At 49.4% G+C, this 256,415-nt stretch overlaps 1 protein-coding gene and 1 pseudogene across 19 annotated transcripts; both read left to right on the top strand.

The window, feature by feature from the left end:
• Nucleotides 1–47,428: 47,428 nt before the first annotated feature.
• LOC121161895 (focal adhesion kinase 1-like) lies at nt 47,429–253,890 on the top strand. 19 transcript variants are annotated; one of them, XM_040988546.1, is made up of 29 exons: nt 47,429–47,562; nt 75,017–75,107; nt 121,834–122,060; nt 133,337–133,503; nt 146,321–146,408; nt 152,001–152,080; nt 152,287–152,349; nt 166,422–166,476; nt 177,897–178,037; nt 178,499–178,576; nt 180,380–180,487; nt 182,452–182,569; nt 185,136–185,166; nt 188,012–188,064; nt 194,403–194,486; nt 195,448–195,465; nt 199,093–199,149; nt 200,533–200,553; nt 201,618–201,715; nt 206,170–206,254; nt 208,737–208,837; nt 209,862–209,977; nt 210,736–210,836; nt 214,693–214,782; nt 218,334–218,538; nt 235,089–235,200; nt 247,967–248,053; nt 251,384–251,521; nt 253,455–253,886. In XM_040988546.1, exons 3-29 carry the CDS (start codon nt 121,866–121,868, stop codon nt 253,719–253,721), a joined length of 2,757 nt encoding a protein of 918 aa, XP_040844480.1. In that variant the 5' UTR covers nt 47,429–47,562; nt 75,017–75,107; nt 121,834–121,865; the 3' UTR covers nt 253,722–253,886. The 19 variants fall into 19 exon arrangements, with proteins under 19 accessions (XP_040844480.1, XP_040844485.1, XP_040844486.1 ...); XM_040988560.1 differs by lacking the exons at nt 47,429–47,562; nt 75,017–75,107 and adding an exon at nt 104,836–104,851 and having other exon boundaries at nt 253,455–253,888; XM_040988563.1 differs by lacking the exons at nt 47,429–47,562; nt 75,017–75,107; nt 194,403–194,486 and adding an exon at nt 104,836–104,851 and having other exon boundaries at nt 253,455–253,887.
• On the top strand, nt 142,914–143,147 carry LOC121161909 (annotated as a pseudogene).
• Nucleotides 253,891–256,415: the final 2,525 nt, after the last annotated feature.

Below are 256,415 nucleotides of genomic sequence, written 5' to 3'. Positions count from 1 at the left end.
GCCCACAGACTGGGCCAGGAGCCCATCTGTCCTGATCTGCTCCCCACGGCACGGGGGCAGGGTCTGTCTTCTGACCCTTGAAGCCCAGATTGAGGGGGGAGGGGCGGGGTGGGCCCGTTTTCCCTCCAAGTTCAAAGCCAGCCTGATCCCAAGGGACGGAGCAGGCGCCTGCTTCAACTCCTCAGCTGTCTGGCCCACACCTCCTCCAGTGGGTCCGTCTGCCAGGGGAGGGGATCCGGGAGACCCGGGTCAGCCCTGCTGCTCTGCACACCCCGGCCCACTGGGACTTCCTGCCAATCACCTGGACCCCTTCCAGGAGCCACACCCTCCCGGCCTTCCTGAAGCCTCTGGAAAGGAAGCCACCTCCCTCGTGGGAACCCCTCCCTGCTGCTGCTGGAGAACCTGCAGGGGACGTTGCCTCAATCAGCCAAGCTGCCCCTCTCCCCATCCGGACCTTGAGCCTGGCCCTACCTCCCCGGGGGCTGCATGCCCTGTGGGCACCCCCACGCCACCCCAGCTGGACAGGGGCCCAGTAAGCAATGCTGACTCCTGAATGCACTGCCCTTCCAGCCCCCTACCCAGTCCCCAGACCAGCGCCGTCCACACCTCCACACTCTCACAGGAAGCTCCCCCTCTTCTGCCAGCCCTGGCTTGTCCTACCCCAGCACAAGAATAGCACTGGTCTTGCTCAGAAAGGAGAAAGGTGAGGTCAGGGCCAGACCAGCCTCCCGCAGGGGCATCCCCCATCCCCAGGGGATACACACACACCGGGCGCACCCCTGTCCCCCAAGCCTGCCGCACTGAGCTGTGCCACCAGACACCTACCTGCCTGGTCCACCGGCCCACACCTGTTACTGCTCACACTGGCTGCCCTTCCCCCACCGTGGGCCAGCTCTCTGGGGGAGGCAAAAGGCAGCTAACAAGAGAAGGAGGAGATGCCTGGGAAATGGGGTGGAGAGTGAGCAGAGAGACCAGCAGAGCCTGGGGAGATGCAGGCACGTGCTGGGGCTGGGTACACATGCTGACTCTAGGGCACAGAAAGGAGCAATGGGGTCCCAGTGGCTGGGGCTACAACAGGGGCACCGTGGCATGGGGAGGGTCCAGGTGAGGGGCCCCGCCCAGTTACAGGGTGCGGTTGTGGAGGGGTGAGGTAGAGGCAGCCCTGGCCCCAGCATGACTGACACTCAGCAGGGGGTCACATGCTGCCCCCGGGCAGGCAGGGGTCTCTCCTTCCTCCCCCACCCCATCTTCACCTTGCCAGGCACGGCTAGACACGCAGGATGCATGTCTATGCCTGCCCCACTGCAAGGGCCCTGGCCTTAATGCAGGACGCATGTCTATGCTTGCCCCACTGCAAGGGCCCTGGCCTTAATGCAGGACGCATGTCTATGCCTGCCCCACTGCAAGGGCCCTGGCCTTAATGCAGGACGCATGTCTATGCCTGCCCCACTGCAAGGGCCCTGGCCTTAATGCAGGACGCATGTCTATGCCTGCCCCACTGCAAGGGCCCTGGCCTTAATGCAGCCGCACGCCTCCCCTTGGGAAACCGGCGCTCCTTACTGGTCTCCTGGTGAGTGCGGGGCCCAACTGCGGCTCTGTGGCTCTCCCAGGCCAGCAGGAAGCGGGTGGGCAGTGAGTGGCACACCCCAACACCGTGCCCATTTGGAATGCCAGCTTCTGACACGTGTGGCCCAGATCCTACTTCTCTTGGTTCCATGCCAGAGAGCTTAGCTGCGCTCCCAGACCCACGCGAGTGGAGCAGGGGGCAGGGGCAGGGCCAGGCCCTGGGTACTGCCCCCAACCACACCCTTACCCAGGCGGCGGGGGCACCCACTGAGAGTGAAGCCCCTCTTAGAGAAGCCCCACCTTGACGGGTACAGACACCCGCTGGGGTACCACCCCGGCCCTGCAGCCAGGGCTTGGCAGTCACTAAGGGGCTTTCTTATGATCATCCTGTAAGGGGATGTAAATGAAGTGCCAGCTCAATCTGCAATTCTTCCCTTCCTGTGAAGTCTGTCTTTAGCCTGAACTTCGTTTATGTAAATCAGCTTTCCCAGAATAGACCCTGTGTCTCTCTAGCATCCCCGGAGGCTCCCCAGGCAGCCGCCCGCCCGAGCCCAGGCCAGGGCTTGGTCCTCCCGCCCGCCCGTGCACCTGTCCTTCCTGCAGCCCCTCCAAGCTGCACTGCGGGCGGTGCTGGCGCCTGGGGTGCCTGGGGGCGGGCAGCCAGAGGACGTGGATGCCCTCAGGCAGCCGGCTCTGAAGGCCACTGCGGGCTCTCTGGCCTCAACCTTTCTTTCCTCCCGCCAAGGGAGCCCCAGGTAGAAACCAGCAAGAACTAGCAGACGGCCTTGGGGGTCCATTTCCATCAGTCAATCACAGCTTTTTGTCCAACCATAGTTCTAGTCCCTTGCCTATTCTTCACTCAGAAAGACACTGTTTTGTTATTTAAGTCTTCATTTCAGAAGACTCTCATGTCCCCTAAAATTTCAGTTATGGGGTCAGTGTTGTGGCACAGTGAGCTAAGCCACTGCCTGTGTCACCAACATCTGATATTAGAGTACGGGCTGCATCCTGGCCGCTTCATTCTGAGCCAGCTGCCCGCTAACGCTCTGGGGAAGGTGGCCGAGCTCTGATCTCCCTGCCCTCCACGGGGGAGACCTGAGCGGAGTTAATGGCTGCAGACATGCTCAGCTCTGGTAGCCATCTGGGGAGTGAGCCAGACCAGCAGACAGTCGGAGTCTCTCTTACCTGTTTGCTCTCTCTCCCTCTGTAATAAATAATACAGATTTTATATTTATTTGGTAAATAAGTAATTTTAAACAAAACGTCGGCATTGCAGTATCTATTCTGTAATGCTCACTCAGTACATAAGAATAGTCATTCTTGGATTGGTTAGAAACAAAACAGCCACAGAAAGACAGAAGACGCTTCACAGCTCAACTCCCCCCACCCTCCAGTTCCCTGGCCCTGCAGACAAGCCAGGCCCCTGAGCAGGCTTGATGCCCTCCCGGAGCTGACAGGGCCCTGCACACCCCAGCTTGTGCCAGGCCGGAAGTGTCAGATGGCCCCTAACTCCAAGCCGCAGCCCTGGGCCTTGCCCCCATAAACTCTGCTCCCTAACCTGGGAACAAGGAGCTGGGGCATGGGCTTGACCTGGGGCACGAAGGGGAGGGTTTCATTGGCTGCCCCAGCAAACAGGTGCAGAGCTGGATGTGGCCCCCCCGGAAGGAGGCTCGAGGCCCTGCCAAGGGGAGGGAGACCCTGGAAGTGTCCTGTGACTGAGGCCAGGCATCTACCTGCCCCGGACTGGCACGGTAAGTCAGTACCCCTCCCCCAGCAGAAGGCAAGGCTCTGGGGGTTCAGCCACAGGCCCAACGGGGGAGCATAACCCACTGCACACTCTCTGCACCCCAAGATCCAGGGCCTGGGAGGCCCCCCAGCCAGGGCATGTGTGACGGCTGAGACAGCAGAGTGGGCGAGGCAGAAATGAATGAAGCAGCAAAGGAATGAAGGGGTGAAGGAAGGAAAGGGTCACGGCCCTTCTCTCAGGCCGTGCTTTGCCCAAGACGGGCAGAGCTGCCTCCCACACAAGGATTCCTGCAACTTGGCCCTGGCCACCCCTCACCCCGAGGCTGCAGGATTCAGCACTGCCCTGCCCGCACCCCCGCCCGCTCAGAGCACAGCCACAGGGGTTGCAAGTTGGAGAACAGGGGCGGGGCAGAGGGACCTCCAAAACTCCCCCAGCCCCATGGGTTTCCCCGTTTGCCTGACCTGCCACACCGACAGCCAGTGCAGGCTGCAGGGGCTCTGGCCTCCTGGGCACCCAGGCTGCTTGCAAATGCTGAGGAGTCACTGCGTGGCCCAGCCTACCTGCTCCCGGTGGGCACACCCGGAACTGACGGGCACTCAAGCACCTGAACCTGGGCCTTAGATGCAGCATCGTCCAAAGTGGCCAGACAGGCCACAAACGGACGACGCCAAGCGAGAGCCACCTACTCCCCGAGAATCAGACGTGATGACTGGAGCCCGTCATTTTGCACCTGCAGACGGTACACGTGTCCGAACAAAAAGAAGGTGCCTGGTCTCTGTGGACCGTGGAGCCGGCTCCCCACCATCTCTGGGCTGTGTGATTCCAGCAGCCAAGCCATTAAGGCAGAATCACAAAAGGCAGAAAGCACCTGTGTTCTCCAGTTGCACCTTGCTGAGCCCCTGCGACGGGAGGCTTTCTGCCAATCACTGCTGCGAAGGATGACTTCTTGACTTCACAGCGGTGGCAGTAAGGCACAGCACCCCAGCATGCTGAGCTTGCGCTGGACCCTGGCACTCAGCTCTTCAAACCCTGCCAGTCTCCAACACTGAGTGCTGCACACTGGCTTGCTTGCAGAGCCCGCAAACCATCCACATCAGAGCACTGGATCCTGTCCCCACTGCCCTAGTTCCTCTCCAGCTTCCTACTGTGGCACCTGAGAGCAGGGACGATGGTCCCAGTGTGCCAGCCCCTGACGCACCTTCTCGGGAGTCCGATCTGTAATGAAGCAGGGAACTCCCCCCAGGCCTTCACGACCCCTACATGTAAGCCTGGTGCTTGGCCCCAGGTCCCTGCCGACAAATACACAGGAGACCAGAGGTCAGGAGAGGCCACTGCCCCACCCTGTGGGACTTCCCTGGATTACAGGGTCACTGACCACCCACCACCCTGCTCTGGCCACAGCTCAGGCCCAGCGTGTCCAGGCGGGCAACGCCGCGAGACACACAGAGAACGACCATGTCAAGACAAGCTCGCAAGGACAACCAGAGGGCCAGCTGTCCCCCGAGCCAGGGCCTGTGAGATGGCAGCAAGAACAGCAGCCCAGGAGCCCATGGTGTGGTCAGTCCTGGCTGTTCCACTTCCCATGTAGCTCCCTGCTGATGCACCTGCAGAGGCAGTGGAGGACGCCCGTGTTTGACCTCTGCCACCTCCTGGAGACTCATGGAGTCCCCTGCTCCTGGCTTCAGTCAGCACTCCCCAAGTGGGGACTCGCTCTCTCTCCTTTCCCCTCTCTCTTTCAAATGAAAAAAGCAATAGCTTGGGCCCGGCGTGGTGGCGCAAGTGGTTAAGTCCTCGCCTTGCACGCCCGGGATCCCATATGGGCGCCGGTTCTAATCCCGGCAGCCCCTCTTCCCTTCCAGCTCCCTGCCTGTGGCCCGGGAAAGCAGTCGAGGACGGCCCAAGGCTTTGGGACCCTGCACCCGCGTGGGGAGACCCGGAAGAGGCTCCTGGCTTCGGATCGGCATAGTATCGGCCCTTTGCGCTCACTTGGGGAGTGAATCATCGGACGGAAGATCTTCCTCTCTGTCTCTCCTCTCTGTATATCCGCCTTTCCAATAAAAAATAATAAAAATAAATCTTTAAAAAATAAGTAACTCTTTTAAAAAAAAAAAAAAAAGCAATAGCTCATTGGTACAGAGCCGAGGGCCACTCGGCATGCTGTTTCAGAACAAGTCATGGCATCATGACATTGTCACAGCACCCAGGACACTCGGCAGGCAGGGGCACCAAGGCTCGGGAGGGTGGGGAGGCTGCCCAGCGTCACAGCGCTAGCACGAGGCCCTGACAGGCCCTGGTGCGGAAGCCTGAACCCAGAATCTGTGGGATAAATGCATGAGCACAGAAGCCAGGGGCAGCGGTGAGAAACGTGTGTGTGCGCAGGAGCCCACGCCTGTGTCTGTGTGCGCACGAGTGTGTACCGGGGCACGCGGGGATGCACGTGGACCCACGTGTCTGCCTGCGCTCATCTGTGTCTGTATGCCCACGTTGTGTGTGCGAGCCTGTAGCCAGACCTGGCTCAGATGTGGAAGCGCCCGCATGGCCAACACTGAGCCTGGGGTGTCCATGTGCCAGAGGCAGAAGCCATCACCCTCAGCCCCTCGGCGGCCCCACGTGGGCTCCATGACTGCCCGCTCCTGGTCTGCTCAGGTGGAAGGGCTGTGAGCCAGTCCCTGGCAGCGAGGAAGCTGCCATGGACACCCACTCGTGGAGTTCCTGCTGCGTGCCAGGCATGCACTCACTTGGCCCTGCCAGTGGCGCAGGGTGGGCAGGAGTGGCTGGCGAGTGCCCCTGCCTCCCCATGTGTGTGTCCTGGGTAGCACAGGACGCCTCATGCCTCTGGCTTCTCTGACGCCTTTCTTGTAATCAGTGCAGGCACCTGACATGAGAACCAACACACAGTCATTTCAAAACCCCGTCGCCAGCCAGCTGGTGCAGCCACAAGGCCAGCAGGGACTTTTGGCCAAGGCAGTCCCGTGACCCCCACATGGTCACAGAGACCAGTGCAATGGCTACACAGTGGACACGGGCCCGAGAAACCAGGCAGCTGGGGCAGGGCTGTGCTCGCTGCATCTCATCACCCCCAGCTCAGTGCAGCCTTGGGGACACAGGAAGGGAGGTGGCCAGCGCCGGCCCTGAACACGGGAAGGGGCTGTGAGAACAAGCTGCCTCTGGCCCAAGCCGGTGGAGGTTTCTGCTTCGATCATCCTGCTCTGTGGCTCATGGGGTCAACCAACACCTGCTGGTGCTGGCTGGCTGCCTGGGTTATCCCTCTCCAGTTAATAGCAAAAGGGAAAATGGGGGCCCAGTACAGTACCCTAAAGTCCTCTCCTTGAACACACCAAGATCCCATATGGTCACCAGTTCTAATCCCAGCGGCCCCACTTTCCATCCAGCTCCCTGCCCGTGGCCTAGGAAAGCAGTCGAGGACGGCCCAAGGCCTTGGGACCCTGCATCCATATGGGAGACCTGGAGGAAGTTCCTGGCTCCTGGCTTCAGATCGGCATAGCACCAGCTGTTGGGAATGAATCATCGGATGAAAGATCTTCTTCTCTGTCTCTCCTCCTCTTTTATATCTGACTTTCCAATAAAAATAAATAAGTCTTTTAAAAAAAAGATTAAAAATAAGGCAGGTCAGGCCCTTGGGAAGCAGGGCTGGCTGCATTTAACTCCCAGGCGTTGGCGGGTTGGCCTAGCGTTTATGTCTGATAAATGTCCCGTCAGGTTCCGCCTCCCACTCCTGCCCCAGCTTCCTGATAGTGCCCACCCAGGGGTCAGTGATGGTGTGTGGGCTCCTACCAGCCCCGTGGGAGTCCCGGCTCCTGGCTGCGGCCCTACTCAGCTCAGGCCTGTGAGGGCATTTGGGAAGTGCCCAGCGCATGACAGCTCTTCTAGGCCACTCTCTGCCTCTCAAAAAAAAAAAAAAAGGAAAACAAAAAGCATTTTAGAGACATTATTATTATAATGCTGCTATAACAGCCTCATGTTCAAGTCCCCCACGTCTAAACAGAGGCCAAGCTTCCCATACGGTCACCCCAGTGCCTGGCTCCCAATCGACTTCATGAAACATTGGTTGAAAAGATGGATAGATGATGGATGGATGAACAGACAGGTAAACATACAAATGCGTGAACAAATGATGGGTGATGGATAGATGGGTGGAGGGTGCCACGTGAGTGCCTGTCACCTGCTTAGAGCTGGTCACCAGTGACGGAGTGGACAGGGCAGGGGTCATCGTCGGTGCAGTGTCTCACTGCTTCCCCGAACAGGAGGCGGCGCCTTCCCGTGCTCACCCACTGCATGCCTGCACCGCCTGGTCCACACGTCCACAGTGCCCACATTTACACCCTGTACCCCCTTCCCGTGCTCACCCACTGCATGCCTGCACCGCCTGGTCCACACGTCCACAGTGCCCACGTTTATGCCCTGCACCCCCTTCCCGTGCTCACCCACTGCATGCCTGCACCGCCTGGTCCACACGTCCACAGTGCCCACATTTACACCCTGTACCCCCTTCCCGTGCTCACACCCACTGCATGCCTGCACCGCCTGGTCCACACGTCCACAGTGCCCACATTTATGCCCTGCACCCCCTTCCCGTGCTCACCCACCGCATGTCTGCACCCACCAGGTCCACGTGTCCACAGTGCCCACATTTACACTCTGTACCCCCTTCCCGTGCTCACCCACTGCATGCTGCTGCAGCCCAGCCAGTGCGTCCCACCGTGTCCCATGCGAGTGGCCACACGTCCACAGTCAGTTATGCCCTGCACCCCCTTCCCATGCTCACACCCACCACATGTCTGCACCCACCAGGTCCACGTGTCCACAGTGCCCACATTTACACTCTGTATCCCACCCCCGTCTTGTGCTCACACCCACCACACATCTGCACCCACCAGGTCCATGTGTCCATGTCACCCACGTTTACATCCTGAGGTCACATGTCACCCCCTCAGGCCTGTCAGTGGGATCTGCTCGGTGACACGCAGCGTGTGCAGTGAGTCCCCCGGCCACGCTCGTGGACCCTGCGTCTGGCTCGTGGTCTGCTGCGCCCATTACAAAACCTCAACCTTGCATCCTCCCCTCGAGCTCTGCGGGTGAAGTCCATCTCCAGGCAACTTCTGCCATGGCCAAGCCTCGGAAACCCTGCTGCCTGTGAGGCTGGCACGCGCACAGGATTCCCATGGGAGTGAGTGGACCAAAAACGACATCACCCTAAGCCACGGGCTCAGCCAGGCACAGCTTCTTCACAGTCCTGGCAAGATGGAAACACATTTGCACAGCGAAATTGTACATGCAAAACAGAATGTGACTGCTGGCACTGTGGGGTCACAGGTAAAGTCGCCCCATGAGACACCAACATCCCGTATGGTTTCATGTCTCAGCTGCTCCACTTCCTATGCAGCTCCCTGCTTGTGAACTAGGAGGGCAGCAGAGAAGTCTCAACTTCTTGGGCCCCTATATCTGCATGGGAGACCAGGAAGAAGCTACTGGCTTCTGGCTCCTGGCTTTGGATCAGTTCAGCTCCGGACTATTGCAGCCATTTGAAAGTGGCCCAGTGAATGGAAGACCTCTCTCTCTTTCAAATAATTCTCAACTTCATTCGAGCCAAGACGCAACAAGAGGGAGAGAGAGGTGGGACAGGAGGCACGGCAGGGAGGGTGGCGGGGGGTGGGGTGGCCAGGGCCCTGGTTTCCCACTTACTGACCTCTGCCGCCTGACCCTTGGGTGCGCTCGCCCGTTCACGCCGTGGTCCTGGGGCCGCCCACCTTCCACGCGCTGGACCAGACCCTGCAGGTGGGGGTGGCAGCTCAGGGCGGGCGGAGGTCACGACCAGACCAGTTGTGGGGATGCTGCGAGAAGGAGGGATCTGCGCTGCGTGGCCACGGGAGCGTGCGCCCATGGCCTCATCCTCCCCATGGTGCCAGCACGCTGCCTGGAGCCCGCCCCGTGGCTCTGCAGCACGGTCCCAAGGGGGCGGGCAGCCCAGCAAGAGCGTCCCAATCCTGACTCCAGCTTTGTGCTGGCCAGGACAGACAGGTGATGACTGAGAGCCTGAGCCCCCGCCACAGCCGCAGGGGACCTGGGCTGCTGGCTTCCTACAGATGAGCTGGTCCCCTCTCCACAGCTGTGGGGTTCGACGGTCTGAGCTGCCCAAGGCCTCTCTATCTGGGCTGTGGATGGCACATCACTGCTGTGTCTTCCCGTGGAGGAAGAGCAGGAGGGAGAGTGAGAGACGGTTGGAGCAGAGACACGAGAATGGCAGCTGGCGTCTCCCCGCCCCCCACGTGAGGACTGCAGCCCTGTGGGTAAGGTCCCCGTCTACACCCTCTTTAGCCCCAGATGCAGTTCGCAGCACTGGCCTGGGTCCTTGCCATGAATCTGGGGGCCATGAGTGTGTCCACGGGCTGCTGGGAGTGTGGGGCTGTCATGCCTTGGGGAACAGTGGGACAGGTGATCCCCACGACCCAAGCCTATGCAGAGCGGCGTCACACAGATTGCTGGGGTGGCAGCATCCCCTGCCACGTAGGCACGTGGCAACCTGAGCCAGCCGTGGGAGGAGAGGTGAGTGTGGGTGAGAGGAGGCACCAATGGTACAGCTTGCCCACCTCCCGCAGCACCCAACACCTGGCTTAGCCACAGTTTGCACAACCAGGATTTTTCTAGGGGCCACAGGAGCAAGGGGAGGACAGGGGGAGGGTGGACAGGGGGTCACATCGTGTTGAGAGCGCTCAAGTGGAAGTTCGTCCTGACTGCGAACCCCATTTGGTCAAAGTTGTTCCCCCGGCAAGACACAGATGCCATGGCATCACGTGTCAAGTCTCCCCCGGCAGGGTCCTCACCCCATGGGGATACTGCTGCCAGTCCCCACTACTCCATTCCAATCCAGCTTCCTGTCAATGTGCCTGGGAAAGCAGCAGAGGATGACCCACGAGCTGGGGCGGCTGCACCCACGGGGCACACCCTACAATGACAGGAGCCACCAGCAGGGGGAGCAGCACCACCATCTCTGGAGCGAGACCAGAACAGGACCAGGTGGTGTTTGATGCTGGGGCGGGCAAGCTTTGCACCCCTGTGAGTCAGGAAGAGAAGCAAAGCAGAGTGATGGTTAGGAACCTGTCCACAGCCCACAGCTCACAGGAGGCATCCCTGGGACTTACACCCTCACCTGTGAGCACAGGCTGTGCACATGGCAGGTGCTGCCCCCTTTCCTGGCCCCAGGTCAGGACCTGTAGGCTGCGGGTGGGGGAAGCTGGCAGCTTGGGCAAAGACTCCTGGAAGAGCTGCCCGGGGGAGGGGGCAGGGGCCAAGTCCTGACAGGTGCCGGGGTGTGGACGCCATAGAGGGGTACTGTCTGGTCACCGAGGTTTGGGGGATTGGCGGGAGGCAGGAAGACTCCTGCAGCCTGCTGGGAACAGTTTCTCTGGGACGGCCAGCAACAGAAAATTGCAAAGGGCGGTTTGTCAAAAGATCCAAGGGCGGCTGCAGGGGCGGGGTAGCCTCTGGGAGGAAGGAATCCCACGGTACCTCCTGACCTGTGGATCCAGGACCTGTATCCGCCTGGTGGACAGCTGGCCTCAGAGCTCAGCCTGCAGCTGTGAGGGGTATATGTGTGACGGCGCAGCTCCAGAGCCTTCTGGAACCTTCCAAACTCCCAGGGAGGCCTTCTGTAGTCCAGCGGCACAGTGGGACCTTGGCCCAGCCTCCTCCGCTGCCCACCAGCCGTGCTCCAAGGGCACTCTGCCCCAACATGACCAGCCTTCGAGTATCTGCTCATGCTGCAGGTCTATCCTTCCCAGCATCTCCCTTCCCACGAGGCAGATACTCCCCGGGGCCTGTGGCCACACAGCGTAGTGGGAGGAGTTCCTGGTGGCCAGGGCCCTGTGGTGACAAGGAGGCAGGCACAGGAGGGGGCCCAGCCTGCGGGCTGTCCCCTTGCAGTCACAAGCTCTTTTGCTCATGGTGGCTGCCCTTAACTGTGAACTCCCTTAGGGTGTGGCAACCCACCTATTGGAGTCGCAGTGTGCATCCCTGACCCCCAAGTTGGGCTCCTTCCCATCGCCACCCTGGTGACCACGGCAGCTTGGAATCGGCTTCTAGGGATTGAAGGCCGGCCCACCTGGCACCTGTGCCCACTTTCCCGAGTGGCTTGAGCGCCCTGGGGTTGCAGGTGAGTGGTGTTCACAGGACGGGGCTTAAAGGGGGGGAGGGGCCAACCTTCAGCAGGGTCATCCAGGCTGAATTTTGGGTAGGGGCCTCTAGGGGGCCCCAGCCGCCAGTCCAGTCAAGATTAAGGGGACACACACACCCACACACACCCCTGCCAGGGAAGGCAGGCGGGCAGGCAGGAAGGCAGCGCACAAAGGGTACATAATGGGGCTTTGTAATTGGAGCCATGAACAGATGGCAGAGAACCCTCACCAGCCTTGCTGGGGTCACAGGCCAGAGGGACAGGACAAACTGTGGACACCCAGATGTCCAGGAAGGCCAACTCTGGTCCCTGTGGGATAGGGACCTTCAGCCCGCTGTCGGTCATGCTCTGCGGGGGCCAGGCAGATGCGGTGGAGCGAGTCCTCCCCAGTCCAATGCCAGTGGTGTTGTTGGAGCTGCCTTTGGCGACTGCCCTGCGCCCAGCGGTCCAGGGCATGGGGGGAGGGAGGACCCACTCCCAGCAGCACTGCTGTCACCATCCACACAGCACACCTGTGCACCTGCGCCCTCTACGCTGCGCTCACCCTGGCTGCTCTGCTCCTGGCCCAGCGACCACCAGGTGCCTCCTCCAGGCAGCCAGAGGCACCCCCAGCAGAGAGCACCTGCCCAAAGGTGACTTCCCAGACTACAAACTCGTGAGAACTTAGTTTCTCTTGTTTCAAAGTGCCCTGCCTGTGGGGCTTGGTGCTGGCACGGTGCCAGGAGAGAACAGGGCCTCCGCAATGGGCACGCATCCAGCTGTGACTGGGGCACCCAAGGCTACATCATGGCCTGCCTACCTCCCACACTCTCAGCCAGCGCTGCACACGGGCCAGCACCTGACCTGTGAGCAGGAGCACGTGGCCCTGGACTGGCTTGGGCCGAGGAAGCACTCACCCTGAGAAGCCCTGGGGACCCCAGCGCCTTTCCTGCCTTGGGGCGGGGGAAGTCCTTGCTGAAGGGTGGACAGCAGGCCCTTCAGGCCAGCCCCAGGAGTCCCAGCCACAGGGGACCGTGCAGGAGAGGACCCTTCCCCTGCAGGACTGGGGACCAGACAGGCTGCAGCCCAGCCTGAGGGAGCTAGAATTTTCTGAATCCTGGCAAAGCACTGTCATTGTTCTGAGGGGCGCAGACACTGATTCATTCTCCACAGTTGGAGGCGAGAAAAGGCCCTCCCTTAGGGGTCTGTGGGGGAAGTTCAGGGTCATCCGTGGGGACTCCTGCCTCCCCCCCAGCGACCCCCTCATGCCTCACCTGTGACTCCTCTCCCCAGAGTCCCCCAGCAGTACCCATGCAGGCACCTGTGCACTGCCAGGGGTCAGCCACGACCTGCCACTGCTACCAGCAAGGCACCTGAGATCAACACGGGGTGGGGGGCAGGGAGGCTCCAAAGCTTCGCTGTGCGCTCCCATGGACCACCCCGTCCCTGCCCTCGAAAGCTCCAGGACTGGGCCCTGCTCCCACCCCGCCCTGTCCCGTTCGCACCACACCTCCCACGCGCTCCCACATACCCAAGCCAGCCTTTGGGACCAGCTGGGACTGGACCTGCTAGGGAAACAGTGACAGGTTGAGATTCCATCAGCCTCTCCTTTCCCTGCCCCCACTGGTCATCTGCCACCTGCTCCCCCACCTCATCCTGGGTCACACTCCTCTGCATGGCCCAGATGGGGCACGTGCTCAGCCAACATAATCCATCCAATTCCTCTACCGCAGAGCCTCTAATGGCTCATGTGTCCACCTGTGCATTCGCCACCCATCTGCCCACCCGCTCGCCCGCCCAGCCCCCATCAGCTCACGTCTCCATCCCCACCACCTGCCTATCAACCTCCATCTTTCCTTCACTGGACACCCTGGTGATCTGTGTGTCCAGCCAGCTCCGGGGAACGCCAGGGGACATGCAGACGAGCCGGAAAAGAGAGACCTCAGCGGCCCAGATAAGCAGAAAGATGTGCTAGCTGAGAAGAGGCAGCCACGTGGCTGTGCTGGCAGCACCAGGGGAGGGCACGCCTGGACTCCAGCTAGCACGAGGCGGCCACTTCTCCGACGGTGGGGGAGGGGAGCGGGGTGTCACTGAAAATCACAGGTGTGACTGTGCTGGGACTAGCAGGTGCGCTGTGTGACTTTTTGAGAAAGATCTTCCATCCACTGCTTCACTCCCCAAATGGCATGCAGCTTCCAAGGTTAGACCAGGCAGAAGGGAGCAGCCAGGAACTCCATCCTGGGTAACTTGAACTATGCTGTGTTGTTTCCCAGGATGTAACAGGAAGTTGAGTTGGAATATGGGATACAGTCAGCCTCCGTATCAGTGCCATCCATCCATCCATCCATCCATCCATCCATCCATCCATCCTTCCAACCGCTCTCCCATCCATCCATCCACCCGCCCTCCCATCCATCCTTCCACCCGCTCTCCCATCCATCCATCCACTCCTCACTTAGGTGCCCATCCTTCCACCCTCCCTCCCATCCATCCATTCACTCATCCTGGTGGATGTCCACCAGGACACTTAGGAAGCAGGTGAACGTAACATGTGACCGGAAGCAATGCAATGTGGGAGGCCGTGGACCTGGTAGTGGAGGCCAGGTGGGCATCCCGCAGGTCACTGCGAATGTGCCCTCGGAAGGCAAGTCTCACCTTGGGCTGCTTCTGGCCTGAGAATACACGCTGCCCAACTCTACTTCTTGCCCTGTCACGTGGTTCTCCTGCGCCCATCAGACGCTGGACCCACAGGACACCCCTCCTGGACTGTGAGCTTATGAATTCCTGAGCTGGACTCAACCTCTTGCCTTCGCTAAACACTTCTCCCAGCTGTCTGCGAGTGACAAACATCTGGGTACCTGCAGGCCACCTCACCCCTGGAGCAGGTCAAAGGAAGACAGCAAGGGCCCAGGACAGCAGCCATGTGGCTGGGGCCAGAGCCAAGGAGCAAGTCCAGATTTTCCAACTCCAAGACGCCACCTGCTGGCGAGTGTGGGGAGTGTACAGTCTGCCCATGCCAGCTTAGGGCTTGTGCTCCGCAAAGCCCCCTTGCAGGTTCTCCTGCCCACTTTTGGGCCCAGTGGCCTGAGTGACCTCTGAACTGGAGGGTACAGAAGCCTTCCAGGGTGCTGGCCTGCAGGCTGGGAGTGGGGGTCCCTAGGCCTGTGCCCAAGGCTCCCCAACTGGTGTTCCTGCCCTTGTGGAGGTACCCAGCTAGGGACACATAAGGTGCTGACTCCGGGTGTGGGGCATCCCACTGCTGGTGGTCAGGCCCCTGCAACAGCTGTTGGCCTTTCCTCCCACTGAGGCTGGGAGCCTTGGGCCCCGAGCCCTGGCTGGGCTGCCAGACTGTTCCAGGCAAGGCTGGGGTCTCGGGCAGTCACAGGAACCTGCCAAGCCTCAGGGTCCTTCACAGTCTTCCTGCCGAATCAGACAGCCTTGGGCACAGGGCTGGGCACGGAGCAGAAGCAGGGCACAGCTCATGCCCTCCCGCAGTCCATCTTGGCCTGAGCACAGAGAACCTTCTGCGCATGCAGTTCCACGCCAGCTCACCGGGGACTTGCCCTCCCCGCAGGCTCACATCTGCCACCCATTAGGAAGCGAGGTAATTGGGCTGTGATTCCAGACGGGTCACTTGACTTCTTAATTAGCTGACGGTGCCAGGCAGGAACCCCACGGCCCAGCAGGCCCAGCGTGGGACAAAGGGCTAACCCTGAGCTTTTCAAACACTGCCCACCCCTTCCTCAGCTGCTGAGCCCTGGCCGCCCAGCGTGTGTTGGTGACCTTTGAGCTGCTGTTGCCTGCTGCTACCCGGAGTCTGCCTGCACAGGAGGCTGGGTCAAGCCCAGGAACCAGGGCCAGGGCAGGAACTCAGGTACCTGACAGGGCCCTGAGGGGTCTCAGGCACCTGGCGGGCCCCCTGAGGGGTCTCAGGCACCTGGCGGGCCCCCTGAGGGGTCTAGTCAAGGCTAAATGTCCACTGCCTACACTGACATTGTCACTCCACTTCTCTCGAGATTTGCAACTCTCCTTGTATAAGAAACAGGGACAACCGAGCTACTCTGGGTGAAGTTTAGAGTTGCAGGGGCTGGGGAAGCCTCCTGGGCCCCGGTTGTCCTGTAGCTTGGGGTCCTGGAGAAGAGTGGTTGGGTGGTCCTGGCTGTGGGCGCAGGGCAGCCAGTAGGAGGGAGCCCCAGAGCCAGCTTCTCCTACCAGCTACTGCTGACCCACAGCGCGGGTGGCTCCTGCGGCTTGACGGACAAAGTGGACGCCGTTAGCTTTCACAGCAGGACATCAAGCACGTGCTAGCCTCATCAGAATGCTTATGGAAAAATTCTGTCTCCCAGAGAAGGAATATTTGTATGGATTCATACTTTTATTAGTTTCATTTCCTTTTCCTTATCTTAAATACAACTAAAATTAAATAAAAAACAAACTCCAGGGTGGGCATTGTGGCTCAGTGCGGTAAACCACAGCCTGCCATGCCTGCTTTCCACATGGCCATCTGTCCCAGTTCTGGCTGCTCCACTTTGGGTCCAGCTTCCTGCTTAGGACCTGGGAGAGCACAGAGCACGGCCCTGTGAGGGAGACCAGAGGAAGCTCCTGGCTCCTGGTTTCAGCCTGGCCCAGCCCTGGCCATTTCAACAATTCAGAGTGTGAACCAGCGGATGGAAGATCTGTGTGTGTGTGTGTGTGTGTGTGTGTGTGTGTGTGTGTGTGTGTGTAACTTTGGCTTTCAATATATATGAATCTTTTTAAAAATTTGTGGTTTCTTAGAATCACAAATTCTGATTCTTTTTCTTCCGAAGACTGGAAGAAAAGACATTTAGTTTGTTGACCAGAATTAATTCTGGATGCAGTAGTGGGACCACAAATGATCACTGTTTCTTAATATTTTTTATTGTTATGCAATTTTAACATTTTTGGGAACAAAAGCAAATTGTTTATTTAAGTAAATAAATAAAACCTGGAACTTGTGAGACCAAAACAGCTGTTGGAAGAGCTGGATAGACAAGCAAATGGAGTCGGCAATTGTCATATGCTGCCACTAGGTGGCAGCAGGTGCAGCAGCCCTCTGGGAGGTGCATGGATGACAAATTTTGTTGTTTTTTTTTTAAGATTTTCTTTATTTTTATTGCAAAGTCAGTTAAACAGAGAAGAGGAGAGACAGAGAAGATCTTCCATCTGTGGGTTCACTCCCCAAATGGCTATAATAGCTGGAGCTGAGCCAATCCAAACCCAAGAGCAGGAGCTTCTTCCGGGTCTCCCACACGGGTGCAGGGTCCCAAGGCTTTGGGCTGTCCTCGACTGCTTTCCCAGGCCACAGGCAGGGAGCTGGATGGGAAGCAGGGCCACCGGGACCAAAGCCACTGCCCATATGGGATCTTGGTGCATTTAAGGCCAGGACTTTAGCCATTAGGCTACCATGCCGGGCCCGATTTTTGTTATTTTTGCTGGAAGTTGGAAACATTACAACATACCATAGGCCTCCTCAAATAAATGTTCCATCTAGTTTCATGGTAGCCGTGCAAATTCTGCCCTGACTGCGCCTGAGGCACAATGGCCCTTGCTAAGCTGACACGGCTTTGCCCACTGTCCTGACCCAGGTGGCTTCCACCGCCCATCCCCTGGTACTCTTCCCCCCACCAAGCAGGGTTGTTGTGAGAGTCAAGGCAAGGGTGAGGGCTGCCTGCCCTCCCTCCTCTCATGTTCCCACCCTGCATTTTTCCCATCTTGTCAGGCTCTCCTCTGAACGGGCCACCAGGTCCCCGCCTGGCACCCAACTGGCACCCTCTCGACTTCCACCCCCTGCCTCCCTGAGAGAGCCTGGCCCAGCTGATGAATCCTGCAGTGAAGAGAGTCGGCCCCAGACCTGGCATGGTAGACTTGTGGTTAAAGTCCTCGCCTTGAACGTGCCAGGATCCCATATGGGCACTGGTTCTAATCCCAGCAATCCTGCTTCCCATCCAACTCCCTGCCTGTGGCCTGGAAAAGGAGTCGAGGACGGCCCAAAGCCTTGGATCCCTGTACTTGCATGGGAGACCCAGAAAAGGCTCCTGGCTCCTGGCTTTAGATCAGATCAGCTCCAGTCATTGCAGCCACATGGGGAATGGTCAACGGGTGGAAAATCTTCCTCCCTGTCTCTCCTCTTCTCTGTATATCTGACTTCCATAAAAATAAAATAAATCTTAAAAAAAAAAAAAGAGGGCCGAGGTGGCCCTGGCTGGGTCTTCATGGTGACATTCTGTGGGGTCCCAGCAGTGGGCTCCTCTGCCTCACTCAGCCCCCATGTCATAGGATTCAGACACAGCAGTCCTACCCGGGGGTTTGACCCCTGTACTGGGCAGGAAGGGAGGACAGCGCACAAAAGACCTGCCAGGCAGCATGCTGCCATGGGCAACCAGCTCAGCTACAGACTGGGTCCAGTCGGCCCAAGGCAGCCTCCGACAAGGTGGGAGGAAGGCAGTTTATCCATCTGGTCCCTCTCTCCTCCATGGCCCAGCCAGCACCAGGCCGGGGCCAGCACAGCGAGCGCCAGAGCAAGTGGGTAGTGCCCTCTGGCACCACAGCTCCTGTCAGGGCTGTAGGGGTTCTTGTGGGACATAGGGTGCAGGCACTGCAGCTGGACAGGTGGGCAGCGTGACCTCAGAGGCTGCGTGCAGGTAGCAGCGGTCAGCCTCCTTAGGGTCGGGTGGGGGCAGCTGGGGGCAAGGCAGCCAGCCTGGGAGGATGCCAGGGAGCTGGGAGGAGCCAGCCAGAGAGCATGAGGAAAAGGGGGTGTGGTGACTGCCAGCTCTCCTGGCAAGGAGACCGGGCCCCGCTGAGCGGAGGTCCTGTGTGGAGTGAGCAGACGTGTGCAGGGAGCGTCCTACTTAGGAAGGGGTTCAGCTCAAGGAACAAAACAGCCACACTGGTATGGACAAGTGCAGTCAGGTGTGCCCACTTTGCAGGGCCCCAGGGCAAGACACAATCTCAACAGCTCAACAATGTGGGGCCGCCTCCCAGCCTCGGGCCAAGAGCACTGAGCATCCGGCCCAGGTAAAGCTGCCGGGTGGTTAAGCTGCCCAGCAGTGAAGTTACAGTTTCAAGGTTCAATACCTGCCGTGGCTCCCAACTCAATTTCCTGCCGACACACACCTTGGGAAGGCAGCACTGATGCTCCAGTTGTTGAATCTTTGCCAGTGTCCAGCTCCGGATTGCAGTCTGGCCCAGCCTTGCGTGTTGCCAGCATTTGGGGAACAAGCCAGCAGAGAAGGACCCTGTGTGTGTGTTAGGTTTTAAACGCGGTTAAGTTCTTAAAGTTCTTCCGGGCAGCTAATTAAGGCCCTCTCGTGCCTCAAGCAAACACCAGGCGCGCTGAGGCGCTTTAGGAGGCTTTTATTCCAACAGGGTAGGAGCGGAAGGGGTGGTTGGAGAGCAGAGGAAGAAGAGGAGATACAGGTGGAGGCTCATTTATACAACTCAGCTGAGCCTGCAAGGGGTGGGGGCGTGGGGAGTTAAGAGGGGCTGCGGGCGGCCCCGAGGGACTGGTGACTGAGCCTGTCACAGGGGTCACCTGAGCGTGATTGGTAAGTGGGCAGGGATTGATGAAGACGCCATGAGAGATTTGCAGGTGGGGTTCTCAGGTGAGACACCGGGCGGTTACATTTCATTGGTGGATAAACTGGAACCTGTGAATTGCCCAAACAGTGGGAGCAGGAAGCAAGAAGCGGCACAGGGTCCAAGATGGGTTGTTAGGGCCAAGAGCCTGAACAGATACTCTCCACAGGGATATACGTGGGCCCTGCCTGTCAGAGCAGCCACCTGGTGTCCATAGGGATGGCCACCATCAGAAGGGAAAATCATGAGTGATGGGGGGAAGTCGAGACCGACGTGGTGGCTCAACAGGCTGATCCTCCACCCTCAAGCGCAGTATCCCATATGGATGCAGGTTCCTGAACCAGCTGCTCCATTTCCCCTCCAGTTCCCTGTTTAAAGGCCTGGGAAAGCAGCAGAGGACGGCCCAAAGCCTCGGGTCCCTGCACTGGTGCAGGAGACCTGGAAGAAGCTCCTGGCTCCTAGCTTAGGATCAGCTCAGTCCTGGCCATTACAGTCATTTGGGGAGTGGACCAGCAGATGGAAAAATATTTCCCTCTGTTTCTCCTTCTTCCTGTAAATCTGTCTTTCAAATAAAAATAAACAAATCTTAAAAAGAAATAGATGTGTAATGGCGGCAGTGAAAACCAGAAAGGCACCGTCTCAGCACCCCACACAGTGAGCACGTGACCAGCCATCTCACCTCTTGGTTTAGGCTCCAAAGGATGATGGGGAAGGGGGTGGGCAGGCAGTGTCGGCACCCCTCGCAGGGCAAGAACCATGCCATGGTGCCCTGCTAACCAGCTGTGGCTTCCCAGGGCTCTCGCAGCACGGGGAGGCCAGGTCCCGGATGGAGGGGCAGCTGGCAGGCCCAGGAGCCAGGCCCCCTGCCAAGAAGGAAGCGCCAAACAATAGTCCCCAAGAGGCCGGTCCCTCTCACAGCTGAGGACAAAGGCAGTTTCCTCAGTAGGAAATGATGGCAGAGGGAGGGCTTCCGGTGGGAAGGGCTGGGGGAGGGGGAGCTCTGGGCATGAAGTGTGAGGGGCCCAATCCCCAGGCCAGCTCGGACTTATGTGTTCCGCAGAGGTCAGTGAGTCTTTGTGCCTGGAAATCAGCAGGCAGGAGTCGGTCATGAAAAGGGCATTTGGATCCCAGCTGCCCCCTGTGGGGCTGTGCAACCCGGTCTCCCCCAGAAGGAGGAGGCATGAAGTAGCGCTTTCTGCTTGTAGGCCTGGACACACAGGTCTGTCCACGGTCTGTGGTGCCCTGCTGGGAAAACAAGTGGTAGCAGCCAGGATCATCAGGCCGGTCCCCTGGCCCCATTTCTCCCAGTCCTGGGCTCTGCACTGCTGCGTGGCTGGAGGGGGCAACCTAAGGCTGCGATCGGCCTGACTCGGGGGCAGGTGGGCTCTTGCACCCAACCCTGAACTGAGCAGCCCAAGGGCTGCTGGAGGACTGGGCCATCAGCAGAGAGCCAGGTGGACCCCTAGGGGCTCCTCTCTGCTTCCAAGGAAGCCTGAGGAGAGGCCAGAGGCTCCCTGAGACCAAAAAAGGAACTAGGGCTTGGGGCTGGCATCGCCACCTGTGTCACAGGTCCTGACTGCTCCACTTTCCATCCAGCTCCATGCTAATGAGCCTTGGAAAGCAGTGGAAGATGGCCCAAGTGCTGGGGTCCCTGAACTCCCATTGGAGACCAAAAAGAAGCCCCTGGCTCCTGGCTTTGGCTTGGCTCAGTCCTAACCATTGTAGCCATCTGGGGAGTGAACCAGCAGATGGAAGAGCTCTCCCTGTAACTCTGCCTTTCAAATAGATAAACATATCTTTAAAAATTAAAGAAACAGGGGATTAATATTGTGGGTAGCAGGTAAAGCCGCCCTTTGTACCCATCTGCTCCACCTCCACCCCAGATCCCTGCTAACGGCCTGGGAAAGCAGCAGAGGGTGGCTCCAGAGTCTGGGCCCTGTCATCTGTTAGAACCTGCTGGGCCACTGAGGGTTGATAAAACCTGTCAGGTCACAGTGACCCCCTCACTCGACCCCTGGTCAGTTGACAGTGGTTGCAGGTAGATTATGCAAAGCCTGGTGAGATGTTTCTGGGCCAGGAAAGGCTCTAAGACAGTGCACTGCCCACCACCCCCACGGCCTTTCTGCACAGGCCCCACCCACTTGGCGGGGCCCAGCTGGCGCTCTGCAGCTCCTCCAACAAACCCAAAGGGAGTCTGGCTTCAAAGCAGCCCTCTGTGCTGCAGGCTCAGTCCAGCTCCTCACCGCCCCAGCCTGTTCCCCAAAGCAAAAGCTACTCCACTGTAGCTGCCTCCGTAAAGCCACCACCACCCGCATGGAGCCCGTAAGATGCTGCGGGCTCCTGACTGACAGATGCACTCACTCCTGCTCGCTCTTTCCGTCTTCCTGTAATTTTGAATTTCAAAGTAAATAATTTTTAAAAAGGAGGAGTACATGTGGTGGAGATCTGGGGAGGCAAGGCTGGTGGGGACAGGGAGTCCCCAATATGGTGAACCCGGCTGAGGGAGAGCTAGCAGGTGTGTGTAGGAATTTCTTACAAAGTCCCTCCCCTCCCATGGGAGGACGGGTTGAGAGGTGTCAGACCAGAGAGGGAGGGGCCTCAGTGATGGGCAAGTGCCAGGCCAAGGAGGGAGGGGCCTCGGTGATGGGCAGGTGCCAGGCCAAGGAGGGTGGGGCCTCAGTGATGGGCAGGTGCCAGGCCAGAGAGGGAGGGGCCTCGGTGATGGGCAGGTGCCAGTCAGGGGCTGCAGTGTAAACTAACCATAAGGGGTGCTGAGAGACCCAAAGTCCACCTCCACACAGGGTCATCAGAGTCATTGAGTGTGAAGGTGGCCTCCTGGCTGTGATCAAGGCTCAGGAGAGGGAGTCCTCCTACCTCTGGCACCTGCCCATCACCATCTGTCCTCGCTGCCCAGGACAGAAAAGCTGGGGATTCAAAAGGCAGCCAGTAGGAGGGGTTGGAAGGGGAGCAGGTAACAGAGCCACTGCCCAGCTACCATGGACAGTAGCTGAGCCAAGAACACCTGGTCCTGCTGTCCATCCCAGGCAGGCAGCCACTGGTGCCCCATCTCCCCAGAGCAACCCAGCAGCCTTCCTCTCGGGCAAGGGCAGGGGTGGGGCAGGTCTTTGTTAACCTGAATTACATTGCACCAAGAGACAGAAGCAAGTCCTCACCCCTGTGACTGATTCAAGATTAGCAAAATTATCTTTGTCCAAGGGGCTGGGAATGGCAGCATCAAGGAGTCAGGGTAAGATGCTAAATGCGATGGCAGGTGTCTCAGTCGGAAGCCAGAAAGAGGCAGGGAGTGCCACAGGAGGCCCTGGACGGCAGGACCAGTCAGAGCTGTACAAGGGGGAGGGTCCTTCCCTTGAGCTTCCTGCTCTCAGGCTGCAGCCCACCCACCTCAACCCCCGTCCGCCACACATGAGCAGCTTTTGTCGAAGCTGCCCAGTTGGTCTCAGCTGGGTCAGGCGGGTCACCATGGCCCACTCCAGGGTCACCAGCTGGTGAGCAAGTGGCAAAAACAGGGTTCTCAGCTGCCCATGCCCCTCCTCCCCTGCTCTGGCTGCGTCTGGGGGAATCACAGAGCTTAGAGGGCTTAGTCAGGGCTGGGTCAGCAGGAGGGGCTGGTGCACCTGCAGCTAGCCACAGTGTTGCCAAGTTCAGGCTTTGCTGCCAGGGAGTAGGCGGGCCTGCGACTCAGCTGTGGAGACCTCAAGGGGAAGCAATCTGGGCGAGAGTACAGCGTGCGGTTAGCGGTTAGGCCAGGGGGAAGTGGGGTGAGCAGGGCCACTGTGCCCCTGTGACCCTGGTGTGCCTGACTTCCTGAGCTCGCTGCCGTTCACAGGAGCACATTCACTGGGAAGCAAACAGGGAAGCAGCACCTCCCACCCTCAACTAGCACAGACCCCCTAGAGTCCTGCACCTGTTCTCGCACCGGAGCCTCTGCTCCTGCAGACCTGGGCCCGCTTACTTTACACCAGGGCCACGGGGACATGTTGCATTAGCTATCAGGTGATGACCCAGCTGTCGCTTCTTCCTGCAGTCCTCCATGTATCCAGCCAATTTCTGCATCCTGAGAAGCTCCCTGCTCCCGGATCCGTGTGCTCATAGGCCAAGAAGCAGGTAAAGTGGCACCGACCATGGGGAGGGCGTGGTTGACTCTTCCCAGAAGTCCTCACCTCTCTGCCAAGGAGATAACCTGGCATCTGGGCTCCCAGCCTGTGTGCGAGTCCTCGTGGGACAGCATTAGGACAGTGTGGGCAGGGACCAGCAGGTGTGGGCCAGCGCAGGGCAGCAGCAGGTGTGGGTCCCGGGGGCAGGGGGCTACTGGAACCCAGAGCAAGTGAGCTATGCCAGAGTTGGAGAGGGGTGGGACGGGCATCAGAGCATCACAGACTTGCGCATGCTCAGGCCTATCTCTGTCCTGTGGGCATGTGTGTGCCCACCAGCTGTCCCCTGTGCTGCCTCTGTACCCCTAAACACACACGAGGCTGTCCCTTCTGCTGCCTCACACTCCACCATCCTGCGTCACATCACCGGCCATATCCCACAAAATGCACTTTAGTCTTCATCCCAGCCTTGTCTAATGGAGTCTTAGTCCCTACCGCCTACCCTTTGGGATAGTCCCTCCCACCAACCTGCCCCACCTCATCCTGGACCTCATTTCACTTCCCCTCCTCCCTCAAGGCAGCAGGTGGAAGAGAGCTGCCGGGCAGCTGGTCTACCTCTGGCCTGGCTGTCTCTAGCTTGGTCAATATACCAAATGAGCCTTGCATTCTTGGCTTTAGGACCCTACCTCCTTGTAGGGATGCTGGCCAGCTGCTCCATCCACCTTTGGTACCCAGAGGTGGTCCCCCAGGCCCCGACCACCTTCTGGCTCGACAGCCTTTGCCAAGGTCCTGGCCAGCATCCAGGTACGGTGAGATGGTCCAGATGGGGTCTTCAGATGTTCCTTCTGCCAATGTTCCCTCAACCACGGTGCACATGAGGCCACTCCTTGCCTCACTTCAGCAGCTGCTGGTAGACCCAGACTTAGAGAGAAAGGAAGAGTCTTGGAGCTGGTCCTGCATCCGTTAGGCTCAGGACTCCAGGAAAGCCATCTGGGAAATGGCAGGTGGAGACAGGGAGCCGATGACACAGCACAGGCTGCAAAGTGCAGCTGCCTCTTACACCGACTCACGCTGCACACATGGGCTCCAATTCTTCACGGTGCCCTGCTAGGCTGGCCTTCGTCCCCCACCACCACTGGGCTCTGTGCACACCGGGTCCCCATAGAGGAGCACCTGCTGTGAAATATTGCTGTGGGTAGGGATGTTTGTGAACTGGGGTACTCTCAGGCTTGGTGAAGGTCATGGGCAACTCTAGCTTCAGTTTTCTTTACTTCCTTCAGCCACACAGCCTTGGGCACTTCACAGCACTCGGCACTTCTCTCTTTGTAAATGCTTTGTTTTTATTTCCTCATTTGGAAGGCAGAGTGGGAGAGAATCTTCTTCCTGCTGGGGCACTGCCCAAATGGCAGCAATAGCCAAGGCTTAACCAGACTCAAACCAAAAGAAAGAAACTGGGGCTGCCTTGCAGTAACAGCCTTCCCAGGTCCTTTAGCAGAGAGCTGGGTGAGACGTGGAAGAGCCAGGACTAGGACCAGCAGTGCTGGCCTGGGTGTGTGAGCACCACAAGTGGCAGCTGAGGCCCCTGGGCCCTGGTGCCCAATCCTCAGTGTGTTGTCTCGTGAAATATGGGGTGTAGGGGGGGTCACTGCGGGGCAGCTTCACGAATTGCAAGGCAGGTGAAAGGCTTCGTTGAGCACAGCTGGCCACGGACATTCTGCAGCAAAGCTGCAGTGGGCAGGGCCAAGCTTCTATGCAAGTACAAGTCCTGAAGGGTTAAATTGATGGAGGCCTCTGCTGAAAGCACAGAGGGAGACTGGCTAGCTGAGCCAGCTTGGGAAGAGGAGCGGGCTGGGCCTTGGAGCTGGATTTTCCCCTGGGGAATGAGCTCTGTCCCCCTGGACTAAAGCTTGCTCCAGGGCGAGCCCCTTGTGCCTCCTGCCTAATACGACACTCCTCCTCCATCACCAGGGATGCACTGTTCAAAAGGATTTCGAGGCACCTGCTGCTCCTCCTCACACCTCTGCTGCGCACCAAAGCCCAAGACGACATTTGCAGAGTTTGGCTTCCCAGATGGTCGCTCTCCGGGCTTGGCGAGCTACTGTCTGGCTCCCCTCACTGGCGTCATGGAACTGCCGTTGCCATGGCATCTGTGCGTGTGTGAGTGTGTGTGTTGGAGGCTTCTGGAACACTCCTCCAGCTCCTGGGAAGGAGGTGGGAAGGCGGCATGGGGAACAGCACCGAGGCAGAGGGGTGTGGGAGGCCACTGTCTGGGCTCAGGCACCGCATGTCAGTGGGGGCTCCTGATGTGTAATGACTCGGGGCTGGTGTGTCTGCCCTCCTGCCTGAGGAACTGGCCCCAGCCCCAGCGCGCTGGTACCCGAATAAAACCTCATGCTTTTGCATCAAGCCTCGACTTCGCTGATCATTGGGGAGACTCACTTTCTCGAGAGTAAGGCTGTCCTCACTTCGGAGTGCCTTACACTCCGGGAGGAGCAAGGCCTGATCCCCCCGGGGTGCACTGGCTTCCAGGGGGCCTCGGCAGCCAGGCTGGGGCGGGAGAAGCCTTTGATCCGACCTCCTGCTGCCTCTGTCCCCTGTACTCCTAAACACATACCGGAACTCTGCTTCCCGCCTTCTCACACCCGACACCAGCCTGGCAGACCTTCCTTCCCTCCCATGCAGCGAGCTCCACTACCCCAGGACCCCGCACAAGGCTGCTGTCTTGGGTCTCCGTGGGGGAGGGAAGCCCTCCTTGTCACTCAGCTCTGGGGCCCTGGGTTGCCTTCTTCGCATATTGGCCGCACAGTGCAAGCTGTCTTCGTCACACTCCATTCCCATAGTGCTGTGCGCTGCTCCAGCCTGGCTCCAATGAGGTCTGCTTGTTTGGCCAACTCCCAACTCAGCTGATTCTGTAGATTCTGTAGATTCTGAAGGAATGAGTGCATGAGTAGACGGGCAGCATTAAACTCAGGTTCTTGCTTTCTTAAACCCTTAAGCCTTTAACCCTATGGCACAACTGAGGCAGAAAGGCCTGGAGCAGGGTAAGGCTCACCCAGTCCCTGCAGGATGGGTGGGCAATGCCTTGGACGTCCCCTGCCATGCCCCTTTTTCCCGAGGAGACTTCATGCTGAGGGGTGAGCACTTTGGTGCTCAGTGGTCGTAATTCTTGGGCCAGGTCAGTTCTAAGGCTTCTAGAATTCTGGCCTTGTTCTTGACAGCTGACCCCTGATCATAATCAGCTCTGTCCAGCAGCCCTGGGACCTGCCAGGGCTCAGACGGCAGCCAGGCTCTGTTCCAGGACAAGCAGGACACCCCACGTGCACAAGTCCAAACCTGTGGGGAGCTTGGGGATGCTGTACTGGGGGCAGGGATCCAGGAAGGGAGGAAAGTGACAGGGGACACCACTTACCTGCTCAGAAGCAGGGTGGGGTTCCAAGCAGAGAGCCAGGGGCATTGAAAACACAAAGCTGTGCTGGGGCAGGCAGGGAGGGGCTCCTGGTCGCACCCCAGGGCAGGTGGGGGGAGGGAAGACTACACCACAAGAGATTCTGAGGCTGCAGGGAGCCAGGGGCTGTGGGTGACGGTGCATCTGCACTGGGTGCGGGAACGGGTAAGAAACAACCTCTGGTGCCCACAGGAACGCCTGCTTCTCCCGTGCCCCTGCTCCTCCACCTGCTGGACTCATTTCTTGACCTGCATTGCTCAGTCCTTGCAGCAGTTCCAAGGCCAAAATTGCCAGCAATCTGTCAAGATCCGAACTCCAGCTTGATCCGGAATCCACATCCATGCCACCCTCACCCCACCCCAGTGTGCTGACAGTCTCTGACTCGGGACTTGTCGATTTCAGAGTGGTACGAAAGTGACCGTATCCAGAGGAAACTGTACTTCCGCTTCCTTGTTTCGCTCCTCCCTGTGTGGCCATATCCGTGCTGGTGGAGGCAGGCAGCTGGCATCGCCCCCAGACGACCCCACCCCTATAAGGGTGAACAGGTGATCCTCTGCAGTGTGCTGTGTTGCTAAGCGACGATGCTCCTCTTCCACCCATCAGGAGTATAGGATGTGTTTCCGTTTTCCAATGGCTGAATAGGGAGGTGGACTTCTCCCAGAATGCAGGGATAGAGAAGGCATGGTCCTGGCTTTGGAAGCATCTCAGAACCTGCGCTGATGGTAAGACACGTCCCAGGAAACACAGAGACCACCTGAGAACGCAGGGAGTGGACAGTGGCCAACCCAGCCTGCACCTCCGGCTCCCCAGGTGCAGGGCGGGGGAGGCAGCTGGAACCCCTGCAGCAGCGTGTGAGTTACCCTCAGTCAGTCTCCAGATCCTTGGCGCTTGGCCCCCAGGTAAGTCTGCACCTTGTCCGATGCTGACACACTTGGAAGGTCCCCTTGGCTTCACAATCTGGCTTCTCCATTCCAGGAACTGCAGCCCCAGACAGCAAAGCTCCACCCCGTGGCTCCTAGGTATGCAGCTCCAGGACCATGGCCTGCAACATGAGGAGTCGGGCAGAACGTGGGAGCACGCAGGAAGACAAGCAGGGCTTCAGGGCTGCAAGCAGCCATGTGGACACCATAGAAGCCAGCCACACACCCTGGGCTGCTGGGGACATGTCAGCTGAAGGGGACCCTCTGAGGAGGAGCAGAAGTTTCCTGCCTGCCACCTCCATGCCTCCCAAGAGAGTTCCAGGAGGCACCTGCTTTCCCAGTCTCCTTTGCAGCTCTGGCATGGTTCATGTGGCCCGGCCCCAGTCAATAATACATGAGCAGAAGGCCGCAGGGGCTTCTGGGAAGTTTTCAGCCTGATCAGGAATACCCTCTGGAGTCCTCCAGATTGGGAATGACACACTGGCTTAAAATATTGGCACAAAGTGGGGTTGGCATTGAGACAGCATGTTGAGCTATTGCCTATAATGCCTGCATCTCAAAGGGACACTGGTTTTAATCCAGCTCTCTGCAAAGTGCCCAGGAGAGCAGGAGAGAATGGTCCAAGTGCTGGGTCCCTGCACCTGTCAGAGACCAGAAGAAGCTCCTGGCTCCTGGCTTTGGCCCACCTCAGCCCCAGCCACTGCATCCATTTTGGAGTAAATCAGTGGATGGAAGAGCTCTCTGTCTTTCCTTTTCTCTCTGTAATTCTGCCTTTCAAATAAATAAATAATGAATAATCTTAAAAAGCAAAAAGTTGACATGTGAGATTAACATTATCACACAGCAAGTTAAGCTCTCACCTGTGTTGTCAGCATCCTATGTGGTGCTCCACTTCTGATCCTGGGAAAGCAGTGCAGGATGGCCCGTGTGCTTGGGTCCCTGCCGTTCACATGGCTCCCAGCTTTCACCTGGCCCAGTCTTGGTCTTTGTGGCCATGTGGGAAGTGAATCAAGTGGCCACAACAGCTGAGACTGGGTCAGTCCAAAGCTGGAAAACAAGTGCAAAGGCCCAAGCACACGGGCCATTCTCTGCTGCATTCCAGCCTATTAGCAAGTAGCTGGATGGGAAGTGGAGCAGCCAGGACTTGAGCCAGCACTCATGTGGGATGCCAGCACCATAGGCATGCTTGCTATGCCATGGTGCTGCTATGCCATGGTGCTGGCTGGCTGCCCACTCTGCATTTTTAAACATTTACAATAGAGATTCAGTACTTTGGGGAGCCATAACTGTGTCCAATACTGTTGTTTGACCTGGACACACCTGGCAATTCTGCCATTGTAATGACTGAATGGCACACATGGCCTCTTCATTTCATTTTATTATATTAAAGATTTATTTGTTTGGGGGCTGACGTGAAGGCTCAGTTGGCTAATTTTACTTTAAGTGTCAGTGTCATATATGGGCACCAGCTGGTGTCCCGGATGCTCCACTTCCCATCCAGCTCCTTGCCTGTGGCTGGATGACTCAAAACCTTGGGACCCTGCAGTCCCCATGGGAGAGCTGGAGGAAGCTCCTGGCTCTGGCTTCGGATCAGCTTAGCACTGGCCATGGTGGCATTTGAGGAGTGAATCAACAAATGAAATATCTTTCTCTCTGTCTCTCTACAAGTCTGCTTGTAGATGCAGATTATTTAAAAAAAAAAAAAAGGATTCATTATTTTGCTTGAAAGTCAGAATTGCAGAGATAGAGAGAAGGAAAGACAGAGAGATCTTCATCCACTGGCTCATTCACCAGATGGTTGCAACAGCCAGAGCTGGGTCAATCTGAAGTTGAGAGGCAGGAGCTTCTTCTGGGTCTCCCACATGGGTGTGAATGTCTAAGTTTGCTAAGGCCTACTAAGATTGGCCACAGCCTCACGAGATGATGCAGTGTTGGGGGAATGCCATTGAGTCTGTCGCTGACCGAATGTCCCGGTGAGCATGTGCCTGCACCAGCAGCAGTTTCTGCTAGAGGCCATACTTGTGCTACGGCCTCTTCTCAAGGCCCTGAGGCAGCACGCCTGCAGCTGCAAGGAGCAGAAAGCCCAGCCCCGTGCCTCAGGCTCCAGGAAATCACTTCCTCGTCTAACACAGGCCTCTTTCTCTGCCATCTGTGGTGTCTCAAACTGATGGCCTGGAGGTCGCAAGGTGCCAACTCCACCTCCAAGGCCAGGCCTCCCTTAGCAACAGGGCCAACGTCCACAGCCATGAGGGGCAGCAAAGCTCTTTGGCTGCTTTCTCACACCAGCAGCAGGGAGCTGGATCAGAGGTGGAGCCGCCAGGACTTGGGAAGCCCCCCCACATGGGATGCCGGCATTGTAGGCGGTGGCTTAAGTTACTACACGACCACGCTGGACCTGAAGCTTGACTCTTCCTGGGTATGTGAACGTCCTGTGTGAAATGAGGATGCATGAATAATGAAAAGGAGCAGAGAGGATCTTGGGCCAGAAGAGAGCAGCTGTAGCCAAGCATCTCCTTGCAAGAGTGGAGCTCTGGGGCCCAGCGTGTTGGCCTAGTGGCTAAAGTCCTCACCTTGCATGTGCCAGGATCCCATATGAGCACCAGTTCTAATCCAGCAGCCCCGCTTCCCATCCAGCTCCCTGCTTGTGGCCTGGGAAAGCAGTCAAGGACGGCCCAAAGCTTGGGACCCTGCACCCGCGTGGGAGACCCAGGAGAGGCTCTGGGCTCCTAGCTTCAGATTGACTCAGCTCCAGCTGTTGCGGCTGCTTGGAGAGTGAATTATCAGACAGAAGAGCTTTCTGTCTCTTCTCTATATATCTGACTTTACAATGAAATTAAATAAATCTAGAAAAAAAAAAGGTAAAAGAGTAGAGTCCGATGCAGCCGCTTGCTGAGAGCCGGCAGAGCGGCAGAGGGGCTGGAACGACTCGGAGCTGTGCTCTGCGCTGCAGCTTTGGTTTGGATAACACACACACACACACACACACACACACACACGACACCAATCACCGACGACAGCCGGCCGCGCCGAGGGAGACGCGCGGCGCTGGTGAAGCTCTGACTCACCCAGTCCCGGAGCGCCATCGGGGCGGGAGCGCTCAGGCTGCATCCATGGTGATTCCAAGCCATTTAAGTCCTTTTCCTGTGCTTGTCACATACCAGAAAGGTGACACAGAGTTCAAAGCCTGCCTCCCCCTCACTCACTGCCTGCAGGCTTGGTAGCTGCTGCATGGCACACACCTCATCTCTGTCCCCCTCAGCGTTTCACCTGCTGATGAGGCTGAAAAGGCCGTCGGGTCAGAGAGGGGCTTCCTGGAAGGCTGGGGGAGAGGATGGACAGTGTGGGTGCGGAGGAGGCAGCTCACCCGTGTCAGAGCCGGTCACTGGGGAGAGTATGACTTCTGCCCAGGGCAGAGGTGGTGCTGGCCATCCAGAGAGGGAATCAGAAGCTCCGTGGGGTCGGTGCTCGCAGGGCTGCCTGGGAGGGCTCGCTAAGCCCACCCAACCTTTATCCGGGGAAGCTGGCTCAGTGGGGGTGGGGAGCAGGAAGCAGGGGTGCTGGCAGCGGGCAGCTGGAGGGAAGCTGGTCGGAGGGGAAGGAGCAAGGTGAGCGTGCTGTCTTCCCCAGGTTTCCTGGCCAGGGCCAAGCCAGAAGAGTCAGCACAGAGAGCACAGGACACAGGGTGCCGCCTTGCCCCATGGGCAGCGGGCCTGGGTCCAGCCTGGGCTCCTGGGGATTCTGGCTGCCTGGGAGCTGGGCCTCACTCACCATCGTGCTTCCGGTCCCTCCTGCTTCTCCCACTGCTCTAACTCCTGTCAGCTGTAGCTCCCTCGCAGTGCCCCACTGCTGGCCTTAGCTCTCTCCATGTCTGAGTTCCCGAGACAGACTAGGCAGCTAACCCAATGGGTTTGGACCATTTTCTCTGGTGTGGCCCAGGGGCTGGGCTGCCCAGCTGTAGGGGCCTGGTGAGGTCAGGGCCATCAACAGGTTTCTGCAGCAGTGACCACGCTGCAGCTGACATGTAGGTGCCTCGCGCACCCCTGCTACCCGCAAGGCACCCAGGTTAACTCCTTGGCAGGCCTCAATGCCCCACTTGTGTGCTGCCCACCACCTGCTGGGCTCTCACTGCTATTCTCAGCTCAGATGCGGCCCCAAGGTGCCAAAGCTTGCTGTCTCTCAGGGTCTCTTAGCGGGAAGTGCGAGTCAGGAGCCCAGGCAGGCATCGAACTCGGGCACTCCAGGTGCGATACAGATGTCCTTGCTGGCATCTTAACTGTTGGCCAGACGTCTCCCCTATACTTAATTTAAAATATATATATATATTTTTATTGGAAAGTTAGATATACAAAGAGGAAGAGAGACAGAGAGGAAGACCTTCTGTCTGTTGATTTATTCCCCAAATGGCCATAATTGTCAGAGCTGTACTGATCCAAAGCCAGGAGGCTGGAGCCTGTTCTTAGTCTCCCATGCAGGGTCCCAAAGCTTTGGGCCATCCTTGACTGCTTTCTCAGACCACAAGCAGGGAGGTGAATGAAAAGTGGGGCCACTGGGGTTAGAACTGGCACCCATATGGGATCCTGACAGGTGCAAGGCAAGGACTTTAGCTGCTAGGCTACCATGCTGGGCCCTTAATTTTGTTTTTAAAGACTTCTGCATTTATTTATTTGTTTAAATTTGTGAAGCAGCATAAAGAGAGATTTTATACACTGGTTAACTCCCCAATACCACCACCACAAGGGCTAGGACAGCTGAAATAAGGAGTCTGGAACCCCAACATCCTGGTCTCTCACCCAGTTCTAGAGGCTCAAGCGCCTGGCCCACCATCTGCTTCCTTCCCAAGGGCATTGGCCGGAAGCTGGTGGAGGCAGAGTACCAGGACTGGAGTGTCACAAGCAAGGGCTTAACCTGCCACATGCCCACCCCAGACTTACTTTTTAAGTCCTGTGTTCCACTTTCCGATGTACTCGCGTACATTGTGAGGACATGCTAGCAAACCACCTGGATACGGCTCACTTCTAGCTGCCTGCCGGCTGAGTGCCACACCCCTCTGCACACCAGGGCCTGGTGCCTGCACGTGGAGGCTGCATGGCCTCCGTGCCACACTGTCGCCCTTACAGAAGGCCAGGGACTCCAGGAGAGCTGTCCCTTTTCTTGGCAATGACCCAGCTTAGGGTTTGGGGCTGTGACTCAGTCACAGGTGGTGAGCTCCATAATCCATGGTGAGAATAGGGGTGCTCCTGGAAGCCCACAGATGCAACCTCAGCACTGGGCCGAGACCCTGTAGGGTCCTGAAGGGAGAAACGGAGGTGATGAGGGGGCTCGTGGGGCTCCATTGTCCCAGCAGGCTTCATGGACAAGACACAGGTTCAGACTTCATTTGTGAAGCATTTGGACATTGGGAATGTTGAGCACAGGGTGTTCTGGGATGGTCCTGGCCACGTACCCCGGAAACCCACCCTGCTGTGGCTACCAGGCACCCACTTCCTACAGCCCTGGCCGTGCCCATCCAGCACTGTAGCAGCGGGGGCCAGGGCCTGGCCATTCTCCAGAAGGTTCCTCCAAGCAGCCTCACTTGAAGCCAAATTAGCCCGTGGAAAACACTGTCAAGCCCTGAGTCCTTCTCTGAGTCTTCCTCTCCCTGTGCAGGTCTGAGGGGACCCCACACAGGAAGGCGTGGTGTGCAGCCGCGTTTCTACCACCCCAGCCCCTGCCACATTCTTGCAGGCCCCTTAGACTCAGCTGGAGACACTGGGACTTCAAGTTCAAGGTTGCAGAGCTAGAAAGCAGCCGAGCAGGTGCTCCCTGGACCTGTGTTTCCGTGGGTCCCCTCCCTGTCTCTGCCTTTGCCCACCAGCTAACTGCTGCTTCTGCTTGCTGCGTGCCCCTGTCCCAGTGTCAATGGTTCAAGAGAGAAGCCGCTGGGAGTGGCCCTGTCTCCCTGCGCGTTCGGCGCCTCAGCACAGCAAGGCCCTGGTCCCAGGCTGAGGAGCCACTGGCCTGCCCTGGGTTGGTTGGCAGCTATATATTTTCTTCTTCTTCTTCTTTTGGTGCATTTATTCAATTTGCTTGCAGTGGCTCGTGAATTTTGACATCCGGAAGCAATTTCTTCCTCCGGGCATGCAGATAGCAACGGAGCTGCCCACACTCACCCCCACGCAGGCCCTGCTTGTGGTCTCCTGGGTCCACACTGAAGGGACGGGTGCATGGACCGGGAGCTCTGGGAAGCCCCGCCTCCTTATCTGTTTCCTTCCAGCCACTGCCTTAAAATAGGAACCCGGGACCCCTATGCGCGGAGGAGTGGGGACATACTCCCAAGTGCGTTTTGTTGCCAAGTGCATCAGCACAGGCTGCAGACACTGCACCTGCGGGAGAGTAGGCACTCAGGTGCCAGGTCCCAGAGCTCAAACCCTGGCTTTGCCACTTGTTGGCAGTGAGCCCTTGTTCTGGGCCTCAATGGCCTCACCTGTAAGATGGGGCTGACAGCTTTAACTCCACCATAGGATATCATGAGGTTTCAATGGGGTCAGACTGGCGAAGCACTTAGAAGAGGGCCCAGTCAACACGCTTGACTTCTAGGAGAGCTGAATGGGATATGGGACAGACTGGATCAGTCTGCCGCGCATACAGGCAAGCACAGGAACCAGGGCTGGGGCGGGCCTCGTAGGGGTCTTGGGGGGTCGTTCTGATGAGGCTGCAGCTCCTGCTGGTGTGTATGAGGGCCAAGTGTGTGGTGGGCAGGATTGGGCTGGGCTGCAGCATCCATTGGTTTATGTAAGAGATGGGGCTGCAGACAGAACTGAGCCAGTGTGTGTGTGTGGGCTGACGTGGATGATCAAAAGTGCCAGAACCCATACTGACAGACACACACAAGAGTCAGGTCTGGGATCACCTCAGATGCGGTGTCTTTGAAGGTTCCCCCACTGGACCTCTGGACACAGAACTCCAGCCATGGGGAGGGTCGCAGGTTCTTTGGTCTGACTGTGCGCATGTGTCAGAACTGAGTCTTGGGCCTGGTGCAATAGCATAGTGGATAAAGTCCTCGCCTTGAACACGCCAAGATCCCATATGGGTGCCTGTTCTAATCCTGCCAGTCCCGCTTCCCATCCAGCTCCCTGCCTGTGGCCTGGGAAAGCAGTTGAGGACGGCCCAAAGCCTTGGGACCATGTGCCTGTACGGGAGACCTGGAAGAAGTTCCTGGTTCCTGGCTTCAGATCGGCGTATCACTGGCCATTACGGTCACTTGGGGAGTAAATCATCGGACGGAAGCTCTTCCTCTGTTCCTTCTCCTCTCTGTATAGCTTTCCAATAAAAACAAATAAATCTTAAAAAAGAAAAAAAAAAAAAAGAACTGGGCCTCCTCAGTGGCTTAGATGGAGCAGTGGACAGCCTGCCCAGATGTACATGGAGGCATGGCAGCCCATTGGGGCCTGCAGAGGACATTGGCACCACAGCAAAGGATGGAGGGCAGAACAAATTGGGCAGTTACTCCATCTCACAAGCATTTGCTGCATCAAACTCACCTCTCCCTCCCGACAGGCCAGAACAGAATGAGTGGGTTAGGACTCTGACTCTCGGCTCTAGTATTGGTGAGGCTGGGTTTGCAACAGGTCACATTTGGTCACTGTCACATTTCCCGATGAACGTTAAGCTGGGCCCTGCCCCAGGGCCAGTCCCGTGAGCTCCCTATGTGTCTCGGTCCCCACCAAGGTCAGTGACCAGAGGCCAGGGTGGGTCAGGAGCGAGGGGGAGGGGGACCCAAGGGTGCTCAGCACTGATGCTCAGTCCTGCTGCTTCCCATCCGATTCCAGGGCACCCCAAGCTCGTCCTTCAGGCCTGCGGTCAGGAGGGACGCAGAGGGGGAACTCCCACCCACCAGGGACCCCTAGTCACAGTCCCCCTCACCATCCTAGGGACTCAGGGAAGTCAGGCGAGTGGTCCAGGATGAGAAGCTGCAGAGCGGAGAGGCCAGCCAGCCCTCGTCCTTCCGCCACCACCCTAGTCCAGCTCCACCGTGGTCAGCTGCTGGCCGGCCAGGCACAGCAGGCTCGGGGTACGGATCCATGGGGTGACACCGCATGGGCTTTATCAAAGGTGGTGGGGAGACCAGAGGTCTGTGCTCTAGGGTGTGGCTGGGGGGGCAGCAAGACACCGAGCGGAAGACCACTGCTGTGGTACCAGAAGAGGGGAGGCAGGGTTGGTGTAGATAAGTAAGAAGGTGAAGGATAAGAGAGGAGGCGACAGACCGGCTCGGGCTATGCCTTCCTTACGCCCAGTAAGCACCTGCAGTGCCCACTGTGGGCTGCAGCCCAGGCATCCTCTCACCACTCCCCCAGGCAGCCAGCACTGCCTCTGTCCTCCTGTGGCACCAGGCCCAGCACTGTGCACTTAGCAGGTGCCCAGTGAGGACCGGTAGCATGGCACCCCGACTGGCAGGAGGAGGCAGCTGCATCCAGTGGGTGTCCTAGCTCTGCAGGTCCTTGGTGGGTCCTAGAGGCAATGGGGGAGGTGGCCTCCATAGCTGTCCATGCTTTCGGCTCCTCACCCTCCAAGGCGAGCACCTGTGTTGACTCGGACACAAATCCTTAATCCAGCATATCTGTGAAACAAAAGGGAACAGGGCTGACATGTCCCGCCTGGATCTTTCATCCCACATTCTCCTTGGAAGCAAACTGTGGGTCAGCCCCTCGCACGGCAGCGCATGGATCCCGAGCATCAAGTCTGGGCTGTCACACAACATCTTGTGCCTGTGCTCGTCCCACTCAGCACCCTGCCTGCTGGCTGCCCTTGTGCAGGGTGCATGAAGCCCCAGCTGGTCTGTGATGCCCCAGTGTCACCTGCTGGAATGCTTTAAAACAGGTGAACCTACTGGCCTTGCAATGTGTGTGTGTGTGGGGGGGAGATAGAGATGAGAGAGAGAGAGCGCGTGCGCGAGGCTTTGTCCCCACTCCCCCAGAGCCACCTGTGGGGACCATGAGCACCTGCCACAGATGCAATGTCACTCCTCTGTGACTTCAGGGTCACAGGCCAGGAAAGCCAAGTGGGAGAAGGACGGGGAGGTGCTGCAGTGGAAGAGGGGCTTGTGGCCCTGGAGTCCTGTCCTCGCCCCAGGCAGAGAACCTGCCTCAGCTTCTGCTGCTGGGCTCAGCCCGGCCCCTCCCAGGGCTTTTTCCTGTCCCGGAGGCCTGGGTGGCGTCTCCGCCCTGCTGAGTCACCTGGGTTTTTTCCAGGTGGAACTGGCAATTACTAACCACAGCAAGCCATGGACTCCTTAGCTCTTGGCAGAGGCAATTCTGGGAGGCAATTTAGAAATCTAAACATCTGTCCTATGAGCCCATTTCTAGAAGGTTCTGGAGGTCCCAGGCCTTCTGTGGCAGGTGCTGGACGAATCAGCTCCCGATGTGAGAATAATGGCCCCTAGAACATGTGCCCTTCTGCTTTGGGCTGCCAGGAGTGCCAGGAAGTGGCAGGAAGTGGCAGGAAGCTCTACCCTGTCCTGCGTGCAGGTGTCTGTTTCTCGCATCCTTGTGAGGCCCCCCACTGTGAAACAGGACACTCAGTCGGAGCTAGCCCAGTCTCTGTTTCTCATCCCCAGGAGTTTTTGGTAAGGCACTGTGGCTGCACAGGTTGAGCTGCTGCCTGTGATGCTGGCATCCCATACAGGTGCTGTTTCCAGACTTCTAATCCAGCTCTGCTAATGTACCTGGGAAAGCAGTGGAGAACGGTCCCAATGCTTGGGTCCCTGCACCCACACGGGAGGACCACAAGCGGCTTCTGGTGCTCCCAGAAGCCGCTTGTGGTCCCTGGCGTCGGCTTGTCGCAGCCCTGGCTGTTCCAGCCATTTGGAGAATGAACCAGAGGGTAGATTTCACTCTCTCCCTCTGTGACTCTCCCTTTCAAATAAACAAATAAACACTTCTTTGAAAAAATAAAAAAGAAAATGACGAAATGACCAATTTCTCTGACTCTGGGTTGGTCACTGTAATGTGTAGCATTAAAAACCCCAGAGTTCTAGGGTCAAAGGTGAGCCTGGGGGGGGGGGGTCAAAGGTGAGCCTGGGGGGGGGACATGAGGAGCCAGGAAACATCTCACAGTGGTCAACAAGCAGGCCCTGGGTCAAGCACGAATGCAGCTCCATTTCAGCTGGGTTCTGCCCAGACCCCCGTGTCCCCCATAAGCCTGTGTGAGAATTTCTCACACCATGCACCCTCACACAGTTTGCCCACGTGCCAATCTGGTTTTCAGCGGCGTGGGGGCAAGGCACATCATGCAAGTAGGGACGCCCTGCCTGCGGCAGCGAGCAGGCAGAGGGCAAAGTGCATAGGGCAAGCTGGGAGCACAGAGGACAGGGTCGACCCCAGACGGGGGACCTGAGCTGTGGGCTTCCTAGAGGACGTGACATTGGAACTGAGCTGGAAAGGAGGGATGCACAGGTGTAATGGGGCATAGCCACTGACGGCTCGCACCTGCTTGTCAGGTTAATTGACAGCAGACAGGGCACGGGAACGGAGTTTCTGCACCCTGCCCTTCCTACCTCCTCTCGTACCATTCGTGCCATTCGAGTTAACTGAAGGTGCGAAAAGTGCACCTGGCCCCTCCTGCCTTCCACACCATTCAGAGCAACTGAGAGCGCGGAGGGAGATTCCGAAGGCTCCAGGTACCTGCCCCTCCTGCCTCCTACTGTGCTAGATCAGGGTAACTACAGGAAAACTTAGGGCTCTGCTAACTCCCTTCCTGTCTAAAACTTTGTACTGCGTGACTCTCAATCTGATTGGAGGATGAGAGTCTAACAACCCCTGACTTTGCTGCTCAGCACAGTGGCTCCTGGAGCGTAGCGGGAGCTGCTGTGACCAAGCTCAGAAAATAAGGACTCCTCCTGGCATCCTATACTTGGGCGCAGTGTGATCTGCCTCACACTGCACAACGCAGGACCTGGCCATGCCGAGGGACGGGCCAGGATCCGCTTCTTGAGGGATAACCTGAGTGGGACAAGAAGCTCCAGGTAGCAGGTGCTGCAGTGCTTACGGGCCAGGGTGGGGAGACAGGTGCCAGGCAAGTGAGCCAACCGAGAGAACCCGGGGACAGGACAGAGTGACCCAAGTGAAGGATAGTTCCTACTTGTTCCAGGCCTGGCTGCGCATGGGGTGGCGGAGAGGGCCCTGGATGCAGCACAAGGCGAGCTGCAGTCTCGGCGGAGCTCTGCACAGAGCTCCTGCACCCACACACCCTCGGTGCTAATGTGCTGAACACCATCGATGAGTCACTCGCCTGCCTCCTCTTCAGCTGACCACATCGCCCTTCCACAGTGCTGCCCAGGATGCTGTGGGGGTGGCAAGATTCAGTCTGCAGTGTGGGGGTGTGTGGGAAGGGCGGTTCTCTGTCACTTACTCCTGCCCTGAGCCTGGCTGCAGAAGTGGGAGCCGCTTGTGGGTGTCACACGCATTAGTCATCTGCGGAAGGCTGCAATCCACTGCTCATCCCAGCTGGAGAACTTGAAAAAGAACGGGCTGCAGCACCGAAAATGGACAAGCTGACAGTGTGTCACTTGTCAGTGTTGCCGGCTTCCGGGTTGTTCAGGGTCAGAAAGACACGTCAGGCGAGAGATGCCAGGGCCGGGAGCAGAAGGTATGACCTCTCTGGGCCTCCATGTTCTCATCTGGGAAATGGCACGACAGTAACATCTCAACTGAAAGTGGTGATGACAGGCTGTGAACCCACAAGCGTTGGCTCTCTGATGTGGAATGTGGGCATCTTAAGTGGAGTCTTAACTGCTGTGTCAAGTACCAGTCCCTTTCGTTTGTCTGTTATCATTTGAAAGGCAGAGGGAGAGACAGGCAAGCCAACAGAGAGAGAAAGAGAGGGCAAGAAGGAGAGAGAATCTTCTTTCATTCACTCCCCGAATACCCACCACAGTTGCAGCTAGGCCAGGCCACAGGTAAGAGCGGAACTTCATTTGGGCTTCCAGGTGGCAAGCTGGAACCTGCTGCCCCCAGAGAGTGCACTGGTGGAGAGCTGGCCGGGACACACAGGACAGACCTGATCCTGAGAACTCCGGGTTGGGAGGTAGGCAGCCCGGCAGGAGCTTACCCTGCCACAACACCCAACACGGAAGTTTGTTTTCTGTGGCTGCCGCAATGCAACCTCTTTGCCACAAGACAAGATTGCCTGTGCCACAGAAACCAAACTGGGCTCCGTCCACCCTCTGCCCCAGGCAGCAAGTCTAGTCATGTGACCTAAACTGGCCAGTTGGATGCTCCTTTCTGGGAGTTTCCATCTGGAGCAGTGGTGGGTACATAAGATGGGAACCATCTGTCCTGCCCAGCCCCCAGTAGGTGCCTGGTCCTGCTCAGGGCCCATACTGCCTCTCCAGCTGCCCTTCAACTCACAGAGCCTTTCCAGCACCTTCCAGCAGATGCTCCTGGGTACCTCCTCAACTTCCTGCCCCACCCTGCCCCCGGGGTTTCCAGGAGAGTGGAGTGTGGATGTGATGGCTACACCTGTAGCAGCCACCCCAGACCGTGAGATGATCTTGAGACTGGAAGCCATCTATGTTGGAGGGGCTGGAGGCTCCAGCGAATTTATGGAGTCTCCCAGTTGTGTTGCCTATTGCAGTGGGAGCTGTTTGTTCATCACAGCCCACACTGATCCTATGAAACACCTCCTGGGACCATTCCAGACCTTGGGCCGCCAGCTCTGGTGTCTGTGCTGAGCAGCTGTCTCCACCTCTCTCCCTACAAGGCCTACAGTCAGACCTGCACGTCCCTGCCCAGGAAATGCAGTCGAGCCCGTGTTGCTGTCCTGGGGAGGGAGTTGGGGGGACACATGTCCTCTTGCATGTGTGTGTCCCCATCCGGGCTGCATCCTCTCCTGACGGTGATTGGTTTGGATGCTGCAGGACACTGGCTCTGAGGCAGTGCAGCTGGGATGGCTCTGTCGTAACGACCCATGTGTGCACCTGCAGCCCTGCAGGCAGTGAGCAAGCTGGTGATTCCCACGCTGCGTGTGCATGCTAGGTGCCCGGAGCCCGTGGTTCAGATGGCAAAGCACACAATATAGACACAGGGCAGGTGTGTCAAGCTTTATAAGCCACTCCATCAATTTCTACCCACAGGCCTGTTGCCAGCCTGTCTCTTCTGAGGCATGAGGACAGAGCCGTGCCTCACCTGGGTTAATCTCCCTGCCACGAGGTCGTGCTGCTACAAGTGCGTATCTGGCTCATGTCCTATTCTGCACAACGGACAGCAGGCTCAAAGGTGTGTGGCCAACCACACTGTCTCTGAATGCAACCACATACGGTAACACTGGGTTACCATCCAAGACAAAACCCAGACAGCGTCATGCACGCACTGGTGGAAGTGACTGGATAAATGAACACGTGGAGAGGAAGAGACAATGTGCTTTGCAGAAGAACCCCAAGAAGTTATGCAATGTCTGAAGCAGGAGAGCCAGCTCCACACGCTGCAGTGTGACCCTTCAGGGTATCTCCTCCCAAAGGGTACAGCACTTCACAGCCTGAAACCTCACACACACCCCACCCTGGCTGCGTGTCAAGGTCAGCAGCAGGAGTCCCAAGTCCCGGAGCTGACACCATGGCACTGCAGGGCACTCTCCCTCCTCTAGCACCAGCATCCCATATGGGCGCTAGTGGAAAGCCATGGAGGATGGCCCATGTGCTTCGGTCCCTGCACACCTGAGGGAGACCCAGAGGAAGCTCCTGGCCTTGGATGGGCTCTGCTCTGGCCATTGCAGCCATTTGGGGAGTGAATCAGTAGAGGGAAGATCTCTGTCCCTCCTTCTGTAACCCTGCCTTTGAAATAAAGAAGTGAATACATCTTCTAAAAAAAAAGTTACAAGTCCTGCTGATCTCAAGGGCCCTGCTATGGCCAGCTATGGTTTCTTCCTGTCAGGGACCTGCAGATCCTGTCATTGTAGGAAAAAGACACCTGATTCAGTCAGGAGTCATCCTACATCCTACATCTAATCAGTACTCCTCATTCTGACATAGGGGCTGGTATTGTAGAGTGGTGAGCTAAGCCACTGCCGTGATGCCAGCATCCTATATGGGCACTGGTTCCTGTCCTGGCTGGACAGGAACTTCTGGTCAAGCTCCCTGCTAACGAGTCTGAGCAAAGCAGCAAAAGATGCCTCAAGTGTTTGAGCTCCTGCCACCCATGTGGGAGACCCAGAAGAAAGCTTACTTCTGGGTTCACGCTGACCAGCCCTGGATCTTCTGGCCATTTGGAGAGTGACCCAGCAGGCCGAAGATCCCTCTCCCGCAGGAACTCTCAATTGTAAAACACACAAACAAGACAAAACAAAAATAAACAAAACCACAAAACCTACCAAATCTACCATACAGTTCAGGAAGGATTTGGGAAATGGTCAAAAAGAACAATTAAATGCCAGATGGGGTCCTGCGACAGGGCAAGGGGCGTCAGGGAAAGTGAAGGCAGAGTGAGGAAGGTACGGCCTTTAGATAAGGAGTATTCACTAAACACATCATCCCAAAATAAGACTTAGGAACAGGGGCCTGTGGGCTGAACTTTGTAGAAGAGTTTCCCATGGTGCACTGTGTGCATGTTTTGGGGGATGGAACTTTGTATGAGAGTAGGGAGTGGGCATCCCAAGGAGTCTAACCCTAACCCTCATTTGGGGGACTGGTAGGGTACCCCAGAGGTGTTAGTGCCCGTAATACCTAGTGGGCTGGGCTGGGGAGACATGAGGGCCAGAGGGGCCAGGGATGCCCCTGTGTCAGCAAGGATGCTGCCTCACTAGAGTCACATGGTTCCCAGATCCCCACTGGGAGATGGTGGTCTCTGCTGTGAATCTTTCTAGCCTTGAAGGGACTAACAGCTCTTTGCAGTCTTAAAATACATGTGAGGGCCAGCATCCCATGGCCACCTTGCAAGCCCCCAGCAGCAGATGCACCTAGTACCCAGCTCCTGGCTCTGACTTTCTGTCCAGCTTCCCCAGTGGAGATGCAGGTGGCCTGCACCCTAGAGACAGTGGCTTCCATGCCTGCTCCTATTCCCTGGTCTCCACACACCACTTCCTGGCTGTTAGCCAGCCCCATCCTGGGAGGCGGGGACTTCTCCACGGCATTGGTGCAGCTGCTTCAACAATGCACAGGAAGCTCTTTGTGATGGCTTCCCATGTACGGCCAATACTGGGCCCATCTGGCGCAGCGGGAAGGGGAGACAGAGTGGTGCTGTCGGGGGCCAAGGAGGGTACTTGCAGCCTTGCATGCCTGCCAGGCCCTCTGACTCACCGCTGTTTGTTTGTTTTTATTGGAAAGTCAGATTTACAGAGAGAAGGAGGGACAGGGAGAGAGATCGTCCATCTGCTGGTTCACTCTCCAAGGGGCCACAATGGACTGAGCCAAGCTGATCCGAAGCCAGGAGCCAGGAACCTCTTCTGGGTCTCCCACACCAGTGCAGGGTCACAAGGTTTCGGGCCATCCTCAACTGCTTTCCCAGGCCACAAGCAGAGAGCTGGATGAGAAACAGAGCAGCTGGGACGTGAATCGGTGCCCACATGAGATGCTAGTGTGTACAAGGTAAGAATTTAGTCACTAGGCTACCACTTGGGGCTCTCACTGCTGCTTTTATATTGCAACTGCAATTTTCACTTCCATAAAACCAGGTGATGGTACTAGCTGCTCCATAGCTGGGCTGGTACAAGACAGTGCATGCAGGGCCAGCCTTCCCTCACACTAAGCCCCCCTCACCAGCCATCAGACTGATAATTAGCGTTGATAATTGATCATTAGCATTGCAGCTAGTCTAGCTGGCAACACTTGCATGCCATCACTCAGCTGTGTGCAGGATGGGCCTCTACACCCATGTGGGAGACCCCGAGGAGGCTCCTGGTTTCTGCCTGGCCCAGCTCTGGTCGTTGTAACCATCTGTGGAGTGAATCAGAGCATGGAGGAGCTGTGCCTCTCTCTCCCCACCCCTCCCTGTCAAAATCAATCAATCAATCTTTTAATAAAAAGAAAGGAAGTTCTTGACCTAATAAAGATAGGTGGGGAATGAACCAGCAGAGGGAAAATCCCTGTCTCTACCTGGATGTCTGTAACTCTTCCAGACATTCTAGAAGCTTAAAACCAGAGGTCTTTTATCTGTTAACAATCCCATGGCGTACAATTCATGCCGGGTCAGTTCTTATTCCTCTGACCAGCTCTTCCACTGGTCTCTCCAGGTCTCACATGGCCACCACTGGGTGAATGCTTGGCTGGACTCGGCCTCCCCACCAGGCTCTCCAGGCACTGAGTCCTGACAGCCGAGCCCCCACCCAGTGTCCTGCTGCAGACACTCATGCCGTCAGGCACTGGATTTCCTTCTCCAGGGGCAGACAGGTGGCCCAGCAGTGGAGTCACTGTGAAATGCTGGCGTGCCTCATGGGAGCACCTAGTTCTAGGCTCTGGCACGTTCGGTGGGGCCTTGTGGAAGACTTGGATGGGATTCTAAGTTCCTAGCTTTGGCTTCACCCAGCCCTGGCTACTGTGAGCGGCTGGAGGAGTGACTTCATGAGCAAAAGGTCTCTGGCTCTCTGCATTTCAAGGAAAAATAAAGAACACGTTCAAAGGAATTTAAGGAGGGGTGGGCATTATGTAGAGTTGCTAAGTCGTCATTTGGGACCCAGATCTGGCATGGGAGTGCCTAGGACCGACCTCACTTGTTTCTGATGCAGCTTCCTGCTAATGGCACACATGACCCAGTTACTTTCGCCCCTGCCACCTGTTTCGGAGACCTAGCTAGCATTCCTGGTTTCTGGGTTTGGTCCGGCTCAGCTCTAGCGACTGTGAGCATTTGGGGAGTGAATCAGTGGATGGAAGATTTCTATCTCTCCTGTTCCTCAGCCTTTCAAATAAATAGAACTTTTAAAACTCCTTATGAAAATTTCCTTAACTTGGTTTTATTCAAGTTGACTTACTGAGGGAGTGGTCAGCTGGCCCAATGCAGAAGCATGAGTCCTCTATGCACCATACCCCTCCCCCCAGCCTTGGTGTGTTGTCTTGCTTAAAAGAGAAGTCTAACAATCTTTCTTTTTTGTCTTTTTTAAAAGATTTATTTATTTTTATTGGAAAGTTAAATATACAGAGAGGAGAGACAGATAGAAAGATCTCCCATCCAACGATTAATTCTCCAAGTGGCTGCAACAGCCAGAGCTGAGCTGATCCAAAGCCAGAAGCCAGGAGCTTCTTCTGGGTCTCCTATGTGGGTGCAGGGTCCCAACGCTTTGGGCCATCCCTGACTGCTTTCCCAGACCATAAGCAGGGAGCTGGATAGGAAGTGGAGGAGTATCTGGGCCATGAACCTGCGCCCTTATGGAATCCTGGCACATGCAAGGTGAGGATTTTAGTCACTAGGCTTACCGCACTGGGCCCAACCTGACTTTCTTGAGCCTATCCAATATCATCGACGTGCCCAAAGAACATGGTATTGTTTGCCAAAGGACCTTGAGTGTTGTGGATGGGCAAGGGACCGGCAAATGAGCTGGAGCTCCGCCAGCTCCAGCCTCAGTCTTGGGAGCATCACCCTCAACTCCCAGGGGAGCCAGGATTTCACCATGGCTGTCTGGTCCCTGCTTGGTGTCCTGTAATGGACGGCTGCTGTCCTCCACTGTAGTCCTAATGTGCTTGCTGTGTGTCATGTAGGGGGACGAAGGACTAACACCAAGCCACTCTGGGGGATGTTCCAGATCACACTCTAGGGGTCAAAGCAAGGTGGAAGCTCCGCCCAGATTCAAGCTGTAAATCCTTAGATTCTGCCTCTTGTGGAGAGAGATTCCAACATCTCATCTTGGACCTGGTGCAGCTTCCTCTTTCCACTGTTTGCAAAATTCACACTGTTCCAGTCATCCACTAATGAGAGGTAACCTCAAGACCTCTTACCTGGGAATCCCACTCCCCAGTCGCTTGCCGCCCCTCCCCCTAATCCCCACCCACCTACCTGTGGCTCAGATAATCTCAGTGACCAGTCCCTTGGGGCCCACCCACAGCCCCTCCTCCCGCTCCCACGCCTGACACCTTCCAGGCCCACCTGGTTGTACAAATGAGCTTGCGTGAGTGCCCTCCTCTCCCCTTCTCCCTTCCCTTTTACCTGGCTCTCCCCTTCCTCCTCCATCTTGCCCCTTCCCCTGCCCTGGCAGCCCCCCACCCTGCCACCATGGCAGGAGACATTTCCCTTCTAGTTTTCTGCCCCTCTATAGCTTCCCCTTTCCTACCCTGCTGGAATAATAGACGTCCTCACACCTCATCCCGTCTGGTGTTTCGGCTCGTGGTAAACTAATCGTGCAGAGGCTTCGGCTGCGGAAATCAGCTGTGCGCCAGAACTTAAGTGCACTGTAAAACCTAACAGGTGGGGTAGCAGAAAATCCCAAAATTGGTGGGCATTTTTAGTGTACCACACTAAGAGCAGCCTCTGACCCCAGAGATAAGCCTCAGCGTAATCCCTCTTGTCCCTTCACTCCCCCTCCATCTCCCATTGTCTTCTACACTTGTGATAGTAACCCCAGAGCTTCATTCACTCACTCAACAAATATTTATTATGTGCCAGCCCCACCAGCAATCAACACAAAGCCGCTGCTCCAATGAGGCTAATATTCTAGCGGAGGGAGTGGAGGGGCAGGAAAAACAAGGACCCGGTGTTGGGAGCAACAATGGCAGCTTTGGGGCAGAGTGCAGGACAGGGAGGTGGGGACGTGTGTGGGCAAGGATGGCAGGGCACCGCGCGGTTTCTATTCTGCACAGAGGGTGAGAGCTGTGTGGGGAGAGGGCTGTGCCAAGGAGGAAGCAAGCACCTGGAGACGACTCGGTACCATTTAGAATGCAAAAGGCAAACAGGAGACAAAAGGCACCCAGCGGCTCCAAGTCGAGCACCATTTTGTTCAAGCCCAATTTAAAAAAAAAACAAACCCTACCTAAACTCTTGCAATGGAACAGCACGGCTCTGCCAGTCTGATTGTCAAGGCAGAGTCACTCGCCTCGGAGCCGCAGGTGCGCCCTTCTGGAGCGCCCTGAGCGCCGGCCCTGCTGCCTGGCTTGCGGCGAAGATCAAAACGACACCAGAAAAATGAAAGTCGCTTTGCTTCTGCTATCATTTCCGACCGCAAGGTTGCCTCGCTGGAGTGATCTTTTTTTTTTTTTTTCAAAGGACGTAAATCACTTATCACTTCCTGCTCCAAAGGCCTCCCTCCGGGCTGCCTCAGGGATGAACCCCGGGCCCCTCCCCAGCGCCAGGCTCCAGCCCCGACAGCGCACAGCTCTCCGCGGTGCAGCCGTGAGCCGTCAGACCCCCTCCTCTCGGAAGCCCGGGGCCTGGCTTGGCACGGCCCGGCACCAGCTGGGACGCCATTACAAGACTGAGTCTCCTCCTTCGCAAGCCGGGCCCGAGACCACCGCCCAGGGTCTGTGCGCAGGCTGCGCAGGGCGTAGGGTGGGTGCCGACCGCGGGCGGCCAGGGGGCGAGGCCCTCCGGAGGGGGCAGCGAAGGCCTCGGGGAGGGCTCCCCTCCGAGGCGTCCCACCCAGCAGCCCACGCTGCTGCCCCGGGAGGCAGGCCTCGGGGTGTCCCAGGGCACCCCCGCCGACGACCCCGGCACCCCCACGCCAGGGCTTCCCCGGGCCGGCGGCCACGCCCGCGCGCAGCCCGCGGCCATCCCGAAAAGCCGGGTCCTGAACCGGCCCGGGGAGCGGCGCCCGGCGCGCACCCAGCGGGCATGCGCAGACCGCAACGCGCAGGCTCGGGCCTCGGCGGAGGCGGAAGCTCGGCTCCGGGACGCGGCCGGGCGCGCGCCTCCGCCGGCGCCGCGCACGCGCACGGGGGCCGCGCCGCCTCAGCTCTGCCCCGAGGGCGCGCGCCCGCCGCCTCACGCCGCCTCACGCCGCCGCCGGGCCGGGACCGCTGTGCGCCCGCGGCGCGAGGCGTGGGAGGGAACGCGGCCCTCGGCGCCGGCGCCGCCCCGGCGTCTGTCTCCGTCGCACGGCGCCGAGCCGCGGCCTGAGTGAGTGTGGGGCGCCGGCCGGTCGCGGGCAGGCCCGTGGCCCCGAGGACCGAGGGCGGCGCGGGGCCGGGCCGACCGATCCGACAGGGGCCGGCTCCTCCCGGGTCCGCGGGCCGCGGCGCTGCTGGGCGGCCGGGGAGGCTGGCGGCGGGGGCGTGAGGAGGCCGGGGACGCCTGAGGGGGCCGGGAGGCTCGTGGGCTGCGGGGGAGGCCGGGGGCCTGGGGCGCAGGCGGACGGGCGCCCCCGCCGAGCCGACCGAACGCCTGAAAAACAAAAGGGGCCGGGAGGAGGAGGAGGACGAGGACCGGGCGGGGTGGGGGACCGCGGGACGCGCGGGGCGGACTCCTCCGGGGCGCGGCCCGCGGGCGGCCGGCGTGGGCTCCGAGGGACCTGCGCCCCGAACCCCGAAGCCTCCCGGAGGGTCCAGCTCGTCTCCGCCCCGCAGCCCCCCGGGAGTCGCGTGCTGGGGCTCCCTCGGGGTTCCCTTTGTGGCTTGGTGTCTTTGCTCGCGGGATGTCGGGATGCCCTTCTTTTTGCTCGGAGCCCTGGCCACAGTGTCTCATTCTTGCTCCCTGAGCCTGCAGCTGGGTTTTTGGGCGCAGAGATCTCGGATAATAGTAATATTGTGGTGATGACGGGAACGGGTGCGACTCCACGGAAGGCGGGTCAGACTCGAGTTTGAGACTTGATTTCGCACTGGGATTTTTGCTTCGAAAGTAAACATCTTCACAGCTGGGGAAAATAGGCCCTTAGTATTTGAAAGCAGAGCCTCCACCCTTAGTATTTTCGTTGTAAGACCGGTCATGAAAACAGTGTCCTGGCAGGACAGTTGAGCCTTGTCCCAGCTGGGAAACCTCTGCTAAGTGTGGATGAAGTAATTCAACCCAACTTCCGTCTCTGGAGGCACAGCCGTGTTCTGATCCAGTTGTGCTGTTAATTTGAAACCCCCCGTGATATTTGAACAGGGAACTTTGTTAAGGACGTGTACATTTCCGAATCCTTACCCGTGTCGTTGGTTTCTGTCGAGGCTGGCTTTGCGTGGGCAAGACGGGCTCAACTTGCCGTGCATCTTTGGAGCTTTTCCGAAGGCTGCGGGCGCCCGGGAGCAGCGCCACGCTCTCCTGCTTCGCCTTCAGCTCGCTGCAGGCCGGCCTGCGGGGGAGCGCACACGGGGTCCCCTGCCCCACACAGGGTCCCCTGCCGGGCGGCACGCAGCCTCTGGGCTTCAGTGGCCATCCTTCAGTAAGAAGCAAGAAGCCGTGGGATTCAGAACTTAGTTCTTACAAAGTTGGGTGAAGTTAGGGAACGCGTGTCCGTGTGTCCAAGAAGGCGGAAGGGGAGCTGCGAGGGCCGGCGGCCAGTGTGTGTCCCCCGAGCTGTGTGCCCGGCCTGCGGACCCTGTGCTGGCCCGGAGGTGAGGGGCTGCAGAAGGAAGCCAGTGCACGCTCTCCGGGGCGCCCTCAGAAGGAGGGACTTCCTGCTCTACCCCTACAACGTGGGGCGACGTGATTTGGAAAGCTGCTGTCCCTTTTGGGTGTGTGTTTGAGTTAGACTCTGAAGATTTTAGGGACACATTTTCGTGTCACCCCCAACCCCGCACCCCTGTATCTTACGATAATTAAATGAGAAGACAGTTAAAATTGTCATTAAAGATGGGGTTGAAAGTGTTAATACAATATGTAAAATATTTTGAAATCAAATGTTTCCTGTTTAGTTTTTACTCCTGTCAGTTCTCATTTTGAATTAAGGTGACATTAAAAGTTTGCCTGTTTTAATATTTGTGACTGAATTTTTTTGCCAGTAATCAGATAAGTGGTTCATTTTGCCCTAAAGCTCTAGTCTATCAGAACACATTTTCATTACTGTTTTTTTCCTGCCAAGATTCCTTAAACAATTAGCAGTAGATTGCTGTGGGAAGCTAAGAATTTGTTCTGAGGCCTGTATGAATGATTGAAGAGGAGAACTTTTGGAATTTGGACAAAGTGAGGAGGTAGCATGGTTGTCGTCCAGGAGGTGCCTGCCTGCGGGACTCCGGGCTCCTGCCCTGGGAGGAGCGGGCGTGGGGTGGCCCTGACCCCCCAGCCGCCTGAGAAGGCAGCTTTGGATCTCTGTTTGTAAATTGTGTGCAGAAGTGCCAGCATTTTGGCAGAAGTTCATCTCATTTCATGACTCTGAAAAGATAGCCTAGTGCAAGAGAAATGAATTTCATATTTGGCAGTTCCTGATATTAATTTCTAGGAATTATGCAAAAATCAATCAGAACTGTTTCTGGTTATAAAGCAACAGGGATTTTTTTTTTCTTGCGATTGCTCTTAGTCGTAGCCTGATTTCCTAAACAAGGAAAACATAGTTGGTAGGGGTGGGTGCTTGCAGTGCCAGGATCCCGCATGGGTGCTGCCTTGTGTCCCAGCTGCTTTGCTGCAGTCCCAGCTCCCTGCTTGTGGCCTCGGAAAGCAGCACAGGTGGCTGATGTCGTTGGGACCCTGCACCCGCATGGGAGACCCACAAGGAGCTCCTGGCTCCTAGCTTCGAATCACCTTGGCTCCGGCCGTTGCGAGCTTTTAGGGAGTGCACCAGCAGATGGAAGAGCTGCTTCTATCCCTCTATCCTTCTGTTTGTAAATCTGCCTTTTCAATAAAAAGCAGTCTTCAAAAAGAACTGTTTTGTTAGCAGAAGTAGATGCTTTTGTCCGAATAGCGCTGTTCCCTTGTTGCAACAGGGAACCTGAGAGAACATGCCACCAGTGGCGTCACAGAGTCACCCGTGTTCAGGAGCCGAGGGGGAAGAAGGTAACATTGGGCCAGCATCTGGGGGAGTCCCTGTAGTTGTTGGGGTGTTCCTGCTACTGCCTTGTGCGAGTGAGCCAGAGAGGCCTGTGTTGCTGCGTGTCATCGCTTGCTCTGGGCTTTGTCTTCTTCGGTCCATCTGAGTTGGGGCTGTATTTACAATTTATATTTTTAAAGATTTATTTATTTTTATTGGAAAGAAAGATTTACAGAAAGGAGAAGAGGAGACAGATCTTCCATCACTGGTTCACTCCCCACGTGGCTGTAACAGCTGGAGCTGACCCTGTCACGCTGTCCTAAGCCAGGAGCTTCTCCGGGTCTCCCCTGCAGGGTCCCAAGGCCCTGGGTGTCCTGACTGGGTTCCCAGGCCACAGGCAGGGAGCTGGGAACACGGGCGGGGACATGGGTCCTGGCGCTTGGGGGGAGATGACTAGTCGGTTAGGGCATCCTAATGTTACAGAAGGCCGGATCACTCGTGTCTTCAGCCAGGCCTTGCCCTGTGCAGTGGGTGGCCCTAGTGGCTGTGCAGCTTGTGATGCTCCTTGTTGGGATCCTGGGTACTCTACTTCTGATCCAGTGTCTTGCTCATGCCCCTTGGGGGACCTGGGTGGAGTTCAGGCTCCTGGCTTAGGCCTGACTCTTAGAGGCATTTGGAGAGCAAACCGGAGGACAGAAGAACAGTGTGTCTGCCTCTGCCTTTCAAGTGGATGAAAATAAGGAATTAACAGTGAAAGTTTAACCCAGTCTTCTGAAGTAGAAGAGTATGCCTAAATTACCATGTCTGGAACAAGTCAGTAATTATGTTTTCTCCTTGAATCTCTCTCTGTCAGAACATGAAGTTCTCATCTGGCCCAGGTATAGCATATAGGCCAGCGGTTTCTCGAATGCATCAGAATTGTTTGTTTTTAATCATTTCAGATTTTGGTAGAATTATTGGATGCTTGCGGTAGTGGTTGATGCTTATTTGCCAAAGGCTGCGCCTCAGTGCCCTCTAGGTGTGCTGGCTTGCTGTGGCTGCTGTGGGAGCCAGGCTGTGGGAAGCAAGGAGAGAAGCCGAAGCAGGAGCCCTTTGTGGGACTGCTGCTCTGTGTGCACTTCTGCCAGTTGAGGTTTTCCCTCCTGCTTTTTAGGGACACACTTTGCTTCATTATTAGGGTGTGGTGCATCTACACAGGGCTCAGAAAGCCCGGGGGAGTCTTGTTCGTCAGCTGTCTGCTCTCCTTCCTTGTGCTTTGACTCCCGGCTTGGCATGCAGGTGGGTACTCGGGCATCAGAGGTTTGTCTTGGCTGAGCTCATGAGGGAACTTCATGTTTGTGCAGTAGGTGTTCGTGTTTGTGTGTCTTGTGAGAAAGCACCACGAAGGCAGACAGGTCTTTCCTTCCTTTTTCTTTTTCTTAGTTACAGGGAGAGAGGGGTCACCGAGGGAACTTCTGCCCGCTGTTGGTTCACCCCCGAGGGGCTGCAGCGCTCAGGGCTGGGGCAGGCTGAAATGAGTCTGGAACCCCAACAAGCTGGTCTCTCACATGGGTTAAAGGGGCTCAAGTGGATGGCCGGGACTTGAACCGGCACCCATGTGGGTTGCCTGTGCATGCAAGGTGAGGATTTAGCTACTGAGCCATTATGCTGGCCCAGTTGTTGGATGATTGTTAATTTCAGTGGCCAACTGCTGCTGTTTTGTTTGCCTTGGTAAAGAACTTCACTTAAAATCAGGCAGGACTTGATACTAGGGAGGAATTTGGATTACTTGTGTTTTCACTTTTGTCTGCCTTTTAAAAAAACTAATACCCTCAGAGGAGCCATGAAATATATTGCTCTCTCCTTTTACAATTTTATAACGTTCTTTTTCTGTAGAAATGAACTAGGACTCATCTTAAGTTCTGAAGACACAGAACTGTTCAAGGTGACAAAGTGAATGACCCAGAGAGTACTTTGCGAGGGCTTGACGCTAAACCCTTGCAGCATGTTCAGGGGTAGCGTCTCCTCGCACTACGTGTCAGCTGCACCTTGGCCGGTCACACCTGACCTTGTTCAGAGGCTTTTGCTGCTGTGTGGCTGACCGGAGACAACTTTGGAAGGATCAGGTGAGATCGCACAGCCTGGGAAGGAAGTCGGCCTCCAGGGAGGCTCCCTGAGCGGGCAGCGAGGTCTCTTCAGTGGTGACAGTGCTGGGGGACTCTCAGTCCGCAGGCCATTAAGCCCCAGGGGTTTTTTAGTGGTTGTTAAAAGGAGTGGCAGGACCACTGCTGCAGCTTGAACTTGGTAGAAGTGCCAGGGCTGCTGCCCCATCTGTGGCCTGAGCCCAGCAGGCTCTTGAACTTGCTGTCTGGGTGCTGTATGCCTGTCCGGGTTTGGAACCTGTGCCGTAGAGTGTTTTAAAATGAAGCAGTGGTGCTCTGACAGTGCGCCTGTTTCTGCTCACCACCGAGACCGGCCTTCGCTGTCGGGGTTCCGAATCTTGGAAGATGCGCCTACTTAATATGTGGGGGTTTTGACTACTTCATGCAGGGTAGTCAGGTTATTGTGACTTTTTTTAAATTAAATCTTGCTTTGGAATCTAAAAGAACAATTCTACATTAAAATAGCAGCTTGTATGGCTTCTAGACTTGTAATTTTTGGCAAATAGCAGGAGCGTGTGTACATTTTAGTGCTTAAGGCATAGGTTAAGTTCCCTGCTGGTTTTGTTTGGTACTGAAAAATTGGCTAGCAGGTACTGGAGTCAGAGTAATTGCCAAGTTGTAGGGTGACTAATAAAGCAGTGTTATGTGAATTGATTTTGTGCCTAGTAATGAATTCATTTTAAAATTTAATACATTTTCTTTGATCTTTTGTGTTGTTTCTTCCCCTAAGAAAAGGCTAAATGAAAGTATGAAAGTTAAAGAATCTACAAAGATGAAATCAGTGATAAGCCTAAAATGTTGTATATATGTGTGTATATATATGTATTTAAGACTTATTTTATAAATTAGAAAGGCACAGTTAAGAGAGAGCATGAGTGAGTGCTTGTCCGTCTCCTGGTTCACTCCCCAGATGATTGCAAGGCCATTGCTGGAGCAGATCACAGCCAGACGCAAGGAATTTCTTGGTCTTCCACATGGGTGCAGGGCCCGAGGACTAGGCTGTCATCTTCCACATGGGTGCAGGGCCCCAGGACTGGGCTGTCACCTTCCACATGGGTGCAGGGCCCAGAACTGGGCTGTCGCCTTCCACATGGGTGCAGGGCCCCGAGGACTGGGCCATCTTCTGTTGCTTCCTGGTTAGGAGCTGGGTCAGGTGGAGCAGCCAGGGCTGCAGCTCACTCTTCCGTAGAGCTTCCCCCCTGTGTTACATCTTGTGCAGGTTTAGGTCCTGTGCAGTGACAAATAGAACATGGCCAGGGTAGATAACTGCGTGCGACTTGGCTTCCTCAGAGGACTTGCTCCATGGGCAGTGAGGGACTGCCGTCAGGAATGAGGACTACACCCTTGTCGGGGGTCTTGGGAGTTGTCGGTGTGTTTGTTGGTTCGAGAATGTTCAGGTAGATGGATGAGAGGCTTGTGGAAGGTTTCAAGGTCAGGGTCTGTGGGGAGTTGCAGAGCCTGATGCCAGTGAAGGTGGGCTCTGCTTGTGGGAGGGCTCTTTAGGGCTGTGGACATTGTCACAGTGGTGGAGAAGGGTGGTACAGAGCACGTCCACGCCCTCACCTCCGCCAGACTTGTAGCCAGCTGTGCCGCTCCCTGGCAGCAAAAACAACATGAGCTGCAGCAGTTGCTTTCTCTGGAGTTCAAGGTGTAGTTCAGTCAGTCATACGTTAAGTGTGCTTGTAAGAGTGCCTGGCCTTGGGGCTGGCACAGTGGGTAGAGTTAGCACCTGCGGTGCCCCATCCATATGGGTTTGGTTTGTGTCTTGGTGACTCTACTTCCCGGTCCTGCTTCCTGCTAAGGATCTGGGAAAAGCGGTGGAAGGTTGTCCGAGTGTTTGGGCCCTTGCCACTCGTGGGAGTCCTGGATGAAGCTTGTGGCTTCTGCGTGGCCCAGCACTGCCCATTGCAGCTACTAGGGAGCGAGCCAGCAGATGGAGAGCGCTCTGTCTCTCCCTCCTTCTCCGTAATTCAGACTTTAAAAAAAAAATAAATGAATCTTTACCTCCGGATTGTTTATGGATGATTTGCTGCCCTGGGCCTGAGGAATAGCTGCCTTGCCTTTCTTTTTCCTGGTTGCTTCTACAACACAGCGCTCTCGCCACCTGTGACCTCTGCGGGTAACTGTCGGTATCCTGCGGCTCAGCAGCCTTCCCTGGATTTTGATGGAGTTGGTTCTTCATGCACGTTCACTCGCCGCTTGGATTTGCTCTTTTGCTCATGTTTTACTTGATTTGCAGTTCCTTCATGTATTTAGAATTACAGTAGTTTTGTTATATATTTTGCCACTGTTACTCTAGTATGCAATTTGATTTCACTTTTTAAAAGTAAGCATTGAGAAGGTTAATATAGCTTAATTTATCAATCCTTTAAAGTATTTTAAAAAATATTTTTGTTGGAAAGTCAGATTTACAGAGAGGAGAGACAGATGTTCCATGTGCTGGTTGACTCCTCAAGTGGCCCACAACTGGAGCTGAGCTGATCTGAAGCCAGGAGCCAGGAACCTCCTCCAGGTCCCTCATGTGGGTGCAGGTCCCAAGACTTTGGGCTGTTCTTGACTGCTTTCCCAGGTCACCAGCAGGGAGCTGGGTGGGAAGTGGAGCTGCCATTCTGGTGCCATTCAGGGCGAGGACTTTTAGGCTTCAAGGTTTTTAAAAAAAGTTATTTGAAAGAATTACAAAGGTAGAGGGAGAGACAGGGATGTTTTCATCTGCTGGTTCTCTCCCTGAGGCTGCAACAACTGGTGTAAGGCCAGGCTGAAGCCAGGGACCCTGAGTTCCATCTGCTACCCCTCCTCCCCTTCTGCCCATGGAAGGGGGGTTCAAGCACTTCCTCTGCTTTCCCAGAGATAGTGGCAGGGACCTGGATTGGAAGTGGAGCAGCTGGGACTTGAACTTGTATAGAGTACTGAGATTGCAGGTGACAGCTTAACTAGTTGTGCCACAACACTTGTCCCTATAGTTAATGCTTTTTCTTGTTTTTCCTTACCTAGGCCATTAGCTAACTCCTGTTCTTAAAGATTTATTCATTTCAGGTTTGGTGGGTGACTCAGTGGCTAAATCTTCCCTTTAGCAGTGTGAGGATCTTCTGTGGGTGCTGGTTCATGTCCCGGCTGCTCCTTTTGCTGTCTAGTTCCCTGCTTGCAGTCTGGAACAGCAGAGCAGGATGGCTCAAAGCCTTGGGACCCTGCACCAGTGTGGGAGACCTGGAAGTAGCTCTTGGCTCCTGGCTTTAGATAAGTTCAGTTTTGGCTGTTGTGGACACTTGGGGAGTGAGCTAACAGGCAGATCTCTCCTTCTCTCTGTAAATTTTTTTTAAAGATTTATTTTTATTATTTTTTTATTGGAAAGGAGGATATACAGAGAGGAGAGACAGAGAGGAAGATCTTCCGTCCGATGATTCACTCCCCAAGTGAGCGCAATGGCCGATGCTATGCCGATCTGAAGCCAGGAGCCTCTTCCGGGTCTCCCACGCGGGTGCACGTTCCCAAAGCTTTGGGCCGTCCTCAACTGCTTTCCCGGGCCACAGGCAGGAAGCTGGAAGGGAAGCAGGGCTGCTGGGATAGAACTGGCACCCATATGGGATCCCGGTGCGTGCAAGGTGAGGACCTTAACCACTTGTGCCACCACGCCGGGCCCTCTCTGTAAATTTGATCTGCCTTTCCAATAAAAATAAAGAAGATTTATTCTATTTGAAAGGAAGGTTTTATAGAGAGAGAAGGAAAGGGACAGGTCTTGCCTTTGCTTGTTCACTCCCTTGTTCGCTCCTCAAATGGTCGTAGTGACCAGGGCTGAACTGGTCTAAAGCTGAGAGCCAGGAACTTCTTCCAGGCACCCATATGGGTTCAGGTGTTTTAGCTTTATTGTGTGTGTGACCTGTGTCCCAAATCAGTGGTCCTGCCTCACTCTTGCGTCCCTTAGGCAGCCATATTGCTATGCAAAATTGCTGGAGAGCTATGCCCTGGTTTAAAAGAATTATTTTAAAGATTTACTTATTTGAAAGGTTTAGAGAGAGAAGGAGACATAGAGAAGGAGAGATCTTGCAATCTATGGCCCACTCCCCAAATGGCTGTGACAGCTGGAGCTGACCCTGTCTGAAGCCAGCAGCCAGGAACTTCTTCCGGGTCTTCTGCATTGGTATAGGATCCCAAGGCTTTGGGCGATCCTCGACTGCTTTCTCAGTCCATAATCGGGGAGCTGGATGGAAAGTGGAGTAGCTGGGGTATGAGCCAGCATCCATATGGGATCCCAGTGGATGCATTTTGAGGATTTAGCACCACTAGGCTATCATGCTGGGTCCCAGAATTTCGTTTCTACAACTAAGATTTGACTTTTGCTATTAAACTAGGTGGCCAAACCAGTTTCAGACAAATGTCTTGAGGGAAGCATTTACAAGTGAGACTGTTCCCTGTGCTCACTCTGGTTACTGGGTCATCAAGGGATGTGTTGGGACCCCTCTCTTTAGGCCTCACAGAGCACCAGGCGTAGAGGTGTTAGGAGCAGAGGGCATGCCTCAAGAAGTTGGTTAGCTCCCTTGGCATATTTGAAGGAAGCTGGAGATGTTGAATATGCCTGTTGTCTCATTTCACTCTGCGAGGAAGAGTTCAAGCCTGTCAGTAAGTTGGGCTGTGGTGTAGGCTCTGTATGAGATGGGAGGTGGAGGGCCCAGTGTGGTAGCCTGCTGCCTGAAGTCCTTGCCTTGGATGCACTGGGATCCCATTTGGACACCAGTTTGTGTTCTGGATGCTCCACTTTCCTTCCAGCTCCCTGATTGTGGCCTGAGAAGGTGGCTGGGGATGGCCCAAAGCCTTGGGATAATGAACTCACATGGGAAACCTGGAAAAGACTCCAGACTCCTGGCTTTGGATTGACTCACTTCTGGCCATTGTGGCCACTTGGAGAGTGAACTAGCAGATAAAAGATTTTTCTCTGCATCTCCTTCTCTGTGTAAATCTGACTTTCTAATAAAATATATAATTAAGTATTTAAGAAAAAAAGAAAAATGGGTAGTGGAGATGAGCGAGTGGGTCTGAGGATGGGTGTAGGGGAAAAACCCTGGCCGCTCTTACTGTCTGCCTGGCATATCGCGGTGGCACTGGTCTGCCACCACAGCAAGCAGAGGGGTGTAGATTAGTTTAGCTAGTGAGCCTTGTGTTTGAAACAGACTGGATCAGTGCTCTCAGGCTGGATACACTGTGTCCCAGTGTTGTCCTGGGGCCTCTAGGGAATCACCTGAGGCTGGCCATCTGAGGCTCCAGTTCGGTCTGGGGAGAGCTCAGCCTCTGTTGTCTAGCAAGTTTCCAGATGTCACTGTCCCCTAAACAGGAAGTAGAGCATCTGCTCATGTGAACCAATGTGTTATAGGTAATGGAGAATGAAGTAGGGGGACCCCACTTTGGATAAGAGCAAGACTGCTTTCTGAAATAGGGATTTAAAATGAAATGTGACTTGGTCTGAGAGTTGAGTGACCTTAAGTGAAGTACACAGGTAAGGGCGTGGCTGCTGGGAACAGGATGGCTTGGTAAGCTGTGTCCAATAGAGTAGGTTCCTAAAGGCTGAGCGGGTTGAGTGATTCATGGTTCATGGTTGAACCTAGGTGATGTTGAGTGCCTCTCATTGGCTACTTTCTGAAGGGTAACAATCGTAGAAAGAAAGTTTTTTCATTCAGTGTGTCAGTTTCTAGTATTCAGCCCTTCCTGAATCTTTGCTCTCCCTGTGAGTGAGGTGGGAGGCTCAAGTAAGGACTGCTGGCTGGTGTTGGTTTCCCACGCTGACAGAGACGGATGGTAGAGGTGCTTGCTGTGGTGCTGAGACTAATGGACCTGCCTGCTCATGTGGGAGCAGGACCCTCCTACCCACTCAGGGACAAGCTCACTGCTTGCACTTTTTTTTTTTTTAAGGATTTATTTATTTTTACTAGAAAGGTAGACTTACATAGAGGAGAAACAGAAAGACCTTCTATCCACCGGTTCACTCCATGGCTGCAATGACTGCAGCTGAGCTGATTCTAAGCCAGAGCCAGGAGCTTGTGCCACGTTTTCCACACAGGTGCAGAGCCCCAAGAACTTGGACCCTGCTTTCCCAGGCTGCAAGCAGGGAGCTGGGTGGGAAGCAGAGCAGCTGGGACACAAATGGGACACAAACCAGTGTGCATATGGGATCTCGTCATTTGCAGTGGGAGGATGAGCCAGTTGAGTTGTTGCCCTCGGCCCACTGCTCAACACTTTGTTTTTTAGATGTTAAATTACAGTATGTTCCTGTTGAGGGCTGAGCAAACAAGAGCTTCTAGATTCTTTCAGGACCAAGAGGATTGTGTTGGCTTTCCTGCTTTCACTTGTGGAATCCTGCAGGACCTGCTGAGAGCAAACCCTCAGGCCCCAGTGCTCAGCTCTACTGCCCCCAAGGGCCCAGGTGTGTTCCAGATCACTGCCTTGTCCTGCCCGGGTGGTCCCACCCTGCCCCAGTCTCCCCGCCAGGGACTGCACTTCCTTAGCCTTCCCACGGACAGCATTGCTGCAGAGCCCCCAGTTCCTTGTCCCTCAGGCTTCTTTCACCATCTGAAAAGGTTTGCAGTTTACTTATTTCTTAGTCTCTTACTTGGCTCTGCTTTAGAGTCGGTGAGGAAGAAATGTCTAGTTCATTGCTGTGTTCTAGTGTTTAAAACAGTGGGATGAATGTAGTATTTAGATTTTTTTTTTAAAGATTTATTTTTATTGTTTTTTTTTTTTTATTGGAAAGGCGGATATACAGAGAGGAGAGACAGAGAGGAAGATCTTCCGTCCGATGATTCACTCCCCAAGTGAGCGCAACCGCCGATACTATGCCGATCTGAAGCCAGGAGCCTCTTCCGGGTCTCCCATGCGGGTGCAGGGTCCCAAAGCGGGTGCAGGGTCCCAAAGCTTTGGGCCGTCCTCAACTGCTTTCCCGGGCCACAGGCAGGGAGCTGGAAGGGAAGCGGGGCTGCCGGGATTAGAACTGGCGCCCATATGGGATCCCGGTGCGTGCAAGGCGAGGACCTTAACCACTTGCACCACTGCGCCGGGCCCGGTATTTAGATTTTTTAAAAAATTTTATTTTACCTGTAAGTCACAGTTACAGAAAGAGAGAGAGACAGAGACAGGGAGAGAGATCTTCCATCTACTTGATCACTCCGTGTGGTCACAACAGCTAGAGCTGGTGTAGTTGAGCGCCTGACGCTTTTGTCTAGTCTCTTACACAGGTGCAGGGGTCTAAGGCTTTGAGTCATCCTCTGCTTTCTCAGGCTAAAAGAAGGTATCTGGGTTGAAAGTGGAGCAGCTTGACCACAGCAAAAGCAAATAATAATAATATTAATAATAATAAAGAGAAAGAAAAGAAATAATAATAAAAAAAGAAAGTGGAGCAGCTGGGACTTGAACAAGCACCCATATGGGATATCAGTGGTGCAGGCGGAGGATTGGCTAGCGAGGCCACTGTGTTGGCTGTTTCTCATTTCTGTTCTTAGTTTGTTTGCTTTGAATTCTGCACTGGGGAATCACACTGTGTGTCTGCTTGATGGCTTGCCTCCCTCTGCACACCCACCTGTGGGGCTGTGTGTTGTCAGTGTCCGCTTCCCTGGGGGTCATCCAGCCTGCAGCTGGCAGCCTTGGCTCTCATGAGTCTTGCTGCTGCCGCCCAGTGTGGAGCCCCTGGCCTGGACCTGGGTCTGGGCTGCAGAACCAGCAGTCTGACTGTTGGGTTGTGGGCCTCCAGAGTGCTGGCCCACTCACTGGCCCTGGGAGGGCACACAGCGATTCTTGGTTGCCACATGCTGGCCAGCAGTTTATTTTTGTCAGTTTAATCATTCTGTTGGATGTGTCATAAACGTTATTGTGGCTTTAATTACTTACTTATTGGCTGTTTTTGTTTTGTCTTCTATGAAAGATCTGTGAATTCTTTGGGAATACTGCTCTGTCACTTCTCAGCCTTTTGCCAAGATCAAGTGTAATTTAAGTTGTTCTGTTTGGATTACAATCCTTTATCATTGTGTGTGTGCTTTTAAAGACTTATTTTTATTGCAAAAGCATATTTTTTGAGAGGAGGAGAGACAGAGAGGAAGATTTTCTGTCTGATGCTTCACTCCCCAAGTGAGCGCAACGGCCCGTGCTGTGCTGATCTGAAACCAGGAGCCAGGAGCTCCTTTGGGTCTCCCATGCGGGTGCAGGGTCCCAAGGTTTTGAGCCATCATCGACTGCTTTCCCTGCTTTCCCAAGACATGAGCAGGGAGCTGGATGGGAAGTGGGGCTGCCAGAATTAGAACCGGCGCCCATATGGGATCCTGGCGTTCAAGGTGAGGACTTTAGCCATTAGTTCACTGCGTCAGGCCCTATCATTGTGTGTTATAGATATTTTCCAGGTTATGGTTTATCTTTCACCTTATGGTATCTTGGAATTAAAGTTCTTAACCTTAATATCTTTGGCTTTTTCATTCCTCTTGGGTAATTATTTTGTTTCATTTAATGGTAAGTTTTGATGTAAAATGTCTTTGTTATTTAGTTCTTAAAGCATTTTTTTTACTACTCAATATGTCCAATATTTAGGCACATCTTCAAATTTCCATATTCCTTTGCTGATTCATGGTTTATTTTAACATGTTGATAAATTCCAAACAACAGAATTTTTTCCACTGTGTTGAGACCCAATTGGATTACATTTATGTATACATACACATTAGAAAATGTATTATGTATGGACACAGTTCTTTGGAATCAATCTTCTTTTTTTGAGAGATTTATTTCTTCTTTAAACGTGTATTTTATTTGTTTGAAAGGCAGAGTTAGAGAGGGAGAAGCAGCTCTCCCGCCTGCTGATTCACTCCCCAGATGGCTGCAGTGGCTGTGCTGGGCATGTTCTAAGCTGGAGTCAGGAGATTGTTCCAGGACTGCACGTGGGCTGAGGACCCCAAGCACTTGGTCATCCTTTGCTGCTTTCTCAGGCACATTAGCAAGGGGTGGAATTGGAGTGAAACAGCTGGGACTCCAGTTAGTGCCCACATGGGGAGCAGCACTGCTGGAGGCAGCTTTGCCAGCAGCGCAGGGCTGGGAGACATCTTTGTTGCCGCCAGCCCCCCGTGAGGGAGGGGTGGAGAGGGCCGCCCCTGCTGGTTAACTCTCCAGATGGCCACAGCAGCCATGGCGGTCAGTGTTATCTTACACTAACCCGAGCTGTAGTTTCAACTGCCTGAGATCTAGGTTCTAACTCAGCACATTTTAATGTGGTTTTAGGCTTAGTAAAAGCACCAAATGCAAAAATTGTTACATTTCTTTTTACCTCTGGAAACATGCTAGTTGCTGGCTGCAGTCCAGGTATTAATGTACATTAGCACCTTTGGGCTGTGGTGCCACACTGAGACATACCAGCAAGGGACTGCTTCAAGTGCCAGCTTGTTTTAGCTAGGTTTGCATAGAGGGCTTCATGCTGTGACTGCAGCTGCCTGCCTTCTGCTGACGTTTGTTAGCTAAGCTGTCTTAACACTATTGGAGTTAGATGAGGGTCAGATGCTGTTTTATGTGCCCTGCCCTGTAGAGTCTTGGTCATTGGTAATTGGAGGTGTTTAGGTACTTGTTGGGAGACAGATCTGTCTCAGAAAAGTCACTTGATTTCTGGCAAATTATTTAATCTTTGTGCTATTCAGTGCCCTTTTTATAAGATGGCAGTATTTATGGTCTTAACCATTTTGATTGTGTGTGTTACATAAAAACGTCTACAAATATTGGGTGCTACCATTAGGGTCTTAGCTCGCTTAGGGTCTTAGTAGTGTTTTACTTCCGATGTCCCCAGCCTTTCCATTTCCATTTTTCAGCAGTTCTTGAGCTGGTATCTTCAGTTCATTCATTTGTTTAGCATCGTGCAGTATTGAGCCCCAGGGTAAAAGACAGCAGGGAGTGAGTGTGTGTGTGAGAGCCCATGGGCAGTGGCTGAGTCAGGGCAGAGAGCTCTGAGACCCACTGTCCACGGGTGCTCGAGTCAGGACAGGTTCCTCTGAGACCCACTGTCCAGGGGCGCTCGAGTCAGGGCAGGGAGCTCTGAGACCAACTGTCCACGGGTGCTCGAGACAGGGCAGGGAGCTCTGAGACCCACTGTCCACGGGCGCTCGAGTCAGGGCAGGGAGCTCTGAGACCCACTGTCCACGGGTGCTCGAGACAGGGCAGGGAGCTCTGAGACCCACTGTCCACGGGTGCTCGAGTTAGGGCAGGTTCCTCTGAGACCCACTGTCCACGGGTGCTCGAGTCAGGGCAGGGAGCTCTGAGACCAACTGTCCACGGGTGCTCTCCACAGGTGCTCTAGCTTGGAAGTGCCACACCTTTGTGTTGAGGGACAGGCAGTAAATGCTTCAGTTTTGGGGTGGGGTCAGATAACCATACTATGTGTTTCTGGGGTTCCCCCCCCCTCAAAATACCCCTTAAAATGTGAAAGCCATTGTCAGACCAGGAACCATACAAGAACTGGGTGCAGGCCAGATCTGATGGCCTTTTTGCCAAGGTTCCTGCAGTGGAACTTGGGGAGCAGGAAGGGCGTGGCACTCCTGAGCAAGGGCAGGCGAGGTGTGAAGCCCAGGAAGGAAGGCAGTTCAGTGGGTAAAGGGGTGGCTTGCCTGCCGGCCTTCAGCTGGGGAGCAGCCGCTGTGTTCCCTCACTTAGGTGGTCAGGTTGTCCAGATGAGAGAGGAGGGCCTTGAGGGCATGGCTGAGAAGTGGAGAGCCAGGGGCTGATGGGCAGCTCCTTTCTTCTTTGGCCATGTCACTGGCGCGGCGTGGCAGGGAGCTCCAGGTTTCTTCCGGTAACTGCCTTGGGAAACTCCTTTTGCTCAAGTTTTGCTCCCCACCCCCCGTGCCAGGATATAGTAATAATCAGACAGTGGCTTTGAGGGGTGGACATGAAACCCTGAAGTTGTAAACAGATTGTTTATGATTGTGTTTTTTTCCTTGGGGATTGTAAAGCTGTTGTCAGATTTTAAAAGGGCGGCTGACCAAAAGGAGGAACCACTGTATCTGGTGACCTGTAGAGGTGGTGGTGGTCTGGAAAAGCTGGACTTGGCTTGGCTTTAAATGTGGCACATCCCCAATGCCAGGCAGAGGCAGACAGGTGACTGTCCTACATGCAGATGTATTGGTAGCAGGTAAGACTCACTGCCCCCCCCCCCCTTCCCGCTTCACCCTTTCCCCTAAAATATAAAACAGGACATGTTCTTACAGTAGAAAGCCCGCCAGGTGTTGAGAGCTCTGAGATGGCGTGGAGTCCTTTCAGCATGCAGTTGAATATTAGGCAAAGCTAGTGGATATATGCATGTCTTAATACTCACATGAGAGGTGGTGTCACTTTCAGTCAGTGTAACAACAACGCTTAATCTCTGGTGTCAGTGACTCTGCCTGCAGTCCTCCAGGGGACTGTGCTTCATCCCCAGGGCGACAGACAGCTGGCTCAGGCAGACGAACCTGCCTGCCTTCCTCCCTCCCTCTTTTTCCTTCCTTTCTTGTGAAAGATTTATTTATCTGGAAGTCATCCCCTGCCCCATCCTCCAGCCCACGGTCTGAAGCTGCAGTAGCCAGGAGTGGGCCAGGCCTGAGCCACGAGCGTCGTCTGGGTCTCCCATGTGGAAGGCCAAGTGCCTAGGCTATCCGTGGCTGCTTTTCCCATGCCATCAGCAGGGAGCTGGATCAGAAGTGGAGTATCTGGGAGATGAAACGGTGCCCGTGTGGGAAGGTGTTACTGCAGTCAGCAGCTTTACTTGCTGCACCAGAGCAGGGAGGGTCTAAGGATTGAAGAGGTCACCTCTCGGAAGGTGGCAGTTAATGCTGTACTGCGTGAGCTCTAGGAAGGTCAGTGATCACCCCGGCATTATTGGCAAGTTCAAGAACTTATTTTTTGGGGTAGAAGATACATTACAACTCCTTGCAGTATCATTTACCATAAAACTGAAGCAATTAACATGTCTGCACAGGTGAAGATGTTTCCTGGAGTGTGTCATATTTGACACCTGTCCTGTCTGACATTTCTATTTAGTGATTTGAATAAAGAGCAGAAATCAAGGTGGGAGATGGCTCATTTTTAGAATTAGATTTTTAAAATATTTTGGCAGGTTGTAATGAAGTGCTAAATCAATAAGCTGAAATTTATTAGGAATAAATGTAAATTGGTGTATTTAGTTAAAAAGAAAAGCAACTAAGGAATTGGGCAAAATGCCGACCCTTGGATTTCTTTTTTGAGAGAGGGATGAATAGCATTTTCCTTAGGTGGAATCCAAGGACCATGTTTCTATGAAAAAATTGAACTGGAGTGGCCGATGGTGTTGTGAGCCACCTGTGAGGATGGCGTCCCTGAGTGCTGTCTGAGTCTTGGGTGCTCTGCCTCCAGACCAGCTCCCCCCAGTGTGCCTGGGCGCCTGCCGCCTGCGTGGGGAGCTGGTGAATTCCAGCTTCCAGTTAGCTCAGCTCTTGCTGCTGCAGCCGTTGCAGAAGTGAACCAGTGGATGCGAGATGTTCTCCCTCTGTGTTAACTCAGCCTTTCAAATAAATAAATACATCTATTTTTTTTGAGTTAGAAATGTTCATCTGTCAAAGCTAATCTTTTAAAAATATTTATTAGTTATTTTCTATGATCGAGCAGGTCCCCGAAACCACTGAGGGGATGAGGTGACTGGTCTGCAGCCGGTCGAGCATGTCTGTTTATTGTAACACCAGCGCGAGCTTCCATAGACTAAGGAGGGGAAGGCAGGAGGGCATTTCCCGACAGTTCTCCCACCCGACAGTGACCCTGAAATTGACTCGGAGGCATGTCTGTCTCTCTGGACCCTTCAGTCACAGGTCACTACCACACTTAGGCTGGAAGGTATGCCTCAGGTCACGGGCAGGTAGGCCACGAGTGGTATTTGATTTTTCAGAGTTGCTTATCAAGGCTTGTCCAAGGACAGAGAAGAGAGACTGCCGTCAGCCCACCTCCCTCGCCTGCGCAGGCACTGGTTAGGTCGGGTTGAAGGCTCGCTTAGCCGAGACTGCTGTCAGGCTTCCGCCGGGGCCGCGGTGCCGTGTGCCCGTTATCTGCACAGGCAAGCAGACCCAGATCCAGGGTCCTCTCGCACAGGGCAGTGTGGCAGGCCTAGTGATGGCTGCCTCCCTCCCACTCCCCGCTTCTCTCCCGCTTGTCACCTCCTGCTGCTTCCCCCACATTATTACAGTAGTAAAGTCCTTTAGCAACAGTTACACGTTTAACCTCTGGCTATTTAAAATGTGTCATAGCATTGTAGGTATAGGCAAAGGTAGAAAGTCTGGTATCATATTGTCGAGGTGTGTTAGTCACTTCTGGGAGTCCTTTCAGACGCACCGCAGTGTAACTGGTGTGCTCGTCTCCATTATACAGTTTATGAGAATAATGTAATCTGTCTTTGAAAATATCTTTATTGATAAATATTACCAAATACTGATAAAGGTTCAGGACTGAATTAGTGTTTCTGGAACTTCTTTGAAAATGTCCTTAGCTGTAGTTCTTTTTTTTTTTTAAAGATTTATTTTATTTTTTATTGGAAAGGCGGATATACAGAGAGGAGAGACAGAGAGGAAGATCTTCCGTCCAATGATTCACTCCCCAAGTGAGTGCAACGGCTGCAAACCATTGAAAATCATTTAATGTCCTCAAACTCTTTGTGCAACTCTTATTGCAAAGTGAATTGTCTTAAACAAATTTCATTCTTGAGGGTTTTTTTTTTTTTTTTTTGGCTTCTGCAGTCAAACATGGTTTAATAAAGTCATCGTTGTCCATATAAAAGGAGGGCACCTGAGGGTTTTGAATGAAGCAATGATGACCTCTGCTTCCGAGTTGACTCAAGTCTGTGTTGGAATAGGTGCAGGAGTAAGCCCCAGGGCAGATCAAAGACCTGTGGGTGATTGAGTGAGTGGATGTGGTGGTGGTGGCGTGGGGCAGCGTGGGGCAGCGTGGGCAGCATGGGCAGCGTGGGGTTGTGGACATGGAGCACAGTGGGCAGTGTCTGCACACTTGGAGGGAGGAGCCTGCATTTTGCTGACAGGATTGAATGGGGATTGTGGTAGGAAGAGTTGAGGAAGACATCTGCTGTTTTTGGCTGGAGTGAGTGTGGGGAGTGAGTGACCTGTCGCAGAAGCCCTGGAGGGTGACATCAGGGTTTGAGTTTTTTCAAAAAGATTATTTCTTCTTTGAAAGGCAGAATTGCAGTAAAGGAGGGATTAAGGTAAAGAAAGTCTTTGATCTATCATTTCACTCCCAGGACGGCCAGGGCTGTGCCTGCTGGAGCCAGGAACCTGGAGCCCGCAGCTCCACCTGGCTCTTCTGCGTGGGTGAAGGGGCCCCAGGGCCTGAGCCGTCCTCTGCTGCTGCCCCGGGCCCACCGTCAGGGAGCTAGGTGGGAAGCTGAGGAACTGGGGACTGGGGCTCTTATGGGATACTGGCTTGGCAGCCCAGCCTGCTGCACAGCTCCAGCTCTGGAACTTGAGCTTTGAGATGTCTCTTGGAGATTTTATTCATTTACTTTTGGTAATGTTTTCCCTCTTTAATGGGTCTAGAAACTGGCTGTAACATAGAGTGTATTCTCCCTTTTAGATGCCAGTTGCAAGTGTCACAGGCAATGAGACTTGTGCTTCTGCTCCAATGGCTGTGAATTAGAGCCGCCATTCCCCTCCTGAAGGTTTGATTAACATACTTGAATCCAAAAAGCTTAGGGTTACACAAATATTTATTGGTTTGCTATAAAGGACATTTAAAAAGATAGAGGTGGAGAGACACACAGCCTGGGAAAAGTGGGAGAAAGGGCCCAGATCTCACCTCCTCTCTCCTCACCGGTGGCACCCTTGGCACCCTCACAGGTGACACCCTCAGCACCCTCACCAGGAAGGCTGTCTGGATCCTCTCCAGTTGGCACCCTTGGCACCCTCTCCCGGGAGGCACCCTCAGCACCCTCACAGGTGACACCCTCAGCCCCTCACCGGTGGCACCCTTGACATCCTGAGCGGGAGGCCGTCTGGATCCTCTCAGAACTGTCTTCTGGGGCTTTCAGTGGAGTCCTCGTAGATGGTTACTGGGGAACTGAGCGAGAAAGCCAGCAAAGGTTTTGCAGCTCTTTGGCTTTCTCTGCTCTGGGCACGGGGCAGATGCCTCCTTAAATAGAGGTGCTGAGATGTGCGAAGTGGGGCAGAGGAAGCGGGGCCAGTGTAGAGCCCTTATTACCTGCGCTAGGGAAGATCAGTTCTTGTTCCTGCAGAATGAGCTATGAACTAAGGACCACGTGCAAAGTCTGAGAATTATGTATCCTGTCATTGTATGACCCCAGACACTTTGAATTTTGAGTTTGACTCCTTCAGTCCAGCTGGAAGGGCTGAGAGATTGAAAGTCAGGGTCGCAGCTATTTACAGCCGCTGCGTCTCAGGGCTGCTCTGGACGGGCGGAGGTCTCAGCTGTGCCAGTCCCCGCTGCTGTGCTTCGGGTCCCTGCTCTTGCTCCCAGACCCTGGTGCGGATTCCAGCGGAAGCTGCTCTAGGTCTGGTCTAGGTCTAGTTGTTTTTCTCCTTTCACCTCCAGAGAACAGGGTTCTTTTCCATCTCACCAGACTTGAACGAGCGCCTCCCATTAGTTACCAGCCTGGGTTGTAGCTGGAAGGGGCTTCTGGGAAGCGTAGTCGTGACTTCTCTCACTCACAGGACACTACATTGTTGGCTGTGATCCTGAGCTGACAACAGCCGGTCACCTGGACTTACAGATTGGAATTTGGGAGGAGAGTCCTGGCCAGAGGCTGTACTTGACGTGAGGTCGCTTGGGACGTAAACGTAGGTGATAGAGAACTAGAAAGCTGTGGGGACTCTGGGACTGACAGATCTGAGAGAAGGAGCTAATAGTGAGGGAAGAAGGAAAACAGAAGATTCCTGGAAGCAGAGAGGCCGGCGGTGAGCACCATCAGCTCTGTCACTGTGGCCGACAGGTCAGCTAGCTGAGTGGTAACCTTGCCGTGTATCAGTGTGGAAATCACAGGTCACCTGAGAGAACTGAGGATGGACGGGATGCAGCCAAAGCTAGTGGCTTTAAGAGATAAAGGGAAGGGGGCCAGTGTGTGGCAGAGTGGGTAAAGCCACTGCCTGCAATACTGGCATCCTCTACCAGCTGCTGTACTTCCATTCCAGCTCCCTGCTAATGGCCTGGTGAAGGCAGCAGGTGATGGTCCAAGTCCTGGGCCCCAGCAGGCGCTGGCTTCATGTGCTATAGCATAACCCTTCCTCCCCCACACCACAAGCAAAAAAGGTTTTTTTTTTTTCTTTATTCTTCTTTAAGATTTATTTTACAGGGGTGATGTGTTGTCTCAGCTGGCTAATTTTCTACCTCCAAATGCAGTATCCTTTGTTGGCACTAGTTCATGTCCTGATTGCTCCACTTCCCATTCAGCTCTCTGCTTGTGGCCTGGGAAAGCAGAGGAGGATGGCCCAGGTACTTGGGACCCTGTACCCATGTGGGAGACCTGGAAGAAGCTCCTGGCTCCTGGTTTCAGATAAGCTCAGCTCCACAGGTCTGACTAATGTGGCATTCGGGGAGTGAACCAGCAAATGGAAGCTCTTTCTCTCTGTCTGTCATAGATCTGCCTTTCCAAAAGAGAGAGAGAGAGAGAGAGAAGCCTTCCACTGGTTCACTCCCCCGGTGGCCCTGGTGGCTCCAGTGGGCTGGTCTGGGCCCAGCTGAAGCCAGGAGCAGGGGGCTTCATCTCAGCTTTCCAGGAGGTGCAGGGGCCCAGGCACTTGGACCACCTTCCGCTGCTGTCCCAGGTGTGTTAGCAGAGCTGAATTAGAAGTGGAGCAGCCAGGACTTGGACCAGCACCCATACTGGAGACAGGTGCTGCAGGCAGCGGCCTAACCCCAGACCCCAAACCCCCAGAAATGTCAAAGGCGATAGTATGCGCCTGTACCTGAGTACACGCCACCTCGTGAGGGCCTGGTTGGCATAAGCTAGCGTTTGTGCCGGCTCGGCGATGGCTTGCCTTGGTTTTCTTTGCAGTGGATTGACAGTTCCATCCTTCCTCATGCTTCCCTGCATGGCTTGGAGACTCTGGATCTTGTTTAAGTCTGATGAATTCATGTGTTTAAATTCTAGCTTTCTTCTCCAGTCCACACTGTTTGCTTTTCAAGAAATAGATTCTGTGGTTGTTCTCTCCAGAATGTCTAGTTGCTTTCAGCGGGAGAGATGGGGTGGAATGTCTTCCTTCTTACCTAGAGTTGGAGCAGATTGCAGTGGGGCTGTGATAACCAAATGACTTTTTTTTTTTTTTTTGGTAAAAACTAATTTGTTTTCATTTTATTTGAAAGGTTAGAGAGATAGATAAGATTTTCCATCTGCTGGCTCACCCTCCAAATGGCTGCAACGGCTAGAACTGAGCTGATCTCAAGCCAGAGGCCAGGAGTCAGGAGCTTTTTCCAGGTCTTCCATGTGGGTGCAGGGTCTCAAGGCTTTGAGCTATTCTCCTCTGCTTTCCCGGGTCACAGCGGGGAGATGGCCGGGAAGTGGAGCAGCCAGGACACGAACCAACATCCACGTGAGATGCTGGTTCCTGAAGGTGGAGGGTTAGCCAGTTGAGCCATTGTGCCAGTTTGAAGCCTTTTGCACCATTGCATTTTGTGAGGATACTACTTGTGCCATGAAGAAGCAGGCTTTGAATTGTGTTTGAACTTCAGATCTGAGCCTTACTGCCTCTGGTATTATTCAAAATTCTCAGCTTCTCTGAATCTGTTCTTTCAAATCATCTATTAACTAGAGGTTGTAGTGACTTTAATAAATATGATAGAAAATACAATTCTTAGCGCATGGCTTTTCATAGAAATAAAAACTTATTTTGGGCCTGATGCGATAGCCTAGTGGCTAAATCTTTGTTTTGCATCTGTCAGGATCCCGTATGGGAGCCAGTTTGTGTTCTGGTTGCTCTACTTCCCAACCGGCTCTTTGTCTATGGCCTGGGGAAACAGTCGAGGATGGCCCAATGCCTTGGCACCCTGTACCCATGTGGGAGACCAGGAGGAGGAGGCTCCTGGCTCCTGGCTCCTGGCTTCAGATTATCTCAGCTCTGGTGGCTGCAGTCATTTGAGGAGTGAACCAGCAGACGGAAGGTGTTTCTCCGTCTCTTCTTCACTTTGTAAATCTGACTTTCCAGTAAAAATAAATTTTAAAAAAACAACTTATTTTTAGGGCCTTCTGTCTCACGTTCAGCAGATAAAGTTCCTGACGGTGTAGTAATTTTCTGCTTTAGGGATTTAAAGACATTTGTGTCATCTTCTGCTTTAACTTGGTCTAAGAACTGTAGAGCAGTTTATATTTGCCAGTTGCTTGGTGAACGTGATCAGCATTTTATTGTTACGGCTAATACTGACTTGGAAATTCAGTAAGCTCCCAGTATCTTTTCCCGTCATGTAGTCACTTAGTTGCTTAGAACCAACTCGGTGGCACACCTGAGCTTCGCAAAGCTTGTCCACCTTGGAGCAGTCCCACCGTGGAGCAGTACCGCAGTCTAGTATTAGGGTCCTAGTGAACTTGTCTGATTGTAGCCAGGGGGTGGAGGGAGGAAGGGAGGGAGAGAGAATGAATGAATGAATGAATGAGTATCTCTTTTATCTGGTGCTACATCACTGCCCAAGTGGCTGTGATAGTCATGGCTGAGTTAGCCTGAGGCCAGGAGCCAGTACCTTGAACTAGAGCTCCTTTGTGGGTGACGGGGGCCCAACCACTTGGGGCATGTTCTGCTGTTTCCCCCACCACTAGGAGGGAGGTGAATTACAAGTGGGGCAGCTAGGACATGAACCGGTGCTCGTTTGGGATGTTGGGGTCACAGGTATTGGCTTTACCTGGCCTGCCCCACCAGTCAGCCTGGAATTTGTCAGTTTGTCATACTGTTACAAGCCTGTGTACCTCGATTTTTATTCCAGGTTCTTGTCCCCAGAGTGGAGGTGTCATTATGACAGGACAGGAGTTATTGGGGAAAGAACGTACCTGATGGCCGTGTGGCCTGTGTGCTGAGCTGCAGGAGTACTATCGGGTGTACAGCTGTGAACCGAAACCAGATGTGAGCAGCAGCTGACTCGCCCTGTTTGCTCCTTGATGTACCAGGAGAAGACAGTCTCTTCTGGGAGGTTTCCAGAAACTCTGTTTTTAGGCTCATGTTCCTAACAGGAAGGCAGAAAGGTGAACAAGGTAGTGGGAACAGCAGGTGTTTCCAAAGCAACCAGCTGGAGCTTTCTTGACTTTCATTTTTGTTTTATGTAACAGTACTGAAACTATTTACCTGGAGTGTAGGTCATGCAGCTGCAGAGCTGGAAGAGGCAGTTGCTGTCTCCATACTCACGAGAGAAAATTGAGCTCTACTCCACGAGGTGTGTCGAACAGGCTTCCATGTGGGATGTTGCCGCCACAGGTGGAGGCTTACTGTGCTATGCCACAGCGCTGGCCTTTTGAACTGGGTTTGGAGGGTTGGTGAAGAGTTGGGAATGAATGAGCTGGGTAGGCTAGAGGAAGGACTAGTGTAAGAAGCTGGATTCAGAAATGGGAAGTGGGGTAGTTGAGTATGGGGAGCGAGGAGACTAGGGCGTGGGTAAGTGTCTCTGCTTGGTTTTGTTCATGCTTGGTCTCCGTCTTTGTCTCCTCTCCTTTGAGTGGGAGGACGGCTGTGAGGAACAGTTGGGTAGGTAAGAGCTTGCCACGGGGGCTTTGGTGCGCCACGTGGTGAGCGTCCACGGAGCGAAGGACACTGTTGAACTGTTGTGCTAGGCAGAGATCTCTAGCGGCCTGGCGGCGTGGTCTGCTGGAGACTTCGCTGTTGCTGTATCCCTGAAAGCTCACTGTACTGGTGAGAAAATTGAACTGAAGGGGGCACTGCAGTAATGACTAGTTAGAAGCTTATTGCAACAATGTAATGTGAACTTGGAGAGCAAGGGGTGAGTTCCAGGATCACCAGAGGTTTTGGGTCTGGGAGGAAAGTGAGGCGGAAGAGCCGAGGGTAAAAGAGCTGAGCTGGGTGGCTGGTGTGGCGAGGGGCGCTGTGCAGGCCGGATCTGCCTGAAGTATTTTACCTGCGCTCTTCACTGTCTGCGACTCTGGGAAGTTAGAGAACCCGAGGTAACAAGAAGAATTCTTTGGCAGATTCTTTTTTACTAAGTTTACTATTTCAGGTAGGAGAGGAGACGACAATCTTCCTCCCTTCTCTCCTACTCTCTGTATATCTGTCTTTCCAATAAAAATAAGTAACTAAGAAAATTAGTGCTTCTAAGTGGACAGTACACACTATCTCCCCAGTGTAATACATACTTACTCATTTACATGAAAATCAGAGCTAGAGGGGAGAAGTAGGTGTTCATGTGCTGGCTCGCTTCCCCGATGGCCACGGTGGCTGCGATGGGCCAGCAGAGCCAGGAGCTTGTTTTGGCTCTCCCACATGAGTGGCATGTGGCTTTCCCAGGCCGTGAACCGGCAGCTGAATTGGTTGGAGCAATGGGGACGTGCACTGGTGCCCACGATGCCACAGTGCCGTCCCCTGGTGTGTGTGTGTAGACCTCTTAGTTATTGCTTGATGGAGTCATCCGTTCAGGTTGTCCACATCTTTACCCATCCGATTGCTCTGTTTCTCTTGCCTTTCCCTGCCTGCAGTCACTTTCTTTTGCCTGAGAATACTTTTTACTAATTCTTTTTTTTTTAAACATTTAGTTTTTTTTTTTAAAGATTTTATTTTTATTGGAAAGGTGGATACACAGAGAGGAGAGCCAGAGAGGAAGATCTTCTGACCGGTGATTCACTCTCCAAGTGAGCGCAACGGCGATGCTATGCTGATCCGAAGCCAGGAGCTCTTCTGGGTCTCCCACGCAGGTGCAGGGTCCCAAAGCCTTGGGCCGTCCTCGACTGCTTTCCCAGGCCACAGGCAGGGAGCTGGAAGGGAAACAGGGCTGCCGGGATTAGAACCGGCGCACATATGGGATCCCGGGCGTGCAAGGTGAGGACCTTAACCACTTGAGCCACCGCGCCGGGCCCTAAACATTTGTTTTTATTTTTGGAAAGGCAGATATACAGAAAGGAAGAGAGACAGGAAAATCTTCCATTTGCTGGTCTACTCCCCAAGCGAGCACAACGGCCAGTGCTGCGCCGATCCGAAGCCAGGAGCCAGGAACTTCTTCCGGGTCTCCCACATGGGTGCAGGGTATCAAGGCTCTGGCCTGTCATTGACTGCTTTCCCAGACCACAGGCAGGGAGCTGGATGGGAAGTGGGGCTGCCGGGATTAGAACTGGTGCCCATATGGGATCCTGGCACTTGCAAGGCAAGGACTTTAGCCACTAGGCCATTCTTGTCTGTTTCCTCTAGCTTCCTCCCTCTCCCCTCCATCTATGGACCTTTTCTCACAGACCTGATATTTTGTTGTAATGGATCAAAAAATTCTTTGGAAGCCTTAAGTATATGAATGTGGCTTTGTGAGTCTCAGGCTTGCAGGGGAGATATTCTGGGTAGGCCATTTGTTGGGGAATCCCAGTGTTGGCTTCTGGAATATTCTAATGATCTCTGTCCTGCAGGGTGGCCCTGACTGCCCCAGGAGGGTGGCGAGCTCAGCATGCGTTCCGTGACCGTCCAGCCCTGTTGAGTACTGTCAGGGTTGAAGGCGTGGGGATGAGGCTCTTGTTGGAGTGTGTGCAGATGGCACGCAGCCCTTCTCTTGTTCTTGCCCCCAGGTCTGCCTGCTGTCCTGAGCTGTCTGACCCTGCGCTGGGACTGGGTTCTCAGTGCGGTTGCCTGCTGACTTCGTTCAGCTCTGGCTTGGACTGCTTAGTCACTCCCTGCTTCCAGTCTGCCATTGTTTCTACTTCCTCCAAGGTTTTTTCTTTTCCGTTTTTCCTGTTTGCTTTGGGTTCTGTCTTCCTTGGTAGCTTTACTAACAGCTGAAGGTTCTTTTCCTGCTGTAAGTTCCCTTGTTGGGTTTCACATTTTAAAAAGTTTTTATTTTCATTTGTTTTAATGCCTCTTCAGTATAACTTTAGTGAGAGGAAGTGGAATAGATGTGTATACTGAACTTACTACTGAACTCTGTGCCAGCTTAGTTTATCTTGTTGGCATTGGGCAGTTGTCAGTTCTGTGATTTGTGCTGACTTCAATCAGACCCATGCCGTGCCCAGGGTGGACACTTAGCCCCAGCTCCTGGTTTGGTTGCCACTGCAGCCTCTGGGGAGCAGCGATGATACCTCGAGTTGGAAACATGGGGGAAACATGTGTGAGTCCAGCTCAGCTCTGACCACTGTGGATTGGGGATGGTGGGAAATCTCTCTCTGTCTCTTCAAAAACAAGTGTGTGTGTGTGTGTGTGTGGGGGGGGGTGCGGTGTGTCTTAAAGAGGCCGAGACACAGATATGTGTGCGTGAGTATGGACTTGAGGCAGCCTTGGTGCCTTCCTTTGTCTGAGCTCTAGTGCAGTGTGTGCGGGCTATGGAGAAGTCAAGATGAAGGTGATTGAGCTTTGAAAAAGGTTAAGGAGGCTCTGTGTATAATCGGGTCTTTTGAAATTTTTTTTAGGTTCTCTGTGTTATGGAAAGAAGAAAGAGAAACTAGGAGTATTTTTAAAAAATCGTTGATTCCTCCTTAAGTTATTGTGGTCTTCTGAACTGTGAGTATAATTCTCCTGCTACATTTGTGTCTTGACTTTCTATTTTATCTGCTTTGTGTTTCACTTATTAGAGTGTGATTAGAGTAGAAATGGAAGGTAATTGGTTTTACAGAATAGGTGAAGCAAGAAAGTTGTTTAATGCTACTGTGTCTAGCTGCTTCATAAACGTACTGCTCTCTGTGATAAGCAAGAAGTATATGTTATTGGTTAATCGTAGTTACAATTACAGATTAGATTCTCATTTTTCCCATTTCTTGTGGTATAAGCTGAAATCCAGACCAAGGTTAGACCGAGGTTAGACAGAATGCAGAGCTGGGCTCACAGTGGCTCTGGCTTCTGAGTTTTGTGTTTCTGCTACCTTGTTCTTGTCTCTGGGTTCAGCGTTGATGTGGCTGCATACAGCAGTCCACGTAGCTGCATACAGATCCACGTGGGGTGCTCTCCAGGATTGCCAGTGGGTCCCCCAGTCACTGACAATCCTGAAACGCATATGTATGTTGTGTTGTTCGCTTACACACCAAACATACATAAAATGTAATTTTTAATTTGAACATAATTACTTAATGTAGATCTTAGCAACCTCGGTAGATGATTTTTATTCTTTATTAAGTGAAGAACTTCCTTTTTTGTTTTATTTATTTTTATTGGAAAATCAGATATACAGAGAGGAGGAGAGACAGAGAAGGATCTGTTGATTCACTCCCCAATCAGCCACAATGGCCGGAGCTGAGCTGATCTGAAGTCAGGAGCCAGTAGCTTCTTCTGGGTCTCCTGTAGGACATTCAGGATCTTTGCTATTGTGGGAGACAAAGCCAGTTACTTTAATAACAATTTCCTAGTGCCTTCTCTCCGACTTGTTTTTCTGTGGAGTCAGTCAAACGTCCTAAAGAGTCAGCATACGATTCTCCAGCTCCTTGGATGATTTTTGTATAACTGCCTGCAAATTCAGACCCAGTGTCAGCGTTCTCCCAGGCCCACAGCGCTGCGTCTTGTATGTGGGTGGAGCGCAGCTTGAGTAGCTGTATCTGCTGCTCTGTAGTAACCCACTGTCCATCTCCGACTAACATATCATAAGTCAGTTGCCCCCCTCCAGGGAGTTGCCGACCTGATGCTCCTAACGATCGCAATTTTTCCTTAGCCATATCGCTCCTCCACATTTTCCACTGTAAATATTGAGAAGGAGAAAGCCCTGTTTTTGCTACTACTTCCACATCATAAAGAATCCAGTTTGCTCCCTGGCTCCAGCCATTTAAATATTCCCTCATATGTGAAGAAGTAGGTCCGTAAGACACACAAGCCTTTTAAAAAGCTGTGATGGCATTAACATTTAGGCTTTCATAGGTAGGTTGTGTTAGATTCGCCACTCGCCAAATGTTAAATTTGTCACTGGCCAAAATGTTAGATTTGCCAACCACCAGGGAAAGAATAACTCAGCCAAATCTATGAAAAGAATTTAGATGGCCTTTGTTTCAGGGAACCGCAGTCACCGACTTCCCTTCCCCGCGCAGCAGAAACACCAGAAGTGAAGGAGTGGGCTGCAGAGGAAGAAGAGCCAGAAGAGACGGGAAGGGGTCCTTTTAAACTCTCCTTGACACGGAAGCTGAGACGGGGTCACCTCGGCCCTTATGGGGGGGGATATGGGTCTGTGCCCCTCATTGGTGCAGTGGTTGGTCTCACAGCCTGAGGGCCCACCAGAGTTCTACCACCTGTTCCTGGTCTGGTGGGAGGCAAACTCCACGCTTCTCTGGTTACCATGGTAGCCATCAGGTTGATTATTTTCTTGACTAAGTATAATTGGAAAAAGCAGTCGAAATTCATGAGGTCTCCAGGGATTATCAGACATTTGGAAAAGTCTTTGATCAGATTTACGAGTGAGACGGCGTGGGCTGATGTTTAACTGTTCTTTTATCCCATCCTCATTTGCCTCACTAGAAGATTTAGAGAATTCATGAGATTTTACTGTTTTAACATGGCAGGCTTTAGTTTCTTTTCTAATTACATTGCAATAGCATCTCTCATTACGAGAATCTCTCCTGAGTTTTCTTTTTCTAATTTCTACATCTGTAGTTTAAGGCCTTTCTCTTTTAGCCGCATTACAGCGGTGTCTCCTCGTGGGAGGGTCTCACACGTCCTCTTTCATCTTCATCTGTAGTATGAGCCATTTCTTCCCTGGCCACATTGTGGTGGCACCTTCCCTTAGGGAACTCTCACCAGCTCCTCTCTGCCATCCTCCTCCTCTGTACTATGAGGCATTGCTTTTTTAGCCGTATTACAGCGGCCTTTCCTGTTAGGTGGGCCTAGTAAGGGCTCTATTTCTCTTTCTTCCTTGTCTGTAATATGAAACATTTATTTTTTAGCTACATTTTGGGAGTGTCTGCTCTTAGAGGAGTTTCTTGCAAATTCCCCTTCTAAAATTATGACAACAGCTTTAATTAAAGCCCATGTAATCTAAAAACTAACATGAATATCTTCTATCCTTCTGACCTTTTCACCATTTTTCTGAGTAAAATTCTCAAATTCCGTTTCTAGTGTCCCTTCACCTGGAGACCAAGGATTATATTCACAAATAAGCTCTAAATAAGAACACAGTTGCTGCCTAGTTACCTTTGCCTCACTTTTCACTGAAAATTTCTGCGTAAGAGAGATGAAAGGCTGTGCTCTGCACTGGTTCTGGCCCATTTTCCCACTCACCCCTTTCTGTGGGGTCTCCGCAGCACACATAACAAGTCGCTGTCCAGGCGCCACTTGTCACTGTCCAGCAGCGATGGACTCGGTGCATGGAGACAATCATAACATGCTTGGGCTACTGACTGATGGTCAATAGCCAAAGTTTATTAACAGCACCAGACTTTTAAAGGAAGGTTGTCACATAGGCCTCCAGGGAGGAGGGGCTTGAGCCATTTATGGCTCATCAGCAAAGTACAGTTCCCCAAAACACAGCTAGTTCCTCCAGCAGGTTTAGAGAAAACCTGTGAACAGGATGTAGCCTGCTCATTCATCTCCTTATCAGTTGCTCCTGGCTCCTTCAGGGGAGATTCACCTGGCTATGTCTCCCACAGCAGCAAGGATTCTGAATGTCCTGCAGTCTCCCACAATGGGTGCAGGGTCCCAAGGCTTTGGGCTGTCCTTGACTGCTTTCCCAGGCCACAAGCAGGGAGCTGAATGGGGAGCTGGGCCACTGGAACTAGAACCAGCGCCCACATGGGATCACGGTGTGTTCAAGGCGAGGACTTTAGCCACTGGCCTACCACACAGGGCCCAGAGCTTCCTTTTTAAGATTATTAATTTCTTGTTTTTGAGAAAGAGAGAGGAAGAGTTCTTTCATTCTCTGATTGTCTCTCCAGGTGGTGCAATGGCCAGTGATTATCCAGGTTGAAGCCTCGAGCTTCATCTGGGTCTGCCACGTGGATGACAGGGGTGGAGTGGGGCTGCAACACTTGGGCTATTCTCTGCTGCTTTCCCAGGCCATTAGCAGACAGCTGGATCAGAAATGGAGTTGCTGAGTGCTGACGTAGCAGGTAGCAATATTATACTGTGGTGTGATGCTCCCCTGGAGCTGGTGAGCATTCGTTACACTAGTTACACGTATGCTAAGTCCTCAGAATTGCTGCTGACTTCCAGCTATGCAATCTGACCTGGTTACTGTGGTAGGAGTGCCGGCCGTGGGTTGTCGCTGCATTTCCATGTGAGGGTCAGGCCACTCACTCTGTTCTGCTTACATGCTCCCATCTGCCTGTGGTTTTAGATATTAGGGCGTGGACATTATGTCATGCCCTTTGCATGTTCTACCAAGGCCTAGATACCTCACTTGTGTTTTTCCGTCCTTCTGCTCGTGGGAGGCAAGGGGAGAGGGCCTGCTCTGTCCCGCGTGTGTCCTGTGTGACTGTGTTCCGCTTGTGAGAGGAACCAAGTCCTGCCAGTGGGACTGTCTCCTCCTACCCTCTTTAGTATTGCAGTTTTCTTTTTTATAGCTTGTTTCTGTGTTTTTGAGGGCAACATTTTTGTTATTTATGTCTCTGCTTAGCCTACAGTTTTCACTAAATGCTGATTAAGGTCCATTTGTTTATTTTTACAGAGTGCTTGATGGGTGTGGGAGACACACACACACAGACACAGATAACTTCTATATGCTGGCTCAGGCCCCAGGTGGCTGTGTCTGCTAGGCCTGGCCAGGCTGACGCTAGGAGTCGTAGCTCCACATGGGTGTCTCATGTAGATGGCAGGGCCCGGGCAGTTGGGCCATCTTCTGCTCCCTGCCTGGATGGATTGGCAGTGGAGCAGCCGGCGCTCAAACAGTGCTCATATGGGATACTGGTTTTGTAGGCAGTGGCTTAACTTGCTGTTTCCTGTGAGGTATGTTTACTGCTTATCACAGAGAAGCAGGACAAAATTTACTCATCCCAATTTGGCTTTTGCTTCAGTAAAATATAAGTCCAGGAAAATAACCTCATAACCAGTGTTCCTGCCAAATTCTGAAAAGACGGTCAACCCCTCTACGAGTGCATCTCATGTCCCGTGCAGTGAGGCTGGTGCTGCTGCGCTGGGGCCTGACTTGCACTGCACAGCTGTTGGAGGCCATGTGTCCGGTACAGCTGTTAGGCTGACTCAGCTCAGCCGGGTTTGATCCTTGCTCCTTGCTTTGTTTCTGGTCGTGTGGGAGGCAGACATTTGTGATGCAGGTGTTTTAGAACTACCCCCTTCTCCAAGTGCGAAGAAAAATGTGGGAGGAATTGAGTTGTTGGAATATATATGGAGATCATTTTGAGCCAGTGGATTGTGGGAAGGTGGTGGTGACAGGAAAGATGCACTGAGACTCTGCACACCACTTTTTTTTTTTTTTTAAGATTAATTTATTTGAAATAGAGTATGAGCGTGCAAGAGCAACAGAGCATGCACTATCTTTAATCCACTGGTTCACTCGCCAGATGGCCACAATGGACAGAGTGGAGTGTGTGGCTTGGAGCTTCTCCTGGTCTCCCACATGGATGCAGAGGCAAAGCCCTTGGCTACCCTTCACTGCTTTTCCAGGTCATTAGCAGGGAGCTGGATCAATCAAAAGTGGAGCAACGGGACATGAACCTGCACCCATAAGGGCTGCTGGCACTGCAGGTGGAGGATTAGTGTGCTGTACCCACTGCTTTGACCCCTTTATGCCGCCATGCTGACCCCAAAGGCATCTTTTTCTTAGCACCGGGCACAGTAACACAGTTGAGGTGAATATACTTAAAAATACAAAAGCTGCTTACATGTCTAGAATGCTGGGCACCATATTACACGCTGGACTTCCCCTTTTGAACAAGATGGATATGTTCTTGTTCTCTCAAGATTTGTTTTCTTTTAGGAGGGTGCAGCTAGCTTGGTGTCTGTGTATTTTCAGGGTAGAACTGCTAGGATTTGCTGACACCTTGGATCAGGGGCAAGAAGAGTTAAGTTCACTAGAAAGTCTTTGATCTGGGCAGTAGAGAGCTGTGGGAAGAGATGGTGTTGTGCTGGATTTTTAGAACCCCAGAAAATTATCAAGTCTGAAGTCGGTGCTAAGGCGTAAAGGTGGTTTATTTAGGTTAGCCTAGGTCTCCCAGCCACTGGGCTGGAGGGGAGGGTCTGCTGCAGCTGAGGCTGCTGCAGGATCAGCAGGGCAGAAAAAGAGCGAGAGAGTCCCCAGGTTGGACAGCACAGGATTCTTATACATTTCAGGCTATTAATTATACAATCATGATTTAGCAGGTTTATATATATTGGTGGGTTTGAAGCAAGCAACTTTCAAAAAGTACAAATTGATGTGCTATGGGGTGTTGAGTCTTATCAAACACCAGGTACTTCCTTCCTGAGGAGTGGTCTGCCTGCGTGACCTGCCAGGTGTCCTGCCGGGTGACGCGGAGACTGTCAGGCCTGGGGTTCACACAGCGCCCAGCCAAGCCATTAAGGCAAAATCACAAACGCAGAAAACACCTATGTTCTTTAGTGGCGTCAAGGACTACAGGCATTTCAAAGTCTCCTAGCAGCCGAGAGTACGACTTTGGAATAAAGCACCAAGCTGCAGGTGGATGGCAAGGGAACGCTGGGCACTGAGCGTTCCGTGAAAGGACAGGTCTGGGGTCATGGCCGTTCCCCTGCTGCATTGGGCGCTGGGCAGGTGGGAGGACGCCAGAAGTGATAGCTCCTTGCACAGATGGGAGGAGGCTTCCAGGAGGATCAGCGCCATCAGTGCAACTGACAGGTCAGGGTGGGCTTTCCAGCTTGAGGGGCATTTTGGTAGTGCTTAGGAGAGGGAAAAGCTGACTGAGCTCTCGTTTAACATCGGCGTAGTCCACTTCCTGGGAGGTAGCGAGACAGTACCGACCTGGAGTTTGCATTTTAATCAGCATCATCAGACCTGCCGCTACACGGGATCCAGGCTGTGCAGCCCAGTCAGGTGTGGAAGGCGGATTGTGTTGCCATTTTTCAATTGAGAACACTTAGATTCCAAAGGTAAATTAGAATTTTCCAGGATCAGTAGAGCTGTACTTGAAGCCAGTTCGTTTCTTTTGGCTATGTTCCCTTCTTCCTCCAGGCATGTGGATGTACTTGGAACACAAGCTCCTGCCCTTCTTTTCATTGCCCAAGATAATTCATCAGTAGAAAAATGATAATGTAATTCAGAGTTCTGGAGGGAAGGCCTGGCATGAGGCTCAGCAGATAAATCCTTGCCTTTCAAGCACAGGGATCCCATATGGGCGCCAGTGCATGTCCCAGGTGCTCCACTTCCTACCCAGCTCCCTGCTTGTGACCTGGGAAGGCAGTCTAGGACGGCCCATAGGCTTGGGACCCTGCACCTGCACCTGCGTGAGACATGGAGGAGGATCCTGGCTTCTGGCTTGGGATCGGCACAGCTCCTTTCCTCTGCTTGGGCAGCTCCGCTGGGCTGTGGAATTGGATGCAGTTGAGGGGTCCTGTTGGTTGAGGAAAATATATTTGGAAGTTATGAGAAAGGGAGATGATTTTGTTGTAGGGTTTTTGACCCCGAATACGGCAGCAACCTCAATTCTTGTCTTGCAGGAAAGAAGAATTTTCGTGCAGACACCGATTAGTTTTAAAGCAAGATTTATTAGAAAAGTTGAGGAGACTCCCTTCCTAGTGACAGGAGGGGGCTCTGAGATAGAAAAGACCCTTACCCCTGCCATAGTGGCAGGAGGAAAAGAGAAGAAGACCCATATTAATGACAGGGAAAGCATCTTTTAAAGGTGCTGCTCCAAGATGTTTCTTGGGACAAAAGGCCAGAAAGGTGTCACTGGCCAACTTTCCTTGGTCCCTTTTTAATGATGAAGAGGCCAGTCTGAGCCCTCCCCCTTGGCAGTGGACCGAATCTGGCAGATGCTTCAGGTGGGGAATTGATATGTTAATGTCGCCCTTGTCCCTTGGGGAAACGTGTTCCTGATACGTTAAAATATGCACTTGTCTCGGGGGAGACTGCTCTGGTGAATCCAGGACATGGTGGGGAAAATACCCCTTTATATTTGAGAAAAAATGGTGACTTGGGGACCTAGAATGCCCTAACTGCCTTCTACCCAGTCTAACTCCTCACATAGTTTCAAAGAGAGGCTTACTCGGGTGAGTAGGGACATCCTGTGAAAACAGCAGGAAACAGCAAGGAGGGAGATGTTCCTTTTTGTTAGCTTAAGCACCTGTGTTGTGACATCTTGCAAGATTTGCATGCTATCCTACTTATAGACTCTGTGGAAACTGCAGCATTCAGAACAGTAAACACTGATGAGAAGCTTTTTTTTGTTTTTAAAAGTTTATTTTTATTGCAAAGGCAGACTTACAGAGCAAAACAGGCAGAAGGATCTCCCACTGCTGTTTCACTCTCCAAGTGGCCGCAATGACCAGAGCTGATCTGAAGTGAAGCCAGGAGCTTTCTGTGGGTCTCCCGCATGGGTGCAAGGTGCCAAGGACTTGGGTCATCCTCCGCTGCTTTCCCAGGCCACAAGCAGAGGGATGGGGAGGAAGCAGAGCAGCTGGGATATGCACTGGTGCCCATGTTGGATGCCAGTGCTTGCAGGTGGAGTATTAGCCTGTTAGCCTCCGCGTTGGCCCCTTAATGTCCTCCTGTTTGAAGATAGGATATTTCAGGAATACTGCATCTCAGTGTTCATTTTATGTACTGATTCGTGGATAAATATTACAGACGTGTCACACACAATGCAACAAGAGTGCTATGGCATCACACTGGTTTTCAGGCCAGAACAAGATGAATGACAGCAGGAGAGTTAAGAAACTGCTTAGCTCAGCTGGGGAGAGGACAGGCACGGTGTGGGAGGCCGTGCCCGTGTGAGCGGGCACTGATCTGTCCCTGTGGTGTCCCTGTCAGCAGTGGCAGACAGGCAGGCCGTACGGTCGTGGATGGTGGCAGTCAGATCTTTGCATGGCCTCTGTGCTTGCAGACGGAGGCCTGTCGCTTGCTTGCAGGTGTCCCTGCTCCTCAGACTGTGCCAGTCCCCAAGGAAGACTGCCTCTGTCTGGTCTGACTTGCCTTGTCAACATACCTGTCGTTTGAGTGCCATCACTGTAGGGGTTGGAGTCTGAGTTAATTCTTTATAACGGCTCAGTAATGCAGTAATTATTCCCATTTTAGAGATGAAAAATTGGGCTAGAGGAATTAAGAAACGTGTCCAAGGTTCTATCAGGCAGTATCAAATCCTGTCTTTGTGCTTAGCACACGTGGAGGTGATAGCCAGGAGAAGAGCGCCACCTACTGAGCCGCTGCCTTTCCTGCACCCTTCCGTTTTAAATGTTAGTCATGTTGAAGTGTGTTAATATTCTGTCATTTGCATTCCTGACTCATACTGAGAGAACTTTCAGAAACAGGACATTTGGTTTCTTGTCCCTAGAAGTAGGCAGGTAACATTTTCCTGAGATTCTTGCATACAAAGTAAGCAGAAGGAGGAATGAGTCTGTTTTCTTTCTACCTCGTTTCGTAAATCATACTTTTATTTATTTTTTTTTCTAAAGTGCTGAGACTTTACATAATACACAAGATTTTCATTAAATTGACTTTCAAGTTATCTGTGTTAAAAATGACTGATGTCAAAGCCTGTGCTGTGTCATAGTGAGTAACGCTGCTGCCTGCAGTGCCAGCATCCCTGGGGGCACTGGTCTGAGTCCTGCCTACCCCATTTCCAATCCAGCTCCCTGCTTGAAGCACTTGGGAAAGCAGTGGAGGAAGCGGGGGGCCCAGAAGGTTTGGCCTCTTTCTGTGTGAGACACCTGGAAGCAGCTCCTGGCGCCAGCCTGACCTCACCCCAGCGACTGTGAGCAACAGATGGAAGACTTCTCTTCTTTGTCGCCTACTTCCAAATAAACAAAATAAAAGTAAAAACATAAAAGATCTCAACAAGAATTTTAGTTTGAAAATGGCTAACGGATTTGAGCGTTTTCCCTATGGATGATAATCATCATACCGACAGAAGCTCGGTCAGCTTCAGCAGCTGTTAGGGAATGCCAGTTCGAATCCCAGTGAGATGCCACGGCAACGGTTAGCACGGCCAGCATTAAAGCCGAAGAGCAGGTGACAGTGCCAGGCGACAGGGAGGTGGGACAGCCAGAGTTGGCATGCAGTGCTGGGAGCCACTTGGCTGTTTAGACTGGAACGTGCATTTACTGTGCAGCCCTCAGTTCTCCTGGGTGTTTCCTAGCAGTGAGCATCAGGTGCACAGCAGTGGCCCTGCACGGATGTGGACAGCAGCTCTGTTCCTAACCGTGGGAAACAGCTCAGGTGCCTTCAACTGGTAAATGGCCGGAACAGGTTCTGGTATCTGATCCTCTGGGAGCCTGTGCAGCACTAAGGCAGAGTTCGCCATCGACAAGGACAGCCGTGTCAGTGAATCTGCCAAGTGAAAACACAGAACTCTGTGGAATTAGGACTCTGTTTCCGCACCTTTTGGGAGAGGCAAAGCTGAATGTGCAAGAAGAGTCAGATCAGCAGCCACCTGATGCTAAGTTGAGCAGTGAGAACTTACGGTCCACAAGGGCTGTGGGAATAGTGGAGGGCACACACCTGAGTGTTCACACTTACTGAACTGATGTTTTTACTTGATGTAGGCACTTTATACAAGGTTTGTGGAAAATAGATATTATGAAAATTTATGCATGGATTTCAAATTTTTTCACGATAAAATAAACTTACTTTTTAATTCCATTTATCCATGACAGTTTGGAAGCATCTGTAGATGTGAAATCACAAAGAAGCAAACTAGAAAGAAAAGCAGGAGGGACACTGGCTGGTCCAGGTGCGTGTGCTGGAGTCGGAGTACCTGGGATTGATTGCACGTGTGCCCGGTGGAGTCGACGTTTTCTTCCTAGTTACACTGGAGTAAATTTTTTGGGTTAGGTAACTTGGAGGTTTATGTGAAACTTCAGCTTAGACGCTGCTTCTGGAAGCAGTCTTAATTGGTTTATGTAATCTGATTTTAAGAGATTTAATATTTTATAATGTGTTTGCATATTACGATCTGCACGGAGAAAATTGTAGAGGTTAGATTATTTCAGGGTTCTTTGGTGTGCAGGCCGTTGTAATTCTGGAGAAAAGGTTTTACTAATATAGTAAGAAATAGGTTCTTTGTAATATTGATGTGACAAAAATTTTTTTAGATTTATTTATTTATTTATTTATATTGCAAAGTCAGATATACAGAGAGGAGGAGAGACAGGAAGATCTTCCATCCAGTGATTCACTCCCCAAGTGGCCGCAATAGTTGGAGCTGAGCCGATTTGAAGCTAGGAGCCAGGAGCTTCTTCCAGGTCTCCCAAAGCTTTGGGCCGTCCTCCACTGCTTTCCCAGGCCAAAAGCAGGGAGCTGGATGGGAAGCAGGGCTGACGGGACTAGAACTGGCGCCCATATGGGATTCCAGGGCGTGCAAGGGGAGTGATAGCCACTATGCTATCACATCAGGCCCTGATGTGGCAGATTTAATTATGCTGTTTTCAACCCTGTCTTTAGTTATTTTGCGTAATTGTGGGTCACAATTACATGTTAACTGCTAAGGTAACATAAGGAATGTACACAGTAAATAGCAGAAGGCATGGCCATTGCCTGGGGCACTGGGATCCTGTATCGAAGTGTTGGCACTGAAGCCCACCTGCCACTGCTTCTGATCCAGTTTCCTGCTAATACACACCCTCAGAGAGCACCTGTGGCTTAAGTCCTTGGGTCCCTGCCGCCACTTGGGAAATTGAGTTGAGTTCCACTTCCCGTGTGTAGCCTCTTCCAGCCTTGGCTGTTGAAGGTCTTAGCAAGTGAAGCAGTGGGGGAAAGGCTTGTCATCTCTGATTCACAAAGCAAAGACCAAAAAATAAAAAACTTGACATCAGCTTAGTTGCTGTTGTAAGTGAAGTGTTTTGCATGTCTGTGAGTTGCTTGTTTCTTGTGTTGCCTCTTGGTGTCCTAAGCAGCAGCTTCTTAGCATGTCTCCTCCCGTTCGCCTTTTGCTGTCAGGCCGCAGCAGTAGGCAGTGAGAATCAAACACAGGAGGTTGTGTCTCTGCTGGTTTCATCTCGAAGTCAGTTCTCTGACTGTAGACAGTGGGAAGGCTGCTGCCTGAAGGGGTGAGCTGTCCCTCGGATGTGCTCATTTCGTCATCAGTGATGCAGTGAGGTGCATCATGGGCGTTCCCGGCTAGTTTCTGTTCTTCAGGCCTGCCAGGCGTCTGCAGCTGCTCACTGCGGCCTGGGGACCTGCGCATGCTGCTCCACAGCTGATGTTTCTGCTGCCTCCTTGACGACGGTGGAGCGGACGAAGCAGAGGGATGACCGTCTTTGCTTTACTTGCATTTTCTTCTGAAAACCTCTTCCTTGATTTCATCTCGGTTTGAAGGCTTAGAGTGGCCTGCCTATCTCTTGTGGTTGATGACATGTCCCTGTGCTGTCACCCAGGTGGCACTGTGTGCAGTTGTTGTGTTTGTTCCACCTGAGTTGTGTTGTTAGTAATGCCACACATGTTGAATTTAATTGTCACTTCAGTTGTCTTCTAAAAGGTTATATTGCAACTTGCTTTTTTAGTGTATTCATTTTTATTACATGGTGAAAGTTGTATATTCAGAATAGAGGTGGAGCATAAATATTAAAAAAAATTTGTCCTATTTAATTTCTTATAGTTTTAACTTATTTTAAAAATTTAACTTTTATTAATTTGCAAGGTAGAGACAACATGCTGTCATTGATTGATTTGTTCCCCACATGTCTGCAGTAGATGGGACGAGGCTGAACCAGGTCCTCATTCTGGGCCTCCCGCGTCTGGCAGGAGCCCATTTCTCCAGCTATCACTGTTGCAGCCTTTTTTTTTTTTTTAATTAAAGATTTATTTATTTTTATTGCAAAGTCAGGTATATAGAGAGAGGAGGAGAGACAGAAAGATCTTTCATCCGATGATTCTCTCCCCAGGTGACCACAATGGCCAGTGCTGTGCCGATTCTAATCCAGGAGCCAAGAGCTCTTCCAGGTCTCTCACAGAGATGCAGGATCCCAAGGCTTTGGGCTGTCCTCGACTGTGGGACCTCCGGGATTAGAACCGGTGTCCATATCAGGTCCTGACACGCTCAAGGCGAGGACTCTAGCCGCTAGGCCATGGTGCCGGCCCCATCACTGTCGTCTTCTAAGGTCTGCATCAGCAGGAGGCTGGGAGTCACACCCAGGCGTTCTGATGTGAGTGCAGGTATCTTAATGACCACGCTAGCACCTGCCGTTGTTTTCCTGTGTTTTTTGTAAAGGATCAAATCCTTACAAAAAGTATTAAACCGAATATTGACTGTTGTTGATGACTCGGGTCCTCAGTATGAACAGCTGTCCTTCTGAATGCCGGCTACAGTTTTTGCCTTTCCTCCTTACCAGCCAGCTGGCCATGTTTAACAGCATGTCAGCATCCCTTTTAGCCACCCCCCCCCCCCCTTTTTTTAAACTTTTGCTTTGAAAAACTACTCTTCATTTATGGAAAAGATGTGGGAAGAGTGTAGTGAACTCCTGTTAGTTAGATGCCAAATTTAAAAAGATGATTTTTTAATTCGAAAGTAAAAGTTACACAGAGGGAGAGGCAGATAGCTCTTCCACGCACTGATTCACTCCCTAGGTGGCCACAACAGCCGGCCTGAGGCAGGGTGAAGCCAGAAGCTGCTTCTGGGTCTCTCTCAGAGGTGTCTTTGGACCATCCTAACACAGCTTTTCCAAGGCCTTTAGCAGGGAGCTGGACTGTAGCAGCCAGGACAGGAACTGATGCCCTAGCATTGCAGGGGGAGGCTTTACTTGCTATTCCATAATGCTGGGCCCTAATCAGTCAGCCAGCCAATCAGTCTATCAGTCAGTCAGTCAATCTATCTATATTCATTTATTTAATTTTATTGGAAAGGCAGATTCAAAGAGAGAAGGAGAGACAGAGAAAGATCTTCCATCTGTTGGTTCATTCCCCATGTGGTCGCAATAGCCAGAGCTAAGTTGGTCTGAAGCCAGGAACTAGGAGTTTTTTCCTGGTCTCCCATGTGGATGCAGGGTCCCAAGGCTTTGGGCCATCCTCTACTGCTCTCCCAGGCCACCAGCAGAAAGCTGGACGGGAAATGGAGCAGCTAGGACATGAACTGGCAGTAACATGGGATCCCAGAGATTGTAAGGTGAAGATTTAACCACTAGGCTGTCCTGCTGGGCCCATCCTAATTTTTAAAAAAATATTTATTTTTATTGGAAAGTCAGATATACAGAGAGGAAGAGAGACAGAGAGGAAGATCCTCCATCCAGTGATTCTCTCCCAAGCGACCACAATGGCCAGAGCTGAGCGTATCCAAAGCCAGGAGCCTCTTCTGGGTCTCCCATGCAGGTACAGGGATCCAAGGCTTTGGCCAGTCCTCAACTGCTTTCCCAGGCCACAGGCAGGGAGCTGGATGGGAAACTAGGATTAGAACTGGTGCCCATATGGGATCTTGGTATGTGCAATGCGAATACTTCAACCACTAGGCTACTGTACCAGGCTGTTTTTTTTTTTTTTTTTTTTTTTTAAATTTATGTGGAAGGGAAAGGCAGAGTGATAGAGAAATAGGGAAAAACAGAGAGAGAGACATATTCCATCCACTGACGTACTCCCCAAATATCCTCCAAGGCCAGCCAGGTCTCAATCAGGCTCACGTTGGGAGTCCTGTATTCTATCCAGATCTCCTATGGGTGGCAGGGAAGTGCTTCCCCTGCCCTCCAGGCACATTAGACAGAAGCTGAACTGGCAGGGAGCAGCCTAGACTCGGACAGACACCCTGGTACCAGGAGTTGGTGTCCCCAGTGTGCCACAGTGCCGCTTCCTGAAGAGAATTCTCACCTCGGAAAATGGCATCGTGCTTCTTTGAGGATGGGTGATTGAGCATGTTGCTAGTCTGTGGAACCTTTATGAATTGTATTTAGCTAATGCCAGCAACTCACTGCCCAGTAGGTAGAGCGAAAACGAGTCTGGTGGGTCTGTGGGGATGGAGCTGGCTTTAGCTGTGTGCAGGAGCAGGGCTCCAGTGGGGCCGCCTCTGTCCCTTTCCTCCTCTTCCCCACTGGTGCCCCCCCTCATCTTAGGGGGATTCTTCAAGGCCATGAGCTAAAGTCCAGAAGGTCCATGTTAGGGGTTATGGTGTGGTGGCAGAGGGGCTGTACAATCCCTGCCTGGAATGACACAATGATGGGAATACAGTGGATGCCATTGCAGGATGCAGGGATGTAATATTGGGCAGGCATCCCTGCCCCTGCCCTGGCCACGAGGAATTGTGCTTTATGGGATGTGCCTTCTCACAGGCCTGTGTGTGTACTCATGAGCAGGCCCTTTGTGCAGGTGGTCTTGGGGGATGTAGGAGCGCCCTGTTGAAGGTTACACTGTGAGCTGAGACACTGCATTGGAGGGAAACCATGTGTGACTCCAGGCCTCTGGAAGTTAGGATCATTAGGAGTGAGGAGGTGTGGGGGATTCTACCGGGGTGAGGATGTGTGTCTCATGAAAAGTGGGCTTTCAGTGATACAACTAAGTTATTTCAGTATCAGACAAGTTAAATGCTTCTGGACGTGGAGATAATTATTGTTGCTAAGAAAAGGTAAAATTTTAGCACAAGAAAGGCTTATTTACTAGTGTTGAGTTTGAGGTGTGATCACTGCAGCCACCTAAAACCCAATCCATCAGGCCTCTGGCCTGCCATTCCAAGACTGGCACCGTGGGTGCAGTCTGCTTAGAGCCCCAGTGTTAGACCTCTGGTGTGCTACCAGACCAGGACTCCGGCCTTAGCCCCCTCGCCTGCCAAAGGCCGTCCGTGGGCACCTCCCCCATCCATGCTTTCTGTCACCCTGTGTGGTGAGTCAGAAAGCATGGTGGCATCCTTGGTTTGGCCTGCCTCAGGAGCTGTGAGACCCCTGGCCTTCCTGCCCCCAGACTGGCATGGTGTTGCACCAGGAGCCTGCCAAGGACCCCAGTGTCAGGTCCCTGGCCTCCCATGCCTCCCTAAGGACCTGTCAGGCCCCCAGGACAACGCCTCGGACTCCCGGCCGATCCTGTGGCGCAGTGCACAAGTGGCTGCCTAGGACCCTGGTGGGAGGGTGGGGTTGGTGCCTTGGCTTCCTGCTTGCTCTCGTCCTGATTCTGTGCTGCGTTGCTGGCAGCAGCTGCCTTAGGACCAGAAGCTCGGATTTGTGGCTTTCCTGCAGAAGTCCATCTCTTTCAGATTTAATGCTAAAGAACAGGCAACTGTGCTACATGTACCCTGGGACAGTCGACACAGAGTTAGCATGGACCAGGCACAGAATGCCGCAGCAGGGTGGCACTGTCCACGTAGAAGATACAGGCAGCTGCCTATAGATGTCACACTCCCTTTGCATGAATGCAGTGCAGTTAGAGTGGAGGTGATAGACTGCCTTCATCACTGCAGAGCCTCCGTGTTCCAGAGCCTGTCGGTTGGGGTCGACCCAATGTGCAGGCCGAACTGGTTAAAGCAGTAGTCTGGTTCTTGAAAACTAGGTTCCTGGGACCTGTTGAGACCTGTATCACCAAGCCATTCTCTTGGCAGTCGGTTCCAGAGAAGAGGTTGGTAAAGCATGTCTACTTTCAGGTGCCACATTCCGAGTATGGAGAAAGCACAGGCTGTACTTTTGCCTTTTGAAGAGGTATTTGAGATGTTTGGTTCACTGGAGTAGCCCGGTTTACTTTTCACATGTGCCTAGTTCTGTTCCTCTCGTTTGCGGAGGGGTTGGCAGAGGAGGTGGTCTGGCATGCACTGTGTGCTCTTAGGTCGGGGCTCTGGGCCTTGAGGTCGCGGAACTGGAGGCGCCCGAAGGCAGCAGTGCGTGAAAGGGTGATGCCAGGGACTGTCAGTGGATCCAGAGCAGTTCTGGAAGGCCCAGGGGACCCGTCTCGGACCTAGAGTGACACAGGCAGCAACACCCTGCTCAAGCTCTCCTTGCCAAGCTGGGTGACTTTCCTGGTCCATTGACTCCATTGACCCTTACCTGCATGGCTCTGGTCTCCCACCCTCTCCAGGGATCCTGGCCTGAGCAACATGGCTCAAGTCCTAGACCCTCTGCCTCCGGGCTGGGTAACTACCCCAGCCCACACACCTTGGGCCTCAGACCTTCTTTTTGCCAGGCCAAGCAACCACCTGTGCCCGTGCAGCTCCAGCCTCAGATTTCCTCCAGGGACCCCAGCTCAAGCAGCGCGGGCCAAGCCCCAGGCCCTCTCCCTGCCCGGTTGAATGGTCACCTAGGCTGTGTGGGCCAGGCCCTTCCCCAAGAAAAAAAGAAAAGATCTGAAGGGGAAAGAGGACAGTGAGGAAAGAATAAATAAAATTTTAAAATTTACTTGTTTTTTTTTTATTGGAAAGTCAGATTTTACAGAGAAAGATCTTCTGTCCGTAGGTTCACTCTCTTAAGTGGCTGCAATGGCCCCAGCTGAGCTGATCTGAAGCTGGGATCCAGGGGCTTCTTCCGGGTCTCTCATGCAGGTGCAGGGTCTCAAGGCTTTGGGCCATCCTCTACTGCCTTCCTAGGCCACAAGCAGAGAGCTGGATGGGAAGTGAGGCAGCTGGGATTAGAACTGGTGCCCAGGTGGGATCTTGACACTTGGCAAGGTAATTTTCACCACTAGGCTATTGCACAGGGCCCAGAATAAAAAAACATCTTTAAAAATTAAATAGGACTGGGGCCCGGCGCGGTGGCGCAAGTGGTTAAGGTCCTCACCTTGCACGCCCGGGATCCCATATGGGCGCCGGTTCTAATCCCGGCAGCCCCGCTTCCCTTCCAGCTCCCTGCCTGTGGCCTGGGAAAGCAGTCGAGGACGGCCCAAAGCTTTGGGAACCTGCACCCGTGTGGGAGACCCGGAAGAGGCTCCTGGCTTTGGATCGGCATAGTATCGGCCCGTTGCGCTCACTTGGGGAGTGAATCATCGGACGGAAGACCTTCCTCTCTGTCTCTCCTCTCTGTATATCCGCCTTTCCAATGAAAAAATAATAAAAATAAATCTTTAAAAAAAAAAAAAATTAAATAGGACTGGTTAATGTGGAGGCTTGGAGGTGCTGTTCCTTGTGGGTGGGTCTGGGGCTCTAAAGATTGGGAGGCCACGGGAGGCTCTTGTGCTTTTGTTCTTCGTTTCCCTTTTTAAAGATTTATTTATTCAGGCCCCAATACCGAGAAGAGGGGAGCGGGGCTAAGAGGTTGCAATTGTTAGGGCTGGTCTGGGCCAATGCCAAGCACCTGGAACTCCGTGCAAGTCTGCCGCAGGGGTGCAGGGGTACGGAGGTGCAGGCTTGGGCCGTGTCCCATGGCTTTCCCAGGTGTATTAGAGGGGAGCTGGATTAGAAAAGCAGTATCCGGGACTAGAACTGGCACTCCTGTGGGAGGAGGGCATTGCGGGCAGAAGTCTGACCTGTGCGTCTCAGTGTTGGCCCACGGCTCAGGTTGGTAGGGTGTGTTCTGGGTACGGCTTTCCAAGGGCCAGAAGATGGGGTGTGGATGAAGGACGTTGTGTGGGAGCAGTGTATTTGGTGAAAGGCGAGTGGAACCCGTGCTACATGTTTGAGAACAGGGAATTGAGGCTACTTGCTCAAAAACTGGCGCTCAGGCTTTCGAGGCTGACTTGGGGAGCCCCACTGGGCAGCTGCGAGGATGGAGTGGCTGGCCGCTGACTTGGGGAGCTCATCTGAAGATGAAGTTCTGGGGTGAAAAATAATTTTTTTCATTTAATGTTAAACAAGATGGAAATACAACATTATTGTAGTGCTTATAGTATAGTTGCTTGAGGAATTTTAATTATTTGTAGAAAGTCCTTTTCCTTGTCTTGCTTTTGTATGGAGCTTTTAGCTCTTGTAAAATTGTTGGAAATTTCTACTCACCATCATGGATTCTATAACATTTCCTTTTTTTTTTTTTTTAATGATTTATTTGAAAGGAAGAATTATAGAGAGGGCAGGAGGGATAGAAAGAGAGAAAAGGAAAAAAAATCTTTTCTATGTACTAGTTCATTTTCCAGCAGCTGCATCGTCCGGGACCTGGCCAGGCTGAAGGCAGAAGCCAGCGCTCCAGCTTGCCTTGTTGGGGCTGGAGGGGCACTCTGCTCTGGCCGTGTTCCCAGGGGCATCGGCAGGGCACAGGGGAAGCTGAGCCAGGTTCTTGTGGTGTAAACCCACCGTGTGACAATGTGACCTCCTGTTTTTCTTTCTTTTTTTTTTAAAGATTTATTTTTATTATGTTTTTATTGGAAAGGCAGATATACAGAGAGGAGGAGAGACAGAGAGGAAGATCTTCCATCCGATGATTCACTCCCCAAGTGAGCGCAACGGTCCATGCTATGCCGATCCAAAGCCAGGAGCCTCTTCCGGGTCTCCCACGCGGGTGCAGGGTCCCAAGGCTTTGGGCCGTCCTCGACTGCTTTCCCAGGCCACAGGCAGGGAGCTGGAAGGGAAGCAGGGCTGCCGGGATTAGAACCGGCGCCCATATGGGATCCCGGGCATGCAAGGCGAGGACCTTAACCACTTGCGCCACCGCGCCGGGCCCCTGTTTTTCTTTCTTTAAAAACAAAGCAAAAACATTGATTTATGTGAAAGGCAGATTACAAAGAGAACATTTTTGTTACCCTAAAAAGAAATTCCATATCCACTAGCGGTTACTATTCATTCCTCCCTAGCCCCAGCCCAGGGAAAGCCACTCTGCCCTCCATCTCGGGCCAGGTTACTGGTCGAGGGAATCATGGAATGTGCGTCCCAGCGTTCTTGGCTGGTGTCTTCCTTGCGTAGCCTTGCTTTTGTTTTTAAACTAACCTTATTTAATAACTGTTTTATTCTTGGTGATGTTTACATGGTTGCATGGTTGAGATAGATATTGTGGATCACTGATTAGGATGGCAAGAGTCGGGGGGGGGTGGGTAGGGTGGGGGAGTGGATGAGACAGGGTTTTTCTTCTTTCTCTGTATGGAGGAAGTGGGGGTGGGGGAGGGCTGTGCCTGGCGCCTAGCTGCCTCAGTACCCGGGGATGGAGGACGGACCCTTGACGTCATCCCAGGGTCCCCGCTGTGGAGCATGTTCCCAGGGGACTGCTTAAGTAGCTTCAGTGGTTCTGAGATGTTGATTTCGTTGCTCCAAGGTTGAGGAAATCCTTCCAAGATCCCTTGGTTGACAGTCCACCCTGGAGTCTCCCCCGCCCGTGTCCTTGCTGTCAGAGCTCGGCTGGGAGGGTTGTCGGATTCTCTGCCGTGGTACTAGATGTCCCCTGCGGTCACTTCCTCCAGGGGCATCTGGGCGTGGCGTCCACTGCCCAGGCTTCAGCACCCGAGGAGGCCTCCACAGTCAGACCCCAGAGCCTGTGATGTCCCCCGTGGTTGGAGCTCAGAGTCCAGTGATTCAGTTGAGGGGCTGGGTGTCCGGAGAAACCTTGCCCGTGTGACCCCAGACCTGACCTGTGTGTGCCAGCCCTACGGGGTCTGTGCAGTGTGTCCCCACATCCTAGCGCAGCATTGTTGCAGCAGGTGGCTGTCTCATGCCTTCTCACCGCTTAGTCATATGGGGCAGTAAACGCTCACTGTATTTGCTTTTAGAGTTTAGCTGGTCAAACTTGCCTGGGTTTTCTGTGGTTTGGCAGCAGTTTTCTCTGATTGCAAAGCCCGGATTTTCCTTCTTCGCAGACTGGACAAACACGCCAGGGAACGCTGCAGCAGCTCCGTGGGAGGGGCCTGTGCTTCTTCACTCGTGGGAGGTTGAGCTCCTCCTGTTACCTGTGTCTGCAGGGCGGTTGGCCGGCTTCTCTGGAGGAAGCGTTTGCTTTCCATTCGGAAATCTCAAATCATTGTTTTCATTATGGCTATTAAAGGTGAATTCCTGGCAGAAAGGGGTGAGGAAGGATGCTCTGTCACCCCAGCCCTCTTCCTGGTCACCTGGCTGCGGTGACGGGCCCGTGCGCGGGAGTGGGAGAACGTGCAGGTGACACACATACCCACAGGTGAGCTCTGGTTGTGCTAACGAACCTCAGAATCAGGCATGAGCTCCGGAAGTTATCCAGCACTTAAAAACATGGATCGCTTCAGTTGAAATCAGTAAAGCTTTGACAGTTATAGTTATTTTGCTTCTGCTTCTTGAAGAAACATGATGTATATTGTTTCTAGGATAGAATTTTATTTGTTTTACAGGATTTATTTGTTTTTTACAAAGTCAGATATGCAGAGAGGAGAAGAGACAGAGAGGAAGATCTTCGTCCGATGATTCACTCCCCCAGTGACCACAACGGCTGGTACTGAGCCGATCTGGAGCCAGGATCCAGGAATTTCTTCTTCGTCTTCAGACACGGGTGCAGGGTCCCAAGGCTTTGGGCTGTCCTCGACTGCCTTCCCAAGCCACAAGCAGGGAGCTGGATGGGAAGTGGAGCTGCCGGGATTAGAACCGGCGCCCATATGGGATCCCGGTGCGTTCAAGGTGATGACTTTAGCCACTAGGCCACCGCGCCGGGCCCATGGAATTTTAAAAACTGAGTGATGATACCTTTCCCGTGCATAAGATGTGGCTCTAGGCCGAGCGTCCCTAGGTACCGTCCTCTGCCTGTGGGGAGCTGGACATCTAAGCAGGGCAGCTCGGGGACCTGGCTAAGGCGCTTGTCTAAGGCACAGAAGCTGGGGGTCATGAGAGAACTCCGGAATCAAGGTGAATGATGATATCATGTAGCATTTTTTATTTAGATTTATTTTTATTATTTTTTTATTGGAAAGGCGGATATACAGAGAGGAGAGACAGAGAGCAAGATCTTCCGTCCGATGATTCACTCCCCAAGTGATCACAATGGCCAGTGCTGTGCCGATCTGAAGCCAGGAGCCTCTTCTGGGTCTCCCACACGGGTGCAGGGTCCCAAGGCTTTGGGCTGTCCTCGACTGCTTTCCCAGGCCACAAGCAGGGGGCTGAATGAGAAGAGGGGCTGCTGGGATTAGAACTTGCGCCCGTATGGGATTTGGCACATGCAAGACAAAGACTTTAGCTGCTAGGCGTGAAAGTATCAATTCTAATTTTTTTTGTACTTGAGAAAAAAATTATATATATGAATTTCATCATTTTTGTACCAAAGTCATCTAGTACATTTTTCTGAGAAATTTCTGAAGTCTCCCTTACGTTTTCATGCTCAGCATTTTAGGAGCTCACACAGTTGAGTATTAGGTCAAGTCAGCTGCAATGCTGGCATTCCCCATGTTAGTGCCCTGCATGCCCTGGGAAAGGCCGATTGTTTGGTCCCTCACAGCCCACATGCAAGACCTGGAGGGAGCCCCTGACTTCAGTCTGCGCCTGCGTGTCGTTGTTGCTGTGTTTTTGCTGTCTAGGGAGTGGAGTAGCATCCATTGTGTGTCGTTGTTGCCGTCCAGGGAGTGAAATAGCACCTGTTGTGTTGTTGCCACCATCCAGGGAGTGAAGTAGCATCCATCCTGTCATTGTCTCAGTCCAGGGGGTGAAGTAGCAAATGAAGACCATTACCTCTCTTTATCTGTAACTTTGGCCTCCCAATCAGTCTTAAAAAACCTTGCGTTGTACTTACTGGGAGCTGCCTTTTTAAAATTAAAAAAATGTTTGTTTGAAAGGTAAACATAGGCCTATTCCGTATGCTGGCTCACTTCTGGCATGTCTGGTGACCAGGCGGGGCAGGCTGCCGTGGGCAGGAAGCTCCAGCCAGGTCTGTGTGTGCGTTAGCAGGGGGGTGGGTTAGAAATGGCTTTGGGGCTCACACCTAGATTCTGAGAAGGGTGGCAGGTGTGCCAAGGGGCAGAGCAGCGGCTGTGCCAGATGCTCCTGCCCTGTTGCTTTGTATTGTGAGCACTTTCTAGTGTCAAAGAAAAAACCTTCACAGAGAGTACATTGTCAGCGTCGGTAGCCTCACTTACTTTGATAGTTACATTTATTGTTGGCTTGGGGTCTGTGAATCGATTCACCATCCCCTACTGTAGACCTTGAAGGGTATTGCTAATCCAGCCTGTGAGGACTGGAACTGAGCATTCTGACTTTGTCTTGTTGTTTTATTGGTTGTGAATTCCTTAGGGATCAGATGTTTGTCCCTCTTTTTTGGTTCAGATTCTTGTCTTTAACTGAAGATGAAACAGGATGGCAGCTTCAGTGATGTGGAGCCTTCATTAGATGGAGCTAGTCCAAAGCCCTTTGCGTTTATATTATCATTTGAGTCTCACTATTTGGTAACTGAAAGGTACAGGCCACTTTTAACTTCACTGGTGAGAAAACTAAGAGAGAGATTTTTAAAATGTGCCCAGGAGTCTGTCCAGCCTGGTGATGAGCTGCGTTTCACTCCTGACTCTAGCACTGATACAGAATCGGGGTGTGCTTGACTGTGTGGGCTGCTGCCACCCTGCGGGATACCCAGAGGAGTCCTTGGCTCCCAGCTTTGGCCTTGCTGCCACCATTTGGGGAGTGAGGGAGTGAATGGTAGCATGCCCACTGTTTGCCTCCCTGACCACTCCTTTCTCCTCCTCCTCTGCTGCCTCTCTGTCTCCTGTTTCTCTGCCTCAGATACTTTGTTTAGCTTTTTTTGAAAGGCACAGTTACAGAGAGGAAAGACAAAGAGATCCTCTGTTTGCTGGTCCCCTCCTCCAAATGGCCGCAGTGACTGGATTGGGTCAGCAGCTTCATGCAGGGCTCCCACATGGGTGCAGGGCCCTGGGGTTCAAGCACTTGGGTTGTTCTCCACTGCCTTTCCAGATGCACCAGTAGGGAGCTGAAAGGGATTTGGAGCATTCGAGACTTGAACAGGAACCTGTATGCCAGCCTTACAGGTGACAACATGCTGTGCTGCTTCTGTGCTTGCCCTACAAATACATTTTAAAAAATTTTTTAAAAAATCTGTTTTCTTTAGGGTCACACATGTAGTGTGTGGCAGAGTTGAGACTCAAGGAGTACTTTGACATAAGTTTAGACTCTTCAGATTTGAGGTGGTGCCAGAAGATATGATTTGGGCTTTGGAATTGATGTGGGTTCCTTTTTTAAAAGTTAACTTGTTATTGGGCCCGGTGGTGTGGCCTAGCAGCTAAAGTCCTCGCCTTGAATGCCCCGGGATCCCATATGGGCGCTGGTTCTGGTCCCGGCAGCTCCACTTTCCATCCAGCTCCCTGCCTGTGGCCTGGGAAAGCAGTCGAGGACAGCCCAAAGCCTTGGGACCCTGCACCTGAGTGGGAGACCAGGAAGAAGTTCCTGGATCCTGGCTTCGGATTGGCATAGCATTGGCCGTTGTGGTCACTGGGGGAGTGAATCATCGGACAGAGAATCTTCTTCTCTGTCTCTCCTCCTCCTCTGTATATCTGACTTTCCAATAAATAAATAAAATCTTAAAAAAAAAAGTTAACTTGTTAGTGTTTAAATATCTGTTTTCTTTCACATGAGTGATGTTGGCGGGTGTAGGGGAATCTTAACGTGTAGTTTCTGCCTCCCAGGATGCATTATGAGGAAACTGAATTGGAAACAAAGTAGTCTGGACTTGAATTGGCAGTCTGATAAGGGGATGCAGGTGTCTTCACCGGCTCCAGATATTTGTCATTGTGAAGATCTGGAACTGCCCATTAAATAGCTCTACCCCCACCTTCGAGGTCAGCTTACTTAGGTTAAAGGCAGAACTATAGAGGTTGAATAATATTCTCTCGTCATGCAAATGCCACTTTTTTTTTTTAAGATTTATTTATTTTATTACAATGTTAGAAATACAGAGAGAAGGAGAGACAGAGAGGCAGAACTTCCGTCCGATGATTCACTCCCCAAGTGAGCCGCAATAGCCAGTGCTGTGCTGATCCGAAGCTGGGAACCAGGAACCTCTTCTGCGTCTCCCACACGGGTGCAGGGTCCCAAGGCTTTGGGCCGTCCTCGACTGCTTTCCCAGGCCACAAGCAGGGAGCTGGATGGGAAGTGGAGCTGCCGGGATTAGAACTGGCACCCATATGGGATCCCGGTGCGTTCCAGGTGAGGACTTTAGCCGCTAGGCCACGCCACTGGGCCCCAAATGCCACATTTTGTTGACTCGAGCCTGGGTGGACACGCGGGCTGCTTGTCCCTGTTGGCTGTCGTGCAGAGCGCGTGTGTAGAGAGCTCTCGCAGAAGGGGTAGTACTGGCTCTTGTGATAGTTCTGTTTCTTTCTTTTTTTTCTTTTTGAAGAGCTTCTGCACTGTTTTTGTTGTTGTTGCCCATAATTGTGATTTTATTGGTGTTGCAACTCAGTGCACAGATACTTCATGTTACACTTGGTTCTTAAGCCACACCCAACCGTGGGCTGCTGAGCTGACAGCCAGGACAGTTAGAGCCCCCACAAGTCAGGACCCCAGTGTGAGTCAGACCATCAGTAACAAATGACTTGGCTTCTGAGAACAAGCCCAAAAGTGGGAAGAGATGTAGTTCCCTCCTTCAAAATCCTTCCGGAGCTACTCTGAAGCTTGTGAGAGTTGCGGCCAGGAGGGAGGAATGAGCGGCACTGGGCTGCTGCTTCGGAGCTGGGCTCCACTGCAGTCCTCCCTTTTCTTCCGGCAGGTCTTTAGTCCCTTGGTTGGCCACCGGTTCCTGTTTTACCTTGGCTGTTTCTTCTGAACTGCGAGTTACCCCTCCTAGCTGCCGGGCTCCTAGCCCTCCTGGGCTCTCTCTGCCGCTGGGGCGCTCCTTCCTCTTGGGCATTGTGGCGGTGGGCAGGAGCATGTGGTCCAGGCCTTGGCCACTTCTCTCACCACCAGCGCAGGAGCTGCCAAGAGACTGGTGGGGGCAGTGCACTTTCCTGTTCGCTGTTAGCATTGTACCATTCCATTGCGGCCGCTTGGGGAGTAAAGCAGTGGATGGAAGATCTCTCCTCGTATATCTGTCTTTCCAATAAAAAATAATCAAATCTAAAAGGATAGTAACAGGTGTGAGGCTAGTTTTTATTTATTTTAAGGCAAAGACCTTTTGTCTGCTGGTTCACTTCCTTCATGGCTACCCAGCTTGGCCAGGTGGAAGCCGGGAACTGGGAATTGCATCCAGGTCTCCCACGTGGGTGGCTGGGGCCCAGGCACTCTCCTGCTGCTTTCCTGGGCACATTATCAAGGAGCCAGATTGGAAGCAGAGCAGCCAGGACTGGAGCTGGTGCTTATGTGCGATGTAGTGTTTATGAGGAAATTTTTTTTTATTTTTTTGGTAGAATTGGACAGCTGATCCACAAATTTGTTTGTAAACCGCAAAAATACCCATTGATACCTGGATGACAAAACTGCAAATAGAAGGAGGGAAGATGACAAGGAGGCCAGCTGCTGTGGCTGTTTGGAGAGCAGCACCCTGGCCTGTGTGCCGTGGCTGGAGGAGAGGTCTCGGCTGTGGGGCAGGACACGCGCCAGGCGCCGTGCGGCTTGTGGAGGGATTTCTTGTGCACTGCCAGGGCCTTCCCTGAGCCCCTCGGGCTGTGTTGCTCTCTTGTATGCCGCTGCAGAAGCCGGATTTCTAGTCTGCACAGCCTCCACAGGGAGAGTTTCTCAGCCTCATTTAGCTAGCTGGAAAGGTACAGCTGGTACTTACTGAGTATGGTAAACAATCAGACTGGATTACTTTGATTTTTGGAGTGACAAAATTCATGTGGATGAAATGATGAAATGTTCAATACTCGGGATGTGTGTGGATTCATGTTTGATGTTGAGCAGTGTCAACATTAAACACCTGGTAATTTGCTTTATGGTATTTGATTCATTGTGGTCAGCATTAGTTAAAAAAAAAAAATCTGTTTTATAACAAATGGATGGAATGAAAATCCTGAATTCCTTGGGCTGTGTGGTGCGGTTGTGCCTTTACTGCTGCATTTGGAAGGGACGTGGTGTCCTTAGAGATCTTCGGAGCCTGTCTCGGACAGTTGTGTTACCTTGACGCACAAGCAAGAGACCCGACCATGGCTTTGAGCGCTTTATTTCCTGTTCACACAACGAACTGACTTAAATTCTACTCAGTAACTTGAATTAGAATCCTTTATTGACACACATCCATCCCGAAGTCCTTTATTCCTCATGCCTCCTGTGCTCCCTGGATGGAGTATGAGGGAGAAGAGGCGGTTGTCTGAGGTGAGGCTGGCATTAGGGTCTGAGCTAGGAGCACTTGAGACGCAGTTTCCTTCTTCTGCAAGCTGGTTGAGGGTTTGCCTGTCCACTGGGCTCAGCCTTTCTGCCGTTTGTTGCTGATTGGTTGGCCTTCAGAGTCTCTCACATCGCCTCTTTACGGGGAGGGCGAGGTGCAGTGCATGAGCTTGGCTGTACTTTCTCCTAAATGTGTCACAGGCAAGCCCTACGTCACTGCAAGTCCCTGAATGTCCCTGACACCGAATGTGGCTACTGACTCCGGGAGGGAGAAGGTCACATTGCTTAACGGTAATTAACAGTTCATACATCTCATAAGGCTGACATTACATTATGTCAGTTAATGTTCCACACACATTTTACACTTTAGGGGGATGGGTTACACACAGTTTTAAACAAGTTTTGATATTACAGTGATCTCAGAGCCTTTTTCTAAAAGTTCATTTATTTTATGTGAAATGCAGATTTTGCAGAGAAGAGGAGAGAGACAGAGAGGGAGGGCGTTCTTTCATCTATGCTTCGCTCCGCAAATGGCTGTAATTGCCAGGGCTGAGTGGATCCGAAGCTGGGAGCCAGGAGGCTCTTCCCAGTCTGTGATGTGGGTGCAGGGCCCAAGGAACTGGGCCATCCTCCGCTGCTTTTCTCAGGCCGTAAGAAGAGAGCTGGATAGGAAGTGGAGCAGCCAGGACACCAACCAGTACCCATATGGGATGCCTATGCTAGCAGGTCAAGGATTAGCCTAGGCCAGTAGTGGAACAGCTGGAACTCGAGCTGGCGTTCTGATAGGGAGGGTGGCATTGCAAGTGACAGCTGTAACGTAGTGCTGGCTCCTATGCCATTCATTTGGAAGGTATTTGAGATCATGTTTTTTTAGATCCTGTCTTAGTAGCAGACGTATTCAAGATTTTCTTGGTAAGTGCTGAGTTTTCTTCCAATTTTATGTTTTTCAGAGTTGCCTAATTCAATGATTATAATTGATATTTGGGAGCTTTGCTGTGTTTCTCAAGTGAGAACTGTTTGGCAGGACCTGGGCCAACTGGGATGGTCTTCATCTGATCTTGGATTGGACAGGGATGCTGTCCCCAGGGGCTCCCTCAGCCTCAGGACTTGGGGAGTTAGGGCGTTACTGTGGACTGAGAACAGTTTATCTATGTTTCTCCTTCCATTTCTTTCCCTCCCTCCTTCCCTCCCTTCCTCTGTCCCTTCCTTCTATTCTTCTCATGATACATTCATCTTTTGTGGCCCTAGGCTCTGTATGGATGTGGTTTGGTTGTGCTACGAATTCTGGTCTGGTCCTGCAATTAGGTTGGTTTATGTCTCTGGTCCTCCCCTTGCCTGTCTAGGTGGTAAGTTGGTGCAGGTTTTCATGATGTCAAGTTCCTGTGGTAGGTTGCTGGGCCACAATGTCAGGATCAGGTTTGCTGCTTAAAAGCGATATGAGCTTGTGACTATAAGGTATGAAACCCCTTCATGAAGTGGGGCAGTGTTGTCTACCTCCTGGGGTTTGTTAATGCCTAGGTGAGTTAGTTTTTTAGTTTGACACATGATAAACCTTAACTTGGAATCAGCATTGTCGTGGTATGTTCGTTATGATCAGAATTGCTATTAATTCCATTTTGGGGCTGGCTTATACTCAGTATCCCCCAGGATGGAGTTGTGGTCTTCATTCTACAGAACAAGAATCAGATTCAGAATATTGAAACAATTCCGTGTCCCAGACAGAAGCCTCCTGCAGTGCTGTCTGCAGCTTCCTCAAGCCCCTCAGGAGGAAGGAGGCAGGGAGGTGCCCGTGTTTCTGCTGGGCGCCGCGACCAGAGTGATGACAAGTAATGTCACTACCTGTGGAGCTGTGTTGTGTGTTGAGACCTGTTGTCTGCTGATTTTCAGAAGGTGCTTATATCCTTCATTTTTAACAAAGATTTATTATTTTTTTTTAAGTAGAGTTATGGGGAGAAAGGGAGAGGCAGGGGAAGAGAGAGATCTTTGGATCAGTTGTTCTTCCATCTGCTGGTTTATTTCCCAAATGACCACAGTGGCGAAAGACAGGATCTAGAAACTTCATCCGCGCTTCCCAACTCTGTAGACTTTCCTCGTGAATTAGGAGTGGTTGGAGAACAAAGGCCCCACCGGCTGGTTACTTATCTCGCTGCTCAAAGCAATCTGTCCAAGTTGCTGAATTTTAAGATGACCTTGACTTCTGTCAGGGAAAGTAAAACACAAGGAAGAACTGTCCTTAAGAAGACTGTTGCAGCATGGAGTCCAACAGGAGTCTCCTCTTCCGCTTCTTCAGTATTATTATTCAGACTTTGAAGCTAAGAGAAAAAATCCTGCATCTTAGGTCCCACAATATTCCCTATAATAATTTTAAAAGAATCATTCTTCCTCAAATTCTTGTTTTTTTATATTTCCTAGGTAGTTTTGTTACTTCATAAGTTTATGAAAGTGTTACGAAAAAGATTATACCTCAAGGCTATGTGGGCTCCTGCAGATTTTTAAAAGCAGTTTTACTTTTAATGTTGCCCAGGGTTTTTCTTTACAAAATTCTTATTTCATCAAGGGAATTATTTCAACTTTAGTGTCAAAATTAGGTGGTAAAATGCCAAGGGATAAAACTGAAAACAAAAGTGGCTTGATGCAATCTGAGTCAGACTTGATTTCCAGCTTACCCAGTCGCAGCATGCGGCTGTCAGTTCTGTGAAGGTCTCAGGGTGAGCTGGTCAGGGGGCAAGCTTGCCTTGCTGTATGCGTAAGGTGTCCGCTGCTGGCCACTCGCTCCTCCCTCTTGCTTCTTGCCCCCCACCCCTTCCCTGAGTGAATCTAGGAACACAGCTCCAGGGGTCATCTTAGGAGCTGGTTTTGTTTTGCTCACTAGCTTCATCTGGCAGGACGGTCTGTGTTTCAGATTGCAGAAGCAGGAGGAGGCTTGTTTCTGAGAGGCTTCAAAGCAGCTGGGAAATAGTAGAGAAGAAGCACCTGCCGAGTGTGCCTCAGAGAAAGGAGCACGCAGGGGAAACGGCCCTGTGGGGCGAAGCAAACACTGCTGCAGAGATGAGCTGGGACTTTGTTGTGTGACTTGATAGGACTGGGTGTGTGTTGCTTGAACTGGCAGGCCACAGGCGCTGGGACCAGCAGGTGCTGTCTGTATGGAGAAAAGCGGCTGCAGTCCATTTCCAATGTGTTGGGCTAAAGGTATATTTACTTTGCTAAAGGGGTCAGTAGTGTTTTTCAGAATCTGCTTCAGACAGATTTACAGTTAGTGGAAAATGGAAAACGGGGGGGAGGGGATTGCAATTGTTGTATAAAGCCAATCGATATTTTTTGATAGTCAATAAGATATTATGGAAATGTGCTTTGAGTTAAATTATTTTTACGTTCTGTGTCATGTCTCTGAAACATTTTCTGTTTTTCTTAAGATACGCATATCCAGTCCATGATATGGAGGTTTTAAAGTAATAAACTAATTTTAAGTTAGTAGGACAGGAGGAAAAGCAGTACCATGGATTGTTTTGCTAAATAGTTTGATTCCCCTTGCTTCCTGTAAAGATTGAGTACTTAATGTGAAAGTCCGTATTAAGATAAGGTGATGTTTATCTTTGAGAATCTTAGACATGGCAAGTAATTTTCTACTTGAATGCTGTTATATTTTTAATATTAGAAAAATATAAAATACAGCATTTTCATTTGGCATTTAATGAAAACAGTGCTAGGAAAGCTTCCAGTTAAAAAATGCCATGGAACTCATGCATACCAAATTTACCTGCTTTACTTGAAATAGCAGTGAATATTTAACTTAGGAGATGAAGTTCTTAATAAAGATTTAATAAAAGTATATTTTTACTTAGAATATACTTGTCATGTTAATCCACTTAGAAAGGATTTTTTAAAAAGGAGGAATCTGAGCTCTGTTACAAAGCTGCAGTTTTATAAGCTGAGCTGTGTATGGATTGATTGAGTGTTGGGTTAGAAAGTTTAGTACCAGCAGGATGCTGATATGTTAGCACCAACCTGCAGTTTCCCTATTAGATTTGTTTCCATTGTCACCATCAGTTCTGATTCTTAGTTCTTTAATGTTTTAGTAGTTAGTGTGAGGGTGTCTGGGCAAGCCCCTATCAATTGCTGACATAATTAGAGATGCAGAGTAAAGATTTTGCTGAATTAACTTGGTATTCTGGGATTTTTTAAAAGGGTATTGGGTGTTTGAAATTTTTAAAATTGCAGTTGCTCAGCATCATTGCTGTGTGGTATAACTGTCAGGACCAGTAGTTAGCACTCAGAGGTAGAGTTCTGTGTGTGTTTGGAAAGTTTGCTCACTTCCCAGACTTGCAGGGGGTTTGTTTAGTACCAGCCCCCTTGTGAGACAGTGCTGATTTTTAAAAATTTATTTTTACTGGAAAGACAGATGTATAGAGAGAAGGAAAGAGACAGTAAGATCTTCCACCAGCTGGTTCACTCCCCAAATGGCCGCAATGGATAGAACAGAGCTTATCTGAAGCCAGGAGCCAGGAGCTTCTTCTGCGTCTTCCACATAGGTGCAGGATCCCAAGGCCTTGGATGTCCTTGACTGTTTTCCCAAGCCACAAGCAGGGAGCTAGGTGGGAAGTGGAGCAACCAGGACACAAACTAGTGTCCATCTGGGTTACAAGGCAAGAGTTTAGCTGTTGAACCATCATGCTGGACCCAGACTGCTCATTTTAAAACAAGAATGCTCTCATTGTAGCGGCTTGATTTAAGGACTGAACATCCAGTAGCAGTGGGATGTTAATGAATCGGCTAGAGGTTTTCATTTTATTCCGAGTGACACTTAAAACATGAAAACTTTGGAAATTTTTACTTATCCTGAAGCAGTTGATCAAAGCACCTTACTTTTTTTAGTTAGGTGTCCTGGCTGCAGAAGCAAATGAATTGAGCTGTTTTTGATATCTAAATTAAGAAGGTCAGGGAGTGAACAGAAACACACACACACACACACACACACACACACACACACACACACACGTGTCAGAGGTGGGCAAAGGGCAGAATAGCATCCAGGGTTAGACCCCTCAGCATCTCCCTGGTGCCTGGCTTGCATCTGGGTGGTTGAGAAGAAGGCCTGGCAGCAGGAAGGGAGTTGCCTGTGCTGCCCTCCTTGGGGCTGAGCTGAGCACTCTTCCGCAAAGATCCCCAGGGTGCAGCTGCCTTGGTGAACTTCCTCTGTCGGCTCATCTTACTCTTTTGTACCAGGACAGGAAGGCAGGAAGCCTTTTGTTTATATGTTGGTTAATTTATATCTACCGGATAAGGACAGAGTTGGTGCGTAGGAATTGGCTGAATTGGTTATTTTCAAGTATAAAAGTTACAGCTTGTCAAATAGGACAAAGTTAGTGCCTCAGATCCAAAGAATATAGACATCCCTTTCTGCTGCTTGACATTCTAAACTGCACAATTGATTTTATCAGTTGCATTAACCTCAAAAACAGCAGTGTCCCAGTTTAAGAAGACATTGAAAATACCAGGCCAGCCTAAAAATAATGAGCAGATCTATATTTACAGTCCTTGAACTGAAACCTTCAAGGTACCCTTAAAATACTGGAGGGTCTTTGCCATGACCACGTTATTACATTGTTGTGTTTGGTATAAAAAATTTAGATCCCACCCAAGTAAGATTGTATTTTGCACTGTTTTTGAAAAAAGGCTGTTGTTCCAGACTTCAGGAGACAGCAGGTCATCGGTGGTTCCAGTGGGTGGGTCCTGCGTCCCTGGGAGAGAGCTGTGTTGTTGCTGGTTCCTGCCGTCAGCTGATTGTTCAGCTCATTGTGCGAGTCTGGGGAATGAGACTAGCAGGTGGGAATGGTCCTGCCTTCTTTCTGCATCCCTGTCTGCGCCTCTCAGGCCAACACATATACATATGTTTATGTATGTGTACGTGTGTGTATGTAGGTGTACACACACATCTGAAACTTAGGCATTGGCTCAGTATTGTGGCAAAACTGATAGAGTGCAGTTTCCTGTGGTTCTCAAGTGAGGAAGAGAATTGAAGCTTGAGGAAAGTTCAGGAAGGAGACTGTGGGGGCTCAAGGCTGGCAGAGGTAAGGCCAAGCAATGCAGATGAAGAATTGGCAGAGATGCCCTGACCTCCATATGGCCCAGGACCTGGAAGTGCAGTGGCTGATGCAGCGTGGCACGCGAGTTGTCGCTGGAGCTTGGTGTGTGCTTTGCTCGTTGGCTGCTTTTGTGTCAGGCGCACGTAGACCCTAAGTGCTCTAGAGGCTGTACCTTTGTCTTACAGACTTTATGTGGGTTATAATTTGAGGCAGAATTATAGGTTGTAAACATTATTTTCTTTTTGATATTTATGCTGGTGAAAAAGTGGTTATATTGAGAGATGTATGCAGTGTATTATACTTTTTAAAGTAGGGGGAAAAAACCAAGGCCATGCTAATATAACCAGGTAAAATTGCTGTGGATAATGCTAGCCTTTGTATTTCACTGAAGGTCTGTTTTGGTACCTTTTTCTTTAATTTCTTGTGTTTGAAGAAACAGTTCTGTTGCAATATCATACACATTATCATTTATTATTTTACTGTGAAAATTAAAAAAATTTTTTTAAAGTTTTTTTTAAATTGGAAAGGCAGATATACAGAGATAAGGAGATACAGAGAAAATGATTTTCTGTCCAGTGGTTTACACGCCATGTGCTCACAACAGCCAAAACGGAACTGATCCAGACGCAGGAGTTAGGAGCTTCCTCCGGGTCTCCCACTTGGGTGCAGGGTCCCAAGACCTGGGCTATCTTCTGCTGCTTTCCAAGGTCACAAGCAGGGAACTGGATGGGAAGTGGAGCAGCTGGTACTTGAACCAGTACCCATATGGGATCCTGACAGATGCAAGGCGAGGATTTAGCCATCAGGGTATTATACAGGGCCCATTCTTACAGATTTGTGAGGTTGACAGAATTACTGAGAAGATACAATTCTGGGTTTGTTGTATTTGTTTGAAATTTAATTGAAGTTAATTGGTATAGCTCCAGTTTAGAAAAACACAGATTGTTCTTCGTAGGACCGTTAAAGGTAAGTTCTAAAGGAACATTTATGTTTAATTTATTAGATTCATGATATAGTTCAGATGTAGCAGGTGGCACCATAGAATAGCAATGTTTAATTTGTGGACAAGAATTGGTAAAGATATGAAGGAAATATGTTGGTTTGGATTCACATGGGACTTTGCAGTAAGAAGTAAATGGAAAATTCGAACCTGATCTCCAGTTTGAGTATAATCCTACTTTGAACTCTGCTTTTCCTTTGGTTGGAGATTCAGTTATCCTATTTTTTTTTTTAAGTTTTGTTAGAAAATCAGGTTTTACAGAGAAGAGAGACAGATCTGTCTGCTGGTTCACTCCACAAATGGCTACAACATCCAGAGCAGAGCCGATCCAAACCCAGGAGCCTCTTCCAGGTCTCCTAAGGCCTTGGGCCATCCTCTCCTGCTTTCCTGGGCCACAAGCAGGGAGCTGGATGGGAGGTAGAGTAGGCAGGACACAAACTGGCTCCCACATGGGTTGCTGGTGCTTGAAGGCAGAGTTAGCCTGTTGAGCGATGGTGCTGATCCCGTGATTCTGTCTTTAGCAGCTGTTACTCTGAGATGAAATCCTGTTAGTGTGTTGCCAAGGCACTATGTGCCTCATCCCAGCGCCAGGGGCAGGCAGGATAGGAAGGAGCCTTCAGTGAGTCACCTGCTGGAGGTGGGAAGTTGAGCGCATCTTGAGCTGTTCCTTAATCAGACTCGTGCTCAGCTGCTCCCCCTGGAGGAGCCTCCTCAAACTCTGGTCTTGTGCAGTTACAGCGTCGGGGGGATTATGTTCACCTTGGGTTTGTTAGAATTTACTTTTGCAATTCAGGTGAAGTTTTAGCTGCCTGAAAATCTGTAAGGTTTCTTTCCCATAGACAGTCAGTCATGACCCACAGGGAGGTTAGTCCTGCTGTTTTTATGTAACCATTAGTTCTTCAAAGCCTTAACAATGGAATGCCTAGTGTCTGTGTCCCCTTTTATGTGTTGTCTGCATACACGATTTGAAAACTTTATTGTGCAAACTTTCTGGTAAAGCATAATATGCCAACTAGATTTTTACACTCCCAGCTGGAGATTAGGTGACATCGGCGTGCTTTCTCTTGGTGGCTCCTGGAATCCTTTCGGAATTTGACATGCTATTACCTGGGAGACAGTTTGAAAGGAAAGCAGGAGTCCTGGGGTAGAAGCTTCTTGCCTCAGTTGGTTAGCCCGCTGCTAGTGCTGGCACACAGGTGCCAGGCCGTCTTCAGAGTGTGACAGCAAATCAGAAAGATAAGGAAGATATGACTTCTGGACAACAAAGTTGAAGCTAGAAGTGGAAGGAGGTTGAGACAAGATAAATATAAAATCACCAGAGATTGAAAATATTTGCACCGGCAAAAGACAAGCTGAAAAAGTCTTCTAGAAGTACATCTAAATATCAGAAAATTAGAAGTAAGGAAACAACAGGGCACGGGGGCTGGCGTTGCTGTACGCTGGCGTTTCACATGAGCACTGTGGTGGCCAAGTCCTGCTCCTCCCCCCGCCCCGCTCTTCATGGTTCTTTGAAAAAGTATTTATGGGCCCGGCGGCGTGGCCTAGTGGCTAAAGTCCTTGCCTTGAACGCGCTGGGATCCCATATGGGCGCCGGTTCTAATCCCGGCAGCTCCACTTCCCATCCAGCTCCCTGCTTGTGGCCTGGGAAAGCAGTCGAGGACAGCTCAATGCCTTGGGACCCTGCACCTGTGTGGGAGACCAGGAAGAAGTTCCTGGATCCTGGCTTCGGATTGGTATAGCATTGGCGGTTGTGGTCACTGGGGGAGTGAATCATCGGACAGAAGATCTTCCTCTCTGTCTCTCCTCCTCTCTGTACATCTGACTTTCCAATAAATATATAAATCTTTTTTTAAAAAAAGTATATATGCATTTTTATTAGGCAGATTTAGAGAGAGAAGGAGAAACACAGAGAAAGATCTTCCATCTGCTGGTTCGTTCGCCAAATGGCTGCAATGGCTTCTCAGAGCTGAGCCAGTCTGAAGCCAGGAGCCTCCTCCAGGTCCCTCATGTGGGTGCAGGTCCCAAGGCATTGGGCCATCCTCTATTGCTTTTCCAGGCCACAAGCAAGGAGCTGCATGGGAAGTGAAGCAGCTGGGAAATGGACTGCCGCACATATGGGATCCCAGTATGCAATGGGAGGATTAACCCACTGAGCCATTGTGCCAGGTGCTCCTGCATTTCAGATGTGTTTAAATAGACACTAGTGTGAATAGTTTAAGAGCAACTCAGTACCTTTATATTCTTTGTGGTTTTTATATGATTAAAACATTTATCAAAATAGTTTTTATTTGCTTCAAAGACAGGCAGAGATAGAGCAATCTGCTTTCCTGTTCATTTTTCAAATGTCCCTGTATAGAGAGGCCTGACTCCAGGCCGAGTCCAGGAACCAGACACTCAGTCTTGGTTTCAGAATGGGCAGCAGCAAGCTCACCGTTTGAAGCCCTCACTGCTGTGTCTTGGGGTGTACGTTCAGGAGGCTGGATTTGGGATTGGAGCTGGAACTTGGACTCTAGCACTTTGGGTGTTTGGGATGCAGCTGTCCCAAACAATATTTTAATGCCTTCCTCATCTGCATGTTAAAAATGTACTTACTCATTTTTATTGGAAAGAGATTTATAGAAAGAGGGAGAGACAGAAGGATATTCCATCTGTTGGTTCACTCCCCAAATGACCAGAATGGCCAGAGCTGAGCCATTCCAAAGCCGGGAGGTTCTCTCTGGTCTTCCATGTGGGAGCAGGGCCCCAAAGCTTTGGGCCATCCTCTACTGCTTTTCCTGGGATGGTAAGTGGGGCAGCTAGGACATGAACTGGCACCCATGTGGAATGCTGGTGCTTGGAGGTGGAGGATGAGTCCTTGGAGTCATTGTGCCAGGCCTATCTTTGCGTTTTGTTAACCCTACCAGAATTATTCGCTAGGCTGTCCTTGGGGTGCATGACTTCCCTGCTTGTGATGCCGGACCCCAATGTTGGAGTGCTGGCTCCAGTACGTGGTCCCAGCCACCTGAGAGGGAGATGGATTAAGTGTTCTGCTTCTTAGTTAGGCCTGGACTCTGTTGAGGCTTCCGGGGAGTGAGCCAGCATGTGGAAGATCATCCTGTGTTTGCTCCTGTTTCCCTCTCTGCCTGAGTCTGTAGCTTTCAAATAAAATGACAGTACATTTCAAGGGTGAATTTTAAAAATAAAATAAAAAGAAATCAAAGGTGGGGGAGGGGGAAGGCATGGCTTGGAACCTAGCAGTGGTTCATAGACTGATTGAAATGTCTGCATCCCTTAGGCTGTGAGTCTGCCTCAAGCTTCTTGGGGGACAGCACTGGTGATGCCAAGAGGAGGTCCCTGCCACTGCTGGGGGGGAGGACCTGGTGATGCCAAGAGGTGGTCCCTGCCACTGCTGGGGGGGAGGACCTGGTGATGCCAAGAGGTGGTCTCTGCCACTGCTGGGGGGTAGCACCTGGACGGGTTGCACGCTCAGCTGATGGCTTCTGTCTGCTCCAGTCCTGACCCTGGCAGACTTTGGGGTGTCAGCCAGAAGGTGAGCCTGCAGGTGTGTATTTCCTCTCTCTCCACCTCCTTTCCTCTCTCCCTTTTCTCTGCTTCTCAAATACATAAAGTCCATATTATAAAGATAATTTTTGATAATTATCAGATATAACAAATATATACATAGAGAAATCTTTCATTTGCTGATTCACTCTCCAAATGGCTGCAGCTACTAGGAGTGGACCAGGTAGCAGGAGGGAGCTTGGAAATCCAGTTGGATCTCTGTTGTGGGTGGCAGGGGTCTAAGCACTTGGACCATCTTCCATCACCTTTCCAGGTGCTTCAGCAGGGAGCTGGATCGGAAGCGGCACTCATGTGGGATGCCCACATTGCGGGTGGTGGCTTACCTTGCTCTGGCACATTGTCAAACAGCTCCAGTGGTTGAGTAGTTGTGCAGACGGTTCCAGGATATACCATTTTCAACTTCTAAGGCTTAAATACCAAGCCAGCCACTCAGCAAAATTGTTCATATTTTTGTGTATTTCCACAGTGACAAACTCAGGACAAACTCAGTCCACCAGTCACTGGATGAATAACGGATGCGCATTATGACTAGTGGCACGTATGTGACTTCTGTGGAGTGTTTTTATTTTCTTTAGTGGGTGATCACTGTGCCTGTTACCTTACACTCATATAGCAACATGCTTTGTTATGTTGACTCCTAGTTTGCTAGTGATAAACTCTTGACATTTTGTAAAGATGGATAATGAAGACAGAATTGGCCAACAAAGATTAAAAACAAGAAGTGGCAAAATTGGGTGTGATTAGATTTGAAAATGATAATTGCATAGTGAAAATAGGAAATAGGTTTGCATGAAGCTGTGGTGGGAACCAGCAAACAGCTTCATTAATTCATCTAGTGGCCAGTGAACAAGTTCATTAAATCATCTTGTGGACCACTTTTAAAGTTTACAAGAACAAGCTACAACTGATGATGATACAATTTCTCTGAGTTTTGAAAAACATAAACATGCAGATTTTAAAAAACCCCTGGCTTCCTTGCTGCAAGTAAATGGTAGTACGCAATCTGTGCGGCAGAAATGGTCAGTGCACCTTGCAGATGTGTGCAGGGTTCTAATCCGAAGTCATTAGAGTTAGAGAAGAAACAACTCAGAGTGTGGCTACTGCTACTGCTGTTTGAGATGTTTTAGGTATGTGGCTGATTGGGTCAGTGACAGAGAACTTCTTGATACAAATGAAGAAACTGTTGATAACAGAATTGATGAAGCTGTTTTTGAGAAGTGACATGGCAGAAAGTTCCCATTACAGTAACTCTGCCTGGATAGTTGGTGACAGAAGGGTATAAAGGACACAGTGTTAGACGTTAGACGGGGATCCACACTTGAGAAGGCATATGGCATCATGCCAAGCCACAGAAAGGATACGTGCTTTCCATCTCCAGTTACAGATGAGGCAGAGAAGGGAGCAGGTGCTGCAGCCGCTTGGCTGGTCCAGGTGGAGGAGCCTGCTGGGCAAGGTGAGCAGGCCTGGCTGGTTATGTTGAATGTGTGCTGTCCCTCCAGGTGCTCCTTTGTTACTGTGTAACAAGTCTTTCAGGCCAAAGCTTGGTGGTTTAAGATGACCAGAATTCTTTATTCTGTTCAGCTGTGCCGTCTGGAGAGGGCTCCACAGTGCTGCTTGCCTCCCTCCGTGTGGTGTAGTTGGCTAGCACAAGTTGGATACCGCGTGCACCAGGCCAGCGCTTCATGGAGTGTTGGAGCGCCTTGATGGCGTCGTGAGCAGGTTCCAGGAAAGTGAGGGAACTGGAGTTGCTTGTTGTATATTTCGCTTTGGTGACCTTTTAGGAGCCAGTCTGAATTCTCTTAGGGTCTGATGCCCGCCCAGGTAGAGCTCTGCCTCTTGGCAGGAGTTTAAGTCACACTGGGAAACGGACATTGGCCGTGGGAAATATTTTTTAAAAAAAGATGTATTTATTTATTGGAAAGTCAGATGTACAGAGAGGAGGAGAGACAGAGAGGAAGATCTTCTGTCCGATGATTCACTCCCCCAGTGACTGCAACGGCCGATGCTATGCCGATCTGAAGCCAGAATCCAGGAACTTCCTCCGGGCATCCCACACAGGTGCAGGGTCCCAAGGCTTTGGGCCATCCTCGATTGCTTTCCCAGGCCACAAGCAGGGAGCTGGATGGGAAGTGGAGCTGCTGGGATTAGAACCGGCGCCCATATGGGATCCCGGTGCGTTCAAGGTGATGACTTTAGCCACTAGGCCACGCAGCCAGGCCCAGCCGTGAGAAATATTTTGGCAGCTACTTTTGGAAAACATGAAGTGTCAAGCATTGATATTATAATATTAAATGTTTGAGTAATTTAATGTTAATTCTTTGTCAGTTAAATCGATGTAACAAATTCAGGAAATTCATTACACATTTTCTGAGAAAATAGACCCAGCTCTTATATATTAAACGTTAATTTTTATGCCATTCTAGTTAGTATAAGGATTTACTTTAGGAATATCTCCCAAATGCTTAACGTCTCTTGAGGTTTCTTGTCTCTGTTTCTTGTAATTGAGTCATCAGCTTGCGTTTTCTTCTGCTTGCTTGCTTCAGCCGCCGCCGTGTCTGCTGCTCAGCCGTCACCTGCTCTGCAGGAGTGTAATGAGGCCGCTCAGTTGGTGAAATCTGAAGTGACTAAAGGAGCAAACTGTGGAATAAAGTGTTAGGATCCTTTTGGCTTTTTTTGTTTTAGTGTGTGCTATTTGGGGTAGCATTTTCTTAAAAAAAGCTTTTAAATGTTTTATTTGAAATGCAGATTTTTGCAGAGGGGGAGAGACAGAGGTTTTTCGATTCACTAGTGTGTTCTCCAAATGGCTTCAGTGACCAGAGCTGGCTGATCCAGCCAGGAGCTGGGAGCTTCTTCGGGTGTCCGTGTGGACGCAGGGCCTCCCAGGCCACAAGCAGGGAGCTGGATCCCAAGTGGAGCAGCCAGGACACACCGGGAGTGCTCGGGTGTGCTGGTGCCACAGGCCGCAGGCCACGGATTAACCTGTTGAGCCCTGGACATTTGTAACATTATGAGTTGAACCTTAACTCCAAAATGTATTTAGTTTATTTAAACCTGAAATTGCCTTCCTCTTTCTTTGCTCCTCTTCCTTCTTCTTCTTCTTTTTTTTTGTTTTAAAGAAAGACAATATATATTGGAAACTAGAAGAAGCTCCTGGCTCCTGCAGCTGTTTAAGGGAGTGAACCAATGGGTAGAAGAACTCGCTCTGTCTGTCCTTCTCTCTCTGTAACTCTGCCTTTCAAATAAAATAAATCTTAAAAAAAAAAAGCTAAATAAAAAGACTGTATTGACTTGAAAGGTAGAAATGAGAGACAGGCAGAGGGGAATCTTCTGTTTGCTAATTCACACCACAAATGGCTGTGATGAGCAGGGCTGGCCCACCTGGAACCAGGAGCCAGCCCATCCATCTGGTTTGCCCCACGGGTGCAGAGGTCCAGGCACTTGGTCCTTCCCTTGAACTTCGTGACGGAGGTGGGTGGAAAGTGGAGCGTCTTAGACAGCCTGCACCCCCCTGCCCTGCTTCTTCTAAGACAAGAGGAAGTTGAGCACCATGGAGGTGTTTGCTGCTCTTGAAAGGGAAGTCTGATGTGCTCAGCTCAGCAGCTATTGTGTCTGTCCGTAGCTGGTCATTCCTGCAGGCGTTTAGGTCTTGTGGCCACTTATACGAGGCAGTTGGCTGAGAAGTTGAAGTGCTTGCTGCCTGAGCCAGCACTTGGTGAAGTGTGGTCAACAGGCTACTTTTGATGGTCTAGGACAAGATACAGGTTCAAATTTGGTATAAACATTTAGAAATTCTTCTAACAATTTATTAGCAATTTTTTGTTTGTTAACTGTAAGGTAGCAATCTTGTGCTTGGCTTTTATGGATTTTTCAAAACTTAATTTTTGGGCCCAGCATGGTGGCCTAGTGGCTAACGTCTTTGCCTTGAACCGCACCAGGATCCAATTTGGGCGCTGGTTCTAATCCCAGTGGCCCCGTTTCCCATCCAGCTCCCTGCTTGTGGCCTGGGAAAGCAGTCGAGGGTGGCCCAAGGCCTTGGTACCCTGTACCCGTGTGGGAGATCAGAATAGTTCCTGGCTTAGAATCTGCACAGCACTGGCCATTGTGATCACTTGGGGAGTGAATCATTGGACGGAAGATCTTTCTTTCTCTCTGTCTCTCCTCCTCTCTGTATATCTGACTTTGCAATAAAAATAAAATAAATCTTAAAAAAAAAACTTAATTTTTTTCTGGAAATTTATTTTCATAGTGTTTTATAAAAGCACTGATCTCTTATAAGTTGGAAATGTAAACAAAGCTCATCCTGCATGAGGAGCCTGGTCTGAGCATGTAAAATAGTTCCAGACTTTACATCTTCTCATTCTCTTTTGATAGGTTTTATACTATTTTTTAAAGATTTATTTATTTTTTATTAAGTAGGTTTATAGAGAGAAGAAACAGAGAAAGATCTTCATTTCCTGGCTCATTCCCCAAATGGCCACAATGGTTAGAGCTGAGCTTTCCCAGGCACAAGCAGGGAGCTGGATGGGAAGCAGGGCCACTGGGATTAGAACTGGCAGCCATATGGGATCCCAGCGAGTTCAAGGTGAGGATTTTAGTTGCTAGACTACTGTGCTGATCCCCCTAATCCGAATTTTTGCCCAGAGCCCGTTGCTTAGGCAATGTGTGGCATCATCTGCCAGCTGGGTGTGATGGTGGCAGGGTACAGATAGTGGTGGTGGTGGTTGTCATTTTAAGATAGTCTGGACAGTATGCCAAAATCACAGGTCCCTGTGACTGCTTAATCTGAAAAAGTTCTAAAACCGTAACAGTGTCAAGAGATGCATAAGGGCTACCATAAGAAACAGTGGTAAAAAACCACCACTCCATGTTAAGGGGAGTGGTGAAAGGTTTTCTTTATGTAGGCATACCGAGTGGGCAGCCCAAGTTGTTGCACTTGAACAGTGAGTCCCAACAACACAGAGACATCTGTTCATGGTAGAAACAGACTAGTCAGTGCAGCCGGAAGCAACTCTGGCCTTCTTGAGGCCATCCTTCAAAGTGACCAAGGCATGGTGAGTCCTCAGGACGTGCAGATCCATGGCCGCTCAGGGAGAAAGTTAACATGTGGAGGCAGGAAGGCCCAGCAGGGCATTGGGAGGTGGGTATAGCATCAGCCCCAGGTCACCTGCAGGGAGTTCAAGACACGGTAGCAGATGTTGATAAGCAGAAAAAAACATTAAAGCACATTCTGTCATGTAGGACACTTTCATTCTACAACATATGACTATACAAGAGTTTGTCTCTCGGAAGTTATTTTCGGCCTCTTTGGAGACGTAGGGAGAATCTCACCACTGATTGTTGAGCTGTAGAAGGTACATTTGGGCTCTGTTATGCTTTTGCTTTAGCCTCACTTAGGTAGTCTCTTGGTACCACCTGCAGTTGATTGTCCGCTTACTTAGTTGGCCTTGCTTTCTAATGAGGGGCTCAGATAAGATAGAAACTGATCAGAGATGGGTTTGTTTCATGATCCAGCAACCTTGTTAAATTCCATTATTAATGTCAACATTTGTATCATAGGCAATCATGTCATCTGTGACTAATGGTGCTGTTTGCTTTCCTTCACGCTTGTGTTATTTCCCTTTTGTTGCCTGTGCATTGGACGGTGGCTTCAGAGCAGTGTTAACAGAGTCCGAGTGGGGGTCTCCATGTTTTATTCTGAGTCTGGGAGGGAGGATTTTCCGACTGGTGCTGAATTTTATTGAACGTAAGTTGCATCTGGAAAGGTTGGTAGACTTCAGTCAGATGCTTTTATCTGCATTTGTTGACACAGTGATGACTCTTCTGCTTTCTGAAATGTGAGTTTTATTAATTGCTTCTTAAATGTGTAAACACCTTTGTATTCCTGGAAGGACCTCCTTTTAGTTATGATGTATTATTACATTTTGTTCATTTATTTGCAAGGCACAGTGGCGGGAGGCTGGCAAGGGACATAAGAAAAGATGTTTTTTCCATCTATGGGTTCGGTGCTGGGCCAGGTCAAAGCCAGGAGTCAGGAAGTCCCTTCTGGCCTCTTGGGGGCAGGCAGCAGGAAGCCAGGTTCTTGAGCCATCGGATTCGCAGGATGTTGGATTGGAAGCAGGGACCAGACTGAATCCTAAACACTCCAGCTTGGGCTGAGGGCATTTCAAGTGATGGCTGAACGGGCTGTGCCACAACATTCACCTGAAGCTTCAGTGTTATTACTTTTTATATTTTATTAGTACTTTTCTGTCACTTTAAAAAAGATATACTTATGGCCTAGCGTGGTAGCTTAGCAACTGAAGTCCTCGCCTTGAACACTTTGGAATCCCATATGGGTGCCGTTTCTAATCCCCGTGGTCCCACTTCCCATCCAGCTTCTTGCTTGTGGCCTGGGAAAGCTACATCACAGGGCAGGTTTGAGCTACCAGTCCAGCTCCCTGTGAGTGTGCCTGGAAAGAGTGGAGGCTGGTCTAAGTACTTGGGGGCATGCCACCCCAGTGCAAGACCTATGCAGGAGTTTGAGACATGAACTAGGAAGTGGAAAGAACTCATTCTCCCTCTGTCTGTCTCTTTCTCCTTTGTCACTCTTTCAAATAAAGTAAATATATCCTTTTAAAGATCTTTATTTTTATTATTTTTTTTAAATTGGAAAGGCGGATATACAGAGAGGAGAGACAGAGAGGAAGATCTTCCGTCCGATGATTCACTCCCCAAGTGAGCGCAACGGCCGATGCTATGCCGATCCGAAGCCAGGAGACTCTTCCGGGTCTCCCACGCGGTGCAGGGTCCCAAAGCTTTGGGCCGTCCTCGACTGCTTTCCCAGGCCACAGGCAGGGAGCTGGATGGGAAGAGGGGCTGCCGGGATTAGAACCGGCGCCCATATGGGATCCCGGGCATGCAAGGCGAGGACCTTAACCACTTGCGCCACCGTGCCGGGCCCAATATATCCTTTTAAAAAAGATTTATTTATTTTTATTGGAAAGGCAGAGATACAGAGAGGAGGAGAGACAGAGAGGAAGATCTTCCGTCTGATGATTCACTCCCTAAGTGGCCACAGTGTCCGGAGCTGAGCCGATCTGAAGCTAGGAGCCAGGAGCCTCTTCCCTCATGGATGCAGGGTCCCAAGGCTTTGGGCCGTCCTCAGCTGCTTTCCAAGCAGGGAGCTGGAAGGGGAGCGGGGCCCCTGGGATTAGAACCGGCGTCATGTTGGGGTCCCAGAGTGTGCAGAGTGAGCACTTTCGTCATTAGGCCACTGTGCTGCCCACAACCCCCCAAAATCTTAAAAAAATAAAGTATATTTTGAAAATTTTTTTGACTAGATAATATTTTTTGAAATACATTTTTCAGTTTCTAGTCAATGGTGGATTTTGTAGTTGGTGTCTGGATTAAATCTTAACGCAGAACATACTCTTTCATTTGTCATGTGGCCAATGATAAAGATTTTACACATGTGCGATTGATAAGCTTTTAAGGTTTCCTGTTGGGCATGCTGTCAGTTTGGATCAGGTTTGCTGTGCAGTTCACCTTTCAAGGTGATTTGGCAGGGTAGAGAACGCTCAGGGACACTCCAGCTGTCACCCCACTCCACACTCAGGCACCCCCGGCTGTCACCCCACTCCACACTCAGGCCACCCCCCCAGCTGTCATCCCGCTCCACACTCAGGCACCCCCCTGGCTGTCACCCCACTCCACACTCAGGCACCCCTGACTGTCACCCCACTGCATGCTCAGGCACCCCTGACTGTCACCCCACTCCACACTCAGGCACCCCCCCGGCTGTCACCCCACTCCACACTCAGGCACCCCTGACTGTCACCCCACTGCATGCTCAGGCACCCCCGACTGTCACCCCACTGCACGCCCAGGCACCCCCGGCTGTCACCCCACTCCACACTCAGGCACCCCCCCGGCTGTCACCCCACTCCACACTCAGGCACCTCCGACTGTCACCCCACTGCACGCCCAGGCACCCCTGGCTGTCACCCCACTCTTCACCCTCAGTTGCTGGCCTTTCCCTCTTGGTAAAGCCTCCATATGTAAGCAGTCATACTCATCTTTCATTTCTGCTTTTTGGGTTCTTATTTATTCTTTGCACATACAAACAGATGTATTTTTATTGTTGCTCTTTTTACAACAGGTGCTTACACACATAACAGGATAGCTGTCTTTTGTGTTTCAGGTTTAGAACTTAGTCATATCATCAGTTATAGAGCCATGCCTCCTAGGTCCGCTGTGATGGGAATGTACCACAGCGTATTCGTTTGATCTGTGTGTGAGCGTTTCTTGTTGCCCAGTGATCACCAGGGCTGCACTTGAAGAAGCTGTGCTTATGTGTTTTCTTATTGTTTTCTAACTGTTCATTCCTTAGTTCAGACTGTGTAACAAAATACATGGATTGTGTATCTTATAAGCTGAGGTCTTGAGCGTTTCCACCTCGATCACTGCTGCATGATGAATCTGTTTCATTGTAGCTTTGCTGGAGAGCCAGAGCTAGCTGTGTGGGACCACTGAGCCCATCCCCGTGGCTTTGTGTCATCCTTGGCCACTCCTGTGCTATTGAGGAGTAGAGTGGCAGCATGGACTTGGGTGGAGGGAGCCACCACATTCAGTCTGAGCATGAGAAGGCTTGTAGTAGCTCTTGCCAAATTCCTCGCCCTGAATATTTTATCAGTTTGCGTTCCTACCATCAGTGCATGAGTGCCTGCTCCTAATATGGCATGTTTAACATTTTTTGGTTTTTTAGTTACTCAGCAGTATTTACATGTTTGTATTTTTATTGAGGTGGAGTTGACACAACAGAGTTTGCATTTTTAGCCACTTGCAAGTGTGCAGCAGTATTGTACTGAGGAACCCATTTTCTGCGAGTGAGTGGTCCCCTTTCTGCTGCCTGGCCCAGTGCTTGTGTAGATGTACAGACACTGGAGATTTCTTGTAAGTGGAATTACAATTTGTGGCCCTAAATGCTTGGCTGCTTTGACTTAGAATAATGTTTCCTGATTTTGTGCTGTGTGCTTCAGAACTTCATTTCTTTTTTGTGTGGAATGGTGTTTTGTTGTTGAGTACCCCACATTTTGCTTTTGCAGTCAGCTGTTGGATCAGCAGGGTGTGTTGACACCGGTTTCTAATACCTACTGAATTTTTGATGTAGTGAGAAAACTTTTTGGTAGAAATTCTTAAAATAGACCTCAAGTTAATTTGACATTACTGTGAGATTTTCTCACTAAAGACTGTGACTAAAAAAAAAAAGAGGGATGTTGAGTTTCATTGTTTATGGATAACAGCGAGTTTTTGATATAGCTGACACAGGAGTACTGTTCTGTCCGTGATTTGTTGAACTCTTGTAAACCGGAGGTGCCCTGGTGTGGTGAGACAGTGATGGTTGTGGTCGGTTAGGGCCCTGTCCGTCAGCTGCTTCAGCCTGTGTTGTAAATAGAGAATATGGGAGTGTTGTGCAGTCCGGCATCACAGTGTGGTGGTGGATATGGAGTATCGTACACTGAAAATTATTTTTTTTTTCTTTTTCACAGAGTATGACAGATACCTAGCATCCAGCAGAATAATGGCAGCTGCTTACCTTGACCCAAACTTGAATCACACACCAAATTCAAGTACTAAGATTCACCTGGGAACTGGTACGGAACGTTCCCCTGGTGCCATGGAGCGAGTGTTAAAAGTCTTTCATTATTTTGAAAGCAATAGTGAGCCAACCACCTGGGCCAGTATTATCAGGCATGGAGATGCTACTGATGTCAGGGTAAGTGCATTTTCCCACAAGACATCTATAATGTGTATTTGGGTTATGCTTTAATGACACATACAAGAAAAGGTAAGGCTGTAGTTTTTATTTAACTTGTCAAGGAATTCCTATATTGCAGATATAGTAACTTTGTTAGATTTATTCAGTTACTGTGCGATTGACAGTTTTAATTATTCTAAAATTTCTTAGGAAAATAATAACTGAATTCATAGTATTTTAGTTAGAAACTGTCATTGACTTGGTAGTCGTAATTTTTTTTTTTTAATTTTTAGAAAAATTAGTACAAGAAAGTAAAACAGCTAGAGGCATGGCCCCTCTCTGTAGAGCTCCAGATATGGTGACTGTTGCCAAGTGTTGACTGTCCCATCCCATGCTCTGTGCTGCTGGAGCTCAGCGCCTGCAGAGGGCGCCGCAGGACGGCGCAGTGCAGACCGGCCTTTCCAGAAGTTACTCCCAGGCTGTGCAAGGAGTTGCTGCTGGAAGGGAGATAGGCCAAGAGAGGGAAGGAGCAGAACATGGGACCGGAGCGCCACGATTTTAGAAAACTGGTTCAGTTTGTAGTTTCTTCAGGGAGGGTTTCTCTTTGATCAAGTGCTCAGGAAATACCTTCTTCCTCTTCCACTTGCTCTACGTTCACCTTTAAGTAGTGAGTGACTGGAAAATTCAACATATTTTTTTTACTTTGTTTTTACAGTAATGAAGTTAATGAATTTGCTGTTGTTTTAATTATATGCCTTAACTATTATTAATTAAGTAAAGGGATTGGATAGTTTTAGACTTAAGGCTGAAATTTTTTTTATTATTAAATTTTTTTCTTAATTGGAAAGGCAGATTTTACAGAGAGAAGGATAGACAGATCTTCCATTCACTTAATAAATATTCAGGACTTAAAATTATACCACAGAATTCACTTTGGGAAGACTGTAACAAGCGAGCTTTGGTTGCTTTGTAGGAGGATTGTCACCGCAGAGAGCACCGTGGGCCACTCCAGGTGTGCCAGCTGGCTGCCAGTGTGGAAACCTACACCAGGTGCCAGGGCTCAGGTCGCCAATAGGCACCAAGCGTGCAGTGCTGCGGGTCAGTGGGAGCAAACCTCTTGGGCCGAAAGTCGTTTGTTTCGCGGTGATTCATAAATATTTGAAATTGATTTACTCTTGCCCTTTGTTGGCATTCAAGTTGAGGCAGAGAAATCAGATTGGCATTACATGACCGTCATTTAATGTTTCCCAGGATAACATGAAGTCTGCATGATCCTGGGTCATAGATGGAAGACTGGGTATCAAACCCCATGTTCACTGGATGCTTTAAAGTGATAGCGGTTGAAAATGCAGTGTTTGGGGCCCGGCACCGTAGCCTAGCCAGCTAGGTTCCTTGCCTTGAACACGCTGGGATCCCATATGGCTGCTAGTTCTAATCCCGGCGGCCCAGCTTCCCATCCAGCTCCCTAATTGTGGCCTGGGGAAGCAATTGAGGATGGCCCAAAGCCTTGAGACACTGCACCTGCGTGGGAGACCCAGAAGAGGCTCCAGGCTCCTGAGTTTGGATCAGTTCAACTCCACTGTTGCAGTCATTTGGGGAGTGAATCATCAGATGGAAGATCTTCCTCTCTGTCTCTCCTTTGTGTATAGCTGACTTTCCAATAAAAATAAATAAATCTTTTTAAAAAATGCAGTTGTTTTCATTATTCCTGAACAAACTGTACTGAAAAGCATGCTGTGACAGCCTTATCTCTTTGGTAAGAAGCCGCAAATGAAGGGACATTACAGGTGCAGAAATGGGTAGTAAGATGAAAGTGACATGGCAGCACTTGAGGGCCTGATAGGGTTAGAACTATAGGAGGTGGTGGTCAAGAACAGGAGCAGTGCAGGAGCTGTGGCCAGCCCGTGGCCAGAAGCAGAGGCCCTGCAAGGGTAGACGTGGGGTAGATGTGGGCAGCTGTTTGCCACACACATTCCTGAGCTCTGGCTGGCACCTTCTGTCTCAGGGTCGACTCACACCCCCGGTCTCGGTCTTAGGAGGAGGAGAGACGTCTCAGCAGTGATTTGTCAGCATTAGACATGATAATATTTTTGATCTAGCAGACTAAATAAGTGCTATTATTTAGGCTTTTACTCTTTGTAATTTGGCTTCTAGTGATTTTTAAATTACATGTGTGGCTTGCGTTGTGTTTGTGCTGGAAAAGGTGGCTATGAGGAAGACTCTTGGATCACAGCAATCAGAACTCCTTGGAGAGTGTAAAGATTTGTTATCACAAAATAGCTGGTTTCTTGTAGCGGGTTGTTCCTTATTATTCCGTTAAGAAATGGTACTTTTGTATGAGAAGTTGAGAAAAATGCATGTTATGAAAAATGTCTATGGATTTAAAAAATTTGCATCAGAATAAGGCTACTTTGTAGTGGGCAGCTTCATGCCCTTCGCGAGTGCTCTGCTGTGTGCGCTTATGCTGAAAAGCCTGAGGGTTCAGGACAGCAGCAGCACCTGGGGACTTCACTTAGGGGTCTGGTTGTCACCTGCAGGCCTTGTGGCCTGGGGTGTGCTTTTTCTCCAGACCACTGACCCTGACGTCGAGGTGGTGGGCCCTGTGGCATGGTTACACAGGCATATTCCGTTCACAGGATTTTCCTCAGCCTGCACAGCCACTCAGCTGCCATTGCAACCAGGGACTAATCCTAAGTCCAGTCCTGCTCACTAAACAGTGCCAACAGGTGGACATGGCCTGCTGCTGCACCGTGCAGGAGCCTGAGGCTGCAAGCACCACTTGCATGACCCCTGTTGGTACGTGCGGAAGCAACTCTGGAAATAAGTGTGCATGTGTGGTAGGAGTTGTGGTGAACCTTTCTCCTGCCAAGAGATGTGATTTATTGATTTGAGAGAGAAAAAGAGAGTGAGCCTGGGACCTTCTGTCCTCTGTGCATTCACCAAATGGCTGCAGTGGCTGGAGCTGGGCTGGCCCTAGGCCAGGAGCCCAGAGCTGCTTCTGAATCTCCTGGGCGTACTTGGGCCCATGCACCCCAGCAGATGGGAAGGGCCATCTTCCACCACTTTCCCAGGTATATTAGAAGGGAGTTGGATCGGAAGTGAAGGAGTGGGCCCTGCGTGGTAGCCTTGTGGCTAAAGTCCTCACCTTGCATGCTGGGATACCATATGGGCATCAGTTCTAATCCCAGCAGCCCTGCTTCCCATCCAGCTCCCTGCTTGTGGCCTGGGAAAGCAGTCGAGGATGGCCGAAAGCCTTGGGACCCTGCACCTATGAGGGAGACCAGGAAGAGGCTCCGGGCTCCTGGCTTCAGATCGGCTCAGCTCTGGCTGTTGCGGTTACCGGGGGAGTGAATCATTAGATGGAAGATCTTCCTCTCTTGTCTCTCTTTGTCTGTGTATGTCTGATTTTCCAATAAAGATAAGATAAATCTTAAAAAAAAGTGGAGGAGCTGTGACTTGAATTGGCATGTATATGGTATGTTGGCACTGCAGGCTGTGAATATACTCACTAACCATGGCACTGGCCCCATGTAGACTTTTATAACATTGTTTATGAGCTATGCAAAAATAATCAGCTTGTTTTTTTTCTTGAATTTATACCAGCTGCCTTCTTTTTTTTTTTTAAGACTTATTTATTTTTATTACAAAGTCAGATATACAGAGAGGAAGATCTTCCATCCAGTGATTCACTCCCCAAGTGACTGCAATGGCCCGTGCTGCACCGATCTGAAGTTGGAAACCAGGAGCCTCTTCCGTGTCTCCCATGCGGGTGCAGGTCCCAAGGCTTTGGGCCGTCCTCGACTGCTTTCCCAGGCCACAAGCAGGGAGCTGGATGGGAAGTGGAGCTGCCGGGATTAGAACCGGCGCCCCCGTGGGATCCCGGTGTGTTCTAGGCAAGGAACTTAGCCGCTAGGCCACACCACTGAGCCCACCAACTGCTTTTTTATCATCAGGTTTCAGAAACCTTTCACAAGATGGCAAAGAACTGTTAGCGTATAAATGAGCTTGTTGTATGGGTTTATTGAATTTTAGGTCCTTCCAGCAAGAGCCTTGGCAGGACCAGACCATGCGATTGCATAGACCCTGCACAGCCCTCTTATGGCCCATCTTTGCTACAAGGAGTCCTTCTGAAATGACCAAGATTAGGCCAGGCCACGCAGTATTAAATAAGAGGGATCCTCTGGAAGTTCCAGGTTCGCCAGACAAATTTCTTCCCCAAGAGAAAGAATGACATTGGTACCAAACTTTTCATCAGCATTGCTAGGTGGATGAAAACTTAGACACAACTTCAAAAGGGCTCCAAGAAATAGCTGGTGTGTTATAAATGATTGGTTAGGAACATGTTGAGTGAAAGTGTAGTGAAATAGTGTAGGGAGTGTGTGCCATGGGGCTCGGCAGGGCGAGCGTGTGCGGAAAGCAGCGCCCAGCTCACGCCTGTGCCTGTATGCAGCCATCATTGCACCTCTCTTAGAAGCATGCTCTGAGTGCCATCGTGCAGCTCGTGACCTTGCTGATGCCCAGCTGTCAGGCAGTGTTCCCGGTCCTGTTCTAGACAAACGTTTCACTCTTGCTCTGCTTTCTTGAGCATGTCCACATGTTTCTCTGATTTTCCTTTCCCTAACATGTAAGTTTCACCTTTGTGTCTTTACACTTAGTGCTTTAAAAGAACTACAGAATGTTTTAGTCCAAGAGCTGGCCCTTGTTTTAATTGTTTGGATCCCTTGGAATCGCCTTTCACTCCTCTCTTGCTGACTCCTGCAGTGTTTCTGCATTACCTTCAGTCCAGTGCCTGTCCTTTATGCAGGCACCACGTGGTTTCCTCTCCCTCGGTCTGTTCATAGCCTGGCAGCCAGAACCCATCACTGCCATTTATTCCCTGCGCCGTCACCCTCAGGGTGTTATGCTAGTCACCCATTTCTGCTCCGCCTCGCAGAATAGCCATCTCTCCTGGTAGCTGGACAGTTCTCGGGGTACAAGCTGTGGCCTCTCCTGGCCCGCTCTGTCAGCTCTGTACCACACTGCCTCTTGTGTCCTCCCCGCCTGGTCATGTTCTCCTTCTGCCCACCATCTCTCTTTCCCTTCACCCTGTGTTTCTTTCAGATTCTTTGTACTTCCTGATTCTGCATTGTTTCTTAGTTGGTTTACTCGTTTACTTATTTTTTTCTTTATGAGGTGAGCGTTGACAGAGAGAACTTTCAATTTAGTAATACTGTCATCAGCATCTTCATTGCCTTCTGGGCAAACATTATCTGCTTAGTAAATAGTTTTCATTGACTACATGACATTATAGATTAAATAGAGTGTTTGTAACTAAAGTATGAATCAGGAAAAATGCTTTTGGAAGCTTTACTATACTAATAACTACAGTATTGAACTGATGATAGTCAATATGACTGCCAAAGCCAGACCTCCATTTATTCATGTTTCTTTAAGATCTTTATTCCTACTTATTGGAAAATTTACAAGGAAGCCTGGACCAGCTAGTTTTATGGCCAAGAACCAGACCGTCTAAGCACCGTGCAGTGCTGTTAAAAATGAGTTACAGTTCTTCATATTCAAACACCTGATAATTTTACTACCAACCATTTTGATTTTTTTCTAAATGTGTAGTACATTGTTTCAGTATTCCGCTGGGGGCTTATTGGCAATTGAATCTGTAATTTTTTTTATTTTGTTTTTGATAGTGTTTACACAGTTGAGAAAGATGCATGCCCATGTGAACCACTGATTAGGGTGGAACGGGTCAAGAAATAAGGAAAAGTGGATGAGACCGTTGTTTGCAAATTTCTTTTTCTTCCTGTATCTGGAGGAAGGGAAGAAGCCATGTCCAGTGCCCTAACCACATTAGTACCTGTGGATGGGGATGGCCACCCGATGTCATTCCAAAGTCCCCCAATAGGGAACATGTTCTGAGAGTACTGCTTTAGTGTTTCAATAGTTCTGAGGTGCTGTTGATTTCATTGCTCCAAGAATGAAGTCCTTTCAAGGTGCATTGGCTGGCAGTCCACCTTAGAGGCTCCGTCTGCCCAGTTACTTGCTGTCAACATTTGGCTGACAGAGTTGTCCGGTTCATTCTGTCCTGCATCCTCTGCTGTGGTACTAGACCACATCTGCAGGTCTCAGTGAACAGGTTGTCGTGTCTCCCATGGGCATGTGGGCGTTCTGTCCCCTGCACAGTCTTCAGCAGCGGAGAAGGCCCGGTTCTGACACACGCACCTCACGATCAGACCGCAGATTGTACTGTTTTCCCATGCTTTTGTGGTTCTGACTGATCTCATTCACAGTAGAGGATGAAGGACAGCCACTAACGTTATGTGTCACCATGTGGCAAGGCTGCTCGGGGTGTAGTTTACCAGCATGCCTGGCTCTGCGGTGCTCGTGCACGTCGCTGTGGCCACTGCTCGGAGGCGTGTGCAGCAGTGCTGTGCTCCGTGTGCACCCGCCTTTCCCCATAAGTGAGGAAGTCACGGTGTGTCTGTGCTGAAACGACTGTCTATAAAAAGTGTGCTTACTATGAATGTCTGCTCTAGTAACTTATTCTGGAAAATCAGCTATTTTCAGAGAGATTCTGATTGTAGACAAATGGATAGAGCTTTCAGAGTAGTTAGGTTGTCAGGGGGCTTTCAATGCAAGGATGAGAAATTTAGCTCAGTTGCATTTAGTGTCACATTAAACCTACCTCCTGTTATTTCCCGAAAGACACTTTTCTAAATGTACGTGTTCCTCAAATAGCATATTTGTATGTTTGCATTAAGCTTATTACTCCTTTATTGCACACACACACCCAGGCCCCATCAGCTTGTTCTTTTAAATGCCTTGGAGGCCAGGGCTGCGCCTCAAGCATTGCCTGCTGCCTGCCAGCATCGGCTTTGGCTGGAGCTGGGACCCAAAGCTGGAGACTCAGCCCAGACACTGACCTACGGCAGTGGGCCTCAATTGCTAGGCTCAGTTCCTACTCCAACTTTTCATTTTTGATCAACCTTTGAAGCACTCTTCTGTACATATACCTATGTATGTGTTATATGGAAATGCTAATCTGTTATACATGCATTCCTCAGTAAATGTTTAGCTGTTGCAGTAACTTGCTAAATTATCCAGAACCAGATAGCTTGATTCTCAGAACAGACTCAAGTTTCTGGTTATATGCACCTAGTGTCCCACATTGAAGTTCTGTGTGTTCGTATTGTTTGCTACTCTCCAAAGAAACTTACAAGATACCAGAGAGTGAGAAATAAGATAGAATGGAACGTGGAAGCAAGATGGGAGAGCAAAAAATGAAATCGATGCAATGTGCTTTTTGTTTATTGCTTTGAATAGGTAGGTGAGAGTGCAGGTTCGTACCTGGTTTAGTTGTAGGCTACTGAGATGTGGCAATGCTTTGTTATCCAGAAGCTGAGTTGAATTCATTCTGGGTCTCTTCAGAAAGCTTGATTAAATGAAGTGGACCAAGATTTCACCTGTTCCATAAAACCCCAAGACTAAGAACAAGCTTTCCCCTCGTAAATGCCACGGTTCTGGGCAATGCCTTCTGATTGAGACTGGTGTGCAGCAAGAGGCACCTGTTCTGTTAGTTGGAGTGATGAAGGCAGGTGCCTGAAGAAGGCATATGAATAGTGACTAATGGAGGCAAGAGTCCCACGTTGTCTTACCCTCAGCATCTAGGTCTGGAGGATCATAGAGCGCTCTGAGATGTGATTGGATGCATGCAGGACGCTCTGGGCAGGTGATGGCACTAGCAGTGGAAGAGGGTGCCCTGAAGGGGTCTCACAGGGGTCAGCCTGTGCTTTTAGGCAAGGTAGCTCGTGTCACTGTGCACCGAGTGTGGAGCTTACGCAGCGCAGTGCTGGCTGCTGTTGATGGGAGCGAGGCAAGGCGACTTGAGTGGAATTTCAGTGAGGCGCAGGCTCCTGTTCATTGTAGTGAGAGTGTTTGTGTGCCGGCCAGAAGTTGCACAAGTGACTTGTAAGAGTGCTTCTAGAAGATGCTGTTGCTAGTAGGTAGATCTTTTAGCCAGAGCATGTTAAGTGGAGATTGGTGTCTGGTTGTGCCTTAGCTTGCGTGGAGAGCCCTTGGCTGCAGCTTGTGTGGGGCACAACCTGTTATTGTCTTGTTCCCTGACCCCATCAGGGAATCTAGGCTTTAAGTGAGGAAGACAGAAAACCTTCCTTTTCCATGTGGAGCCTCATCTTCGTGAAGGTGGTCCTTTGCCAGGCTTGCTCAGTGAACACAATTTTTTAAGGTTTGTTTTTTATGGGAAAAGCAAATTTACAAGAGATGTTGCATCTGCTGGTTCTCTCCCTAAATGGCTGCAATGGCCAGAGCTAAACTGATCCCAAACCAGGGGCCAGGAGCTTCTTCCAGGTATCCAATGAAGGTGCAGGCTTTGAGCCATCCTCCACTGCCTTCCTAGGCCGCAATAGGGAGGGAGCTGGATGGAAAATGGAGCAGCCAGGATACAAAGCAGTGCCCTCATGGAGACTGGTACTTACCAATGGAGGATTAGCTGGTTGAGCCATGGCACTGGCCCCTCTGAACATGTATCTGCTTCCTCCTCATGTCCCTTCTTTGATACATTCTCTTGTGCCTGGTGTTGATGGAGTTGTTTGCAAGAGAGCCGTAGTAGAAGCACCACTGCATCTACTCCGTGCTCCTGAAGGGCCGTCAGGTGACGCCAGGCACTGCTGGGAGCAGCACCCTGAGCGCACACACGTGGGGCCTCTGACGGGGCTGCTAGCAGGGCTAGGATTTAACTTTGGAGAGGCCCAGGAGCTTCTTGATTGTGCCATTAAGAGCATCATGTTTTAACAGAAAAACCTGGTGGGTGCAGAACGTGTACAATATGTATTAGCTTACAAATCCTAACTTTAATGAATTGTTCCTCTTAAAAACTAGTGAAGATTTGAAGAAACGAAACTAAAAACAAAAAACATCAAAATCCATGAGATATGGTGTCTGCTGGTCTTCTTCCTCCCTGCTGATCTTTGTTGGTGAGATATATCTCCTGTAGGCAACGAATAGATGAGTTTTGTGTTTATAATCCAGTATATCACATTTGATTGATGAGTTTAAGCCATTTATATTCAGAGTTAATATGATTGGGTGTAATTATTTCCTGTCATTTAGTAATGGGTTGCTCATTGATTTAGTCTTCTGTTATTTTACTGGGATGTTCTTCACATTTGCCTTTGGTTTTGGCAGATGCTATTCCTTTTTTCTGTGAAGAGAACATCTTTAAGCATCCTTTGTGGGGCAGATTTGGAAGAGGCATATTCTTCTAACTTTTCTTTACTGTGGAAGATTTTATTTCATTTTCAAAGACAAAGGAAAGTTTTGCCGGGTACGTTATCTGGCCTGGCGATTTTTTGCTTCTAGAATCTGGAATTTGTCTCTCCATTCTCTCCTGGCCTGTAGAGTTTCCTTTGAGAGATCTCCTGTGAGTTTAACTGACATTCCTTTATATGTCAGTTGATTATTTTCATGTGCACATTTAAGGATCTTTTCCTTATGTTCGATTGAAGAAAGCTTGATTATTGTGTGTCATGGTGAAGATCAATTTTGGTCAAGTCTGTTGGGAGTTCTGTGCTCCTCCTGGATGTTGTTTCCCAATTCTTTCTTTAGATTAGGGAAATTTTCTTTTGTTATGTCACTAAATACATCTTTAATTCCGGTTTCTCTTTCTGCACCTTCTGGGACTCCACCTCTTATGTTTGACCCCTATAAAGTGTCTCTTAATTCTTGAATTTTTTTTTAGCTTGACCCAGCTCTGCTTCCAGCTTTTTGATTGTTTCCCTCTGGTGACAGGAAATATCTTCCCATTCTGGGATTCTTCCTTCCTCCTTCATTCTGTTACTGAGGCTTCACACTGAATGATTAATCTGCTCTATTGTGTCCTTCATTTCCAGTCATTTGACTCGATTTTGTTTCAGTGTTGCTATTTTCTGTGTGACATATTCCTTAAATTCTTGCCTATGCTTCTCATTGATAAGAAACTTTATAACAAGTGTTTTGGAACACTTTTTTTTTTCTCATTGAAGTCTTCACTGACTCATAGATCATACAGTAGCACCATTTTCAAGAAGGTTCTTGATTTTTTTTTTCTTTCTTCAGCAACACATTAGTCATTCAGTAGCATGTTATTTAGCTTCATGGCATTATAAGTTTCTATTTTTTCTCCCTGTTGATTTTGTTTTGTGTCTTTTTACATGGGGGGTTTATAGGGACTGTGTAGTGGAGCCTGACGTGTCCAGATGTGAGGACATGGTGCGGTGTGCATCTCTACTTCCGGATCGAGGATGGACCCCATTGAAGCTGGTGGATATGTCTTGACAATGGGATGTTGGATTCTGCCATTGTCATACCTGCAGTGATGGACTTAATGGCTGTTTATGAGGAACTATGCTGTTGGCAGGGCTTGGGAGTTAGGGGAGAGGGTAGGGGAAATCCCAGGACCTAATGAACTGTATCATAAAGTGATAATAATAATAATTAAAAGAAGAAGAAATGTTCTATAAAAAACTAGAAATTTTCTTTCATAGACTTTTTATATCAGTATCATTTAAAATAAAACTGCAAGATTGAGAAGATGGCAGTTGTTACTTGTGAATGCCCAGGGCAGCGGCTGGATGGTTCCATCATTCCCCCGCGAGCTGTCTACAGGCGGGGTCCCGTTACAAGCCTGTTCTCATGCAGCCGTCATGTCAAGGCTGTAACAGGAGAAGAGGAGCTTCAAAACAGGCCTACCTTGAGGGCCTCATTGGAAATGTTCTTACTTCTCTGAACTTGGAGAGCATGTAGTAGATACATCAGATTTTTATTCCACATGTTCGTCTAGAGAGAACACAGAGTAAAGGACTTTCCATGTACTTTCAATGTCTGAGTTTATGTTTTCTAAAGAAATAACAGTGTGATAACATGGTCGCGGCTTCATCTCCTTGGTTCCGAGTGTGACCTTCCACCCTCTTGGGCCTGGTCTTCAGAAAGATGTAGCTGAAGGGGAGCTGGTTTGCTGTGACAGCTTTAGGAGTTGATGCAGTAGTGGAGTTGGACAATGTGTGTTTAAGCTTATGTGCCTTGTTTATTATAAAGAATTGGGAAGAACAGCTTTAGGGTGAGGGGGAACTCCCTTGAATCATAAAATCTCAAAGTCAAGTAAATAATTTACTCCGCTACATATTCTTACCAAGGATCTCTGACAGCTAGGTGAAGGAAATGAACTAGCATTGTATTCGTTTTCAGCATGCGGTGTTTCTTTTTCTCGGGTTTATAACAGTCATTTCTGTGGGCGTGTTTTTTAGGGCATCATACAGAAGATAGTGGACAGTCACAAAGTGAAGCACGTGGCCTGCTATGGATTCCGCCTGAGTCACCTGCGCTCCGAGGAGGCTCACTGGCTGCACGCCGACATGGGCGTCTCCAGCGTGAGGGAGAAGTATGAGCTGGCCCACCCGCCGGAGGAGTGGAAGTAAGATGTGCTGTCTTATGGTTGTGGTAAACACACGTGTGTGCTGTTCCACGCTGCTTGCTCTGCAGCCTCTGTGATTCTGTCTTTGAGCCACCTGAGGTCGTTATGCTGCGATGGTCTTTTCTTAATAATTTTTTGTCTACGAAGTCCTGCTTTGTCTCAGTTTCTATTGTAAACTGAACCCAGTTCCTTCCCTTTTTACCCTTTTGATCCATTGCTTCTTTCTGTCATTTAGTTCATGTGCCCTGAGCAAACCACACTTCATTACCTTTTTGATGGGCTGTGTGGCTTGCTTCACTGTGCCCAGTAACCTGCAGGTCACCTAAACAAGGTGCTTGTGTGTTTGATAATCATATACAACATCAAAGTTGCAGTGTGATCGCTCAGTTCTCAGTATTGGAGTAGTGGATGAATGAGTGACGCTGAAATTCTTCCCAAGTGAAGCACAAGGATGCTCTATAATTGTCTTCCTTGTTTTCCCTCAGTAACTTTTTGTATTATTAAGTAGATCAAGATATTATTCGATAATTGTGCATTGAAAATACTGAACTTCAAAAGAAGCATAGCTCATAAAAACTGGTTTCTTCACAGGGTTCTCTTTTTTCATAGATTATATATACCACAAACTTATAAAGGTGGTTGTAAGTGGAAGAATTCATTCTTAGTAACAGTAACCTTCAGTCCGAGATCTGTACTTGTAAAAGAGCGAACATGTTTAGGTGGATAACCCCCTTTTCCATCTTTTTGCCACCACCCCTTTTTGTTTTTTGAGGAACAGAGTACATGCTTGCTCACTTCCCAAATGCCCACCCACAGTGACCGGGGCCAGAGCCTGACCATCCCTCCTGTTTCCCGGTCCTGCGTTAGCTGGGAGCTGCAACGTGTGCAAGGAACGTGGCTGTGTAACTGGCGTCCTAACCAATGGGCTCAGTGCCTGCCCCAAATGTATCTTAAGTTGAATACAATCTATGTTTCATAATTCAGCAAAAAGTATAGTTGTGTTTCCAAATTTTTATAGTTGCTGGAATAGAGCTAACAAAATAGTTTTTGAGAATGCAATTAAATCTTTTTTTATCGGTGGCTGAAAAAATTTAATCACTTTTTAGTTAAGCAAACAAAAGTTTAAATATTTGGAAAATCTGAAAGTTATGTAAAAATAATTGTAAGTATTTGTACCAGACATAGTTACATAGTCACGTCAGAAGGAGACATCATCTTAGTGCTCAGAGACATGCTCATTGAATCCCAGTCGCTGAGTGTATGTAGGAACCTGTCTTGTTCCAAGTAAAATGCAATAGGTGTCACTTTGTTTAGTGGAACCTGAATCCTGAAACGCAAGAAAGCTGTAGGTTAGCTGGAACTTTGCACAGGCTAACGATGTGCTGCCGCAGCTCGGGACAGTGTGATTGCCATGTCACTGTGAGTGGCTGTACTGTGTCAGCCTGTAAACCGCTTCTGGGAGGCCTGGGTGTGTAATTCATTTAACCCACACCAGACCCTAGGAGAGTGGATTGCTATGCCGGTTTTATAGATGAAAACAGATTTTTACCTCTCCATAGAAATGAGAGGGTAGCTAGGCTTTTCAGAAAAACGAAATCTTGGGTGAACATTTGGCTTGGAGAGGAAGTGGAAAAACCAGGAAGGAGCAGGAGGGCATTGCAAAGCCTTTGGGGGAGGGGGGCTGGGACATGGCACAGCGGGTCAGCTGCCTCCTGCTAGCATCTCATTGTGTGTGTTAGTTTGCATCCCATTGGCTCCGCTTCTGATCTGGTTCCATGCTAATGGCCTGGGAAGAGGAGCAGATGACTCAAGTGTTTGAGCACCTGCAACCCATGAGGGAAGGACCTGACCTGGCACAGGCTGTTGTAACTCTGACTTTCACAATAACTCTCTCATTTTTTAAGGATTTTTAATTTATTTTGGAAAGGCAGATATGAAGAAAAGGAGAGGCAGAGTGGAACAACTTCACCGCTGATTCATTACCCAAGTGGCCAAAATGGCCAGACCTGCAGCAGTCCGAAACCAGGAGCTTCTTCTGGGTCTCCCACACGGGTGCAGAGTCCCAAGGCTTTGGGTCATGGGATTAGAAACGGCACCCATATGGGATCCCGGTGCATTCAAGGCAAGGACTTTAGCCACTAGGCTGCTGTACTTGGCCCTAAAATAACTCTTAAAAAAAAAAAAAAAAACAGAAAACAGGGCAGCCTGGTTGGATAGTATAGCAGTTAAATCCCTCGCCTTGAACGCCTTGAACACTGTGGGATCCCATATGGGTGCTGGTTCTAATCCTGGTTGTCCCACTTCCCATCCAGCTCCCTGCCTGTGGCCAGGGAGTGCAGTCAAGGATGGCCCAAAGCTTTGGGGCCCTGTACCCGCATGGGAGACCTGGAAGAGCTCCTGGCTTCAGATTGGCTCAGCTCCAGTCATTGTGGCCACTTGGGGAGTGAATCATCGGATGGAAGATCTTCCTCTCTGTATCTCTGCCTTTCCAATAAAAATAAAAATAAAAATAAATAAATCTTTAACAAACAAAAACCAAAAAACGAAAGTATTATGTACATCCAAATAGGTGATCTAGACTAATTTTTCAGCAGGTCTAATCTGCTTTTCAGATAAAACAGAAACATCAAAAAGTTGGATGAAAGCAACCGCAGTTTTTTACTTAGCACGACTGTGTAATCTCTGTAATTTATAGACACATCAGAGGTAGCCTTCATAGTGGTGCCCCTCGTAGTGCTTACTCTCTGAGTGTACTGTTTTTGTCTGTTAGGTCATTTCACCTCCTTTAGCATATAATTAACTAGGAACAGACATGGCTGAAATCTTAATAACCCGGAAGGTGGGTCTGAGACACTTACCCAGAATGTAAGCTGGAGAGGGGACAGGTGCAGACCATGGCAGCAGGCTTATGTGGTGTGAAGGATGATGTCATTCTATTTCTAATAGAAAAAGTCTGGAAAATAAGAATGCAAAAGAATGGGAAAGAAGAAATAACTTCTAGGGTCAGTGTCTGGAAACATGAGTCCTCCAGTGCAGGCCGAATGAAAAGTCCAAGAGCCAGGCTTTGCCAGGTTGCAGCAAATAATGAACTGGACACAGTGTGAAAAACAACCAAGGAAAAATTTCTAAAAGATCACTTTTTCAAATTTTATGTTAAACGGGTATGTAAACAATTTTTTTAAAAGATTTTAATTTTGTTTGTTTCTATTAGAAAGCAAGATTTACAGAGAGGAGGAAAGGCATAGAGAAAGATCTTCTGTCTGCTAGCTCACTCCCCAACAGGTCACATTGCCTAGAACTGAGCAGATCCAAAGCCAGGAGGAGCCAGCTGCTTCCTCTGCGTCTTCCACATGGGCGCAGGGTCCCAAGACTTTGGGTCATCATCCTCTATTGCTTTCCCAGGACACAGACAGGGAGCTGGATGGGAAATGGAGCAGCCAGAACATGAACAGGTGCCTATATGGGATCCTGATGCATGCAAGGCAGGGATTTAGCCAGTTGCCTGGTCCATGAACAGATGTTTAACAGCAATTACAAATGCCAGGAAGATAGTGCGGTAATGTATGCAAACTAGAAGATTCCTGCAGCCTGTTGTTCTCAGGCAAGTTAAATCAGTGCAAGTACAGGCAGGGTGGAGACACTTACCTTCTCTGACAGAAGCATCTCAGCAAGTCCTGCCTGGGCGAGCGCTTGTGGAGCCAGGAGAACAAATGGTAGATATAGGTGTATGTTGGCTGTGTAAAACGAATATTAAGGATTGATTTTCAATCTGAAACCATCTCACAAAGATATAGGAGTCGAAGGGAGGCAAAGACTGGTATTTCCCTGCTAGAATTTGTGAAAACTTTTAGAAAACATTATGAACTGACACCGATATGTGATGCTGCCCTTTGGAGGTGTAGGATTAGCCACTTGAACCATTATGTTGGACCTGAACTTTTGCAGTATAACGTTTGACCAAAGTCCTAACCCAGATTTGCAAATATACCAGTTTATCACTGAAATATATATTTTAGGCCAACCACAATGGCCTGATTGGCTAATTCTCTACCACTCAGTGCCAAGATCCCTTAAGGGGTGCTGGTTCATGTCCAGGCTCCTCCACTTCCTATTCAGCAACCTGCTTGTAGCCTGGGAAAGTAGCAGAGGACGGACCAAGTGGTTGGGACCCTGCACCCTCATGGGAGATCCTGAAGTTCATGGCTCCTGGTCTCGGATTGGCTCAGCTCTGATTTTTGCGGCCTTTGGACAGTGAACTAACGGATGATAGATCTTTTACTCTATAAATCTGCCTTTTCAATAAGAAAAAAGAAATCCTTAAATATGTACTTTAAACTGATTAATATTTCACCTCAATTAAAATTCCAGATAGTATACGGCATGATATTATTTTTATAAAGTAAAAGATAAAACGAAAGAAAACATGAATGTTACTGTCACCATGTATGTTAGGAGAAACCCAGGGAACTGGGAGGCCAGGTGCCCCCACTGAGCCCAGCAGCCCACCAGAGTCCTGTGTGGGACTGGCGGGGTCGCAGTGGTTTAATGAGCACTAGCGCTCTCTTGGCCCATGCTCAAGGGCAGGCCATGTTTCCTTGCTTCTGTGCTACTAGGAAGGTCCACAATGCATGCCGTACCTAGTTTATAATACAGCCAATGATAACGCAGTCTGAGAGGCTTCTGTCATTTTTCAAAAGGATTCACTGAGCTCATTTGAAAGGCAGAGTGACACAGAGAGGGAGAGGCAGGCAAGGCAGTATTCTGTGTACTCCTTCACGGCCCAAATGGCTGCAGCAGCTAACGTGAAGCTCGGACCCTAGAGCTCAGCTGTGTCTCCGACGTTGGATCGTAGGCATCCAAGTACTTGTTCTATCTTGTGCCACTCTTCTAGGCATATTGACAGGAAGTCAGGTTGGAAACACAGCAGCTGGGGCCCAGATCAGCACTCCTGGGATGCTGGTGCTGCATGTAGCAGCTTAATCCACTCCCCCACGACGCCTGACCCTTGTATCAGTCTGATCAATAGGATGTTGCATGTACTTAAATTTCAGACAGTTAATGTGCTCTGTATGCTCTGGTATGTTGGCATCTGCCTCGGCTAATGAGATACAACTGATCTTTTGGAGGCTTTAAGGCTTTGAGGACGAGGTCTGAGAGATGGCCCTCTCTGTCCCTCGAGAAAGCTTTATTCTTTTTCTCAGATTGAGAGAAAAGCAAAACTGTGTTGCCTTCAGGAGATGGTTTGCTTTGTACTTGCAGGCAGGACTCTTTACCACTGTTTGAAACTCCTCACTGGAGCGAGATGGCTTTCCATCCATAGACCATTACCAGAGAAAACACCATCTTTTATAGAAAAGGCAGGCATCATTTTTTACAGAGGACAAAAGAATGAATAATCATGCTTGAGGACTGCTTAGATTGTATTCTGATACGCTAGTGTGTCTTGGGATGACATTCCATATGCATGGGTTTTTTTTTTTTTATATACTTCTTACCGTTATCATTTTATGATATAGTTCCATGGGCCTTGGGATTTCCCTTACCCGCTCCCCAAGGTCCCTTCTTCCCATGCTGAAGTCCCCTATATTATTACTATAGTTCTTCATAAACTGTCATATGTCAATCATTGCAGGCATGGACAGTGGAAGAGTCCAGCATAGTAAACAGTGTCATTGGGAGTCCGTCTTTGTCAGGAAGTAGAGATGCATGCTGCATTGTATCCTCACATCTGGATATGATAGTCTCCATTACACAGTTATTATACATCCCCTTAAATGAAAAGCCACAATACAAAATCGACAACAGGAAGGAAAATAGAAATTAAAAATGCCTTGAAGTTAAATAACAAGCTACTGAATGACTGATGTGTCACTGAAGAAATGAAAAAGAAAATAATCTTGAAGAAAATGATGCTGCTGTACGATCTATGAGTCGGTGCAGAATTTAATGAGAAAGGAAGTGTTTTGAAGAGATGAAACTAAATTTAAAAAAAAGTAACGATCCATGAGCTATAGTTTCTGCTGGTCTTTGTTAATTCCCAATTTATTCTCCAGATTAGGGATATTTTGTTTTATTATTTCATTAAATACATTTTTCAACACAGCTTCTCTCCCTGCACCTTCTGGGACTCCCATAACTTTTACATTTGGGGCCCAGCGTGTGGCTTTGCGGCTAAAGTACTTGCCTTGAACGCGCTGGGCCCCAAATGTGAAAGTTATGGGAGTCCCAGATATACAGAGGAGGAGGAGAGACAGAGAGCAAGATCCTCCGTCCGATGATTCACTCCCCAAGTGAGCGCAATGGCCAATGCTAAGTCCCATATGGGTGCCAGTTCTAATCCCAGCAGCTCCATTTCCCATCCAGCTCCCTGCCTGTGGCCTGGGAAAGCAGTCGAGGACGGCCCAAAGCCTTGGGACCCTGCACCTGAGTGGGATACCCGGAAGAAGTTCCTGGATCCTGGCTTCAGATCAGCATAGCATCGGCCGTTGCGCTCACTTGGGGAGTGAATCATCGGATGGAGGATCTTGCTCTCTGTCTCTCCTCCTCCTCTGTATATCTGACTTTCCAATAAATAAGTCTTAAAAAAAAAAAAAAAACAAGCTTTTACATTTGGCCTTTTAATAGTATCTCTTAATTCTTGAACTCTTTTTTTTTTTTTTTTAGCTTGAGCCAGCTCTGCTTCCAGCTTTTTGTTTGTTTCTTTCTGGTGACAGAATATATCTTCTAAGTTTTAGATTCATTCTTCTGCCTCCTTCATTCTATTTTGGAGACTCTCCACTGTACTTTTAATTTGCTCCACTGTATTCTTTTCTGATACATCTGCTTTCATTTGATTCATTTCCTGTTTGACATATTTTTTAAAATTTTTTGAACTTCTGTATTGCATGCTTCTTGTTAATAAGAAGCTTTCTAACAAGTGTTTTGAATTCTGTACCCCCCCCATTTTCTCGATGTCTTCCTCAGTGAACGTTGAGGTTGGTGAAGGGTTTTTCTCGTTTGCAGGGGAGTGTTCAGTAATATTCATTGTGCTTTTGTCTCCTCTTTTATCCTTGGTGATTTTATTTCTGGTTATCAGATTCTTCTACTTGGGGCAGGTTTCTAAGCTCTGTCATTCTCTGATCTACAATTCAATTTTACTTATTGTGGTTGGCACACAGGTCTTTGTTTGCAGTCACTTTTGCCACTCCCTCCAGCAAGTTCCAGGTCTGGTTTCTTTGTTAGACTTCCACCAATGTCTCTTTAACCCCAGCTCCTGGCTCACCACTCTCTACCTCTGGTGATGTTGTGCTGAGGCTGTACTATTGTCTGTAAAACCTTCCTCCCACTTCCGTTTGGAGCAAGTGTCAGGATTAGGTGACACCAGGTGTCCTATACAAATAGATTGTTGGTGGTGCTGCTCTTGCTGGAGCTTGTTGGGCGTTAGGTCTGAGGGCCACATGGATCTATTTTGATCTGTACGATGCCATAGTCGGTGTTATTTTCCCTGTGGAACCAGTGCAATGCACTGAGCTCAGTGTGTTCGCTCCCATCTCAGTGCATGTGCAGGTTACTGTTGTCCCTGCAGTTTTAGAGCCTTTGTCACACTGTACAGATGGCACCTGTTTTGCTGTTGTGTTATACTAGAGTTCTTAATCTGCTGGCCATCAGGTTTGAGTGCTGTGCAGGCCTATCTTGGGTGGAACCTGTAGGATGCCACATTGGTAGAATTCACTGAACCAGAAATGAGTTCACTTCCAGCTCAGTGTACGTGCAGTCCTGTCCCATAGGTTTTGCCCCCCTATACAAAATGGCTCCTGATTGGGCTCAAGGGGGTGGACTGCACAGTGAAATCTCCTGTTCACCCACTGCCTGACTGGTACCTGCTGCTGTGTCTCTGCTCCTGGTCAAATCAAACAGACCAACAGGACAACAGTTCTTTGTCTGAGTTCACCTCCTGAACTCCCAGTAAATATCCCTTCCTACCTTGTTGCTGGTAGAGTTCCAACTGCCGGTGCAGTTCAGATCGCTGTTCGTTGAATGCCACTGGTGTATCAGTCACTGCAACACCACACCATTGTATCTGCTGCTTTCCTGTGTCTGTTAGTCTCCAGGTGCCCCTGTGCTATCTTTCTGTCCTTTCCTATTTTCTGGAATATTCCCTCTCTGCTTCACACCGGCTAATGTTTCTCTGTTTAAACATGTCCTTACCCTATTCTGCCATCTTGATTTTCATCATATGCGTGTTTTTAAAAAATTTAGTCTTGGGCCCAGCATGTTGGCTCAGTGGCTAAATCCTTACCTCACATGCACCAGGATCCCATATGGTCACCTGTTTGTGTCCCAGCTGCTCCACTTGCCATCTAGCTCCCTGCTTGTGGCCTGGTAATGCAGTAGAGGACAGCCCAAGGCCTTGGGACTCTGCACCTGCTTGGCAGACCATGAAGAAAATCCTGGCTCCTGGTTTCACATCAGCTCAGTTCTGGCTGTTATGGCTACTTGAAGAGTGAAGCAGAGGACCAAAGATCTTTCTCTCTGACTCTCCTCTCTAAATCTGCCTTTCCAATACAAATAAATAAACAAGCATAAGAAGCTAAAATGATTGACATTCAGTTAAAATCACAGAAAAATTTCAGGTTTTACAATATTGTTTTTGTTATTATTTACTTCATTTTTAGTTTTACTTGTTTATGATCATACAATTGTACAATATAGATTACTGAGAAAACAAGAAATGCTTTTGAGAGGCAAGAGCCGGGCAGAGAGAGAATCTTTTATGTATTGGTTCACTGCCTAAATGGGTACCCTGGCCAGGGCTGGGCCAAGCTGAAGCCAGGATGCTAGAATAGATGGATGGTGGGGCTCAGCGCAGAGATACTTGGGCCTTGTCCTGCTGCCTTTGCCGGCACATCAACAGGAAGCAGGATGGGAAGTGGAGTAGCGCAGTCTTGAACTGTTGCTCCAGTATGAGAGGGCAACGTTCTAACGGTGACTTCATGCCAGCCCAAACTGAAATTCAAAAAGCCTGGAATAACGAAGAGGTGCTGTTATTTCCTTCCATCATAGATGAGAACCAAATGAGTCGATCAGCTGAGAAGCTGTTGGTTGAACATCTGGGCTGCCCTGACTGCGAGGTCCCAGCAGGCTCTGACCACTTAGCTTCTGCTCTTGTCTGTCAGAGCTAGCTCATTCTTCAGAACGACACAGTTAAGTGGGAGGGTGCCTTTCATTGGCTCTGCTGCTGTGATTACAATACTGATTTTCATCTATGCAGATATTTTTTGAAATATGGTCAGTAAGCTTTCATAGTCCCTCATCCCTTTCAATATAATTGATTTTGAAATTTGCTTTTAAATTTTAGCATCGTTCATTATAGAAACTTTGAGGCATCAGGAAATTGTCTCGAGTTTTCATTGTTTTAATAAATGATGTGCATCACTTCTTGGCCCTTTGGCTAAGATCAAGTGTAGTATCTGTTCTTACCAGTTTAATAAATGATGCGTATATATCACTCTGGCCACAGAGTCATGAATTGAAGGAAATACTCCAGACTTAACATTTTAAAAATTTGTTTTAAATGTATGTATTAATTTTTTTGAGGGAAAAGAGAGGAAGTAAGGAACGGGGCGGGGAGGGAGAGCACACGCTCCCCCATCTACTCGCATGTTCGTCAGATTCCCACAGCTGGGCTCAGGAGGCATCAGCACTGTGTGCCAAGAGGCTGTGTCAGGCGCAGGGCGACAGTTACCATTCCTCTGGTGGCCCTAGCCATAGACTGCTGCATTTCACATGCTGTCTCGAGGGTGGTAGCAGGCCTTTGTTGTTGTTCTTCATTGGTGATGGAGAGTTGTGTCCTTGTTCTTGGGCTTTGCTCCTAAAGTTGACATTGATTGTATCTTCTTGGTTACATAAAGGTTTTGCCTTTTTAAATTTTTGATGATCAGGGTGTTGATTCAGTGTGTTATATCAGAAAGTTCATGAGACAATATGATTCATTTTGCGGATAATCAAGGTTTCTCCACCATAAAGTACCATTTCTCCTTTGTAATTACGAGGTAGTTTTGGGGACTGCTGTGGCAGAACTGGTAAAGCCAGCACTGGAGGTACCAGCATCTCCTGTGGTGCTGACTCACTCCAGGTCAGAATTTCAGGGAATGTCCCTGGAAAAGAAGTGCTGAGCCCCTGCTCCCAAGTGGGAGACGAGGAAGAAGGTGACGGCTTCAGCCCGGCCCAGCTCCAGTGCTTGGGGGAAGATCTTACCCTGCTCCACCTCCTCAAGCCTTGCCTTGTAAATAAATGAGAAATATTTTAAAGATTTATGCCCTGCCTTTTAAATAAATGAGTAGTTTTTAAAGATTTATTTATTTGTAGTGGAAAGGCAGATTTACAGAGAGAAGGAGAGGAAGATCTTTCATCCACTCCCCAAGTGGCCACAGTGGCAGGAACTGACCCAATCTGAAGTCAGGAGCCAGGAGTCTTTGTTGGGTCTCCCATATTGGTTCAGGATTCCAAGGTTTGGTTCACCCTCTACTGCTTTCCCAGGCCATATACAGCAAGCTGGATGGGAAGTGGAGCAGGTGGAATATGAACCAGTGTCCATAAGGGATCCCAGCACTTGCAAAGGGAGGATTAGCCACTGAGCCATCAGAGCAGGCCCTGATTTTGTAATTTTAAGAACAAAGAAGGGGCCAGTGTGGTGGTGTAGCACTCTAGTCTTCCAGTTGCCAGTACCAGGATCACATATAGGTGCCACTTTCAGTCTAGCTCCCTGTGTGTGGTGTGAAAAAGCGGAGGGTGGCTGACACGAAGCTCCCAGCTCCCAACTGTGGATCGGCTCAGCTGTGGTATTGAAGCCTTTTGGAAAGTGAGGTAGTGGGTGGAAAACCTATCTTTCTTTCTCCCTGTCTCTCCCTTTTTTTCCAAGCCTGCCTTTCAAATAGAAACAAATCTTTTTAAGAAAAAGGAATGATGATTATACTTTAGACAATCTGCAACTAAAGTTTAGTGGGATTTTATGTAGCTTTTCTTAGACTGACCTGCATAAAGCAGGGACCAAGCCCCGCCCCCTGGCCCCCTGCACACGCGTTGGAGGTCTTTCCTAGTTTGTGTCAACCAGCTCTACCGAAGAGCCTGTGCTGTCAAGCCTTAAACGGCTTCTCTCTGCACATTCCGCTACGTGATTTCTGAGTTTGACCCTCTGTCTCCTGATCACTGTTGGGTTGATGCAGAACTGCTTAATCTTCCTACAACCATGAGGTATGGAATTGTTGCAATAACTTGGTTAATTTTTGAAAATACTTTTTCAAAAAAGGTTTTTATTTCTTTGAAAGACAGAGTTGGCGGGGGTGGGGGGAGGGAGGGCGGGGCGGGTGGTGAGAGATCCTCCATGCCGTGCTTCTGTTCCTGAATGACCACGGCTTGCCAGGCCAAAGCCAGGAGAGCGAGGTTCTTTCCTGGTCTCTCACGTGCTGGTAAGGCCCAAGCACGTGGGCTGTCTTCTGCAGCTTTCCCAGGTACATTGCAGAGGGATTGTATCAGAGATGCAGCAGCTGGTGCTAGAGTTGGCGCCTGCTTGGGATGCTGCACCACGATGCCAGCTCCTGAACCCAGTTGCTGTTTCTCATTCAACGTCTTGCACTTAAATCTTGTTTGCCCTGGCATCTTCCTTATCCCTGCTGTCAGTTTCCTGGTGTCTAGCCTGGGTAGGAATGCAGTCACTGTTCTGCTTGCGATGCCATGGAGGCTTGAATTGATCTTTAGTTTCTCTGAAGAGAGCATAGTAATCATTAAGAATGGCAAGTCATGGAATGGGAGGAATTAATTACTGTTTATAACAAGGAAGTTATATACATATGCAGAATATAAAAGAATGGTCCAATTCATAAAGAGTGACTAGAGAAAAACAAATGCAGTGGGAAAAAAATAGAAACATTTTGCGAAATAGTATTTTGAAGATAACCGACCAACATGTAGAGATAAAGGAAGTGCTAATCCAGGTCAGCATGTGCTGTTGGAGTGCGCCCATGCGTGGCGAGCAGGAGCGCGGAGGTGCGTCCCTGCCGGCCTCTGCACACTGCTGCGCTCTCCAGGGCCTGCTCAGCGCACGGATACGTTCCCTGCAGACAGTGGCTACACAGCAGGTGTGTCCGCAGCAGAAATGTGCATGTGTGTTACCAGAAGACGTAAAGGCTAATCGCAGGGTGGACACCCAGAGCAAGAATGTTAAGAGATCATTCGTTGAGAGTGGTTTTTTTTTTTTAATCATTCTTGAAGCTTTTCTTCTTGAGCATTTCAAATGCATTATTTTTTATGCTGAAAATATGGATAAGATAAAATTATTCATAGTAGCACTATTACTAGTTGTCACCAAGTAGAAGCAAGTCATTGATCAGTGAAGTACTGTGGGGCAACTGGGCGTGTCATACAGTGCGGTGTGTTTTTGGCTAGGGACAGATAGCAGCCCCTCGCTGGGATGGCTCTCATAGGTTCATGAGTGAAGGGGAGGCAGCAGACGCGCGAGGGCAGGTTTGCTGTAGGCAGTGTAGAGTGGAAGCCTGTGGGCGATGGGCGTGTAACGGTCGGGGTGCAGAGCGAGCCGCGGGTGTAGCCTGCCGGCATGCTGGCCCCTGCAGCACCCTGAGCCGTAACATACCAGAGACACTGAAGTTCTTTTTCCTGTGCTGAAAATAAAAAAATTTTATTTAAAATTAAATTTGCTTTTCCCTATTCTAAAAATAATTTCCCAAAGCAATTGTTAATTCTGCTGTCACAGTAATACTGTATAATGATTGTCTGTGAGTTATTTCTTCCTAATTGTTCTATTTTGTGAATTATGTTTTAGATACGAATTGAGAATTCGTTATTTGCCGAAAGGATTTCTTAACCAGTTTACTGAAGACAAGCCAACTCTGAATTTCTTCTATCAGCAGGTATAAAGGATGCTTTACTATGCTTTCTGTGAATGTCAGTTGTATTCATGACACGTGTTTACTTAGAACTAACCCTGATGTAAGGCCTATCTCAGGAAGAAAGAAACTGAATTTTTGACACTTTTATATGCTTGAGCAAAGTTATTATTTGTATTTTACCTGAAAGGTAGAAAAGGTTTTCCTTCAGCAGATTTACTTTCCAAGTGCTCACCTTCACCAGAGCAGAGCCAAGGGGAAGCCAGGAACTTGAAGGTGAGTCTGGATCCGCTTCTTAGGTGCCAGTAACTCAAGTGCTTGAACCACCATTGCGTGCCTCCCAAGGTATGCGTTAGCTGAAAACTGGATTAGGAGGGGAGGGTGGGGGCTGGTGCTGTGGTATAGTGGGTGAAGCCACCACCTGCCGTGGTGGTATCCAGTGGGCATTAATTTGTGTCCTGGCTGTTACCCCTTTGATCAGGCTTCCTGCTGATGGCCTGGAAAAAGCAGTGGATGGTAGCACAAGTGTTTGGGCCTCTACCACCCATGTGGGAGACCTAGAAGAAGCTCCTGGCTGTTAGATTCTGCCTGCCCAGCCTTGGCCATTGTGGCCACCTAGGAAGAACTCTCTGTGTGTGTCTCTTTCTGCAACTCTGACTTTCAAATAAACAAATACATCTATTAAAATGGAAAGAAAAAAGGAAAGAGAAGAGAAGGAGAAGTAGACGATCCGAAATGAACTGGGCTGACCCACATCAGGTGCCGGTGTCCCTACTGGCAGCTTAATCCCAGTACCAGCCACCAGCCCTCAGGCAAATTATTGGAAAGGTAATACTAACCAAGTGTAGCTATCACGTCTGAATATCAGCCAGTGTGTCTTATGTAGAGATTCCTGACAGAGCCAGCAATGGTAATATAATCTTGATAGGGTTTGCATAAGAAGCAGAAAATGACTTTATACTGCGTACTTGAGCTCTACACTGCCTTTCCCAGTCTGAACTAGCAGGCAGCTGAAGTCGGGCAGAGCTGTCCTCTCCTGCGTGTCACCCAGCAACTAGCTGGATCAGCCTCAGGCCCCAGAATGGTGTTTGTTTGTTTGTTTAAGTGAGACCACTCTGCCAAATGACAATATTTTATAGCAAGTTTGGAGACTCTCAACTTGGTCTTATAAAGATTTACAGATGTAGGGCCTGGCACGGTAGCCTAGTGGCTAAAGTCATTGCCTTGCACGCACCGAGATCCCATATGGGTGTCAGTTCTAATCCCAGCAGCTCCACTTCCCATCCAGCTCCCTGCCTGTGGCCTGGGAAAGCAGTCGAGGACGGCCCAAAGCTTTGGGACCCTGCACCCACGTGGGAGACCCAAAAGAGTTTCCTGGTTCCCAGCTTCAGATCAGCGCAGCACCGGCCGTTGCGCTCACTTGGGGAGTGAATCATCGGACGGAAGATCTTGCTCTCTGTCTCTCCTCTCTGTATATCTGACTTTGTAAAAGGAAAAAAAAAAAAAAAAGATTATCCATGTACCAGCACAGTAGTACGCAAGCTTAGTGAATGAATTCGATACGACTCACATTGACCTTCAGTGGCAAATGGAAATAATGCCTCCTGTGTGAGTCTAGGCCGCTGGTGCCACGGACGAGCATTGTGGGTTAAATCTGCCAGAGCAAGGTCAGAAGGTCAGTTTCTTTAGTGGCAGTAATGCTCCTTGCTGCCGCCCGCACAGCAGAAGGCAGAAAGCTTGCGTGGGTTTCAGCTCTTGGGGGAGGGGGCAGTATCTTCTCTTGTGTGAAGGCTGAAGTCCTACAGGGAATGTCAGGCAGAGTTGGGCAATTTTTCTTGTTTAAGATTTATTTATTTTTGTTGGAAAGGCAAACTTACAGAGAAGGAGTGGCAGGGAAAGATCTTCCATCTGCTGGCTCACTCCCCGGAGAGCCAGACCTAAACATTTCCAGGAGCTTCTGTTTCAGCTCTCGCCCTTAAACCCTGCTGTGCTGCTTGCCCGGGCCACAAGAGGGAGCTGGATGGGAAGCGGAGCTGCTGGGGTTAGAACCGGCGCTGTGTGCCATCACCAGCGCGTTCAAGGCCACTGCACCAGGCCCTGATTGACACTTATTCTTGGATTCGTAAAATCTGTGATAGCTGATGCAAGCATGTAAGAGACAGTCTTATGTGTAACCATATATTTTCATGGCATGCTGTGCTCAAGCAAGCCTTTTTTTGAAGGGTTTGAAATTTAATGGGCACTGATTTTTTCAGTTGTTTAGTTCTTTAACATCTTGTGCCTGCAGCTTCTTCTTTTTTCATTTTCTTTTAAATATTTCTGCAGTTGAGAGGACTGTGGGCCTCTGGTTAGGGTTGGGAAGGTCTGATATGAAGGAAGATGGTTGGATAAATATTTCAGTTGTTTTAAATCCTGTATTCACAGAGGAAAAGTGGGAGAGGTTGCAGCTTGCTGTCGTACTGCATCAGCACGTGGGGTGTGGGGTGGTCAGTGAATGACACTGAGGTACCTCGGTGTGGGGAAGTGTTCAAGGGTGTTATTGGAGTAGTTCTGATACCCGAGAAGTTGGTTTGCCAGGAGGGTTGTGCTCCAGCTAGGCAGTCCAAGCGCCTTGCTGCCCGGGTGAGCTGGCTGTCCTCCCTGTGAGCATCTGTCCACGGCACGGGCTTCAGGCGACTGGGGAGGCGCTCCAAGGTTTGACCACACATCCTCTGCTCTTTCCCTGTGGCCGGAGTCCGAGTCCAGTGCGGGGAACTCCCCTAGAATACGTGTCTGGGGTGACCTCAGACTTTTTTGTTGCACCAGCCAGTACAGGGTCAAGTTCATTCCATCACTTCCACCAGACACCGCACTTACCAGTGGATGCAGCAGCCTAGTAGTTCTGCCCCACCCTCACCATCGACCTCGTGCAGACTGATGGATGCTGCAGCCTAGCACAGCCAGCCTGGCCTAGGTCCGATACTCATTCATAGCAGCCTAGTGGGCACCACCCCTAATCTGTACCAGGTGTGCCCCAGCCCTGGTTTTTGTGCTTACTAGCCTCAGTTTTTTTGTTTTGTTTTGTTTTGTTTTCGTGGCATATTGAGTGATTCAGTTCAAGTTAATGCGATGTGTGATGCTATGCATAAGGAACAGGAGGATGTGTTGCTTGTCAGTGTTAACACAGAAGTTAATATTTACACAGTGCCCTGCTTGAATGGGCACTTTGTTTCTCATGCTCCCCGCTCATTGATTCAGTACTGATCCCCAGGTAAGGATGCAGAAAGAAAGAGCTTGAGAGGCAGTGGCCCACACTGTCAGCTGCCAGGCACGGCAACACTCCCACCCTGAGAGAAGGAGCGCGTCCATTGAGTGTGCACACCTGTCCTAAGCCCTTTGCTGAGCTGAAGAGAGTTCCTGTCTAATGCCTTGTAACTTCTGTATAAGAAGAGATATGGGGCCCGGCGGCATGGCTTAGCAGCTAAAGTTCTCGCCTTGAAAACGCCGGGATCCCATATGGGCACCAGTTCTAATCCCAGCAGCTCCACTTCCCATCCAGCTCCCTGCTTGTGGCCTGGGAAAGCAGTTGAGGACGGCCCAAAGCTTTGGGACCCTGCACCTGTGTGGGAGACCCGGAAGAGTTTCCTGGTTCCCAGCTTCAGATCAGCGCAGCACCGGCCGTTGCGCTCACTTGGGGAGTGAATCATCAGACAGAAGATCTTGCTCTCTGTCTCTCCTCCTCTCTCCGTATATTTGACTTTGTAATAAAAATAAATAAATCTGTTTTAAAAAAGAAGAGATATGGTATGTTGGTGAAAAAAGAAGGAAATTACGTGTTGGGGAACTTCTGAGACGAGTACTGTTGGATTCCCAGATGTTTTTAAGTGGCTATTTTAGACTTGTGGGTAAGGTTCCCCTGATGTTTTTTCAGCTGCCCGGCAGTAAGCGCAGAAAAAGAGGATATAGGTTCAGCAGAGACTGTTCTAACTGAACACTGCAGTGCAGGGTTATAGGGCACAAGGAACATTGGGTTTTTGAAAGAGAAGAGTGTTGTGAGGAACCATGAAGCCTGAGGCAGACTTAGCTAGGTTGGTGTGATGTGGGGATGGAGATGTTGTGCAGCAGGGTCTGGCTGGCCAGGCAGTGGTGTTCATGGAGTCTGGCTGGCCAGGCAATGGTGTTCATGGAGTCTGGCTGGCCAGGAGATGGTGTTCATGGAGTCTGGCTGGCCAGGAGATGGTGTTCATGGAGTCTGGCTGGCCAGGAGATGGTGTTCATGGAGACCGGGGCAACGGTTAGTATACTCTCTCTGTAAAGGAGCCAGGCCCTAAATGCTTGAGCCTCTGAGGACAAAGAGGCAGTGTTGAGACAAGTGTAAAACTGCTTACATAACAAGAGAAAATAACTTTTTAATAGAATTCATGTTTTGATTAAGTGTCCTTTTTTGTAAAATAGATGTACTAACAAGGCCAGTGGGATGCTTTTTATAGTTAGAGTGAGTACTCTGGGGCAAGCTTTTAAACAAGTAAATATACGTAGTCATTAAAGTAAACACATACATGTGTGTATAACTTATTTATTTGAAGCACAGATTTATATAGAGAATTTTTTCTATCTGCTAGTTCACTTCCCAATGGCCACATTTGTGGCTGGGCCAGGCTGAAGCAGGAAGCAGGAACTTCATCTGGGTCTTCCACGTGATACAGTGACCCAAGGAGTTACGTCATCTTCTGCTTCCTGAGGTTTTAGCAGAGAGATGAACTGGATGTGCTGCAGCCAAGACTCAAGCTGCTGCCCATCCTGGGATGTTGGCATTGCAGGGGCCGGCTTAATCCATTATGCCACAGTGTTGGCTCCTGGGACATGCTGTTGGTCACCACAGGTGGGGATGGCTGTGTATCATACCAAGTGCCAGTTTTTGTCCTGGGTCCTCCAGTTCTGATCCACTTCCTGCGGCTGCATTCTGGGGGACATAGTAAGATGGTGAAAGTGCTTAGGCCACTGCCAGCTCTTCCTGTTGGAGGTGTTTGAGGGGTGATACAGCAAACAGAAGATCTGTGTTTCAAGTAGATAAAAATATAGGAATAAAATGAGAGCTCTGTCGAATCAAAGTCAGTTACATATTTTATCCGTTAATGCCAATCTGTAAGGAGATTGTACATTTTTCATCTGTAAAGTTGTCCACCACCCTCCTAATCATATTCATCACTCAGAAGGCCTTTCTAGAATTCTGTTAGATTCGTCTCTTTCCGCTAGGCCTCAGGTATGTTATTACTTTGCAGTTTAATCACTTACAATTGATGGTTAGGTGAAACCTGTTGGGTGAGGTGAGTTTCGTAGTATGTCAGTCCCTCTTGCCCTTGTTTGGAGGGTGAAACTGCTGGTGGACTCGGGCTCATTTGCTGTTAGTCGTGGAAATAGAGGTTATTTTCTTTTTCTTTGAATGGGAGGCAGTAAAACACCTTCTGCTTGAGATGTTATATTTGCTTCTTTATGTCCCACTACGTTAGTCACGGGCTCTTTGAGCGTGTCTTCGTAGGTCCCGTTTTATCTGTATCTGGTGTGGTGCACGAGTGTGTTAGGTAGTCGGCCAGCGGGGTTGGACCAGCACGCCTCACACACCGTGTTTGATTGCAGGTGAAGAGTGACTACATGGCAGAGGTGGCTGATCAGGTGGACCAGGAAATCGCTTTGAAGTTGGGTTGTCTAGAAATTCGGTAAGCTGCTAACTTTGTGTTTTGGTTTTATTCATTACTTTTTTTCTTTGTGGAATTTCTGGCTATTTTTCATAAAAATTATCAGTAAAATGTTGCATAAGATTTGAATTCTGAATCATGTGATTTGCTTAACTACATCTCAACCCAGTTTTTATCATTTAAACAACAACATAGACATGAGTCCTGTATGTCTTCGCTCATTGCAGGAGATCCTACTGGGAGATGAGGGGCAATGCGCTGGAAAAGAAGTCCAATTATGAAGTGTTAGAGTAAGTACTGTGCAACTTTCAATAGAGAAGAGGGAACGTGGTTTTTCTTTTAATTAATTGAATTTTATTTTATTATTTTTCTCTTCTGTTTATTTTCATGGTACATTGCATAGACTTAGGAATTTCCCCTTCCGTCTCGCCTGTGAAGTTTTAAAAAATCTTTTTGACTTTAGTTATATTAGCAAATATATAAATTTGTTGATTAATGTTTTTAGACAGACTAATAATTTGACCTGCTAACTTTCATCTAATAGTTTTCTGTTGAATTTGGGATATTTCACTCTTAAATTTGCAATGAACTCTAAAATTGAGTGTTAATTACTTATTTTATGTACATTTACTGTTATAAATGGAGATACGTAAATTGCTTGTGCAGCAGAAAATTTAGAATAAGCTAAAATATTTCCAGTGATGAACTTTGTGTGTTCTGCTGCCCACATGTGTTTTGGAGTGCTGTGAGCTTTGTACTCATGGCTTGGATGTTTGTTAACGTTGTTTTTGTTATATCCTTGTGAAGGTTAGTTTTATTTTCTTTGGTGGTGGTTTAACATTTTGCCAAACGTTTTCTGACTGTTCTATCATTGAAATGTAAATTTTTGTGGTGTTTCGAAGGTCTGATAAAATCTGATGAAAGGTTGTCTATGGTGGTTTTGCTCTGGAAAAAGTTCATATAGGTTCAGATCTTCAGTTGAGAGAGGTAGAGATGGAGCTATCTGCTGGTTCCTTCCACAAATGCCTGCCCAAGCCAGAGCTTGGTCAGGAAAAGCCAGGAGCTGGAACTCAGCCTGGGATTCCGATGGGGTGGCAGGGGTCCGCTGCCCGCCCAGTGTTGGCACTAGTAGGAAGCTGCACTCCGGAGCTCCAGGATGGGGCGCAGGCATCCTGAGCAGCATGCTGTGCCAGGCCCAAGGTTCAGCCTGGCTTTAGTTTTGGTTAGAACTGTTGAGTGTCATTCGTGTGCTCTCCCACCAGTCTGAAAATAAGATTTTGTTGGGAAAGTATGATCACTTAAAAATTTGAGTAGAAACAATTTTTTTTTTGCAATTTAGTGACAAGGTAGTTGTGAAATCATAATGTAATTCTTGAGTCTTCTGAGTTTAATAGATTCAACATTACTTCTGAGTGTAATAGACAAGCATTAGGTTTGTGATTGTATGTGTGTACACAGTGATCAGTTGCTAAGTGTTAGTGATTTTTTTGTTTAAGAAGAATACCTATCATTCATGTGGAGTGTCTAGGATATCTGATTAGGTAGAATTTCAGTAAACAAGAAGATTTACTGATTTGAAAGGAAAACTGACAGAGGTCCCAATGCTGGTTCCTTTGCTAAAGTGGCTTCAACAGCCAGGACTGGGCCAGGCCACAGCCAGGAGCCTGGAGCTCCATCTGGGTCGCCCCCACTAGAGCAAGTGTTCAACATATTTGGACCATCATCTGCTGGCTTCCTGGATGCGTTGGCAGGAAGCTGGAACTGAAGCATAACAGCTATATTCAAATTGGCATTACAGGCCGGGATCGGACATTCCCGTGTCAGATCTTAGCATTACAGGCTGGGAATGCGCATTCCTGTGTCAGGTGCTAGCGTTACAGGCTAGGACTGTGCTGTGCCACAGTACCTGCCCAAAGCTGAATTAAAATAATAAGGTGAACTTTCTGCCCTTGCTTTAACAGTATAGCAATAGTGATACCATTAGTAGCATTAAAAAATTATACCACCATGCATTGCAGTTTTGATATCTTGCTTAGAAATTGCTACATTCTTATACCTTGAAATACAATTGACAAAATTGGAGGAATCATTTAAGGACTTATTTGTTGTTTACTGAGTATTTTTTACCTCAGTTCTAAATGAGGTTTGAGAAAATTAGGAATAATTTTCCATGTGTGGCTGATTATCTGTTCATTTGTCCACTTTTTAATTTCTTAATCCCACTGACCAATTATTATTCAGTGTCTGCTGAGTCCTCAGTGGTTAAATGCTGAAGAATCAGGAAGTCATAGTATAGAGTTTTCATCCTTATGAAGTGTATTACCAACAAAGAGAGGCATGGGTGGTGAAGCAGTTTTGTACCTCAAGCAGAGGTGTCTGTGGGCTTTGAGTGGGAATGTGGCTCATGAAGGCTCAGGTGGCTCCTCAGAAAAATATTGTATAACCTGAGTCTTACAGAATGAGTGGTTCAGATCCGGCATAGTAGCCTAGTGGCTCGGATCCTTGCTTTGTGTGCGTCAGGATCCCTTATGGGTGCAGGGTTATTTCCTGGCTGCTCCACCTTCCCATCCAGCTCCCTGCCTGTGGTCTGGGAAAGCAGTCCAGGTTGGCTAAAGCCTTGGGATCCTGTATCCGTTTGGGAGACCTGGAAGAAGCTCCTGACTCCTGGCTTCAGATCAGTTCAGTTCTGGCCATTGCGGCCTCTTGGGGAGTGAATCACCGGACAGAATCTTTCTGTCTCTCCTCTCTGTAAATCTGCCTTTCAGTAAAAATAAATAAATTTTTAAAAAGTGAGTGCTTCTCGGAAGATGGCAGGTGAAGGAACCAGTGGCAGCCTGGGATCAGCTTTTGTAAAGGCACAGCACCCCGATCCTGTCCCCATCCTTGTGATTTGCTGTCGGCAACACCCGCATTGCCATGTACCCTGAGCTGAACGGGGAGACTAGGGTTACACCTTGGGTCATTCTCGTAAAGAGAATGCCACTTTATTGAACTGCAGTCTGCCTTTTATGCTCTCTAGTTCCTCCCAGTATTTTTCCAATGTTCAAGCAACTCCTAAGATTCCCCCAGGGGCATCTTGATAAATGGGAAGCAGGGAAGCAGGAACTTGTGATCAAGCCAGGGGCTAAATGTATCAGGCCAAGATTACACACCCTGTTAACCCTTGAGAAACAAACTAAGCTGTGGAATTAACCCTTGGGATATGAGGCCCTGCATATTCACCTCTTTTTCGTTTTTTAATGGACACCCATCTTAGGTTGTCCAGCAGTCAGTTGATGCCTTACCCATCATGGGGAGCCTGCCCGGGGCATGCAGGATCCCTGTCTTAGGTTGGTCATCAGCTCTGCCAGATCTTACCCGTCTCTGGCTGCCCATTACGCATCATGCTCAACCAGACTGAGCACTAGGGTTTTCCACAGCCAAGGCCATCATGGTTTGTCAAATGATGACCTGCCCCCCGGGCTTGTTGCCTGCATAGGAGGCAGAGAAGAGGAAACAGTACTGCAATCATGGCCACGACCATCAGTCCCAAGGCTAAGACTCCGCTCCATTCCTTAAACATCCGTGTTGCCAGTCTACTGCCATTTAGAATAACTTCCTCGACATGAGGTGCACCAGGGTCTCATTGACCTTAATAATGATGACAGCAAGCTGGTTGGTGAGATTCAAAAAGACAAACTTAACAATGTACAAGTATTGTTGAAAATACTAACATTCAAGAATCTCATAGTGCTAAGATGTTACATGTATACAAGTCAGTTTTATCAGGAACCAGAGACCCCAACTGCCTATCATCCCATCTGGCTCCTACATTTCCAAACAGAGATGGACCCCAAAAGTTTTTAGGGAAGAGGGGTGTCTTCGTCTGCTCTTAGCTACTTCCTGCTAATATGGGGCGCTGTTGGGTAACAGCAGCAGTAGGGGATCCATCCTGTGATTCCTGATAGAAGGCAGAAGTCGTCAGGTGTTTGATGTACATCCTGGCACTTGAAAGTCTTCTCTTTGTTGAAGTCCTGAGTAGTAAGTCCATTTGAATACATTCAGAACCATTCAGCTGAACAGACTTTGTAGGTCCTGAGAAAACAGAAACAGACATGCCTCTCCAAGAGCTTAATTGTGTTTCCATACATTATTTTCAAAAGGATTTAGCTTAGCAATTCACATTTATGAATATTTTCATCTGTAAGCCAATTAAGATAGACTACATAAACATGTACATGTATATCAGGTAATACATATTATAAAACAAAACAGCTTTTGTAACAGCTACTTGAGAATTCTCTTAAGTGTGTTAAAGTTGCCAATTGTGAGCCTTCGCCCTTAATACCCCCCTTTAAACATGAAGGAAACAATATGGAAAAAATAATAGTCTTACCCACTTTCCTGTAGCCCTTGAACCTTTTTACTGTAATTAACTATGTAAAGATTGTCAAAATATAATTTTAAAAAATGAAAAAAAAGTTGCCAATTGTTTAGAATTACATTTTGCTCTTAATAATCTGAATAAACCATACCTATAGTTTACTATTAAACTTTAGCTTTAATGGATACAATAGGTCTGCTGGAACTCTCGAAAACAAAGTATCTATGTTTAGCTCTGTGATACCACCTGTAGGATTTTACTCACTGGTGTACTTTTTGACACCACAACCAATGGTCACTTAGAGATTCAACAGTAAGAGGGAGTGTACCAACAAACCGTTTGTTCCTCTAGCACATGCCTTTCCTAGGTCTGTTAGTTCTTGTTCCCCTGCCTGGGGGAGAAAGTACCTCTTTTTGATCTGGTATTCAAACCTGAGGACTAAGGAGTTCTTTCCCTGTAAATTTTCATATCAACTATTCCTGGAGCCTTCCCGGCAGGATTGCATCTAGTCCTGGTTCCCCACTGGCAAGGTTTCTCACTGTGTTTTCTACAATTCCCCCCACCCCCAATTTGTTGGGTTTTTTGTTTGTTTGTTTGTTTACAGATCTAATCAGTTGTCTGTCCTGTAATTAACTTTACCAATTGAAAGATACAACCTTTGAAACACATAACACATTCTTCTGAGTTTGAGGCTGCTAGGGGCCCATCTAGAAATCTCAAAACCAGAAAAGTTAAGCCTATAAAATATGCCAAGAGGCCTTAAAGTATCTGATTGAAGATTCCTCATTATAATGTCCATCCTTTTAGTCAAACTGATTCAAACACTTATAAATGAACACCCAAACATTTCAAAGTAAATACGTATCAGAAAATACCCTTGGAAACACAGCTCTTTTAGATCATGAGAATTAAACACAGGAATTAGTGCATAAAATCATCTCATAGCTTTTTAAGAATTTTAACAAATTCAAAGGTTGAAATTGGAACAAGAGTAGAGCTTACTGAAGCTGAATAGACAATTGACAAAGTTACCAATTAAAAAGACTATCTAAATTTCAATGCTTCAATTTTTAAAAAGCTTTCAAAATTAGAGATATTTTTATTTTTAGATATTTACTAGCATTTTTATGTATGCACACTTCAAAAAACTTTAAATACAATGGCTTTAAGGGCCCTGCACTTTGGAGTGAAGGAAGGGATGTGTGCAGGGGCCAGGGCCTTACGTAGGAACTAAGCATGCTCCCTGCGCATTGCTCACTCACGGAGTTGTTTTTAGCAGGCCAGTAATGACATTAAGATTTGTAATTTAAAACTCCATGTTTATGAGACTGGAATCATAGTGAAGAATGTAACAGATTGAAGCAGGGAACCAAGAAGCTGTGGCATCTCTCTACAATGTAAGTGGAAAGACAATGAGGTGGAGATGGGTGGGCTGGGATGGGCTGGGGGTGCATGACCTGGGGCTCGGGTGACCGCGAGTCAGTGCGGACAGAGGGAGGTCTTTCCCTGGGCCACTGCAGAGCACAGTCCCAACGGAGGGCAAGGTGTTGGTGGCCGGTCCTGAGGGGAGCATTCATGCTTTTTAAAATGGGGAGGGGGAACTGATGTAGTTAGTCTTTTGTATTGTTGTTAATACTAGCAGCATTAAACTTCTCAGATGCAGGTTCCTAATTTAAATGTTGTGTGTTCCTAATTTAAATTTATGGTGCCTGGGAAGGTCCAGTAGATGGTTGAGTCAGAAAGAGCCCAGGTTGGTGCCAGGCTGTGTGGACAGTGTCACACATTGGGCAGTGCTCAGGGACACCTGTGTGCCTTGCCTGCCTTGGTACAGGAACTGCCAAAGTAGGTCACTGTGGCTTATGTTCTCCCTCATGTCTGTTGAGGTCAAGAGAAGTCAATGAAAGATAACGGAAAGATCGACTCTGAAAATACAGCCTTCCGAAGGCCTGGAGCTGATCACGTTTACTGTTAGTGGTTTCAGAGTTGACAGTTGAGGCCTGAACATGTGTTGGCATGCATTAGCAGGCAGAACACCCAGCTGGATAGAAGGAAAAATACCAAAGCCATTACTTGGCAAGGGAAAGTGGTAAATGTGAGCTGAGGGGATGTGCTTTGTATCAAGAGCTGTCTGAAATGAGGATCAGAGTTTTGCACTCAAGTTGGTATAAATTTGGCTTATTTCTAGAAATTATAGCAGTTCAGATGACAGCAGAGTAAATGAACAGAGATGAACGAATGTGGCTACACAACGTTGAAGTTGCTTGTGATGTAGACAGCACGGACTTGTGAGAACTGGCTCCCTCTCAGGGCGGAGAGTAGGTGCACAAGTGGGCCTTCTTCGCTAGTCTGTGTGTGTACACGGCACTGACCGCACTGGACGTGATAGGTGATGAGGCAGGGCTGTCTTCAAGAGCTGCTTCTTCAAGGGCATTTGGGCCCTTTTAAAGTTTGTTCAATGGTAATGATATGTTCTACTTTGAAAAATTAATAGTACAAAATTGTTAACTCTCTTACACAACAACAGCTACCTTCACCATCTTAATAAATACCTTTGTAGCTACCTTTTAGGTAGACATGTATGAGCAAATGAGTGCAGTGCATGGTTTTTCTATAAGTGCAAGGATATACAGATATATCTGTTCTTGTAATTCACCTTCTGTTGAGGACGTAGTGAGGCCGAGGCACTGCAGGGGACACACTGAGTGCACACTGGCACACTGGTGTGTCTGTGCAGTGAGGCTGTGGCACTGCAGGGGACGGGCTGTGGATTGTGAAAGTTCACTTCAAGCTTCTTGCCATTTTTTCTGGCTCGATTTGCCAATACTTGTATGTGAGATGATAAATGATCGATTGTTTGACCTTCATTGGGTAATGCAACAGACTTCCCATGTAAATGGACTGTGTGTTTTAGTCAGTTTTTCTACTGTGCATGTTTTTTCCTTAATAATCTTAAGTCTTTCATAGAACTACTGTACTTGCAGTATTTGTTCAGTATGTTCTTCACACACTCATGTCTTTCATCAATGCATGACCTTTGTCATAGAGAACATTGTCTTTTTAATGCTGTAAAAAAATCTTGCCGATTATTTCCATGGCAGTTTTTGAGTTTCATGATCTGATTTTGATTTTCTTGGTATAGCATTCAGTGATGACAATTGTTGAATATCCTAATGTGTTTGTGGATTCATTTGTGCTTTTCTGTTTGAGTGTATAAATTATTACAGAATGTTATCTATAAAGTTTAGCTTAGTGGTATCATGATCAGAGAGCATGGTCTGTTATTTTAAGCTTCTTGACTGTGAAAACTTGTTTGTGGATTAGTTTTAGACCATTAACCCTAGTTAGCCTAGTCTAAAGTTTCCACAATAAGTTGAAATAATTGTGTAGTGAACAATTTGTGTCTACCAGTTGGATTCTGCAGTTACTTACGTTGTGTCACATGTGTTTTATGTGATCCATTTTTATAAGTGTTGGAATGTGGCTTTTTGTAACCAGGTTTCTTAACCATTGGTACTAGTGTTTTGTCTCTTTGACATATCAATAATTAAGAAAGATGTGTTAAAGTATCCATTTACGGTATAATGTCTTTGTCAATTTCTTATTGTGTTTGCCAATTTTTTCTTTCCAGATTTTGATGTTCTTTTATTTTAAAATGCAAGCAGAATATTTGTATGTTTTTGGTAATTGAACCTCTTTATTTTGTGAGCCTCTTTGTATAATAATGTAGTTATTAATATCTTTTAAAATATTAAGTGTTTTGCCTTTTAGATGAGCATTGACCTAGCTTATATTTTTTGGTTTTCATTTCAGGTGAGTTTCTTAGAGCTGGACCAAAAATGCAGCTAGATTCTTTAATTATGTTTCTTAAATGTATGATAGATTTAATACATATTTATTAGGATAGATGGCATATTGGGATTTACTTGTTAACTTATCATATCATACAAATAAACTTTGTACTTTTTTAAAGATGTATTCATTTGTTTATTTGAAAACCAGAGCTGGTTAGTGGGCAGGGAGAGAGGTATTCCAACCCCAGGTTCACCCTCCCAGTGGCCCTGACGCCAAGACTGGGCTAAATCTAAGCCAGGAACTAAGGGCTTCACCCAGGTCTCCCACTTGGCTGTGGGAATCAGGCACTTGACCTTCTGCCGTTTTCCCAATCGTGCTAGCTGGGAGCTCCAGCAAAGATGGGTCAGCTGGGACTCATACTGGCAGCGGAGGAAATGTTGGTGCTTCGGGGATGCCTTTATCCATTTCATTCCACCGCCACACGGCCCCCAACACTGCGTTCTTAGTTGGTGTTTTTATTTAGATTTTCCTCTAATGAGTTAGAAACTTATAAACTATATCTATCCTTTTGTTTTTAGCTTTACTTTTATCCTTCTATATGATCATGATCAAATCCAGATTTTAATATTATCCAACCCAGCATTGATACTGTAGCAGTATGGTGTTAAGCTGCTGCCTCTGACGCCAACTTCCCATGAGTGCCAGTTTGAGTCTGGCTGCTCTCCTGGGGTCCAGCTCCCTGTATCGGTGCCTGGGAAGCCGGAGGAGGATGGCTCACATGCTTGCCTGTCGCCTGTGTGAGAGACTGGAATGTGATTCCAGGTTCCTGTCTTTAGTCTGGCCCAACCCTGAACATTTTGGATGTACATTTTTTTTTTTAAGTTATCTCCAGAAGCACAGATAGTAGAAACAAAAGTACAAAAAGGATTGCATCTGGGTACACTGCTTCTGCATAGCAGAGGCAACACACAGCAGGGGAGAAAGTATTTTCGGACTCTGCATCTGACACCGGATCAATGGCCAGAATGCATAAGGAGCCCCAGAACCCTGAGAATGGCAAGACCAACAGTCCAGTTAAAAATCAGGCTAAGGGTATAGACTGGCATTTTTCAAAGGATGAAATACAAATAAACATTATACACCTGAAAAGATGTTCAGGATCACTAGCCCTGAGGGATGTGCAAACAGAAGGACCACAGTGAGGCTTCCTGCTGCCTCAGAATGATGGTCACCCAGAAATTACAAACAAACGAGCGCTGGTGAGGGTGTGGAGAAAAGAACCCTAACACAGCATCAGTGGGCTTGTAAACTAGGGCAGGATGGAGCCCTCCATACCTGAAAGTGGGTCTACCATGGGACCAAGCCATCCCACTCCTGAGGATCCACCCAGAGGAGGTTCACATATGAAAGAGGGTTTTCTTTAAAGATGTGTTTATGACGAGAGACTGAAAGCTCTTGCATGTGCTGGTTCACTTCCCAGATGGCCACCATGGCTGGAGCTGCTTCTGCGTCTCGCAGGAGTGCAGGGGCTCAAGGCCCTGGGCCATGCTCCTCTGTTCTCCCAGGTCACAAACTGGAACCTAAGTGGGAAGTGGAGCAGCTGGGACATAAGGGGTGCTGGCACTTGATGGTGGAGGATTAGCCAGTTGAGCTGTGAGCCAGCCCCTGAAAGAATTTTTCATAACTCCACTTATAGCAGCTTAACTCAGATAAAATACAAAACTAATCCAGATGTTCATGAACTGATGACTAGATAGAGAAAATGTGGTAGGTATGCCTGATAAGTACTACTCAGCCATAAAAAAGGATGAAATTCTGTTTTTCAGAACAGACTGGATGCAATCGGAGGGAATTATGATTAGTAAAACAAGCCAGTCTCCAAAAGACCAATGTGTATTTTCTCTGATTTTGGTAGTTAATAGAATATCAAAAAGTAATGTGTATGAAAAAAAACCCTGACATCTTGAGGTTTGATTGGTTACTCCAAAAATTCTTCTTGAAAAAGGAGCATTGAAAATTAGCTTAATCACGGTTGTAGTGTTTTTCTTTCTTTTTTTCCCTCATTGTTGTCATTGGTAATCCAGTGTTTTCCTTAGATGCCTAAAATAAGGCAGCAAAGCTGGAAGTGCTGGCAGATCAGGCAGGAAGTGGTATTGGCTGTGCTGAGATGCTCATGCAATTGCTTCCATCCTGTCCTCTGTGGAATCCAGCGGTTGCTGGAGCTTCCCCAGGAGATGAGTGCTCCAGTCCTGAGAAGGGAGGACTGCACACTGTCTTTGTCCCCCTGGGCCGTGCCTATCCCAGCCCTGCACGGATGTAGAGGCCCTTCAGAGGGTCCCCTCTGGGCTCAGATCTGCTGCCGTGTCCTCCGCAGGAGGCTCCCTCACCGCCGCACCACGCCTTCCTCCTGCCGTGTTCCAAACTAAGCCAGGGCACCTGCTGCGCCATCAGGCCGTCAGGGAGCCCAGCACCCATCTGTTCTCGTGTTCCATTTTTATTACTGAGCTCTGGCCAAGGGTGGAGAAGCCTTTTTCCTGCAAGGGCTTCTGGGTGTTCATAGCATCACTCACGGACTGTACAAAATTATTTACTTGCACGCTAGCCTGCCTGAGGGCGACTGCACCCTGAGTTCCATCTGCAGATACCGTGGCAGGGCCACTGCTTTAACTGGGCGTGGGCTGGCTGCCACCCCTGCCCTTGAGAGAAAGAAGGCCTCCCTCTGTTCCCAGCCTGCCCTTTAAGCTATCTACACTGAAGGGCCCTTTGAGCTGTCTACACTGATAGGATTGGGAAGGGAATTGGATTATACACAGCCGCAGACAGACAGTGGCTTCCGTGTTGGACAGCACAGCTTCTAATGGAATGTGAATTTCCAGTCTTTGGAGTAGCTGATGGGAATCTAAGGAATTGGGACTTGGGTTTGATATTATTGTAAAACTTTATGTGCCCTAGTTTTATCAAATGAGTTTAAGTGCATCTAGGCTATGCCCTTTTAACTACGTAGTAAAGAATTACAGTAAATGCCAGTAGTTGTTTGTGCTGAACACACTAAATTAATTGTTTTATCTGGGATACTGAAGCTGAAAGAGGTTTTATCACGGGAGGCAAACCACAGATGAGATGCGCATTGAAACCAGTGTAGCTGCACAGAGTTCCAGGGAGGCGACCTGGAGAACTGGGACTGTGCAGGCCTTGGTGTCTGTCACGGGCTCTCCCGAAGAGCTGTGAGCATAGGAACTTGAATGTTCCTAGAATCTTCTATCGCCAAGCTGAAATCAGATTTTTTAAAAAAGATTTTATTTGTTTTTTACTGGAAAGGAAGATTTACGGAGGAGAGACAGAAAGATTTTGTGTCTGTTGATTCACTCCCCAAGTGGCTGCAACAGCTGGAACCAAGCCGATCGAAAGCCAGGAGCCAGGAGCTTCTGGGTTTCCCATGCGGGTGCAGGGTCCCAAGGCTTTGAGCCACAAGCAGGGGCTGGCTGGAAGGCAAAGCAGCCAGTGCATGAACTGGGCACCCACATGGGATCCCAGCACTTGCAAGGTGAGGACACTAACTAAGCACTAGGCTGCTGCACCAGGTCCAGATTGGGGTCCTGATTAATGTGTGTTGGGTTGGTGTTGAATCCTCCTACCCCGTGATTTCGTGGGCCTCAGCCTCAGTTTTATCTTTCTTGCCTACCTATTTTCTAAGAGCTCTGATATTTCTACAAATGTTACTGACTGCACACACGCTGTGCTTTGGCCTTGGGCTTTTTTCTAGTGCAGTTATCATTTTTGAAATGAAAATGACACGTAATTACAGTCCTCATTTTCGTAAAGGAATTTGTTCTTTCCTACCCTCGGGGCATGCAGCTTTCTCGGTCAGTTTTTAGTTTTCTCATTTGTAATAGAAATAACTGTGGAAGATGCTTTACTTCCCCTTGACTTTGAGAAATGAACGCGGAACCTAGAGACCAAGGCCGCTTCACGGCCAGATTTGCCTACCCTGCTGTTGCCCTAGACCAAGACTGACCAGGACTCCTTTCAAGTGCTCACAGGGAGGCCTCTCCCCCTGCACGCGCAGTAGGACTGCCTCTGGCCCTGGCCAGGCACAGGGTGGTCACAGTGACAGAAGCCAGGGGCCTCAGAAGGACGGGGAGCGCGGTGCTCACAGTCAGTGCCTTGGAGATTCTAGAAAGATGGCTTTTATTTGATGTGTGTCATTTCCTGTTTCCCAGTAGTGATTGGCACCAGTGACCCCGTGGTTTTTATGAAGCAATAAAAACCTGGGAGAACTTGGGTCGACTTCCCCTTTAACAGTCACAGTAGAGATGGCAGTTGTGAGAAGGCAGGAAGGAAACTTGGAAACGAGAGCTTAGACATGCAGGAGCCAGCAGTGCGTGAATTAATTGGTATGTGAAACCAGAACACAGTGTGCCTTTAAAGCGAAGATAGACTTTTGTAGAATATAGAAAACATTAGTAACAATAAAAAAGAGCTGGCACTGATTCTGGATTTAACAAGAGTTTGTTGAATTTGCTGCACGCAAGTAGCTGACGGAAGAGGGGACTAGATGTTTGTCTGGGTGATGACTCCTAGAAATTTTGACATGATTTCTCTTTAAGCTTCCTGCCATTACAGGCCAAAGGTTATGGAAGAAGGTTTCCCAGTGTTTTGATATTTTACATTCAGTTGACTTTTTTCTCCTGTATATTTTCTGTGCTTTCCTGGTCTCCTCCAGTCTGTTTTCCGCTTGAGCCCATAGGTCCCTGCAGGGCTGCAGAGCCAGCAGTCTGTCTTCCTGGCACACCAGTGCCACCTAGCGGACAGACGGCCAGAGTCGGCACCAGAGCAGCTGCTGCCCCTTGCCGCCTGTTCTGTCTAGAGTGTTTTGAGGCCCTTGAGAGTGGTGGTTGCTTAAGTTTTGTTTGGGGATTTTTTCTGTTTGTTAGTATTTTATGTTTTTTTATTATTCTCATTTTACGGTTTTGTAGGTATAGAGCTTCCCCTTCTATCTCCTTCCCACCTCCCCCCGTACTGTGCCGTGTATTTTGCAACAATCTAGTCCTGCAGCTGTAGTTTGAGCTGCAGCATTCTGCTCTTTATGTGGGTCATGACATTGTAGGTGTAAGCAGTGGTAGAGTGCAGCCTTTGTTGTCTAGGTATATGTAACAGTTTTGGGGGGCTCACCTTTACTCAGGAGTAGAGATGCATACTGCCGACCTTTGATTCCGACCTTTGATTCCCGGTGCTCTGGCCTCTGTTACATCCTTCCTTTGTGAGATTGCAAGTGTACACTTACTTAACCTTTATATCTTTCTGTTTTGTATTTTGGCTGGAAGTTGTCCTGATTGAGGTTTATAAAAGAACACTGCCAGGCCTCCTAGCAGCTCTTCATGTCCAGCCATTGGCCTGTGGCCAGTCACCTGCCATCCGGTTGCGTTGATTTGTTCTCCGTGCGTGAAGCAGGTGACAGGCCAAGAATACACGATTGAATCCCTTGAGTTTGTTTCTGAAAACCGTTCACTCGTAGGATGAGTCCCAGAGATTGACTTGTTGAAGGCTGCAGCGAGAGGGAGGGAAGGGGACAGAGTGCGCCCTGCAGCTGCTGCACCCCTCAGTGGCCACAGGGGCTGGGCCTGGGCCGGGCAGAGGACAGAAGAGGAGCTGAGCCCAGGGCGCTGCCCTGCGTTAACAGGAGCTCAAGGACTTGGATCGGTGTCCATGCAAGATCACAGTGTTGGTGGCTAACTTCCCACAGCACCGCGCTAGCCACTAAGTGACTTATTTAGAGGGGGAGAAAAATTTCTTTAGTTCTGTTTTGAATCTTTCCAAATCAGGCCAGTTGATTTCTTTAAAAATACTGCTTCTGTAGAGACGATGTTTATAAGGATACCCTTGAAGCAGTTCCTGAAGGAGATTTTCCAAGAGGGTATATTTTAGAAGAATTTTTAATAGCAAGGATTTAAGGAAAAAAAAAACCACCACCAAAAGGATTTCTTGGAAGCCAACTCTATTCTCCTTTTGTGTGTGTATGTAGAGAATGAGGCGCCTCCCGCCATCCACACACCTGCGGCTGAAGAAGCATTGTTAGACTTGTTAACTTCCTAAATAAAATATGGAAGCAAAAAACAATTTTAAAGTGCTTTTACATTCTTGAAAGTATGTCATTATATTAATTATTTTGTACTATTATTTGTTAATTTGCTTCTTTTTGTATTTCAGAAAAGATGTTGGTTTAAAGCGATTTTTCCCTAAGAGTTTACTGGATTCTGTCAAGGTAATTAGAATCTCTTGTGTCGTGATCCAATGCTGAACCTTTGCCAGTTCTCTCATGTGGTGGACTGCATGCGATGCCGTTGTGTCGTTTAGGTGAGAAGCCGGCAGTTAGTCATGTTGTGGCAAGTAGGCGTTGGTTGCACATGCTTCCCAGCCGGGGACAACAGTGACACAGGCACCGCGTCCTGCCACCTCAGCCATTATAGTCTCAGATGTTTTGACACAGAGAAAATGAATATTTAATTTATATTAAAAGCAGTCATGCTGGGTGAATCCTGTGTAGCATTGTGTGTGTGCGTGCTGCTAACGTGCTTAGAAGGCAGTGGAAGATGGCCCCAATGCTTGAGCTCCCGCTGACCGTGTGGTGACGCAGCTGGAGCCCTGCCTTCTGGCTGCAGCCTGGCCCTGCCTGCCCGTGGTGGCCGTTTGTCTCTTAATTGCTCTGCCTTTCAGATTGAGAAAGGTAAGTAGTGCATGGTGTAGAGGCTTCCAGAAGCAGAGCTGGCTCAGTGGCTGCAGCAGAGGAGGCGCTGCCCTCCCAGCGGGGCAGGCCGTGGGGCCGTGCTGGCTGAGAGCATCCACATCCCCGGGGACGTGCAGCCTGGGCAAGGCCCTGTGTGCCTGCGTGCGAGTGCGGCGAGTCCTGAGCGCAGCTGGGCCCCCCATTCACTCAGCTCTGGGATAACCTGAGGGCAGAGATCATAGAAGTGTTGGTGAAAGAAGGGGAGTCAGAGACATTCCGTCTGCCGGTTTTCTCTTCAGATGGCTGCCATGGCCAGCACAGGGCTGGGCCGAAGCAAGGAGCTGCCTCCAGGTTTCCCATAGGAGGCACAGGGGAATCGAATGCGTGGACCATGCTCTACTCTCTTCCCAGGCATCTAGCAGAGAGTTAGATGGGAAGTGGAGCAGCCAGGATGCGAACTAGTGCCTGTACAGGATGCTGGCACAGCAGACAGTGGCTTTACTTCCTGTGGTACAGCAGCAGCAACTCGGCAGCATTTGTTTCAAAAAGTATAAAGCATCCGACGAGTGCAGTGCACTGTGCATTGACTAGCAGAGAAGGAAAAAAGCACACTGTTCTCTAATGTTCCACGCCTTTTTTCTAGTGATGCTTCTGTATATTTAAATATTCTCTGACCCATAAGTGAAGTCCTGGCGCAGGCGTCTGAGGAAGCGGCTCTTACAGAGCACAGTTGCGTCCTGTGAGTAGACGGCCGGATGTACAGAATCGGGTAGAACTCTGTCCTCACCCACGGTGGCCGCAGACCGTTGGCGTGCACGTACTGCCTCAGGGCAGCAGTGTGCCAGAGGGCAAGCAGCTGTGCAGGTGGACACAGGCCGTGTGCAGCACACCCAGGATGAGGGGAGGAAGGGTTCTGTCCCTGGAGGATCTCGGGCGGTGACTGCACTCCTGGAGCTGTGACAGTGGGAGACTCGGTGTGACCTGTGCTGTCTGTCCATGGGGTGAGGAGAAAAGTCATGGCGACAGCCACCGACGTGGGCCTCGGTTCTCATACATCTGTGTCGGCATGGAAGAGTTCCCTGTGCAAGGTGCCGTGAAGGCCCAGTGCGCCTCAGTGCTGAGAGTGTGGTTCTCAAAAGCAGGCCTGGTGCTCTCAGAATCGTTGTCAGGTCTCCTTGAATTGTAAGTATTTAAACAATTAGCACAGGAAGAATGCAGTCCGAGGTATTTTCTAGGTTTTGAAAGGCTCTTCATCTTCAAAACAGGTGCCACACAGGCACTCCGAGGTTCTATCTATTGTGTGAGCATAGCCAAGACAGAGCAGATGTGCCTGAGCCCAGGCTGGGGCTGGCCCAGTCTTCTATGCTAGTTCTCCAGAAGCTTCAGCATCAGGGTTGTTTACTCTGCTGTTCACCCACCACTAATGCAAAAACAGTTCTTCGCTCTTAGAAACTTGGGGTGTCTTGACTGTACTCTCACGTGTCAATGATGTGCTTGTTTGCATTGTGTTTGACTGCACTGTGTTCTAAGATTTGTAAAAGTGAAGGTACTGTCATTTGCATTTTCCAGTCTGTGCCTTGTTTTGGACTTAGTACCTGGTACGTGGTACTCTCTGGCAGGTCTTAACTTGTAAGATGAATAACATCGGGGAGACTGGGTAGAGGGCACAGTGTGAAGAGGAGCATGGGAGTAAGACTGAGATGCTTCTGGAAGGCTGTACCTAGTGGGGAAAAGCAACAGGAGCTTGCTTTCCTGGGTGTCTGTTCTGCTGCTGTCTTCTGAAAAACATCCCCATAGCTCAGGCGCAGTCTAGCCAAGAGCTCTCTGCATGGCCTTGCTTGAGCTCGCCTTGTCTTCCATTGCATGCCACATGGTGCTGTGTGCGCCTGGCCGACAGTCCGGGTCAGAGCTCAGACTGCACAGGAGACCTGAGGACGTGTCGCTGTGGATAGCCTCTGCGTGTGGACCTGACTGCCGAGCTGAGAGCAGCTCCAGCGCTCTGGGCATTCACTGCAGGTCTTACAGCAGGGAGGAGGGCTCCTCACTTGGAGAGTTCAGAATAGAAATTTGAAGCTGTCTGGAGGGCTGATTAAAGGCGCAGGAGCCAGAAGCCAGAGGAGCCAGGAGTGACAGAAGGGTCCAGGCCTGTGGTGATCCTGGCACAGGAGGGGGAGGGAGCAGAGGGTGAGAGCTCGGGGAAGGGCCGCCAAGCACTCCACCAGCATTGGTGCCCCACGGAAGGTCCTTGGCTCTGATTAGGGTGGAGCGGGGTTGGTTGATGACTAACAAATCCATTTGGTATCATGGAGTGGTTCTTCAAGCAGATTCTTAGAAGTGACTTCTTCCGAGTAAAAGGGAATTAGCTTCTTCCCTAGCTTTAGCTTCTTCCCTAGCTTTATCAGGATGGCCATCCCGCTGGTGGGTAAACAGTGCTGCTTGCCAAGGATACCCCCTGCAGCGTAACCACTCTGGTTGGAAAGAGGTGCTGTTCGCACAGACCCGTGCTTTGAAAATATTCCAGTAAAGCTTCAGCTAAAAAGAAATTCATGTCACTTCCTGTGTCTTCTGAAGTAACTGTGAATCACCTGTGTCAGTTCACATTTGCTTTTCCATTAAAAAAACAAGATGGCCATGCATTTGTTTTTCTAAAAGCTGTTTTGGCTTCCTTGTCATTTTCTTTTAGTTTTCTAGAACATTGTTAATGGGTAGCATTCATGTTGAACTACTGAAATCCTGCCTGCTGCTTGATGAAGCTCAAGTTAAGTGTGGTGAATGCCAAAACAAAATCTAAGCTGTCTGTACCTCGGCAAGCTCGTTTAACTTTCTGTCTCTGTTAGTGGTGAAAGAGACACATTTTTAAAAATCCCCATCCCATTGAAATAAGTCCAGACCAAATCTAAGGAATTCTGTATATTCTGTTCATTATTTGTCAGGAATGCCAAGGTCATGGGAGATGAGGGCAGAACCATAAGCCATCACTGTCCTGGAGACGGAGGCTGAGAGGCCGGCCAGATGACCAGGCAGCAGTGGCTAAAGCTGGGGACTAAGCTCCAGTTAGGTGACGAGAGTGACCCTGGGGGTGCCATGTGGGAGCTTGGATCAGACCCAGCGACCGTGTTATATCTTGGCAACTCCATTGTAAACCTGAAGTTTTCTGCAGTCCGGCATGATAGCATAGTGGTTAAGGTCCTCGACTTGCATGTGCCGGGATTCCATATGGATGCTGGTTCTAATCCCTGCAGCCCTGCTTCCCATCCAGCTTGTGGCCTGGGAAAGCAGTCAAGGATTACCCAAAGCTTTGGGACCCTTGCACCTGCGTGGTAGACTTGGAGGAAGTTTCTGGCTCCTGGCTTCAAATAGGCTCAGCTCCAGCTGTTGTGGCCGCTTGGGGAGTGAACCATCAGACGGGAGATCTTCCCCTCTGTCTCTCCTCCTATCTGTATATCTAACTTCACAATAAAAAAAAAAATCTTTAAGAAAAAGTTTTCTTACTAAGGAACCTACTGCTTTTTAAAGACTTATTTGCTGCCTTTCAAATCAGCCAATCAATCAAGGAGACAGAGGGAAAAACAGAACAGCAGTCTCTGCTGGTTCCTTCCTCCGATGGCCACAAGAGATGGGGCTGGGCCAGGCCAAGACCATGACCTCAGAACTGTTGGTTCTGCTGCATGTTCCTTCCTGTGTGCATTAGTAGCGAGCTGGATTGGAATTAACCTGGCACTGTGCTGTGGGACGCTGTTCTCATTCCTGCGATCAGTTGGTGGTGATTTCAGATTCAGTTGTGCTGTACACAGAAATGCATGACGTCACACAGATAAGGCATCCTCAGTCTGAGACTCAAGTGCTCCAAAATCCAGAACTTTCTGAGCACAAGTTTCCAGTTTTGGAAGATTTCAGATTTGAGACTTTCAGATAAAGGATGTCCGGCTGATGAAGTGCCTGGAATTAGAGTGGTTTAGGTAGGAATAGGCAGCCTACCTGCTTGTTGCCTGTGAAACCCCGATGCCTGCTGTGCTGGGATCTCAATGCGGATGCGCAGGAGAATGCGAGAAAACCTTGATTTTTGGTGTAGGTAGACCCTGGAGATAGGAGAACAAAGACCCCTCCCTCTTTGCTTCACTGCTGATACCTGTATTTGGGGTCATCATTATTGGCACAGTGGATTATACCACCACCTGTAATGCCAGCATTCCATGTCAGAATGGTGTGTGCCCAGCTTCCAGCTGCTCTACCTCCTATCCAGCTCCCTGCTAATTAGTGCCTGGGGTCCCTACATGCAGACAGGAGGCGCAGCTGCAACTTGCAGTGTTTGACTTCAGCGTGGCTCGTCTCGGCCGCTGCGGCCATTTGGCAGGTGATGGACCGCTGGCTGGGTGATGGCCATCCATCTATCTTTCCCCGTCCCTTCCTTCTCTTTGTCACTGTTTTAAATAAGTAAATATAAGTTTAAAAAAAAAAGCCTATAGTACTTGATGGCGTGGAGAAGGTATTCCTTAAAGCTGTGTCCCGAGCTTGTTTCCAGTCCTTTCCTCCGGCAGCCCTGGGAATGCATGGTCTCTAGCAGCACCCGTAACCATTAGGTCGATGGTCACAGTTCAGTGTGCTTCTTTAGCAGCCATTTGGGATGGTTCAGCCTCACAGTACCACCTCACTAGAAGAAGTGTCACATTCTTCGTTCTGTCTGCATGGAGAGTGGCTTAAAATTGAATGGTGTCCATGCAGACAAGCTGCTGAGGTTTGGAACGTAATACAGGACAGCCTTTCTGGCCCCTAGAAGTGTGTTAATAGGTGTCAAAATAGTCTTGGAATCTACATTGTGTGGAGCTGTTTGTTAGTTAGAAACTAGGACAGAAGTGGAGCTCCCTAAAGTGTCCTTGTGGAAAAGAAGGGAGGCCAGCTGCACTGCAGGTGAGCCTGGAGCCGGTGCCCGGGTGGCAGACTGCACTTGAGATGAGCCTGGAGCCGGTGCCCGGGTGGCAGACTGCACTTGAAATGACCCTGGAGCCGGTGCCCGGTTGGCAGACTGCACTTGAGATGAGCCTGGAGCCAGTGCCCGGTTGGCAGACTGCACTGCAGGTGACCCTGGAGCCGGTGCCCGGGTGGCAGACTGCACTTGAGATGAGCCTGGAGCCGGTGCCCAGGTGGCAGACTGCACTTGAGATGAGGCTGGAGCCGGTGCCTGGGTGGCAGACTGCACTGCAGGTGACCCTGGAGCTGGTGCCCGGGTGGCAGACTGCACTTGAGATGAGCCTGGAGCCGGTGCCTAGGTTTCTGAGAACCTGGACAGGAGAGCTCCCAACAAGATCCTCCTTCCTCCGCCGGATGATCAGCTCTGCCGCCCTTCCTCCTGCTCTGTGTTATGCTAAGCTGTTGGGCCTTTACTTGAATATTTCACTTTCCCCACGGATCCCTTCTCATCACTCATACAGCTCTGTGGTCATGGAAGCGAGGAATGGTGACGTGTGCAGTGGCACGTCTGTTGGTTCCCCAGAGTGACAGCAAGTCTGTAGAGAAGCTGTTCACAGTAGCTCACTGCTTTGACCTAGTTCCTCTGTAATGTAGCCATTTGTTCCCCACCTCTGGCTAAACCAATCAGCTCAGGATGTCAGATGCCGGGAACGGAACAGCTGCTACTGCGTGTGCATTTGGGTTACTGGTGCTGACGACACCTGCTGTGGATTTGGCCCCAGCTGGTGAAAGGGCAGTTTGTCCCATCATGTCATCCATCCATATCTTAGTCTCTGTTTATCTCCTGTAGATTTGTTGAAACCAAAGCATTTTGTCCAGTTGTTTTCTTCAGGAGGTTTTGACCCGCCCGTGCTCCTCTAATTCAAGCCTTCATCACTTGTCATTTGCCAAGGGAAGATTTTAACTTGTTTTTGTCCAGCCTTCTGGTGATGACTCTGGGCAATTGTGGCTACAACAACGCCAATACTGGCCACCGCAGCACCTTCCTCTAAATTTTAAAAATATATTTGCAAAGTGGAGACATAAAGATAGAGATCTCCTGTCTGCTTTTTCACCCTCCAAATGGCCACAGCAGCCGACAGTGAGTCAGGATGAAGTGGGGAGACACAGGCTTGCTCTGGACGGGATCTCCCATGGGGGTGTCAGGAATCCTAGAGCTGGAGCCATCACCTGCGCTTTGCAGGGTGAGCCAGGCAGCAGGCCGAGGCCCTGGGCGGGGACGGCGGCACTCCCTGTGAGCGTGTCTTCACTCCTGGGTCAGAAGCTCGGTGAGCCCTTCTTACCCTGCTCTTTAGTCATCCACAGACCTTGTTGTGAGGAAGTTTATACTGCGTGGAACAGAGGAGGTGGGCAGCAGGGAAGGGGGACAGGGAAGGCGGTGGAGGGGGTAGGGGAAGGGGGCAGAGAAGGCGGTGGAGGGGGTAGGGAAGGGGACAGGGAAGGCGGGAGGGGTAGGGAAGGGGACAGGAAGGCGGTGGAGGGGGTAGGGGAAGGGGGCAGAGAAGGCGGTGGAGGGGGTAGGGGAAGGGGGCAGAGAAGGCGGTGGAGGGGGTAGGGGAAGGGGGCAGAGAAGGCAGTGGAGTGGGAAGGGGAAGGGGGCAGAGAAGGCGGTGGAGTGGGAAGGGGAAGGGGGCAGAGAAGGCGGTGGAGGGGGTAGGGAAGGGGGCAGAGAAGGCGGTGGAGGGGTAGGGAAGGGGCAGAGAAGGCGGTGGAGGGGGTAGGGGAAGGGGCAGAGAAGGCGGGAGTGGAAGGGAAGGGGGCAGAGAAGGCGGTGGAGGGGGTAGGGGAAGGGGGACAGAGAAGGCGGTGGAGGGGGAAGGGGAAGGGGGCAGAGAAGGCGGTGGAGGGGGAAGGGGGCAGAGAAGGCGGTGGAGGGGGCAGGAGAAGGTCCCTCCCTGAGCTCCTGCCCAGGCCCTCAGTGCTTGCTCGTTCTGGAGGCAGGAGCAGACAGGACAGCAGTTGGGCTAGGTGGGCCCGGGGTGGCCGCAAGGCGTGAACGAGGAGCTGCTGGGCGTCTCGGTACAAGCAGAGCCCGGGCCTCTTTTTTGGGCCTCTTGTACAGGGTTCTTAGTTTTGGTAGGCCTTGTCGGTACTTACCTGAGTTAAATATTCCTGTCAGAATTCTGAGTGTGAGTGGACCGGATCAGCAGCTGGGGTGTCCCTTTTGGAAGCTAAGTCACAGGGGTGACGCCTGTGGATATCAGAGGGAAAGCCACTGCCATGTGGCCCCTCCTCAGACGCTGTCACAGAACCTGTATTCCTGGCTGCCTGGGCTGCTCCCCCCCCCCACCCGTGGCCTGGGACCTGCCACCTGGAGAGCCTGTTCTCTGCTGCACAGAGCTTTGTGGGTAAGCACTAAAAATCCCACCCGAGAGGCCAGCCCGTCCCACAGTTGGGCTCTGTCCCATGTGCCTTGCTGTGAGCTGACCAGGTCCCCCGCGTGTGCCTTTGATCTCAAGACACGGTGTTTGCTTTTCGAGGCACCTATGCTGGGCGTGCGGTCTGCATGGTCAGCTTTTTTCATGCAACGACATAGTACAGTTCTTAATGTCAGTGTGCCGGAGTCCAGCTCCAGCTGAGTTCGGAGAAGGGTGCGTGGATGAGGCATAAAGAGAAATGAAATGGACCACTACAATTCAATGATCATCATGGACAATGCAGGAAAGCTGTCCGCTTTATTTATACAGAACCACTCAAACTCTGGCTCAGACTTTTTACGTCATGGTCAAGTGGGTGCTTCCAAAGATAATTCTGCCACTTTTTTCACCTAAAAACTCTAGAAGTTCCTTCTATAATTCTTATTCTACAACTCAATCTTGTATCATAAAGAAAAGGAGAACCTGGACCCGGCAAGGTGGCGCAGTGCTTAAGGTCCTCGCCTTGCACGCCCGGGATCCCATATGGTCGTCGGTTCTAATCCCAGCGGCCCTACTTCCCATCCAGCTCCCTGCTTGTGGCCTGGGACAGCAGTTGAGGATGGCCCAAATATTTGGGACCCTGCACCCACGTGGGAGACCTGGAGGAACTTTCTGGCTCCTGGCTTCAGATCAGCACAGCACTGGCTGTTGCACTCACTTGGGGAGTGAACCATCGGAAGTAAGATCTTCCTCTCTGTTTCTTCTCCTCTATGTGTATCCGCCTTTCCAATAAAAAAAAAAAATCTTAAAAAAAAAAAAAGGACAACCTAAAGATCAAGGAAAGAATGAAACCCTAAATACAGGTCCCTTGATTAGCATTAGGTCATTGGGGACAGCCAAGACAGTATGAATAATAAAAGGTCCTTTAACCTCCAAGCTCACATTGAGTAAAAAAGCCAACTGCACAGCAGCAAACAATGCCTGATTGGATTAGAATTCTTCTGGGTGATCCAGTGTCCATGCCAAGGAAGGTGGAGCTGCATTCAGGTGGTTATAGAGACATCCCCCAGGCCCTGCCATACAGCGGGAAGTTCCTTGCGACCCTGCCAGCAATGGAACAATACTTTTCACACCTTCGTGTCCTCCACATCCACGGCACGGACCCCAGCATCAGTGAAGTGCAAGCTTCAATACAAAACAATGTCAGGGCTGCGTGAACCGGTGCCCCGGAGTTTAGGTGCGACTGATGCAGTACTACGAAGGGTTCTGAGGTCCATTTCTGCTGCTGAGTCTATACTTGTAGCTTCAGTAGTTCCTAAAGAATACTGTCCTGCACACCAAGCTGAGCCAGACTGCAACACCTTCTGGTGCTCTGGAGGACATGGGTGGATGTGGGATGGACAAGACTTGGTCTCAGCCCCTACTGAGCCATGTGTGAGCTGTATGTGAGTATGGACAAGCTGTGGCTGGGCTGAAACATCCAACAGTAAGAACCAGTTTGGATTGAAGACCAGTCAGGAAAAGCCACTGTTCTTGCTAGGACAGGAGGTGAACTGAGTAGGGCTAGCCCATGGATCCCCTGGTATGTGTGAAATCTGGCGTTGGGAGAGGTTCTGGTAGAGGAGCCTGGGCAACTTCTCTGGCAGGACACAGATCCAGCAGGTAAGCACAAGAAGCATGATAGGAAACAGCCCAGAATGGGCCATGGGAAATATCCCACTGACATACATTTGGCATGGATCAGGGGCAGACCAGGCTGAATCAGTTCGCATCATCCACTGGCAAATCCGAGCACCAGAACAGAGTGTAGGCCAAGCCAGGTTCGGTCGAGACAAAAACCAATACATAATACGGAATGCCAAGGTGAAGTTAGTTACCTGTACCAGGTATGACCGCAGTGCACAACCAGCATGTGTGAAAACCAGGAAGGGAGCGGGTGGAGCCAGCAGGGGGGGCGATATAGAGGGTTCCTTTGCTGGACAGCTACTGCCACTGGAGAGCCTGAGCTGGGATGGGGGCAGACCAGACTAGACAGAGCCAAGACACCTGTGGGCTTCATGTGGACTGGATCAGGGAAAAGCCACGCTGGCTGATTGTTCCTACTGGTGCAAAATAAAATTAGAGTGGGTGAGGGTTGGTTGGGCTTTGCCTCAGCATCAGCTGGCAGAGGCTGGCACTGGGGGCTAATTCTGTCAAGATAAACCACAGAACCACCTGGAGAGTGCATAACCCAGGAGTGGGAGTGGCCTGGGAGGGAAATAGTGGGCTCCTCCCTCTTGGGTTTCCACTCCCACTGGAGAGCACGAAAACCAGGACAAGGGCTCAGGTGGCTAGACAAAGAGGCACCCAGCAACATTCGTGAGGGCTGGATAGTCGAGCTGGTTAGATGGAACTAGGCTTTAATACCCATTGACATGTATGAGACCTGAATGGGATGTGGGACAGACTGGACTAGTCTGCTACACATACTGGCAAACCAGGGTAGGGGGCAGGCCTGGTGGGGGGATATTGTGGGTCACTCCAACTAGGCTGCTGCTCCCACTGGTTTATGTGAGGGCCAAGTGTGTGCTGGGCAGAACGAGGCTGGACTGCAACACTCATTGGTTCCAGTGGAAGACAGCGCTGGAAATAGAACCAACCCAGCAATTGCAACCACCAACTGCTTAGGGCGATGGACGGTGCCAGGCCCTGTACTTGCTAGCACATACAAGAATCTGGTCTGGGAACACCTGAGACAGAGTCTCTTTGGGGATCTCTCCAATCGAAATGCCAAACTCAGAACCCTAACTAAGACAGAAGACAGAACAAGTCAATCAACCACCTCAGCTGTATGTTGTCAGCAAAATACAGGGCAAATGGAGACTCTATGAAGGACTATGTCAATCAGTGGATTCTTCAGCGACCTCATTGTGCTCGGAGTGGCGAGAAGATTGACAGCAGCTCATGACTAATGAGCCATCAAAACCACTTGAGCAAGCCGCTCGGAGCATGCCCCATGTCGGGGACCTGGGCTGGGTGGGAGACTGGGTGGGGCTTCTCCCTTAATATCCCCCTCTACCTCAGATACATGAAAGGAAACAATGCAGAAATGATAGTCTTACCCATTTTCCTGTAGCCCTTGAACCTTTTTACCCTAATTAACTATGTAAAAATTGTCAAAAATATAATTTAAAAATGGAAAAACTTAAAAAAGAGAGAGAATAATGTCATGGGGTTTTATTATTTGCACTGAAGGTTGCCGTTTTCCATGGATTCTGGTTCGTGTTGCCTTCTGAAGGTGTTTCCCTCCCTGGGTGGGCTGTGGGCGTGCCGTCAGCTTCCCCCTTGCCGTTTCCGGGCTCTGCTCCTTGTCCTCAGTGCTGCTTACCATGGGTTCTAACAGGCACACTACTGCCTTACAAATTTCTGCCTAAGAAATACCACTGAATTACATGCTGAAAATGACAGAGTGATGAATTCTAGGTTGTGTAGATTTTACAGACAAAGGAAAGAAAAACAGCTTTGAGAAATTTGCAGCTCTTTGGTTGTGTGGTGTTTCCTTGCGTGTGCCTGTTGAGTGGTGGGCGGAAGGTGTTGGAGGGCTCGCTGTTAGTGTTGTCATCTGAGAGGAGTTCTTGCGACTTTACCCTGCAGGCCAAAACCCTGCGAAAACTGATCCAGCAGACGTTCCGGCAGTTCGCCAACCTCAACAGGGAAGAAAGTATTCTCAAATTCTTCGAGATCCTGTCTCCGGTGTACAGATTCGACAAGGAATGCTTCAAGTGTGCGCTCGGGGTGTGTATGGCAGCCGGCAGCCGGCGGTTGTCCAACCGGCTCCCTCTGTTCACTAACTACAAATAGCAACACTTCAGATTAAAGGAAAGCTAGTTTGTAACATTTTGAGGCCAGTATCAAAATATTGTCATTTTTAAGTGGGGGAAAATGTGTCAATCTGAGAATAAAATTGTCCTTTTCAGGTAGCATGCCTTGGTTTAGTGGGGTTTTTATTTTGGAGCTAGCAGTTTGCTGGCTCACTGCCCATAGGACTGCCCACCTGGTGTTCCCGGGGAAGCCGCAGGGTGTGTCTGGGCCCTGCATCCCGGGGAGGTGGGCTTGCACATACTACTTCTTTGGTTAGATGGATGATTAGCCAGCCAGGCCAGCCTCCGTTTGGGTTTTTAATGTATCATGTCTATCTATCTAAAAATGCCTTTTTCCTTCGGTACTGCTGTCTTCCCTTGCTGGGCCTTCCAAAGTCAAGCTGGATTATTTCGGTGGAGCTGGCCATCGGCCCGGAAGAAGGGATCAGTTACCTGACGGACAAGGGCTGCAGTGTAAGTCCCTTCTGCGGGGTACAGACACGGAGGCGGCACAGTAGGAAGATGGGATTCTTTATTTTATAAATAACTCTTGGTATTGCAGGGAGCAAGTACATGATCCACTAGCAAGGTATGAAATGCTTTGGAACCCCTTAGTTTTGGAAGGAAATGAATCCTAAAATTGTGTATGTTTAGTGAGAACTGAAGGGAGTTCCGGTTTATCTGGAAAAGTTTGAATGTTAGCTTTTTTTTTTAATTGATTTTTATTGAAAAGACAGGTTTACAGAGAGGAGAGACAGAGAGAAAGATCTTCCATTCACTGGTTCATCCCCCAAATGGCCAAAACAGCCAGAGCTGATCTGATCTGAAGCCAGGAGCTTCATCCGGGTCTGCCACGTTTCAGTCACCAGTGTGGGGCCCTGCATACTTGGGCTGTCCTCCACTGCTTTCCCAGGCCACAAACAGTGAGCTCGTTGGGAAGTGGAGCAGCCAGGACATGAACCTGCACCACCTGGATGGGATGCCAACACTTGGAGGTGGAGGATCAGCCAATTGAGCCATCATGCCAGTGTCTAAATGTTAATTTTTAAACTTAAATTCTGTATAAGATTCGACTGTAATTGTACTGGTGCTATGTCCTTTGGGAGATTCCCTTTTCGTTAGTTCTAGAATAAATTCATAACTCTGCTCAAGTTCCTACGAGCCTTCCTCAGCCTGCTGAGATCCAAGTGTGCATCAGATGGAAACCCATAGCACATCCCTTGCCGACACTCCAAACAGCAGGTCCAGCTCACCCCCAGGACCGTCCTCCAGCCTGTGATGGTCTGAGTGTAGCATTCTTTGAGAATTCTACACTTGACCTTAAGCAAAGGACTGAGAAGTGATTTAAGAATTCTTTAAGACATATTATAAGAATTCAGTCTATTTGGGAAGGGTCCTTCGAATACCTGTTGTCTCCCTGCTCTATTAAACTAAATGAAGATGTTTCACAATATTTATAGAAAAACAGAATTGAAAGATATTTTGGGAATTAAAAATTCACAATGCAAGGTGGGTGTTTAGCCTGCAGTTTGAGACACCTGTGTCCTATGTGGGCATGCTGGGGTAACGTCCTGGCTCTGCCTTCTGAGCCCAGCCTTCTGCCAGTGCAGACCCTAGAAGACCCCAAAAGGCTCAGGTGGTTCCTGCCATCTGCTACAGAGGACCCCACTGCGCCCCCTTCCCAGCTTCAGTTCTCACAGCAGTGAGTGTTCACAGACCGTGCTGGGGGCAGAGGAAGTTACATGTGTGTGTCATGCACACTTGCGCTGTCTTAGGTAGCTGTGAATCATATCTTTAAAAAGTTTCTGAATTTGTGATTATCAGGTCTTCAAATATGTATTGGGCATGTATATTGTTTATAAAGTGTTTTTTAAGAAATCTGTGCCAAAAGAAACAGGTCTTTTAATTCCACAAATGTTTGATGTGCAGCCATAGCTCAGGGAGCACTGGAAGTGATCCGCAGGCTCTCTGTGTCAAGCGGAGCACAGCACTCACTGTCCCTGAGACTGTAGGCTTCTTCAGACCAGCCAAGGAGCCACCCCCAGTCCCACTCAGAACGTGGGTCTCCTCAGGACGTCGCAGAGTCACAGAGTCACGTGATGGTCTGCTAGGGCCAGCTTCCACAGTTGCTCTCCCAGCTCGTTAGTCTTAGGGAAGCTCGCTCTAAGAATGTGGGATGTTCTTGGTGTTGGTGAGACTGTCACGGAGCGCCTGACAGGATGGGGGAAGGGAGGTTTTTTAGCCGTGATCAAATGATTTTTCCCTTCCTTTCCAAAGCCCACACATCTGGCTGACTTCAATCAAGTGCAGACCATTCAGTATTCAAACAGCGAGGACAAGGACAGGAAAGGAATGCTTCAACTGAAAATAGCTGGCGCACCCGAGGTAAGGGCTTGCAGACGCGATCTTAAGGCAGACTCAGTCACAGATGGAGCTTAGAAAAAGTGATCTACTTAGAGTGAGGCAGGAATGTTTGTGGTTCATCAGTGTCACAGTTGTCTCCCAGGTCGTGAGGTAATGGGTCAGATGCTCGGGGCTGATTGTTGCCCCAAATAGGGCAGGAGAAAAACTTAAAATCACTCGGGTCTTTCGCTAAGTTCCAAGGAAATATGGGTTCTCTGGCTGTAACAGTTATAGTAAGGATGTAGCTTCCACTTATGGCACATATGCCATTGTCACAGAAAACCAGCTGAGTACTGTGGTCAGCCACATCGTGGAGGGAGGGAGACTAAGGGACAGTGATGGATAGCATTGGGCCTTACATTCAAAATCATCCGGCTCCTTACCTCTGCTTCCTGATCTGGGACTTGCAATTAGAGACGAGAAGTGGTGTGAGAACGCCCACGCAGCACAGGCGTGGAGCAGAATCCTCCCTGTGAAGCAGCGCTGCAGGGGGTTTGGTGGTCCCACAGTTTGGCCTGTTTGTGGGGCGAGTTGTTTGGAACTCCATGTCTGTTCAGGACTCTCGCTGGGGGCAAGCTTTGTGTCCCTGCCCTGCACTGGGACAGTAGGAGAGGTTTGTGTCCGCCTAATGCAGAAAGCATGCTGGGAGTGGAAATCCAGAGTGCCGATTATTTCCTATCATCTTGTCATTTTCTTATCCCTAAAATACTCTTTAGAATCCTGTAGCTTTGGGCCCAGCTCGGTAGCCTAGCAGCTAAAGTCCTCACTCTGCACACGCCAGGATCCCATGTGGGTGCCAGTTCTAATCCTGGCAGCCCCGCTTCCCATCCAGCTCCCTGCCTGTGGCCTGGGAAAGCAGTCGAGGACAGCCCAAAGCCTTGGGACCTGCACCCACGTGGGAGACCCAGAAGAGGCTCCTAGCTCCCCGGTTTGGATCAGCTCAGCTCTAGCCGTTGCGGCCACTTGGGCAGTAAATCAACGGATGGAAGATCTTCATCTCTGTATATCTGACTTCCCAACAAAAATTAAATCTTGACAAAAATCACTCAGCTGAGAAAGTTTCATGTGGATTGTCATGAGTTGGGACATGTTTGTGTATGAGAAGAAAATCCAGCCTCGACTTCCCTAATAACACCCAATCTGGACTTCTGGCAGGTTTATCAACACTGGACAGATTTAATGATGAGATGAGTGGCTTTTTTTTAAGATTTATTTTATTTTTATTGTTGATTCATATATACAGAGAAGAGAGACAGAGAAAAAGATCTTCTGTCCATTAATTCACTCCCCAAGCAGCCACAGCAGCTGGAGCTGAGCTGATCCAAAGCCAGGAGCCCAGAGCCTCTTCTGGGTCTCCCACATGGGTGCAGGGTTCCAAGGCTTTGGGCCGTCCTTTACTGCCTTCCCAATCCACAGCAGAGAGCAAGATGGGAAGTAGAGCAGCCAGGACACAAACTGGCACTCATATGGGATACCGGCGCATGCCAGGTAAGTACTTTAGCCACTAGGCTACCACATTGGGCCCAAAATGAGTTGCTTTTTATAAGCCTTCCTCAAAATATTCTATGCTTACTAAAAATAATGAAGTTTCAAGTGTTAAGCATTATAGATTGATGGAAAATCTATTCCATGCCAGCTTAATTTCAAAAAAAAAAAAGTCAAAATTTAACTTCCTGATGATCTAAAACCTTCCCTTCGAGAGGCCTGACAGTCTGAAGGGAATTCCATCTAAATGATGTTCCTCAGTGTGCCTTCTGTAGCAGCTTCTAGGAATAACAGCTCGAAATGCCACGCCCGCGTTCTGACTCAGATCTCATGACAAGCCTCGTTTGTGTCCCTCCTGTCTCTGCTTTCAAGTGTGTGTCAAGTCTGATGTCACAGCACAGCTGTCTCTCTGACCGCTGGCAGGAACAATAACGTGTCTTTCTTGGTCCCTCCCGGGTTAGCCTCTGACAGTGACGGCACCATCGCTGACCATCGCCGAGAACATGGCCGACCTGATAGATGGGTACTGCCGGCTGGTGAACGGGGCCACGCAGTCCTTCATCATCAGACCCCAGAAAGGTGAGCCTTTTTCCCTGTCGCAGGTCCCCAGGGCGTCCCCCTCCATAGCCTGGTAATCTTCCTGTGGGGGGCCTGGAAGGGTGAAGGCCAGGCGTGCAGACCAGGCAAGGACAGTGCGCATCCCTGTAGCGGGCAGTGGGCAGACCAGCACAGGCTTGAGTGAGAACTGCAGGAGGGCTTTGTGTCTGCAGCCCTGAGTTTTGAGCTATTTAGAGCAGTTTCTCATCCATAAACTGTTAGGATAATTTCCTACTTTTAAAAATAGACGCACTGAAATTCCCCTTGGATAGGAGGTTTCCTTCTTTGTTTCCTTGTCTGTCTCAAAAGCCCCAGGCAGCAGAAGAGCACGTTATACATAGCCAGAGAGCAGAATGAATAAATACCTAGAAACAGCCAGTCTGGGATTGTTGTAGAAGGCATGGACTTTCCCAAGCACTTCAGGATTTGGAAACATTCCAGCTGGGTTGTAGCATGCTGGGAAGCAGAAGCTGCCTGGCTTGGCATTCACCTGGGCGTCCGGCCTGTGCGTCCAGCATCCCTGTGTGTGAAATGCTTGGCATGGCATTCACCTGGGCATCCAGCCTGTGCATCCAGCGTCCCTGTGTGTGAAATGCTTGGCATGGCGTTCACCTGGGCATCCAGCCTGTGCGTCCAGCGTCCCTGTGTGTGAAATGCTTGGCATGGCATTAACCTGGGCATCCAGCCTGTGCGTCCAGTGTCCCTGTGTGTGAAATGGTTGGCTTCTAACGACTTACTGCCTGTAGTAATGCAACAGTGCTGGCTTGGCTTTTTTGTTGTCAGTGTCAGCAGTCATGGTGTGATCTTGACACTGAGCGTCTGTATGGAAGAAAATGAACTTGTTTGCTGGCTCATCGGTAGGGTCATGTGGTACATGGTTAGAGAAGCATGTTGTCCCGTGGCCAGTGGACAGGGAGTATGTCCTCTCTATGTATCCATTCCTGCTCCTACCACTGGGGACTAGAATCCTCGAGTGCCATGTGGTATTCCCTGTAACAGAACTGAGTGACCCAGAGAAGAGGGTGGAGAGAAGCATGTGTGTGGCAAGTGATGGCCCCGGAAGCCAGGGCCTCGGCTCTGCAGGTTGACGTGTGAGTCCACGGAGCCGTCCTTGGACCCTTGGCTCAAAAGCCGCTAGTGCTGTTTGGCTCTGGAAACAAGAACTGAAGCAGCCCGAGGCAGAAGGCCACTAAGTAGGCTGACGTCCTTGTGATCCCAGGGCAGGGCTGGCCGGGCCAGAGCATCCTCCCACCCTGGACCCACAGCAGAGGGCAGGGCTGGCCGGGCCAGAGCATCCTCCCACCCTGGACCCACAGCAGAGGGCAGGGCTGACTGGGCCGGAGCGTCCTCCCACCCTGGACCCACAGCAGAGGGCAGGGCTGGCCGGGCCGGAGCGTCCTCCCACCCTGGACCCACAGCAGAGGGCAGGGCTGGCCGGGCCGGAGCGTCCTCCCACCCTGGACCCACAGCAGAGGGCAGGGCTGGCCGAGCCGGAGCGTCCTCCCACCCTGGACCCACAGCAGAGGGCAGGGCTGGCCGGGCCAGAGCGTCCTCCCACCCTGGACCCACAGCAGAGGGCAGGGCTGGCCGGGCCGGAGCGTCCTCCCACCCTGGATCCACAGCAGAGCTCGTGCTGCCTTGTTGCCAAGATGAGCGTCGTCACTGATGCTGTCTTCCATCAGACGGAAGATTCCTCTCTGTCTCTCCTCCTCTCTATATAAAAATAAAGAAAATCTACATTAAAAAAAAATGCCTTCCAGAGCAAAAAAGTTAACTTCACTTACAATGGTGGACATTTTAGTTGATTAAATTTTTTTTTATTTTTTTTTTTTTTGCTTTAAGATTCTTTTTATTTTTTAATTGGAAAGGCAGATTTACAATACAGAGAGAAGAAGAGACAGAGGTAAAGATCTTCCATCTGCTGATTCATTCCCCAAGTGGCTGCAGTGGCCAGAGCTGAGCCAATCCAAAGCCTGGAGCCTGGAGCCTCTGCTGGGTCTCCCACACAGGTGCAGGATCCCAAGGCTTTGGGTCGTCCTTGACTACTGTGCCAGGCCACAGGCAGGGAGCTGGATGGGAAGTGGAGCAGCTGGGACACGAACCTGTGCCTATATGAATCCTAACAACCTGAAGCGGGAGGATGAACCAGTTGAAGTGCTGTGCCAGCCCGGTAACTGTCTCTCTGCTGCTGCGTGCTGCCATTTCTCTTGAATTTGTGTTGCTCCCTTGGTGGCACTTGCTGTCGTGTTATCACTTCGCTGCTTTCCTAAGCTGGTGAAGGTCAGTCCTTCAGCAAGGAATGGTTACTTTCTGTTTTTATTTTTTTATGTTAAAAAGACAGCCTTAGCTTGTCGTACCTTTTAAACACTCGGCGCCTGACAGTTGTTTGTGGTTGTCCCCGATGCTCCTAGCACAACCATAAACCCTCCCGCATGCCTCTGAAGGGTCACTGCTGGGCCAGGGCAGAGCGCGTCCGTCCTCTGGCGGCTGCGCCTGGTCTCCGCAGTGTGCGTAAAGGAAAGTCACTCTTCTCTCCTTCTTTCCCCAGAAGGCGAACGAGCTCTGCCGTCCATACCGAAGTAAGTGCTGCTTTGTGCCTCTTCTCTGCTGCGATCACTGGGAGGAAATCAATGCGCTTTATTTTCCATTTTCCTAAAGAGTAAAATTTCTGTAAATATGAAGGAACTGGAAAAAATATTGCTAGAATGAAATCACATCTGTTATGAATTTGGTTGGCAATTAAGTTAAATTTAAAAGTTGCAAATTAGTTTTCCCTTTGAGTTCAGTACAGAAGCTAGGAAGGCTCAAGGCAGCAAGATCGAGGGCCAGTTGTGAAGTTTTCACATGTGCTTGTATATATGCTTCGAATGTATCGCTTACCGCTTCTGAAACCTCATCGTAATTTGTTTTCTGATAATCTTAATAACTAAGAAAATAAAAGTTTCTTTATGGTTTTGTTGCTTATATCACAAATCAAATGCTAGTGCTTAGGAACTGGACACAGGATATGAGAGTTAAAATGTAGTGTTTGGGGCCCGGCATGGTAGCCTAGTAGCTAAAATCCTCACCTTGCACACGCTGGAATCCCATAAAGGTACCAGTTTGTGGCCTGGCTGCTCCACTTCCCATCCAGCTCTCTGCTTGTTTCCTGGAAAAGCAGTCGAGGACATCCCAAAGCCTTGGGACACTTCAGCCCCCACCCGCATGGCAAACCCAGAAGCAGCTCCTGGTTCCTGGCTTCAGATCAGCTGAGTTCTGGCCATTGCAGCCACTTGGGGAGCCAGCAGGAAGAGGATCTTCCTCTCTGTAATGTAAATCTGACTTTCTAAAAACAAATAAATAAATCTTAAAAAAACAACAAAACGTGGCAGTATTTGCCGCATAGCTGTACGGTTACAGCTGTGTGGCAAATACTGCCGGGGACACTGGCGCTCGGGAGTGTGAGAGCTACTCGGCTAAGGGGATTTCTGGACCTTTTCTTTCTCCTTTCTCACCAGTCCATCTCTGCTTTCTCTGTTTTCACTTCCTGAATATGTTGGATCCACTCGCTTCGCCCTGTCTCCACTGTCTGCTACCACCGTTTTTAGTGACTCTTGTCACCTGTCTGGGCTGCACCTTTGCTCTGGGACTCTCAAGGCCAGCCCTGACTTGGCGAGTCTCTGCAGTGGCGCATACATCGGGGACATGAAGAGAATGGGTGTGGAGTGGGAGAACGTGGGCGAGTTTCCAGAGGTCTGCCCGTGCAGTGCTCCCAGCAAAGAGCTGGGCCACGCCTCTGAGAGCCTGACCGGGAAGCTCAGTGGAAACACAGTGCCCTGCGTGTCTCCTGGATTCTCGCTATCTGACATGTACTAAAATTATAGACTCCTGGGAAAAAACAAAGACAGTATAAACCAGTTACTGAGGCCGGGAGCTCCTTCTGGGTTCTCCACATGGGTGCAGGGCCCAAGGGTTTGGGCTGTCTTTTACTGTTTCCCAGATGCATTAGCAGGAAGCTGAGTCGGAAGTGGAACAGCTGGGACATGCACCTGCACCCTCCCAGGATGCCAGCGTCACAGCGCTGCCTTCCCTTGCTGCGCAGCACCAGCTCCTGCTCTCGTTTTCTTCACTGTGTGCAAGGGCCTGTTCTGAATTCACACTCCACCACAACTTGCTGTTGCTGTTAGAATAAATCCCAGGACCCCTACTTTGACAGGTGCTGCCCAGCTCCCGCTCTGGACCTAAGTTACTGGAGCGAATGTCCTGTTGCTTCCCTGTGGGCTTTCATCAGTGCTCTTCCCCTGCGGGTCGCCCTCTTCTGCAGGCCGCTTTTCCTGAGCCTTGTTCGTTTTCCTGGTTTCATCCTGTGTTGCTTCCTCTGGAAACTTCTTTCAGCCTCTTCCTCCCCAAGGCAAGAGAGCGCACCTTAATAGCCTAGGTTTAGTACTGGTCACAGTTCTGTCAGTGTTGGCATTGCAGACTTAATGGCAGCCAAAATCTGTGCCCATTTGGGGGAGTAGCTGTATGGATGAGGGAAGGAGGGCCACGCAGCTCCTCTGATTCCAACCTGTGTGCCTCACTCAGCGAGCTGTGCCTGCTAGGCGCAAGTCCCACACTGGGCCAGAAGCTAAGGCTTTGTTAGGGTACTCAAAGTGAAATTCCACTAGGTGCTACTGAACAAGGAAATGGTAACATCAAAGCTGGGGTGAGACATGTTGGGGCAGCAGCCACGTCAGTGTGATGTGACCAGGGGACCCCTGCACCCGGCTGCAGGGTTGGGGTGCAGGAAGTGGCCTGCCAGGAAGCACACAGCTCGCCCTGGGAGTGTCCTGGGCTCTGCTGAGGGCTTGGCTTTGTCAGCACTGGGGGGGGGAGGGAAGCTGATGACTTCGTAGGAAACACTGGGATGGAATTTTTGCAGTAGATAATAAGATTTTAAATATTTAGAGATTTTAATAAAAGTGGTTCAATTTTATGGTATTTGTGGAGGTTCGACAGTTGTAGATATTTCTGGTTATCTATATACTCAAAAACTGATACACATCTAATTTCTAATATTTTCTATTATTGCATCTTTTCTGGTTTTCCTAACATTAGGGAAAATTTTCTGTTCATTACTGTAGTAGTAAATGTAGCTGTTTTAAAAAAAGGGGTTTTTTTTTTCTTTTTAATTAAAAAATCCAAATAATGTCACCATCTGTGCCCTTTGGGATTTGTTTTTTCTCTCTGTGTTTTGTGTTTTCCAAAGATCATAAATGACAACCAAAATTTTAACAAGTTTTTATTTTATGTGAATAAATTTATGAAGCTTGGTTTTTTATATGACTGATATAAAATTTTGTTTTCTTAGTAAATGGCATGTTACTCCCAATGCAGAGATGCCCTCGTTGGTGTGGGTTTTTGGTTCCGGAGCAAAGCCGTGACCCTTGTCCTTGCCTTTTACAGGTTGGCCAACAGCGAGAAGCAAGGCGTGAGGACACACGCGGTGTCCGTGTCAGGTAAGGCGCTCTGGGCTGCTGGCCCGCGACGGGGGGCAGTCATGGCAGTCACGGCAGGTCACGGCAGGTCACGGCAGTCACGGCAGGTCACGGCAGTCACGGCATGTCATGGCAGTCATGGCAGTCACGGCAGTCATGGCATGTCATGGCAGTCACGGCATGTCATGGCAGTCACGGCAGGTCACGGCAGTCATGGCATGTCATGGCAGTCATGTCATGGCAGTCACGGCAGTCATGGCATGTCATGGCAGTCATGTCATGGCATGTCATGGCAGTCACGGCAGTCATGGCAGTCATGGCAGTCACAGCGGTGGCTGCGACCTCCGCCAGCCTGCCTCAGCTGAAGGAGCTTTTCAAAGCGACGTGCTCTAGTTGAGAGTTCAAAGTAGCTTCTTGTGTTTTTAGGTCAGGCTTTTATGTGGAATACCAAGTTATTCACTAGTTATATAGAATTCCAAAGTATTTTGGTTAATGTCCTGTTAATTATACATAGAGTGAAAAAATCTTCATTTTTTTAAGTTTATCATAACTTATGCTTGCAGTTCAGTAGAACTTAATGAGATGTACCCTGTGTATTTATATTTTCTAGTCTAAGAAATGTTAGATATTTTAAATGATTTTATCCTTCACATTTAACATAAAATGGTGTTTGAATATTACTTCTCAAAAATTTAGTTAAGATACCAGCACAAGCATTCTTAACTATTTGCCAGCATGGTAAATGTATTGTACTTTTTCTGGCATATTTTAAAAATACATATGTCCTTGTTTTTCACATTTAAAGCTGTGGAGAATACTGCAAACAGAGATGAAGAAAGCATTTTCCACAGGCCACGTACACAAGTATCTTAAGATCACATGCACTGTGCTACATGTGTGCACATATATGCACACATGTGTATGCACACTTGTGATCTGCTTTTGGATATGCCAAAGACAAGTTCTACAGTGACACCCTCCTCCTGACTTTGGTATCTGACCTAAAAGAGACTCAGTTGCTTTTTGGTTAAGTTGTTTTAGGTCACTTTTCCTCTGCGTTTTATGCTTTGTCTAGTTGACAAGGACTTCTCTTCTGGTTTTCACGTGTGTGTGCATGTGTGCACAAATCTGCCACGAAGCCTTTCTGCAGAAGCACGTGCTCACATCGCACACGTGGCGGATGCCTCCTGGCGGCATCTGCTGTGCAGCATTGGCCTGGTGTTCGTAGCTTGCTTGCTTGATGCTTCTCGACCGAGTGGGTGCAAGTTGGGAGGGTTAGACTTGTTCTGGACAGTCGCGCAAGCCTCGTCCGGCTTTGCGTAGTTTGTGAGGCAAGTCTGGGGCACTGTACAGTGTCCAGCATCTGAGTTTGTCCAGTCGTGGGACTCAGAAACTTGGTGGGTTGGCCAGCTCCTGCAGGATTTTGGAGTTAGTTTGCAGAGAGCAGAGCACAGTGCCCTGGTCACGAGGCAGGGCAGCTGCTGGATGTGATGGGATGTTGTGAGCTCAGTGAGCTTCACAGTCAGGTGGGAGCTGGGTGTCCAAGAACTTGTAGGCCCCTCAGTCCAGCATTCAGAGTGGGCCCCGGAGCTGGCTTGCAGTGCTTGCACGTGCACATGCCACAGTTGCCTTAGACTGGAGGGAGCGCAGGTGCCCTGTTGGTTTGGTTAATGCGTACTGTTCCTGGCTTAGCAGTACAGCATGCAGCCGTACGAGAGAAAGTGGATGCTAACAGAACCTCCAGATTTGTTCCTGTCAGTCCACTGATCTCTCTTACGCAGTATGTTCAGTGTCTTCTAGCAGCTAGTTGTGGTCAAGCCTGTTTGGCCTCTCCCTGCCATCCCCATTTTGATGTCTGCACTGTTTGTGTCCTGTTTCAGAGGCCCATTCAGAAAAGCCAGTTTGACAGTGTTCTGTCTCTGCTCTGCGTTCTGCGTTGACTCTTTCAGTCCTTAGAACAGACTCAGAACACAGTTTCTGTTTTGTGGTGGTCAGGAGTGCTCAAGTAATTTGTGCTCAATTCCACATAGCTAGTCAAAGGTGGAGTGATTGTTCAGGGTCAGGTACTCTAAATACCAAGGATTTTGCCTTCATTCTTTCCTTCTAGTCATCCTTTAGCCGGAATTTCATACCTCAGTTAATATCTCTGTGTCAGCTCTTTGATTGCTGTATTAATTTAAATAGGCAATTCTCTGGTCAGAAACCAGGAGCCCTGCTCCGCTCACTCCTCCAAGGCCTGTGCTGTCTGCCGCAGCCCACCTTCCCTGTGCCTCCCTGCCCCGCCGCCCTCTTGCTGTGGTCCTGCTGGAGCTGCTCATCATCCTTGTGTCTCCTGTCAGTGCAGTCTCCCACTCCTCTGGGCTAGGGAGAGAAGTCGGCACCCAGGGAGTATGTCATGACGAGGCAGTGACTGCTGACAGCCCTTGGTCCTTCCTCAGGCCCTTGCTGTTCGCCTGCTCGAGCAGACTGACACGTGTGGCCCGCCTCTGTGCTCTTCAGAGACTGTTAATCACATCTGGGAACCGCTGCATTGCACTTATATTTCTAGGATTGTCTTTGTTATGCTCACCCTGGCAAGCCTGCCCTGTGTGGGCGTGGCACCGAGGCAGAGGCCCGTGGCTCCTGGCTCCTCTGAGCCCATTCAGACTCGAGGTTCAGGTGTGCAGCTACGAAAAACTGCCAGCCAGTTACTTGTTTTGCCATCTCGGCCTCATCGACTTCTGCTGAAGCCTGCAAGATCAGGACTACTTTAGTTTCCCATTTCCTGTTTGAGGTGAACTCACTGACGTGGTGTCCGCTGCGTGTTGGCTGTGTGGATCACGGCTATGAGTGCTGAAGTACAAAAGCAAACAAAGCCACTTCTGCTTTGGAGCGTACAGTCACAAAGTCAGACCCTGAGTTAGTTGGGAATGTGGGCACCTATGCAGAATTGTTGTCAAAGGGAACTGAATGACATGGGAGACTGAGTGGGGCAGGTACCAAGGGAGCAGCGAAGGTCCACGGTGGGTCAGAGGGAACAGAGCTAGCTTTCCAGGATCCCACGGCTCAGCCTGTGCAGGATGTGGAGCCCTAGAGTGTGCGGTGGCCATGCAGGGGGGCAGCGGTCAGCCTCCATGTCACCGGCACCAGGAGCGATGCAGAAGGCAGCCCAGGCCACACTGTGCTGCACAGAGCACAGCTGACAGGTCGGCACAGCTCCTGCCTTAGGAAGCGCAGGGTGGTGTGGGGTCTCTCTGGAGTAAGTGGAGAGTCTTGCCCTGGCTCAGTAGCTGCTTTGGGCCAGACAGACTCAACACGCAGTTTTCTGTACCTTAGACTACACTAAACTGTCTTGGAGCTTCCTGGTGTTGATGTGTGGCAGACAGTAATGCTGGGACGGACTTGGCATATGGTCCTGTTTTAGTTTGGGGAGGGATAGAAGGATTTTGACTCGGTTCTGAGTCTTGTGCTAAGATTCAAACTGTATCCCAGTTTGAGAGAAGGTTGGACATCTGTTTTGGTGCTGCTGTGGTTTCCGAGGGAGCTTTTTCTGCTGCTCATTTTGGGGTATTGGGTGCTCACAGTGGGTCTCTAGAAACTGACTTATTAGAGATTCTGGTAGTTCGAGCCGTCAGGAATAGTGGTCGCTTTGTACTCACCCTGATGTTAGGAGTGCCTCTGAGCCAGGAAAGACTTGGCTAAGTCTGTGGCTGCGTGGTGTCGGAATGCAGCAGCATGGCACCACTGCCACCCCGTCACAGTGCTGCCACACCGTCACAGTGCTGCCACCCCGTCACAGTGCTGACACCCCGTCACAGTGCTGCCACCCTGTCCGTCACAGTGCTGCCACGCCGTCATAGTGCTGCCACCCCGTCACAGTGCTGACACCCCGTCACAGTGCTGCCACCTCGTCCGTCACAGTGCTGCCACGCCGTCACAGTGCTGTCACCCCGTCACAGTGCTGCCACGCCGTCACAGTGCTGCCACCCCGTCCGTCACAGTGCTGCCACCCCGTCCGTCACAGTGCTGCCACCCCGTCCGTCACAGTACTGCCACTCTGTCCATCACAGTGCTGCCACCCTGTCCGTCACAGTGCTGCCACGCCGTCACAGTGCTGCCACCCCGTCACAGTGCTGCCACCCGTCCGTCACAGTACTGCCACCCTGTCCATCACAGTGCTGCCACCCTGTCCGTCACAGTGCTGCCACGCCGTCACAGTGCTGCCACGCCATCACAGTGCTGCCACCCCATCACAGTGCTGCCACCCCGTCCATCACAGTGCTGTCACCCCACTGGTTCATTGAACACGGTTCACATTGTGTCGGGGTTGCAGCAGGGTGTGTGCTCACCATCAGCTCCGACAGGTCACACACGGTGAAGAGATACCCATGGGAGGTGTTGTCCATCCACATCCTGGGCCTAAAGGACTTCCTGTTCCTTCCTTCCTGAATTGAACTGACTAGCTACAGAGCATGCAGCAGGTTGCAGGCACTCTAGCAAGGAGGCACTTTCACATATTAAAAAAAAAAAGCCAAATGAGAAGCAGAGCAATAATTAAATAATAAAAATAATGGAAAATGAAAGAGGACTTTTGTTTTTACAAACTGCTGCCAGCCCACAGAAATCTGGTACCTCTGTTTCTATCATTGTTAATTTTTGAGGGATGTTTTCAGTTTTAATATTTGATGATTTTTTAAATGTTTTTCTCACATTGAGCTGTGGCTGTTGTGCAGGTGCTGTTGAAGTGAGCACGCGTGTTGTGCTGGGCGGGGTGGCGTCCTCGTGGGTTTCACCCTCTATACTAGCTTCCACAACCAAGGGGAAGTTCAGTGTGTCTTTCTCAGTCTAGTTTCTTCCACTTAGCTTCATGGTCTCTATTCCTTGCATTCTGTTGGTCAGTGTCACAATTTCTTTCTTTCTTTTTTTTTTTTTTTAGCTGAGTAACATTTTGTCATGTGTGTGTACACCTTCCGTTTATCCCTCTATCAGCCGGTCGGTACTTGACTGCTAAAGACGTGGGCGCTCAGGGAGCGTCTTCTGGTGCGTGTTCCCTTCCATGTGGACAGGTCCCCTGGAGACATGTGCTAGGCCTGTCTCCTGAGGGGCCTTCGTGCTCTTTTCTGGGACGCTTGTGCTGGTAGGCATCCCATCAGTAGTGTGTTAGGACGCTTTCTGCTCTTCCTAGCTTCTCCGCAGTCACCTGCTCACCCCAGGGCTGCTAACGCTCAGTGTATGCTGCATGGCTGGGAAGAGCTGGCTGTGCTTGAATCACAAATCTTAATCCTTCAGCCACACATGCTGACAAAAAAATTAGTGGGCTTTATCTTTGTTTAACATTTATTTTTATTAATTTGAAAGGCATGATTTCACAGAGGGAGAGAAGAGATCTTCCATCTGTTGCTTCACTCCCCCGTGGCCAGTGCTAAAACCAGAAACCAAGAGCTTCCTCTGGGTCTCTTACACGGATGCCGGGGCCAAGCGTTTAGACAGAGCGTATTAGCAGAGAGCAGTCAGGACCAGACTGGCATCCACATGGTCTACTAGCATTGCAGGCAGTGGCCTCATCCGCTGTGCACAACACTGACTTAAATGGTCTTTTTAAAATTTTTTAGATCAGCAACGTACAAGTTCCCCAAATGTCATCTTACTAAATGTAAAATAAATTTCATTAACATCAAAAGAGTTGAAGTCTTGCCCTTTCTTGGTGCTGCCAGTGTCTGTCACTTGTCACACATCTTAAGGAGTTGCATCCGTGCTGTGACTCTCAGACATATGACCACTGTTCCCAGCATCTTACTGTGCTTCTTACTTGTCCCCGAGTGAGTGCTGACGCGGGAGAGCCTGGGGTAAAACCCAGTGACTCCAGGGGACAACTCCGTGCTGCTATGCTGCTAGTGGAGGCTTTGCAACATGGCTGTTCAAACCCTCTCCTCCGGCTCTTAGAGCAGATGTGTGAGTGTCTTCGCTCATGGCTTGGGTGCAGTGGCTCATAAAACCTCCCTAAGTCAGGGGCTGCTTGTTTTCTTTTCTTAGAGCTGAGTGTGAAATGTTAGTGATTTTGAATTATGTGTAAGTCTCTGCTGTTTGTTTTGTTTTGGCTTGTTGTTTGTTTTTTAAGTCTATTTTCGATTGCCTAGTTCTGCAGAACTGCGAGAATCCCGTGTCTTGTTTCTATATCTGGTAGTACTTTGCTTAGACAGGAAGTTACATTTTGAAATATTAATGTTTTTAAAACTGAAATTAGTCATAGTAAGGAATAAAGTGTGCCAATAGTGAAAGAAAAGAATTGCAATCTTGTGTTTTATAGATGCTACTTAAAATATAACAAAGTATTGAAATAATTTGTTTCTGTTTTTCTCTTCCTCTTCCTCTTTATAAAGGAGTCAGTCACAGCCAGCACAAGGTTAAGAAAGCTAGGCGCTTCCTCCCTCTGATCTTCTGTTCCCACCAGTCTCCTCCTGCGGGTACTGCACGCCTGTCTGCTCAGGCTTCCTGTTCACCAGAGCGCCCTGAGAAGCTCACTCTAATGACATGCGTGTAGATTGTTGCAACTGGCTGTTAGGGTGTGCTGTCGACTGCCAGGAAGCAATAACGGGGGGCAAGGTTCTGTGTCTGTTCTCTTGCCTAGATGTCTTGTGTGCATGACAGGGCAGGTGGCAGCTCCTTGGTTTCATTTGTGTCAGCGCTTTCCTGTGGGGCTTGGCAGTTGCACCGTTTTTACATTATGGATTTCCTAATACAGCATGCAGCTGAATGGGGACGCCCCGAGGGAGCCCCAGTGTCTGCTGTTTTTGCTTTGGAGCTAGTGTTCAGGGCTGCTGTGTAGTAGAAACAGCCACGTCATTAGGAGAGTTTTCTCGAAAAGCAGAAGTACACGTATAGTTGGAATGATTGTCTCATGCAGCCACTTGGAGCAACCTTTGTTCTGCACAAATTCAAGCGAGACTCTCACTCCTGGCAGGGTAGGGTGTGCCCTTGTCAGGAGGGGCCTGGCTGCCCCTCCCCAGTGGAAATAGGGGCGCCAAGGGGGTCATTACTGATGGGTTTGTTTTCATTTCTGTATGATTGTACATGAATTAACTTTGAGGAAAGAAGTCATTTTCTACTATTTAATTGTGAGGGAGTTCAAATAATTTGGTTTGTGTGGTTGAATCCAGTTGAAGCTCTGTAATACGACTGAGTAGCCTTGTATGATTTGCCGGCAGTTTGAATGTCCTCATCGTGCCTTTAAATTGCAAAACATACCGGCTATGAGAATCCCTCTTTTATCTTTTGAATGAGATTGGGGTGGGAGGAGATTTTTGTTTCTCTTTTTGATTTGCTTGTCATTTTAATAGTATGTTTCCCCCTTCCCTCCCCTCTGTCCTGTCCTGCCCTCCCTCTGTTCCTGCTCCTCCTTTCTTTGCATGCCACCCGGACCTGCAGATGAAATTAGTGGGGACGGTAATGATTCATTTTCACATTTGTGTTACTATAATTATTTGTAAATTGATATAGTTAGTGTTTCATAAAAGGCAAAATGTGATTTTAATCCAGCAGAACCAAGTAGAAAACGCTGTGTGCTGAGGAAGCAAGGCCTCTGAAAGACTGCTCAGGGCCGTGATGAAGGAGAGATGTGTTTCTTTGTCACGACTCATCGGCAAACTTAACTTATATTGATTTGTAGTACATTTCATGGATTTCATGGCCAAAACTGTCCAATTGTGAAAAATTATTAAATCAGTGTCATTATCCAGATAGTATGATAGAGACCCATATACTGTATTTTCTTAGCAGAGTGCAGAAATGAACATTCTTAGTTTGAAAATGTGGTAATAGAAAAGAAAAACTGGAAAGTGATTTCTAAAAGTCACATGAATTAAACTAGGAAATTTCACCTATGTACAGTCTTAGGCTGGGATGAGATATTGATGGTTTGAATTTAATGAGCCGAAAAGGAACTACACGTCTTTGAAAAGTGCGCGGACTTCCTGAGGTTATGGGAATGTGCTTCTAGATTTGTTGCATGATGTCAGTCATAAATTAGCAGCTTTCACTCCTGCCAGCTCCTCACCAGTGTGGTTTTTAAATCGCCACAGATTTCCACGGCCGCTGTGCTTGGCAGAGAGAAGCTGATAACGGGGTTGAGAGCTGAATCCAAGCCTGGAATGACTAGTGGTCAGGTCCTGGGGGGTCTTGCTCTTTGCACACTGCCCCAGCCTGACCCACTGGCCGACAGTTGAGTGAGGTGGCTGAGGCAGGCTGAGGCAATTGTTCTGCTCTTCTGCTTTCTGTGGTGCAAGCTCTCTGAGGGGATGCTGTGAAGTTTCCTGGGAAAGCACAGGCACTTCCATAGAAGTCTCCAGATGGTTCTTACCACAGGGACAGATGCAGTCATTCTTTTTTTTTAATATTTATTTTTATTTTTATTGGAAAGGCAGATACACAGAGAGGAGAGGAAAAGATCTTCCATATGATAGTTCACTCCCCAAGAGGCTGCAATGGCTGGAGCTTTGCTGACCCGAAGCCAAGAGCTAGGAGCTTCTTCTGGATCTTCCACATGTGTGCAGGGTCCCAAAGCTTTGGGCCATCCTTGACTGCTTTCCCAGGATACAAGCAGGGGGCTGGATGGGAAGTGGAGCTGCTGTGATTAGAATCAGCACCCATATGGGATCTTGGTGCGCTCAAGGCAAGGACTTTAGCTGCTATGTTATTGCACAGGGCCCAGATGCAGTCAGTCTTAATGTCTTCCACAGAGTTGAATTTTTCAGTTCTGTGAAGTAGCCAAGCAAGTATACTTAACCCATCACAAGCGCACAATTTAAGCTTAGCTCTTGGATCAAATAAAGCTCATCTGATTTTATGTTGTCCTTTGAACTTGTAGTGGTTTCTAGAATTTTTAATGGTTAGAAAAAAATAACAAGAGTAGTTAAAGTTACATGAAATCACGTCACCCTGTGCACTGTTCACACTGTGCGTAATCACCTCACCCTGTGCACTGTTCACACCGTGTGTGGAATCACCTCACCCTGTGCACTGTTCACACCGTGCGTAATCACCTTACCCTGTGAACTGTTCACACCGTGCGTAATCACCTCACCCTGTGCACTATTCACACCGTGTGTGGAATCACCTCACCCTGTGCACTGTTCACACCGTGCGTAATCACCTCACCCTGTGCACTGTTCACACCGTGTAGTGAGTCGTCGCTCTAGGGCTGCTAGCCACCAAGGTCTTTAGAAAATTACTCATCTCCTTTGTGCCTCAGTTTCCAGCCTGGTCAGCAGGGTAATGGTGACAGTGCTACCGTGAAGGCCTTTGCTGTGTGGTTGTTTTTCACAAGATCTGGCATGTGTAAGCTCTCGGGGGTGTGAGGAATGCAGATCTGGCTTCTTTTGTTGGTGTTTAGATCTTTTGGGCCTGTTTCCCGATTTTCTTGGTGTTTTCTTTCTAGTCAATTCCAAGTTGTGCTTTAATTTTTCACAGTCCTTCAGTATGCGTAAAAAGGCCTGTACTCTCAGTGCCGTTCTGTGCTGCAGTCCTTGAGGCCGGGCAGGAGAAGCATGCTGTTTATAACAGATGGGTGTCGAGGCCCTTGGGAGCAGGGTGGGCATAGTGCTTCACCTCTGCTCCGCAGCAGGGTTTGCTGAGCTTCCCCTCTGTACCAGCACTGGCCCCCCACTCAGGACACTGCCCTGCCGCCTCCGGACGGTGTGCAGGGGCCACCGCACAGGGTGTTGGGGGCTGGAGGAGAGGCGTGAGTGGAGGCCAGGGCTGGCTCAGAGCCAGCAGGCACTGCAGTCCGTGGTAAGCCAGGAGGAAAGCCTCTGCCTTTGCTCTCGTTCTTGGTTGGTTTTCTCCTTGAGCCTAGCTTGACGAGCTGTCGTCATGATGTGTAACTTGAACGCCTCCGTTTAGTCCTTTTCCTTACAAGTTTCTGTTCGCGTTCTGATAAGCCATCTCACCAAGGCCGCAGGTCTTAAAGATGGCAGTCGGCCTGAGTCTTCAGGGAGAGCAGGTGCTTTGGTACAGACCTTCTTCCGTACGGAGTGGTGTTTGTAAATACGCAGGGAGCTGCAGAGAGCCCTATCCTGTATGACCTAGGGAGAGTGCAGACTTGAGCAGTGCCTGAAGGATAGTTGGTTCATTAGCTTTACGTTCTGCCTGCCCAGCTGGCTGCTGTCTGATCATGTTTAAAGATGATTACACATGAAGAAGTGAGTCCTTTCAGTTACCTGTTTTGCTCAGTCTTTATTATAGCAGTATATGAGGAGCTCGCTGTCCTAACGGCAATGAACTATATTTGTACTTTGCTTGGGTTAGCTGAGTGCCACAACAGTGGCAGCATTCCATTTCAGGGACTTCGGAAAGTGCTGCTGTCCTGTGCTAACTGGTGGCTGGGGGGCACGCAGTGAAGCTTTTGTTGTGTCAGAAAAAGAAGGCACACAGGACTTGAGTGGCTTTATGATGTATTGTTAAATTACTCCAGTGGAAATATTGCAACTGTCTTTATTTCCAAAAAAATAAAGAAGGAGAGAGAAATCCCATACCACATTTTCATCTACTATTTATTTTCTCTGAGTGAAAAAGTTATAGAAGATAAATTCTTTAGATTGCAGTTTTTCAACCCTGAACAATTGAGATAAATCAACCCAATTAATCCCCTCAAATATTGGCCTGCCATCTGGGTTCTGAAGGAATAAGTTAAGATTGTGCAGTTGAATCTATTAATCAAACAAGATTGCAGTCTTGTTGGGAGAGATCACGTGAGACAGTGGTGCGCTTTTGAACACGCACGTGGAGTGACTGGTCAGTGCGGACTGGTGCGTTGGCATCATGTCCGGCAGTCTTGTACAAGGCTTCCTCTGCTGGCCTCTTTGCTGTGTGATAAACAAGTCTGTGTGTTGTAACACATTGGACACTGATGTCACTCCTGTCTCCATGAGTGACTCATTGGGACCAAAATTGAGTAGTGTTTAAAATATTTCAGCATAGTAGGAAAGTCAGGCAGATTATTTTGCCTTTTCAAGTGTGTTGAAGACCAGAAGGTCGCCTGGGGAGTAACCTCTGCGCGTGTTGCCTTTCCTGCAGAAACGGACGATTATGCTGAAATCATAGATGAAGACGACACGTACACAATGCCCTCAAGTAAGTAGACCTCCAGTTGTGTCTTTGCGAAGTCTGATAGACAGTACATCGCAGTTGGGTTTTAGACGTGTGCTAACCTCCTCAGAGCCATTTTTTTTTAAGGTTTATTTATTTTTTATTGGAAAAAACAGACTTACAGAGAGGAGAAGCTCTCACAGTGGCCACAGTGGCTAGAGCTGAGCCGATCGGAATCCAGGAGCCAGGAGCAGGGTCCCAAGGCTTTGGGGCGGCCTCAACTACTTTGCCAGGCCACAAGCAGGGAGCTTGTTGGGAAGTGGAGCAGCTGGGACATGAACCGGCACCCATATGAGATTCAAGGCAAGGATTTAGCCACTGAGCCATCACACCAGACCCCTTAGAGCCGTTTGTAATACCTCACTGACAGCTTAGTAAAGATAATCCTTCGACTTTCAGGGTTTTGTGTTATATATGTCCTCTCAAATGAAGGTCAGAAGTATAGCACTCAGCTGTCTAATATTCAGTTTAGTTTCGGGATTTATGTATTCTTCTTGGCTCTGCAGAAATGAAATGTTCGATGATTGTCTCAGAAAATTAGTATTCCTTAAAGGTTACATAAGAATAAACATGCACACATACATATCCGGGAAATTGGAGTTGTTTGTCTTCATTGCTGTTGACCAAGCGGCGCAGCTAACTTGCAGGATGTAACCCCCGTACCGTGGGGCTGGCAGGTGTGCAGGGAGCTCCGAGCAGAGCTTCCGGGGCCAGCGGGGCAGACGCTAGTGCCATCCCCCTGCTCGGTCAGGGACGGTCGGCTCAGAGTGTGCATGTGTGCAGGGGAGAAGCCCTTAACTGCCGTTGCTATTAAACTTATAACCTGCCTTGGAAAGAGGCCCTGGAGGCAGTGGCAATTTGAAGTCTGAGGGTCTTAATTCTAAAAGAGCCACAGATGTTTGTAAAGTAAATATGTGTAATACTTCCATGATGTATGAATAGAAAAGATCCTCTCATTCACATTTTTCTTTCAATTGAAAAGACGTTATCAAAACTGAGAAACAGCCCCACACTCTGGGACTTGCACTGTGCCGGGCAGCTTCTGTCTGCGTTCAGGGAGCGCCTTGGTGAGTGAGGCAAGAGCTGACCGTGTGCGCCGACTGCCGTGGTGTGCTCAGTCTCACTCCACCAGGCTGAGGTTCATGTGCAGTTGCTGGGGTGGGAACTGAAGAGCCGGAAGTAACATCAAGCTAACTTGTAGATACTTTTTTTTCTTGTAGTTTCCTTTTTAAACTCATATTCATGCATAAAATGTTTTCAGAAGTAATTAATGAAATGTAATTTCCAAATATGCTATTGTTAAACTAATTACTATTAGTTATTTCTAAGCAAGGTCTTCAATTTTTCTCTCTCTCAAATGCAATCCAGAAAGCTATGGAATAGATAAAGGTAACAGGAACCTTCACTGCACTTGCAACCTACCGAGTGACATGGAATGTTTCAGTTTCAGTTAACTTGTATTTTTTTAAACTGCTTGTCATTGGTTTACTCATACTGTTAAATCAATGTAATTACTAGCTAAAGTGATTTTAAAGAGGAAAATGACTTATCTAAACTGGGGAATTGAATGTTCTGTATGATTTACAAGTGATTATTTGGCTCGTGGTCTGTCCCTCTGGTGGTCACGCGGCTGGAGCACGGCAGTGTGAGGCGTGGCTGCGTGTTCTGGAATCACAGCACCACACGCACAGCTGGGTGGGAGCCCAGCCTCTCAGTCCCTCGAGGTGGTTTTTCTTTCCCTGTGCCTCAGCAGCTTGCTAAGTGATTGGATACAAAACATGGCAGTCTAATATATTACCATGAGGCACTTGCTCTCAGAGGTAAAACCTGCTCACGGTTTGCCATGTTTGATTTCAAGTTATTTAATTTTGAAATTAGTTTTTAGTTTTAGAAATCAAGTTTATTTAATTTTGAAATTAGTTTTTACACCTCTTTAAATTCTTTTAGCTCCATAAATAATATAGAGATATTATTATAATGACGTGGAAAACTCTTAAACTTTGAAAATATAGGTTTACTCATGATACAGTTTTATGTTGCCTCTATAAAAATCTTAATTATTTCTAAAATAATTGCCTTAAGTAACTTTTAACTCCACATATTAATATCTCAACTAATAGTTCTTAATAATTGAGCATATAATTTAATGTTTGGGCCAATTATATAAAGATACCAAATAAATGGATAGAAGGTTAGACTTTCAAGAACTCCTAAGAGTAACGTGTAAAAAACTATTTTTAGTATAATTATTATTCAGTGGTTTGTCCAGTGCTGTATCTGATCAATACTTTGTCCTAAGTGACATAGTTTAAGAGAGTTCCACTGTGTGTAAGCATCTTCATGACGGGTGTACCAGATGTGAGACTCTGACTGCAGAAGTCCCAGTCGTTGCTGGTCTCTGGGTTAGGCTGCTGGGCCTTGGTGCTGACTGATATGTACATTATGTTTTGCAGCCAGGGATTATGAGATTCAGAGAGACAGAATAGAACTTGGGCGATGCATTGGAGAAGGCCAGTTTGGAGACGTGCATCAAGGGATGTACATGAGTCCAGTAAGTGCTGTAAGACTGTCGCGATCCAGGCTGATTCTGTGGAAATTGTCATCCTGAGTCCTTGCTTCTCCGGATTTTCACTTCTCTCTTTTGAAGCTCATCAGAATCAACTTGGTATATTTAGAAACCTCTCCCGCCCCCCAGGGACAGAATTTTCTCTTTGAAGGGCTGAGAAAGAACATAAGCCTTGGGGCATGCATTGGTGGTGGAATGGGTGAATGTTTGCATGAGATGGCTAGAGCTAAGCAGCAAGCCAGTGTCCACACTTGCCTACGTTTTCAAGACAAGAGTTTTAATTTGCCCTCTGAGAGAACAAATTTCAAAGTTTTTTTAAAGGTTGCCTCTAATTTGTTTGAAAGGCAGAGTTACAGGAGAGATCATCAACCACTGGCTGTTTCCCCAGGTGGCCGCATCATGCCTGGCTGAGCCAGGCCGAAGCCAGAGGCCTGGGGCTTCTGGTCTCCCACGTGAGGGCAAGGGCATGCATGCTCAGGAAGCCATCCTCTCACTTTGCCAGGCACTTGGGCAGCAAGCTGGGTCAGAACAGGAGCGGTGTGGTTCCCGCTGGCCGCAGAGGGGCTGCTGATGCTGCAGGCACCAGTATGCCATGCTGCGGCACAGTGCTGACCGTGCACCGGGCTCTTGGGAGAGTTGGGTGCCTTTCCGCTGGGTAGTCATGGCCACAGTTGGGTTTGCAACATTTCTTGACTTCACAAGACTTGATAATGCTCGCTGTCTGTGCTGCGCACTCTCAGTATCAGCCGCTTACCTGCTGCCTGTCTCAGTTTATACAGAAGACTTCATAGAGGCAGACTCATGCTTTGGTCTGCTCTCACATTTAGCTTCATGCCTTGCACATTCCTCCATTCCTGTGACTGCCATCACCTTTGCTTTCCGTTTCATCAGTTGACAGGTTAATAAAATGTGCATGCGTGAGATGGGTCTGAATATGTTAGCTATTCACTTTTGTCTGTAGCTAGAAGTAGAAGTGCTCCATCATATGATAGCTATGCTCAACTATTTTGAGGAACTAACAGACTGATTTCCAAGAACTGCATCATTTTATGTCCTTGCAGCATGGATAAAAGTGCCAGTATTGAGGCTGGTATGATGGCTCAGTTGGCTGATCTCTACCTGCAAGTACAGACATCCCATGTGGGCGCCCATTCGTGTCCCGGCAGCTCCACTTCCCATCCAGCTCCCTGCCTGTGGCCTGGGAAAGCAGTTGAGGACGGCCCAAAGCCTTGAGACTCTGCACCCGTGTGGGAGACCTAGAAGAAGCTCCTGGCGCCTGGCTCAGGATCAGCTCAGCTCTGGCTGTTTGGGGAGTGAACTAGCAGATGGAAAATCTTTCTGTCTCTCCTTCTCTATAAAAGGTGCCAATATTTTCACATTTGCGACAATACTGGTTATTGTATTTCTTGATTAAGTTAATGGCATTTGCAATTTCTTTTAAAAATAATAGTGTGTAATGCCTCAAAACCTTTGAGTAGCGGAGGCTCCAAGACCTCCTGTTGTCCACTGCAGCAGTTCACTCCCCAGATGCCTCCAGCAGCAGGACTGAGCCAAGAATGTCGCTGGAATCAGCCCTGTGCATGGCCAGAGCTCAGAGCCTGGAGCCCTGATGACTGCCAGAGCTAGGCACCAAGGCCAGCTGCCCCCGGTGGGATGCGGTTGCCCCAGCCCACTCCAGAACTCTGTGAATGCTCTCTTCGGATAGCAGCACAGACCATTGGTCCTGTTTGGATGCCCATACTGTGGAAACTGCAAGTGACTCCGTCTTTGTTGTTTGTTATCCTTGATATGTGAGATTGAACGTCACTTTTGTACCCCAGAAGTCAATTTGTTTAAAAAAAAAAATCATTTGCTGCTCAATAACTAACCTAATTAGAAGTTTAGGGCTTTGTTTTGTTTTGTTTTTGAGATGTATTTTATTTTTATTGGAAAGTCAGTTATAGAGAGGAGGAGAGACAGAGGGGAAGATCTTCGTTTCCCTAGTGGCTGCAATGACTGGAGCTGAGCTGAGCTGAAGCCAGGAGCCCAGAGCCTTTTCCGGGTCTCCCACATGGGTGCAAAGTCTTTCACTGCTTTCCCAGGCCACAGGCAGTGAGGAAGCTGGATGGGAAGTGAGGCCGCCGGGATTAGAACCGGCACCCATATGGGATCCCAGTGTGTGCAAGGCGAGGACTTTGGCTGCTAGGTTACTGCACAAGGCCCAGTTTGTTTGTGTATTTATTTACTTAGTTAGTTAGTTATTTGAAAGAGAGCAACAAACAGTTTTCCATATATTGGTTCATTCTGCAAGTGGCAGTCTGAGGGCTGTGTTAGCTGAAGCCAGGAAACAGGAACTTCTAGATCCCCCATGTGGGTACCGGGTCCCAGGACTTGGTCCATCCTCCTGCACTGCTTTCCCGGGTGAGTTAACAGAGAACTAGGTCTGAAATGGAGCAGATGGGACTCAGCCTAGCACCCTTGTGGGATCCTGGCACTGCAGCAAGGGGCCTCATGTGTTATGCCACATTGCCAGTCCCAGAAATTCAGTTTTTGGGGTTCTGTTTTGAAATTCTTTACTCTTGCACTTACATGAAGTTATAGATTTCTTCCGTACTTTGGCTTGTTGTTTATTCTTCTTTTTATTTGCTCTGTTATTTCACTTTGTGTTGCTTGTTAAGGAAAAGGTTGAAACGGTTACTATATCTATTTGAAAAGACCTAAATCCCACCAGACTATCCCTGCCTGAAAAATATAGCGAAGCCAAGCTTTGCACTGCCCACTGGCACAGCCAAGCCCGAGCTGCTTGCCGCGCTCCGCTCCCTACACCGGCATGCCAGCTCAGAGGACGGCTACTTGCGCATGTCACAAAGGTCTCAGCAGGGCGGGTGGACTGGACTCTCATTCCCTTTTGAAAAAAGTGCCTCGTTTTTGTTGTGAGAGAGAGTGGAGGAGCATTGAGTGCAAACAAGCTTTTCTTAGCTGGCGGACTCCTGGGCAGCCTCTGACAGGCGATGTGACAGCAGGAGGCACTACCCCCTGGCAGTTTCGGGCCCCAGCTCTAGGATCCAGCACCATTTCCCCCAGTCCATGTTAGCACTGGTGTCAGGCATTCCCACGTGGGGTGCTCTCACCACTAGGCCGGGCCTCTGCCCCCGACACTCATTTATAGTATCTACAATCTAGTATTAGCTTAAATACTTGTTTAATAAACCCTGCCCCTTGACAAATAGCAGAGCTCACATTGTGTTAACTCTTTTCTGATATTTGTGAATATGTTTGTTTTTATTGTGTAAGCTTAATTTTGTACTCCAAAGCAATTTTTAAGATTTCTTCTTCTTTTTTTTTAAATGGAAAGATATTTACACAGAGATAGACAAAGATATTCCACACACTGATTCACTCCCCAGATGGCCCAGTGGCTGCTGCTGAGGCCAATCTGAAGCCAGGAGTCAGCAGTCTCCTCCTGGTCTCCCACGTGGGTGCAGGGTCCCAAGGCTTTGGACCATCTTTACCTAAAACTGCCGTCCACAGTTTCCTATGGGATCCTGTTGATTTGCAGCAGCACAATACCTTTCCTTGGTTTTCCCTCGCTCGCCTGTCACCCCTGCGGGTCTCCTCTGCTCCCTGTCTTCACGCCAGCGTGGCCTGCAGCCTCCTTGGCCTCCGCAGGGATTTCACCTTTCCCAGGGATGTGAGCTCAGACTTGTCTGCTGCGCTGCCCATCCCACTGGAGGGATTCGTTATCTCTGTGGCATCACAAGCTTATCAGAGCTGAAGATGAGCTTCCTGTGCTGGACTCTCGGGCCCAATCCATAATCCCACTTCCTCAGCCCTTCTTCCTACTTCCTCTGCTGCTGCCATGCTTGTCCCAGCCACCCTTGCTCATCTGTCACCTGGTTCCATGCGCAGGCAGCATGAGCCCACTGTATGCCCTTGCCTCACTGCAGTCATTGCTCCGTGCCACAGCCCAGGTCCTACACATAGGGGCTCAGGCCTCCATTCCCCATCCTAGCAATTAGATGAGAAGCCGCATCTTTGCGGACCTGCAGCGCCCTCTGTTGCCTGGCATTTCCATCCTCTGGCCTTGACGCGCTCTACAAACACTCAACAGTGGGATCTGCCCCATGCCCCTGGTAACTCAGCTTCTCACACATGACTTCACTGCCTTGCCGGGCCTGTTGCCTCTGCCTTCACTGGCCCGTCACAAAGCATAGAGTCGAAGGTTGCATTGTCAGTCAATAGCCTGTGGCATGTCACAGCCATATCCCTCTTTTACTGTGGGTTTTATACCAACTGGCTGTATTTTAAGTATTCTTACCATTCTTGGAAGATTTTGGAGGTTTGAGTCCAGTTGATCTGGAATCCTGTAGTTGCAATACAGAAAGCCCCTCGTGAGTGTACCCACTGATTAGTACAGAGAGCCTTTCCACGTTTGTGTGATTCTGTACTTTTCCTAACAGGAGAATCCAGCTTTGGCGGTTGCAATTAAAACATGTAAAAACTGCTCCTCGGACAGCGTGAGAGAGAAATTTCTCCAAGAAGCCTGTAAGTTTCATTTCTGTGGAACTCCATGTGACTTTGTGTCTTTGAGTTCAAAATGTCTCTAAAGAAGTGAGAAAAATAACTTAGTTTGCACAGGCCCGTCCTCACAGGGGCTGTGTTATATGGCATGGAGTTAATTCTTCCTGCTTCACATTTTATAAATACATTTATTACAGAATAAGTCATGTTGTGACTTCAATCAATTAAGTCTAACTGCATCCTTAACCCTGTTCTTGAATCTGACTTAAGTACAATACAAAGCCTGGCCAGTAGCTTGTTTTCTTTGTTTTTGTCGTGAGAGACAAGTCTTTTACTTCCCATAACAAATTTGGCTGTGCCATGCTTAATCCAGGAACGCTATCTGGTTCTCCCATATAGGTGACAAGGATTCAAACACTGGGCTCTTTAGCAGGGAGCTGCATTAAAGCCAAGGAGCAGTGCACAGCGCCCCTAGTGGCGGTCCTGCTGCACCGCAGCACCTGCCCGTTCCCCATGCTGTCATCTGGACTGTTGCCTTTCTGAATGCATGTAGGGCCAGAAAACAGACTGCAGCAGACATCAGGAACTAGCTGCTGCTGTGCCTTTAGTGGTGTTCTTATATGTTGAACACTTTTTTAAAATGCAAGTTGTAAAAATTGGTTATCTTTTTCTGCAACTGTTCTGAATAGATATTGTGTTTTGGTGGGGCTTTGGAGTCATTACAAAATTAATTCTGTTATTTTGTAGGAGTAGTCAGGTCAGACTAAGCTTGTTTTGTTCTTGTAAAGCTTATTTGGCTGTTATTTCAGGGAAGTGCAATCTATTTAAGGTATCTGCACTTTAAAAAAAATTATATTTAATTTCTATTTGAAAGTCAGATATACAGAGAGAAGGAGAGAAAAAGATCTCTGTCCACTGGCTGGCTTCCCAAGTGGCCACAGTGACTGTAGCTGAGAGAATCTGAAGCCAGTAGTCGGGACCCTCTTCCGGGTCTCCCGTGCTGTACAGGGTACCAAAGCTTTGGGCCGTCCTCAACTGCTTACCCAGGCCACAGGCAGGGAGCTGGATGGGAAGTGGAGCAGCTGGGATACAAACTAGCACCCATGTGGGATCCCAGTGCCTACAAGGTGAGAACTTTAGCCGCTAGACTACTGCATTGGGCCCTTGGAGTCGTAAAAGCCTCCGGAGGGGTACATGGTCTGTTTACTCCTGGATGGGTTATTCAGCTTTTCTGTAAAGGTCCTGGCAGTGGCTCCCTCAGGCTGTACAGACTCTGCTGGTACTCAGCCCTGGGGTGCTGTGAAACTTCCTTGGACCATTTCAAAGGAGTGAGTAGGACTGGGTGCCAGTGAGATTTCCCTTTCCAGAATTGGGAGGCAGCCTGGACCCTGGCCTCTGGCCCCCTGGCCCAGACCACTAACGGGTTAAAGTTGCTAGTGATGTTTTGCTTAGCATGGGCACATTTTTTTGTGCTTGTAAGGTTCTAGTTAGTATTCTGCTGGCATTTTTAGTAGTTGCTTCAGAGGAAATATGTAAAGACCTGATCATATAAAATTAGACATAAAGCTTTAAAATTTGCTAATAATAAATTGAAAATAAGAGTAAATATGTTTGGTGCCTGAATGTTTATTGCAATATGCTTAAGCACTCTATCTGACAAATAAATGTTGTGGGATTGCTTTGAATTTTGTACTGCATATTTACATTTTTCCCTTTTTTTAAAAAGATTGATTTATTTTTATTACAAAGTCAGATATAGAGAGGAGGAGAGACAGAAAGGAAGGTCTTCCATCTGATGATTCACTCCCCAAGTGAGCGCAACGGCTGGTGCTATGCCGATCCGGAGCCAGGAGCCAGGAACTTCCTCCAGGTCTCCTACACAGGTCCAGGATCCCAAAGCATTGGGCCGTCCTCGACTGCTTTCCCAGGCCACAAGCAGGGAGCTGGATGGGAAGTGGAGCTGCCGGGATTAGAACCGGCGCCCATATGGGATCCTGGCATGTTCAAGGCGAGGACTTTAGCAGCTAGGCTATGCCACCAGGCCCCTTTTTTTAAAATTTGTTTGCAAGGCAGAGTTAGTAAGAGAGAGACAGATCTTCATTCCACAGTTCACTCTGGAAATGGCCAAGATAGCTGGAGCTGGGCCAGGCCACAGCGAGGACCCTGCAGCTCCATCAGGGCCTATGCATGGGTGCCAGGGACTCAAGGATTTGGGCCGTTTCCCACTGCTTTCCTGAGTGCATGAGTGATGCGTGGTAGGAAATGAAGCAGCTTGGAGACAAGTGACATCCATGTGGGACGCTGGCGCTGCAGACAGCAGCTTTCATCTACTGTGCCACAACGCCAGCCCTACCCTTTTACTTTTCGTGTTACATAAAAACCAGCAGAACCATTCCTAGAGTATGGAGAAGGAAGGATGTAAATGAGTAAATCCAAGTGTCTGCTCAGCTCAGTCTTTGATCCCAGTTGCCCAATGCTCCGAGTGACTGTGAACGCTTTTCCTTAGTGACCATGCGTCAGTTTGACCACCCTCATATTGTGAAGCTTATTGGCGTTATCACGGAGAACCCCGTCTGGATAATCATGGAGCTGTGCACGCTTGGAGAGGTACTGTGAACCCAGACCTCGCTTGGCCTAGGCCTGGCGACCCCCAGCCATCTCAGGCTCCAGAGTGCTTGAGTGTGCCTGTGGTGCTGGATCTGCCCTGATAGCGCAATAGATGCAATATGTGTCTTAGATTTGGGGATATTTGTTGTGCTTTGAATGCAAAGGTGTGGGTATAAGTGGCTTTATCATTACGTTCCTCCATACTCCCCACTCAGCACTTCTGCTGCCCAGGTTTTATCAGGACTAAGTAGCAACAAGGGACCAGCTTTGCTGTCTGGGCCAATGCCTACAGGAGTCCAATGATTGGAAGAAGAAACAGTATTGATGGGCAAATGAATGCTGAATTTAGTTACATCTTACCACCTTTTAAAGATTTATTTATATATTTGAAAGAGTTATGCAAAGGAGGGTGGGGGAAAGAAGGCCAAACACACACACACACACGCGTGCGCACACACACACACGCGTGCGCACACACACGTATGTCTTCTGTCTATTGGTTCATTCCTCAAATGGCTGTAGGTGGCTGGAACTCAGCTGGTCCAAAGTTAGGAGCTGCTACTTGGTCTCCCACATGGGGCAGAGACCCAAGCACATAGCAGGTAACTGGATAGGCCAGGACTCAAACCAGTGCCCAAATCAGATGCTGACGTGGTACCCTCTGTGCCACAGCACTGACCCAAGTGGAGGCTCAACTCACTGCACCAAGCCTGCACCCAAGAGCACTTCATATTTTGTTATACTTTTATTTATTCCCTTGAAGCATAGTTTCCTAAATTTTTAGAGAAACTTGTCTGTAGTCAGCAAGGCTCTGATTTCATGTTAAGATTTCAGATGAAGTAGGGTTATTACACTTTCTGAATTAAAATGTTTAATTCATTACACTTTGTTATTCTGAAAGAATTAAAAGCTAAACATGAGTTTCAGATGGGCGGCATTGCTGCTAACTGTAGTGTGTTGCAATGGATTGCTGAGCTCTGTTCCTAATTCGTTTCTCTCTTTTGTCTTGGCATTGTTTCCAAAGCTGAGGTCGTTTTTGCAAGTAAGGAAATACAGTTTGGATCTAGCATCCTTGATCCTGTATGCTTATCAGCTTAGCACAGCTCTTGCATATCTAGAGAGCAAAAGATTCGTACACAGGTAAGATTCCATCGTAAAACTGGGAGTTCCTTCTGAGCAAGCAAAGCAGACAGACTCTGTTCTCACTGGAGCCCTTGGTGCCTGTGAGGCTGCACCACAGTGACTAGAGTCCTGCCAGAGTGGAGAAGCATGGCTTACTAATATACAGAAAGGGAGAGTTACTCCTTCAGCAAATGCTGCCAAGCTCCTGTACTTGATTAGGGCAAAGGGAATGGTTCCCAGAGCAGACAGCGTTCTGGGACTTTCCAGAACACCACGGTGTCACGCACCATTGATGCGTGTTGGCCTTTTGTGGAATTTCTGTTTCTAGTGGATGTATCTGTAGTTTGAATGCAGGTGGGAGAATTTAAAATTTGTTTACCCCATACTGTGTTAGAATTAATGTTTTGCCACCCAACATTAAAATAAACTACATGTGCAAAATCAATTGCAGGTATGTAAATCCCAACTGTCCTCTTTGAATGAGGTCTCATTAGTAATGGCCCAGTTGGACCCCACTCCTGTGTCACTGCTCATCAGCTGGTGCAAGTGATCGTTTGACAAAAACTAGCATTTTTACTAGAGAATGTTCGCTCATCATTAAAAAAAGAGTGTATATAAAGTGAGTTAATTAATGCATACCTTTTCTAGATCTGTTTGTGTTGTATCTTAGCTGTCATTCAAGTAGTGATAAGTGTATTTTTAACATAATGTAGTTTAGTTTATGGATGTTCTTCCTGTGTTGTAGAATTTATTGTGCTAAATTCTTCCCTATCCAGGGATATAGCAGCTCGGAATGTTCTTGTGTCCTCAAATGATTGTGTGAAATTAGGAGACTTTGGACTGTCCCGCTATATGGAAGATAGTACTTACTACAAAGGTAAGACCAGAAATCCCTAATCCCTAATGTGTTCCTTTCTCTCTCTTTTTTATTGGAAAGGCAGGTACACACAGAGGAGGAGAGACAGAGAGGAAGATCTTCTGTCTGTTGATTCATTCCCTAAATGGCCGCAATGGCCGGAACTGAGCCGATCCAAAGCCAGGAGCCCGGAGCTTTTTCCTGGTCTCCCACATGGATGCAGTTTCCCAAGGCTTTGGGCTGTCCTCAACTGCTTTCCCAGGCCACAGGCAGGGAGCTGAATGGGAAGTGGGGCTGCCAGGATTAGAACCGGCGCCCATATGGGATCCCAGTGCGTACAAGGCGAAGACTTTAGCTGCTAGGCTACCATGCTGGGTCCAGTGTGTTCCTTTCTGTTTAAAAAGTGTGTTCTGGTCTGCTTTACTGAGGTTAGGACAGACAGGACTCTGTGCCCATGGACTGGCGCAGTGGGCCGTCCTCCACAGAAACCTGTCTAGATGGTCTCGACTGTCCAGGGTTTAAGGGAAAGGCATATAGGTATCAATCTTTATGATCCAGGACTGACAGAGGAGCTTTAGACTTTATAGCAAAAACAAAGAGCCATTAAAGCTAAAAACTGATCAGTTGGACATGAAAATTAGGAATTAAAAATTATTCTATATATAAGAAAATGCTAACTTCGTGAACAGAAAGCTTTGTTATGACTGTGGTCAGGCCGCCCCCTTGGCTGGGTGTCTGGGGAAGGCAATGATGTGCAGAGGTGGGGGGCAGGCACAGTAGGGGCCCACACGGGCTCCTAGAGCCACCCTCCATGAACACCCCCACCTGCAGGCACACACCCTGACCCCAGAACTTCCTTCTTGCCCACCTTCGGACACTGTAATTGCATCAGGTTCCAACCCCCTTGAGCTGTTAACTTATCAATAGACAGCTGCCTGAGTTTAAGGATAAGTAATATTCAGTCTATGACAGAATCTGTAAGAAAGCTGAAAATATAAGCTATGAGTTAGAAAAAATTATTTCCCAACTATGAAGATTGATTGATTGATTTGAAAGAGTTAGAGAGGTCTTCCGTCCGCAGGTTGACTTGCCCTGATGCCTTAATAGCTAGCACTGAGCTAGCTAAAACCAAGAGGCAGAAGCTTCTCCCAAGTCTCACACATGGGTTGCAGGACCCTGAACAGTTGGGCCATTTTCTGCTGCTTTTCCAGGCCATTAACCAGGAGCTAGATCAAAAGTGGAGCAGCTGGGACTCAGCCAAGTTCTTCTCTGGGAAGCCTGTGTTATAGGGAGTGGCTTTGCCTGCTGTGTCACAGTACTATCCCAGCAGATTCTTTTAAAATTAAACATAGAGGTACCCTACAAAACAGCCTGTATGTTCCTAGGCATGGATCTCAAATAAATGAATGAATACTTCCTCTTGGATATTGAGTGCCATTTTATCTTTAATGGCCAGAAGTTGTTATCAACCCACAGATGTTTAGACTGATCTGACAGTTAATACCTGACAGCAGAGTGAGAGAGTGACCCATGAGTATTTGGTCTACTTACTCTAGTTCCTCTTACTTCTATCTCTCCCCCTCCATTTTTTGTTCTCTTCCTCCCTTTTAGATTAAATAAAACTTTTTTTTAAAAACAATTATTTTTTATGGGAAAATCAGATATACAGAGAGGAGGAGAGACAGAGAGGAAGATCTTTCGCCTGATGGTTCACTCTGCAAGTGACTGCAACCAGCCAGAGCTGAGCCAATCTGAAACCAGGAACCCAGAGCTTCCTTGAGCTTTCCCACGCAGGTGCAGGGTGCCAAGGCTTTGGGTTGTCTTCAGGTGCTTTCCCAGGCCATTAGCAGGGAGCTGGATGGGAAGCAGGGCCGCCGGTATCAGAGCCTGTGCCCATATGCGATCCCAGTGTGTGCAAGGCACGGACTTTCTCTGCTAGATTACCACACCAGGCCCAAGTGTTGTTTTTTTTAACAAAATGCCATGCCTCAAATCTGAAGATTTTTTAAAAGATGAAATCAATTTTTACTGTATTGGAATCCATTTCACATTTCCAGCTCAGATCTTGACTATCCAAGTATTTGAATTTCAGTAATGAGATAAATTCTTAGTATGAGTATCAAGATTAAACACACTTCATTTAAGAACTTCACAAATTCGCACAAATATTAACATGTCAGAAAGGTAAGTGTAGACTCCCTGGAGTTTGGTAAAGTCTAAAATGGCCCTGCGGTGCGGATTCTGAAAGTCTGCAGAGATGCTCGTGGCCTGCAGACGGCAGTTCTGACCACTGGCAAGCGGGTGGGAGCTGTGGAGTCCAGGTCCCGCTGTGACCGCCTTTTCCGGCTCTGTCGTCTCCCGGCTGCCTGCCCTGAGCATCCTCTTGCTTACTGTGTCTCCTCTGCTTTGCATTCTGGTGTCCTTCGGATACCTGTTTTATAAATACACATTGCATATACAGGATGAGCAGCCCTAACCCAAAAAAGTTTGAAACACTTCTGGCCCCAAGTGTTTCAATTAAGAGATACTGAGCCTGGACTTGGGTCTACTTTTGTCTTTGGAATTGATTTGAGTGTTTGGGAGGCTTAGAGACTCCTGTCCGCTGGTTCACTCCACTAAATGCGCACACAACAGCCCGGTCTGTGCTGAACCGAAGCCGTGATCCAGGAACTCAGTCTGTGTCAGGGGTACAGCAGCTTGGGCCACCGCCTGCTGCCATGCAGCATCACCCTTAGTGAAGCTGAGGCTTGACCCGGGGGTTCTGGATATAGACGGTGGAGGTTGACCTAGCCCCGTCCTGCCCAGCCAGCTGCTTAACTGTTAAAATGAAATGCCTGGTGGAGGGCTACTTGGGTTTTAAATAGCTCGCCTTCAGCATATAAAAGGAAGTTTGAGGTGTCTGCAAGGGTGGGTTTCAGGATTTCCTTGTGAAGCTGCCTCTTGGGGCAGGCATTCGCTAACACTCGGGATGCCCTCATCCAGATTGAGTGCCTGCGTTTGAGTCCTAGCTCTGCTACCTGTGAGCTTCCTGCTGACACACACCTGACAGGCAGTGCTTGCGATGGCATAGTACCCGCCTGTGTGGGAGACCTGCATGGAGTTCTAGGCAGGAGTAGACTCGTAGACACAGATCTCTGTCTGTCTCTGTTCTCTTTGTTATGTGTGTCTGTGTCTGCCTTTCCAATAAGAAGGGAGAAGTATATAATACTTGTTTAAAGAGAACCTTTTGTATCTTCTCCCCTTTTCTCTCTTCACATACATGGATCCTGTATTTGTGCATCTGCCTTTTGTTGAGTTTCACTGGTAGACCCCTCAAACCAGTTCTTGGTGCTTTTCATTCAAGGACACGCGCAGGGCAGCATGAACGTTATCTCCCCAGTCAGCAAATTGTCAAGTGAGATCGAGCCCTGGGCACTCCCTCCTGTCTCAGCTGGGGTCTGGGTTGGAAAGAGCGGCACAGCAGAGCCAGGGGCAGGGAGTTTGGTTCCCAGCTCACACACCTGTTAGTGGAGTGGCCTCCTGCAAGTCACTGAACATGTGTGAGCCTCACAGAAATGAGTTGTAGATGGTCTAAGTCCATGGTGGCAGTGCGTGCACGCGTGCCCTGGGAGCATTGCTGCATGTTGGTGACAAGCACCAGGGAGGAACGAGGGTCCGCGCCCGGGGAGCTGCAGGCCAGCACCTCCGCCCTCCCGGGACGTGCTGCGTCTGTAGAAGGGAGGACATCAGTGTTGAGTCACCTGGCCCCAAGTGACATGAGAGCCCCGAGTGCTTCTCCCAACTGTAGGGGAAGCTTCTCAGCTTGATACTGAAGCATCTCAGCTAATTCTGTTAAAGAGTTTAAGGGAAAATTTATTTTCTAACATTAATCTTCTAGCTTCCAAAGGAAAATTGCCTATTAAGTGGATGGCTCCAGAGTCCATCAATTTTCGACGTTTTACCTCAGCTAGTGACGTATGGATGTTTGGTGAGTATTTTTTTACTTGGTATTTTTAAAAGTTGTGTTTCTTATATCCTACAAACTTAACTTAGCCTACGGTCTATTTTCAGAATCTGTGGGTTGGTTGGCCTTCCCTAACTGACCGTCTTCACCAGATTCTGTAGTTGCCTCTGGGCCGTGTTGCTGAGAATGCCCATGTCTTGTGCTGCAGCCTTGTCCAGGCTCCGGTCACGTCCCACCATGCTGACCCTCACAGCTCCTCCTCGGTCCTGCAGGGGAGGTACCTTGTCTGTTTCCGTCTTTCTTGCTCCTCTCCCCTTGGCCATCTTGTTCTTCCCTGTAATGTGAATGGCTGAGCAGTCACGTGTCTTCCTGGCTCTGTGATATCCGTCTGTTCCAGAATATCTCAAGTTGTGCCTCATCACTTTATTCTGGCGTCTAATCTTCCTGACTTGGTTACTAGAGCCTTCATCTTTTGTAACACTCGCTCCTCTGTCTACTTTGTCCGTTCCTGCCCTCTCTGGAGTCCTTGTCCTCGTCCCTCTGTCCTGTGGACTGCCGCAGACCCGCCCAACTGGAGCGCATGTGTGGCTCCGGCTCACTGCAGCCACATTTCAGAGTCACGCTTGTGTCTTCACGCGGCTCTGCTGGTGTCTGCCCTCTGTGGATGTCCCAGCCCTGGGCTTGCTCCTCCTACTGGAATCTCGTCTTCCCTTTCAGTGCTCCTCTTTCGGGAAGCCCTGAGCAGGATGCTGTCTTCCCTCTCTGCATGTCGTGTTGGCTGTGCATTGTCTTTGCTCAGGGGAGACAGCCTGTGGACTTTATCATGTTCCTCTTTTCTCCTGCAAATAAAGATAACTTTATGTATTAAACATTCTTTTTCTGTTTATGTACTGTTGATTTGTAGTAAACGTTTTAGTATCCCAGTTTAGTTAGATATAGGAAGGAACTTTCCAGTAATATAAGAAATGGCATGACATAATGGGACAAGGTTTTGGAGCCCATCTGATGTGGTTTTAAATGCAAGGCTTTCCTTGCTTAATTAGTCTGTAACCTGCAGAACAAGAAGCTTGCTGCCTCAAGAAAATTCCACAATTTAAAGATTCGGATAGGCCAATATTGCTTTACCCAGGGACATTGGTGTATTTTAAAATCAATGACATTTTACAGTTGACCTTAACTGAAAGCATGTTTTACTTAGCTGTTCTTGCTTGCTTTAGTGTGGGCTGTAACTATTTCGTTCATATTGTTACTCTAATGCCCAGATGAATTTAAAAGAGCTCTTTAGGTAAGAATAAAATTTAAAATTCTAAGAGGTAAGAAAAGATTATAATACTATAATGTAGTTGACAGTATTCCCTAGCCCACCTTTTGTTATATAAAATAATTCCCGGTCATTGGTGTCATGTTAGATTTAGTTTAATAAAATACAACATGTAGAGAAATGTAAGGCTGTTGTGAGAAGTGGGGAATGTATGTGGGTCTCCAGAAGACGGTGCCAGGTAGATATTTAATCCTCAAGAAATGATAACGGATGGTATTATTACTTAATAGTAGTGATAATACTACAGTATCTGCCAGGGGCATTGCTCTGCTCAGACTTTGCTATGAAATGACTGGATTTCTGACTAATTTCAGAATCAGGTTTGCCCAAATGTTTTGATGTGACTTATGTTCCTTGAGTTGGCACTGCAGATATAAAATAAAGTCATGCCCTGCTCTTCAAGCACAGGTGTACAACGTGTTATAGGATAGGCAGTAGCTCCTAGAGACCAACCAAGAAAGGTCCACGGGAGAAAAGTGCTGGGAGTGTGACTGGAGGCGGGAGGCTGGGAGTGCCAGGCCTGCGTACAGTGACGTGTCTGTGGCCTGGCAGCTTTAGAAGGTGACAAGAGGTACAGAAGAGCCAGAGCGGCAACCAAAGGATACTGGGAGAAAATACCACCCTTTATTTCACTGTCTTTTTTTTTTTTTTTAAGATTTATTTATTTTCATTGCAAAATCAGATATACAAAGAGGAGAGACAGAGAGGAAGATCTTCTGTCCGTTGATTCACTCCCAAGCAGCTGCAATGGCTGGAGCTGAGCCAATCCAAAGCCGGGAGCCCAGAGCATCCACCAGATCTCCCACACGGGCGCAGGGTCTCAAGGCTTTAGGCGTTCCTCGACTGCTCTCCCAGGCCGCAGACAGGAAGCCAGATGGGAAGCAGGGGCCACCAAAATTATTACCGGCACATGTATGAGATCCCGGCATTCAGGGCAAGGACTCTTGCCACTACACTATTGTGCTGGGCTCTCATGGTCTACTTTCATTGTTACCTTTCCTTCATTGCATTATATTGGGCACAGTCTCAGGGTTTTCTGTTTTGTTGGTTTTGGTATTCCCCCAAGGTTTATTACAGTGGGAGAAACAGACAAAGAGAGGTGTTTGATCTGCCGGCTCACTCCCTAAACAGCCACAACAGCCAGCGATGGGTCATGATGAAACTCGGAGCTAGGAGCTTGTTCCAGGTCTGCTGTGTGGGTGCAGGGCCCACGCACGTGTTCCAGGTCTGCTGTGTGGGTGCAGGGCTCAAGCTCCTGGCTCGTCCTCTGCTGCTTTCCCAGGTGCATTAGCAGGGAGTAGATTGGAAGTGGGAGATCCAGGACTAGAACCAGTGCCCATATGGGATGCTGGTATGGCATGTTTAACCCACTACACCACAATGCTGGCCCTAGTTTCATTTTTTTTTTTTGTAAGATTTATATATTTTTATTGGAAAGTCAGATATACAGAGAGGAAAGACAGAGGAAGATCTTCCGTGGCTGATTCACTCCCCAAGTGGTTGTAATGGCCAGAGCTGTGCCTATCTAAAGCCAGGATCCAGGAACCTCTTTCAGGACTCCCACCTGGGTGCAGGGTTCCAGCCCACAAGCAGGGAGCACGATGGGAAGTGGGGCTGCTGGTACCCATATGGGATCCTGGCAATTGCAAAGTGAGGACTTTTTAGCCACTAGGCTACTGCACCAGGCTTCCTAGTTTGTTTTAAAGGCAGATTCTTAATAGGGTTATTTAAAAGTTCAAGAGAAAGTTATTTTCGACCGTGAAGTCCAAACGAACTTTCTGAGGTCATCGTGTAGTTTCTAGATGGGATCACTGGCATCAGTTGACAGTACTTAGCTGCACTGTGGCAAGGGCAGCATTGTTAGGGATCCTGAGTTGTCTAAAAGCATGAGACTTAAATTTTTTCTTTCTCTTTTTTTTTCTTTCAGTTTGGTCTTAAGTCAGCTATTGAAATAAGTTGTACTAAAGGAGAAGGGAATCTAACATCCGACTAAGTGTATTTTTTTAAATGGTTCATTAAGCCATGCACTAGCACCCTAACTGGTGGTCCATCTTCTAAAGTATGATTTTCAGAGAGAACTAAAGATTTTGTGAGCACATCGTGATGAAGCACTTGTTGCACTTGTGTTACTGTCCAGCTGTTTACTGCTTTGGATGTGTGAGCGATGCTCACCGCTCCAGCTGCGAAGCCGTTCCTGAGACGGGAAGGTCACTCGGGCTGCGCTCACTGTGGTGTTTTCGTTCCCACTTCACAGGTGTATGTATGTGGGAGATACTGATGCATGGTGTGAAGCCTTTTCAAGGAGTGAAGAACAATGATGTGATCGGTCGGATTGAAAATGGGGAAAGATTACCAATGCCTCCAAATTGTCCTCCCACCCTCTACAGCCTTATGACGAAATGCTGGGCCTATGACCCCAGCAGGCGGCCCAGGTTTACTGAACTTAAAGCTCAGCTCAGGTAGGAGCGGGGGTGGAGAGGGCCTGGGCTGGGGGCAGTCTGTGCTGCTTCTCCTTGGCAGTGCGCAGCCTTTGGAGACCACTGTATCACAACGTCCACAGCTGAACTATTATCCCTTAGAGAAGCACAATTTGTAGAGTTGACTTACATTTCTCTGTATGTTGCACAGTCTTACGTGTGTTATGTCTGAGAATCTGCTTAATAAAGTCCCAGTCCTGATCGTGTATCTTCCCCCTGCTTTTGGGGTTAGAATGTCTTCTCGGGCCATGATAGTGCAGACCATGCTAGCCACTCTGGGCACCTTCCCGCAGCCCCCTGGTCCTTTGTGCCCCTCAGCACCTGACTTCTCTGCCCTTCACATGAACTGCCCTCTGATGAGCTCCTGTTCAGTCTTTGGAAACCAGCTCAGATGTTACCTCTTTCCGGAAACTTTCCCGACCAACCCTACCTCCAGTTCCATGACTGCGTTTTAGACATCTGGTCTCTGTTCAGATGCCGTTCTGTGGCTGGCTTTGTGCTCAGCACTGTTAGACCCCAAAGTTTTACCAGCTCCCCATTCCCTGGGGGCTACCAACACCCAGTAAGCATCCTCAGAGAGGTTGGCACTAGAACCTGGAGCTCCTGGCAGCTGTCCCTGCACACTCGCTGCCCCGCCCAGGACCTGGAGCTCCTGGCAGCTGTCCCTGCATACTCACTGCCCCGCTTAGGACCAGTCACCATGAGTGCTGAGTTAGCGTTTGAGCTAAATTGAATTGAGGTCCACACTGAGCCCTAATCTTTGTCTGAGTAGTATGTTGAGTGTGGCACACGGGCATGAGGAACTTGACTTTAGAAACAATGTTAAGGGTCAGCCTGTATTTGCAGATTTGGGTACTTCCCTCATTTTGTGTGATTTTGGTTTGTTGCCTAGGTTATTGCCTAGGCTTGTTGCAAGTCTCAGGATCTGTAAGATCCTGCAAGCCTGTCCAGACCCGCCTTCTCAGCTGGAGCTCTAGGCTCTGGCCACCGCACATCTTGCAGCAGGTCAGCCTACAGGGAAGAGGCGAGGTGGGCAGAAGCCTAAGGGTCATGCAGTCTGCAGACATTTTTGATCTGAGCTAGGCTTCAGAGCAGCCTAATCCCTGCCCCAGCGTGGAGGAGGAGGAGGAGACTGAGATGTCTGGGATGCCCTGGGAGCAAGGCTGTGTGCCCAGCCAGCGCTGGGCCCCTGGCTTCACTCCCCAGGGCCCTGCAGAATGCCAGTCTGCCTTCTCCCAGGATGGGGTGCAAGTATTTCTATCCAGACAGCCATCCCACCTCTTCTCTGTTTCTTTCAAGTTGAGAATCTAACTTAACTAATTCTCATAAAGCTTAATGATGTAACCACTTACTATTATAGGTAGTTTTTTTGAACAGTTTCTCTTGTTTTGCTCTTACTGGTTTTTAATTGTCCTGCCTTGATCTTTGTTCCCTCTGACCTCCTTCCCCTCACTGACTTGCTTTTCCTCCACTGTTACGCAGTCTAAGCCAAACTTTGTCTTCACCTCCTCTTGCTAGTCTTCCTGCTGGGCTGTCTTAGCCATTCCTCCGGCCGTGTGCCTCCACTGTCTCGCTCAAGCTTAGTCCTTCCCTTGTCGCACAAGTCCCAAGCCCCAAGCTGTGTGTGTTCCAGCTTTCCAGCCCAACATCATCCTCATGGGAAAAGCTCAGCTGTCGCTCCCCACCTCCTGCAAGTTAGAGGGGGCCTTTCCTTCATTGCAAGTGGGGGTCCCCCTTCTCCCAGCTGTCTGGCAGAGCTCACTCAGGCAGCTTTTGGGAACATCACTGTGGGAAAATTCTCTGCTCAAAACAATTCCAACTGATTCTGTCGCTCTTCATATTTGGGTAAGGGTTCCCAGTGTGGCCGTTACACCTGCTGCCCCCATGCCGGCCCTTTGACTGGCTGTGCTGCGGGCCCTGAGCCTGGAGGGCCCGTCTGCTCTGTGTAAGTCCACCCGTCTTAGCTGCTTCCACACCTGGCTTTCCTGTGACTTCTGGCTGCCCTGCCTCCACCAGAGCCGTTCCAGCTCTGTATTCTTTTGGTCTCCCTCGGGCTGCTCCCCCTTTCAGTTCAGCTGGACGACCCTGTAGAGCACCTGCACCCATCAAGCCCGTGTCAGTCCCTGGGCCGAGCTGCCTGACCCGCCTTTCTTGCCCTGAGGAGATCCCAGTCTAGCGTATCTCAGCCCTACTAGAAGGAAACTCCCCAAGGGCTGGAGTTGCCCTCTGCTCTTCAGGGCCCGGCTAGGGTCGGCCTGACTCTGGACTCGTGGCTTGGTGCGCCCACGCTCATTTCCTCATTGGTCTCGGGATTATTGCATTCAGGCAAATTCCCGGCAAACACTATCTGTCCCAGACACGTTGCCTGTTAGTGATGACTAGTTTGCAATGGACCTGTGCCCTTGTGCTGTGGCTCCTTTGTGCGTTTAGCACAGGTGTTCCGCCTTGTTCTACTTCGAATCGGACATTTCATACGGTGACCACCACATAGGCCAATGAAACAGCACTATAATAATTTGTGCAGAATTAAAGATGTCTTTTCAAGATTTATAGTGTAGTCAGGACTTAATAAATAATAAATCGTATACCCGTATGCATATCATAGTATTTAAAAACATTTCCCAAATCCCATCTTCTTTCCTAAAAGAAAACACTGCAGATGGACTCAGGTCATCCTGGATCCCACTCACCTGCAGCCGGACTCCAGATTCTTGCTGCATTAGTGAGAAAGTGACTTTCAGGATGAAACTTGTAAGGTAAAATCATAGGAAAGTTACTTTGGTCACACTTTGATGAGTTGATTCGTGTGACTCAAAGAGCCTGTCTTCCTCACATCCTGTTTCCTGTTCGTCGGCACGAGTTCGTGGCCCAGTAGGAGGAGCTTCATCTAGTGGATGGCTGAGCACCAAGTGTAGAATCTTCCTGTGTAGGAATAGTGTAAGTGATCGGCTGTGGGCGGTCTAATAATACAGATGCTGTAGCATTTGTGTGCTGGCAGGTTATTAAGAATGCAGTAGTAGTTTTTGAATGAGAAGTCATTTAACCCTGGTCAGCTTTTGTCAGTGCTTTGTTAGTACCACGTCAAGAGAATAGCTTTCGTGGTTTGCTCTTTTGGAGCTTACCTTCAAACGCTGTGCCAGCAGTGTTGTGCTTGCCTCTGCAGTGTTTGTGCCACAGTAAAAAAATAAAAGGGAGTATTAGTTTGAAAGATCAAAAGGGAACATTTATTTGAAAGATCAAATTAGGGAGAGAGATCAGTTGGTCTTCCACCTGCCGATTCCTTCCCTGAACAGCTGCAGCGGCCGGGGCCGGACCAGGCCGAAGCCAGGAGCTGGAGTTGTTCTGAGACTCCTGGAGAAGGGCCCAACACCTGGGCTGACATCTGTTGCTCTGCGTCACAGGTGGCGCAGTGGGGACCTAAGCCAGCCACGACACAGATTGCCAGCACTGCAGCTGGTGCCTTTACTTCCGCAATGTGACACCGGCCACAGAATGTTAGTTTTGATCTCAATTTAGGGAAACATCTAAGTTAAATTTCCTAAATCTTTTTAAATTAATTACAGTAACATAAAACAAAATTATCAGTTTTGATTTTGTGGCATATATCACTAAATTGAAATATTCAGTGAATTTTCACATATTAGATGTAACATCTAACCAGTAACCAGGTCAAGGAAACACCCGCAAGCCAGCAACTGCCCTGTCTCTGCTCGTCCTCCAGGGGTCACTGCTGTCCCGACCCTGGAGTGGTCTGACCTGTTTTGAGTAGGTTCAGGCATTCTGTGCCTATGCATGTGGCTCACCATAACTCCTCCAGCAGACTGGGGAGTCGTCGGTGCTACACACGCAGGCAGAATCCATCCTCAGCGCTGTGATATGCAGCGGTTGAGAAGATGTTACAGTTCACCTTGTCCTTTGTAGGTAGGAGTTAAAACTCTGCTTTGGCTGCATCAGGACTATCACCCTTCAGGATTGACATTTGACGCTGGCATCTCCTGTTTGAGTCCTGGCTCCTCACACATCCTGGAAAGCAGTGGGAGATGGCCCATGTGTAGGGCCCCTGCACGTACCTGGGAGCGCTGGGAGAGGCTCCTGTCTGCTGATAGGCTTGCCTCCAGCCATTGCGGCCGTTTGAAGAATGAACTGGCAAGTGGACAATCAGTCTCTTCCCCTGCCTCTTTCAGAGGCATTTTAAATTTAAAAAGGAAATCTTTTAAAAAGGATATTACCTTTTAAAAATAAGAGTATCTTTTAGTGAGCCTCATAGACAGCTGTTTCTGTTGAGTGAATTTTTGCAAGTTGGAGAGTGTGTGCAGTTTTAGCTTTATCGGATGCTGCCAGCTCTCCACAGCAGTTGTAACAACGTACAGTGAGTGCTTCCAACAGTGTGTTCCGCATGGGTGCAGTGGCCCAGGACCTGAGCTGTCTTCCCGCTGCTTTCCCAGGCCATAAGCAGAATGCTGTATCAGAAATGGAGCAACTGGGACATGAGCCAGAGCTTGCCAGGCACCACAGGTGGCAGCTTAGCCTCGTGTGCCAAGGTGCCAGCCCCCCACATTTGCATTTCAGCAGTAAAGGATCTTGTTTCTAAGATCTGAGCATGCCTTGTTTTCTTCTGTCCTGTTATTTCAAATCGGAGATGACCAATACTCACACCACTGCTCTTGCCTTCTTGCCTCTAGCAGCCATGTTATATTCTGTCTTAAGTAGGACATGCTTAGATGTGATTTTTCTTTATACTAATCATCCTTTGATTTTTTTGAATTTGAATCTATAAACGTTCTTTATCAAAGTGATTCATGGATATTTCCCTGGTCATTTGCAGTCCCCTCCTGAGATTACAGTGACCTGCCTGGAGTTGTGGCTTGCAGGTTATGCTTCGTCCTGGTAGAAGTCTTCATTATTGCACTTTCCATCCAGCTCTCTACGAATGCTTCTGCACAAGGTTGTGGGAGCTGCCCACGTACCAGGGCCTCTGCCCTCCACATGGGAAGCCTGCACAGAGACCTGACTAGGGAGCCAGCGGATGAAAGATGCCAGTCTCATTCTCTCATCTCCCACCCTGTTGGTCTCAGCCTAGGAGCTGAAGCTAACATTGAGTCCATTTATTCCAGTGTGAGAGTCGAATATTGTAACAATTGGGGTGAACACCCATTTCTGGGTAATGTTTGCTTATTTATCCTTATGTTTGCTCGTATGAAGTCTCCAACCTACTGGTCATTCCTGTTCTATGGAAATTGTATCTCGGATACTATATGTAGGGTTTTTGTGGGGGGGAGGATTTATTTCTTAACTTGCACGTCATTTCACTGCCTTGCTCCCCAAATGGACACAGCAGCCATTGTTGAGGTGACCTGAAGCCAGGCGCTAGGAGCTTCTTCTTGGTCTCCCACATGAGTTCAGGGGCCTGAGGACTTGAGCCATTCTCTACTGCTTTCCCACACCACAAGCAGGAAGCTGAATCAGAAGTGGAGTAGCTGGGATTGAAGCCAGCATTCATATAGGCTGCCAACACAGTTGACGGAGAATTAGCTTGCTGTGCCACTGCACTGGCCCCAGGATACTATGTTTTAGTTTTAGAATTTCCATCCAAATCAAGCGCTCTTCAGTCAAAAATAAGGAAAATATCCTTAAATGGGCAGGTGAAAAAAATCAGTCAACATATAAAGGAATGCCTGTTAAATTCACAGAAGAGCTCTCACAGGAACTGCAGCCCAGAAGAGGATTGAGTGATGTAGTCCAGATTCTAAAAGCAAAAAATTGTCGGCCCAGGATAATGCACCCGGCAAAACTTTCCTTTGTCTTTGAAAATGAAAGAAAATTCTTCCACAGTAAAGAAAAGTTGAAAGAATATGCTCTTCCAAACCTGCCCTACAAATGATACTTAAAGATGTTCTCTTGACAGAGAAAAAGAATAGCACCTACCAAAACCAAAGGCAAATGCAAAGAACATCCCTGTAAAATAACAGAAGACTAAATCAATGAACAACCCATTTCTTACATGACAGGACCAAATTATCACCCATACGTATTAACCCTGAATGTAAATGGCTTTAACTCATCAATCAAATGTCATAGATTAGTAGACTGGATTAAAAACAAAACCCGGGACCAGCACAGTTGTATAGCAGCTAAAGTCCTCGCCTTGTACACGCTGGGATCCCATATAGGCACCATTTCTCATCCCGGTGGCCCTGCTTCCCATCCAGCTCTCTGATTGTAGCTTAAGAAAGCAGTGGAGGACAGCCTAGGGCCTTGGGACCCTGCAACCACATGGGAGACCCAGAAGAGCTGCTGGCTCCTGGCTTTGGATCAGCGCAGCTCCGGCCTATGTGGTCATTTGGGGAGTGAATCAGTGAACAGAAGATCTTCCTCTCTGTCTCCTCCTCTCTGTATATCTGACTTTGCAACTAAAAATTTTTAAAAATAAATAAATCTTTTAAAAAAGAATCTATTTGTTGCCTACAGGAGACATATCTCACCAACAAAGATCAGTGGAAACTATATCTCATGGATCGTTACTTTTTTTAAAATTTAGTTTCATCTCTTCAAAACACTTCTTAAATTCTTCACTGACTCATAGATCATACAGTAGCATCATTTTCTTCAAGAAGGTTCTTGATTTTCTTTTTCATTTCTTCAGTGACATATCAGTCATTCAGTAGCTTGTTATTTCATGGCATTTTTAATTTCTCTTTTCCTTCCTGCTGTTGATTTTGTATTGTGGTTTTTCATTTAAGGGGATGTATAGTAACTGTTTAATGGAGACTGTCATATCCAGATGTGAGGATACAATGCAGTATGCATCTCTACTTCCTGACAAAGATGGACTCCCAGTGAAACTGTTTACTATATCTTGACAATAGAATGCTGGACTCTCTGCCACTGTCCATGCCCGCAATGGACACATGACTGTGCATGAAAAACTATACTATAGTAATAATATAGGGGGACTGAACATGGTGAGGAAGGGAATTTGGACCGGGGGTAAGGAAAATCCCAGGGCCTATTGAACTGTATCATAAAATGATAATAATAATTTTTTAAAAGTTAAAAAAACTAAAAACTGCAACAAAAAATTTTTATCTGGTCTTTTGTGTTGTGTTTCTCTGTTGACATTTCCTGCCATTTTCCTATCTGCCCTTTTTTATTATTATTATTTTAATGTTACAATTCCATAGTCTCTGGGCTTTCCTTTCCCCTCCTCCCAAGTCCTCCCGCCCCACTGATTTCCCCTGTATTATTACAGTAGTATAGTCTTTTATAATCAGTCATAAGCCCATCATTCTGTGTTTAACTGTATCCTGATATTGTAGGCATGGACAATGGCAGAAAAAGTCCAGCATCCCATTGTCCAGATATGTTTCACTGGGAGTCCATCTGTCATCTGGAAGTAGAGATGCATGCTGCATTGTATCCTCACATCTGGATATGACAGTCTCCATTACACAGTTACTATACATCGTCTTCAATGAAAAGCCACAATACAAAATCAACAGCAGGAAGGAAAAGAGAAATTAAAAGCACCATAAAGTTAAATATGCTACTGAATGTGTCACTAATGAAATGAAAAAAAAAATCAATAACGTTCTTGAAACAAATAATGGTACTGTGTGACCTATGCATCAGTGAGGAAATTAATAAAAATTAAAAAAAAAAACTTTTGAATGAATGAAAATAAAAACGTCAAAGTATAACAAAAGCAGTATTAAAAGGGCTATTGATCTTATATTTTGCATAAAGGTTGCCTTATATGCAAGAACATATGATATCTGTCCCTTTGGGATTGACTTACTGAGCATAATGGTCTCGAGTTGGGAGCATTTGGTTACAGATGGTAGGATTTCATTATTTTTTTATTATTATTATTATTATTTTGTTGGAAAGGCAGATATACAGAGAGGAGAGACAGAGAGGAAGATCTTCCATCCGATGATTCACTCCCCAAGTGAGCGCAACGGCTGATGCTATGCCGATCCAAAGCCAGGAGCCTCTTCCGGGTCTCCCACGCGGGTGCAGGGTCCCAAAGCTTTGGGCTGTCCTCGACTGCTTTCCCGGGCCACAGGCAGGGAGCTGGAAGGGAAGCGGGGCCGCTGGGATAGAACTGGCACCCATATGGGATCCTGTGCGTGCAAGGCGAGGACCTTAACCATTTGCGCCACCGCGCCAGGCCTTATTTCATTCTTTTTAATGGCTGAGTAATGTTCCATTGAGTAGATGTACCACAGTTTCTCTATCCACTCCAGTTTTAATGTTACCCTTGATTCTGACAACTTATTTAAAATGCCTGCATGTTAATTCCTATTATCTAAGTTTCCTTTATAGTCATTCTGTTTTAAATTTTGTTTCCTTTCGTATCTGTTTAAAGTAATTTCCTGAAAGTGTGACTGGTAAGGTGTGGAAACTCCAGGCTTACTTAGTTACACTTCATGGAGTGTTGTGTTTAGCTGGCTGATTTCAGATTGCGTCTTGTCCCTGCTATGGACAGCAGCTCTATTGGCCCTGGAGCTGCCCTGGATTTGCATTATTCAGCAGAACAGGTTCAAATTTTTTTTTTCCCCTTTAAGTTGAAAGAGATTCTGTGCACAGATTCACCTCCTAAAGGCCCACAAAGCCCAAGTTGAGTCAGGCTTTATTTACCCAGGACTCTAGAATTTCATTCTGGTCTCTGTGTGAGTGACAGCTACCCGAGTGTTTGAGCCTGCGGATCCCAGGGTAGCATGTGGCACTTCAGCTGCTGTACCGCCTGCCTGCTCCTGGCATTACCATGAGGCATGCCCTCCCAAGTGTCCCTGGGTTATACACACCCCACGGTCATCCAGCTGTGGTTGCACACACTGTCTTCAAAGTCTTTGGCTGCACCCGCACTGCGCCACTTTGTGGCTCCCACGTGACGCAGCAAGCCCCGGCCATGGCACAGCCATGCTCTGTCCGCGCCCTCAGAGTCTGACGGCTTTTTTTTAGCTGTGTCTTGAACCCAAAGCTGACCGCTTTTCTCTGCAAGAGGCTTGGCCACGCCGGAGCTGTGCAGATATTCCAGAGACAAAACCAGTTCAAAGTAAGAATTTGACATTTCTAAAAATAATTTTGAGGTGAATAATATAGCAAGCAAGGAAAAATGCTTTATTCCATGCCATTTGAGATGATAATCAGTAGAGGAAACAGGAGTTCTGTGTGCCCAGCCTGCTGCGCGGTGCGAGACCCAGGGCAGGGTGTGCCCCATGACTGCGGTCATGGCGACATTCACTCTGCAGCCCATTCCGTCCTGCAGATGCCATGCCAGCCTGCTCTCAAGCTCCAGGCTTGTTTTCTGCACAGACACCGGGGTTTTTGTTAAAAGGTCAGTTTCATTCCTTTGTGGTGAAGCAATGTTGGTGATTATGAGAGATCGTGTTTCCAAGCTGGTATTCCCATGAACGAGCAAAAACAAGCCCTTCCCCCTTAATTTTTTTTGTCCCTCCTCTCCCTCCTGGATATTTTCTGTACCAGCCTAAGTAACTAAAAACCCACACTGATTTTGTGTCCAACTTTTATCTGTTTGTTTAGATAATTGAAGTCCAATTGCTTTTACAAAGAACGTTTTTTCAGATTAGAGAAAACTATATTTGAAAGAAAAAATGTGTATTTCAAAGGAGAGACTCCTTTGTAGAGTGCCTGCTGAAGTGGCGTGGACAGCAGACTCACTTCTTTATGAATGAAGAAACACTGACATGAGCGGGCTCTCTGGTGATCGCACAGCTCGGCGGAGACGTGGCTTCCGTCTTCGTGCTGGGCCAGCTGGAGTGAGTGCAGCGAGCGCTCGCTGCGGCGGCTCTGCTCAGCCCAGAAGCTGCGTTTGGTTGCAGACTTGTTTTTGTCTTGGCTCCGCACGGAGAACAAGGACTCTCATAGACCACTTTTTTGCTCGCCGTCAAATGCCTTATATGTGAAATCATATCATGTTTCTCCAGCAGGGAGACTAAATGCAACTGTCGGTGCAGCTCAGGACAAGTGAGGACCAGGCTCACAGCACTTGCTGTGAGCCCTCTTCGAAGTCTCACTTCCCTTTCCTGGAAATTTCTTGTTGGGATGACTTTCTTTAGTAGCAGAAGTATAAAATAAAATTAAAAACTCGTAATCTTTTCTCCTCTTGAGTATTCCCTCTTAATCATTCTTAGACTAAGCAAATGCAAAGGCATAATTATTAAAATGTGCTGGTGTTTATTAATTGGCATCGCTTACTTTTATTGTTCAACTATTTGCAAGTAGGAGACTTGTAAACACCCTTTTAGGCAAAACCATGAGAGCTTCTTGCCAATCCAAACTAGGGAGCTAAGAGCTTTTGCTTTTAGCTCAAAGTTACTTCATTTTTCATTTATTTTATTTCATTTCATTTTTAGCAAATGTGTTGCTGTTAAAAATAGTTGCCTTTGGGAAACTATGCTTCAATCTGACCTCCCTGGCCTATGTGCGTCCCTGTTGCTGCTCTGGCCTCGGGAGCAGCTGGGGGAGCTGAGCTCACTCCCTCAGCCCTCGCCCTCTCCCCCAGCTCTGCACTAACCTCCCCGCTGTGAACACAGACTTGATAAGTTATTTCTGGTCTTGGCTACTTGGGGTTTCTCAGCGGCATTTTGACATGCTATTTTTGGTATGAGAATGAAATACTGAGGCCACGGGAACTGGCTTTCTCAGTTCTTGTGTTGTCTGAGACCCACTTCTGCCATCAGCATCCCTCCTGTGTCTGAGCAGGCCAGGGTGAGATGATGGCCAGCCAGAAAGGTCCAGTCAGTACATTCAGCAGGTCAGAAACAAGTGACTGAGTGCAGCAGTGACTGCCTCATGCCCAGCACTGCACCAGGCCTGCTGCGGACACGGCGTGGGAGCAGTGTGCTGCCGGGCACAAGACCTGGGCACTGTGCTTCCAGTTGCTCTGTTTCCAGTGCAGCTCTGTGCCTGTGTTCAAGGAGGTCATTGCAAGCTTGCCCACGTGCCTGGACCTCTGCCACTCATGGACTTCCTGACATCAGTCTAGCTCTGGCCCCTTGTGGCAGTCATTTGAGAAAACCAGTAGGCAAAGCTCGCTCACCCTTTCTTTCACACACAAACATTCACTCTGCCTTTCAAGTAAATACTTTTTTAAAATGATTTCTTTATTTTACCCGTGGTCAGAGTTTTAAAAAGAGAGAGAGAGAAAAGAAAGACGGTAGGGAGAGAGAGAAAGATCTTACACCTGCTGATTTATTCCTTAAGTGGCCACAGTAACCAAGCTGGTCTTGTCTTAAGATGGGAGACAGGAGCTGCTTCTAGGAGACCTGTGCCGGGTGCAGAGCCCAAGGACCTGGGCCATCCTCTGCTGCTTTCCCAAGCCACAAGCAGGGAGCTGGGTGGGAAGTGAAGGAGGCACCACAGGTGGAGCCATAAATTGCCTAGTGGGACCTGTTTAATTCAGTGGGACCTGTTTAATTCAGTTTCCATTGCCTCAAATATGTTCCACTTAGTCTTCTCATGGCTTATCTGTATTTTCTTCATTTAAAGTAATAGAAGAAAAAGTTTTTCTTGATTGCCCTTCTCCCTCAATTGTTAAGAAGTTTTGTTGTTTAAAACATAAGATGTTAGGAAATGTATACCCCAGATTGACTGTTTAAGAATCAGATGATTGGGAAAAGGGCCCTGGAACGGACTCTGTCTAAGGCTTCCGACTGGACTCTCCCCTCCCACCTCGTGGTCATCTTGCAGAAGCAGCCTGTAGGCATTTCCTGTTGGGCCTCAGGGGAGGACAGGAAGCTTGATAATGTGCTCTGCCCTTGCCAGTGAACCTCACTGATGTGGCTTCGCTCATTCCCCCACTGGTCATTTATCAAAGCATTTGACAAGCCAGAGTCCATGTATTGCACATGAGCTGGTGAAATAGACCATCAGGTAACAGCTGCAAGCCCAGTGGGAAGCAAAGGCAGAACACATTCTCTGTATATCTTACAGATGTTAAAATCAAGTTAGCAGGAGTCAGTTTGGGGAATATTTAAAGAAGCAAGTTAACTCAGCTTCTGTTGGGTTGGGATTGTCAGGGAGCACTGCAGAAACTTGGCACTTGGAACACAGTAAGTGTTGCCCAGATAAATACTCTCCAGGTCAGGAGAGCCATTGCGGGAGGCAGTGGACATCACATACGGAGCCCCTCCCTGCACACGCAGGAAGAAGGTGACAGACAAGGATGCAAGAAACGAGGAGAAGATGAGTCACTCATTTTGTAAAGCAGAGCTAAGGGTTGTGTCTTGGCAAAGCGGTTAAGATGTGTGTTGAAGTGGGGAAAGAGGATTGCTGGGTGCTGGAGACCAGCTCCAGCTGAGTCCAGAGCTCACAAGAACATGTGGAGTCGGCATTTTAAAAAACAGATAAAATGGGCCCGGCACGGTGGCGCAAGTGGTTAAGGTCCTCGCCTTGCACACCCGGGATCCCATAGGGGCACCAGTTCTATCCCAGTGGCCCCGCTTTCCTTCCAGCTCCCTGCCTGTGGCACTGGAAAGCAGTCGAGGACGGCCCAAAGCTTTGGGACCCTGCACCCGTGTGGGAGACCCGGAAGAGGCTCCTGGCTTTGGATCGGCATAGCATCAGCCGTTGCGCTCACTTGGGGAGTGAATCATCGGATGGAAGATCTTCCTCTCTGTCTCTCTTCTCTGTATATCCGCCTTTCCAATAAAAAATAATAATAATAAAAATAATAAATCTTTTAAAAAAAACAGATAAAGAAAAAAGATGGACCACTATAATTTCATGACCATAATGGGCAATGCAAGAAAGCTGACCCCATTATTTATACAGACCACCTCACAAGGGCACACGACAGTGCACAGGCACATCCGGGGAGAGTGTGAAACTGCACTGAAGTAGCTGGACCTTGATCACACCTTGCCATACAGCTGGGGGACCGTCCTCTTGTTCTCGTCCCGCCTTTATGAGCCTCAGTGACATGAAAGCTGGGCAGCGGTTGGGTCTCAGTGAGCGTCAGAGCAGTTCTGATTAGAGCCCTGGCTGTTCAACTTGCAATGCAGCTTCTTGTGGACTCACCCTGGGAGACAGCAGCTGGCTGCTCAGGGGCTTGGGTCTCTGCCCTCCGTGGGAGAGATTGCAGAATTCAGGCCCCTGGCCTTGGCCTGGCCCTGACTCAGACATTGCAGGTGTGGGGGGAGTAAGCCAGTGGCTAGGAGCTTGTCCCTCTCTGCCTTCCAAATAAAATTAACAGGGCCAGTGCCATGGCATAATTGGTTAAGCCTCCACTGAAAGTGCCAGTATTACATGTGGACACAGATTTGAGTCCTGGCTGTTCCACTTTGACTCTGCTCCCTGCTAATGTGCCTAGACAAGCAGCAGCGGAGGGCTGACGTCCTTGGTTCTCTGCACCCGTGTGGGAGACTGGTGGAAGCTCCAGACTCCTCCCTTCAGACCTGCGCGGCTCTGGCAGGGGTGGGAGCCACAGATGAAAATTATTGCACGCTCTCGTCTCGCCTCTCCTTCCTTCTCCTTCTCTGTAAATCTGCCTCTCAAATAAACTAAATCTTTAAAAGCAAACTTAATCAACAAGGACAGTTATGTATGTGCAAATGCATGAGTTGAAGCAAGCATGTAGGTTTTTTTAACTCCTTCAGTAGCCTTTGTAGGCACAGGTTGACCTGTTATTTTATAACCTGGGAGTTAAGTGTACCTTCCCAACTTTGCTCTGGCAAGTGGTGGGCACCTAGTTGAAGATGGTTCCCTCTTACCCACCTCTGCTGCCGTTCCTGCAGGTGCGGCTTAGTACGTGTTGATGGCATCAACGCCGCGCGGCCATGTTCCGCAGACTTGAGGGTTAGTGTCGCTCTGGCGTTTCCGTGGGTGATGAAAGATTTCCAACAAGGCAGCTTTCTGTGTTACACCTCAGGCTCAAATTGTAGTTTAGATTATTTAAAATATTTACAGCCCATCTTGCAAGTGATAGTTACTATAAAGGATATTATTTGATGGGAAATTTGTAATAATCTTTGTTTCTAAAAGCTTTTGGGTGTCCTGATTATTGATACAGTTTGTTCACTTTTCATTCTACTCTTTGACAACAAACTGAGAAAGGTGGTCAGGTAGGTACCCCACTTTGTGAGTGAGGCCTGGAGTTGTCTGTGGCAAAAACACGGAGTCAAGAATTTGAGTGCATAAGGAAAACTGAAATGTAAGGTCCTCGTTTCCACACCAAAAGTGGTTGGGGAGCAGACAGGTCTCTGTGCTTCGGCCGTGTGCCACACGTGCAGTCTGGGCTGGCCCGGCTGCAGCCTGCTGGACCTCCTCCTCCTGGCTTTCGCTGGGCCAGAACAACCCAGGCTGAGCGACTTCCATCTCGGTACCTATCCTGTTCAGTACAAAGACTTACGTCCTCTTGTACCAAACAGAAAGTTTGCAGATTCTTGGAAAGTGGGGTCACGTGGTGGCACAGTATGGTGGTCCCAGTATCTCATAAGGGTGTCAGGTTGTGTTCCCAATGTCCCACTGCTAACCCTGCTCTTGGCCTGGGAACGCAGTGGAGGATGGCCCAAGGCCTTGGGCCCTGCACCCACGTGGGAGACTGGGGGATGCTGCTGGCTTCGGGTGAGCTGGGTTCTGGCCATTGCAGCCATTTAAGGCAGTGAACCGGCAGATGGAAGACCTTCCCTCTCTGCTCTGTAAAATCTGCCTTTCAAATAAAGATAAATGAATGTTTAAAAAAATTTTTTTTATTATTATTGGAAAGTCAGTAGTGCTAGAGAAAATACTCTGTTTTGTTAATACAAGGTCACCATTGTAGCACTGGGAGTTAAGCTACTGGCAATGCATTGTGGGCGTTTAGGGAGTGAACCTGCTGATGAAAGGTTCTCTGTCTCCCTCTGTGACTATGCCTTTCAAAGAAATGTTAAAAATCCTTTAACATCCAGGCTGGGTGAGCCTGGCTGGGGCAGTGTGCAGAGCCAGGCTGCGTGAGCCTGGCTGGGGCAGTGTGCAGAGCAGGGCTGGCTGGGTGAGCCTGGCTGGGGCAGTGTGCAGAGCAAGGCTGGCTGGGTGAGCCTGGCCGGGGCAGTGTGCAGAGCAAGGCTGGCTGGGTGAGCCTGGCCGGGGCAGTGTGCAGAGCAAGGCTGGCTGGGTGAGCCTGGCTGGGGCAGTGTGCAGAGCCAGGCTGCGTGAGCCTGGCTGGGGCAGTGTGCAGAGCAAGGCTGGCTGGGTGAGCCTGGCTGGGGCAGTGTGCAGAGCCAGGCTGGCTGCATGAGCCTGGCTGGGGCAGTGTGCAGAGCCAGGCTCTCCTAGCCTGCCAGCACTGCTGGGCCTGGCACGTGGTTAGAGCTTCTTGGTGTTTGCTGAGCTTCGATCTTCTAGGTGAAACGAGAAAGAAACTCCAGTCTTGGTGGGGTGGAAACTGTTGGCATGATCAGTGCTTAAGGAAAGCATTCCCCGCCTTCAGGAAAGACTGAAATCCTCCCCTCTGGTGATGGCTCGCTGACTCAGGGCAGCTCAGGCATGAATGGCATCTCTTCCTGAGGAGGAAGGTGACTGCGTGCGCAGTGGTGGTGTGTGAAGCAGTGCTGCAGCCCCAGCAGGCAGGACTGTCTTTTTAAACAGTTGAGCAAATTCCCAGATTAGAAAGCCTGAGCAGCTGATGTCACTCTTTCCTGAGTAATTCGGGGCGGTTAGTTACCACGCTCTACACAAGGGCCAGGGACTCAGAACGGCAGGATTAAAACCGTGGCGTTGCGGGCACAAAGGAAGACCTGTGGCCATGTTAGGATAAAGCTTGCCAAGACCTACAGCCTGTGAAGCCCTGGGGAATCCGCAGGGAGTGGGAAACCAGCAGAGTCCCGCTCCAGCTGCCTGAGTCTGGAGTGGCAGAGCGCCAAGACTGAGAGGCCGCCTAGCAGGCATTGAGGAGGCAGCGGAGGCCACGGCTCTGCGGGACTTGGGGTAGCCTCCAAGTGGGGTGAGTAGCCTTGTCACTTAGCCCAGCATCACTGGCAGGTGGTGCTTCAGGGAGCACTGGGAGTGCCTGTGTGTCGGTCTTTGTTGAGCAGATAAAGTACTGGTGAAACTGAAAGTCAGTGGGGAGATTGGGTTGAGCACTTTAGGGAGACGATTGGCCAAATTCCTAATGCCTTGCGTAGTGAGTTGGTGTGGTCACGGTCTGTGGGAGCTGCCTGTGTTCATGTGAGGAATTTGTCCTCGGACATGAGAATGCTTGCAGAGTGCTGTTTGGGCTTGCTCAGGGCAAGGGTGTTCGCAGAAGCCGTTTCTCCGTGGCCTGTCCTGCATTTCTTCCTGACTTGTCTTCTTCTCACGAGCTGTCTTTTTCTTACCTTTATGCTTTGAAGGGGTTCGCCGTTTTGAATCAGTAATGTTCTAGAATCATCTTATGTGAAGAGTTAGGAACCTAAGCTGTTTCCCTGGGCGTGCAGGACCCTTGCTTTATTGCTGCCATCGCTGTTGGCTCACCGCGATGCGTCGTGGGGGATCAGATGAGCGCGCTCGTGGTCATCACGTCCCCTTAAATCAATGTGTTGTCTCTCTAGCACAGTACTGGAGGAGGAGAAGGCTCAACAAGAGGAACGCATGAGGATGGAGTCCAGAAGACAGGCCACGGTGTCCTGGGACTCCGGAGGGGCAGACGAAGCACCACCCAAGGTAGCCCAGGGCCCAGCCCCGTATGGGAATCACTTGTTACTAACCTGGGGAGTTTCTGGGCGTTGGGGAGTCATTGTTAGCAACCTGGGAGGCTTATGGGTGTGGCACTGGCTTCCGTGAGGAGGAAGTCAGTTGCCAGGTTTCTCGGGGTGGTGGGTATAACACCAGCTTGTTTCCTGTCTGCTCGTTTTTCCCAAGTTGGGTTTCCAGTGGAAGCTGCGGTGAGCAGGGCGATGGGATTAGACGAGATCATAGCATGCTCTTCTGTTCCTTTTTACCTGCAGGCCTAGGGGAGTTTTGTTGTAGTGTGAAAGTCCCCGATGCTGCAGTCTGGACTAAAACATTAAACAGGGGCCAAGGACTCTATTTAAAATTGGTCTAGTTCCAACTAACCATATTCCTTTAATATTGGTTTTGTTTCTGAGAAGTTTGTGTCCATTGTCTCCCTCTGTCTTGTCTGTAGCTGACTGGTTTGTGTGGAGAAAAGGGCACGTTGTGCTTGCTGCGGTTTCCTTGGGCAGCTCTGCCAGCAGCGTGGCAGACCCTGGCTGCCTGGCCGAGGCCTCCCTGCCCCCGGGCTTGCCACTGCATGGGGTAGACTCAAGCTGGGAATTTGGGTGGCAATATCCTGAAGCGCATTATTCTTTGCTGTATCTAAGAGTGTCATCTTGTCAGAAGTAAAAGGTGCACACAGATTTCTTGGTCTGTTTTCTGCAGTTAATAGAGTAGGGATTTTTGTGGTTAATGGGTAATTGCTGTTTAGCATCTTATTGGCTAAAAGTGTGTTAAACTTTGACAACTATTTACTTTGTTTTCTTTTTTAATAACATTAGAAAATACTATTTAAATAAATTTTTCTTTTATTTGAAAATGAGAAACATAGGGAAATATTCTATTCACGGATTCACTTCTCAAATGCTCATAGCCGCTAGGTTTGGGCCCAGCCAGAGCCAGGAGCCGGGAGCTCCGAGCTGACCTGTGCGGCTGGCACTTGAGTGCATGTTAGCAGGAAGCTGGATTGGAAGCAGGTGAGCGCAGACCTGCATGAGGCACTGCAATGTGGGATGTCAGAGTCCCAAGCCACAGTGCAGCCACTACAGATGCCCACCTCAGACCATGCCCAGCACTGAAATGTCTCTTTGCAGTGCGTGTCAGCAAGTGCACCGTGCACTGAGAATGAGCTGCGTGGATTAGCACAGTTCCTCAGAAGTGTAGAGGCAAAGAGTGCCTGCTCCAGCCCTGTCCACAGGGGTCACCTCATCTGCTGGGAGAAAAGCAGGACAGTTCTGTCATTCTTGGTTTAGTAACAAATCCTTAGTTATCCACCAATAAATACAGGAGCCTCTCCTCCCAGTGCTCCTGACCCTCCCTGTTGGGTTAACAAGTTCCCGTTTGCTCTGTTGCCTGCATGGCAATTCAGTATAGGAAGGAGGAACATGTATTTCTCAGATCTTAAAGCCAACACTTAGGAGCTAGTTCCTATGGGATCCTGCTGTTGACAGTCTGAGTGGGTCAGGTCCCTGCCTGCGCCAGACCTCGCGTTCCTCAGTCACATGGTGGCACTGCTCGTGCCCCCTCAGCAGTTCATTCTGCAGCAGCTCCCTGGTGCCTTAGCGAGGCACACTGCATGACGAGGAGTGCCCAGTCGCGCAGAGCAGCCAGCAGCGTTGTCCATCTAAGCAGTTTTCCATAGTATGAGCTGTTGGGGTTTGCTAATTCTCCTTTTAAAGGCAGAGTTGGTGAGGCTTTTTTTTGTTGCTTTTTCTGAGCTATTTGATTTTTAAAGTACAAAGATGATTTCTGATTAATTTTTCAAGTAATAATATCTTTATTTTTTAGAGAGGTTTGCACAGTATACATTCTGAGGCTCTTTGAATAGCCAGAGATTATTCTGCTGTGCACTGTGGTATACTTGTTTAAGATAGGCCAGCAGGCGTTTTTGTTACCTGCAAGTTTGGTTGGGGCACAGCCATGCCCATCCATTTATGCATCACGCCTGACTGGTTTCTCTCCGCACGAGTGGAGTGGTTGTGATGGGCAGTATGGCCACATACTTTAATATTTCTTGTAATTGGCCCTTCAAGGCAAACTTTGGCAATCCCCAGAATAACAGTTTTAATAATTTCTAATCATTAGAAAACCGTGATGATCATAGACAGGTGCACCAAGTGTTGGGTCGCTGCCAGGCAGAAATCTCAGAGTGCAACGCATCTGAAATGAGTCTCCTGCTTTTCATTTTTTTTGTTTTATGGAACAGTTCCCTAAGCTCTGGGATTTCCCCACTAGTATTACAGTGGGTAGTCCTTCGTGAACACTCCTTAAGCCATCCTTCCACTATTGAGGTGTTTCCTGACATTGTGGGCGTGGCCCGTGTCCGAACCAGTGTTCTCCTGTCGGGATAGTCAGCAGCTTCGCCGGGAGGATTCTGCTGCTTCTGAGATTTTGTTCTGCCCTATGACATGCACAGCTTACAGATCCTTGGAAATTTTCACATTCTTCTGGCAATTCCTTAGAATAGATAAATTCCACTTAGATTTCTTAAATTCAAGTTGTGTATCAGACTTGTAGGTAGATTTTGTATACCGTTAAGAAAATGTTTAACACAGTCTAATTTTTCTTTTAATATTTATTTCTATTGCAAAGTCAGATATATAGAAAGGAGGAGAGACAGAGAGGAAGATCTTCTATCCGATGATTCACTCCCTAAGTGGCCATAATAGCCAGAGCTGTGCCGATCCAAAGCCAGGAGCCAGGAGCTTCTTCCAGGTCTCCCATGCGGGTACACAGTCCCCAGGCTTTGGGCTGTCCTTGACTGCTTTCCCAGGCCAGAAGCAGGGAGCTGGATGGGAAACGGGGTTGCTGGGATTAGAATGGGCGCCCATATGGGATCCCGGCTCATTCAAGGCAAGAACTTTAGCCACTAGTCCACGCCGCCGGGCCCACAGACTAATTTTTTTAAAGGAAATATTTTTCTCCCATTTACATTTCAAAATTTGAAGTTTAACTATACTACTTAATGGCAGAAGAGTTATAGCTAAAAGCATTGACAGATTTCTTCATATTTGTAGCCGTTTCATTCTTATACTGGCAGTCTTTGGGAAAGTTGGCCAGAGACAAGCCTGCATAGGAGGCTCCTGTGCATTGTGCCTCTGCATCTGTTTAGCTTGCTGTCCTGGGAAGCCCTTTGGAGCCCGGGTGCCCTCAGGCTCATGTGCACATAGCTCATCTCTGGCACTGAAAGTTGCCTTCTCCGTGGTGGACTGTCCCTCTGCAGCTCCACTCTGTGCTGAGTGCTGGGCGTGAGCACCGCCTCAGACCCAGGCATGGCCAGGGTCACAAGCTGGACTACACGCTTGGTCTACCAGCCTTTATTCACTTGACCTTGCTTGTGGCAACCCCTGTGTCATACCCACAGGTGGAGCCTGCGCAGACTCGGGAATGGGTCTTTACAAGATGGCCAGTGAAACTGATACGAAAATGTGGTGCGCACGATCTCTTTCCAGAGGTCAGGGAACGAATCCTTGGTGTCTTTGATGCCATCTTAGGTGGCCTCGGCAGAGTTGCCCAGGGTGGCAGTACACAGCGCCTGGAAAAGGTGCAGTGACTATCCGTGCCAGCCAGCAGAGCTACGGCCTGTCATTTTGTTGGCTGGGTGGGTGGGTTGGTTTTTTCTTGAAAGACCAACTAACATTACATTCTGAGTTGCGGACTTGACATTTTTTCAAGAAAAAAACGATGTTGTCACTTCAAGAAAAAAAGTGCTTCTGCTTGCTGCCCGTGATAATTTTAGTTTTCAAACAAAAATGAGAATAAATGGTGAACAAGTGTGATTTTTAAAACATACCTGTTGAACATTGTGATGTGTCAACATTATCAAGATCTCGGTGAACAACAGCTTAGAGCCCCACAATTACTCCTGGGTGGAAGATGATTCAAAACGCAGAAAAGAGCGGCGTGCTTTATTAGTGTCAGGTTCCGCCTGCAGTTTGCCTGAAGGAGCTTCGGTGTGCTGAGTGTTGGCTGTAGTATCAACAGACACTCTGCAGTTGTACCCGAAAGTCCTCTTGAAGTACTCATCCCTCCTCCTGTTCCAGTACCAGCACTGCGTGAGGCAGAGTTCTCTTCGTGTGCTCCACTGGGATGGACATTCCAGCCAACTGCAGAAGCAGACGAGAGAACCGGCCACCTCCTGTCAAGAGGTGACACCGGGCCAGGTGGCTCGTGCCACTACTGGTGATAGCAGTCTGAATCCCCATTGCTTGACCTGCAGTTTCTTTCCCTTTAATGTGCTATATGCCTGAGATGGCAGGGGACAATGGACCAGGCACTTAGTCCAGGATGGAGATCTGGCTCCTGGCTTTGGCCTGGCCCAGCACCTGCCATCGTGGCCATTTGGGGAATAACCTACCAGGTGGAAAACAATTGATCTCTGTCTTATTCTGCCTTTCCAGTAAATGAGTCAATCTGGAAAAGAAAGGAGAAATGATACAGCAGAAATGCACACAGAGAAAGAGGCCATTCTTCTCCAGCGGCTTTGGAGTGCAGGGAGGACTAACATGATAATATTTTAAAAACATGAATTTTAGTATTTGTTTCAATTTGTAATAATGTGAATATTGATGAATTGTTCCAGAAAATAATATACTTGGGGCTGCTTGGTGGATTTTAGATTACAAAAAGGTCTAGAACGGAAGTGTGTGAGCTTAGCTGTGTGGTCAGTGCTAAGCACAGTCAAGGTAAAGCTCTACATCTCCTTGCCTACAAGTGCTGGCTGAAACTATTCAGTGCACATTGGACGGAAACTTCCAGGGCCACACAAGTTGCTGCCAACACTGGAGTAGAAAGGCTATGCCGTCCAGATCTGTGGTGGAAATGACAAACAGGACTTTCCCATGAAGAAAGGTGCCTTGACCCAGGTCAGCCTGCTACTAAGGAAGACACATTCACAGTACAGAGCCAGGGGCCTAGAGAAAAGCGGATCTGTGCAGGGCTGCATTGTCGATGAATATTGTCCACTTGATTATATTATTTCAAAAAAAAAAAAGGAGAGTAAGATATTCCTGGATTGATGTTTATAGCACAGGGCCTCGTGACCTGGGACTGAAGGACCCTGCGGAATGCATCAAGTTTTCAGTCTCTCTAAAGAAGATGACATATGTCAGTATGTTGTAAGAAGGCCCCTAAACCAGAAGGTGAGAGACCAGGCCAGTGCATCCAAGCTTCAATGTCTTGTGACTGTACACATCGTCCAATACCAGCTGTCATATTGCCCCAAAGAAGCAGTGTTCTAAGAGGAATAAGGAGGAGGCTGCTTTGTGTGCTGACCTTGTAGCCAAGAGAATGTTGAGGCCTTCGTTCAGCTCTCAGGAAGCCCCGCCCCAGTGCCAGGCGTTGCTGTCGGACCTCAAGGCCCTGGAAGAAGCAGTGCCCCCCGGGGGTCTCTGGCTCACAACAGCAGTTTCTTCCTTGCCTTCGTCAGCTAGGAGTATTTCAGCAAGATTGTCCTCTGGTCCATATTTTGTTACGGAAACCCAAGTTTCTCTTGGAGGAGGTTTTGTAGTCAGCCTGCTAACTCGCAGTGGTGACCCTTCTGAGATTGGTGTGGAAACTGCTCTTTGAGACCCTAGCCTGAGTTAGCTGCATCACCACGACAGCTCTGAGGCAGCTTCTGCCGAAGCTGGCACGAGGAGAGCAAGGTGCCCTCACGATCCTACGTGAAGCTCTCACTCGGAAAGGGCAAAACAAAGTTGTGTTATTTATTTGCAAATAGAATCCGTGTAACTGTTTGCTGCCTGTGACCTTGAGGGACTTTACTGAGTGCTTGTGACTCTAGCTGCTCTCCTGCACGTTCCTCTTTGTTGCAGAAGAAGCCTGCTGGTTATGGTATAGTGTCTCTCACTGCAGATCTGGAATTCCAGTCAGCAGACCTGGGCCCCTGTGAGTCGCCTTACTCCTGCACCGCTGTTGAAATACAGGTGGTGCCGTTGTCTTGTAGAATTGTTGTCAAACTTGCCTGCGAAGTGCCTAGTGCAGTGCACGAGGTTGCACAGAGTCAGGGACAGCTCTTAGGGTTTGTGCCTGTTGTGTACATGCCACTCTGCGGTTGAGGCCAGAGTACCTATCTGTCAGATCTGGAGCTCTAATTCTTGCCTTGACATCACCAGTACTTGAACTTCCAGAGTATTTAATCCAAGGATCCAGGAACCCTTTCCCATATACATTTTTTTCTTTAAGTTTTTTAAAATGTATTTTGGAATTCATAGTTTACAGAGAGAGAAGACAGTAGAAGAGAGATCTTCCAGGTGCTGGTCCACTACCCACAAAAGAGTACAGCAGGCAGGGCTGGCTGAAGCCCAAGCTAGGTAATCCATTCTGGTCTTCCTCCTGGGTGGCAGGGGCCCAGATACTTGACCCATCTTCCATGGCATTTTCCATGTCATTGCAAGAAGCTGAATCGGAAATGGAATACCAAAGCACAAACTGATTGCCTGTATGTGATGCTGGCTTCACAGGCAGTGCTTTTCCCAGCCTTGCCACAACATTAGTCTCACCATACACTATCATATAAATACACCAATATATATTCATGTTAAATAGTAAAGGAGGAGGAAAGAGCTTCCATCCACTGCTTCACTCCTCCAATGACTACAACTGAAATTAGGCTAGGCTGGTTCGGCTGTGGGGTTAGGGCGAAAGCAGCCCTCTACAGCATGGCAGCTGCAGGGAGTGCCTGAGCCAGGTCAGACTCAATGCTGGGGACTCAGGCCAAGGTCATTGCTGCCACACAGTGACCGAGTCCTAGGCTTTGGGGAGCCAATGAGCCTATTTGGCGCAAGGCTCTGCCTGCTGGACACCCAGCGGTAAGCTCTGGGGTTTTTAGGGTATGTAATTGCTGCTTAGGAACATCTATGGATAAGGCCAGTGTGAGTGTAGGTGAGGAATGAATTCTGGGTGATTCCAAGAGATGGAGTCATGGAACTTGCTTACAAGCCTGGGGAGTGAGACCTAGTGGTTTGGAGATGAGAGTCCATAAGTCCTATTTGGGCCAGATTCATTCACCAGCCCATATGAGAATCCTGCAATGGGCTGTTAGCATAGAGCATCACTGACTGAGTGGTGGAATAGGGGATGGGTCACACTTGGCAGGTTCAGGACACTAACCACACACGAGAAAACCAGGTACAGGGGTAGATTCTGTGGGGGAAGTGTGGGCCCAACCCTGTGGAAATACAAGTCCTGCTGGTTAGCTCACAAGTTGAAGTGGTTATGGACTGAGCTAGGTGTGACCATGGAACCTGCCATCACTTATGGGTACAGGAACTGACAACAGTCTGGGCAGGTCAAGGCAGCAGCACCTGAAGGTGCACCCTAAAATAGAATGTGGGGTGGGCCAGGAGGCAGCTGGAAGGCGGCAAACCGCGCAGGGCCAAGCAAACCTCACAAAGAAGAACAGAAAGCAGGATGGAGCACAGGTCATGCCTAGCTAGGCTCTTACGCCGATGGGTCTGCATGAGCCAGGGATACTAGACCACAGCAATAAAAGCAAAAGCTGAGACAGGAGAGGGGCTATTGCCAAGCTGAGTCAGAGCAACCACTGCCATGCACGTAATCTGGAGCTGGGAATAGGCTCAGTTGGGGAGCTGTAAGAATACACCCTGGCTGGGTTGGGGTTCCCATGGGTGAGAGTGGGGGCCAGAGTTGGGGCTGCATTCTGGTCTGGACATGGCTGAAGTCTCCCTTGGCACAAGTGTGAACTAGGGCTGGGTCTACCTAGCCAAGCAAGACGCCAGCACCATCTGGTGCTCTGGAGGACAAGGGTAGATGTAGGATGGACTAGGCTAGGTCTCTGCCCCTACTGAGCCATGTGTGAGTAGTGTCTGGGTATGGACATGCCTTGGCTGGGCTGAAACATCCAACAGTAAGAATGGGAATGGGTTGAAGGCCAGTGAGGAAAGGCCACTGTTCCTGCTTGAACAGGAGGTGGACTAAGTAGGGCTGGTCCATGGACCCACCAGTATGCCCAAAGCCTGGCATAGGAAGAGGTTTGATGGCGGAGCTTTGGAAACTGTACTTTAAAGACGCAGTTCCTGCAAATGAGTGCAAGAACGACGATAGGGAGCAACCCAACCAGCCCAGAGAAAGAGACTCACAAGCGTCCATTTGGCATAGGCTGGAGACAGACCAGGCTGAACCAGTTCACATCACCTTCTTGCGGATCCAAGCACCAGAACAGAGTGTAGGTTGGCCAGGTGAGGTGGGCCGTGCCAGATGTGGCCACAGCACCCAAACAGCACACATGAGAACCAGGAAGGGAGGGGGCAAAGCTGGTAGGGGGAATGTGGGCTCCCCTGCTGGACAGCCACTCCCACTGAAGAGCAGGAGTTGGGATGGGGGCAGACAAGACCAGGTAGGGCTACAAAACCTGTGGGCCTCATGTGAGCTGGATTAGGGAAAAGCCAGGCTGGGCTGACTGTTCCGACTGGTGCAGGCAAAAATCAGGGTGGGTGAAGGTTGGTTGGGCTTTGCCTCAGCATCAGTTGCCAGAGGCTGGCACTGGGGGCTTAATCTGTCAAGTTAAACCACAGAACCAACTGGAGACTGCACAATCTGGGAGTGGGAGTGGTCCAGGAAGAAAATAGTGGGCACCTCCCTCTTGGGTTACCACTCCCACTGGAGAGCATAAAAACCAGGACAGGGGCAGGGGTGGCTAGACAGAAAGGCACCCACCAGTATGTGTGTGGGTTGGGTTGAACTAGGCTTCAAAGCCCATTGACATGTACGAGAGCCAAATGGGATGCAGGGCAGACTGAACAAGTCGGCGGTACATACTGGCAAGCACAGGAACCAAGGTAGGGGGCAGGCCTGGTGGGGGTGATGGGGAGTCGCCTCGACTAGGCTGCAGCTCCCACTGGTTAGCGTGAGGACCGAGAATGAAGTGGGCAGGATCGGGCTGGACTGCAACAACCATTGGTTCATGTCGAAGACCAGGCTGGAAACGGAACTGACGCAGCAATTGCAACGACCAGCATGTGCATGAGCTGATTGGGACGATGGACTGTGCCGATCCTGTACTGGCAAACTCACACAAGAATCAGGTCTGGGATCCTCAGATGAAGTTTCCTTGGAGATCCCTCCAACTGAACTGCTGGTCTCAGAACCCCAACCATGAAGAGACTGTGTCAGCCTGTGGATTCTGAATAGATTTTGTTGTGATTGGAATGGCGAGATTGGCAGCAATTCAGAACCGTTGAACTATTAAAACTGCTTGAGCAGGACCCTCGGAGCATGTCACATGTCAGGGACCTGGGATGGGTGGGAGGCTGGGTGGGGCTTTTCCTTTTGTTTCTGCCCTGATCCCAGATACCGGAGGGCGGCGGGGGCGGGGGGTGGACACGGTATTAGTGTGGAAACAATGGTCTTGCCCACTTTCTTGTAGCCCTTGACCCTTTGTACAACCCTATTTAACTATGTAAGATTGTAATATAGTATTTATATGTTAAAGAAATTAGGCTAGGCTAAAACCAGGTGGTAAGGACTCTTTCCTGAAATTTGAGCCATTCCCACTGTCTTCCCAGCCACATTAGCAAGATGCTGGATCAGAAGTAGAGCGGCCAGAGCACAGAGCAGCACTTCCCCGCGGTGCGGAATGTCAGCATTGCAGGCTCAGTTGAGCCCACTGGGCTTCTGTGCAGACCACTGTGCGGTCGTTAGTAATACTGCTTTGTTAACATCGCCTTTGAAGCAACGCAGTTCTGTCGATGGAGTGTTTTTAGGTAGTCACATTGTATTGTTTTTAACCTTTCGAATCATCAACCACTTTTCAGACAAAATCATTTTTAATTTTTTAAAGATTTTTATGGGAAAATCAGATTTACAGAGAGAGAGAAAGATCTTCCATCCACTGGTTTGCTTTTCAAATATCTGCAATGGCCCGAACTGAACCCTTCTGAAGCCAGGAGCCAGGAGCTTCTTCTGGATCTCCTACACAGGTGCATGTCTCAAGGACTTGAACCATTCTGTATTGTTTTCCCGGGCCATAAGCAGGGAGCTAAATGGGAGGTGCTGCAGCCAGAAGATAAATCAGTGCTCATCTGGGATGCTGACATGTACAAGGTGTGGATTTAGCCATTGAATCATTGTGCCAGGCCAGTCAGACAATAGCTTTATAAAAACGTAAATTTGGGGCCAGCACTGAAACACAGTAGTATTAAGTTCAGCTCTTAGCTACAATTTTCGTCTCCCATGGAGTCGCAATTTGAGTTCTGGCTGCTCCACTTCCCATCTTGCTTCTTGCTCATATGCCAAGGAAAGCAGCAGCAAGTGCCTAGGCCCCATTATCTATGTGGGAGACTCATGGACTTCAGGCTCCTGGCTTCCCCCTGACCAGGCCCCAGCTGTGAGCCTGCGAACTGGCAGAGTAGTCCCATGAGCTTGCTGGAACCTACCTAGGAAATTCCTGTCTTCACACACAGGAGTCCTTTGCTGTGTTACAGTTTCAGAAAATCAATGCTCATATTTAGTTGACATTAAAGTCAGCTACAACTGCAGCCCTGGCTAAAATGTGGCAAGACAAATACCATGTTGTCTCTAATATAAGGCAACCTTCATGTGAAATACAAAACAATTAGAAACATAAGTGGACAAGTACGCACATATAATGTCATAAGTGAACTATATGCTATATCTGGCATATCAGAAAGTGCAGGTATGTTACAGTATGCATTTATACTCCCAGTGAAACTTAAACATACCTTACAATAAAATATTAGAATTTCTACCATTGTGTGTGCCTAAAGTGCCATGATTCACTAAATGTGACTACTGTTGATTCCATTGTAATATGGGGGAAATGTTGGAGTGAAATGGGAAGGGGAAGGGGGAATCCCTATACCTGCAAAACTTTATCATGGAAAATCATAACAATAAAAAAATTTTTTTTTAAATTGTATGGCAAGGCTGAGGGAAGCTGTTTATATTCAGAGGAGTCTAAGGACTCCCTCGCAATAACAAAGCCAAAGCCAGTGTGAAAGCAGCTGTGGTGCAGTGGGGGCTGGGAAAGCTGCCAGCGGGAGCAGAGTGCCCAGGATTCTGCCCAGGTTAGTAGACTGAGGTGGGCGTGGCATGAGAAAGCTGTGGGATTGGGACTAGTTTCAGAGAGCTGGCTCATTCCAAACTGCCCAGAGTAGAGCCCTGGGCAGCACCAGATGCTGGCGAGTAAAATTCGAGCCCATTGTGTGTGTGTGTGTGTGTGTGTGTGTGTGTGTGTGTGTGTGTGTGTGTGTGTGTGTGTCTTCGTTTGACTGGACAATAATGTATTTCCACGTCACTGGGTTCCTCAAGTTTCAAAGGATTTTATAGTCTTATCTACTTTTAGCCTTCTGTTTGAGACCAAGTCGTTCTTCTATGAACTCTGAATTCATTTCTCTTACAAACAAAATGAGAGTTTTAGAGCTGAAAGTGACTTTAGCACTGGAAGGTCTAGCTCCACTCCCGCCCTGTGGATTAATAGAGAGCAGTTTAGTCGTTGCCTGGGACAACACAGCCAGAAGCATCGCTTGGCCTGGATGCCGTGTCTGGGACATCTCTCTGACCAACAGAGCCCATAAATGGGACTCTTCGTGACTTGCTGCTTTCACTTAGCACAGTTCAAAAATTCATCCATGTTGTGCCTAATGTCAGTACTTCTTTCTATTCAATTACCAAACAAGATTGCATTTATGGGTAGACTCCATGTTGTTGATGCCTTATTTCCAGACACTTGGATTGTGTCCGGGTTTTAGCTGTTAGGAACAGCTCTGCCAGAAACATTTAAAAATGTGTTTGTGCTTGGACATATACTTCAATTTCTGATTGGAGGTGCTAGAAAGTGGAATTGCTGGATCCTGTGATAATTCTTGTTCAGTTCTGTGAGGAATTACCAAACAGCATGCAACAACAGTGGCACTGCTGGCATTCCTACAGGATTATACTTCTTCCGGGTCCTTGCCTCACCTGTCTGTCTGTACTGCCCAGCCCTCCCAGTAACTAGAAGGTGGTGGTGTGTACGGAGTTTGAGCTGTGTGTCCCTGTGGCTCCTGGCCATAAGTGGCTGCTTGTGTGCTTCCAGGAGCTGGGTCAGCTCATGTTCTTTGTCCACTGTACTTCTTGATGTGGACCCGTAACCGGAAGAATGGCTCGATTGTCTTTACTTCTTTCATATTTTGGTTTATTTCAAAGGGAGCATTACATTAGGAAGGAGAAAATAAGAGACACAGATTTTTCACCTGCTGGTTCACCCCCCAAATGACCGCAGTGGCTGAAGCTGGATCGCAAATAGAGAAGCCGGCAGTTGAAGCTGCATTCACAGAATACCGGCATTGCAGGCCCATTCTCTTGTCCTTTAGCTTGTCTTTTTCCTCTTTCTTGGTGAGGTCATTGTGACACAAAAACTTTTTCAATTTAGTGATGTTCAGTTTATCTTTTTTCCTTTTAGAAGTTGTGTTTCTGTGTCAAAGCCTAGAAATTGTTGCCTTATGCAAGTTAAAAGATTTTCCTATAAATACCTTTTAGGACTCTTACTTTGGGTCTGTGGTGCAATTTGAGTTAATCTCATTGTGCAAGAGAAGTCAGATTTTCTATTTCATATGTAAATATCTAATCATCTAACATCACAGTTGTAAACATTTGTTTACCCAACAGTTCATCTCACCAAGCTCTGATGTAGGAGTTGTGTGTGCTTTGCACAGCCTGGACCCGTACTCATCTCAGTGCTGTTCTCTGTTCACAGCCCAGCAGACCTGGTTATCCTAGCCCGAGATCCAGTGAAGGATTTTACCCCAGCCCACAGCACATGGTCCAGACCAATCATTACCAGGTATCTGTGACTACAAATATACAGTGTATTACTTTGATTACTTGGCACTTGAGGGGTAGGAAAATAGTGTGTGCTTTTATGGTTTGTGTCTGTGTTTGTGACTATTACTGCTGAGCAGAAAGCCAAGGAATAGTCCCCCAGGGCATGACTTACATGCCTGTTGTCTCAACACTCCTCACGGAGAGCACTCTCACTCCCCTCCCCCAGCACACACTCACTCCTCCCCCTGAGCACACTCTCTCCTCCCCGTGAGCACACACTCACTCCTCCCCGTGAGCACACACTCACTCCTCCCCGTGAGCACACACTCTCACTCCTCCCCATGAGCACACACTCTCACTCCTCCCCGTGAGCACACTCTCACTCCTCCCCGTGAGCACACTCACTCCTCCCCGTGAGCACACACTCTCACTCCTCCCCGTGAGCACACTCTCACTCCTCCCCGTGAGCACACACTCTCACTCCCCCTGAGCACACACTCTCACTCCTCCCCGTGAGCACACACTCTCATTCCTCCCCGTGAGCACACACTCACTCCTCCCCATGAGCACACACTCACTCCTCCCCCTGAGCATACACTCTCACTCCTCCCCATGAGCACACACTCTCACTCCTCCCCATGAGCACACACTCTCACTCCTCCCCGTGAGCACACACTCTCACTCCTCCCCCTGAGCACACTCTCACTCCTCCCCGTGAGCACACACTCTCACTCCTCCCCGTGAGCACACTCTCACTCCTCCCCGTGAGCACACACTCTCACTCCTCCCCGTGAGCACACACTCACTCCTCCCCCTGAGCACACTCTCACTCCTCCCCATGAGCACACACTCTCATTCCTCCCCGTGAGCACACTCTCACTTCTCCCCGTGAGCACACACTCTCACTCCTCCCCGTGAGCACACACTCACTCCTCCCCCTGAGCACACTCTCACTCCTCCCCATGAGCACACACTCTCACTCCTCCCCGTGAGCACACACTCTCACTCCTCCCCGTGAGCACACACTCTCACTCCTCCCCCTGAGCACACTCTCACTCCTCCCCGTGAGTACACACTCTCACTGCGGCAGGCAGCACCAGAGGCAGGTGGCCTGCAGGCCTTGGACCCATTCTCTGCAACCTTCCCTGATGAAATGCGAGGTGAGTGAGATAGGTGTTAAAATTAGTATTAAATAAAGATTGCCGGAGTCCAGCTCCAGCTGAGTTCGGAGCTCGGGAAGGGTGCGTGGAGTCGGCGATAAAGAAAGACACTTGTTGCGTTTTTGCTGCTTCCTTGCTTCTTGCTTGCTTGCTTGCTTTCAGCTTAGCTTTTTCAAGAAGAAGCTGTTCTTTTTATTTTCTTAGACACATCACAAACTTCTGCACAAACGTTTGATTTTTTATCTTTTACTTTAGAACTAAGACAGCATGCACAGATGTTCAATTAATTTTTACTTCATGGTCAACCAGGTGCTCTTAAAGATAATTCTGTAAGTTACTATAATCAGTTTCTTTAAAGCAAGCCGTTATTCATTCTTCAGAAGTGGCCACTAGGTGACAGCCAGAACTCCAAGGCCAAGGCACAGATGGTTACCTACTAATCAGTAAAACATTCTTACTACATTTTATTTTCACAACTTTATCTATCACATAATGGGAGAAATACATCAAAAGAGAAAAAATATAAGGATCTAAGACAAAAAGTTTCAAACATTAAATCCCCCTACGACTGCAGGCTCTACAGCCTCATAAGCAATCAAACAATAATCAAAAGTATATCTCTGTGATGTTAATAGAATCATCCTATATTTCCTCTAGTTAAAAGATTATGAAAGCGGCTAAAGCAGCTACATTTTCTATGCTCTAAAGAGTTGCAAGGACAGGTTAACCTTTAAGGTCACAGCAACTATATTTTTGCCATAGCAGTTTCAGCTCATATTCCCATCACTTCCATTAGTTTGTAAAATTCTTGTTAAGCCATTTCCCAGAAGGCATGCTATATGTCTGGGCCTGATTTCAGGGCAATGGGTAGGCACACAATAAGGTGTCCAGAAATGGCATGGGTTTAATTGTACTCCTGTGCGCAGTTAAAGGCCCACTCACTAAGACATTATCAATAACATTAACTCTTAAGCTCACAGTAGTTGCCAAAGCCATCTCACAGGGGCAAACAATGCCTCAATAGATTACAGAATTCTTAGTGGGGTGCCTGAGTGTCCATGCAAACAGGGGGTGAGACTGCGTCAAGGTGGTCAGAGAGAAATCGCCGGGCCCTGCCAAACAGCTGGAAGCTCCCCAGGCCCTGCCAAGCAGGGAGCTGTTCTCTTCACACCTTCGTGTCATCCATACATACTGCACGGACCCCAGCAAAAGATTAAAATAACTGAGGTGCAATTTACCTGCAGTGAGGTGCACAGATCTTAGTCTTGACACCTGTCTGCTCCAGCGTACCCCAGACCACAGTACCCTGTGCAGTACTGCTTGTTCCTTGAAGCCCCCAAGCTCCTAGTAGATATGCAAAACTTTGGTTGAAAGATATGCTTATATTTGGAAACAGGAATTTGGCTGTTTTTTGTCTTTGAGTGAAACTCCGCTAATGGCCCTTTGCTGCGCTGTGCTGGCTTGTTGACTGCGGAAGCAAGTTCGCACTGTGTCCTGTGTGTGCCTAGAAGTTTTTCTCCCTTCCTTGTTCATCACCGTCAGACCCCATGGCTGAACTTCCCCCTCTGCCCAGCCTCCGGCTCGTTAGGGACACACTCTGCGTTTGTATGTCTATGTGATTTGTTGTTATTGGGCATGAAAGATCCATCCTGGAGCAGCATTTGGCCCATCCAGTTCTGTGGCTTCCTGTCTCTTGGCGTGCAGGATGGTCTGTTCACAGCATTTGGTCGGTGTACAGGTCCTAAACACCTGCTTGCTTATTTGCTAGTTTTATTTCTGCTTTCATTGTCTATTGCGGCTGTTATAAATAACGTTTCTGGAGGCCTCCATGGACAGTCCCATTCCTTGCCTCACTGGCCTCTCCTGACCACATGCATCCCTTTGCTCATGGTCCCCCTTTACATGTTCCGAGCCAGCAGGCTCCGGTCACATATCCCTTCCTCCACACTTGCGCTTCCGTCCTGCACTGCTCGGGATGGTTTCTCCCTCTGAGGATCTGTGACTTGAAGTCATGTCTGGCACATAAGGAGGCATTCTGCTTAAGAGATGGGGCCCTGGCCTCTGGTTGGCCTATTCTGCCAGCTACCACAGCATACCCAGTGTTGCTGGTTGCTGTCTGATACGGCAGGGCAGAACTGTAGCAGAGGTGTGACGGCAAAGCCTGACTGCCTCTCTCCGTTCACCTGCAGGTCTCGGGCTACCCTGGCTCACATGGGATCACAGCCATGGCCAGCAGCATCTACCCAGGTCAGGCGTCTCTTTTGGACCAGTCAGAGTGCTGGAATCATAGACCTCAGGAGATAGCCGTGTGGCAGCCCAGCCTGGAGGTACATGAGTATTCCTGAGCTGCTTTCTGAGTGCGCTTCAAGGGACCTAGTATTTCTAAATCCAAAAATTGTTTGAGTTTTGTAAAATTTATTTTTATTTGAAACTTTATTTTTATTTGGAGTGTTACAGAGAGGAGAGATCTTTCATCCTCTGGGTCATTCCCCAAATGGCCACAGTGGCCAGAGCTGAGCCAGTCTGAAGCTGGGAGCCTGGAGTTTCTTCCAGGTCTCCCACATGAGTGCAGGAGCTGAAGAGGCTTTCCTAGGCTGTAAGCAGAGGGTTAGAAGTGGAACAGCCGGGACACACACCGGTGCCCATGTAGGATGCTGATGCCACACGTGGAGACTGCCCCAGATTTCTTATTTTGATGAGTGAGTTCTAAATCAAGATAATTCATACTCAAATTCGTGAGCCAAACAAAATTATCAACTTAAAACATTGCCTGCTGTAGATGTATTGAAGTTTGAGTCCTGCCCGCAGTTGCTTTGGCAACTCGAGTGACTCAACAGGTCTCACGTGGGCCATGGGCTGGACGCTCCCGTGTACTCATTAGTGGGAAGCTGACGCGGGGAACAGAGTGGGCCATGAAGTGAGTACCAATGTGGCATGCCAGTATACCATACAGCATCTAAATTGCTAAGCCAAATACCCACTCCTATGAATTATAATTGTCTTTTTTTTTTTAAGATTTACTTTCATTGGAAAGGCAGATATAGAGAGGAGAGACAAAGAAAAAGTAATTTTCTCAAAGAAATACCCAAAATGCAGACCTCTAAATTGCATATAATTAGTGTATATGCGAGGCCAGAGGGATGGGGGGCTGGCAAGAACAAAGGAATTACAGTCGACCGTATTAATTTCTACCAAATTTTGCTGATTAAACCAGGAGCCACTCGCAGAGTATTCAAAGTTATTTGCTTGGGTTGGGCATTGTGGCACAGCACATTAAGCCATCATCTAGGGTGCCTGCTTTCCGTGTTGGAGTAGCTGGTTCAAGCCTGGCTGCTCTGCCACAGGGCCAGCAGCCTGCTAATGGCCTCCAGGGAGCAGCGGGCGATGACTGAAGGGCTTCCTGGCTGGGCTCTGAGCCGTTCAGAGAGGGAGCCAACAGTTGGCAGGTAGCTGTGGGGTCTCACCCCCCGCCCCCTTGCTCTCACACTTCCAAGTAAATGAAACAGATCTTTGCATTGAGCAGCACGTGTTCCGCTGGCCAGTAAGGTGTGAGTTAAGATTATATTGAAACTTTCTATTTACCTGCATAGTATTTCTATTTTCACTGTAACTAATGAGACTTTTTTTTTTAAGATTTATGTATTTTTATTGTAAAGTCAGATATACAGAGAAAAGGGGAGACAGAGAGGAAGATCTTCGTCTGATTGTTCACTCCCCAAGTGGCTGCAACGGCTGGAGCTGAGCTGATCCAAAGCCAGGAGCACAGAGCCACTTTCAGGTGTCCCACGCAGGTGCAGGGTCCCAAGACTTTGGGCCATCCACTGCTTTCTCAGGCCACAAGCAGGGAGCTGAATGGGAAGCAGGGCTGCCTGGATTGGAACTGGTGCCATATGGGATCCCAGTGCATTCAAGGCGAGGACTTTAGCCACTAGGCTACCACGCTGGGCCCTTCGCTTTTTATTTTCAATTTATTTTATGATACAGTTCCAGAAACTCTGAGATTTCCCACTGATTTCCCCTATTTTATTCTAATAAATAATTATTTCTTAAGATTAGACCACTACAAGTGAATCTGTGAGCTCAGGAGTTAAATATCCATTAAGGATGCTTGGCGCATGTCTCAACTGCAAGCGCCAAAAATGTTCCCACGAGCGGAGGGCGGAGGGTTGTGTTTCCTCCGTTCTCACTTTGCAAGACACGCAAAGTAAGAACATGCAGACAGACTGACGGCCTGCTCACGTTCTCTGGGACTCTCCCCAGGACTCTGCCCTGGATCTGCGAGGGATGGGCCAGGGGCTGCCGAGCCACCTGATGGAAGAGCGGCTGATCCGACAGCAGCAGGAAATGGAAGAAGATCAGCGCTGGCTGGAAAAGGAAGAGAGATTTCTGGTACTTGTCTTACAGGAAGCTTGCTTCCGGTTTTTATGCTGTGTTAGATCTACTATGTTCCAAGTGATTGCAGAATTTCATCTTTTCCAAAGCAATGGTGTGAGTTTTACATCTGGTTCCCAAAAAGCGCTATTGTAAATTGCTTACTTTCCTTGATTATTTCTCAGAAGTACATTTTGGTAGTTTGGGTGTTGGCCTGTGAACTCAGAGTTTGAGCATCTCTCAGGCTTTTGCATCAACATGTGTTGACACAGAAACATGTGTCTATCAGGGCATAGGGCAGTCCTGCTGGGGCCCAGATTGGCCTTCCTTGGCACCCCTCTTCAGCCTAGCCAGTCAGATGGCTACATGGAAACTCCCCGCAACACCCAACACCCCTTCCCTGTATGTCTGGCCTGAGAGATGGGAACTGTGCTTTGCTGCAAGCGGTCCTTGTCCACATGGCTAGCTGGTGTCGCTTGGGAGCAGAGAGGAGTCAGTAGGACAGCGCAGTCTCTTGTGTCAGTTGATACAACAGTCTTTTTAGGCTCATGGCCCCTGCTCTTCTCAGCTCCAAAACCAGGGTCTGTGAGGACCAAGTCCCTGCTCGCGTCCAAGCCTGAGTAGCTGTTTTAGGCTTCCTCAGTGAGTTTGTAAAGAAGTGTGACTGCAGGATCCCATGTAAGCTCCAGTTCTTGTCCAGGTTGCTTCACTTGTGGCTTAGGAAGTCAGTGGATGATGGATCAAATCCTTGGGCCATCGTGGGAGACCCGGAGAAGCTCCTGGCTTCCAGCTTCACAGCGGTCAGGTCCCACTGTTGCAGCTATTTAGGGAGTGGACCACTGGATGGAAGAGCTTTCCCTCTTTCTTTCCTTCTATAAATCTGCCTTTCCAATAAAAAAAAATTTTTAATAAAATGGCAAAAAAAAAAAAAAAAAAGGAAATGTGACTGGAGAAGCCAGCATGTGTACCATTCGCACAAAGTCAAGTTGGTGACTTTGCCTGTCGTGTCCAAATCCAGTTCCTAGACTTTGAGCCAGGAGGTGCGTGCCCACTGGCATCTGCTGGCATCGTCTGTGCTGAGGAACTGCATGCTAACAGGCAGGACTTGCCCTTGCTGTTCCATGGCATGGTCTTAGAGCACACCAGTGTTTGACAAAGCAGAGTGTTTTATATAATAGTGATTTTTAACTGTTAGGGTATCTTGAAGTTGTACTCTCTGCAGGGGTTACTGTGCTGACCTCAGCAGTCCTGGCAGTGAGAGCATGCGTGGAAGTTGGGCGTCCAACCCTCCCACAAGGGACCAGCTCTTCCCTTGTTTTGTGTCGCAGATACACCACATTCCGGTGGTTGCCTGCAGGATAGTGTGCCCTACTTACACGCCTTTCTGTGTGAGGGAGTGAGAGACAGATTTTCAGCGTGAATGTCAGTGCTGCTGATAGTCCCGTTGATTATGTGCCCGTCATCATCCTGCCTGTTTCCATGTATAAGGTCGTATTCACAGCCCCCCCGAAGGAGAACAGGTCCAAATCTTTTGTCCAAAACGTATGAACGGGATCCAGCATGATAGTCCAATGGCTACAGTCACCTTGCATGTGCCAGGATCCCATATGGGCACCGGTTCATGTCCCAGCTGCTCCGCTTCCCTTCCAGCTGCCTGACAAAGGCCTGGAAAAACAGTCAAGGACGGCCCAAAGCCTTTGAACCCTGCACCTGCGTGAGAGACCTGGAAGAAGCTCCTGCCTCCTCGCTTTGGATCAGCTCAGCTCAGCTCTGGCCATTGCAGCCACTTAGGGAGTGAATCAGTGGATGGAAGATCTTTCTTTCTGTCACTCCTTTCTGTAAAGTCTGACTTTCTAATAAAATAAGTAAATAAGTAAATCTTTTTTTTAAAAAAAAAAAAAAGGTCATCTGTGTTTCAGAATTTGACCTTAACTCTAAAAAGTATAATATGCACACAATGTAATATTCTGGTTCATCCCAGAGTTAAAGCCATTAATGTTACCATAGCAAAATATAAATATCTATTTTTTAAGATGTATTATTTTTATTGTCAAGTCAGATATACAGAGAGAAGGAGAGGAGGATCTTCTGTGAGAAAATAGAGACCAAGAGAGGTGCAGTCAATATGATCGCCCCCGCTTGTTGGTGAGAGAGCCAGAGTGGCTAGCGTTCAAGTTCAGTGAGCCTCACCCAGTGCTGTGCTGCCCCTCCAGCACTTAGAGCCCCCTCTGCGGACAGCCAGGCTCACACTGGCTGGCCTATCATTATGGTTCTCTGTGTTTCTGTGAAAGGCAGAGACAGCAGAGTACCTCCTGTCTGCTGGTTATTCCCTACTGGCCACAGCAGCCACTCCTGCTGCAGCCAGAGCCAGGGCCCACACACTTGGCCAGCCTCTGCTACCTTCCCAGGCGCATGAGCAAGATAGTAGCTCGGAAGCAGAGCAGCCGGGACTCGAACCAGCAGCCCACCCTGGGGTTCCAGTGTTGTAGGCAGCACTTTGACCTGCTGTACCACAATACTTGCCCCCCAGGAAAAACAGGGCAAGTCTTCACTATTTAGTTTACTGTTACTAGTTGGGATCAGTTGGTTTGAATTTTGAACCTGTTCTAAGAGTAAACTAGGTATTCTCTAGCCTTGCATTTTATTTTTTAAGTGAATATACAGTTAACATTCAAACTTCATTGAGACATGTGTAATATGGCAATTTTACTGAGGATTTTAACCCTACCTAAGGTGATTACTGGGTTAGTAACAGGATCCAGTGCACACTTAGCACTAGTTAAATATTTTATTGAATTAATACAATACCAAACAAAATGCATTCAAATGCTTTCCTGAAAACAGTCAGTT

The sequence above is a fragment of the Ochotona curzoniae genome, unplaced genomic scaffold (genome assembly GCF_017591425.1).
Source record: "Ochotona curzoniae isolate NIBS_2020 unplaced genomic scaffold, NIBS_Ocur_1.0 contig_4917, whole genome shotgun sequence".
NCBI lineage: Eukaryota > Metazoa > Chordata > Mammalia > Lagomorpha > Ochotonidae > Ochotona > Ochotona curzoniae.
This window is presented reverse-complemented; position numbering and strand designations above follow the sequence as displayed.

Bases quoted from the DNA above. Each gene is read 5' to 3' on its own strand.
- LOC121161895 (XM_040988560.1), top strand. The intron at 146,409-152,000 runs GTATAAAGGATG...GTTTGATTGCAG, and splicing joins TGAATTTCTTCTATCAGCAG to GTGAAGAGTGACTACATGGC. The intron at 178,038-178,498 runs GTGTGTATGGCA...GGCCTTCCAAAG, and splicing joins GCTTCAAGTGTGCGCTCGGG to TCAAGCTGGATTATTTCGGT.